General features: G+C 40.8%; 16 protein-coding genes and 1 non-coding gene across 30 annotated transcripts; 8 read left to right on the forward strand and 9 right to left on the reverse strand.

The window, feature by feature from the left end:
• Nucleotides 1-3725: 3725 nt before the first annotated feature.
• onecut3a (one cut homeobox 3a) lies at nt 3726-24111 on the reverse strand. Its single transcript, XM_067597256.1, has 2 exons — nt 21514-24111; nt 3726-6580 (listed from the first exon to the last, which is right to left on the reverse strand). The coding sequence occupies exons 1-2, from the start codon at nt 22550-22552 to the stop codon at nt 6288-6290; spliced, it is 1332 nt and encodes a 443-aa protein (XP_067453357.1). The 5' UTR covers nt 22553-24111; the 3' UTR covers nt 3726-6287.
• A 9862-nt stretch (nt 24112-33973) lies between these two features.
• foxq2 (forkhead box Q2) lies at nt 33974-48594 on the reverse strand. 2 transcript variants are annotated; one of them, XM_067597260.1, is made up of 3 exons: nt 48271-48594; nt 44788-45484; nt 33974-44090 (listed from the first exon to the last, which is right to left on the reverse strand). In XM_067597260.1, exons 2-3 carry the CDS (start codon nt 45433-45435, stop codon nt 43716-43718), a joined length of 1023 nt encoding a protein of 340 aa, XP_067453361.1. In that variant the 5' UTR covers nt 45436-45484; nt 48271-48594; the 3' UTR covers nt 33974-43715. The 2 variants fall into 2 exon arrangements, with proteins under 2 accessions (XP_067453361.1, XP_067453360.1); XM_067597259.1 differs by lacking the exon at nt 48271-48594 and having other exon boundaries at nt 44788-46867.
• Nucleotides 48595-48658: 64 nt separating this feature from the next.
• On the forward strand, nt 48659-62147 carry pias4a (protein inhibitor of activated STAT, 4a). Its single transcript, XM_067597258.1, has 11 exons — nt 48659-48762; nt 51204-51585; nt 51724-51808; nt 51918-51959; nt 52296-52386; nt 53646-53774; nt 56407-56512; nt 56708-56781; nt 56878-57038; nt 58335-58486; nt 58617-62147. Exons 1-11 carry the CDS (start codon nt 48736-48738, stop codon nt 58886-58888), a joined length of 1521 nt encoding a protein of 506 aa, XP_067453359.1. The 5' UTR covers nt 48659-48735; the 3' UTR covers nt 58889-62147.
• Nucleotides 62148-66958: 4811 nt separating this feature from the next.
• map2k2a (mitogen-activated protein kinase kinase 2a) lies at nt 66959-76233 on the forward strand. The gene is made up of 11 exons (XM_067597261.1): nt 66959-67829; nt 68045-68255; nt 69703-69849; nt 70007-70084; nt 70515-70566; nt 72525-72649; nt 73280-73493; nt 73641-73705; nt 73811-73872; nt 74126-74171; nt 74280-76233. The coding sequence occupies exons 1-11, from the start codon at nt 67741-67743 to the stop codon at nt 74388-74390; spliced, it is 1200 nt and encodes a 399-aa protein (XP_067453362.1). The 5' UTR covers nt 66959-67740; the 3' UTR covers nt 74391-76233.
• A 629-nt stretch (nt 76234-76862) lies between these two features.
• On the forward strand, nt 76863-101344 carry zbtb7a (zinc finger and BTB domain containing 7a). Of its 3 annotated transcripts, none has more exons than XM_067597262.1 (5): nt 76863-76973; nt 77787-77938; nt 88718-89281; nt 90531-91429; nt 93502-101344. In XM_067597262.1, exons 2-5 carry the CDS (start codon nt 77861-77863, stop codon nt 93938-93940), a joined length of 1980 nt encoding a protein of 659 aa, XP_067453363.1. In that variant the 5' UTR covers nt 76863-76973; nt 77787-77860; the 3' UTR covers nt 93941-101344. The 3 variants fall into 3 exon arrangements, with proteins under 3 accessions (XP_067453363.1, XP_067453364.1, XP_067453365.1); XM_067597263.1 differs by lacking the exon at nt 76863-76973 and adding an exon at nt 78646-78910 and having other exon boundaries at nt 77850-77938; XM_067597264.1 differs by lacking the exons at nt 76863-76973; nt 77787-77938 and adding an exon at nt 79963-80106.
• Nucleotides 101345-109993: 8649 nt separating this feature from the next.
• On the forward strand, nt 109994-125717 carry LOC137188527 (transcription factor E2-alpha-like). The gene is made up of 9 exons (XM_067598175.1): nt 109994-110380; nt 113358-113454; nt 115561-115633; nt 120967-121040; nt 121713-121827; nt 122309-122349; nt 122577-122709; nt 123166-123212; nt 125625-125717. Exons 2-9 carry the CDS (start codon nt 113380-113382, stop codon nt 125715-125717), a joined length of 651 nt encoding a protein of 216 aa, XP_067454276.1. The 5' UTR covers nt 109994-110380; nt 113358-113379.
• A 1569-nt stretch (nt 125718-127286) lies between these two features.
• On the forward strand, nt 127287-133218 carry LOC137188528 (transcription factor E2-alpha-like). Its single transcript, XM_067598176.1, has 12 exons — nt 127287-127439; nt 127630-127729; nt 127831-127931; nt 128314-128437; nt 128577-128635; nt 129377-129452; nt 130059-130120; nt 130329-130526; nt 131197-131308; nt 131531-131675; nt 132716-132951; nt 133073-133218. The coding sequence occupies exons 1-12, from the start codon at nt 127287-127289 to the stop codon at nt 133216-133218; spliced, it is 1512 nt and encodes a 503-aa protein (XP_067454277.1).
• A 4028-nt stretch (nt 133219-137246) lies between these two features.
• LOC137187959 (cytochrome b-c1 complex subunit 10-like) lies at nt 137247-140802 on the forward strand. Of its 2 annotated transcripts, XM_067597265.1 has the most exons (3): nt 137269-137393; nt 139487-139626; nt 140563-140802. In XM_067597265.1, exons 1-2 carry the CDS (start codon nt 137332-137334, stop codon nt 139605-139607), a joined length of 183 nt encoding a protein of 60 aa, XP_067453366.1. In that variant the 5' UTR covers nt 137269-137331; the 3' UTR covers nt 139608-139626; nt 140563-140802. The 2 variants fall into 2 exon arrangements, with proteins under 2 accessions (XP_067453368.1, XP_067453366.1); XM_067597267.1 differs by lacking the exon at nt 140563-140802 and having other exon boundaries at nt 137247-137393; nt 139487-139627.
• Nucleotides 140803-141742: 940 nt separating this feature from the next.
• mbd3b (methyl-CpG binding domain protein 3b) lies at nt 141743-149756 on the forward strand. 6 transcript variants are annotated; one of them, XM_067597272.1, is made up of 8 exons: nt 141794-141822; nt 145067-145135; nt 145729-145888; nt 146867-147004; nt 147091-147181; nt 147337-147514; nt 147992-148144; nt 148363-149756. In XM_067597272.1, exons 1-7 carry the CDS (start codon nt 141809-141811, stop codon nt 148137-148139), a joined length of 798 nt encoding a protein of 265 aa, XP_067453373.1. In that variant the 5' UTR covers nt 141794-141808; the 3' UTR covers nt 148140-148144; nt 148363-149756. The 6 variants fall into 6 exon arrangements, with proteins under 6 accessions (XP_067453378.1, XP_067453373.1, XP_067453375.1 ...); XM_067597274.1 differs by having other exon boundaries at nt 145067-145096; XM_067597273.1 differs by having other exon boundaries at nt 145070-145135.
• An 80-nt stretch (nt 149757-149836) lies between these two features.
• Nucleotides 149837-165120, forward strand: si:dkey-110c1.10 (unconventional myosin-Va). The gene is made up of 35 exons (XM_067597268.1): nt 149837-150136; nt 150823-150933; nt 151082-151250; nt 152433-152577; nt 152729-152885; nt 152996-153139; nt 153311-153392; nt 153552-153659; nt 153823-153935; nt 154020-154288; nt 154375-154456; nt 154887-155027; nt 155221-155352; nt 155531-155614; nt 155712-155825; nt 155940-156037; nt 156142-156228; nt 157208-157528; nt 157911-158067; nt 158203-158442; nt 158538-158747; nt 158875-158968; nt 159103-159251; nt 159363-159578; nt 159724-159824; nt 159941-160058; nt 160372-160468; nt 160681-160803; nt 161162-161313; nt 161579-161668; nt 161924-162056; nt 162142-162439; nt 163577-163751; nt 163852-163932; nt 164017-165120. The coding sequence occupies exons 1-35, from the start codon at nt 150110-150112 to the stop codon at nt 164176-164178; spliced, it is 4980 nt and encodes a 1659-aa protein (XP_067453369.1). The 5' UTR covers nt 149837-150109; the 3' UTR covers nt 164179-165120.
• Nucleotides 165121-166453: 1333 nt separating this feature from the next.
• On the reverse strand, nt 166454-194419 carry unc13a (unc-13 homolog A (C. elegans)). 2 transcript variants are annotated; one of them, XM_067597269.1, is made up of 32 exons: nt 194331-194419; nt 193931-194000; nt 193224-193270; nt 192955-193033; nt 191390-191464; nt 191040-191259; nt 190040-190267; nt 189672-189813; nt 188928-189097; nt 188647-188762; nt 187212-187375; nt 186908-187061; nt 186406-186474; nt 185850-185939; nt 185427-185561; nt 183514-183647; nt 183176-183261; nt 182400-182526; nt 182155-182251; nt 181172-181315; nt 180916-180993; nt 180663-180740; nt 180418-180506; nt 180140-180286; nt 179246-179369; nt 175739-175768; nt 174351-174407; nt 174161-174241; nt 173435-173582; nt 169438-169530; nt 168300-168459; nt 166454-168198 (listed from the first exon to the last, which is right to left on the reverse strand). In XM_067597269.1, exons 2-32 carry the CDS (start codon nt 193949-193951, stop codon nt 167910-167912), a joined length of 3672 nt encoding a protein of 1223 aa, XP_067453370.1. In that variant the 5' UTR covers nt 193952-194000; nt 194331-194419; the 3' UTR covers nt 166454-167909. The 2 variants fall into 2 exon arrangements, with proteins under 2 accessions (XP_067453370.1, XP_067453371.1); XM_067597270.1 differs by lacking the exon at nt 194331-194419 and having other exon boundaries at nt 193931-194308.
• A 2752-nt stretch (nt 194420-197171) lies between these two features.
• On the reverse strand, nt 197172-203339 carry LOC137187963 (protein unc-13 homolog A-like). The gene is made up of 8 exons (XM_067597278.1): nt 203229-203339; nt 203018-203117; nt 201460-201577; nt 200371-200494; nt 199951-200021; nt 199613-199667; nt 198941-198970; nt 197172-198399 (listed from the first exon to the last, which is right to left on the reverse strand). The coding sequence occupies exons 1-8, from the start codon at nt 203335-203337 to the stop codon at nt 198200-198202; spliced, it is 807 nt and encodes a 268-aa protein (XP_067453379.1). The 5' UTR covers nt 203338-203339; the 3' UTR covers nt 197172-198199.
• Nucleotides 203340-210046: 6707 nt separating this feature from the next.
• On the reverse strand, nt 210047-214097 carry hmg20b (high mobility group 20B). 3 transcript variants are annotated; one of them, XM_067597282.1, is made up of 9 exons: nt 213988-214097; nt 213544-213703; nt 212613-212813; nt 212292-212412; nt 212066-212115; nt 211898-211964; nt 211479-211694; nt 211052-211184; nt 210047-210288 (listed from the first exon to the last, which is right to left on the reverse strand). In XM_067597282.1, the coding sequence occupies exons 2-9, from the start codon at nt 213622-213624 to the stop codon at nt 210276-210278; spliced, it is 882 nt and encodes a 293-aa protein (XP_067453383.1). In that variant the 5' UTR covers nt 213625-213703; nt 213988-214097; the 3' UTR covers nt 210047-210275. The 3 variants fall into 3 exon arrangements, with proteins under 3 accessions (XP_067453383.1, XP_067453381.1, XP_067453382.1); XM_067597280.1 differs by having other exon boundaries at nt 212066-212118; XM_067597281.1 differs by lacking the exon at nt 213988-214097 and adding an exon at nt 213799-213944 and having other exon boundaries at nt 212066-212118.
• Nucleotides 214098-216990: 2893 nt separating this feature from the next.
• LOC137187964 (elongation factor 2b-like) lies at nt 216991-226529 on the reverse strand. The gene is made up of 13 exons (XM_067597279.1): nt 226402-226529; nt 224820-225034; nt 223266-223447; nt 222517-222728; nt 221529-221707; nt 221187-221292; nt 220640-220892; nt 220325-220520; nt 219860-220226; nt 219077-219430; nt 218741-218923; nt 218462-218594; nt 216991-217352 (listed from the first exon to the last, which is right to left on the reverse strand). Exons 1-13 carry the CDS (start codon nt 226402-226404, stop codon nt 217159-217161), a joined length of 2577 nt encoding a protein of 858 aa, XP_067453380.1. The 5' UTR covers nt 226405-226529; the 3' UTR covers nt 216991-217158.
• LOC137188550 (small nucleolar RNA SNORD37) lies at nt 220987-221052 on the reverse strand. The gene has a single exon (XR_010929440.1). It is a non-coding gene; the product is annotated as a small nucleolar RNA SNORD37 (small nucleolar RNA).
• A 24613-nt stretch (nt 226530-251142) lies between the features above and the next one.
• rxfp3.2b (relaxin family peptide receptor 3.2b) lies at nt 251143-254529 on the reverse strand. The gene has a single exon (XM_067597283.1). The coding sequence runs from the start codon at nt 254379-254381 to the stop codon at nt 253155-253157; it is 1227 nt and encodes a 408-aa protein (XP_067453384.1). The 5' UTR covers nt 254382-254529; the 3' UTR covers nt 251143-253154.
• Nucleotides 254530-263299: 8770 nt separating this feature from the next.
• On the reverse strand, nt 263300-271150 carry creb3l3a (cAMP responsive element binding protein 3-like 3a). Of its 2 annotated transcripts, none has more exons than XM_067597285.1 (10): nt 270971-271150; nt 270463-270579; nt 270033-270276; nt 269442-269575; nt 267177-267287; nt 266965-267071; nt 265602-265670; nt 265370-265454; nt 264631-264724; nt 263300-264054 (listed from the first exon to the last, which is right to left on the reverse strand). In XM_067597285.1, exons 1-10 carry the CDS (start codon nt 270989-270991, stop codon nt 263738-263740), a joined length of 1299 nt encoding a protein of 432 aa, XP_067453386.1. In that variant the 5' UTR covers nt 270992-271150; the 3' UTR covers nt 263300-263737. The 2 variants fall into 2 exon arrangements, with proteins under 2 accessions (XP_067453386.1, XP_067453385.1); XM_067597284.1 differs by having other exon boundaries at nt 270033-270279.
• Between the last annotated feature and the right edge of the window lie 1964 nt (nt 271151-273114).

The raw sequence follows: 273114 nt of genomic DNA on the forward strand, positions 1-273114 counted from the left end.
TGTCTGTCCGAGTGCAAAATAAGCCACCATCTCCAGACGACTTTGTAAACTTAAGGGTACAATGTAAGTGTCTTTGCATTGATTGTGGCCCTTCCTTGGCGCTGGGGACAAAGACAGTCGAACATTGTAGAAGAATGGAGCCATGAGCGGGGAGGATCAGCTTGCAAACATCAACATGGACTCCATTTTGATGTCAATGGCAGTTTGGGGCATTCATGTAAAGCTGTACGACATCAGCGTTCTAGTCTGGTGCATCATGAAGCGCTGTAGTGCTCTTCTCTTCCCAGCCACTCTCTACTGTACCCTGAGTGACTGGGGTTGCTCAGCCCACCCTGGGCCCATGGGAGGTGGGGGGTAGGGGGGAAGGGGTCATGGAGGTCAAAGTATGAGCAGGAGTGTCTAAATGTCAAGGGGAGGGGAGGTGAGGTGAGGGGAGGGGAGGGGGTTGAGGGTTGTACACTCTGACCCAGCAGCAACGATTAAGATTGGGGGGGTCAGGTGTTTGCATAGTTCTCTGTGCAAAAGCCACCAACCGGAGCCATTTTTATTCCTCGCGGCTGGTTACATCATCATTAGATTAGCAGGAAATCGTGGTGGGTGATGGGCAATATGGTCTTTGCACCACAGCTCTTTTTTTTTGTACTCCTGCGGTGCGCCACACTGTGGCAGTGGGAGTGTAGGAGAGTGAAAAGTGACAGGGGGGATGAGGTGGGAATATCGGGTGGGAATTTAAAATGTCTATGATGAGTTTTAGGTCGAGTGTTGTGTATCCAGGTCATGTGGAGCGAACACTGCAGTCAGATTTGGCTGCGATGGGATGGAATATGGATCTATTGGAGAGTGAGGGGTGGTCGTTTGGCAGTCGAGCACTACAGCTCTTCACGATTCAGAGAGCCTTTTTTCCCTTGATTTTATTCTTCCATCCTCCCCTTCCTCCTCCCCACTGGCCTGCCCTCTCTCTACCTTTTTTCTTGTTTTGAAACTGATTGTCTTCTACCATCACAAAGACACTTGGTTCTGATTGATTAACAGGTAACAGAAGAGGGAGAGCACAGTGTGACTGGGGGTGTCTACATCAGTCCCATTGGCAACCTTCTATCCCACAGGGAAATGACACACACATATGCTGTTTGACAGTAAATGCTGACGACATCTCGGGTTGGACGATGAGTTGCCACATGGTACTGCGGTTGGTTGGTCGGTCAGTCAGTAAGAAGTGGTTTCAAATTTTCGCATGACAAATATTGCAACCCATAGTAAAGGAACATAAGAAAGAAACACTTTGTCTTCCACAAAGGTACAAATGAACACACATACACAGATTGAAGAAAAGCATGTAGACAGACATACAGGTATATTCAAGGCCGCTCGCGCCTGTGTGTGTCCCTCTGATTAACTCCAAGTAAACAGCCCGTCTTTGGAAAAGCAAGACACACATTTCAGGACCCGAGTGAGGACCACAAGCTGAGGAATGAAGATTGAATGCTATTGATTGGGAGGAGAGGAGTTTGACCTCCCCCAGCACACACTGCCCCCTACTGTCTGGATTTATATACATCAAAGAAACATGGGGAAAGGGGAAGGGTTGCAACAACACATGCACACAACCAGTGAATCCAACAGTGACGGAAATTCTAAAAACAAGGACCCCTCCAACGCCTAAAACCCAAATCCTCCCACCCTTTCTTTTTTTGGTAACCAAAAATATCCCCCACCCCTCCTCCACCCACTCCCAAGTCTTTCCTTCCTCCTCCTCTCCCCACAAAATCACAGGTCATTCCTGTTGGTTTCTATACAGTTATACAATATCCATGCACAAAAGAAAAAAGCGCACCTTCCTTTCAATAAAAGGTGCTGGTCTTTAATATTCTAAGAACATCAGGAGCACTTGAACACACCCAGGAACCTTCAAAAGTAACTGTGAAATTTTTTTTTCAGAGAAAAGACAACTTAAAGGCAGAAGAACGCTAACAATGAGTAAAAGGTTATTCCTCCTTTGGTTTATCATCAAATATTTGGTGTAAAATTCAGCCCAAATCATATTTTTGTCATTTCTTCCTTTCTTTTTTTGTTTTTTGTTTTTTTTTTCTTTTGAACGTACCCGCCTTGGAGAGAGCTTTTGAACTAAACATCTGAAGTGAGTAGCTCTTGCCCCTCTCTTTCTATTCTAGCCTTCTCTTCTGTCTCTTCTTTTCTCGTGTAACCCTCCACAGAAACATTCACAATGTCTTTTCCTTTATGAAAACAGTAAGTACATGCCGTAGCAAAACAAAGAGAACGTACGAGAAAAATGAGCAAACAAAAGGAATTTAACAGTATAAAGCTTCAAGTCACAAGTTCCAAAACTAACTATCATAGTATCATAGTTTCATAATCATTGTTATCATTAGCAGTATTATTTTCAGTTTAAATTACATAAAGTTTACATGAAAGGTTTTGAGGTATTTCAGAATTAATTGTCAACACACGCCTACCGAGTCTTAGCACTAGCCAGGGGGAGAGGTCGACTGGACAGATGAGGTGGAGGGAGGAGAGATTTTGTGTCTATAAACTGTCAGTGAGTCTTCCACACTGTGCTTGCACGCAGTGGAGAGAGAGAGAGAGACATTTAGTGGTAAGATATTACAACTACAGCCCTCTGAGTGCTTACAGCCCCTGCCTTTTTACCCCCCTCTTTCTCTGTTACACAAAAATATCTCTGATGCGAGAGAGGTAAAGCGGCTGAAGAGTATAAGCACACCGGGCAGGCAGAAAAGAAAAAAACACAAAGGCTGTGAGCTACTAGAAGATACAGTAACAAAGACTCTGACAGATTAAGGAGTAACATATAATTTTGTTTCAAATAAATAGTGTATAGAAAATGTTTTATAGACTTTCTACATGATAAAGTGCTTGTATTCTAGTGTATCAAGATGGAAAGTCAATATGGGAGAAAATGCTGACACAGCCCCCACTCTGTGTCCCTCTCTTTGGCCCCCCTTTCTGTCCATCCAATTATGGGTGCATTGTCTGTATGTGAGTGCATGTTTGTAAATGGGTGTGCAGCTATATGCTGTGTGCGTATGTGTGTGTGTGTGTGTGTTTCCAGTGCAGTCCCACCCGTGGTTGAAGGGAAAAGGCACTCAACTCTGTCTGCAAGGCAGCCACCTCCTCCTATGTGGCACGATGCAGTCTGACTGCGCTGTTAGTACAAACGTGTGTGTGTGTGTGTTGTTGTCAGTGTGTCTGTCTGTAACAGTATTGGGCAAAGAGGGGGGGCTCTTTTTTTTTGGTTTTTGTCCCCCTAGGCAGTTTCAGACTGGTAGGCTGCAGTATCTTTGGTATTAGTGGCGGTTTCACAAACCACTCAGCTTAGTGAGGTAGCCACATTGGTTCTCACTACAAACAAATGTCATTTTGTCAGCCTAATACCTAGAGCTGAATCTAGCCATTTACCTATGCTCACTGAACTGTATACCACAAATCAATTTTTAGCTCATCTTCCTTTGGCGACGTTAACTCACTGCTTACAGCAACGTGAAGTTAGTCAGTACCTCCCGATCAACTCCTCGACAATGACCATCTCTTATCTAATCTGCACCGCTAATCTGACTACATTGTTGGAAATGCTACAGTTGCATCTTAAGACCATACAGATAACTATTGAGTCCCGAGCTTTACCCCCCGACACTCCTCCTCCCCCCCCCACCCCCACACACCCTCCAATAAAACACACTGAATCAGCTAGGACATTTGGAGGTCATGTTTTGTCCCCCTCCATTTTACCCCATTCTTGGGGCTCAGCTTAAAGGGGGCTGAGAGTACCACAGTTCTGACATGAAATGCCAAAAGAGAGAAAGCATCCGCTGTTTATTCTTCTCTTGAGCAGCTCCCTGTTTTTCTTTTTTTTTTTCTCCTTTCTCACGGTAAATGTCTCATCCGAGTTTATATTCACATAGAATGCAAAAAAAAAAAAAAAAAGTCCTTCATTGGCCTCGGTCCTTGCATCCCACTTGTTTTTCCTTTTAAAAAGTCCTTCCTTTTTTGTTTTTGATTTATCAACAAGGTGCCTTACTTATGCACAACAGAGCACAATAGTAACAAGAAATAGAAACTTTGTGTCTATGGTACTAATTAAATACCCGCATCAATATAGAGAGGAAGAGAGAAAGAGAGGGGGGCAATGGGGTTAGAGGGACAGAGGAGGTAGAGAACCAAAGATAGAATGAGAGATTTTCTTCTGCTTCAGAATGTGTCCAGTTATGTGTTGGAGACTTGTTTTTGTATTTGTAACACATACTGTATATGTGGTATCTTTGTCATTTGAGGTTTGGTTATTGTATGCCTTAAAATCTGATTCTTTTTTTTATTTTTTTACTAAAAAAGTATATTTTAATTCAGTTAAAAGCTGATTGTTGGTTGCTATGGCACACACTTGCCCGTCATCAGTGGGGCGCACTGTATCTGTGTGTGAACCTATACCATATTCTCTGATTAGCATTAAGGCAGTAAGCATTGGCACTAATTATTGTAGCATTTTGACAGCTGAGTGTGGTGGTTAGCTTTGGGTCAGCTACTGATAACCCTTGTGTGGGAATAACCAGGAGATTTGGTTTGAATCACATCTGCTGGGAGATGAGATGAGTGAATGGAAAAATGGCGGCTCTACGTTATGAAACTGTTGATTTGACAAAATATGAAGCCTCCCAAAATAAGGGAAAAGAAACCTCCACTGCACCTCAGATGTGTCTGTCTCTGTATGCCTTTCTGTTACATTTGACTCTGTTGTACTTCTCTGTCCCCTCTGTGTAATTTCTCTGTTTTGTGGATTCTTTAAGATTTTAAGTTGGCTAAACAAATCCCTGTCTTTGCTAAATCCCTGCGTTTTCAGCGTTCGGTTTAACCATCCCCCTCCTCGGGCTTCACCAGTGCTGGTTGGATGAGGAACAACAATAGGATAATGGTTAGCTATTGATCTGCCTTCAAAGAGCTGTGAGGGCCTGAATGTGTTGTGCCATGACTTCTCCTCAGCATCTAGTGGCTCTTCCCTCCCTCTCCTCCCGCTCTGAACCCCCTTGCTCTGCTGGATGCAGGTCTCTGCTGTCGACAGCAGGGGGCACTGTTGCTCTGCCAGCACAGACAGAACCTGGGAGGGAGAGGTGTGCTGCTGCTGCTGCTGCTGCTGCTGTTATGAGGCCTTTGTGTCCCCATCTCCACTGGGTTCCATGTGCTCCTCTTACATTCTGCTTTTCTTATGCAGCTGTAATGTAGTTGGCTGGTTGCCCGTGCGTGTTGTTGTCGCTTGGTTCTCAGTTATTGATCAGAGGAAAAGCTCCCAGCAGAACAAAGAGCATGTCCAGACATCTCACCCACCTCTCCTGTTGGTCAGAGAAACACAGACTTGAGGCTCAGACTAAGAGTAACAATGACATGTCTCCCTACAGGCCTCCAACATCTGTGCAAAAAATATAGACCTGGGCCTGGAAGACCTGAGAATCTACTGCTGAGCGTCTTGAGTTTCACCTTCAGGAGGGGTCAAGGCCCTGCTCTCTCTGTCTGCATCGATTCATTTTTCAATTCATTAGTTTTCCGTATGATCAGGCTGAGCTGCTCTCTGAAATGGCCGGCCATCAGGGAATACCTTTGGCCGAGGAATGAAGGAGACTACAGGAGGAGGGGGGAGGTAGAGGCGGAGAATTGGAAAGCCTTGTTGTTTTTTTCATAGGCTGCGTTGTTTTCTTTATGACGGCCTTGTGTGTGCAGAATGGGGCTCGGATAATAAGGCTATGTGCTGTTCTGTCAGATTTATTGCCGTTCTTTTTCCCCTTGTTGCTTCCGTGTGCCGGCGTAGAGGGGATGTGAAAGAGAGTAAAGAGGCAGACACAAAGAGGTGAGTTGGGAGAAAAAGCAGAGTCAGTGGCTACTTGGGTGGTGAAGGAGGCCAGCGTTATGTCTGATACCGTCCAACAAAAACGTCAAATCTTTGGTGTCTCTTTACTTTGTCTGGAACAAAGATGCCATAAAAATGATTTTCTTTCAAAAAAGACAGAATCAATGATTGTCCTTATGTTGAGTAATGCAGAGTGGACCTGACTTCACTATTCACCTTTAGATTATGCTTGTTTCAGGTGAGAGCTTGAAATATTTTGACTGACAAAAAAGATGATTGCATGGCACAAAGGATTTTCGGGCAGAGGACACATTCAGACGGTCCAGGCCAGGGTTGTTGTAGACAGGTTTCACCACCAATTACCCATGCCTGTTGTTCCAACCTGGGTCCCCAGCCCTCTGAAGGCCCTCTCCTCCTCTCAGGCCTTAGAGAAGGTGGTGGCGGATGTGCCCGGTTGCCCGGGGCTGGTACCATGGTCATCATGCCAGCGGTCCACACAGCGGCGGCGCGCGTTCATGAAGAAGTTGCTGACGGTGCTGAGCTCCAGGCCGAGCTGCTGGGAGATGGTGATCTGCATTTCCTTTGATGGACGCTTGTTCTCCTTGAAGATGGCGATGAGTGTGCGGCGCTGCAGGTCAGTGAAGACCAGACGCTGTTTCTTGGGTGCCGTGTTGCGGTCCTTGTGTTGTTCCTGTTCTTTGCGCTTGCAGGCTTGGTGTGGATGGCAGCGGTTGGAGGGATAGGGATGAGAGTGGGAGGCAAAGAGGGGAAAGAGAACACAAAGCAAGGTAAATATACAAAAGTGATTATTTTTATTACTAAATAACAAGACAGGAGGTGGAGGGAAGTAAAGTAACTAAATGTATCATTAGCCAATACTTAAACACATAAAAACTAGTTTATACACCAGGAGAGATTCTACAGCTCCATCTCTATTGCCATATTAAAGTTGATTTAAAGCTAATCCATGCCTCCTGCCCAGTGGGAATATTCCTTCCATCCTGCAGAGTGCAGACAGGGAGCCAGCCTGCGGTGAGAGAAAGATGGGGTGAGCGAGGAGGGGGGGTGTGGGACTGGCTGTTGCCTGCTAGCTGGAGACACTGCTGTTTGATTCAATATTAATGCAGTTTGAGTCGCAATGGGGGACTGAGTGACTGTTGCACAAAAGTAAGCATTGTGTGTTTGTGTGTGTGTGTGTGTAAATGATAGAGGCGGGGCAGACGCGGGGAAAGAAAAAGTTGGAGAGAAAGCGGGAAGGAAAAAAAAACAGAAAAAAGGTGGAGGAGTAAGACAAAGTGTGTGCATTTGTGTGTGTATAAGAACCAAAGAGAGGAGCTGAGAGGAGAAGGGAGGGGTGGCGAGTGAAGGAGAAAGAGAAATATTGACCGACTTTGCTGTAGGAATTGGGGGGTTCTCTGTAGGGACTGAGGTCAGAATCCCCCCCAGCAGGTCTACAGTCTGCTACTTCAAACAGAGCCCACTGGAGCCCACTCTATTGAGCTCTGAGAGGGTATTTATAACCCACTCCCCCCCCACCACCACCAAACACTCGAGAGGTGCTTGCACCGGCTGCTATGAGCCCCTTCCCATACACAGAGCAATTTTCAAAAGAAAACACACCGAGTGTACTCTTTTACGTTTGGGAGGGGGGGGCAGAGAGGGTGGTGGTGGGGTTGTAGGTAGCGAACATAGAAATTAATAGTTAATAGAGTGTTGTATTGTGGGTAAGTGTGCTGTAACTCAAAGTATTTGTAGGAGACGGGTGGAGAGAAGCAGACGGGTGTGAGAGTAAAAGGCAGAAACGGCGCCCAGAGATGGTGTGGGAGTTGCGTGGAAGTTGTGTGGAAGGTTAAGGCACCACCTCTGCAGCCACACGCTCCCCTGCTGGCTGAGGATCGAATCCTGCCAGAACGGACTGTGTGTCCCTCTCAGCCTCCCTACTGTCTCAATAAAACGAGAGCAAATTGGAGAGAGAAAGAGAGAGAAAGATGCCATCCCTGTGGGGTCTCCACCTGCTGCCATTTGGTATTGTCTGATACTTTCATACCCGCCTTCAATAATGTCTCACTCTCATGCTGTGTGTGTGTGTGTGTGTGTGTGTGTGTGTGTGTGTGTGTGTGTGTGTGTGTGTGTGTGTGTGTGTGTGTGTGTGTGTCTTGATGCATTTAAGGACAGATTTTTTTATGTTCCTGCATGAGCTTGTGTTCTACTTGTGTGTGTGTGTGTGTGTGTGTGTGTGTGTGTGTGTGTTTGTATGTGTGTGTGTGTGTGTGTTCGGGGGGAGGTTGTGATTATGCTGAAGTGGCTGGAGCCAAGCAGTGGCGCTGTGTGTCTAATTACAGTGGAACAGAGCCCATTGATCAGCCATTGCAGTCCAATCTGTTTACTACAGATGTCTAACCTGCACACAAGCCCATCCATCATATTCATATTTCACATCAACACTGCAGCTATATATTTATTTATATCACGCAAATGCACACATGCTAATATGCCACATACAAATTTGTCCGAATGCATGCTTGTATGTACAGTATGTATATCATTATCATCGCCGTATATAATAATTTGATTTATTGATGGTAGTAAGGGTAGTCATGGTGATGGGAGGGAGGAGGAGGAAGATGATGGTGATGTCATTTTATGGTTTTGGATTTTAGCAGAAATGATTCACAGCGTCCCGGTGAGTTAAGTCGCAGCAGGTCAGATTTTTCAGGACAAGAAGAACAGATTATGAAAGCCGGTGAGACGTCACAATAACATCCTGCATCTGTTCTCGTCCTTTTTATTGAATTAAATTCCTCCAAATATAATGACAGCAAAACCCCGAACACTCGTGTCTTCTGGTGACACCAACCTACAACCACATACAAAACCAGATAATTGCAGGGACAAAACACTGGCAGAACGGCTCATTATGGTGGATTTATTGGCAAATTGATTTATTTATTGTCATTCATCAATATGACAACATCTTTAAAAAAAAACCATTGTAGTCCACGACCAAGAAATGTTTATAATTAGTTTTTTTAAAATGCACTCAGTTTGCTCATTTCATGCTTCTTATTCAAGCATACATCAGTTGTAACTGATAGACATTAAACCTTTAAGTTGTTTTTATACAACATGAATATATGCATTATCCTCGGATATATCGTGTGAATTATTTAAGCAGATTCTGACTAAATGAATACAGTTGTTGATGCTTTAGTGTCACCTGTTCTGTGATTAATGAATCCTTTGGGGGTCAAATTATTCCCTTGAGAGGTGAAAAGCTACACCAGCACCAAACCTGTTCTTAGTTTTAAGACATGAGGCATCACAATACATACTAACATACAATAAAGAAACCATACTAAGATATCAAGCTAGTATCTATATGAAAAGAGGAAAATGTATGCATCTGAGACAAAAAAACAGCTGAGGAAATAAGACCATACTCAAGCTACAAGTACAGTCAAAAGATGTTAGGAAATGTGCAGCCTTGATGGAGGAAGCAGCTTCTAAACCATGTCTCAAGAATTTTTCATCTACAAAACAATACCAAAATTTCACTGTTAAAGGCCGAAGAACAGAGAGCTTATGTGAGGATTCATGATTTTAGAAATGTCCAGGCTTATTCCACATTTGCACTGGGTCAGCTCCACTGACTCCACTCTCCTCAGCAAAGGCCTGCCATCCCCTCTGGCTTGTACATGTGTGGAGAAGGATTCGTTTCCCAGCAGGACAGTGAGCCTAAACATGCAGCGAAGCTCTATACCAGGCCTGTTTGATGTCCAAGGAGGACCAGAAAGGAGTGCTGACATGCACAGCTTTCCCTCCACAATTGCCAGACCTCGACATCACCGAGCATCTTTCTGAACATAGGAAAAAGGCGATTGATGCCGTCTCTAAGACATTGCTGGAATAATGTAAAAAATCTAATTTTACAAACATGTGAGGCATCAATGCCAAGAAGAGAGAGGTGAAATATTTTACATATTACTTTTTGACACATTTTGACTTACATTATGTACCTGATGTGTGATATCTGAATCGTATTTTAAAAATGTGAATTATTTCATGGGAACTGATTATATAATATTTTTGTATTAGACCCTGCATTCTTTAAGATCAATTTTTCTGTTTTTCTTGGCAGAGCAATACTATCAATAATATTATCATATAGATTTATAACTATCTCAATATTTAAGTCCAGACTAATTTTCCATTTATTTTATGTAGCTTCGAGTTGACCTGAAGACCTCACCTACCTCTGGTTTTTCCTGACGTGTGGCTGCACACAGGTACAATCACACACACACACACACACACACACACACACACACTGTCCCTTCACATGAAATGTATTTTTTAAAATTCTGTGTAAACAATAAACTTTTTTCTTTTTCTCTGGAAAACAAAATGCATCGAATTAGCTTTATAAACACATTTGGACTTATTTTGCCTTTTGTGTCTAATTTCTTATAAGTAAAAAATACTTTTCCTTTTCATAAATAGTCTTTAAAAAGCGTAAAATCAACATGGATTTATCTAGCTACTAAAAGATGATTCCTCGAAAAATCTACAGATGGGTTTATTTTTCATGTAGGTACAAATCTTAGCTTAGGAAACACACTGCATGTCACTATTATTAATTACAGTTTTTAGGACGTTGTTCTCTTTAAACTCCTAAAAATGTGACTGAAAAAACAGCATAAATGTATTTTGAGCGATAAGTGTTGATGTGTCTCAGCCTCTCTCTCTACATCTTTCCAGTCACGTCCTTCCTCACCATCGACAATGTGCTTTGTGCCGTTTCGGTCGGCAGGTGTCGCTCTCGCCGTGGCCCGGCTGCACGGGGCGCCATAGTGCGCTGCCTTTGCTACAGGCGCTGGATTTAGTAATCAATATCGATCGATCGGTGAGGAAGGGGGCCCTGATTACTGAACCAAGCTCGGCGTAGAAAAGAGAAAAAAAAATCGATCATTGCAGCTTTTAGAGCTACAGTAGGCAACGAGCAGAGAGACGGACATAAACTCATGCACAAAGAGCGACCGGACAGGAGCAGAGATGTTTGGTGCTGAGTGTTTCCTGAGGTGTACACCCCGCTGCTGCACGGCCAGACAGAAATGTAATTTCTATAACTCGCAATGTGGAGCTGCTGAACAGGAGCTGACCTACTTTAAATGGATCCCTCAGGCTCCTCACAAACACAGAGAGACTGATTAACAAAGCCATGTTTACCTCATGTTCACTGTTCAACCAATCTTATACATTATTATTCAGTAGCCTGTATTATTAGTGTAATATTATTGTTTTTTTTTGTTGTTTCCATGAATACAAAGTAGAAGATCAGTTAATCCTCGTGAATGTCAGTTCAAGGGCTTTTATGGTCAAGCAACCTATCTGATAAACTATCAATTTCTTTAAGGAGTGATTCTTCAACTTATCCTTTATGCCCTTTATGCCCCCCTCCCCAACCTAACGTCCCCCCACCCCAACTGATGACATTAATATTCTTTGCTTCACGACAAACCAAGCGAGGTTAAGAGAAAGGCCCTGGGTGTTCAATATCGATCGATAGATTCGTGAATAATTCGTGTGTGAAATTCAGTTCGTCCAATTAATTATGCCTCGGAGGGGGAGTGGGCCTAGAGAGAGGAGATTCATGAAGGGAAGGAGACGCAGAGAACACGGCAGGAAGGAAGCACGATGATCCAAATCAGAGAGAGAGAGGGAAATAACTAAATTACGGCGTCAAACATGACGCTGAGACTCACCTGTCCCACCTGTGTTTACTGTGCGTACTAGCAGCTGTCTTCAGTTATCTGTCCCTGAAGATGTGAGTCCACCATGAGCATTAATCACTTATTGATCATCGCTGCCCTTCCTGCTCATAATGAGAAAGTCAAACCGCCTAATATTGTGCCTTTAGTGTTTTATGAAACCATGATTACGCATCAGAAAAGACTCCCGCTCTTCCAAACTCTCCTCACGGTTTGCAAATTCAATCCTGAAGCCCCCTTTTCTGTTCCTGATCCCTGTAAAACAGACAGGGTCAACGTCTGCTGATTTAATTAATTTACCAATAAACATGTTTACCGGTTACGGTTCGGTGCCTTTATACACACACCACACACACACACACACACACACACACACACACACACACACACACACACACACACACACTGCAGCCCGTTTATTGTTGGGAGGCAGCCCCTGTCCTCACTGCAGGGCCAGTTTGCTTGTAGTTGCACTCTTCTCCGTGTATTGTAAGAAGCATGATTGGGCAATTTGATGTTTAGCCTTCAATCCATTTATTAAGTAACGTCGCTGCTGTTTCGCATGGGCTGTTGCCCAAGATTGATGGCAGCGCGCATGTCTGTGCTGTGGCATTTATTCCATTCAAGGCTGTAGGGCAGTGCCAAGCTCTCTCACTCTCGCCAGACCAGAACACTTCCAGCTCAATACTCCTTAATGTAATGAGTGAGAATTGGTGTTAATATACTTATAAAGCGACACAATTTGCTTGTTTGCTTTCTCCCGCGACTCAGCTGCGAGGCATTTCTCCACCACTTCAATAAAACTCAACCTGAACTCAGTTACACCTTCGCCCACATCCCACCTTATAGTCAGATTCAGCTGCAACATTTGCTGTATCATCTATCAGGTTGGTTTTTTTTTTCATTTAGACATAATATTAATATACTGTATCAGCCAATTTTATGTTTTCTGTGTCAGTTTGGTTTCCTGTGCGCACCTGAGAAATATATTTTTATTCACTAGTCTGTTTTCTAAACCTCAATGTGTTATTAGCAGCACAGTGGTAAACCCTCAGAAATTATATAGTGCCAAAAAAACTCAATAATCAGTAACGACTGCTGCTGCGATGATCACGCTCCTTATGAGGTTTTAGATAATTAAACGCACTCAGCCATTTAAGCGCATGATTGAAAGAAGCGTACGACTGGATTTGAACCCGCATTATTATTAATATTTTATTTTTTTTCTGCTAGTTTAATAGCAGCCTTGTCTGCATGTGCCAGTTATTTGTATGAATGGGTCCGTGGTTGGAGTGATACTCTTAACTGCGATTATCATTGATTCCGTTCATAATTGCTTTGACCAGTTATGCGTGATAGCGGTAATGATTTCGAAGAGACACTCAGGCCTGCACGCTTTCATTTCCCACCCGGTGAAGCCACAGACAACAGGTGTGTGTGTGTGCCCGCTGTGACGTTTTTCTGTAATTCATTCAGCTTCTTTACTTTGAGATATTTGGACAGAAAATGATGAATCCGGATTGTAATGGACAAATTAGGCGAGTGTGACTGAAATCTTATTGGCTTATCAATATTAAAAATAAATATTTGCTCACAAAACATGATAAAATATTAATTAATATACTATTTAAATCTTTTTTTTTTTAAAAAATCGTCTCATGCACAGTGGATATAATTAATTAACATTTAAACACATAGCATGTTAAAGCTGCCTCTGTGGGACTCAGTAGACCTACATGCAGGGCTGTGTGTCTCGGGTCCATGCGGATCTGAAAACCCAAATTTCCTTTAACCGCCTTTTCATTTGCTGTAAAGAGTTTACACACTTTTTAAAGCTGCGTAAATCTATCAGAAGCTCTTTCATGGTCTAAACTAAATTACTTTTTTACACATATGATCACCAAAGTCTCGCGGGACCAGTCGGATATTCAGAGGTCAAAGTTGAACCCTTCTATATTCTATATTTACATTCTATTTTTATTTAATGAGGAGGTGTACACGTTGAGGAAAAAGTTGCACCACAATTCAGAAATGTGTTCATTTCCTTTAAATGTCAGCTGTCACTTCTCTGCTCATTTCTGATTTGTCGCAGGAGAAGCAGCAGACATGATGACACTGTTTTCTCTCCACAGAGGAACACAGACAGATTTTCAATATGCGACGAGAGGCAACAGAAATATTATAACTCAATCCTTTAACTCAGTGACCTAAATGCATTCATGTGATCTATTTTCCCCCAATGCAAAATAAACAAAAACCGAAAAACACACATATTAGATTGCAGTAAATAAAAATGTTATGTCTTTCTGTAGCAAATTTCAAGAATTTGTCAATTTTATGGTTGATTTTTTTTTTATTTTGGTTTATTCAGATTTATTTTCTCGAAGCTTGATTTATTACATTTTGTAAAGCAAATAGGTTAAAAAAAATGCTGATGCTAAAATGATTAGCCTATTTATTTATTTATTTATTACAAGACAGTCCCAAATCATCTTAATAATTAATTATATGAGCATAATCACCAGTAGCAACAGCAACAACAACAACAATAATAATAATAACATAATAATAATCATAATAATCATAATAATAATAAACTGAATTGTATTTGTTTATGGGTGCAAAACACATGACTACAATTTGTTATCCTGTAATAAATGTTTTGCTTTACACACACACACACACACTTTGCAATAAATTAAAGACTGAAGAAACAATAAGTCAGTTTGTTTGTTTTTTTCACATCGGCTCAGTAAAGCAACAAATTAAACAAATGAATAATTTCAGAATAAGCCCGCAGCCTGTTCGTTATATTTAATAACATGTAATACAAAGGCTATATGGGCTGACATCGATTCATTCATCAATTGATTTCACAGTCGTTTTGTTCCTTTGTTGATCTGTGTGGGGTTGCCCAACCGGAGTTTCGGGTTGCAACTGTGGGTACGATAAGCGTGTGTGTGTGTGTGTGTGTGTGTGTGTGTGTGTGTGTGTGTGTGTGTGTGTGTGTGTGTGTGTGTGTGTGTTTGCGGTTTTGTTGTGATCGACCCTGCAGAAAGACTTACAGAGCTTCCTTACAAACCATCTGTAGACTCTCCTTTGAAAAAAGGCCCGACGAGGTCCAGACAGGATTTGTGAGGAGGAGAATTTAAATATTCCTGTTTTAACTTACTGATTTATTTCTAGAGGTCTCATGCAGAGATAAACGACTCTGCAAAACGAGGCTAATGTACAGACTTCACTGCAAAAATGTCAATTTTAACAGATGTATCTCAAAAAAAAAATCTTTTAACGAGCGAAGTAATTTGACAGAGATCATTTCATTTTATATCTGGAAGATATATTTTTAATTTTCATTTGTAATACCTTCTTTTCTTATTATTTTTCCTCCAAAATATTACCACTTCTTCTATGAAAATTAAAGAGGATCCACGTGCGAAATAAGTGGAATAAACTGTCTCTACATGCATGAATCTTTCTCTCGATTTAAGGATAAGATTTCAACCTCTGCGTGATTAAACGGCTCCTTGCTTTTATAGAAACAGTCTTCAATTGGATTCTCTTCTCTTTAATTGCGTGGACAGTGTCCTTGCCTTGTGTTCTTAGCCTGCGTATTAAACAAGCCATTATCGGGCCTTTAATAACCGATGGCCTGTCAGTGCGTCAGATAAGCAGCCAGTGTGCTCACACACACTCACCGCTGCTACTGCTTCTGCACACAGATTTCCACCCAGCGGAGGCTTTCCTCACCCACCCCAAAAAAGTAATCCGTTACTTATCTCCTCACTGTGTGGGAACAGGAACATCTGCTTCATTTTAATGTGCGAAGGTCAAACAGTCACAGTTATCTGAGTGTTGACATCCAGCGTGAATAAAATAATGAATCAGTGGGAAGTAGGTGAGGTAGGGGTTTAAGGCAAAATTCACCGCTTCAGTCTATGTTTTGGTGTTTTTTGTAACTGTCAAATAATCACTAAAAAAGGGTCATTATAATGCATTACAGGAGGAGGACTCGTGTATATGAGTGCAGACCTAGTTTTTTGGGGGCATCCCGGCGTTACATAACAGCGGGGCTGAGCTCCGTAGACACAATGAGCCTGCTGATGTGCTCTGGTCAACATGTTTAATTGCACAACAGCCTGCTCTTTGGAACCGTCACCTGCTTTGAATCTTATGTAAACCAATGCAGATTGTGGCAGGTCAAAAGCCACACACGCACGCACACGCGCGCGCACACACACGCACACATACACACACATACAGTAGGCTATGATTTGTTTTCTTCACACACACACACACACACACACTGTTCATCCTACATTTTAAAATCCTTCTGTGAAGCCATTTGACTCCACAGCACAAGGACGCACAATAAGATTTAATTATGATTATCTTAAGTTTTGGGGCCCTTTGTACTTTTCAGGGGGGGTTGTGGGTAGGAGGGGGGTGGGTGGGCATGCATTAACCCTTTGATGCTAGCCGCGTGCATTCAGTCGACTCTGCCAGCAATTTGATTTAAAGGTCATTCTCTCCTATCGATCCGGTTTGGCGAGGGGGCGACGGAGTAGCGTAGAAATTGATCATCTAAAATAGAAGAGACGGTATTCGAGACTGTACTGAGTCCAGACCTCTACTGCATGTATAATTGCAAAGCAGCCCTCCCTCCCCCCACCCCCCACCCCGTGTGAATTGGACCGAGGTGTGTGTATGTGTGTGTTTGGTGTGTTTGTGCAGAGAGGAATGGGTGAAAATGTGGTAGACAGCGCAGGCTCCTGCTTCAGCCGCCGCTGTGTAGACAAATCTGACTTCTATTAAAATTACATTATTCTTGAATAATAAGGTCGACGCGGTCGGAGCTGTGTGTGCAGGACGGAACAGTGTGGGTGGGATGTATAATGAGCGAGAAAGAGGTTAAACGATTGTGAACTTTAAGTTGTCTCACGCTGCTAATCCTTCTGTATGGCAGAATTAAAAGAGGACCACTAAAAACCTCTCCGTTTTTTAAAAAGTCAGCATCTCTTTAGGCAGCGAGGTGCGCAACAAGGCAGCGTGAGAGCACGCGTTTATTAGTCATTCTGTTGTGTGTTATGAAGGGTGAGCTGTTAATGGGAGAAATGGGGTTGCACGCTGGAGATGGAGGGGGTTGCATGGCTGCATGGCGCAGCTCCAGAGATGGAAAAGGAGAGGTCGGGGAATGGAAATCGATACAGATTCAGGGCTCGCCAGATCGGCCTTAACAATGTGGCGCAGACGCACTCTACATCCCGATCACATACACACAGGAGAGAAGAAACGGGGAGGCGACACGTACGCAGGCTGTAGCTGCTGCTATGATATTATCCCATCTTATGCAGCCATGCAGCGTTAAATAAGAATAAGAAAAAAAAAAAAGAAAATAGAAATGGAGAGCTGTGGCTTCTCAAACAGCCAAGATAAACAAAATCAATCATTTTTAGGGCGCATGTGATGTTTCTCTCAAAAGTCCTCATTCCCCTATATCCTCCATGATGCATCCAATAATGAATATTCATATCAGGCTACAAAATGAAGATTTATGCTAATTTAAAGTTGGATTAATTGCACACACAGCCAGTCTCTTCGTGGCGGGTTACAGATAATGATGCAAGGAGTGAGATGTCATTTCATCTGGTATGTGCTGCACTGAACCCGGGATTTAAGCAAAATAGCCTCGAGGTATAACCTCGAGAAAATGACTGTTGCTCTCCCACCAGAGGATTTCAAAGGCGATGGTTGTACATGCGTGTCTCAGTACTTAGCTACAGCACACGCTGCTGTGCTTAACGAGGAACGAGGCTCTGAAACCGCAGCTGCACTGTTTACTCCCCTATCTTCCCCTCACACATCAATTATTAAAGTACCAATCGATCATTTCGCAAGGTAACATCAAGCCATCTCTTCATGAGAAAAAAAAATCCTGTTTTAAATTATCCCGCATCAATCACATCTTAATGCCCTATCCAATTAAACCCATTATCCTGCCTTACATGACCAAAAAAAGAACACCACTCCTGACTATTTTTGTTGCTCTTGGATATTTTTGTTGAACATCCTAAAATACATCCCAGTTTGTGTTCCTCAGCTTCCCCCTTTAAAAAAAAAAAAAGAAAAAGCTTGGGATGTGATTTAAATGGAAACCCCGGTTTGCTTCGTGTTGGACTGGAAAGTAGGAGAGTGTGATTGACGCGATTGTAGATTGTAATATTGATCGATGGTTGGAAGCTGTTGGATGAAATAATGGTGTTTAGGGCCTACAAGAATGCTATTAACTATGTACTGGTAAAAGTCCAGTTCACCACCTTGAACTGTCCTCAAAACAGAGAGAAGACCCCGCAGTTCAGTGTGGATGGACGGATAGTTCAGCACTCTGGACAGCGCCTGAAACAAGAACACTGACCTGCAGGAGAAAAGTATGTGCTGCACATTCTGAATGCTTTGTAATGGGCCATAAAAGGCTATAACCAGCCTGTAACCTTCTTAATATAACGCACAAACACTAAGATGAATCTGTATTTGTACAAAAGCAATAATTTACACCTTCTTTCCTCTGGAATATTCACATTTTTATCAGTTTGTTGCAACCAAAGAGAAAAAAGTGGCTTTAACTCAAAAATTTTAACAGTCTAAAAAGTGGTTACAATTAAGAGCACAGCCTGTAAGAAAGGCCCAATAAAAATATATTTACCAAGGAAAATGAAGATGGGCCTGGCAGTGGTGCGGGCGCAGAGGGGAAAGGGGACGGGGGATGTGGGGGATGGGGGATGATATTGCTCCAGGATTAGGCCTGTGTAAACTGCGTGTAGTCCATTGAAACATGAAAGGAGGCCTCCCACCCTCATTCCCAACAATGTTTTTCCTCTGTGTCCTGTGGGTCTTGACCTGCACACCCTGGCACGTGCCCCGGCCATTCAAATGGAAATGAACCAACTGCGCTTTTTTTTTGTGCGTGTGGAAAGGGGACCTCGGCATGCCATGGCACCTCATCACTGTCACAGGAAAGAATTAGGATGTAGGATGGGCGCCTGTGTCACAGTAACTGAATATTTTCAGTGTTTTCCAGCATATTTCTGGAAAAACCCGGATGATTGTATGACTCAAACCCCAAAAGCCACATTGAGAGTTCACTATACACACAAGAAATGGAGCATGATCACAGCAGAGAGAGAGAGAAAAGGTGAGGTGTGCAACAGCGTTTTTTTTTTTTTTTTTTAACAGCTGTCCTCTTTCTCCCCTTTTCCGGCTCCCGCCTCCCCCCTCATGCTCCGGGGGAGAGACCAATGGGAGAGAGTGCTGAGGCGGGATAATTGATAGATGCACTGGCTATCCTTATCGATCAGGGCTGTATTGACCCGACCAAATACATTGAGATGGAGTGTGGAATTCAACACAGATGCAAAGACGAATTGTTTTCATCGTTAATGCGATCTTTAAATGCTTTCCAAACCTCACTTCGCCCGCGTCTTTCTTACTCGTGTAGCTTTACAATGAAGCTGCCTATTTATTTCTACAAAAAGTCGACTGATACATGTACTTTAAGGTGCCTGGAAAATGTATGTCTGTGTTGTGGGTTTGCATATGAGGAGCACAATAGGTAGGAGAGCCTGTGGGTCTTTGCCCTCGTTGCATTAGGAGATGTTAAGCGTGAAGGACACATTCCCCCCTAAACTGGCCTATCTCTGCTATGTTTTTCGTTTCAGGAGTGGATTGTCCTGTGTGTGTGTGTGTGTGTGTGTGTGTGTGTGTGTGTGCAGACAGTGGCATTTTCACATTAGCTAAGCAGGGCAGCTGCATTGATTTGTGTGACTGTGATGAATTTGGAATAGTAATTTGAATTTATTGATTGATGTGGCCGAGCGAGTATGGCCCAGCCTCACTTTCAGCATCACAACCCCCCCAGCCCAACCACCCCCCACCCCCAACTCCCACTCCCAACCCACATGCGCACTGAGGATAATGGTGATTTTAAATGCAATAAGTAAAATGTTGCTCCGCGCATTTACATACAAGTCATTTGTCATTTAGCCCAACTGGATTTTTACCCCCAAGAACTATTGTGACACCAGGATGCTCACAAAGCACAATGTGCGCTTTAAATCTGCCTTTTCAGGAAAGAAAAATATTTATTTAAAAAAAATAGGAGAGTTGATAACATCTATCGCCACAGAATGAAATTAAGATCAGATTTAATTCAATTCCACATCTCTATAGAGAATAAATATCCACATACGCACACACCTTGCCTGCTCGGAGCTGTCCTGGGCCTGACCACGTTAAAATATGCAGGAGGTGTGCATTGCACAGGACTGTGCCACTCCAACATGTCAATTGAATCGGGGGGGTTTTATCCTGATGCGGGGTGTGGAAGATATAAAACCCCACAGCCCAATTAGCTTTAACAGCAGTGGCACTTAAAGAGACAATTGTGGAGTGTTTAAATCTTTATTTACCAGAACCCCACTAAATGCGCAAAGGAACAATTTACATGCCATTAAGTGCTTTTCAATAGGGCATTGACCGGAACTAAAATATGCCACTATATCTGCTTAATTGAACTGTTCGCTGAAATACGACACAGAAGAGCTGATTGACGTTTGGGAGCGCACGTCTAAACAGTGCCTTTACACAAACATCAATGAGAAGGGACCATTCACTCACATCTCTGTTTTAACCTCACTGCGACGTTCCTCTTTTTCCATTTACGTCCTGTTAATCAGGTTGTAAGTGTTAAAGGGTTTAAAGGGGGCGGGTATGTTGGATCAAATCACAATCTGTGCGTAATAAAAATCAAAACCATAGATGAAAGAGATGAACCATGCAGAAAGACAAAATGGAGAGAAGGGAGGTTTGTGTCAAACAATTTGTCTCCTCCTGAACAGAAAGGATGTCCAGTCCTTTCTGTCTTCACATCCCAATGAGCCCATAATCTCACAAGCCACAATAAACACCATTTCTCAGTCTCAGAAAGAAGAAACAGGCCCTAAACCAAGTTTGGAGAGACCCAGAGTGCAGGAGACAACACAGACCAGAGAAAGACGCATCTGCTTGTGTCTCTGTCTTTCAGATCCAAATCGATAATTTATCAGTGCGATCCTCTGAAAGGGGACGCCTGGACCTGAAATATTGATCCATAAGAGGTCATGCTCCCCCGACTCTTTGGCCAGGCCTCAGACGATCCTTGTTTGCAACGACGCGCTTATTTGACAGCGGAAGTGCCAAAGTACTGCATAAAGTTTGTTTGATTCATGAGTCCAAAGTAAAAAAGCTGAGCGTTTGAGTTGAAGTCATTTCAAAGTGTAGATTTGGTTTTACTTTAAAGTAATAGCTGTGAGATGTAATCAGCTTTGCTCACATCCTGCTTTGATTTCCTTTGTTTGGTCTGTTTCTCTTGTGTGTGTGTGTGTGTGTGTGTGTGTGTGTGTGTGTGTGTGTGTGTGTGTGTGTGTGTGTGTGTGAGAAAGAGAGAGAGAGAGTGAAAAATAGGGAGACAGAAGGAGAGGGATGTGTGTATCCGTGCTTTATGTCCGTGCGTAAAACTGCTATATGTCTGCGTAAAAACACACACACCTGTCAGGCCCAGTTTGCACCAGGTCTACTTTTAAGAGGTGCCTCCTGTCTTTTGTTTATAACACTTCCAGTGTTGCACAGCGTCTGTTTATACTATCATGGATTGTAGCATCAATCAAAATATAGATTTCCCTCAACATTTAACACCCCAACTGTCATGATGAAGTTTTACTCGATACAATCGACTAATAACTTCTAGTAATGTCGGTTTGAGCAGCTATTGACAGTCTCGCCACATTGACTTCTAATTGATCCCTCCACATCACTCAGGTTGGGAGCTGTCTCCTCACTCACCTGCAAGCCTGAGCGCCGACATCCGCTGGAACTCGGGCTCCTGGAGCCACTTCCACATCCTCCTGAACGTCTCCCGGCCAGACTTGAGTTTACTCCACGGTTTAGGATTCCTCAGCAGGTCAGACAGAGTTCCCTGGGACCGGCACAAGATCCTCTGAGCAAAGATGGCCTGGGGGATGCTGTAGCGCTTGAGCTCTGCTGTTATTCGCTGTGCCACCTCCTTGGTGTTTATCTCCTCCACCTGCCCTGACCCAGCTCCCTGCCCGCCTCCCACCACCGTCTGCCTGTCCCGGTCTGATAGCATGGACCCGTTTGCCTGAGAGTGCGGATGGCTGTGATGGTGTATGCCGTTCAAGGATGTCATGAGCCCGGCCCCGTGGCCCCCTAGACCCCGGGCCAGGTGCTCCTCGCCCCGGGACAGCATGGCTGCGTGGGACTCGAAGCCCCCCGAGGAGAGCATCTTGTCGTTGGAGAGGTGAGCTCCAGGACCGTAGGCGCTGAGAGTCTGCTGGGAGCTGTGCAAAGACCCCAGACCGTTGGACAGAGGGGACAGAGGCTGCCCCATGCCGGACATGTCTTTGGGGTAGTGGCCATAGAGGTTACTCATTGATGCGAGGCTTCGGTCGTCCCTCATCAGGGTGAAGCTGCCGCTGACGTTCCCGGCCGCAAGTCGCTGGTGCGCCGGATGATGGTGAGCATGCGGGTGTGGATGGTGAAATTTCTCCGAAACGGTGGATATGGGGGGCAGGTGCTGCAGCGGCGTCAGCGTGGTGTAGGTGCTGCTCAGGCTCATCCCGGAGTCGCACGACATGGTCATTGCCGGATGCAAGGGGCCAGACAAAGCGTGGTCTGTGCGGTAGTCCCCTGCTCCCTCCAGTATCGAGGCCATGCTGGACACCATGGCTGACCGTCCGTGCGACACCAAGTTCCGATGCGACGCCGACGACTGGCGCGCGTGTGGGGAGTTCATTAAGTCGCTCGTTTGATGGGAGTGAGATACACCGTGCAGATTTCCAATGTTTTCCATTGTAAGCTCCATCGTTGCAAAAGGATCTTTATTTCCACCCCTCTCGCCACTCTCTCGCTCTCTCCCTCGCTTCTCTCCCCCTCTCTCTCCCTCTCTCACTGTCGCTCTGTCTCACACTCCTTTCCAATAAATTTTGAACGATTTCAAAGCCAAGCCATTGATTGTAGTTGCCTCTCTGCAGTCAATCCAGCATGGTTTTAAAAGATCGGGTCCCGGCCGCCACACAACTGTGCCGCAAACCTCTGCTCAGTGTGTGAAGGTGTCTGCGCCTGCCTGGATTTCTTCCGCTGTAGAGCACCTTCTACTATACCCAAAGCGCTGCTCTGCTCTCTGTGTGTATATTGACGTGCCCGCGCTCATGTCAAGATGAGACCGAGCCTGTGCGCACGTGCGCGCCCCCGTTGCGTATCCTCGCACTCGCGTATACTCTTGTCTGGGGCCAATCTGACGTCACTGGCCCCCCATGTCATGGGTTGCGCTTTATGTTGCAAACTGTGAACCTCAAATTCCTGAAAAAGATTGCATTAGACACTTATGAAGATAAAACAACAGGCGGCCTATCATGAGCGCCGCTGCAATCCTGAGCAGTGTGTGCAACGTTTACACTGAGGCGGATAAGCAGGACCCGCTCCTTGTTTTCTCTGATAAAAACCGTTTGACACGGCGCCAACACATGTGATGCCTCTCTTGAAGGTTAAATATTAATGTGTCACATCAGGCCACGAGTGTGCTGAGAAAACCACAACTTATCTTGCAGATGAAGCTTACAACATCCGGCATTTTTTTTGATAGGTTTTCAGTCTTTTTTCATAAATTGAAATATGCATCATTTATTGATGCTGATAGACTCATTGCAGTTGTAGTTCCATAAGAATACGTGTAATCGCACAATCAGTTTATTTAAGTTTCTCTTTTTGAAATCTGGAAAATAAACTGTAAGCTTTCATTCACAACTTTTCCTTACAAATGATATTTTTGTTTTCCTTCAGCAAAATGTTACTGAATAAATCTGTCCAGTGTAATTTCATCATAGCCTCCAGGCTTTGACCCCCTTTCGCATCTTTGCTCCTCCGGATTCAGGCCATGAAAATCAAACTCTCTCCCATACGACTCTCACATAATGTTTCACGCCTTACAAACTTGTGTATGAAACTTACTGCTGCTCGCTGACGTCAATCCAGGTCAGCAATCCATCAGTGTCAAAGTGTGTATGGATCAGGAGATGCATCGATAGGCTGGTGCCTATTGCAGGAGCCCCGCAATATGGATGCGATATAGCAACACATTGAAGAATTGGATTCTGTAAAGGGCGTTTTGGGTGTAAACCGAGCAGAGCAGCCTATAAAGTTGTCAAAATAGTTTTCCCTCTATAAACACCATATATTTTTATTCATGTCAGGCATTTTTCCAGCTCCCAACAATATCATGAACACCTGTACAATCTGGTGCAATAATCCAATATTCAGTTGTTTGAGTGAAGTGGCTGCAGTAAGAGACTGAAAATGTGTGCTGATATTGAATTTAATTTGTGTAACATTGCGAGGTGTAACATGTCACAAACATATAGTGTTGCAGGGCTGTAATGTTGTATTATTGTATGTAATTGTTGTGTCAAGCCTGATGGGTGAGATGTGCCGAGACATCTCTGTGATATGTTTTAGACATGTTTGGACACATCGTGGGGTGTGTGTGTGTGTGTGTGTGTGTGTGTGTGTGTGTGTGTGTGTGTGTGTGTGTGTGTGTGTTAAGCCCTCTTCAGGCCTTTATGTGAACACTGTTATACCAAGTGGAAAGTCTTGGCATTTACACCGATGTTATGTAAAATGAGGCCAAAAAAAAATTTTGTCCAACAATCTAAGTGCATCACTAATCATTTGCAAATTGCGTAAAATAATTCCTCTGACCAGTGTTTACCAACAGTGAGGCCAAGTCCATCCATAACTTCGCTGATGAATTGTGATATCAGTGGCCTTGGCACGCAGCTCCTCTCCCCAAATAATGACCCTAAAAACTGTGTCTTTGCTGATTGCCAACGGGGGATGGTGGCTTTTGGCTTGTGCCATCAGGAGAACAGCAGTGTCCGCTTGGGTTAATGTCCCTGTATTGATCCCAGCAACCACTGCTATCGAAAATGAATTACCGAAGCCCGCACAGCAGCGAATCCGTCATCTGTGCTCAGCCAGCCGGCCAGAGCAGCTTATTGGTCGCGGTGGTGATGGATGTTAACTTTCATTGCTGGCTCCTTGCTCCTAATTCACCAGGGTTTACAACCCAAAACAACGCGCTGGAAAGTTTTATACTTTCACCAAGAGCTTGTAAACTTCACACCAAGCCTCTCAGTGTTCCTCTCTCTCTCTCTCTCTTTCTCTCTCTCTCTCTCTCTCTGCGTGTCTTTAATTTGGTTTTTATATTTGCACCATAAGAAGTCATGTTAACTTTACGCAGATAATAAACAGCAGGGTCAACAAGCAGGGGTTGTTACCTGATCAGTGTACTTTCCCCGTTTTCAATCAATGTTGTTTTCTTCTGTTTTATGCAGCTTGGACAAATCGTTCATATAACAAAGCCAAAAATAAAATTTGAATGCGAAGTAAACCCAGCTATTTTCCCCCACTGAAAAAAATCCATGTATCCGCCTAGAGCTCCGTTTTAATTTGTATTTTAATGTACTGTTTTCGAATACTTAGCCTAAATAAGCATATCCTATGGCAAATACAATATGAAATATTAACTGTGTCGATATCTGCGGTGTGACTGGGGCGATGCCGCAGAGACCCGGTGATTTATTTCTTATTAATAACAGCGGGCGAGGTGGTGGCCTCAGCACCACGTTGGCATCGACTTTACGCACACACACACACACACACACACACACACTGCAGTGATTGTGCAGCAGTCGTCTCAGCGTGTGTGTGTGTGTGTGTGTGTGTTCATTTATTTGTTAATAATATGAAAATCCTTCACCCCCAAAAAAGTTATAATATTCTCCTTTTTTTTCTAGGACTTTTGTAATTTAGTACAGTTTGTCCTAAAAGTCTCTGTCAAGTCTTTCATGAGGCCTAAAAGCATTTTGTTTTTGTTTTTTTTTATCAGCACTGCTGTCGTTTGCTGATCACCTAATCAATGCTGAACCCGGAGCCCCGCTCAATGCATTTCTGAAGGATCGATAGTGACCAAAAAATGCATTCTGCTAAAATGGTTTAAGTTTGGTCTATCCTGTTATGTGTTTGACCTGTTTCATTACAGGAAGTGACCGTAAAGCACTCAGCTGAAAAGTTTGAGCCGAGCTTTTCATTTGGCTGAGTGCTGAAGACTCTTAAAAAAAAACACATTACATTTAATATATATTTTCCTAAAATTGTACCGTATTATAACACTAAAAATACTATTTTTATTATTGATAATACTGTCCACAGAATTATGGAGCAATAACTAATTTTAACCTTCCATATTTTACACAGGGACATATTTTTATGCAACAGGCGCCCAAAATGATCTTTTTTGCTTCCCTCAAAGCTTTCTTTTTATACTTTATTTAATTTCATCCATGTGTGCTTAATGAGTGGTGTTTCTAGTGGGCCAACTCTTCCCGTAAGCTCGTCTATTTTCCCAGGAATCACTCGATAGAGACAGACTAATCTTTTCATGACTTCTTGAATGACTCCGCGGCTGATGCATCACGCTTAATGTATTCTAAAGTATATTTACTTGAATCTTGGCTATTGGCAAAAGTTAAGTAGCAGTGTTTAGTAATGTCGCATTGATCAGGCCTCTCTGAGCAAGTCAGCGGGACTCATCCCAATCCACACACACACACACACACACACACACACACACACACACACACACACACACACACACACACACACACACACTAAACTCCACATGTGCTTTGTTTGCCTATGGCTCTACTTTAAGTAACCGCGCGCACGTGTGTGGATAAATAGTTGAAATATATTAGTATAAATTTCACACAGCAAACTACACTTAATTTGTTCAGCAAGAATCATGTGAAACACTCTGTTTTTTATGTTTTTGGGAGGGTTTTAATATTATTTTTACCTTTAACTTATCGCTTTGCCTTCAAACATTTTCTGCAAACTTCCAGCAGGCTACAGGCCAAATCGATGCCACCCTGCATTTTGAATGTTACATGTTTGTCCTGTTTAATCTTTAAACGGCACTGTTAAAACAGTTTGTTTCACAGTCAGGGCTCTGCAGCCAAATTCTAAGGCCTAAATGTTGAAAGAAAAACCAAAAAAAAAAAAAAAGAGAGAGAGAATCACTTTCACGATTGAATCGCTGTGTTTGTAAAGCGTTTGCCTGCAGTTTGTTAAGGAATTAGTGTGTTGCCATAGATTATTATTTAGGTACATTTGCATTTGAAAGCGCCCAGCAATAGAGGACCGTGGTGATCAATAGCCCTGGTGCCATATCGATCTATCCGCAGTCTGATCGATTGGCAGAAAGAATTGGGCTCAACATCTTTTCTCTCTGCTCCGTGGTTTCTCTCAAAATGAATGTATGTAAAAAATAAATAAATAAATAAATAAAAAACACGCTTTAATACACAGCAGGCCTCCAAAAATATTTAAGACAACAGGTGCCAAAGGAGGCCTGAGCTGCCCTCCCCAAGACTGTGATCATGAATCAATACGGTAAGATGTTAAGGTATATATATTTTTATATGAATCATTGTTATATATTAAATTTAAAAATTTAAAATAAGTAGGAACGCAGCCAAAAAAATGACTGTGCATGTTTGTTTGTTTGTTTGTTTGTTTGTTTGTTTTGAAGAATAAGATAGGACCGAACAAATGAAAATAAATACGTTTTATTAGTTTATTGTAGTCTGAACATCTGTGAATCTGCGTCATCTATGAAGTGATTTTGGTTCAGTTATCCGTCACGTGGCCAATTTATCAAAGGACAAATGTGCTCAAAGGTTCCCGTCAAATATTCAGCGCTGTCTAATTTATTGAAAAGGAATAATAACAATTTCAAAAATATAGCCTGTATTTTTTTTGTCATAAAGGTCACTGAAGCCCCTACAGATTTCTGACAAGCTGTTAGCGAAATAACCATCACTCAGGTGTGTTCACATGATGTCACTGCAATCAATACAGCTACTAATCACAAACACATTCAATAGGATATCGATCCGATTGGGCTGGATTACGAAATGTTAGAGGATTAACTTGCTTTTTCGGTTTCTTTCGGGCATAACTTCGAGCTGGGGAGGCCTGAAAGTGTTTATGAGACTGTCGGATGTTTGTTGTGTTGACAGCAAAAATTGTAAACAGCACAAATAAGATTTGAGGATCAGGCCTTCACTGCACTGTTTAATAAAGTAATAAAATCCACCTTTATTTGTTTTAAATTTAGTCTTAGATCCCCATGGTGAAAATAAAATAAGTTGAAATAACATAATCACTAGTTATTTTATTTTTATATTTTATTTAATTATGAAGTAATTAAAACAGCCTAAATATGGTTTACTGCTGGTAATAAATTATATATAAACTGTACTATTAACAATCAGAACAAAAAAAAAATGTCTTTTTAAAGTTCCAATGAAATATGAATTTTCCAAGTTAGAAGAAGAATGAAACTAAATTGTCAACACTTCTCTTCCTTATTCAAATTTTCATTAATTTTCCACTACAGAAGTTTTTATTTAGCTTAAATCACACTGTGTGTGTGTGTGTGTGTGTGTGTGTGTGTGTGTGTGTGTGTGTGTGTGTGTGTGTGATTCACATCGTAAACTAGTTTTTCACAGAATTATATTTTGCCTCCATTAGTTCTGTGTTCTATTTGCTTTAGTTGTTAAAAACAGCAATATAGAGTTTTATTTATTGTACATAGATGTGTATGTTTTAGAAAAATATACAAACTGTGTGTACAGTAAAAGTCAAACGTTCAGACACACTTTCTCATTTCACTTGAATGAGAAAGTGTGTCCAAACTTGTGACTGATTCTGTGTGTCAATACGAACAACAGATGCACACACACACACACATTCGACAGTCCCCCTTACTGACCCCTTGAACTAAAGAGATGCAAATGAACTAAAACTGATTTTGACTCATTTTATCTATTTTATCTGTTTACAATCCATCGACTGTCTACGCTCGACTGACAATATGAAGCTATAGGCGTTTAGGTAACTGCTGGTGTGTATATGTAAGAGAGAGTGTGTGTGTGTGTGTGTGTGTGTGTGTGTGTGTGTGTGTGTGTGTGTGTGTGTGTGTGTACAGAGCTGTGTGTATGATGGCATTTATTAACTGAAAGCTATCACACATAAAAATAACTTATATGTCCAATTATTTATATAAATATATTATACATTTTAAATTCTACACACACACACACGGATGTTTGTTGTTCAGTGCTTTTAGGTTCTGGATTAGAGGGATCACGGATTGTAATGTGGATTTATATGTGTAGCCTGGGTCTGCGCCGTATAAATATCTATACATTTATAATGCTTCATAGATTAGAATGATTATAGATTGTAATGTGTATGTATTATCTCACAAGCTAGTTAAGAGCATTATTCATTGTTCTTCTCCCCCTGCCCTCCTGGTTTTAAACCACACAGCTTTTTCCCCTCTTAAGTACTGCTAACGCTGGATTTATTAGGCTTAAAGAATAGCCTACACATCTTCCTCAAAGGGGATCAGACATTAAGTGTAGATCAAAAGGATAAGGTCTTAAAAACAGAACATTGCTTCTCGCACAACACTTACTTCTTATTCCCTGATGCATGTTAATTCAGGGATTTTACATAGACCGTTTTAAATAGCCTTTTGTTTCAAATGATGTGTTTGCTTTCGTGCACAGAATGATTCTCATGGCCAGAGGGGTTTATCACACTCACCACGTTTTATTGTTTTAATTCTGCACTAAAATAATGTAGTTGTTTTCATTTTGTATCACAAAAAAAACAAAGTGTTTGTTATATTCTGAACCTTTTCAAAGTTGTCAGCAGAATTTAATCAGCAAAGATGGATTATCTAAAAAAGCAGCGGCATGAACACAGCGTCTGTGAGCCAAAATACCCTGGAAGTTTGTTCTCCGTGTTGTGGAGACAGAAAGGAGGAGGCGTTAGATATATTTAAAGTTCAGGCTCACACATACAGCGTGCTTTTGTACTTTTACAGAAACAGTGACACAGCTTCAGGGAAAAGTGATGGACGGCTCAGTTGGATTTGTAACATTCAGATGCACAAAACAGAATCAGTGACCTACTAGTCGTCCTGGCACTGATATCAAACATTTTTCGGTGAGCTACAACTGCAGCATATGTTTTTTTTTTCTTTGAGACAAAATAAATGGTGAAAAATCTTTCTGCCGTTATCGTTTTGTTTTCCTCTAAATCTTTTTTTTATATATATATATATTCATCGGCCAAGTAGTGAAACCTCACTCACAGGCTATGAAAGGGAAACATGTATCAGTCAGAATAAATGTGGAATCAAGTACAATTGGCTTTTGCTTAATACCCCCCCACCCCCACCACCCCCCACCCACCCACCCACCCCATCCCTCCCCTAGTGAAACTCCCACCCTCCACACCCGATAGAGCACCCGTTGCTAAGCGACAGAGGGAGAGATGGATTGAGGAGACATAGTCGATCAATTCTACAGAGAGAGGGAGAGAGGAAGGGAGGAAGGGGAGGGAGAAGAGAGAGAGAGAGGAGGTGAAAGAAAGAGGGAGAAGAGAAGAAGAAGAAGAAGCAGAGAAAGAGAGAGGAGAGGAGGGGAGGACAGAATGCAGAGTGATTGCAGTCGTATCGAGGCTCCAGTTCAGGTTGGAGACGGTCTTTTGAAACATCTATCTTTGTTAACTGTATCATGCCTTCTGAAAATAAATCCATCCCTGCAGCTGTCCACCCTTCCATCTTTGTCCAAGTGCTTTACTTTAATACTTTTATCACTGCAAATTACAGTCCGCACAACCAGCCTGTGTTTAATATTCCTTCACTCAAAAGAGAGTTAATTGCATATTGCATGCGCTCTTTCTCTCTGGCTCTCTCTCTTCCTCCATTAGTCACTGGTGCACACACACACACACGCACACACAAACATGCAGATGCCCGGCAATACCACATGCCCCTCTCTGTGTGTGTGTGTGTGTGTGTGTGTATGTGTGTGTGTGTGTGTGCGCAGAGCTGGGTGTTGAGCGCATCGACTGAGTATCGATCCCACCACTCACCTCCCTGCAGTCAGCTCTTGTCCTACATAGCATGCCCTGTCTGATTTCTCCCTTAATGGCTTTTATCCAGCTCCAATCTTTATTTAAACTGAAAAGTAGGAATTAGCACCCACTTCTGTCCTAGTCTCTCTTACCTTTTCTTTCCCCTGTCATCTCAGAGTAAATATCGGCAAGTATCGGTCCATTGACCCTTCTCCTTTCCTCTCACGGCTATGATTGTTTTCTTACTGTATAGTACAGTGTTTGTAGCCTACTGTTCCTTTATTTGCATCATATACGGATAAGACGTTGTATGTAGGGCTGCAACAAATGAGTATTTCCATGATAGATTTATCTGCCGAATACTTTGTTGATTCATCAGTTAATCATTTAGTCATAAAATGTTAGGAAATAGTGAAAAATGCACATCACAAGCTCAAGGTGATGTCTTCAAATGTCTTGTTTTGTCCGGAACAACAATTCAAAACCCAATGATGTTCAATTTACAATCAAGTAAAAGCAGGAAATCTTATTTGTGTGGTTAATCCATGATCAAAATTAAATTTGTCAGTTATTTTTTTTTTTGCCGATGAGGTCATGAGCCAACTATTACTCAAGTTATTTAATGATGTTTATACCCCCACCTCCGATTGTCATGGCAACAGGGCAGACATCTCAGCCCCTCAAATGAGAGACATTTATTCTGCGCAGACTACTTTTCATATTGATGGCCTTCCCTCATTGTGATCAGCCAGCCACAGCCTGGGGAGGAACCCTCCGCATGCCATCATCCCTTTCGATTTGATTTGATTTGTTGTTCATAGAGGGAAGTGATGGGAGAGACTCTTATCTCAGCCGAGCAGAAACAAGCCATAGCAAATAAGACACATCGGACTATCTGTGCTGGCACACACAATGGGGATTAATTGATCCCCTAATACCACAGATAAATCAATTCCTCCCCCCTCCCCCCCTCCTGAGCTCTCCAGCCAATTGGACGGCCTGCCATTTGATCAACAGAGCATTTCTAACCAATAGGAGGAGAGCTGGAGGTCGACCGTCAGTGGCACAGAGGTGAGGCCGAAAAGAGGTTAGGGAGAGGGAGTCCATCAGAAAGCTCAGAGGCAACAGGAGTGAAAGTGAGGGCTGCGGCGTAGTCAGCGCTGAGTATACAGCGATCCGCAGAGAGCACAAACAGAGGTGAAGCTGTGGCTGCAAAGCTGCATAAGAAGGTATTAATAGCATCGCTTTGTTGCTGTGCAATAACTGTGATTTAGGTTTTATGTCTCCATGTAAAGGCTGAGAGAGGATAGTGCTCATTTGCAGATGTGACAAGCAGACAAAGAGCAAAACGCCACATAAGTGTAAATGAAACGACAGACGACAAAATATTAAAATGAAAATTGTTCTCGACTTTAAACATCCTTCAAATCCTCGTTATCAGCTAAACAAACAATCTTTTCACGGCCGTTTTTTCCCACTGGCTGCACAGAGCAATGTCGCTGGTCAAGACATCAGCCATTTTCTCACAGTTACCCCATCTTATCTCCACCTTCGTTTGATCCATCTCCATTAGACTCTCCCTCACAGCCCACCATCATTCTCACTCTTTCACTTCTGTTGTATCTCTCCCGCCCAATCTCTCCCTTATCAGCACCTTGGCATTTCTGTCTTTCCCACAAACACTGTTTTCCTCATACAGCTCATATAATAACAGGCTAAAAATATGCCTTCTTTTTTTTTTTCTTTCGAGTATTGATTTTGCCCGTAGCATTGTCTATGGAGAGGGAGAGAGAGGAGAAAGACAGAGGGCGGGGGAGAGAAATGAAGTAGAAACAACTGGAAAAAGAATTACTTTCTACGTATGTGGTAATGCTCTCACCTCTCCTATTTTACTTAAGTGGAGAACCATACTCTACTTCGATGCAATACCTTTCAATTAGAAGGTAACTGCATTTGCTGAGGGCCTTTCTCAGCCGTTCTCGACATCACAGAGCACCTCGGCACTCACACACTGTATGCATTTAATAGTAACCCGCTGAAATTAGAGAAACCTTACCATTGCAAATATGTTCAAGATCAGCTTTTCAGGGAAAATGGTTGGCTCTTTTGGCACTGGTGTGTAATGGGAATGGAGAGAGTTGATCAATAGGCTATTGATCGTAGCCGGCCAGAGTCTGGGGAATTGAGAGTGAGAATAGAGGGGAGTTAGGGTGGGGGTTGGCTCCAGGTTGAATTTTTAAAATGCCCTATTTCAGAGATGACAAATAGTCTATTTGAAAAGAGAGAGACAAAGACAGAGGGGGAGAACATCATAAAGAGATTGAGAAAGAGTCTCAGCTTGTTGTTGTGCACTCTGAACAGAGAACTGAGACCTCCTTGTTTCCCAGAAGTTACAGTATTTCGGACGGGAGCTGCTGAACTACAAAGACAAAGGGAGCAGGGACTTCTCAGGCTACAGTAGCTTGTGTGTATTCTCAAAGGGGGGCGGGGGGGTCTAGAAGACAGTGCTTTAAAAGCTGTACACAGATAAATATTTTAGCCTAGAATCCTTCATCTGACATTACATTTAACCTCATCAATTCTAAGTTCAAGTTTCATTTGTGGAAATATGTGTTCTGGATTTTACAACTCTGAATTTTTGCCAATATCTGATTTTATTTTTTTTTTTGGCCTTGTGTTTGCATCTACTTTTTAAAGTGAGCCCTGTTCAATTCCTGAGTTTACATTCAAAGTCTCCTACATAGACCTTGGATATAAACCCAAGCTACAAGTGCAGCCAGATCACCATCTGCACTTGGCCCAAATGAGACATAATAAACCTGAAACATGAATAAACACTCAAGCTGGAGGGTGAATTGAGCAGTAACGGAGCCCTGCAATCCACAGCGGAGCATTTTGTCCCTTTCTGTCAGTTCAGAGATGCTAGAGTGGGTGAAAAGTGTATGTAGTCCTCAGTATGTGAGTCTTGAAACACTGAAAATTCTAATTTGTGCATTTAGATAAACATTGCAATGGAAATATCTGAATCATATCAGATTTTGTCCCACAAAATATAAAGGTTCATGTACCTTTTCCTTTTTATATATTCATAATACACATGTGGTGTATATACATATCAATAAAACATCAGAATTAGGTCACTTTAAGCAGAGAATGTGAACTATAAATGCATTAATCCTATAAATTCTATTTCCACATGTGTTAAACACTTTAAGAAGCAACAGCCTGAAGAATACGAGCTGGGAGGCGAGTATGTTGGGATGGCATAAGATCTTCACGCAACCATGACAAAGTTTAAAGCACTAAGTCTCACAATTATATCTGTTTAGTATCCCGATACAACTGTAGCAACATCTGCTTATTTTATAAGAGGAGTGCAAACAAAACAGAACAGTAAAAGGGAAAAAAATACTATAAGAAACTTACATTTTTACCAGGTTTGTGCCTCTTTAAATGTGTTTCACTATCACTATAGTAAAGATATAAGAGAGTTACCTTTCAGAAGAGACCAGAATCATTCTGTAATCAATAGTGTTCAAGAACAGGAACCAGGTTATTTTGGGTGTGTTATTCTTTAGGCTTTTTCACAAAAACAAATGCATATCTGTATCTTCCAAATATTTCTTTCACTCAAAAAACCACTGTTTATAGGACTCCAAGCGTCATGTTGCACATATGTACATATGCAGGCCTGTAAACATGGGGGAAACAAGCTGGAAGCATTACTTCTCAATGTTACTCCACTCAACTGCAGGCAATGGAAAGCAGTTAGAGCACTACTCTGTAAACACCCCTGAGAGGAACCTATACCTCAGTAAAAATTCAGCTGTAAATAATGTATTGAATGCGAACTTAAGGTCCACAGGGAGATATGGATAGGCTCATTACTCTTTTACTTTGCTGGCCTTTTTACGTAGTCCGCACAGCTCTCAACAATCGACTCCAGATGCTCCCCTCTCTGTTTTGATTTAAAGATGCTTTTACCTGCGGATATTGTTATGGATATAGGTATTGTTTTTTATTTTCTACACATCGCCCTGAGGTTTGAAGGCTGTTAACTCATGCACCCACCCACATGCTCTGTGCCCTGTTTAGGTTGGTGTGTATGTGTGTGTTTGTGAGTGTGTTATCTGTGCCGGTAGTTGAGGTGAATATGCCGGCTACGACTGTGTGTCCTGTCCGGGATGCATTGATCTCGAAGCAGGATGTCAAACATTTTAACGCCGATCTTGTCCTTGTTATTGCCTCGCACAGCCGGGCTGTTAATGCATTAAAAATCATTTGTCCCTATCTTTCCAAACTTATCTCACCCTACTGCCCTGAGCAACACAAGAATACCCCTCCGCTGTAACATACACACCACTCCTGCCCCCCCTCCCTCCACCCCTCTGTTTCTAACCACGTCCTTCCATCCTCTGTCTCAATCAATCTTTACGACACCCGGTTGCATCTCTCTAATGTTTCCGGACTTGACCGTATCCCCGTTCAAAAATTCTTAATTAAGCCCGTTCTGTGTGTTTACCGTTGGGCAAATTACAATCTGACAGGGCTAATAAAACAACATTGGCGAGAGAAGGCCAAGAGGAGCATGTGCTATGACCCTTACCTCTTTCACCTGTCTCTATCTCCACCTCAGCTTATCTCCCTCCATCCCCACCTCCTCATATCTCCCTATTTTCTACCTCACAGGTTTTGAGGAGGAAAGGGAGGGGATGGGAGAGAGAAGCTGTGGTTTGGCACCAGTTGGTTTAGAGTCTTATATTCATCGCTGTCGACGTGACTATTTGTTTTAAATACTCACATGTCATTACGCTGACCTATCTTGGTAATACCAGTCAACCTACTTGCTTCTCATCTCTGATTATTAAGATTCATGAACCTGCCTGCCTGCATGTCAACTCTTACAGATATGAGTCATATATCTATGTTCACATCAGCATCTTTCTTAATTTAGGTATTGACTCATGCAGTGTTCTCACATTCTGCAATCTATAGCCCACGCCGTGTGTGTATTATATCTCTATTTCTGTACAGTTTTGTCTGGTCACTTGAGAAATGTCATTTGCTTTATGCTAAAGCATGATGGAGAGGGAGGGTGTGTCAGAAGGATCTCTTAAGCTGCTTGGCTTAATGTTGAACACTAAACAGCACAAAAAAGCAGGACTGAGCCCAGCAGCACCAAATAAAATGACCATAGTCTCTGTAAGATACACATATACCGTATGTAAAACCACAGGAGTGATGTATGAAAATCAAATAGAGGATTATTTAAAGCTAGAGCAAATTAAATCCAACCATAAAACCAAACCAAGTCAAACCAAAGCCAACAGAGCTCAACAATAGTTCACCTGAATCAAAACTGTATAGGTGACATACACTGTACTGCAAGTTTGTAGGTAGTATATTCTTTTACAAGGTATTAAAGTGTTTGTTCATCTAAATTACAATAATTAAATAAATACCTCTAGTAGTACTGTGTGGTACTTCAGCCATGCAGATAGTTTTGGTTTTATTTGCCCAGATTTTGAGATATGAGCTTACTTTGGGAAAAGGAGTAGTTTCTCCTAATACTGTGTGTGCATGGTCTGTGTATTATACTGAATAACATGGACATTGCCTTTAAAAATTTCCCATATGGTCTAACAATTAGAATCCCTGGTTTACACCCAGGTGGCCCAGGTTCATCTCCCAGTATGGGAGGGTTGAGGATGCTGCCTAGTCTCCTCTGTGTCTTTGAGGAAGGACACTGCATCCGAAATTGGTCCCCAAATGCATCGTCCCTGCTTTGGATAAAAGTGACAAATAAATGTAATGAAAGAAATGTTGCTGTTGAATTTTCTAAATGTTATTTTTCAAAGTGCAGAAAAAGAAATTCATTCACCTCCGTTGTATTGGCGGTGAGAGCAGAAATCTCAGAACTGCATATCTCAAAGCCTGAGCAAAGAAATTCAAGATCATCACACATGGCTGGATACTGGTAGGGATCAGGTCGAAAATCTGTTTGTTTTTTTTAATTCGGGTGAATTCAATCCTTAAACCTGCCCCTAATTAATTAACCCAAATAAATCCACCTTACTAAATCAAAGAAAAGTAAACTCAAGCAAACCAAACAGGTGTAATGGAGTCACCACACAGTTTGTCGGAAGTAAATTATTTTACAAGGAATTAACTGATATGACACAGAGCTACTGTAGAGTGAACATTCAACAAAATGAGGATTACATATTGTGTGCTAAGTGCCAATCAGAAAGATGGTGGAGCTCTAAAGAAGGAAACTGTTCACAACACGCACTCGAGCGTTGTGTCCAAGCTGATGGTCACAGAGAAAGCCTGACAATGTATATGTCAGTGTTTGTTCCGCCGTTCATATGTTGCACTGCACAACCTGACATGTGCAAAGCCCTGTGGGATGGCACTGTTGTATCTTACACTTGGCTGAACATATACCGCACATCAGAGGTGTAACAAATCCATTCCTGACTGCCAGAACCTTTCAGAGAGTTTCTGTGCCTGTGAACAACACATCTTCAGGTTTCCACACCTCAGAGCTGATGTGCGTCTGACACACAGACACACACGGATGAGATGTAGCCTCGGAGGGAAGAGACGGAGAACGCGTCGTTGAAACGCTGTGTTGTGTGTGTGTGTGTGTCTGCATGCATGTGCACGTATGTTTCCGTGTGAAGCACCCGTGTCTCAATGGCGTCTTTAGAGTGGTTAATCAGAGGAGAGGTTGAGGAGAGTGTCAGAGTGTCAGGCAGGATCCGGTGAAGAGTCCTCGAGCCCTCTCTTTCTCTGTGTTGACACCTCTTAACCTCAGTCTATCATCTCTCACACTCACACACTCCACCTCTATTGACACTTGCTACCCCGCAGCCCTCCAAAGACCCGAGGAGAATCCACTATAGTGATTGTCCGTGTGAGGGGAGCCTCAAAGCCTGCAGAGAAGAAAAGATTATATAATGTACTGACATACAGAACAAGATGTGATTGGATTTAGTGTTTGTTTCTGTTCTTGACATTTTTGGATGGCTGGATGGATGGATTTTTAAAAAGGAGAAACTGAGAGAATGATAGATCAACAAATTGAGTAAATCTGTCAGCCCTTGACAAAAACTGCTGAATCCTCACATACATCAATTTGTAAATTAATCTCTCCCTCTTTGTCTCCGCACAACGGGAAGTGTATGGGATCTGTGTCCAGCACTGTCGCCGGCTAGTGTAAGTGGGGTCAGGAGCGCGGGGTCAACTGAGAAGGGGTCAAAGGTCATCAAGCAGTGGGTCTTGTTAAAATACCTTTTAGCCTCCTTCAGGGATATTATGTAATGGCTCTGGGAATAGGTTAGGTTCCGGGTTGACTGTTTTGTGGTGGAAACTGGATGATATATGTGTTCTGCTTTATGCCAGATGTATATTCATTACCCTTTTTAAAAAATCAGGATGCAAAGGAAGTGCTGGCAGGTCAAGAGGGGTCACGCTTCTTTGTTTTCATCTTGGAGGAGGCATCTTTCAGGAAACGATCATCTTATATGCAACTCAGGTTGTGTACTGACACAAGAGGGTTTTCTTTGTGTGACTAATTAAAATCTTCAAAAGCGTTTCTTTGCAAAACACACTTTCTTTCCTCTCGGAATGTAGCACAGGCTTACCCGAAGAGGTTAGGGAGAAACTGGGTTGCGTTGATCAATATATTGGAGACATTTGAATATCAATACAATGAGTGTGCTGTCCTCAATCTTAATTTTTAATATGGTGATAATAAGTGTATTAATTTTCATAACTTTCATTCAATAGCCTTGGAATATGAGCAATGGTGGCCCATTTTTGCACGGCGAATATGCATCTCTCTCCTCCGTCTCGCCATTGATCACTTCTGTGCCGTTTCTCTCCCTCGCTTTGTCCTCCGGTCTCTCCCTCTTTGCTTCCTCTCACACCGTTGCACTGTAAAATTCATCCGTATTCCCCACTTCAGCAAGCTAACAGTGTGCACTACCTTTTATCAGTCCAGAACTGTTAAATTAATAAATTGATATTGACGAGCTATCAGCTGGGGGGATAAATTATTTGGGAGCAGGAGGCTAGGGTCACATGACTTTTAGTACCCACGATTCTGTAATTATTCCCCACGAGAAGAACAACGGTGTGGTGTGGTGCATTGCCCTCCCCCCCCCCCCCCCCCCATCTAGAAATGAACAAACATGCATGCACACACACAAGCACACTCACATGAAGACCTATAAATATCCCCACATACAGTGGATTGCTGGGGCCATGGGAATACTGACGATCATTACTGCTATCATAACCATCATGATACAGGATGTTAGCCGGCTGCAGATTGCATTTTATCATCACAATTTACACAAAACTGAAGTCGAAACCTATGTGGAATGTGTAGCCCCATAGACTAAGCAGCATTGAATGCAAATTAGACAATATTGAGCCTTGCATTGCCGTGAGCATAAACCAGGCTACCTGCTAAAGCGCAATGTTAAACCTCCTGCAGCTGATGGTCTTCGTTCCGTAACAAATGCAAATGAGAGGTGCAAACTGGGAGGGAGGTGAGCGCTGCGGATGAAGGGGGCAGCAAGCGTGTCAGAGTGCCAATCACGGAAGTGCTCTTGTTGCCCTCCGGCCATCGCTGACCTTTTGACCCTGGCCATGGCCTAAATGTCAAAGGTCACCAACCAGGGTCAGTGGGGATCACTGCAGACCCTGGCCAGGGATGCATCACCATGGTAACACTCCACTCACTATAGGAGGAGAGATGGGGGGTGTTTTGCATTCTGTATGCCTACACTGAAATCATGCACACAGGAACGCGCACACACAAACACAAACACACCAGGTTGAGCATCACATCTGTTTGTTTTGGGGCTTTTTTTTCACTGGGAGTCAAGCTGCCCCCAATTGGTTTCCAGTGAAGTAGCACACAGTTGGGCAAAATCCAAAGAAGCCTGGCGTGAACACTGAGCAAACACTCTGGTTTGCCACATCCACATTAATTTTTGGCAGAGACCATATTTGATCTGCTAAGATGGCTGCACATGGCCGCCATTCTGACCGTTACGGGGGTCAAAGTGTCACTGTGGGGCTTCAGGGGAGGAAAAATCTTGGAAATTCTTTATAAATGATAAAACAGTGTGGAAAAGGGTGATATTTCAAATCCATGAATAAATTGTGTTAAATGCTTAATTAGCACAATGCAATACGCAACAGGAGAAACTGAAAATGACGACGAGGTTAATTTTTTTTTTTTAAAAAAAAGCAAAACTTTGCCACATCCACTTAGACTAAATGGTTGAAACAATGCTGGAAATATTCGCTTGCACCTTGCGTCATCTAGTGGTCGGATCAGATGTCTTCCTCGGTGCTGCAGCTCGGCTCCTCGGCTTGGTGAAGAAGGGGGAAAAAAACCCCACTAGTCTGCTTTTGTCTCCGGGGAGCTCCGGTCGATGCCTCGTCCCACCATATGTCTGATCGCAGCTGCCAATCAACAGGTCAACGCGACCCCGGGGAGGCAGACACTGGTGGGGAGAGATCAAACAGTGGACCTCGGGGATGACAGATGCAGATGAAAAAAAAACGCAATAAAACATTGCTTCAAAGATGGCAACGGTGCACTGGGAGGCAAATTATTGTTAACAGTAATCTGCAGAATAGCGCCTCGCATTCTGATCGATTGACTATTATGACGCCTTTGAAGCAGAGGTAACGCAGGGCTATTGTTCATGGTGGGACACAACCAGAAAATAGCAGCTGGTTTTGGTTCAACTAGAGCGCTTCTAAGCCTTAAATACTACTTACTTCTATGCAATCATGCTTTCTAATAGACTTGCAATTTGGACTCCACAAGCCTTTATGCCTGTTGAGACTTATTCATACAGTCAGCTGCAGCCAGTACGATGAAACATGCATTTCTGAGGAGAGAAAGACAAATAATGAAATATATTATACAAGTCAAAAAAACAGTGTTTTTTATTTTCAGAATTTACAATGATGTCCATTAATCACTTATTTGGACTGAGCACTCTATATATTCCATTTAATGCTGTCATAAAACAAACACACACTTGTTAAAATCATGCTTTACTCTTCTTTTTTTTCTTTTTTTTACACTTTATACCACCTCAAATCCAATGCAACAATCTTAATCAAACTAAAATGAAAGAATGACAGAGAAACAAATCAAATCATGATTTGTGCTGGACACCTGATTTGGTTGTGTTACTGAGTTAAAAAAAAAAAAAATCAGAAATAGCAAGAAATCCCTTAAAACTGAAAATATTCAGTGATGATTTTATTATAATCACATATTTTACAGCTTAGCTCTCCAGCGCCAACTAATCATCTGTCTACAGTATCAGCCAACTACTTCAGTCATCACTTAATTAAAATTATGTGGTTTCTAGACTTTGCAGTGTACTATGTGACACAATTATTTTTAAAAAGCTTCTATATTTATACCAGCTAGACATTCTCAGATGACAAATATTCCTGTCATGATAATTAAGAAGTATTCAGGTATCTTCAGGGAATTTAGGCTTGAAATGAAGCTGAATTTAAAGTTTATTTGATGGCCAATTCCAGACATTAATGTGACTGTGCTGTGTGTAAAGACTCATGTGAGTGAATGTTTAACAAAAGAGTCATAAGAACAAAAGCAGATTCTACTTTCACAGTAATGTTATTTGTTAATTTAGCTTAAAAAGGTAGTGATAAAATAATTCCTACAAACTGAAAACAAAGAACCTGCACTGAATTAATGGTAAAACCCCACTTTTCTTGTGTATCTTTTTGATCTACTTGCACCTGTAACCTCAGGTTTCATGTGTTGTAAACTATTATATGTCGAGTCTATAGTCAAATCAATGAGATACATGTAAGCTAAAGGGAATCAGCTTTGGAATGCTGCTGTAAATGTGTTGTATTAAAACACGGCCATAATGTTTCATCGCCATCTCAGCAGGACTGATCTTCTTATCTCACTCTCTGCTAATCAGGAACAAATCTTTGTGCCTTAATCTATGGCCCCCTGCACCCTTCCGCCCATCTCATTAGATTAACAAAATGACATGCACATATGAACATACACACACAAACACACACACATACACACACATTCACAGACCTCATGACCTCATTTTCATTCTTCTTGAAAGGTAGTTAGATGTAATTGTAATTTTGGGAGCTTTAGTTCAAAGTAAGTGATGTTATTTCCAGTATTTTTATAGTATCTGTGAATGTTTAACAGGTAAGACATGATAAAAATTTTGGCAAATATATTTAATATTATTTAAAATGTATACAAAGTAGCACAAAAAAGCAAACATAATTAATTTTAACAACTTTACAGTGTGTGTGCAAAAATATGCATTTGCGTTTCTGCAAGATTGTTAGGAGTGTTTGTACATGTGTACATTGTGCATTCTTGCTTCTGTGTGTGTGTGTGTGTGTGTGTGTGTGTGTGTGTGTGTGTACAGCAAACATATGCAACCAAATTAAAGCCTTAAAGCTGGTGAATTGAAGAGGATTTGATGCAGAGAGCAATTCATGGGAATTAAGCAAATTAGGTCTCCAATTAGCTGCCGACATTGAATAGGAAGATTTGGTGAACAAAAATTAATTAGATGGATTTGTCATTGTTCTAATGAACATCACCAGAAAATAACTGTTGTGAATAACACCCACAAGTGTGCTCTCTCTCTCTATCTCTCTCTCTCTCGCTCTCAAGCTTTATCCCTCTGACATATTGTTTGTCTATTTAGAATCTAATTTCATGTCAAATATTGCCTTATTCAAATATTCGATAATTTGCAAATAAGAAGCCTGCATGAGCTGAGACAAACAAACTTCAGAAAAGTCAATGTATGACCTAATCCTCTTAGGCTGGAGCACTGTGAATGTAAATGCCAACCTTTGCAAGTCAGAGAGGAATTTCACTATTGATGTGAGAGACAGGTAAAAATCGACTTGATCCTTTTTATGGCAATATTTTGGAGTCATCTTATAATTGAGCTGCTGTTTGGTGACAGTTTTATTGGTTATTTTTGGGGAGTGTCTTTGTCATATGTACTCCTTTTTAAAGAGTCACACACACAGATCATAACATTATGTACTGTAACTTATGTACTACAGTCACATGAACTTAACATAAACCATTATTTCAGTTGCTGTGTGTTTCTGCCCTGACTGGTCCATGTAAACACATACAGTAAAAAAACTCCCAAAAAGCCCTCCCACTTCTCCAATAAATCAGTGTCCCCTCACCTCTCTGCCTTCTTCCCTTTCCTCTGCTTCCTTCATCCCTGACCTCCTGTGGTTCCCCTCTTTCTGTAGCAGCGGTTACGGATTACACCCACCGTGTGATAAGCTTCCTATTTCTTGAAACTATTTGGGATTGCTCAGATTATCTGGCCTCATATCCTTGGGAGTAGGCTTTGCGAAGCCTGATTTTAGTCTCTTAGGGCAGAAGATTTTGCATCCCGACAGCTTTGACTAATTAGCATCTAACACCAGGTGGTATTTTAGCAGTGGGCTCACTTTTAGTACTATCTGCACGCACAGGCAAGCGCGCGCGCACACACACAAGCACACACACACGCACACACACACAAATGAGGCAGCTGATAAAAAAGAAAGATCATAAGATGTTCAGTTCAATATGATTTAATAAGAATAACAAAACATTGTGTTTTTGTCATTCTAAAAACAGTCAGAATACAAATGAAACAAGTGCAGTCGCTTCATAAGATTCATACATTTTATTTAGTCATTGAATGTCCTAAAATCATTTTGCCCTTACTTACAAAGCAGAGTATGACATATAATTGTCAAAGTCCATTTTGATTTTAACGTCATCTAATGACATAATCATTAGCAAATAATATTCTAAAATTTCTCTTTTACCCGACAGTGAATAAAGGCCAAACTGTGAGTACAGAATACCTAAAAAAAACCCAAACTATTCTCCCTCAGGGTACAGAGGCGTGAATTCTTGGGTGGAGCCCCACTTGTGCCTGCACACTGGACCAAGGCCAGTAGAGTCTGGGTGCCAAACAGGATAGAGGGAATGTTTGGGCTTGTGGACAGCACCAACAGGTCGTTCTGTGGGGGCGAGCGAGGGCGTGATGGAAGGGAGAGCTCAGGGGTGAAAGGGGGAGCTGTCCTGCCACCCTGCGTACCCTCCGCCGCGTCCTCCGGCAGTGGTAGTCCCCGTTAGAAAAGTCCTGGTAGTTAGATGGGTGAATCGCCCAGAAGTGGCCTTTACCATTTTCGCTGCGGCCTGCTTTGATGAAGCAATCGTTCAGGGACAAGTTGTGACGCACGCTGTTCCTCCAGTTTTTATCCTGTTGGAGCAAGTAAAGATAAGAAACATGGTTAGACATAAAGTACAACCTGAAAACTAAGTAAGGGTTAAAAGAATGGGTGTCCCCAACTCAAAATTAACATAGGTGGCTGTTAAGTATCTTGATCCTCCTTCAGGATGTCACCTTGTCCTGTTGTTGGCAGGATGTGCGATAGCGTGTCAAGACAGTATATGATCTTGGTAAGACACAACACCCTGAGTTACCTTTTTAGCACGTCAAACCAGTGATCAACTTTAATCCACTAGGCAACGTCCAATCTGTTGTTGCACCTGGTAAAGGCAGAGGCAGTTTGCAACCTAGCAACAGGATTACTTTATTTGTGAATTCGCCAACAAGAAGATCATCTAGTGTCCCTGCAAGCACCTAATTGCCTAACCACTCAGACAGATTACCTGTGCCAAGTAGGTCGCCTCACTTGTGAATATGGCTGCCACAATATTTTTCAGAAACTGACTTGAGAAGACTCCCGGCGAACACGCTTTCCCGTCATCTTCCTTATTGTAGCTGCGGCAAGTTAAGTACTACAGCCTAATTTATTTCAAAATACTACCCTGCATTGTAGTTTTTACCAAACATTACTACCCAATTACACAATTCAACCTGTTTTCTTACAGTGCTATACATGTTCTGCTTGTCAACTAAATGGAAAAACACAAGAGCACAGACGTGAACATACCTTACTCTTGAAGTAAGGGTAGTGGTCCATGATCCACTGGTAGATGTCACATAGCAGCAGTTTCTTCTGCTCTGACGCCAGGATGGCCTTGGAGATGAGTGCGATGTAGGACTGGTTGGGTTTGTCCGTAGACTTGGATGGACTGCTGCTGGTAGACGTGGTGGTGGTGGCGGCGGTGGTCATTTTCTCCTCCCCCTCCTCTTGTTGCTCTTCATCCCCCTCCTCTTCTTTGACTTTCCTTTCTCCGGTCTCTGCCTCTGACCTCTGTAGCCGCTTCTCCTGTACCTCACAGAGAATCCCCTCCTCTTTGGGTTCAGGATTCTGATGATTTAGCATGTTGTTCGCCGTCCGCTCCTCCGTACGACTTCCTGTCGGTTCTTCTTTAGAACCTTTGACTCCTTTATTGAACAGAAGGTAGTCAATAGTGAAGCTCAGTCCCAGCCTTTCTCTGCTGCCGTTGCAGCTGCTTCTGTTCTCCATTGTCATCTCTGAACTGAAATATCTCAGACTCATTACAGAGATTTTATTGGTTCCAAGGTGATGGACTGTTGAATCAGGTGATAAATGAAAGGTGTTTTTTTGCCCAGAAGTCTTCCCAGAATTTTGAGTATCACAGCATGGCCATTTTCTTATGAAGTGCAGGACCATTCATAAACTAGACGCCTAAATGCCCCTTGCTTCTTTCGCCGAAGTCTTACTGTTGACAAGATCACAGATAAAGATGAGCCTCTCAACTGTTGTTAACCTTGACGCGCTCACCGATGACACAATCTCAACCCGTGGAAATGACGTCAGCCTATAAGACTAAACACAGCTTCTTTGTTTACCAACAAATTTCAATTAAGGTTTTTCGCCTTTCTGACAAAACCTGACGATCAAAAAGTCTATCACAAATATCCAACAGCCTACTGCTCCTGAATCAAAGAGTTGTGCTTCACGGTTGTGAAGGTGACTCTATTTATGTGACTGTGAATTTATCCCTCACAGAAAGGGGCAAAGAAGGCACAGGGGTGGTCCAGGTAGGGGGTCTCAATTGAGGCGGATTATTTTTATTAACCTAAGCAAATCTTTGTAATTACGGGAGATTAAACACTCAAGATTTAGTAAGACATGGTGTGCAGAGGATGGATGCTGTAGAATCAAAGGCCTTTTAGATACCAGTGTTATCCAGTTAAAGTGGTTTTGTCCGAGGGGATGCTGTCCAAAGAATTACCGCAATTACAATAAAGCAGTAATTAATTGGTCGAGTTCAATATTTGGTCAAGTCTCCTTTTTTAGAAAGAGCATGAGTGTTTTGTGCAGACATTGATTGTCACAAGGTAACAGAACACTAAAGAGTATGACTAAAAATCTAATTGATTTATTTCCTGTTGTTGAAACTTCTATGACTTTTATTGCATTTTTCCTCACAGTTCTATAAAAAGTCATGTTTTTTTTGTTTGTTTGCGAGGGAGTTCAGCAAAGAGGGTCTTAGATATCTTTTAAGATCTATCTCAGAGGTCAAAACTGAAATGCTTCTGCACTTTTTCATCGTATTGTATTGAACTGTGTTCTATGATTGTGTATGAATATTGTACTGCTATAATTAAGATTTATTTTTCATAAAGTAAAAAATAAATGATCATCTCCCTCACCTTGAGGAACAGTTATTTCATGTGCTATCTAATGATGTGCTGTACTCTATTACTGACTTTATTACTATGTTTAATTATACTTTATGTTTTAATTTACTGCCATTTCTAGGTTTTGGCCCAAGAACTGAATGTATGTGACCCCTCAACATGAGTTAGTAATTACTTTTGAGGTATTTTTAAACTTCTGAGACTCCATTGTTCTTTTTTGTGATGATGTTTTAATGACACATACATTGACAACACTGTTTTTCTATGGTTTTATCTGTAGACTTATTTATGTTGTTTATGTTATGATACAGGTAAAACATCTACACGTCAGACTCGTGTGAATGACACTTTTGAATTCTGACATAAATTGTGAGATTTATCTTTACAGTCCATTGATATCATATGCATTTGAATAAATAAAATTTATATGGTGAATTGAGTTTTTACAATAAAGGAAAGCCAAGAGTCTTTGTGCGTTTTTTTTCAAAAGGTTCAAGAAAGCACCAAAACATAGTGTTGTTTAACCACTGGGTTTCTAAATTTCCCTTTAAATTTTCCCTTAAGTAAGTGCAAAGTCAGGTAAAACAATTTTATATGAATATACAATACAATATCACATACATGTTTCTTCTACTTCTTGAAGCACTGAAGCATATTTAGCACCATTGAAAACGCTGTGATCTGAAACAGAATTTAAAATGTCTTAATCTGTTAATTTGTTAAATTTAACCTGTTTACTGAAATTGTAGAGATTGACAACTCCCAACAATAAATATAAATATATGACAACACCATTTCACCACCTCAGTCTTCACATTAGCCCAGATAACAGTATCTGGATAGATCTACTTTGATCTGTCAGTTTTAGGAGGAAATTAATTAAATGACACTCAGGTCAAATCATGGACCATATTGCCCTCTTCTGTTTAAATCGTGGAACATGAAATATACTGTGTAACCAACAGAGAGCACTGTGTTGCCTATTAGTCATGCTATTGTATTGCAAATTGCTACATTCATATATACAGTAGGCTTATGGTCTATAAATTGAGACAATATGAACCAATTTTAGAGTTATAAAAATAGTAGACTGCATTGTAGGAAACATCATTTGGCACTGGATTTGTGAACTATTATTTTGTACAGGTGCAACCTATAAATGAACATATCTCATTAAATTGCAGTATATAGTCATAGATAACCGTGTCATCAAGCAGCTATAGTGACAAAGCCAGCTGTCCCTTTGACTAGATAGTGTTGTTTTATTGACCTTTCACATTCCCAAGTAAAACTTGTTATTACATGATACTGCAGTTCTTTCACTTGATTTCTGTTTCCATGAGGCTATTGTTTATGGAGCACAAAAAATGATATAAGCATACATAAATAAATAATTAAATGCAGAAATAAATGATTAAATACATAAATAAGTAAATAAAAAATACAAATATTTTAATAATAAAAAAGCAATGTCCTGGACTTCTTTTCTACATTTCCATAAATAATCTTTTATTCAGGCTATTTCTGTATTTCTACATTTATTTAATTATTTCTACATTTATTCATTTATTTATGTATTTCTACATTTATTTATTCATGTATTTCTACATTTATTTAATTATTTATGCTTATGTCATTTTTTGTGCTCCATAATTCTTTGCCACATATTAGGAGCCTTTGGAAAAGCAGGGCTGGATCATCAGAGGGAGTGTAAATGTGTCCTTTGTATACTTCATTTGATTTTGCTAAAAGCGAGTCACAGCGTGTTACTTGTGTTTTAGACACGGTATGGCTGGTCTGTACTTTCACGTGTGTGTGTATATCGTTAATTGCTCGTATTTTCATTCAGTTATGAACATACCTCAGACAAAGCACTAACTCCACATCTCACGGCTGCTCGCGTAACCTGAAGTGGAATAATTTGCTCGGACGGGATTTGATTAGACCATGCGACCCAGATCCACTTGACACCCCATGCTTTTACATCCATGTTGAATTTAAACTGTTTCTAAGACACACGTTCACAAAACCTCGATACTATAAAACGGAAACATCATGTATATCGAAATACTTGGCCACGTGGTTTCATTAGTGGACACTGAGGCCTATTTTGGAGAGGAGACCTGTCTCTTAGTGTTTTTAAAAAAGTTGCACTGTAACTTTAAAAAAACAGCGGGCCCGCCCATTGTTATGTGTAGCGCTACGAGCGCTGGAGAACAGCACCCTGTGATTGGCTAAGAATGCCCGTCAATCAAAGCAGGCTCCGTGTTTCATTGGTGAAGGACTTAGCCATCGTCCCCGACTCTCGCGGTACTGGTGCACGAAGATGGCGGCCGAACTGGTGGAAGCGATGGCAAGTAGAGCTGGGCTAGCTTTGGTTTTGAGGGGAGACGGGCGCGGGAATGTGGGTTGAAACTCAATGTGGACATGGTGAAAGCGGGGGTGGTTTTGTATGAATATGGCTAACAGTTCGTTCTCTTCTAAAATGTGGCGCATTCATGTACAGGCGAAACGAACTAGCCTGCGTTGCTAACGTAGTTAACGTTAACTAGACAAGTGCGTTGGTTGAGCTCGCATCACGCTGGCTCCGAAGCAACTGACGCCGAAAAAATGAATGATGAGACCATAAAAACACGCAGGGGTTTGCTGCTAGCATGCTCCTCGGCGTGTTTGACCCTATTTCTCTTATAATAATGTCTGCTTGTTGTAAAGCCGGTTAGTTTATGGAGCTGTGCACCTGTCAAAAATGTCCAGTTGCCATGATTGAGTACCGACAGAGAAGCTAGCCAGTCGATTAGCGCAGGCAATATTTGGTTCAAGCGAGGCTGGAAAGAAAAGCCATCGCATTTTTTCCTCCACACAGGTCCATCAGAAGCACTTTGTTGTGCAAGTTTAACATAGACACAATGCAGTAGTGCCACTGATGTCCAACTCAACAATGTCAGACAAAGCTAAAGCATGTCAGACGGCTCAGGGTTGACCAGTAACAACAACATAATGTGTTTTTCTCCCCACACAGCCAAGTCCGCATACTCTATACGATGCTGCTGCATTTATAAGTAAACATCCTCTTGCAGGCTGTGTGCTGTGTCATATATGCCCTGTTCTGCGATAACCGCATCCATTCATTATGTAACATTAACATAAATATAGTATTAAATAAGCATACGTATAGTACTAATTTGTAGTGTAGCTAACCCATTATGTCGTGACTGTGAGACCTTTGTGACATTAAGCGAGTCATAGGCAGCATCAGAGCACGCCAACCACACTTTCATCCCGTGTATTCACAGAGTAAACAAGCACGTTGTTATGGTTTGTCTGCCACACAAAGTCTTGTTTTCACTGCCGTAGAGCTGCAAAAACGAGCTGACCCATCGACAGAAAATGAATCTGCAGCTGTTTTGATTAATTATTTATGATTTGAGTCACTTTTTAAAAAAACAAAAAAAAAAACATCTATCATTATCTAGTTACAGCTTCTCAGATGTGCTGCTTTATGTCATAGTAAACTGAAAATCTTCTGGTTTTGGACTGTTGGTTGACAAATTAAGACATTGATCCGTTTGGACTCTGATGGACACTTTTCACTGTTTTCTGACATTGTATAGAAGTTTAATTCATAAAAAAAGGACGGTAGATAACAGAAATAATTGTTAGTTGCGTTAGTCTACACTGCTAGACAAAGTTAATTCATAACCCTTCAACGGTTGATCAAAACATGCTGCCCATCAGTAATGGCACATAAGTAACATATGTTTTTGTAGGAGTTAGTTTAACCTTTTCTGCTGTATTATTCGTTTTGTGGCTCAAAACAAATTGTGGTTTACTTTTCAAACATGGAACATGTCAAATTATACCTGTCTGCTGTCAAAACATATTGTACGTATTGATTGTTCTACATATTTTATGTTTAGTGGCTGATCCTTTCTATGATTCCACATCAAAATATCTCCAACAATCCAAGGTGTTCATGCCCTGACATTCTTGGTTTATACTTTAGCTCAGCCTTCTTATCAGTGTGTTGTTTCTGTGTTTGTTTTACATGCCCGTGTAGTAGGATGTAATACAGTGAAATGCTTGGATGCACCTGGACCTTTTTATCAGTTAATGGTAAAAAGTTTGTTGAAACCACAATTTGTTTAGGAACAGAATGAGGAAGATAAGTGAGGAAGGACAAGTGCCAATTTTAATTGGAATCAAACGTTTGAAGGCAGTGTAATGTCTTGTCAAACACTGCATGTAATTTAACTGTAAATAATTGTATAGAGCCTGTCAGGGGCAAATTTAGCAGATGTGTTAAAGCAAGAATTTCCACAAGGCATTGAATATTTGGAGTCATTTTGAGGGATTTTCCAGACAGAGCAATCTTGGGAACTTGATAAGTTCGCTGGGAAAACACAGAGAATATAAACATGAATATATTTTCCAACCTGAGTCACACAGGTGTGATAGTAAATTTTTTTTCAGAGTAACTGATACTTCAGAAAACACCTTGAACACCTTCAGAAAAACTTCAACTTTTTAGGAAAGAATACAATATTTTAGGTTGTGAAGTGTTTAGAAAGGTCACAGAGAAGCCAAAGCCAATAGCAATAGTAGTTAACGGCGTTGCATTTCAGTCTAGTATCAATACTCCTTGGACTGAGACTTTGCTCTCAAAATGAATCTGGACATGTAAATTCATTGCACTGTAACAGTTAAAGGTGTGTCTGTCCCTCAAACTTTCCCTTTCTACAAATTTCATCAATCCTGTATTTTGTTTCTCACTTTTTGGACTTGTCCTTCCCGCAGAACATGGTCAAAAGTTTCCGGGTCTCAGACCTGCAGACGCTGCTGGCCTCAATGGGTCGCAGCAAAAGTGGGTTGAAGCAGGACCTGGTGGGACGTGCGCTGAGGCTGGTGCAGACCGAATACAGCCCGGAGCTGCTGAAGAACGTCAGGCAGCTCTATGAGTCGCGCTTCCCTAAAACATCTGGCTGGCTGGCGGCGCGGCGTCCAGAGGGCATCCCAGTTGCCTACTCATCCCTCAGCTCCTCCCCTACTGCCACCTCTCAGGGCGCAGACTACCTCAACGGCATCTCCAAACCGATCCCCACACCTGCAGCAGAGGTCAAGCTGGTTCCACTGCCCTTCTACCAAACTTTGGAGACACTGTTGCCACCGACACAGCTAGGTGAGTGTAGACTGTCTGAAGTTTCTTTATCCTCGTATTTAAATCATTTGTTCTGGAGAAATGTTAGGCTCTAAATTACACTCTACAACCTTGTACTGTGGCACGTTGTGATGTGTTTTTGTCGACACATGTTTGCAGTTGCCCAGAATAATGAGAAACTGCAGGACAGTCAATGCATATTTGAGTTAACACCGAACCAAGCAGACCAGATCAGAAATGCAAGGTAAGAAAATAAAACATTTCCAACCAGATCTGCACTATTTAGTTAATGTTAACTTCATTCACAAACTATAACTGATGCTCATGATAATTTGTGACCTTTACTTTCTTAGTGAGCTTCGTCCAGGAATCAGATCGATCCAAGTGGTTCTTAGGTAAGTTCCAAGTTATTCCCATTGATGTGTGTTGATTATTTTTCACAATCTTGTTGCCTGGAACATGCTGGTACTACCAGTGACTCTGCTGTTAATCAGAATTTCTTTTACAGATGCACAAGAAAGAAAGTAAAAGTAGTATTACAAAGCATGAGAAAACAGAATGTGAAATTTAATTATAGTCCTTTTTTGATCTAGAAGATCTGAATCATTTATCTGGATGGACTGGAAGTCCCAGAAGACTTGACAGATGCAGAGTTAGGCATCCTGAATGGCTGAACAATCAGACATTCTTATGATCATAACCTTCCTCTCTCTCGTCTCTCTGTGTTGCAGAATCTGTTACACAGACTCCATTGGTGTTCAAGAAGACCAGTATCCTCCCAATATTGCTGTCAAAGTGAACCAGTCCTACTGTCACGTGCCAGTGAGTTGACTCTCTCGTCTGAACTTTCCTCCTTACTGTAAACCATCTGTAAATCTTAGGTTGGGCGTTAATTAGGGCTGCAATTAATGATTATTTTCATTATCATTAACGAATAATCTGGCAATTAATCTATTTAGTTGTTTGGTCTGTAAAATGTCATGTTGATCATCAAACATGTTAATCACTGTTTCCCAAAGCCCAAGATGACATCCTTAACTGTCTTTTGTCTCCACCAACAGTCCACAGCCCAAAAATATTCAGTTTACTTACACAGAAGACTAATGAAACCATAAAATATTCACATTTGAGAAACTGGTGGTAACTGGTAACGATGAATCAGTTATTAAAATAGTTGCCAATTAATTTAATAGTTGCCAAGTAATCAATGAATAGTTGCAGCTCTAGTGCCAATGGCAGACTTGCTGCCTGGTCACTGCCAAACTAGCGTCATAATGTATGGTAGTTACGGATTATCCAACCTAATGCAGTTGGATGTTGAATAAGGCAAAAAACGATGAATATCCTGGTACAAATGTTTACATGTAAATGCTGGTCAGCCTGCCTGAGGGCATCAGCACGCTGGCAAGCCTGCAGTTAGTAACTCTCCAGTATGTGGCCATAAAAAAATCTGGTAAAACAACAACAGAGACTATTATGGAAACAATAATTGGAATTTGGTAGCTTCTTGCATTTAAAAACTAAGTAAAACCAAAGACAACCCTAAACCTTCGACATGGGCTGAGGCAAAAAGGGCTCTTCTGAATCAGTGCGGTTATCTCTCTAACCACCTGCTCTGCTCAGTTTAATTATGTAATGCTATGTCTATATCCATGTTGAACATGGAACAGTAAAATATTAGAGGCTCAGAATTTGCAAAATTTAAAAATGGTTTCAGATACACATGAATGAATTATAAATGAACAGAAGCACATACAGAGCAAAATACAAAAACATTGTGTGGCTGTAATCTAACATTTATGTGCGGCTTGCCTGGAGCTCAGTACTTTCCCGTCAGTATTGCCTGAAAAGGGGAACTGAGCTCTTCCATTTCATTTTTTTGCAAGCAGACAGCTTCCAGCTATTTCAGTTGCCTTACTGTTAAAATAGTGACTGTACAATTACAGAGCCCAATGAGTGATTTAGTTTTATAAACTGTATTTAAGCCCTTCAGAAGCAATTCAGACGCCCGTCATGTCAGCAAATTACTGAAACTATTTGATTTAGATAACTATTTTGTGTTTGTGTTTGTATGTCTGCAGGGCTATTACCCCTCTAATAAGCCTGGTGTTGAACCTCGTCGTCCTTGTCGTCCCGTAAACATCACTCCATGGTTGCATCTTTCCAATGTCACCAACAGAGTCACTGTCACCTGGGGAAACTTTGGCAAGGTGAGAGTCTAATGCTGAATCTCATATTTTGCAGTAGCTCAGAGTCATGGTGGTAACAGGGCAAGTAGAGCAGCCTTGATGTTTTTTCAAGAGGTGTCCTGAGCTAATCCTGAAGGTTGGTGATCAGGGAAGGAAATGCTGGTGAATTTGTGAAGTGGCTGTTGAATTTGCTCAACCTACCAGTCACGGTGGCCAATGTGCTGTAACATTACCAGTTGATGGCAAGTCTCTGCTGCAGTTCATATCATTTAGTTTTAACTTGTGTGACTGTGATGTTACTGTCTGTGCCACTGTGTGCATGACATGATCCATCATACAGCTATATGCTGCACATGTGTGTAAATTTGGCAAAAAATTGGATATACAAAACAATCAGATATACAAGACTGATTGGGGCCGGTCACTGGTCATAGCCGATCAGCTGAAAACCAGCCATTTTCAACCAGTGCTTTTCTACAAACAGCAGCTTTATTGTGGTCACCAAAAATTTAAAATTGGTGGCTATCAAGGACTACAAAGCCTGTATTTGTGAGGGAGAGAGAATTAAAAATGGATAACCATAAGTGAATGAATATAAAATTAATGCTTTTTATGGGGGAAATGTATGGGTCTTTTTGTTTTTCCAAAGCAAGACAAACTTTACACAAAAGTTAGTTACACACAAAAGTGTGATTACAAAATGGTGGCTGGTAAAATTTAGAAGCAACCAGCCTATTTGGCTGGTGGAAGAAAAAGTTCATTTCCAACACTGGGGCAGATCCAGGCATATTTTAATGAATCGTATCAGCTAAAATAAACCTGATCAAATCCCCATCATTTAATGTATCAAAGCACTAGTGCTGACAGCCAGATTGGCAAAATACAATGATCATCTGAGCTCAGACGCTAATAAATCTATTAGCGAATCTTTTATCTCTCCTGTCTCTTTCTCATTACCAAAGTCCAGTGTACAAAACATTCATGTAGCAGCTTCACATATCTCTCCGGCCCTGACCACCACTTTGGCCATTTAAAATGACAAACGTTGCAGGCAGCAGGTCATATCAGCTGTCCAATTACCGTTATTTCCATGACATCTTGATAAAAAACCAAAACTAGACTGTTTCCAGGTTTGTGTGCTATCTGCAAGCTGCTGTCTGTGCTCAGCCAAAGATCATTTTTGAAGGAAGAAACTTAATTCTGTAACACCACTGAGTGTTTGTTGTTCCAAGACCAACAGAGTCTCCTCAAGTCAAACTGGTGGTGTCACATCAATTTCAGGAGTCTCTTTCTCCCAGATAAGCTTTCATTCATATCACATGAATACATTTTAAAATACTAATTTAATAGTTTTGAACAAAGACCTTCTGTATGTGGTGAAATTACTGAAATCATTTAGTTAAATATCTGTATCAAAAGCATTGGACTGATTCCATATCAGCATACCAAATATTCAAGGAGTCGGATCAAGGTTGGGACCTTAAAAACTTGACGTCCTGAGTCTTTTCCTCAGTAAATCTCTCAAGCTCCTCCTGCCAGATTCCAAGGTTCACCAAGACAAACTGGCAATTGTGGTCGTCAGTGTTTCATGGGTCCCACTCAGTTGTGACGGGTATAACTGAAAAAGATGGTTCCCAAGTGCTGAACTACTTGAACTAGCTCCTTGACTGTTGCCTCCACAACCCTGATCCAGAGCAGCTGGAAGACTGATGAACTTTGCACTCACTCCGTTTGGCACCCTCTTTTATAGAGCTCTTCTGTAAACCTGTTAGGCAGAAGCAACGTGAAAGTAAACGCACTGACAACAGGTTTTTTATGCAGTTTTCCTTTTGTGTTAATCATGTTTTTGTTTTGTTTTTTTATCCCAGAGCGTTAGGGATGTCCCAATCATGATGGCTCTCAGTAAGCCTACATTAAAATTAGTAAAGTAGTGAAAATATAGCCTGCATCACAACTTTTCTGAAATGGTTTTGTGTAATATTTTGTATTCTTTGTAGTGTTTAGTTAAATGTTCATGTAGAGAACAGTTCAAATGCAGTTTTAAACTAACAGGAGCACTTTAATAGTGTTGTGCACCTGAGTGAGAAATGTTGCTGAACTGGCAAACCAACTGTTTTTGATTGTTTGTTTTGAAGTGGAATATAGCTTAAAAAAAATGATTGCATAGCATATTCATCAATGCAAGTCCATAACCTTGTGGTTGGCACATAAGAGGAGTTTGTGGTGATTTCAGTCAAAAATCCAGGGTTTTATTGAGGATGGAGGTAAATTTACACTCAAGCTTAATGCGTTGTTTTCACAGTATTAAGGGACTTATGACCCAATAGATGGACATTCTCTAATAGAAGAAATTTGGTGTGTTATGTTTTCCTAAGATGTGGTTTTTAAGTAATAGGCCCAGATAATGTAAGAGGATATCTTAAATTAAATGAGTTAGAGTCAGAAAGTTCCAGAGAGTAGATTTGACTGTAATCCTTCTTCTAACAAAATCTGAGACTGGTGAATCCAAGTAGACTTTTCTTACAATAAAAAAATCTTGTGTGTTATAGCTTAAATATTTTAAGAGGTCTGGAGCATAGCAACCTGCGGTTCCTATGCTTCATTGCAGGTTGTAAAATAAGTACTCACAACCTCTGAATGTGTTTGTTCTCAGCGGTACTCGGTGGCAGTGTATTTAGTGAGGGTCTTCACTGCAGCAGACCTCTTCAGCCAGCTCAAACTCTGCTCTGTTGAGAGTGCAGAACGCTGTCGCGAACGCAGTAAGTGTCACTCTAAAAAAATATATATATATATGAACTGTCACTGTAATTTTGCTTTCATAAATCATTGACTTTGCTTAACACTGTTCTGGTAGGACTGGCTTTGGTATTTAATTTCACACATTACAACATGTTGTCTGATAGAAAATGAAGAGTTAATGCTTTTTTCTTTTTTTTTTTACCATTTATCTGTAGTTCAAGACAAACTACGTTTCGACCCAGAGAGTGAGATCGCCACCACAGGACTCCGGGTTTCTCTCATCTGTCCAGTGAGTATTTCTCAATGATTTCACCTGAGATGTCAGCAAGCCTCGTAAATGTGATGTTTGATCATTTTAACACACTTCGTCCTCTCTTTTTCTCAGCTGGTGAAGATGCGGCTCGGTGTTCCATGTCGAGTTTTAACTTGTGCCCATCTTCAGTGTTTCGACGCAGTCTTCTTCCTGCAGATGAACGAGAAGAAGCCCACATGGACTTGCCCTGTATGCGACAAGCCTGCTCCCTTTGAGCTGCTCACTATTGATGGGTAAGGAGACAGAAACATGCACTGACTTGACGCACCCTTGCTGCACCTTCTTTTTTTTAAACAAATAAATTCTTAAAAATCTAATTTTAATAGTGTTTATCTGCATGTTCAAACTAGGTTAGGGACAACTATTAAAACTGCAAAGATTTTGGGGCATTTTAAGGGACTTTGGGTACAATTTGAGCCATACACCGACCTTTTGTGTATTAATCTCAAAAGCTTTTAATGTTTTCATGGGATGAGGGGGCAGTTGTCTGTTCTGTTTTGAATTTCTGTTCCTGCTGTCATGTTACAATCAAACATCTTTGAGCCTGTAAATTGGCCTGTTTGTTGACTCAACAAGGCTAGAATTTAGAGAGCCATGTGATTGTGGGACATGAGTACCTACAGTAGTGTGTTGAACATTGTAAAGTACTCTTTTAGGCCAAAGGTGTGACTGTATACCTTTAGTCGCTTTACACTTTTTCTAGTGATGAGGACTGCATTTTAACAGTTTGTCTTTTTTTCCTGATATTTCATCACCAACAAAAAAGCAAATTCTTTATGCATTAAGAAAAACATAGATGAGCCCTCAGTCCATGTGATCAAAAAACATCACAGTCAAATATTCTCATCCACAAAAATTTGGGTGTGTGATTTCTTGCAAATTCTAAGCAACTTTCATAGACACACCTTACTTTCACAAAGACTGAAAGCATTGTGTTACAGTTTGGCTTTGAGGTATATTTGCATTCCTTAAATTAATCGTGTGTGAATGTCCCTCCTTTAACTGCTCTCTCTTGGTTTCTGTTCCAACAGTCTGATTTCCTAATGTTTTCAAGAGTGAAATCAAGTTTGGAGCGGTGTCGTTGGGGATGTGAAACTTAAACAAAACAAATACAGTTTTCAGTCCTTAATAAGGAACAGCCAAAGATCAAACCTTTTTTCATGAAGGATTCTGGCTTATATGATGAATTTCGTCATGGAGCTTGAATAAACTCTTGCTGTTTCATGTAGATGGTCAAAATGATACAGATATGTCAACATTTCTTACAAATATCTACCTTAATTTCTTTCCCTATGAACAACAGATGTGTTGTATTTCTCTGTTTTCCTGGTGGTCTAGTAATTAGTGGAGGCAGTATGATATTATATGCAAACTGCAGGAAGAAAACTGACAAGAAAATACAAAAACTAAGAAATTCAACCCATGCAGAGCTCTGCTGGGCTTTTATCTTGTGTTTTCAAGTGTTGTCTTCATTTTCTGGTGTGAAATCTGTTTTGTGAAGCAACTCTGACCAGCGGTTTGTATTTCAGGCTGCTATCTGAGATTCTGAAAGAGACTAGTGAGGACATCGAGGAGATTGAATACTTAACTGACGGCTCCTGGCGACCTATCAGAGATGAGAAGGAGAGGGACAGGGAAAGAGAGCGCAGCAACACACCAGAGTACCCTGTTGTTGATATATGTAAGTATGAAACCCTGTCACTCTAAGCTCTTGTTCTGAGTGTGTGGATGTTTTTTTTTTTCTTTTCTATGCATCAGTTAGAGCTAGAGTAAATAATTTTGTAACTTTTAAACGGCATTTCTTTCTGCAGGCATTCCTGAGGCAAACGGTCATTCACCGGCCTACAGCAGCACCAGTCTGTCGGGCAAATCCGGAGGTGGTTCGGTGGGGATGGCAGGAGTCACAGGAGGAGCTGCTGTGGCACCGGGAGGAGGCGCAGTGGTAGATCTGACTCTTGACTCCTCCTCTGAGGAGGAAGGGGGTGGGGCTGGTGGAGACAGTGACACTGAGGACAGCGCCGACAGTCCTGCCCCAAAGAGGGGCCGATACAACTACGACAAGGACCTGGTCACTGCCTACTGACCCCGCAGCTCTGTCCCCTCATAGACTGACACACACACAGACAGAGAGGCAGGGGGCTAAAAACACGAGGACAGGAACACAGTAATCCACTAGATGCAACGACCCTCCCTTATGCCCAGACATCAGAGCCTTTTAGCAGCTCGGGTTTGTATCCAGACAAAACAAACACACTCTCTAACATGCACTGTCAATGAATCTTCAATCTAGAGCGATTAGGATTCCTGTTTGTACTGTACACCACTGGAAGCAACTCTAACTCTTTTTGGCCAACCATCATCTTGCAGTGAATATCTGTACCGTCCTGCCTCTACTAAAGGGACTAAATGGATCGAGCACCCCCCCCTCACCACCACCACCACCTCCCCCCCCCCCTTCCTCCTCTCTCCAGACTATTCCCTCTCTACCACCCCATCTCTCTTTGTATTTGACTTGGAATTACAGGCTCTTTTAGCCGCGGGCGTTCAATGTTTGCGTCTCTGATTTTTGTCACATTTGTGATGAACAGGCAAGTTGAAAATGGAGGCACCTCAGTAGTTTTTGGTAAAAGGTCAAAAACAACTTATGGAAAAAGAGCATGAATCATGTGGGGAGGACAAGGCGGAGATTTCTGGAGTGTGATGCAAATTTAAACCTCTCCCACTGTGTTATTATTTCTTTGTTCGGAGAATGAATTCAAAGCTTGAAAGGGGTTTTTTCAGGAATTTATCCTTTTAATTATGAAAAGGCAGAACACAATACTGGCCTCAATGTGTGAAGCTTTCCATTTTTATTTTGTCCTTTAGATAAAAGAGAACCTACCTCAGTCATAAAAAACTTAGCAGACTGACCAGAAAATAGCTTAGAAAGAAGCGGAGGACCGAAGAATTGATTGAGTCTTTCTGAAGCCAATTTTACACTGGAGATTTTGTTTTCCTACATTTTTCTGCTTATTTTTTTAATTCCATCGTTCCATGCAGCTGTTTCCTCTGGAGCAACCAAATCGTTTAAAGGCGAGTTAGTTTGTGGATAACCCGGCTAAATGTAGGTGTCAACGATGCAAAAACTTGCAGTTATCTCGCTGTAAAAGGATTTATTAGGTTTGATATATCAGCATTACGTAACTCATCAAAATTACTGTACGGCAGCTGTGCCAAAGTAAATGTATTTTAAAAATTCACTTGACAGGAAATGGTTACGAGATTTTGGTGCCTTTTTGGTAAGTGGTGAAGATTGGAGCCCATCGTTCTGAAGCTAGCTGAGCTGGCCAGCAGATGAGATCCCAGTCTAAGAGAGAGTGTTTTATTTTGTTTATGATTTTCCTTTTTTTCCACAGGTTTTTTTTTTCCCAGTGAGAGAAATGGACAGAGAAGCAAAAAGAATCTGTGGTAAAGGACAGAAAAGATTCAGAAGTGCTGTCATCCTTTTTTGCCCACATTTTAGTTTGTTTCTCTTGAAAGTATCGTATTTATTTAATTTCCTTCACATTCTCTTAACAGTTGTTTGTAATAAATCTACACAATATTTGGCAACAGTTCTGTACAGACAGGAGCTATTAGTCGCAGAAAGCGGGACACTTCTGCTGCTGTGGTTTGAATGTTGAGTTATAATTGGTCTGGGCTCATGGCGCTGCTGTTAACGACGTCTCTTTTCTTTTCCGCTGAATTAATCCGACCTGGGTCAAAGCACCATTCAGAGTACTTTGCTGCGGTGGGTTCAACATGTCTGACACAACAAAACTTAATGAAGTGTCAATAAGTGCAACCCCACCAAGCTTTAAGTCATTGATTGGATTACAAATTGTCCTGTCTGGAACAAGTGGAGCTGCTTCAACCAACAATCCCCCTCGGCCTCCTTCCAATGTAGATAAGGTCATGCCTATTTGCTGGAATAGAATTGGACTTTAATTGCTACATGCTGTAGACTTACGACTAATATTCCTCTGCACCTGCACTAGTGTTGTCAGTATATTGATGGCTGCTCCTCAGTAGGCTTTAGTTTTGTCTGCAGGAAGGTCATTGGCGTTTGCGCGATGAGAAAAGGTGTTGCTGTGTTGCTAGAGCTGTTTGCACTTTCATCTAACACTTCATCCCAAGATTATGGCTTTTTTTTTTTTTTTTTGAAGCCATAATGTAGTGAGTATTAATCAAGGATCCCTGACTGTTGTGACCAGTTCTCCTCAACCATCTCACACAAGAGGATCAGAAAATGTGAAACTAGAAAAGCGGCGGTCCGACTCCACTGTAAGGCACTTGGTTAAAAGTAGTGACTCAGATGTGTTCTGCATGGTATGTTTCCCTCTCGTATCATATCGTATCATACCTTTTTTTTTCTTTTTTCTTTTGATCAGCACAGAATCTGGTTCTTTTGCCTTGCTCAAATGCACAGATAGACATTGACACATTGATCCGAGGCCTCACTGTTGCAAGTTTATCCTCTGATAGGGTTGATGACTGAAAAAGTAGGTCGCGTCAAATCTGGTCTTCCATTTTTCTCATTCTTTTGACAGTTTGAGATAGCTTACAAAATCAATATACTGTTGAAAAAAATGTTTGGTAATCCTCACAAAACAGATTGATGGCACTTTGCCTGTAATACATCATGGTCTGTCCCTTAAAAGGAGGCGCTTTGAAGCAAAATAATGTAAAGAACTAATACCTGTCTTTAACTGGGCAATTTGTATTTGTAAGTAAACTGCTATACATATAAAAATGACATTGTTCATTTATTGCTAGGTATAGAAGATCATTATTTGAGCGGATCCCTTAAACTTTTTCTTGGCCTTATGGTTAAAGACGAGAGGTGGTGCAGGTTGCTTCTGTGGAACTGAGCCAGATAAGTTTGCAGGTTGTTTGGGAGGCGGAGAGAGCTGAGCATCTGGTCGTTTTTGTAGTGGCATCTCTTATTATAATAATGCATAAGGTAGCATGGGCAGAGGCTTACAATCCATGATGTAAATGTTTGTTTGTTGTGTTTTTTTTATATGTTCATATTAAAATACAATAAATTTAAATAATATTTTATTAAGCCTTGAATCGCCTCCAGTTGTTCCTATAGGAAAACAAGACAATAAGAAGCTGTTGTGGACACCAGCACCTGAAGCTGATGCCACTGAGGACTGGGAGGACTGGTTGAGGTGTAGATTATGTCCTGTACCAAATGCTCAGATCTGGGGACACATTTGATGCCTGTTGAGGATAAAAACTGTAAAATTTAAAATGATCGTATTCTAACAGCTGTTATTGACGTGTGGAATTAATTAAAGTCAGTTCTTAAAAACCTGTCTGCCAGTGTTTCATTTTGAGAATAGCAAATGTTAGCTAGTCCAGTTTTGTGTATTCAGTCAGAGAGCCACTATTCATGATCACATCCACTGGGACACACAAATGTCTGTCTTATAAATTGTTGTCTTCTGTGAAATTGAGTCACTAAAACTCTGAAAGCATGTTTTGTGTTGCAGCAACACAGCAGACATTTTGACACATCAGAGTAGGTAAAGCACAGCTGTAAAGAATAAAGTTTAAGATAGCTGGTTCCAGTTCGTTTCAGCATCCTGGTATTTGTGAATTCTGGTTCATTGTCGCACTGTCAGTTACTGGGACACTTGAATAGAACAGATCCATCGTTAATGTTATTAGTAACAACTGTGCTTTTCTTACTGACTTACAGACTCATGTCTGCTGTGAAAAAGGTCTCCTGTAGACTTAATCAGGGTCATAACCACTTTGATTTTTATTTTATTATTTTGTCAGGAGAAAAGTCGAAAATGTTTTGATTGTACAAAATCTTGTATCAAAGTTGGTCCATTTTTGTTTTATTGGATTGTATTAAATATGAAGCTAGTCACACTGTCGGTCTAGATTGATAACAGCACAAACCTGCGAGTGATTCGTCCTCAGTGTTCACTTAAATATCTCATGAGTGAAGGTTATTTGATGATAAAAGAGTACTGAACATCAAAAATACTGAAAGGTTGTGTATATATTGAATGCAGCCAGTAAATTGAAATTCAACTGGGGGTTAAGGGAGGTCTGAGAGTACATATCTCCCCCCACTCTTCCAAGAGTGGGGGGAGATATGTACTCTCCCTTATTTGACATGTTGCAACATATCTGCTTATGCGTATCACTCGTGAAATGTGCATTTTTCATTGCAGGCACAGGAAAAGCGCACAGGTGTCGACTTACCAATAACATTAACGATGACTTTGTTGTATTCACATGTCCCAGTAAATCATGACAGTGTGACATTTAGAAACTGAAGCAGCTAAATGGAATTCAGCCTTCATTCATTTTATTATTTACACCTGCGCTTTTCCTACTGTGACATGTTAAAATGTCTTCTGTGAAAAGGCCCTTAACCTACAATATACAGTGCTGCTTGAAAGTTTGTGAACCCTTAAGAATTTTCTGTATTTCTGCATAAATATGACCTAAAACGTGAACAGTTATTTACACAAGTCCTAAAACAAGACAAAGTGAACCTAATTAAACAAATGAGACAAAAAAATCATTTTTTTCATCTTTTTCATTTATTTATTGAGGAAAATTATCCAATCTTACACATTTGTGGGAGGCAAAAGTATGTGAACCCTTGCTTTCAGTGACTGGTGTGACCCCCTTTTGCAGCAATAACTTCAACCAAATATTTCTGGTAACTGCTTATCAGCTATGCATATTAGGAGGAGTTTTCGCTCACTCGTCCTTACAGAACAGTCTCAACTCAGGGATGTTGTGGGCTTCTTTGCATGAACTACATGCTTCAGGTCCTTCCACAGCATTTCTTTTGGATTAAGGTCAGGACTTTGACTCAGCCATTCCAAAACATTATCTTTCTTCTGCTTTAACCTTTCTTTGGTAGAACGACTTGTTGTTTAGTGTCGTTGTCTTACTGCATGACCCACTTTCTGTTGAGCTTCAGGTCACGGAGGGATACCTTGACATTTTCCTGTAGAATTTGCTGGTACAACTCAGAACTCATAGCTCCATCAATGATTACAAGCTGTCCTGGTTCAGAGGCAGCAAAGCAGCCCAAACCATGATACTACCACCACCATGTTTCACAGAAGAGTTAAGGTTCTTATGCTGGAATGCAGTGTTTGCTCATCATCAAACATAATGCTTCTCATTCAAGCCAAAAAGTTTGATTTTGGTCTCATCCATTCATAGAACATTGTTCCAATCACCCTCTGGCTTATCCACGTGGTCTTGAGCGAACTGTAGACGGCAGAAGTGTTCTGTTTGGAGAGAAGTGGCTTTTTTCCTTGCAACTCTGCCATGCACACCATTGATGTTCAATGTTCTCCTGATGATGGACTCATTAACATCGACTGTAGCCACTGCATGAGAGACCTTTAGTTTCCTAGACGTTACCCTGGGGTCCATTGTGGCCTCCTGGACTATTACACGCCTGCCCTTGGTATGATTTTTGTTGTTCGACCACCCCTGGGGAGGGCAACAATGGCGTTGGATGTCTTCAATTTGTATATGATCTGCCTGACAGTCGACTGGTGGAGTCCACACTCTTCAGAAATGGTCTTGTAACCCTTTCCAGCTTGGTGAGCATCAACAACCCTTCTTCTAAGGTCCTCAGAAATCTCCTTTGTTTGAGCCATGATGCACTTCCACAAACCTGTGTTGTGAAGCTTGACAGTGAAGACCCAGATTTCTCTTCTTTAAATAAGGCAGGGCCTCCCAGACTCACACTTGATTGTCATCCCATTGATTGAAACACCCAACTCTAATTTCTCATTCAAATGAATTGATAATCTTAAGGGTTCACATACTTTTGCCACGCACAAATATGTGACATTGGATCATTTTCCTCAATAAATAAATGAGCAAGTGTAAAGTTTTTGTCTCATTTGTTTAACTGATGTCTCTACCTAGTTTTAGGTCTTGAGTGGAAATCTGATCATGTTTTAGGTTATATTTATGCAGAATTTAGAGCAAATTCTAAAGGGTTCACAAACTTTCAAACAGCACTGTATATGCACTCTTGTCCTATCAGGGCTCAACTGTCCCATAATGCTTGTAAACAGTTACTTGTAGGCTGTAACATATTTCAAAAGTCTGACAAATGTAACGTTTCTCTTAATAACAAAGATATTATAGAAGTCAAGGGTTGTATACATACTGTATATTATTTATCCAGTATGCTCACATACATCTTGGTACATGTTGGTTGAATTTCAGGCTACCGAGGAATCACTGCGCCATATAACATTGAAACAGCGTTGTATTCGTCCCCTATAATTTTCTCTTGATCATATCAAGGTCGAGTTCCATCAGGATGTAATGAAGAATAACAAGAGAGCAAGGAGATAGACTGCCATGATTTACAAGCAACTGAAGATGATAAATGAGATGAATTATGAAAGCAGCAGAGCAAATATGCCAAAAAAATAAATTAACAATTAAAATATTGGCTCTGATAAGCAAGTCTTATTCAACTAATCAGCCCAACACAAAGATTATTGGACATGTTTTGTTCTCAGTAGCACAGGAGCTTGGTGCTGAAGATTTTGAGTTCAGCTCTGTGTGCTGAAGCAGTTCTCTCTCTATTCACTGCTGAGTGTTTCAAAAATGTTGCATCAACAAGTGAAGCAACAAGAGCAAACTGCATTGTGAGATGTAGCAGACAGTGTTAACTTTAATTATGTTTGCTGCTGAGTAAGGAGCATGTGAGGATGTTCTGGGGCGTCAAGTGCTGTAGATCACAGTTTTATGGATAATCTAATAAGGTGTGTGGGTTTGTAGCAGTGGCCAGATGTCTATGATGGTACAAGACACTGTGTATCTGCATTATTTGCACTGTTATTGGCACATTGGTAAGTTGATTGAAGTACAGTAAGATGTTTGATATCAAAAAGAAAGCGGAGCAGTTACTGTACATGACAGATGGGCAGAGTAGTGGTGTGAATAAAGAAAAAAATACCTTGCATTTATTACTTTGCTTATCTGTGCATGGACATATTAGATAGTACTAATGAATAAAGATGATATATGTTATGATAACAATGACATTGCAGAAGAGTTACAGGCAACACCACCATGGGAATTATCGCAATTAATTGTCTGATGATAGATTTAATACCTAGATGATAAGTACTTGCACAAAATGTATTTGGGTTTATGAGTTATTTTGACACCAAACAGCTTCAACTAAATATTTTGCAGAAAACCACTGATGTAGAGAACAATTTGGAATGTGGAAAGACAGAGAAGCTTTGATTAATTGAATTGATGTTTTGTATAAACTCGCAACAGATAGAGAAGTATACATTATACAATCCAAATCAATTAACATTTGAGGCTGAAAAGCATCACTACACACCTTGGTTTTAATAAAAAAATATTGCCAAGCTACAGTACAGTATACTGTACAAACAGGACTACTATACAGATCAATCTAGATTTACAGTTACTTTAAAAACTACAATTATAGTTTTTATCCTGAACTAGTGTGTTTTTATTTTAGAGCAGAAAATGAAGTGAATTTTTGTTTGTTTTTTGTGTTTGATTATAATATAATATAATATAATATAATATAATATAATATAATATAATATAATATAATATAATATGTTGATTGTTTACTCGATTCATCGATTGGTTGTTTGGTCTATAAAATGTCAGAAAATGGTGAAAATGTGTTTTTCTGTTTCCCAAAGCCCAAGACGACGTCCTCAATTGTCTTATTTTGTACCGACCAACAGTCTACAACCCCAAAATATTCAGAAGAAACCAGAAAACATTTAAAATTGAAGAAGCTAAAATCTGATCATTTGGACATTTTCTTTCTTAATACTTGACTCAAAACAATTAATCGATTATCAAAATAGTTGGCAATTAACTTAATAGTTGGCAGCTAATTTATTAATCAATTAATCATTGCAGCTCTAATAAATAAATATAATATAATATAATATAATATAATATAATATAATATAATATAATATAATATAATATAATATAATATAATATAATATAATATAATATAATAGTATTTTGTCAGTTCCCTCTTGTCACCACTGGGTGGCAGTAATGTTCTTTGTAGCCTGTTTACTAACTGCCATTAAACACATCAGAAAGCAGCAGAGGGTGGCTAAGATATGGTTAAACTTGTGGTTTAAACAGCATACCGGAGATGTTATCACAAACTGCAGATGTCGTACATCTCTCATGAGATTTCTGCATCTCTCGTATCAACAGTCTCGCGCTGTTTTATGAAGGGCTCTCCCTGTGGGTGTCACACAGGTCTGATGCTGCTGCTGCAGCTGCTGCTTCCTGTATTGAAGCACCACCAGTCAGAGCCAAAGCCCTCTTTCGCTTCACAGCCCCGCACACCCCGCACCGAAACACGGGAGGAATTTTGTAGCTTGGACACTGCTGTCCTGTCCTGCGGTGGGAAGCCAGCCGAGTCGGTCTCCCGGTGTTGCTGCCGGTAAAACCGCGGCGGCCCGTCTGTCTGCTGAAAGCCGAGAAAGCTGCACATTAGGACGGAGACGCGGGGCACGATTTTTCCAGGAGCTGGGTGCTAGATAGTAGCAGCTAGCTGGCTAGTAGCAGCAGGTAGATAACCTAGAAGAAACAGAAAAATCAGCAATGTGTTGACTCCAAACGCTGTACATGCACCTGAAAACGACCCGACTTTTAAAGAGCACCTCGGCATGATACGTTTTTTATCAAAATAGCTGAGTGACATGCTCCCGAAAGTATACTAACTTTGCTAACGTTAGCTAGCTACACAGAGCTGATCCTGTTGCTCTTTCATACTCAGTGTTGAACAAGGAAAAAGGCGAGATTAAGCAGCTGCTGAGCTCACTGCAGGTTAGTGCATAATTTGAGAAAGTCATTTATAGGGTAGTTATTGAAATGGCTCCCAAAAGAAGACCCGTTCCCCTGAACATAACGCCCATCGGAGAAGGACAGGCCACCTCAAACACCATCGATGCTGCATCTGAGTGAGTAGCCCTACTGTGAGATGAAATGATTGTGCTTCCACTTGCATTTTTTCTAATTGTACTGCATGCATAGCTCATTTTATGTTTATTTTGCAGCTCTGCATGATGTTAGTCATGTGCACCATCATACTCATGTCTCAGTCTAATCATTTCTCTGTCTGTCTGTATGTCTCTGTGTATTAATCCCTGCTGAACCAACTGTCTCCTCCTCACAGAGCTAACCTCGAGGCCTTACAAAAGAAACTGGGTGAGCTCGACCTGGACGAACAACAGAGGAAACGACTGGAAGCCTTCCTCACCCAGAAAGCCCAGGTTGGAGAGCTGAAGGATGAAGATTTTGACCCCATTTGTGAGTTGGGTGCTGGAAACGGAGGAGTGGTCAACAAGGTCCGCCACAAACCCTCGGGTTTGGTCATGGCTCGGAAGGTGAACATTTACTTCTGGTCAAGTCAGTTTTATTTGTACAGCCCAATGTCACAAATCACATATTTGCCTCTGGGGGCTTTACAATCTGTACAGCAATACAAACATCCTCTGTCCTTAGCCCCTCGATTCAAATAAGAAAAACCCCTAAAAGCCCTTTAAACAGAGAGAAAAATGGAAGAAACCTCAAGAATTGCAACAGAGGAGGGATTCCTCTCCCAGGACAGACATGCAATAGATGTTGCGTGTACAGAATAGAACAAGAAACAAATTAACAGGATAATTGGAAAATTATAATGGATTTATAATACACATGAAGAATGTCATCACTGCTGTTGAATTTATTGTTGCAGGTGAAGCGTGACAGTTGGAGGAAACTGAATCAAAACACATTCCAGAGGTGTTTTCAGGAATTCAAGTTAGGTTTAGATTTTATCATTGCACCGTAAGCGCTGGCTCAGTTTGCTGCACCAGCGTCTGCGTGGAGCCACACTGACTTACTGTCTGGAGGAAAGCATAGCCTGTACTGTGATCTAAACACAACAGTGACAACACACACCAATACCCATATACCCATATACCCATATATATATATATGTATATATACTTATTTATACTTCACATAAATAAGAATTTTGAAGGGCTATAAGTGCTGCTGTTTCTCATCACCACTCTTAACATTATGGACTGGTGGCAGCGGTGTGCAGTTTGGAGGGTTTAGACCTTAAAATATGAGCTACAAATAGTTTTACGAGTCCCAAACCAAATGGAAAAGAATAACAATTGTTAACTATACAAAGTGAAAGCCAATTAGCAGACACATAACGACATGTACTGTATGTTGGCCAGTAAATGACAAGAAATAGCGTTGCGGAAATGACCTATTTAAGGGATCCTTATCAAAAATGTCCGTCAGTGTTTTTAAAAGGAATATCTGACAATATATAATCAGATTTTTTTCCCTCTTAAATAGCAATATGTATATCCACTTCAAACACTCAGTATCGGACAGACTCTCAAAATTATCAGTGTGTAATGTTGTATACTTAAGAGGAGTTTGTTAGTTTATTTAACCCTCTATTTTGATAATACATGTGGTACAGTTTTCCAGACAGTAAGTAATTAGGGCTCCACTCAGAGACTGTAGCAGCAACTCAAGCGAGCAAAAACACCTTAAGGGCTTCTGTCCTACAGGCGTGCTTTTAAGTCTGTGGTGTTCCACTAATTGAATTTCCTGTACAAGTTTTACAGATGACGAGAAACAGTTGAGTAACATTGTCTCCCTAATTGTAATTATTGCAGTTTTAGCTTTATCTGTTCTAGTTAAGCCAACAACCCTTGAAATGTGTTACCCTGAGATGTCAAGAGGTCACTGAATGATATAACTGCATGTGTTGCGTGTGTTGTCAGAACAGCAGTTTACGATTTTGTCCTTTTTTACCCCCCTCAGTTGATCCATCTGGAAATCAAGCCTGCCATCAGGAACCAGATTATCAGAGAGCTGCAGGTGCTGCATGAATGCAACTCCCCCTACATCGTGGGCTTCTATGGGGCCTTTTACAGCGACGGGGAGATCAGCATCTGTATGGAGCACATGGTGAGAGACAATGACCATTAACGGCCTCAGAATTGATGTGCTCAGAAACTGGTGTCTTATCTTTTCTATGTAACAAAAACCAGGTTTATGAGTATTATATTCTTGTACAAAATAATTGTTTTGCAAAATCTTTATTTGTGTGATTTTGTCTCTACAGGATGGTGGATCCTTGGACCAGGTCCTGAAGGAAGCCAGAAGAATCCCAGAGGAAATTCTGGGAAAAGTTAGCATAGCTGTATGTAGTTCACTCTTTCTATTACATTTTTAAAATATATTTTCAGTTTTTTTTTCATGATATTAAGATAATAATTTGACTGGAGAGCTTGGGATCAAAAATGACATGTTTTGCATTTTTTAAATGATGGGGCAGGGATTTGAAGATTCTCAACGCTTGTTCATATACATGTTTTTTCGCAATGCACTGCTTGTCGGTTGTGGGTGTGTTTTTTGTGGTGTTGCTTAACATTCTGTGTGTTATCCAGTCATGAATGAGTCACAAACAACAGGGCATACTGTGCTTCACTTGATTTTTCACTGCATCTCAAGTCCAAATAACCACATGCAATAAGGAATTAACCAAAAGTCTACACAAGGGAGAAAGATTATGTTTTACATACAGTGTGTGTATGTGTGCCTTGTTAATGTTTTTCTTTTCTTGTTTACAGGTTTTGAGAGGATTAGCTTACCTGCGAGAGAAGCACCAGATCATGCACAGAGGTAAAGATGTTTTCTAGTCTCAATACATGAAATTTCTCAGAATCTATTATGCAACATTGTCAAAACTCTGCAAAAATAGAGGTAAAGAGTTTGTAGTTTACAAAATCATGTAGGTGATTGACACACAGTTTTGTGGGGGCATAATAAAGATGATCAGGATGTATGTGAGCATTAACGTGTACAGTACAATTATTTAATAGTAGCACTAATTCATTTACAGGCACACTGTTTTGGTTTATTTAGTGGCCTAACTCCTGTGAGTTGCTTTCGTACTAAAAGTACTAAAACCAAGGTGCAGTTTTCACCCTGGAGAGCCTTTGACTGCTGGATTGTCCCATGACCTAGATGACTAAATCGTCATAGATATGCTCCAAATTATATTTTATGACACACTGAAAATTATATTCTTTTTTTTTTTTTACCTACTATTTAATGATATTTTTAGGTTGCTTTTGCCTGGTAATGGCCATAAAATGTATAGACATGCCTTAAGTAACCCATTAGGACGACTTGTTTCCAGATTACAGGACAGTCATTCTCATTTAGCAATAATACAATGTAGATGGTTTTTTATGGATGTTTGTTGTGGGTAACATAATGGTTCCCATTCCTGCCGTATTAGTGGTGGCTAAATTTTGCCAATGTTTGTGTGGCAACCAGCAGAGAATCAGACAGTGCTAATATTACAGTCTGAAGATCATATTAAAAAAAAAAGGGGGGGGGGGGGGATTATGCTTTAATTTTTTGCTGGCATTATTCTTGCTGTTGAAAGCTCAAACACACAAAACAAAAAAGGTGTGTTTGCTATGCCAAACTTTTTTGTTAGTGAAGCCACTTTAAATGCGCTACATTGACTAGGCCGGCTCCAGTTGCCCCTGGACTTTATCATTCAAATTTTTATTAATTGTCTTCATGCTTTTTTTCCTCCATATGCACTGCATCAACATCTTAAGAGCTTCAGCACGCTTACCACAAGGCAGGCTATTATTTGGGGATATCACGAGTTCATGTATTTGTAGCATGAAGCAAAAAAAAAAAGGCTTGGTGAACGTTATAATGGTCATTATCTTTGCATTTGAACAAAATCGCAAGTCACACCATAGCAAAGTCTTAAGTTTTCCACAGCACACCCGTTAGGAACCATGGGTGTGTTGTTATGAAAAGTACTGGTGAAGGCAGCGGTCAGACCTGCATAGTGCAGTGCAGTGAAGTTTCACTGTGCTGCAGGGTCGGTGGTACTCTAGGACAGAGTTGTCTGTGAGCTCAGGCGGTAATTACAGCTTCTCAGATGTGATTATACAGCAGCCGCGCCCTGCTGACCCCTCCCTCCGCGTCTCTCTCCATCGTTCTCCCGCTTCTTCATGCCACTTCTTTCTCAGTCTCTCCTCACATGTCCTTGGTTGGTGGGAGGGGGTCACGCACACCACAGAGGACAGATTGCAGGGCTCGGCCTTACCCCATTATTTTGCAGGATGTTTTTCAGTGATGAGCGGGAAAATGCAGAGGACCGGGCTTGTTTATAACAGAGGCTGAGCATGAGCTATTTTCTCCTCTGCTTGACGAACGCAGCACCACAGACAAATCTGGAGGGTGCCGAGCATGCCACCCGTGGCCCTTAAGGCAGACGGTAGACCTGGTCTGAATATTTGCCTCTAAAATCATTTTGTTAAAAAAAACTTAGTCCCTATCCATCAGAAAAATCCTGTTATTGAATAGATTGCTCTGATTGTCACAGCAAATTAGTTCAAAGCCTGAACATATGTGTCTTATTTGCTATTTGTTTAGTCATGATTTGTTGTTGTAATCAGCCTCTTCTCATCCTGATGACTACATTTATTGTGTGTCCCAAACTCTCAATATTAGTATGTTGCAAAAGAAATACAGCATGAAAAAGAGTCTTGATGTAAACTTAGTATACATTTGTTTGTTTGTTTCTCTACGTCCCCTCTGCCACATAGATGTCAAGCCCTCCAACATCCTGGTCAACTCTCGCGGGGAGATCAAGCTGTGCGACTTTGGTGTGAGCGGCCAGCTCATAGATTCCATGGCCAACTCCTTTGTTGGAACGCGCTCCTACATGTCGGTGAGTCAGCTCTGCACGCCTGCGCCCCCACCTCTTTTCCTCTGGCCCTATCCCCACTTTCCTTCTCCTCTTTTCTCACATTGCTCTTGTTCACTGGCCCCGCCTTCTGCCTTCCCTTCCTCTGGCCCTCCCTCACTCCCCTGCCAAGAAGCGAGGGCTGTGCCCAGGAAAGGGCTCTTTGGCAAAGACGTAGACAACTGTGCTCTCTCTTTCTCGTCCTTATTTCCCCTTATTTGTAGACACCTGGTTGATGCAGCACCAAAAAACTGCTTTGTCTGTCTCATCCTATTCTCACCCCCTACCCACAAAGCACCAGTGGTGTAGAGACAACTTACCCCTTTTATCATAATTCCCAACACGCACACACCTGTCCTTGCTCACCCTTCTAACTAAAACAGTCTGAAGCTACTCTTCACTTCCTGCCAAACCCTCCCATCCTCTGTCCTCTTGCCCTCACCACACCCCACCTCTCCTTGCCATAACACCACCCCCTCCTCCTCTTCCTCTACCATTATCCTCTTCTCCACTTCCTCTGCCTTCCCCTCCCAGAACTTTGCCCATCCCTCTCTCCTGCCTGGCGTCTTGGCCCTACCTGCTACCCTCTGACGTAGATCGTGTGTTTCTCAACAGCCGGAGAGACTGCAGGGCACCCACTACTCTGTTCAGTCTGACGTGTGGAGCATGGGTCTGTCCCTGGTGGAGCTGGCGATTGGCCGCTACCCCATCCCCCCACCAGACGCCAAAGAGCTGGAAGCCATCTTCGGACGGGCCGTTCTGGACGGGGCTGAGGGAGAGCCTCACACTAACATGCAGAGGCCCAGACCACCAGGAAGGCCTGTGAGCGGTAGGAAATGCAAAACTGTACACAAACGGCGTTTTTACATTCATGTTCTCACGATGATAACTTATAACTATACCGGATTAGAGAGCTTGATTAATAGATGATACAAATAAATTCTAATTGTGTCAATGATGTGTGACTCCTCCATAGGACACGGGATGGACAGTAGACCTGCCATGGCCATCTTTGAACTTCTGGACTACATTGTGAATGAGGTCTGTGAAAACACAAACATACCCATCACTCTACACACAAGCACAAATTACATGTCTGCATTAATTGGTCTGTTTTTTGATCTTTGATGCTTGTTTCCTCCTCAGCCGCCTCCTAAGCTGCCACATGGTGTCTTCACTAATGACTTCCAGGACTTTGTGACAAAATGGTGAGCAATGGCAATTCTATATTCCTAATAATAGGGCAGTGCTCTTATCTGCTCTTCCACAAAAGAGAATTATGAGAGTAGATCATGAGATCATCACATCATGTGTTTTCCAGTGTAATTTATGTTGTTTTGTCACAGTTGGTGTTCAGAAACTGGTCTAGTGAGGTCTGCAGAGGCCTCCAACTTAAAAACTCAGGAGCAGTTTTTTATGTCCTCATGTCAATAACGTCTTTAATCTTGTTTGTGTCTGCAGTCTGATCAAAAACCCAGCTGAGAGAGCAGATCTGAAGATGCTGATGGTGGGTACCTCAACTTCATTCTTCATTTGATAGTTTGATTACTTGTTTATGTTTTAGCGTCAATGATGTTAGCACTACAAACAATGGTTTCCCATTGGTTTTCTTCAGAGTCACACGTTCATCAAGCGATCAGAAGTGGAAGAAGTGGACTTTGCCGGCTGGTTGTGCAAAACCATGAACCTCAACCAGCCCAGTACTCCGACCCGCGGCACAGAGTGAACAGCCCCCTACCCCCTCCCCCCCCACTGCCCTGCCACACCTCTGGGTCTTGCTTGCATACACATACATACATAATACTGTACATATACAAGCCATCACACATATTGGCACTTTTCTCATATTGCTCTTGGGTAAAAACGGTTTTGGCTTCCCCTCATTTATTTCCTTACCAGCAGCAGGGCCCGTTGAGTCATTGTACTGTAAGACCACAGCTTCACCATGCCAGTGTCAAGAGTAGCCCCCAGCTCACTTTTCCACACTGCTACAGAGGATGTAAAGCACCGAAGGGCTGCCAGTGTGTCAGCTGAATTTGCATTGATTGACAAACTTCTTTTGTATTGTTGAATATTCTGTATTAATCTTTTCTATGGCAACAGTTGATGGCTTGTGGAACTGTATTTTAATAAATTACTTGCTGTAGAGATTTGTTGGGCTGAGAGAAATCTAAACATGTTATCTACTTGCAAATTCTAAATTGGTTTTATTGAAGGTGAATGCAGCAATTTTCATTTAAAAACCCTTTGTCAAACTTATTCACGTTTCAAACTTTCCCAATAGAGACCTTGCAACTACCTGCAATATTGTAATCAAATTTGTGAGTGGAGAGTGCAGGACAAACAGGCGCACAAGGAGCCCTTTACACTTTTTAGTAAATGAGTGATCACTCTAAAGATTTTTTTTATTTTTTTATTTTATTACTTTATTTGACAGGGACAGTGCATATTAATAACACTTCTGAAAATATGCCAGAGTTAGCCAGAAAGGCTAATTTCCATCTGTAGTCCCTGGATCACTTTGTGAACAATGTCACAAACCAAAGAGGGTACTCATGATTACTAAAGTTTTTCAATGCCTGATCAGTTTTTTTTTCTGTATGCACATTCATGAGCAGTATATCAATGTACTTTGAATGTTTTGATTTTTCATTAAGTGAGCTACACTCTGATTGTGTTGACATTGTTTCCTCGTACATTTCAATTCACATCCCGCACTATGTGTCTCACATGGGAGGAGGCATATGTTGTGGAGGCCTGATATATGCCAGAATGTCTTTATTGACATTGAGAAAACAATGATCAAAATGTATTCATGGGATGATATAGCATGGTTTATCTTTCTTATACTGTATGTGTATTTTGTTTCCCGAGATCATGGTGGGGATGATTAGCTGGTGTTTTTATGAAAAGCCTCTGCGATATCAATATGAAAATTCAATCATGTTGACTAATTAACCTTGTTTTTTTCTTTGTTGTTGGTCTGTATTTCCCCCTCAAGTGTATTTGGTTATGTTTTCACTGTAATGCTATGTTTGGCGCTCCAAGCTTTCTCTTGGGGCAAAACCAGCCTAGAGGCGTGCTTTTGGAAAAAAAGACTTGGGTTGAAATACAATTGAAAATCTTTTCCCTGTGATTTAACCAAATTGATTGTGTTAAAAGTACAAACCTACTTCAAGTGGAGCTTCACATGAGCTGAAGCAAACTTTTCAAGTAGTACAAAGGGTTTGACTTCACATTTTAACCCAGGTCAGTGTTGGTCACATGGTGGTGGTGTTACTTGCTAGCCTGCCGTCTTGCTAGAGCTCTTATATTCTCTCCGCTTATGGCTGCCCTTTCTTATTCCCCCCAAAAATGTGCATTCGTTCAGAGCAAAATGGGTGCGTTGTCACTTGTATGTGTACAAAGCTATATACAAAAATTACAGGAGTACTATTTTGCAGTCTTAATATACAAATTTTTGATTTATGTAAATGACAAGGGAGAAGAGTCATTTATTATAATATAAAATGTGTTGGATATGGTTATAATGTATAAAAAGATTAAAATAAAACTTATTTGTGAATGTACTGTAAGTTGTTATTAATTAATGACACCCATTAATATCAACTATGTCTTAACTGTGCATCTCTGTAAGATACTAAATCTGGAGATGCACATTTACCAGAAACTAAACCACTAGCAGTGCAAAAAAGCAGACATTTGAAAATTCAACTTAAATCCTGATTATGATACATATAAGGTTGTTCTCAGAACTGGTGAGTATTTTCAGTATGATTACAGTATTTTTGGACCTTTTTAATTGAATTATTTTGGGCCAATGCAATCAAATAAAAATAAAAAGTGTCAGTATTTTCCCACCACAACTTTATTTTTGAGAGTACAAGGAAAAAATTGACAGCAAAAAATATAAGACAGTTAATATTTTGTTTCATTGATTCTTGGTGCTTTGGAAATACTGTTGTTGTGAGACTCATGTCAATAAAGCAATTGAATTTAAAAGAATAAATCAAAAATGAAAAATCCAAATAATTAGACATTTTTGAAACTTGAAAGTTTGTGTGGTGGATGTTCAGCCTGTAGGTGTTTCTCTCATTTTCATACCTAAACTGAATAATCATTTCTGATTGGCTGACGGGTGCCCTTATAAACGTGATGATCAACTTAAGGGAACAGTACATATTAGACTGCAGGTAACCATAGCAACGATACCTATTGCAGGTTAATGTTAGCCAACTTGAATTGACTATACACAAAGTTTAAGACAAGGTTTACAAGCTGAAAACAGACTATTTCTAACTTCAAAGTGGTAAGTGGTTTTAGATCATATATATATGTACACTTATATATATATGTACAAAATACCTGGTTTATCAGTCCAGCATTTAGCGGTAAAATGGTTAGCTTATTAACGGTTAAAAGTTAGAGATCTGTAGGAGCTTGACCGACAGTTTGTGCGTCACCAATGAAAAGTACGATTTGCGGTTGACTTTGGACGTTAAATAGTTATTACCATACTTTAAGGTCCATAGTTTTAAGGTATGATACTTATTAAAAGAGTAATAGCTAAACTCTTCCCTACTGACCCCAAAATGAGGCCTACCCGCGGACACATTTTTACTATCTACTACTTGTATCAGCCTTTTTATTAACTCATGCGCCGATCTGTAACGTTATTCGAGGATTCTTGTCAACTGCCTCCTTTTCTGGGGCTAGATTTAATTAAAGCCATCATTCAGACAGTAATGACAAACGCAGATCTGATGTGGGGTGTCTGGAGTTGGGTAGGAGTAGTTTATATTGGACTGAAAGGCGACATTGCCATAAAAATGTCTGACATCATCTCAGACTGCCATGGGCTGAGAACAACTAATTTTGACTGTGGGTAATTATTCCAAAACTGAATAGATGGCAACTTGTGTAGGCTAAATATTATGTAGCCTATTTTATGTGTAAGTGTATATCCTGCTGTTTCATTAAACTTGGGCTACAACTTATCCACCTGCATCCTCTTCATTTAAAATTTCAAATTATAGCAAGTAAGGAAACCAAACGTCCAAATACTGCAATTCATTTGTGTTTCTGAAGTTTGAAAGCTGCAACTTCCCTGTGTTTATTGCAGAGACAGTGCTGAACAGTGCCATCTAGGAAAAGGGTGTGCCACTGCCTCCTCCTGCCATACCTTGATTCCCATGCATGGTGATCCATGCAGAGCCAAGCCCTGCTGCACTGTGGGACACGGCTCCTGTGAGACTGGAGCCAAAAGGCAACCATGTATGTGTAAAGTATGTCCTCTCACATGTGTGCATGAAATATTTGACTCGAAAGTGCATTCAGAGGTATGTTGGGATGGTCTACGGTGCAACAGAATCCGCAAATACATCTTGTGCTCCATCCCACTCTGTGGCACAATGGCTGGCTTGCACTCACTGAGGGGGCGTGTGGGTGGGTGGTTGGAAGTGGCGCAACATCAAGTGCATGAGCTGTAAATTTACACATGGGAACTTGCCATTCCCCACAGTGGATAAGACACTCTCTGACTTAGTAATGTCTTCGCTGATATCTCACCTGTTGGAGCTTGGCAGGTATTATGTACAGAAACCAGGACCGAGCCAGAGAGTGTACCAAGGGGGTTGCTGGCAGCCCCTACTGTGTGTGCTGGAATCTGCCACGGCTTGTTTTTGGGGTGGGACACCATGACCTAAGGCAATAGGATGGGTGGGTGCGACTCTATTCACATAGAAAAGGAAAGGAGTAGTGAGAGATGAGGCGGGTTAGAAAAGACAAGAGTTACAACTGTGTCTAACCTTAAACCACTAATTTGACTGTCCAAAAAGGAAGACAACGGCTGACGTTCAATGTGCAACACAGAGCGGAAAGGCATGGGTTAATGATTTGTGTCATCTCTGATTGAGTTTATGACTTTGACAACTGTCCACTTTTAAGCACAAAAAAATTTCCACTTTACTTTTGCTTCACAGAGGGAGGAGGGAGAGGAGACGGAGGGGGAATGCTGTTTCTTTAAGAGAGAGGGAGAGAGAGTGAGTGAGAAAGAGAGAGAGAAAGGGAGGGACCTCTTTGCCCTCCAGAAACCAGGAAGGGAATTGAGTTGATCTGCTGCTGCTTGGTTAGCGCATACGGGGCTTTAAGCTGCACAACAGTGAGAGGGAGTGAGAGAGAGCTCCGGAGAGGAGGAGAGGAGAGGGCTGAGCTAACCCACAACAAGCACCACCACGGCCATCGCAGGTGAGCTAAAGGCACCCTGCCATCTCCCCGCTGTCTGCCCTGGGCCTGTCGACCAGAGGGGAGCAGGGCAGAGGAGGAGAGGAGAGAGGGAGGAATGAGGGAGGGGGACAGAAAGGAGAGCAGGGTGGGGGGGTTGGCCGGAGAGGAGAGGTGGGTCGCAGCAGTAGTCCCTAGTCAAGGTTCCTCTTTTTTTAATCCTCCTAAAGTACTTCCTCTGTACTGCTTTTTACCTCTGGGGAATCTTGAGATAAAGTTTATAGGATGTGTTCAAGGCATTAACTTTTCAGGCAGGTGGAAGCACTTAGAGGAGGAGGAGGAGATGGGGGGGGGGGGCTCTTGTGGGAGGGGGGGTACTGAACGAGGGGAAGGAGGAACCAAAAATAATTCTATTGGACAAGGTACAAGCAATATCAACAACTTTTCGGGACAGTGTCAATTGAAATGCTGTGTGCGGGGCAAGTTGTGTGCGCTGTGCGCAAGGCATGTTGTAGTGGCATTAGACTGTGTGGAATAGGAGTAAGTCATAATTTAGGTCAGGAGTTTTAAGTGTGCTTGAAATGTCACTCGAGTGTGAGCTGATGAGAGAATCCACCTCTGATGTTTGGTTATTACTCTGACAGTTGAGGCTGAAATGTTTTCCATTTTTTTCATGCGAAGCTCGGCCCCGTTTGATGGCTGGTCTGTACTTTAATACCTGGCAGCCTGCTAGCAACATACTGTAGTGTATAATTCAGCCCTGAGTGCTTACGTTAGAACAGGCTTGGAGATAGTGGGGGTGGTATGGGCAGAGAGAGCTGGGACACGTAGTCCACAGCGAGGGCTGTAAAACAGGTCAAATGGGGTTTCAGAACTCTATATCCCAGAGTGCCTTGCCCTTGGCCATCCAGGAAAGGGAACAGCCGCCAGCCTATCCCAACAAGGAGGTGTGGTGAGTGAGCAGCTGTCAAGCCAATGAGCGCAGGGGATGCGGAGCCGAGTTGTGGGCTGAAAATAGAGGGGGGTGGGGTGGTAGTGGTGGTTGGGGGGGGTAGGTGTCTGTTTGTGTGGGATCAGGCAAGGGCTTGCCTGTATGACTAGGGCCACTCGCAAGTTTCCTGTCTGGTAAAGCTCTAGCCCTGCCCAGAGACGGAGGCAGCAGAGCTGGCCGGCAGGCAGGGGAGGCAGATAGGGCCCGGGAAACATTTTCTGCCTATTTGGTAAGCACTCCAAAGACAGCCACACACACACACACACACACACACACACACACACACACACACACAGTGTCTTTAGACTGTGACTGAGAGGAGAAGAGAAGCGAGCAGGGGAAATAAATACCATAGCGTGTTGTGTGTGAAGAAGAGTGAAAGAGATGGGGCTTGATAGAGTTCAGAGTTCCTGACCCACTTGCAGTTAGAGGGAATGGCAAATAGGTCAGTGCTGAGTGTAAGGTGCTGCACAGAACACTGCTCAGAGAATAATTTTTTGTCTCAAAGTTTTTGTTCACTAAGTTTTCAACTAAGCTCATTGTGCATCAGTGTTGTTTTCATCTCATGAAGGAAAAGTATTCTTTTAATGATATCGTCTACTGCTGTGATTAAATGGCACTGCTGCTATTATTAGTAGAGTGAAAAGATGAAGACAGTTGCACATGCAGTACTGCTGCTTCTTTAGGGGTGTTAAAGTAATGCTACAAGAACCATAGCATCAAATGTTTGCCAGACTGTGGCAGAGCAACCATGCTGATAGCTGTCAGAGTACAGGTGGGTTGTTGAGTAATAGTTTGTTTGAGAAAACCTCAGTAACTTCTCTTGCTGAAGGGGAGAATATGTGACACATCTTATGACAACTGGATTTCCTTGGTAGGGTAGAGCGCCTCAGCTAAGTCCATGCAATATTAAAATAAAACTTAAGCTTTGTAAACTTTGTGCACGATACTTTAGAACTTCTGCATTTGCTGATTGATTTCTGTTTTCAGCTACTCACATCATGGTCAATCTCATGACATCTTTTTCTCCCAGTCCACTCATCCGCCCTTCCTCACCAGCATCTTGTTAAACGCAGATTCTAATCTCGCCTGTCATGTCCTGCTTGCTTGTGGCTCGTGGTTGAAAGACTTCACAGGAACCCTGACTGCATTGCTCGATAACCAGATGCATATTTTTTGGCTTTGCATACTTGTTGAACCCGTTTTTTAAACATGTGGGCACGGAGAGGGTACAAGCAGACATAGTACATGAAGACGCCCAAATGCTGGGAAAGTGTTTGGAATGCTTCTCGAAGGCAGCGGCAGACAAGGTTGATACCTTCTTCTTTTTTTTTATTCAGCTCAATGTCACAGAAAATATCTGTTGCAGTAAATAATGTTCTGATGTTACCCTGTATGCCACTTCCTAGGTAGAAGAAAAGTATAGTTAGCTCAAGTAAATTCCAGCAAGAGGTTAAACTAGGACGCCATGTGTGTTTGTGTGCGTGAGTGTGTGCTTGTGTGCACACATGCATGTGCGTCTGTGTTACCAACAATAGATTCCAGGGGAATTGCAGGGGACTTCAGTGGCTGTGGGCAGGTCCAAGACACCACCCATCAATTTGGCGGTGAGGCTGAATACAGTTTGATATTCCTGTATGTTTGTGCCTACACCACTATGGCCTGAAACTAGCAGGTTCAGACAGACTGAGAAGACAGGTTGCGTGATGTCGCCGTGGCAGTTTGAGGCTTTATTTTAGAGTGAAATGTTGGCTGTGTACAATACACTACTTGTAACGGTCATTCTGTTTGTTCAAAGTTTTGTTTATGTGGTCAAATGATGCACTGTGGCCCATATGGCAGAATCCAAACTGTGTTTCTTTTTTGTACTTCTTACCAAACAGCATCATTTCTGTGCTGCTATTCTCTCTCTGTACGATACTCCGTATAAGTTACAACATGTTTCTACAGTTTGAATACCTTCATCAGTCTTTGGTGAATGCAGCTTCACTTCCCCCCTTATGTCTGGTTCCCCTGGTCAGCTGCTCAGTATACCACAGCTTCCAGCCTGGCTAGGCAGACAGACAGACCCCTCTCTGTTGTTTTTCTGTTGTTTGTGCTGAAGTCTAGGGGGAGTAAAGGGGCTTCTTCTGTTCTCTTCTGGGACATTTATTATGGAGAGGCCAACACAACCTGATCAAATTAGAGTGAGAGAGTGAGAAGAGGCTGGGATGTTTTTCAGGGTGGGGGTAAAGCCGGACTTTTCACACTTATACATTTGGAGTTAGATGATATGTTTTGGTGACATGTTTATTTGTTCATTTTCATTATAATCTATTAAATATGAATTGGTTGAAGGCCGTATGCTTTTCTCAAATGTAACATTTGTTAATATATTGATAAGAAACAGCGTAGTACAGAGACCACAACCTCCTTTTAATTAAGCAGAAAGGCCGACTGATCAGGAAGAGGATATGTGATCAATCTAACACTGTCTGCATGATGATTTAGTGGATTGGTTTGGGATGAAACTAGAGAGAAGCTAGGTGGGTTGCATTAAGGGATGGCAAGACACAGGAGGGTGGGTGGATGTGTGCTGCTTTGCCTCCTCAGCAGTGTAAAAGGGAAGTGGGTGATGTGGTGGGTACTGTGCAGTGTAGAGTCTGAGACAGAGATGGAGCAATGATGAGATGAGAGCGACAGATGAGAGGAAGAGAAAGAGAGAGAGGGAGGGTCAGACAGTTGGGACAGAGAGATCGAGCAAGCAGAGAGCCGGTCATCTGATAACAGAGCGGGTTCTGTTACACGCCTGCCACAGACTCACAGGAAGTCCTCTTTCCCTGTTGGGCTGCGCATGCACAGAGTGGCGCAGCCTGGGCACGTTGGGCCTGCGGACTGACCAACTGGCCAGCTTGGGTTCTGCTGGACAACGCTGTGCTAGGGTGTAATACTGTTTCTAAAGCCATGTGTTAGATTTTGTTACACTTCCTGGTTGGCAGCATGGCAGTGTCAGAGCATGTTACTCAAGCTAAAAGGAACTCAGAGCATGGATGTGGTTTTATTACACTGCAGCTTGAGAAAGGCCACTGTCCTGAAACATGTGTAATAAGACTCATGACTAAGAAAATGAAATATCCACTAACAGACAAAATTATAGCTGTCATGACAGTAAAGGGTGTTGTAGTTTATAAAGTTTTAATGTAGCATTAATTTAACAATCTTTACCTACCAAACATTAACATTATTGAATGAATGAATTCATTTGATAATGTGGCCACATTGTTTTTTTTCTCTTCATGATGTGACCAGTAAAATAGAAACACCAGTGCAACGCAATACAAAAGCCTTGCATGAAATCTTATCAGAATTAAAATGATCAGGTTTTGCTGATTACTCAAGTTGTTTTTCTATGTTGTGTAACTCTATCGTAACTTTTGAAGCTGTACTTTTTTGTGGAGTTGAACTGAACTGGGTTTATTATTATTATTATTATTATTATTATTATTATTATCATCATTATTATATTCCAATAGTCTAATATTTTTGTAGGTCTCATTTAGATATATAGAGGAAATACCAGAAATGCATTGCATTATAATGTAGTGCCATACATCATAAACTACAGACTCAAAAATAACCATAAAAGTTGTAATTCACACCTGTCATATTGCACTGCATTACATTACTTTCTATTTTTCTGGGGACTATATATATATATATATATATATATATATATATATACATATATATGTCTATATGTGTGTGTAAATTTAGGCAAATTTAGAATTTAGTTTGAGAGCTTATATGCTAGAGATACAGATTTCACTTCTCTGCTATCTTTGCTATCTGGCAGCGCAAACTTAGACCTTTATAAGGACATCATAAAACCCCTTGCTAGTTTCCTCAAATTAAACTTTGCCCAACTTGTGGGTGGTTACATTTCCTCTTATTGAAGCAGGTTACACCAGGTAACTGAATGAGTTTATCATTGACATCTGAGCTGGATTCCTAAGCCACCATATACTCAGGAGTTTTGAGTGAGCTTGTGAGTTTAACACCCTGCCTCACCCACTACCTTTTCACTTGCTTTGTGTCTGTGTTTTGGCAGCGCTTCCTGGTTAGTTTCTAGTGAAAGCTGCCAGGCCCAGACCAGCCCTTGCAACTTCAGTTTTATCAGTCACTTGCCCTCTTCCTGCTTCGTTCCCAACCAATCAGGTTTCCTTCCACTACTGGCAGCAGTGAGTCACTTGGCTGTGGCACTTGCTGAAAATCCACTTTTCCTAGGAACTGCCACCCCCTCCCCATTCCGATTATCTTGCAATATCCTCTTGGTCCAACCTTGAACCTTCTTGACCTGAGTGAAGTGATTCCCGTGCAGCAGGGCGGGATAGGCAGGGCTGTTGGCATAGAGGCCAGCTGAGATAGTCAGTGAAATGAGGACAGGAGAGAGAAGAGAATTTAAAAAGAAAGGTTGACAGGAGTAGAGACGAGTGCCAAGGGCCAACCGAATTCTTTGACTTGCTGACTGATAGCCAGATTTTTTATTTCCAAGTACTGGCTTTGATGTTTTGTTTCTGTTGCACTTTAATCTTAATACAAACACCTGTTGTAGTGGAAATATATTAATTGTTCTGTTATGAAGTACTGTAGCTTATGACTGCATACTCTTCACCCAAGTAAAAGTGGAAGTAACATGATAGAATTGTTCTCTTGTAAAAGCAATAAGCTAATAACACTTCACAATCAAAGTAACAATTGCTCTCTATTTCAGTAATAAAAGAGTGGCCCATCTGCGCCTCATTAACATTTACGGGTTTAGGGATCAATGATTCAGTTATGTTTCCTCTGATTGCTACCTCTTAAAGTTGGGTGGCTCAGTAGTTTTAAATTGTGCATTATTTTTATGAGGCAAACACATTTTGCATGCCAGAGTTTATGTAGAAAACTACTGCTTTTGAATAAATAAAAAGGACCAAAAGGGCACATATTTGCTTTAAAATTCAATCCAACCAAAAGGTTCTTGAAAGGGAAATATTAAGTGCAGTATTCACTATAACTATTGATACTACTTTTCTTTGATAGTGTGATAGTAATTCTCTTAATCTTTTTCTCCTGTTCATCTAAACCTCAAAAGCATGGTTGTGTACTGGCATTAAAAAGTGCCAGTAAGCATTTATTTCCTTATCTATGAAACATTTGAGGTTGCACAGGGTTAACAGTTTGTTCCTTTTTATTTAGGAATGACTGGTATGTGTCAGCCAAAGACAGAGATACTTTGAGAGTGGAAATTCTGCAGACCTTTCATAGATGATACATATCAGGAAAAATAAAACCACTTTTACTAACTGCAACCACAGCCTGATGTCAACGTGTTTGTCAGTCAAGCAACTTGGGCGTGACTGCCTTGACATAGATATTCAGAACACACGCACACACACACACACACAGCACAGTCAGCTGAAGTAACTGCCTCGTAGGAGACCGTTGTTAGCAGTTTTGTCCCTGAAGTGTAATTTTGATATCTGTCCTTGCTGTGTGTAGATATATAGGAAGGGGTAAAAGAACGTTAAGGATGAGATGGAGGTGATGAGGGCGGGGATGAGATGGGTGGCTCCTGCGTTTTAAGCGGATGTTTGACTTGCAAAGCAGGCCTGGGTGCTCACCAACCGGGCATTGAGAGAAGGCCCTTCCCTGGAAGTGGAACACCAGGGACACGGACAGCTACTGCGCTGCTTTGTGCTAGGCTGCGGGCCTTGTCACCCACAGGCATGAATTAGTGATAAGGAATGTTTCAAGCCATGAGGAGGTGTCAGGATCAGGTTTGTTGCACTGTGTTTCCTCTTTCTTAGTGCTCTTTGCGGGTTATTCGGGGACAGGTGGCTCCTGCATGCAGAGTAGTCCCTCAATGCTTTGTTGGCACTGAATTGACTTTGTGTGCGTGTGTGTGTGTGTGTGTGTGTATGTGTGTGTGTGTGTGTGTGTGCGTTTTATCTCCTCTCAGCTCAGCGTCTTTACCCTACAAAGCCGTGACCCAGGGTCAGCTGTGTATGTACGGGGGATAACGTGTACGCAAGCTTGCAGGAAAGCCTGGTCTAGTGCAGGTGCTGTGTGTGTCTGTGTTGGAGAAAAGCAGGTTGGCTCAGGTCTGGATGGGCTCACAGAGATCTATTTCCACCTGTGAAGGACGTGACCGGTAGCCATGTGGTCGCCCTTTTCTCTTGCATTTCCTCCATCACCGTCTCACTTCTCTCTCTCCATCTCTCTTTGTCTTTCCCTTCACCTCCTTCCTCTCCCTCAGCATATTCAGATGAGGGTTAGGATAATAACATTTGCTCCTGCCATGTCTGACAGTCCGTTTTCATCAGAGCTTTGTGAAAGACCTTGGCAGTGTTTGCAGAGGCTTTGTGGTCAGCTGCCTATCAAAACTGAATTGAGTTAAGGGAGATGCACAGTAAGGGGCAAGAAATGCTGGAGCATTTTGCTATTAATCAAACAAAACAGTTCTCTGATCTGTTATTTGAATGTACAAACTATTATTTGAATGTTCTCTTTATCATAATGCTTTGCCTAAATGTAAACAATCATTGACCCATTTAAAGGATCATGATAAGTTGGAATCTTCTCTCCTGCCTACCTCTCTAGAGAGTTATTTTTTTAAAGGCTTACCTAACTCTAACCAGTGGGCAGAGCTGACATGCAGCCAGATCTCAAGGTGTGGAGCTAGATAGGCGGAACAGGTATGAAGGAGGAGAGGCAGCCAGGTTAGGCAGGTTTGGTAGTGAGGTGTAGCGTACAAACATACCGAGGACCGATCTGAAGGAATGTCATTTGAATGCCTCGCTCTCACTCGATGCCCCCCCCGCTGCCCTCCCCCTCCTCCCCCGGCCTCACCCCCCGCTGGGTCTCCCTGGCAGATGGAGAGGGGGGATTGGAGGGGGCGGATGTACGTTTCGTGCGTTATTGATGTCTCTGTGATGTTACTGTATTTGCGTGTGTGTGTGTGTGTGTGCGAGTGTGTTAATAGAGAAATCGAGGATGGCTTGTACTGCCGAAACCCCCCTCCCACTGCGCAGGCTTCAGTCGATCATTTTAATCTCCCCCCACACGTGAGCGAGGGGACAGCCTTTCCTGAAACTTGGCACACAGTAGAGGGTGGGGTAACCAGTTCAGACCGGATTGACAACCTCCCTTTTTAATACTGTTCCCTTGCAGCTTGTTGCGTGTCCTCTTCCTCCTCTTGTGGAGTTTTTCCACAGGGTCTGCTCTGGAAGCCCCCCTCGCTCCCTCCCCCCTTTTCCTCCACCTCCCTCGCTCCCCTCCCCGGCTCTCAACTGACACAGAGTGCACAAGCTGCACAGCCCAGCTCCCAGCATGCATTCTGATCCCCACTGCCCTCTGCCTATCTGTCCTCCACGACCTCTTACTTGGTTTCTTTGCACGAGTGCATGCACACATGCCCGTAGATGTAGGCGTTTACAAGGAAACAGTTACCCAGGCACCTGCACACGCACACATATACAGTATGCACATACATACACATCTTTACTTAGTCATGCGCCTACTCGTTGTGTTTCAGTGGGCAGAATGCTTTGCCAAATGCAAAATTGTTGTGAGCCGCTGTTTATTCAGTAGCATCAGAAACTAATTTAATCGCACATTGTCACACTCACTGTATGGTAGTAATTCTGTACATACACCTGTTGTGCCAGTAGATGTGCTTTAAAGTCAATTCCAAGCAGTTGTGATGTGCAGCACTGTGGTGTTACCTAATGGCTTATTTCTACTTTCACTCTGTCAAGGTTGCAGTAAAAAGGAGTGACTGTTTTTTGTTGGGTTTTTTTTTTCAGTTATAATTTGTCGGAGCTCCTTACGTCAGCTACTCCTTACAAAAAAAAAAAAAGATAATTTACGGCGTTCAACATGTGTGGCAATGTTCATTGTGAAGTTCAGTTTCAGTTCAGGCACACATAGAGCACATAAAAGTTTAATTGGGCCTTTTTAGTTGTAAGAAACACATCATAGTGAAGGATTTTGATATGGATGTGTATAATAATATTTTAATTTGAAACTGTGTTGGTGTGAAAAATCAGAAGAGAAGTTTTTGCATTGCCAAGATATTAATGAATAAACATGGCTTGTTAGAGTGAATCATTTTAGATTTTATTTAGAGACACAGTCACTACACAGTTTACTTGGTCAAAGGTCATTAGCATACAGAAAAATAATGTACACACTTTGTCAATTTTTAATCAAATAAGTCACTATTGCAATCACTACAAAGGTGGCTGGCTATATCAGGTTACAATCCAATCATCAGTATTCATCAACCCCTTATATACTGTAGACTGTAGACAACTTTTTATAACTGTTTCTTATTGTTGTTGCAGTTTGTCTCAGTGTGTCAGATGTTGCCATGATTTTTAAGACTTATTTTTGACATATTAATAATTTTGCAGTCTATTTTCACTCAGTTGTCACACCTTGCTTTCGCTGATTGCCAAACACATTTTATAGCTGATAATAATGCTAATTGGCATTCAACCTAACATGACCCAACTTTGCGTAAGTGTAATTTTTGCTAAGATAATTCAGAGTACATTGTGAAGTGTCTATTTTGTCATAATCCCTTGTACATAAAATTTTAGTTATATTTTTATCTTTGTCCTCCATGAACCTTGGTTTGTGTGCACAAGTTTGTGTTCTGAAGTGCTCTGGTGTGTATTTCTGACTGCGGTGAATCATTTAATCAATATTCCTCTTTCTTTCTTGATCCACATAAAGAATGTCATAAACTGATATATTATTCTCTTGCTTGTCTTTCCCCTCCATGTCATCCCTCTATCCAACTCTTCCACCCTCAGACAGGCAGACGGACAGACGGCAGGACGGATACACGGGTGGGGGCTGTGCTAGGCGGCTCGGCGGCAGGCTGGTGGAAGATGTCGTCAGGAGCCGGTGGGAGGGGAGGAAGGCGGCTCAGGGGGACTGCAAGCAGTGGGGGTGGAGGAGGGAGAGGAGGGGCAGGAGAGGCAGAGGAAGGCCCCGTGGGGATCCCTTTCCCCGAGCACAGCGCAGACATCTTGGGCAGCCTGAACAAGCAGCGGCTCAGCGGCCTGCTGTGTGACGTGCTCCTGGTTACACAGGACCGGGAGTTCCCAGCTCATCGCTCTGTCCTGGCGTCCTGCAGCTCCTACTTCCACAAGCTCTTCACTTCAGGGGCCGCTGCTGACCAACATAACATCTATAACATCGACTTTGTGGCAGCGGAGGCTCTGGGAGCGTTGCTGGACTTTGCCTACACAGCCACGTTGACAGTCAGTCACAGCAGCGTGGCTGACATCCTTGCCGCTGCACGCCTCCTGGAAATCCCACCTGTCCAGGACGTCTGTACACACCTGCTGGACACCAAAGTGCTCTCCCCGCCGGTACAAGACCATTATATCTAGAAGTGACATACAGTACCAGTAAAAGGTTTGAACACACTCCCTCATTCAAGGGAATGGGAAGGTGTGTCCAAACTTTTGACTCATCCTGTTTGTTGAAGTCAAATTTAAGCTTTGAGATGAAATTCGTTCTGCTCTGCCTTTGTGAGTTAGTGACACAATAAGAAACCCATAGTAAGTGCTGAATGAATTCATGGGAAAGCACAGACATCTAAAATGCAAAACACTTAATGTGTGAACTGTTTTGCATTTTAGATGTCTGTGAATTTGCATTTAGATGTCTGTGAATTGATGAATTAGATGTGTTGTGAAACTGGAATAACTCACTCCAAATCTAGTTCTCCTGGTTCTGGTGTCTGGTCATCATACCATCCCCTTCATTAAATAGTCAGCATAGTCAAGCTTACATCATGACCTTTATCAATCTCTCTCACTATGCCAGACACACGCCCACATCCTCTGGGTTAGTTCAGCACTTACTCATGCTGAGCCAAAAGCGTGTATGGAAGGACAGCATGCTCTTTCACAGACTACAGACACAGCATATCGCAGCTACACTTCAACACGGTCAAGTGTAGCTGTGATATGCTGTGTCGTGCTCTACATCATGTGATAATCACAACAACGCTTCACTGTAATGATCACATCATGTAGGGCATGTCAAAGACCCTGGGTGTCATGGCCCCTGGGTGTTAACCTGTTACATCCCAGTCTGTGGCGTCACTCGATTGACATTTACACATATCTGTTGTTACATTTCACACGAGTTAACTTCTCTTCACAGCCCATAATATCTTCAAATCAAGTCAAGTCACTTGATTTGGCATAAAACCTTCAACACTGACACTCTTTATTTGACAAATGAAAACGTACATGGGGATCTGTGCCCCTTTTATTGTCGTTTATACACTCACCAGTTAGCCATGTCATTTTGCAAAGTAGTTATTATATGTCATTGCACATGCACATACCCACAGACATACTGAGCCACTGGGTGCACATCTAGGATACCAAGATAGTGATCTCCCCAGGTCTGTAGGTCTTACAGTTGCTGATTTAGGTCTTCCTTGTTGGCCGCCATCTTAGCTAATATGCTTTTAGAATTTGATTTTTTTTTTATGTACTTTTCTTACTACTTCTTTCTCTTTCCCTTTGTTTTTTTTGTGTGCAAACTTTCACTTACTTTTCATTTCTCCTTCACTCACTCTGTTTCCCCGTCATGTTTCACTAGGCGGGCAGTGAGCGAAGAGATGAAGATGAAGATGAGGAGGGGAAGGGCAGAGGAGGCAAGGAGCAGGGGAACCGGGTTCGGGCCCGGGAGTACCTGGAGTACTTCCAGAGAGGGGCTCACTGGAGCAGCAGCTGCAGCACGCCAGAGCTCAGGGACCTGCCCACACACCTGCACTTTAACCACGGCAATGGGGGGACCCCCAGCAATGGGGCTCCTGGTGGCCCCGGTGAGTACTACTCCCCCCTGGCCCTTGCCTTGGCCCAAGCCCCTACACAAGAGCCAGAGGAAGAGGACGAGGATGAAGAGGAAGAAGACGACGGGGAGGCAGTGCAGGGGAATGGAGCAAGCCTCGGGTCATCTTACTACCCTCCATCTCAAAATGGGCACTTCTACCTCCCCCCGGAGTCTAGGCTGGGGCAGGACACAGAAGTGGAGGACGGCAGAGAGGTGATGGCCAGGGAGAGGGGTTCAGCCAGTGCCCTCCTGCAGCAGATGATGGACTCCATCGAGAGGCAGAAAGAGCGTGCAACGACCGGGGAGGAACAGATGGATGGGGACGACCCTGATATGGAATTTTACTTGAATTATTTTAACAGCACGCAGCATGAGGATACAGCTTCTGCTGCTGTGACACAGGGAGTGCCGCCGCTCTGGTTATCACGGGGCAGTACAGGCCAAGACAGAGTAGGTGGAGGAGGGGAGAGAGGGGTTGGAGAGAGAGGCAGTGGGGGTGGAGGAGGAGGAGGCGGAGGAGAGAGGAAGATGCGCTCTAAGGCCTTCCAGAAGTGCCCCATATGCTCCAAGGTCATCCAAGGAGCAGGCAAGCTACCCCGCCACATCCGAACACACACGGGAGAGAAACCCTATGAATGCGCCATCTGCAAAGTGCGCTTTACCAGGTAAGCCCAATTAATGAAGTGACTACCCCATGTCACATGTACTAATAGTCTTGGACTTGGCACTGTAAACAAACCACTCTGCAGTAGGATACACCACAAAGCCAAGAGCAGGAGCATTAGCACTAACCAACTTAGCTTTGCATTAAGGAGGCAGTGCAGTTTGTAAATCTCAGTGTTTATGTCGATCATGGTCTGACTGAGTCGCCCTAATTATTATTTTTTTCTTTTAATGTCACATTGTAGCTGAATGCTTATCAAAATGGCATGCTGAATAATCCAGCTCAGAGGGGTTCAGGTGGTTATAAAGGTCTGTTTTATTGTGACAGCCTCCATAGCAAAGTCCTGGAATTTTAACATAGGGGTCCAATAAAAGAAGGCTGTGCCTTGGTAGTGTTATCTAGAGGAGGGCTGCTATAAAGTGCAGTGTTCTGATACAGAGGGGGATTACAGGCCCTGGATGGTGCTCTATGCGCTCCAATGCAGTAATTTGAACTTTTGATCTCTGGTTATGTTGATTATTGCCCACGGCAGAGTAGTTACACCACCCCTCTCCTCTCTCTCTCTCTCTGTCACTCCTTTACCTCTCTAATGAAATCTGCCATGTGCAGCTCAGATAAATGTGGCTAGTCTTCAGCAAGGGACCTCAGTGCACATGGTTTCCCCGTATTTGGGAGTGCTGTCTTTTCCTTGAAATCATTCCTTTAATTAATTAATCAGTGGACTTGTGCTGGAAATAGATGCAGTAGGCTAGAAATACCCAGAACCTCTGCTAGCATGGCAGGTAGGGAAGACCAATCTGAATCTACCTTCTGGCTAAATTCGACCGGCAGTGGGAAGGGGGGTATTGTAATCTTAATCCTGTTTGATCAGGGTTAAGAGTGTGCCTCGCACGGTAATAAATCACTCCTGTCCTTTAAATAATTCACCTCTGTCGGTGTGCCACTTTGTTCCAAGTCTTCAGCTTGTGTGTATACATGTGTGTACAAGCATGTACATGTTTCTCCTCACCTATGTTTCTTTGTTAATTTTTATAGTTGTAGCATGGCTTGTACAGACTCGTGAGGGTTGCATTAGGTTCATTTGTTTGCTTGTATGAAAGCTAATCCACTTACATGGCGTGTGTGTGTGTGTGTGTGTGTGTGTATGTGTTGTGTGTGCGTGTGTGTATGTGTGTTCAGATGTTCAGAATGGAGTTGTCTTAACTACGCTTGTTTGTTTAGGAGCCCTCTGCCCTGGGTGCAGAAGGGTTATACGATTTAAGAGATCGGGAACTGGTGAGATAGTAAGGGCTAAAGGGGGGGAGGGGAGGACAAGTGTCAGATGAAGGCCAAGGCAGCTTAATAAAGTTTAGTGGACAGAGTAAAAAGTTCCTGGATGTCGTGAGATGACATAAGAATTAGATTGTTGTAGAACTCGTAAATTATTGGAAAGTAATTCTGTCACGTCAACTATTTGATTTGCTTAGAAGTGACACTAAGTCTTATACGTTCAATCAAAATGCAGCTTGTGGGGAGAGGCCGGAACTAGGCTGTAAAACTGATGACGTTTTGCAGACTCATCACTATTTCAAAACTAGTTTTCAAGTTTTAAAAATGACGTTGGAATTTTTCAGTTGCAGAGGACATTGAAGTCTATGTTTTCTGTTCACAAAACACAAGTATTTTGGGAATTTGTCAACTGGTGGTGGTGTTGTCCTCAAAGAAAAGTTAACAGAAATCATAAAAATGCCAACTGACACAGTGAACGTTGAGCTTTCTTGTCAGTCCACAGTTGCACTCTTGTGTGCAATTACACAGATAAAGATGTAAAGTTTATGGCTTCTCCTACGTTGGCGTGGCTGCCGTCACAGAATAATCCCATTGGACGAGTTCCAAAATGATGGCTGTTTAATAGGAAATAAAACCAGCATATTTAGCTGATGATTGTACATGTGAGAATTAATAATATATTTTGAGTTTATTATATATTTTGTATATGATGTATGTGAGCTGATCCTCTAGTGCATTTTAATTTTTTTGTGTGTGTGCCTGTGTGGATTCTGATGTGATCTTGTTTATTTTTCTCCCTCTCAGGCAGGACAAGCTCAAGGTTCATATGCGGAAGCATACAGGAGAGAAGCCTTACCTTTGTACGCAATGTGGAGCTGCCTTTGCTCACAACTACGACCTGAAGAACCACATGCGTGTTCACACAGGCCTGCGCCCCTACCAGTGCTCCAGCTGCTTTAAGACTTTCGTGCGCTCGGATCACCTGCACCGCCACCTCAAGAAGGACGGCTGCAACGGCATCCCCTCTCGTCGGGGCAGAAAGCCTCGAGTGCGAGAGCCCGGGCTCCTTGAGGCTGCCCCTCTGGGCCTGCTGAGCCCCGGCTCCGACACTGGCCCTGGGCCTCGTACCATCAGGGGACGGCGGCGTTCAGAGGCAACCTCAGCGGCAGAGGTGGAGGTGGATGCTGGAGCCCATGCACACAGTCCTCAGCTGCAGGAGTTGGCAGGAGAGGCAGGGCCCTGAGACTGCAGGGGTGACAAGGACACTGTTGGACACCGTAGTCACTCTGCACCGCCTGTGAGACAGGCCAGTGAACAGAGAGGAGAAAAGGCAAACTTTAAAAAAAACAAAAAAACAAACAAAACAACTAACTATTCCTCTATAAACCAAATCAGGGTGTCACAAAAATCTAATCTTTATATTTCTTTCTCCTTTTACTTTAGGAAATGGAGTAGACTTGCAAGCACTTGAGTCGGTTTATCTGTCAAAGAGCAAAGAACGCTTCAAATCATGCACCCATGACGTCCACTTTCTGGGCCATTTCTTTCTTTATAATGTTAGGGGTTTTATACATTGGCATACGTGCTTAGGCAAATGTATAATAGATACAAAGAAACTCTGAGCAACTATGCAGTTGATTTAGATTTTTATTGGTTTTTGTCCTCACAGCCTTCAAGCTCTAAGCAAGGTGTCTGTCAAGCACCTTCTGGCTGCTGTACGGGTGAAGCGAGGACAAATCCTCCCAGTGAAAAACAACTCTTTTTCTATTCTTTTGCAGGTCTGAAATGTACAGTTACCATAGAAACAACATTGCCACAATATGGCATATGCAAGGAAAACTCACCACAATTTTGATGCAACAGTTTTTTCTCTCTAAATGTTCCAGAAAGAATCAGACAAGGGTTTGATTGAAGTGTTACTTACTCTATAAGATGCATTCTAAGAATCTATGGTTTGTCTTATTGAAAAACAAATTTATGTTGAGTCGAATCCACATTAATGGGGGCTCGTCAATTGCAGGACTAGGGAAAATGAGGGGTGGAGGGTTTGTGTTTTTTAAAGCACTACCATTGTCAATTTATCTGTTGGCTTGACTACGTTGCCTCTTATCCCTCACAACCCTGCAATTTCAGCGTTTCTGTTTTCCCTTTTGATTTTGTCTTAATTATTTTTTTGTCGTTGTTCCTTTTTGAGTCGACTGCTTCGGGTACTTGACACTTTATAATTGTATACATGTATATACAGCAGGTGGTGATATGACATTGGTCCCCTCTTAATGCTGAGGTGTACTTACCCATTGGGATTTTCCTCTTAGGCTTGATGTCATATTTCTCACAGAGTGAAGCTTGTGGGTGAACGAAAACAATTTGTATGAATGTTCGATGAAAGAAAGCATTGAGTCACCCATTTGTCCTAAACTTAACACTTGACATGTATAGTTCCTGCCCAAAGGATAAGGAGGTCGGATGAATGAATGTGCTTAACTTTGTGCAGTTTTTTTCGGAATCTGTCCTTGTGTGACAAGGCGCGGGTAGCATTTAACCAACCGCAGGTTAAAGGAATGGCAGGGAGCCCAAATGAGAGAGTGACAAAGAGTACGAAGAAGAGATGGATGAGCACCTTTTTTTTCTATGTTTGCACAGCTTTACTAAAGATATCCAACAGAGCGAGAGAGAGGTATATTTAAAGGAAGTGGGCTGGTGTTGGGAAAGGAGTGAGAGGAGGTTTATGTATCATGCTTATTCCAATCTTTTTCGCCCTAGGGACCACACAACCGTGAGGCAACCTGTATGATGAAGAGAGCAATAAATACCTGTCCAAGTTGGGAGGCCAAATAGGAGCGCAGCTGCAGCTGGTTGATGGGGGAGGGGAACAAGGGAAGGGGAGGGGGATCTCACAATGTCTGTTGCATTCCAAAAAATAATCTCCCCCAGCTCAGCCACGTTTCCAGGCAGGAGGGGATCAAATCAGGCCTTTTCTCTCTCTCCCTCTCTCTCCCTCTGTAGTCCTCTAATGCCCCCGAACCAGCCTGGAGGGGATATTATTATATTAGAGCCTGGTGTTACTGTGGGTAGGACGCCTGGTGCTGGCAGTTCAGTGTGCAAGTGTGTTTACATGTACGTGTGTTGTTGTGCATGTGTGTGTGCGTGGCAGCCCAGGGTCCCTCTGGCCACATCATCACTGTGTGAGTCAGCCACAGCCTGTTCAAACATGCACCCTGAGCTGCCAGCCCCAATGCACTTTCTCTGTCTCTCATACACAGTCGTGCACACGCTCACACTCACTGGGTCCAGGTATCCTGTGGAGAAGGGGAAAACTCCAGAGCTGACATATCTGTTTGAATATTGTCGGAGACTCCATACATCTGGATTTGTTAGTCTTAAAATATCCAAGTTTTGTGTTATTGTACTCCACATCCAATGTAATTTTCCAAACTAGCACGTTGAGCCTTTGACTCAAGAAGAGAACATGCATGTGATTTCGAGTCCCCCCCCCCTTAAACCCTATAATTTCTGCAGTAGTGCTGTAGTTCAACTATCAGTCCTTTTGCACCTTAATTGGAAAGAGACAGGTTATAAATGCACTTTGTTACTGAGGAGGGCACTTTTGTCAACAAAACGGGTACTTTAAAACAAACCAGTTGCAAATGAGATCAGTCCTTTCTTCTGTCCGTGGTAGTGAAGTTGTGCTCCTTCATTGGTTTTGTTCAGGTTTTGACGACAAGCTGCCAAAAAAAAAAAAAAAAATCAAACCAGAAATATATGAGGTCAGATCTCTAAAAGAGAAGCCAGGTTCCGATACAAATATGTTTTGTGACCTTAAAAAAAACTAAATTAATTAATGTAACTGATTGCACTTGAAGTTAGTTGTTAAAAGAAATCTAGTATATATGTCTTAATGTAAAGCAAGAGGATGGAAGGAGGAGGCAGACGAAGAAGAAAGGGCACTGTGTGTGTGTGTATGTAGGCACGCTACTTTTTTTTTTTTTTTTTTTTTTTTTTTTTTAGCGTGCATGTGCACAAGCATGCGTTGCTGGCTGGCAGACTGGAGGGTCTCAGGACAAGCTTGGATAAACAAACTTCGTGTCTACCCCATCTGTTCACCAGCTACTCTCATAACTACACATATTCTCCGAGGAAACCACGGTGATAATAGGTCCACGGTACCACAGAAGCAAAAATACCATATTGTAAAACAACTCACTGGACAGTTGCTTGTTTACTTCACAGCTCTCTTGGTGCAGATTTGCATAACTCTTTGTTTACCCTTGTCGGTCATTGTCAGGGGTTGGCTTGGTCTTGAGAGTTTTAGCTTCTATTTTTGCTTCTCCGTTATGGTAAAGATGGGTTTATTATTGCACACTTTGACTCCCACAGACAGACCAATGTAAGCTGATGTCTTCGTGGTTTGTGATCTTTTACGCATAGTGGTACTTGTTATGGACTGCTTACACTAAACCAATTTTGTCTTGATGTGGCAGAATTTTTACATAACCTGTCGAGACCTGTGAGCCATATAAACATACGTGTCTTTGGACCTTAATATTTCCCCAGAAGTCTTATGTTGTTTGTTGTTTAACCAAAGCTTTTTGCCCCCAATATTAGTCTGCTGTAGACTAGAAATATTGAAAGTATGTGTATAATTTATCCAAACTGGGCCTCCCTGACTTAAGCCACACACAGATGCCCTCCTCTTGAATACATATGCAGAAATGTGTGTGGAATGATACAGATTTTTACTTGAGTTTGCTTTCTCTCGCTCTTTGTATCCTTGTGGACAATAGAATCAGAGGTTTAAGGATGTATAGTTTTGTTTTTTTTTCGGTCTGTCTACACTCGTTTTTCTTGAAAATTGTTGTTGCTACAGCTATTTTTATTTTCTAACAATTTTACATGGCTGTGCGTGTGTGTGTATGCATGTGTGCGTGAGGGTTGGGGTCATGTTTTTGGGTTGCTGTGCCAGGGGGGTGGGGTAAATGGGTGCTTGGGTGGGGTTATGGATATAAAGCCTGATAGCACTGGAAATGGTGCTTTAGCTGAGAGAGCAAAAGTTTGCACTAATGTTAAATGTCCTTGTCCTGCTTATGGGAGAAGGGCAGGAGACCTCAGAAAGGCCTGCGAGTTTCCATGAGCACAGAGCAGTGTGGTAAATACTCAATGGTCTCATAAAGAGTCCATCCAACCCCTCCATAGAAATAATCATGTACAGTATAATAAGAAATATACATACGTCCAACATCAACAAATACCAAAGGAGAAAAAAATGACTTGCATTCAAGTCATTGGACATTTTAAGCTACCAATCTAATGTTGGATTAATAAAGATTTATTGTTCATTCTGAAAGCTCTTGAAAAGAGATTTTGGATGTAACTTTTGATGTAAACTAGAAATGGTGTGATAACAGCAAATCACGTTTGCTCTTCATTTTAAGAAATATTCCAAATATACCACATTTTAGGCATTTAGAAAGTAGCGAGGCCTCTCCGAAAACATTCGAAACATTTGAGCTGGTCCTGCTCTGATGGCTGACATGTACCGTGCGCAGGTGCCAGCGATACTGAATCAAATTCAGAGATGGTATTTTTGTCACAGATTGTCTCATGTTCGGTCCACTGATGAATAATTAATCATGAAAAATAATGTTATTTTTAAACACTGTTATTTTGATCAATGCTGAATTGGATGATTTCAGTTTACTTTCTGAAAAGGTTGAATTGAAATGTTCTCTAATTGAACAGACTGTGACTCTGTGGCCGTGTCTGAGCAGCACTAAGCTTGTTGATTTTATGTTTCCAGACAGTAGTATTGTGCAGTGTGGAGCTGAGGCTCACTTCCCACCAGATGGGCCTTAAAAGAGGACAGGGGTGGAAAAAACTCACACCTTCTCCTTTTATCATAAGCACTTGTTTTCTGCCCATATTTTGACACCAAATTGTGAAAGCTGATTGGCTTTGTAATTAACCATTTGGCTGTTAAAGCTTTACTTGAATTAATTAATAATAATGTCTCCTGTACTTGTCACTAGTTCAGCGCTGTGTCTCTACGGCTCCACAACTGGTGTGTCCCCATCCTCAGCCCCAGACCAAGGTTACTCTGACACAGGCTACACTGAGACAGTCTCTGAACTTCATTGCAAGAGTTTTTCCAAATTGACCTTGATGTGTTTTTTTTTTTTATTTGTTTTTTTCCCTATGCTGTTATCAAAGATTTTTGGTAAATATATCTGAGAAGGCCATAAAACAAAGACGACCAACAACTATGATAACAATGATAACTATAAATAATCAAACAAAGCAGGACAGGGTGACTGTTATTATTGCGATTGGTGGCGGCAGAAGGGGGACTATTTGCTTTGCTTCGTCATTTTGCTGCGCACCTGATTTTTTTTGTGTGTTTTCCATCAGGCTCTTGATGCATAGCAAGCTGAGCGCAGCATATGCAGTACGGCTCTATGCGCAGCGTGGCTCTGGCACTTACACAGACAGCCCAGGGTCCTTCAGAGAGGCAGGCTGCTCTCAGCCAAGTGGGGACAGTTTGCACTTGGAGTCTTTCTCAGTCTCTGGGGTTGCAAAAGGTTGGCATACAGGGAAGAGGATTAAATACAGGTGGTAGGGGAAAGCTGGATGTATGCACGCTATAGTGTTTTCAGGGATTAGGTGAGAAAGCCCAGGTGATGGGACTGTTTACTGAGCAATGGTTCAGTGTCAGTCCTTTTACACTGGTAGGAATTGCATGCCCACAACATGATAAGAATTGTAATACAAAGGAGGTCACCACAGATTTTACACTGGGGAACTGCAACAAGGACAATGTTGCTGATCTCTTTTGTCTCTATGTAAGTACTTCTCAGGTGGAAAATACACTGCTATGCATTGGGTTTCGATGTCTGCTCAGTTTATGGTATGTCTGATCACCCTCCCAATTACTTCTCTGTCTTTGCCTTTCTTGTTCATACCAATATTTAACATACTAGTTCCCGGAAAGATAAAAGCAGGAACAGTTCCCTCATTGTAAAGGGGCTGTGACCAGCCTTTTTCTCCATCTAATATTGATCCGGTGAATTGTTTGTTGGAGGGAAGGAAGCCACTGGAGATTCAGTCTTATTAGTCAGACTGTAACATTTTTGAAAGGAGATGGGGTTGGAAAAGCACAGGGAGGGGTGGTGGGGAGGTTGGGGGTGTATGTTCTCTTACTTTCTTCTCCCATCGCTCTCCCTCTCTCCAGACAGACTTAGTCTACATCTTTGCTGCCGACTGGCCTTTGATCAAAGATCACACACCCTCAGCAGGGGAATCGACAGGAGAGAAAGGAGGGAGAGGGGATTGGATGAGGTATGGAGGAAGAGACAGTTTCAGTTTTGCAGTCACCTAAACCAATTTAGGATAAATTCCATAACTTCATACTGTGATTCCCACTTTGGAGGTTTTGGCTGGTGTAAAGGATGTAAGTTGGAGACGGCAGGAGGAAATGGTCAACACTTTGTAGTTGGCTGTTTCAGTCGGTCTGTGAACCCTCACTATTCATCTACTGTGTGACAGAGACAGTTCAAAAAGCCCCCGGTGTATCGCTATCCAACTGCCTTTTTTCAGCTTCTGCGATTGTAACAAAAGCACTTTGCGAAAGGCCATCCTGAATTTTGTGTGCTTTTATTTTATGGTTATCACTATTGTTATTATTTTGTTGTTCCTGTTGATGTTTTTTTTTTTGTTTTCTCAGTGCAAATGATTATTTAAATGCAAAAAACAATATGATGAAAATGGAAAAAAAAAAGAAAAAACTTGAATTCTTGGTATGTGGATTAAAGGTGGTTCAAGCCACCACCTCATCTGGACATAAACAAACCCATCTCTGTTATACTACCACCATACCTGTTATATGCAGCTTATTGCATAGTCACACAATGGCAGGGGGGGATACAGGACGGATCTCCCCCTACCTGCTCTCCGCTTACTGTCTCAGATCTTGTTGGGAGAAAGGTCATTTTGATCTCATTTTGGGAGACTCCTTTTTCTTGAAAAAGAAAACTGTATAACAGTTGCAAAGCTTTCTGAGAAGGCTAGCTGTGCTGAATGTTAAACACGCAGTGTTGTATCCACTGCAGAATCTCTGTGTCTGCAATAACACCCTGTCTGTGTAGTAAAAGGCTGGATCTGGTATCCATATAGAGTTTAAATGATTATGAAAGACGGATAAAATGGCCAAATGACCATCATGCACTTTTGCAAATCAGTACAGAATTTCTTTGGCCTTAACATCTATGTCAAATCAAGATTACTGCAGTAGAGTGGGAAGAATATTGATCATAATGTACAAGAAATAAATCCATAGTTAAGTAAATGGTTTAACTTGGGAGAGAGAGAAATAGGCTACTATTTATAATAGGTTGATTTGTAACTGTGATTATTATGATAATCCTTTAGAGAGGTTTAAAACTTTTCTGATGTACGTTTTAAAGTGGCAGAATATTTCCCAACACTCAAATGTGGACATGTAATTGTAAATGCACGCTGAGTCACATGAGGCAGAAAACAGCTGCTCCACTTCTCACTCTGATTGTGTGTGTGTGTGTGTGTGTGTGTGTGCGTGTGTGTGTGTGTGTGTGTGTGTGTGTGTGTGTGTGTGTGTGTGTGCGCATGTGTAATAAAACTTTCATCCTTGTTGCACATCTGACCACACCCAAAGTCTGTCTATCCCAAAGGCAGAGTTACCTGCTGTGACATCCACTGAATGGAGTTTGGCCAGAAAGTGCAACGCCGTTGAACGTTTCAACTCGTAGCGTGCAGCAGCCGTTTTCCTCCTTGTGTGATTTGAATGTGGATTTACCTTTTTTTTTAAATAACCCCTTTCACTTCACATAAGGTTTTTTCTTAGCGTAGCAGTCTGTCAGTCCATATCTGTTGGAAGCTGCAGGGGTGGGTGGGGGGGATATTGGTGATTTTTTTGGAGAATTTGCACTTTTTGGCGACGAAAAGAAATTGTATTGTATATGAGACCACTAAATCCACACAGTCTAAACCATATAATTCCATTTTGTGTCTTTTTTTTTTTTTTTTTTGTTCTGTTCTTCTTTTTTTAATATATCCAAAAATGTCTGGCATCTGGTTGTCTGGTTTAAAGAATATAAAATCTTTCTATTAAAAACAATGGTTGCAAAGTTTGGCGTGGATCATTTTGTCTCTTATTCTAATTTATGAAACATCACAATACATCAGTTTGGCAGAATAGTGAAAACTCTTAGTTAATAGCTTTTATAATAAGGACTGTGTAAGTATTTGTCCCTTTTAAATAAGAGTTATTTGTAGTTAAAGGAGGCGGTCAAAATAACAAACACTTTCCATTATAGCTAAATCAACACCTATCAGTCAAATCTCAACAAAAATCAAACATAATTAGTTTCACAAAGGTATTTAACCCTCTATAATAACAGAGTTATTGTGTGGGATTACATAATATTGACGTGTTTATATGATATATTTGTCCTCGTGTACGGTACACAATGCAATGACCTAGGACAAGTCTCTACATCAACCAGAAGGTGGCAGTATTATCACTGTTATGATCACTTGAGGATCAAGTGATCCATATGGTGCTGCCACACATCACTGCTGTTTCTCTCTTTCTCTCTCTCTTTCTTTCATGCACTCTTTGGCTCGCTCACTCACTCTCTTTAACAAAAGTGACAGCACAGATCAAGTTAGTGTCTACTTTTTTGTGTCTACACGTGGACATTCATGCAGCTATTCTCATGATACAATGCAAACGTCACAAACATAAAGCATGTACTGTAGTTAACAAGTTTGTGTCCAAATGATATTTAATCATTGAAGCTAAAGCCATACTAAGCTCTTGTATGAGGGTGTATCTATGGCAGTTAGGCCACCTATAGTGTTATAAATGTGATTCGTCCCAGAAGTCCAGCGGCAGGCTGCAACTACAGGCTTGTTGTCACCCTGTCTTCCTGTTTGTCTCTGTCTGTCTCCCTGAGGCGATCCTGTGGGGTGACAGAGGTCATAGAACAGCTCATTAACCCCACCCCAACAGCCCACACATTGCTGCAGTCCTCAGGCCCTGGCTGCACACACACACACACACACACACACACATTTTATAATGCTCCACTAATAGCAGTTAAGTCGACTTAAGCCCACTCCGTAAGCAGTATGCTTTCAGGGATGCACAATGAGACATGTATGTATCTTGTATGTTGTATGAAGTATCACTACAACTATACACTGTGTGATTTTGCTTATCATTATTAGTGTATCATGCTCACATTTTCATAATTAGCAGGGATAATTTCTTACTTTGCATTTTTGTTTAAATTTTCAATATTATACTACAAATCCACACAGTATACCACATCAGTGTGTGAGATATTTTATTCAGTCATGTTAAACCTGTTGGCCAGATGTCTCGGGGCTCCAAATCATTAATTGTTATGTTTGTAAGGTATCTAGAAACACAGTGGGATATGGTGTTATTTTCCATGTTCAGACATCATTGTTGCAGTCAAAACATATTGGATAAGAGGAACAGCAGCACTTCAGGGGCTAGGAGATGCCTGGGAGCTGTTGTCTGGCGTCTCTAGTGTTATTATTCCCTGAATCCGTGCATGTGAATGCACGGCGCCTGTGTTTATGCGTGTGCCTGCAACTGTTTCTGTTTACATGTTTGTCTATATGCCTATGTGCGAAGGTGAGGTTTTATAATCTTATTGGCATGTACGTGCATGCATACCATCGCCATTAAGGCTTGTGGTAAACGAGCCTCTTACTGCCCTCATATTGAACACTTGGAGGCAGGCTGTAATGTAAAGGAAAACAGCTACACATACACACACTAGCCTCATTTTCAGCAGCACACACCTTTCTCCAGGGATATAAAATACCCCTGCCTCTGCACACTGTGGGACATGAGTTTCATCCAAACTAGCTGCCGTCCTCAATAAACCCACGTGAGCAATCTCTGCAGTATAGATTTCCAGTTTCTCTAAGGGTATATTTTGTTCAGATCAGGTGTTTAAACTGCTCAATATGACAATAATTAGGCAGCGCTGAAGACATGTGCTCTTTCTTATGTTGATAAGGGACATTGACCTTTAACCTGTGCACCCCTGTAGCCCTACCAACCCCACCCCCCTCTTTCCCCCCTCCCCTTGTTCTGTCCAGCTCCCATCAGGAAGGATAGAGGGGGGGGATTGGACAGGCTTGGAGCCTTGCCTCTGGCCATCTCTCCTCCTCCCCGGAGAACTGAGGACTGAGGTGCCTTTAAACCACTGCGGCAAAAACCCTACCAAAACCCTGCAGTCATTAATATGCAAAAATGCAAATGAGTAGGTAATTAAGAGCTGGAGCTCTCTGGAGGCTCTTTGATTGCTAATGAATTCTAATCTGCAAAGAAAGGGGGGAGGGGAGGAGAAAAAGAGATGAAAGAAATAGAGAAAACAACGAAAAAGAGAAGCCTCAACCCAAATTTTGTCATATCCATAAGTTTTCATATCGGAGGTGGTTTTACCTGGAAGCTGTAATCTAAACCATTAGCTCAGTTATTTGAAACAATTGCTTGATGATGTGTATACACAGCAGGAGTATTTGGGGTAATATAAATGTATAATGAACAGCCTTCAAAACTCATTCATGTCAAGTTAGGAGATGTATTTGTTGTATTTTTCACTCCCACAGAAATAAGAAGTCGTCTTTTCCAATGCCGATTATACGAACAACATGGGTATCAATGGGCAGAAATCTGTCTGTAATGGACACAGTGGAGTCATTGTGTAGATATAGCTAATTAGAGAGGACATGACAGGCAAGCAGACACTTCTGACCAGCGGCTATCAAAGAAAATAGAAGGTCAGATATCTCAACAGTCTGTTCTTTGCTGCAATAGCAGCTGTGTGCTGAAGTAAAGGAGATGTCATTTCATCACTTTTGTGAGCCATAACACATCCCCACTTCCACTCTAACTCATTCACTCTGTCACTCAAACACACACACACACACACACATACGCACACATGCACACACTGCTGTTATTGTTGTTGCAGTGCTCCCACGACACCAACAATCTCTGCTTCCCTCCCCCACACGGGCTTCACATCTATCTCCCTTTCACTCCCTCTCTTCCCCCTCCTGTCCTGGGCAGCCCTGACATGCCTACTTCAATTGATTTAGAGTCAATTCAGCTTCTGATCTGATTGTTATCATGTGACTTTTTCACACACCTCCCCCTTGATATAAGACTACTGTACTATTTTCAGATGGGGATAAAGATTTTTTTTGACTTAAGCAGAAATACTTTGCACTTTCCGTGTCTGCGTCTGCGTCACCTCCTGCCTCTCTGTTTCTTTATATCTCTCACCTTCCCATTCTTCATCTCTCAAAAAATAAAACAAACTCAACATCACAGTCTCCTATCTGCTCTTTTCCTCAGCTGTACAGTCTGGTGGTGGGACTTTCAATTGCCGGGCTTTGTAAACAGGAAGCGGGTGTCCTGTTCACTGTACCTGAAGCGTGGGTGGCAGAACAGGGGCACCCATACAACTGCATAATAATAGGAATCCAAAATGGCAGGGAGGGGTACCATAAAATCACCAGAGAGAACAGAAGAAGGCAGCATCCAGGAAAGCTATTGTCAAATGAGAGCAGACAGAAGCCAAAAGGATTGTTGATTTAGTTTTTCCTTTGGTAAATAGATTGTTGATTTGCTTTGTGTTTTTCTGTCTGTATTGGATCCTGCCTAGAACTCTAGTGTTTGGGAGGATTAATGTCATGGACAATCCCTCAAACTCATTTTCTTTCTCACTGTGGAGCTCTGTGGGAATTACAGTTTCTGGATAAGGGAGAAAGACTTTTGCATTTTCTGCTGACCATGGCCCCGTTTGTGATGAAGTGAAATCATTGTGTCCCTCTAACTTTGGCTGTTTTGAATACTTCCTTGAATCTGAGAAGATATGCTGTCCTCACTTGTTCCAAAACAATCCCTCTGTTACACTTTTCCAGCTATCGTTGTAACGAGGATAGCATAACCTTGTGGATTAAATCACTCCACACATTTTATTGTTGTTTAACATGTTAGAAGTCGGTGCGAGTTTGGGTGTTTTCTGCCAGGCTAGCTGTAATAGGGGGGAAAAGGCTTGACGGGAGTCAGTTTATCATGAGCACAGAGAGCACAACAGATAGATTCCCCCCTGTCTCCTCCCCTTCAACACAGATAGACTCAGAGCATGGGCACTCAGCCAACACTATCAATCTATCCGCTCCTACCCCCAGTCTCTAACTCTTATTGGAGGACAGCTTCCAAAGGGGCAAGGAAGCATGAATCATAGCCCGGCTATGAGAAGCTGTTCTGCCTCTAAATACACATGTTGTGGCTCAAAATCACTCCGTCGCTTCGCCATTAATGATGATCTTTGCAAGTGATTGTCACAGCCTTGGAACAAAGTTGTAGCATTTAGGAGGGGCTGTGGCTGTTGAGAGAGAGGGATTGTTGGTCTTGGCCTAGTTTTCTTGTCTGATCAGAAACCTGTGCACCTCTGCCCTTCCCCCACCCAAACCTAAGCCTCTACTATTACAGGCTGCGAGGGGCTCAGTATGGAACGAGGTGAGCAGCTTGCCTCACCACCGAGCTCTCCGCGCGTATGTGTATGTGCTGCCTATACTGTATGTTTACGGGCTTGTGTGTGATATAACCTGGGTGATGTGGTTTGGCTTGCATGACCAGCTTCCTATGAGCAGAACAGGATGGCTATGAGGGCTAAATGTGAATAACATCTGAGAATGTTTGAGGCAGGTAGCAAGCACCAAACCCAGCTATGAGACTGCAAGTGCAAAACATTGTATTTGATTGGAGGTTAAAGCAGCAGGAATCAAAGGTGACATGTGTAATGCATCTGTGTTGCAGGATTGCCCTCCTTTTTTTGTTCTATACAAAGCCCTTATTGATTAAAAAAATCCAAAGAGGATTAAGTAATTAGTACACATTATTACACATTATTACACGCTGTTATTTCTTGTGTGAATTAACGCAATTCAAAATATGTGTACATAGATAAATATTTCATTAATATGCACAAATATATGACCGATTAGCACCAATGTGCCAAACATATGCTAATTTTCCATGTGCATCTGTCGTTAATTACAGATATGAAGCCGGGAATGGCTCGAAGGAATCAAAGAGGGTATATGACAGCATTTCTCCCCACTCTGCCTTTAACTGTCCATTGTACTGTGAATGTATTTTCAGATTATAGATGACATGTTTTTGTTTTGGTCCTTCCTGTATAATGTAGCTTTAAGCGCTGAGGTTGTCATGTGGCAGATTACCCATAGTTACTGTGGATAATGAAACGTAATTTTGAATCCACTTTTACAGGTCACTGTACTCTCTTTTATGTCCATGTTAATTGTGATACTTTGTGAAACAAACCAAATAGTGGACGGACGGCAGCATTTACAGCGTTCACACACTGCAGGCTGCACTAATTGTTTTGAAACAGCTGAACATAAAATCGCTCAATATCAAGAATAACATATTAAACCAGCTATTGCCCTTGGCTCCGATGAGAAAGCGGTACCACCCTAATTCACTTGTAAAAAAAACAATATATAGGTATGATGGTACATTTCCTCTCAGCTTTGTTTTTCAATCTTTAGCTGCCTGTTATCCAACTGATTTCTGCTTAACCTCGTGTCACCGTTAGATGCACTCTGTGTTCATTAAGGAGAAGATCCTCAGTATATATGTTTTTTTATTCTTTTTTTTTTTTTTGCCGCCCCCTCCCTCTCTTCAGCCTGGCTGCCCTTGTACATGCTCTCCATGTCAGACCCAGCTGTTACTACAAACTACTTGGAGGGCTTACAAGCCTCATTGCTAATACTGACAACAGCACTATTCTTACTCAAGGCCTAACGTCTACTGGAAAAAGCGAGAAACAGGAGAGATTTTCTCTGCCTCCACTAGAAATTCATTTCCCCAAACAGATGTTTCCATCTGTTCAAATCTAATCTTTTGATTAATACATTCCTCAATGAAAGGATTCCAAATAGGTGTTAGATAAATAACTCAAGATGCCCTTTCTTTGATAGCTGCGACTTTTTTCTGATGCTATGGCTGTCTTTTCATTGTGTGTGTGAGTACCTGTGTATTTCTGTGTATCTGAGCGTGTGCGTCCAAATGTGAATGTGTGCATGGTATGTTTGTGAAGGTATTTATGGCCCATATGTGCGTTTGTTCCGAGCAGTAACCCCATTACATTCCTAAGTCTGTCCATGAGACTAATTAATGTTCTGTGCCGAGGCTTTTCCTTTACCCAGGGGACACCCAATGGATTATTTACCTTTATGTCCTATTGACAGCAAATCCCCCTTCCAATTGCTAACCTCTGTGCAAATAGACAGTTTGAGGCATCAGGGTGCATAATAACACCAGGCAGCTCTATATAGGATTTGCATTTGCCATGTCTTAAATTTGTTATGGATAGTCTGCCCACAGTGACTCAAAAGCTACTTGAGTCACTGAGGCCTTTGTAGTGGTTAACAGTAGTCACTGTGTGCTGGAAATCTTTCTACATCTGAAGGTTTTTGCGTTTTTTGTTGTCTGTTTTTCTAAAATAATATATGTCTAGAATGTATGTGCATATAACACGGTAATTTTAGAGGTTGTAGACAGGAAACAAAGAAGGGTCATCTTAACTTCCCTCTTCTTTGACAAGGTTGGCCCTCAGGTTAAAAACAACAGCTGTCTAACACCTACCTACACGTTTCAATAGAGCGGTTATTGTGTGTTCTCGTGCGAGTGAAATCACTTAGGGATGTTGTGTGCATGTTGAACAAAGGGAGAAAACAAATTATTTACATGCCAGTGTAATCTAAACTTATTTAATTTCAAGTAGTTCATTGTCAACATGGTGACTGGACTGCAGTTCATTTCAAATGTCTTTCTAACGGGCCTGTCGTCTTCTAAAGGCAGCATTTTAAAATTACTGACAAATGTTCGTTGATCATCCGGTGTGCCCTCCCTGCGTGAACTGTTTTCTCTGAACTATTTCTCTCTACCCCCCTACTCTGTGATCCTATACTCTCTGCTCTCCCTCCTCTCCACTCTGCTCTGGAGCAGGCAGTTACTAGGGCTGCGTTGGTCTTATGTTTGTCAGCTCATTCACAAAAAAGACTAGCTACGTGGAAAATAGAGCAGAAATGATCAGTCGATTCATCAATTGAACTGAAAATTTATTTATTTATTTTATCCATATAATGTTTCAGTCACTTATCAAGCAACAATAACAAACATTTGCTGGTTTCAGTTTCTTAAATGTGAAGATTTTATGCTTTTATTTGTGATATACGATAGTAAACTGAATATCTTTAGGTTTTCAACTACTGGTTGGATAAAACAAGCAATTTGAACATGAACCCCTCAGCTCGGGTAAGTTATAATGGGAATTGTTTCACTATTCTCTGATATATTATATACACATGACAATCAATTAATCGATTAATTGAGGAAATAAGTGACTGATTAACCATTAACAAAAATAATTGCTAGTTCTAATCCTAATGGAAGTAATGTTACATGATTACAGGCATTTTTTGTATATTCAGCTGGGCAAAATCTTTAATTTTTAAACATGTTAATTTCAATATCAATGCTTGAAAGTGCTGTGTAAAAAAAGTAGCCTTAACAGGACCCCTTCATAACAACCCATAGATTAGAACATGTATAAAAAACATTTAGTCTATGTCATATATAGAAAAAATAACGTAGCTAATTTACATTAGCATCATTAAAAAGACAAAAACTTACAATAACAATTTAAAACATAAGTTGTTATTGTAATAAAAACAAAATAATGTAAAGCCAGCTACTATTTTTTTTACGAGAAAGCGGACACACCAACCACAGAATTAAAATGATGTCAGCGGGCATGTAGGAGCCCCCCTCAGCCAGCCTCCCTCAGCACACAGGGAAAGTGAGCGTCAAGAAGAAGGCGGGCAGAAACCGTATTTCCAACCGTTCGGTGGCTGATGTCGCTGTCAATCAACCGTACACGTCCTTCCATTGGCTGAGCTCTTTCGCATTTATCGTGCCATCTCGCCAAGCTGCTGCTGTGTAATCGCAGGTAACTTTCTTACGATAGCCTTCCGCTGGACGACCTAGTGCTCGTAGCGCCCCTGCATTTTGAGGATTGCAGGCAGTGTAGACTAAATCCAGCTCCAGAAAAGGGATTTTCCGTCGTTTTGGGCTTCGGAAGACGTTGAAATTGTATTTTTTTTCTCGGCGAGAACAAACCGTCTCTCAAAGGCGTTTGAAATCGGACACCGCTGGCGTTGAGGCCCTCACTTTTGTGCGGAGGGATACGTTGTTGCGTCTGACAATGTGGACGGAGGTGGTGAAGATGTCTACGAGAAGAATGAAATCATCTCAGTTGTAACAACAAAAAAGGAAGACGCGAGATTAGTAACTATAACAGATTTGTTTGCACACAGACTTTGTTACATTGACGCAAACACGTGGGCGCTGTGTGAAAAACAGGCTTACCGGGACAAAAGGAAGACATCTACGGTGCTCCAATGCGTTTCATGCACTGAGGTCGAAATTCTCTTGAAGTTTTATGTTTTTCCCCTTGCGAGTCTCCGCTTTTCTTTTTACTGTTGGATATCAGACACTTGGAGAGGAGAGGTAAAAAACACCTTCTTTCACTTCATGTTTTCGGGGGAAGTTGCATGAATTCGATGGGTTTCCATTGACACCTATTTTGACGCCTGCAATTTTCGAAAAGTTTTCGGGAATGTGTGGTTAAAGCGGGGGGGATGTAAGTTTTTTTTGTCTGGTTTGAGGTGGCGAGCCAAGTGTGTGATGGTCTCCGCATCGACCACGGAGAGGAGGAAATTAACTCCTTTGTTCTGCTAAAAGACTCCACTAACGTTAAATGTTAGTGCTGCTGCCAAACAAGCCTCATTTTGTTTTTCCACCCGTGTGTGTGTCTTGTGCCACTTGCACTAGGTTAGTATGTGGAAATATGAAATCTTTGTTATGTAATGTTGGTGAGCATTTTAGCTAAACTTTATGTTGTGGGGCCTACATGTATTTTCCATAGAGCCAGAAACAAACTTTCCATAAAAACCCCCTTTGGTAGCCCTTTAAACATTCCTTTATGGAAGTGTCTGGCCACCAGCTAGACTTTATTTTATTGCACATTTGGCAGGAAATTCCTCATGCTCCCACCCCCACCGTCTCCCTTCACTCAACTCCCTCATAATGCACGACTTGAACCCTAATATGTGGAAGAAAGAGCTCAGTATTTGTTGCATGAAGTTTTTGGGTGGCTTTGCTCTTTATTCTCCGGGGGTCAGGGCTGTTGCACTTGTTTTTGCACGTTGTTTGTTTTACTCTGGGAAGACACAACTGGACATGATGTTTTTTTTTTTTTGTTAGTCCTAAAGGGTGATGTCAACATAGTTCAAAATAAATAGTGAATGGGTTTAGTTGTCAGCTGTAGCTTGGTCCTGGATGTGGCCTAGCGGAGATGATCAAATAATGTACAGCCTACATCCTGTGGTGCCCTAGATGTTTACTGTCATTGTTATAAACTGTTTGATCCATTATAATAATAATAATAATGTTTCTGGGCACTGGATTTACACCAGTTTCTTGTCGGGCAGTATTTGAATCAACAGTTGAATTTGCCTTTTCTGTGGCCGCCCTTGTTGTTCCTGTAGTAATAGCTTTGCCATAAACAAATGTAATAGCAACTTACTTATATTTTATTTTAACGTTTAATAGGACGAATGGCTGAAACGCACGTGCAGTTAATTGTGCATTTAAATTACAAAAAGAAACAATGTCAACACCGTAATCAGGTTTGTTAGACGGCTAAAAGGAACTTAATTTGGCCCATTATTATGTTTGAAAGCCATTGGTCAAAAGCTGAGAGGGGCACCTACATTTTGAGTCGTGTTTGCTCTCATTAAACATTAAGTTTTTTTTGGTGTAAAGCATCTGTTTGGCTCAGCGGTGTGTTTTCACTGGAAGTGCAGGCTCTTTTGTGGAGAATGACCTGCCTTCTCTGCCTTGTGTGGGGTGACAAAGACCCCTAATCTGCTTGCTTCAAATATTGATCCACTAGTAGCTGAAGATGCCATTTTGTTACATTAAGCCCCTCCATGTGCTTTACTCCATTTAGCTCTATGGTTAAATAATATTTGGGAATGTAAAGTTTTTTTTTTAATTTAGTGGTGTGCATGACCCATTTTATCCTTCATTGGCCATCTTATCCTAAAGTTTGGAAAGGCAATGACAGACATGTTTCTAGCCTATTTACACTTGGGGCGATGTGTTGTGTGTGTTCACTTCCTTTCCTTGTCTCAAGGTTAAATTAGTTCCACTCGCCTGAGTTCACTAGACTTGGACGGCAATGTTTGTCTCCCCTGAAGTGACTTGTGTTATATTCATACATGTAGAAAATTATTTGTTACATGTAATACTTCTGTTTTTGCTTTCAAATGGTTCTAAATTTCTATTTGTATTTCCTGACATACATTTAAAATCTCCTGAGTTTCTTTAGTTTACATTTTACAACTTGCATTTCCTCCAAGTCATCCATCTTTTTTTTTTTTCTTTTTTGATTGCATCAATTTATGCTAGTGCTGTATTACAAAGGAGGCTGTAAAAGCACACCACCTGTTGGTGTCCAAGTGCCTCTATTCCTCCACTCGCTCCCCTTACCACTAGTTCCCTGTGAGGTTTGTAGAACCACCGCTCAGCATCAGAGAGCGGCCTCGGGCTTGCGTTGGAATGCAAAACACAGGGTAAATCCAGTATTCATGCCCACTGTGTCATTTGACAAGGTTCTTTCTGAGTTGACATATGGTAATTTGGTAATGACGTGTTTGCATACAGTCATTAGCTCTGCCTTTCACCCCTATTTCCTTGGGCTAACAATGGTCCCAATTATGTCTGTAATTGTAAATGTATTACATTCTCTTTTATGTAGCAATGATCGACATATGGTTGTGTTATTTGCCAGGGTTGCGTAAAATGAAAGACAATTTTTAAAGTGATTACTTGGTAATGATTTGACTAAAGGCAGCATATTCATCACTTCATGGCAGTGTCTCTTCCACTGCTTAGATGGGAAGGCAGTGTCTGTCAGAAACCAGATTTTTAAGTAGACCTGCCTAAAAAGTGAATAGCATTAAGTAGCCTGACGTTGTCTGTTTTCCCTCATCGGTCCATATTTCAGCGTGGTAATAATTTGAGCTCTATGTTTATGGCGGCAGAAACTCAATAGGCAATCACTAATTTTCATATTTTAACTTCTCAAATGTACAAGATGTTTGCCTTGCCCGGATATATATTTTAATATTGAATAGAAAATTTGAATTACAAACACAAATTTGATTCAGAGTCAATAAGAAAAATGCTTTTTAAAAGAAAAATGCTGACATAGCCCTTCATTTGTATCTTATGGGCTACCTGCAAGTTGCCAATATAAACCATCTCACACAGGTTCAGATAAGGGTTGTGATATAGCACAGTTAGAGTAGTTTGAATCATGCATTACCATCATCCTCCCTGTTTTTTAAGAGCTACATGTAACTTCTCTTTGTGCTTGCTAGTGCCATTAAAATCCTGTATCTGCAAATTTCTCTCATAGGGTTTATTAGAGACTGAAGGGTATGAACGAACAGCAGCAAAGAATGGCTGCAGTGGGAACTGACAAGGAACTCAGCGACCTCCTGGATTTCAGTGCGGTAAGAGAGTGGGAGAGCAGTCTGGGTGGTTCTGGGTGGCAGTGAGTAGGTGGGTGGCATTGGGATGAAGAGCTAAAGAGAGTGCGATACAGGTTTGGGTGCCAGTAAGAAGAGGGGCAGCTGGAGGTCTCAGTGAGAGAAGTGGGCAAAAAGGGTTGAGGAAAGAAACTCAGGAAGCTCAATTTTTCAAATTCTGCAAAAGAAAATTTGAATTGTTTTTTTTAACAATAGGTTGTGTCAGCTGGAGATATTTTCATTCATTCTCGGCAGGGCAGAGGTAGCGCTGATTACATCAAAGTATGGCAAGTAAAATACAGCTATGCCTCAGGGTGACTGGAGAAAGTGAATTCAGGTTTTAAATGTAGGTTACTCAATTATGTAGGTGATGCAGAGATACAACAACAAGAAGTGGATCCTTTACTATAATAAACAGACATCCACTGGCACAAAAAATGTAAATGGTGAATCAGAAACAACTGCAGGAAATAATTTTGGCGTAAGAACGAGAGAACCAAATTTTCCCCTGTTTTGTCTTGTTAACAGAATCTGAAGGGGAAATATTGTGATATGAATGAAGTGGGCTGAGCACACAGCTTCAGCATTTTTTTTTTCTTGGGATATATATTTGTCACATTTTTAGTATTTTAAGAAGACATTTTCACAGAGATGCTTTCAGAGGTATTCTCTAGACATTATGTACAAAGTGGATGGAGGTATTCGGTTCAGCTTTTATTTACCTGTGTTTCATTTTGTTGTGAAGCCTTTTGTTGAGATTTACGCTGACATAAACATCTCATAGGCCCAACGGAGCTGCATTAGTCTTCTTTTTCTTCTTCAAAATAGATTGAATAGCTTGTAAGGCTAAATTGTCGGTTCTGGATAATTATTATATATGGGGCACAACAGGTAATTCCAAACTGTGACTCCTAATGAATATTTGTCAGCAGACTTAATGTTCCATGACATTTCTTTTGACAAACTATAGCTGATTAATACTGAAGTGTTAATATCATTGTAAGAGTCATTGACTTTTTATGATGTGTAACACTGGGAGACTACAGGACTGGCTTTAATTTTTTAGTGATTTTTAAAAACGCATTGTTGGCCATAAATGTTGTTGGTGGAGCTCCATTATAATGACTCGCAGGATGCCGTGAACTGCCCATAAAAGACAAACACTCCTGTTGTGAAGGGGGTTTGTGGGAGGTTCTCATTAAGACAGTTGGGTTTGTGATAGAAATGCTCAGATTGATCAGCTGCCAATTTGTATCAGCAGATGTTCCGTATAAATATGACATTGATAATTGGGTGAGAAACTGTTGAACATTGAATAAACAAATATCCTCTTCTTTGTTTATTTGCTGGCTAGTCACTGAAATGCATGCTAGATTGGATGCGGAATAAAGCAAAACTAAACACGTTTGAGATCTCTGCAACCAAATGTAACGGAAACATAAATGGTGTCCCAAATTGGTTGTTGGACTGCGTAGACTTACCCTGTTTTTAAAAAACAAAAACAAAAAAAACAAAACCTCATAATATAAGGTGGTGGCAGATTGCGTTACATGCCCTAGTTACAAAATGGTTGGTTTGTACAGAAGAGTTTGACCACGTCACTGAAAGATGCCACATATCTACACCACACCATAGCTTCATGGTGGCGCCCACAGTGGCTCAGTGAGAAAACCATGGCCTCATCAGAGTGTTTCACAAGTTAAAGTTGATGCTACTGACTTTATATGGAGATACGTCTGAGAGGTTTCCTTTTGAAAATACCGTCTATTTGTGTTGGAAAACTTTAATATCTGTAGTTTTTGGATATAATAATGGTATTTATCGCTTATAACCTGATAGTATTTACTAGTTTTATGTGAACTACTAGTTTTACTGGAAGTTGTCTTGTCAGTGGTGGAATTATGTTTTTGAAATAGCTTATATCTTATGTTAGACTGATCGAAAATTGAAAGGCCACGAGGTGAAAGAAAACACACACAACAACTGAACGACAAGTGTATGTGATGTCATTTATTAGTGGAAATAGGATGTGTGAAGTGTGCCATCCTTTGCTTTTGTTAGTTACGGTATCTTTCCTCCTTTGTCTTGTAGATGTTCGCGCCTCCAGTAGCCAATGGGAAGAACAGGACAATGACACTCGCCAGCAGTCAGTTCAGTGGATCAGGTAAGCTTTTAAGCTCAATGCACAAACCTACACTAAATATCAAAGTGGTGCCATGCACTGAAAATGTTTTTTATTTATGTATTGTTTTGTTGATGTTTAACTTACTCATTGTGTCAATATATTTTTTCAATTTAAGACATTTCTGTGGCTGCATGTATGTTTTTTGCAAAGCAACAATATAGTAATTTTATAAAGACTTCTGTGATCTTTAGCAGTCACATTTAATACAAAAACGTACTACAAATCAACATATCTTTATAATTTATAGGTAATAGTGAAGAAGTCAGTTCATCCAAATCTCTCTCTCTCTCTCACACACACACACACACACACACACACACACACACAAAAGAACAACACAAACATTTTCCCATATAACCCTTGTAGTATCCACTGAAGCAGATAGTTTCTATTAAGGTTCTGAGATCTCTTCTATCGCCTTAGTAGGCACAGTAGACATGAATTTCTTTTGTGTTGCTCAGAGCTTTAAAAATATACATATGAAAGATTCCATAAACAACATCTAGGTTACTCTGGATAATCCACTGGCCTTGTTTTGAACACTTTTCATTATACCAAAGGAGAAAAGTGAATGTTTTTGTCCCGGGTTGTGTATGTATTTGCTTATTTTACTATTTTTGGTGGGTTGAGTAGTGTTTTAACAATTTTAAAAAGTTCTGGTTAGCAGCTTGCCTGTTGGTGTTGTTCCACAGATTCTTATTCATACAGATAAAACATATTCATTTAGACTACAGCTTGAGGCCCATTAGCGGTCTGAAATGTGACAACACTTCTTAAAGAAAATGGACTGTAGCTTAGATCTTACTGGACACAGGATGTTCTTTGTATGAAGAATTAAAACTGTTTGCAGATTTAATTTGTCTGTACAAGTTCAATTTAAACATCTGTTTGATCAGTTTCTTTTTCATTTCCTTCGATAGTCTTTATTTCTCTATTTTTAAGTGCAAACGAGCAGCCAGTTAACCCCCTCAAGCACCTGAAGTCTTTGAGTGAGCTTTTTTCTCTTCCTGAATGTTATTAGTAAGTCGTGTTACTTTCGTTCCTTTGTCACCCTGCCAACCTGGCGTGTGAAATCGAGTCACACTCCCCAGTGTTCCCCAGAGTGAGAACTTGGCCACTGAGGAACAAAGGCAAAAAAGGGGGCTTATGGACTTGAAACGACTCCCCCACCCTGAAGTGTAAAACACTCCTCCCCCAACACGGCACAGGGCTCTTACCCCCACTGATCTGCAGGAAATGGCTTGAGTCCGAGACAATGTCCCTCACCCCCAGCTCGCAGCCTCTTAAACTAGCCCAGCATGCAGTGAGTGGCCAGAGTGGAAGAGAGAGCTTGTTGAATAGAGGGATCATCCTGTGGAAGGCAGGATTCTGTTTGTTTCTATTACAGCAGGCAATTACTAAGCAGTGAGGAGTTAATTCCTTCCCCCCTCCTCATGTCCTAAAGTGTGGCCCTTGGTCATTGACACCCATTTTAATGCGATACTTCAAGCTGTCACATTGAACTTTGGGAGATCTGCAGGTACCTTCTAATAACACGTGAGAGCCAAAATGCTAACATCTTTAAATTTTAGCCCAGGAGTTTCTCATAGAATTGTTTCATGTTTTAACATATATAGTACAAAGGATACAGTCTGTCTATGTAGGGAGGTAATTTGGAGGCTTATATTGGGCGTACATGATTTTTCAAATGTTATGGCTGCATTTGTCACCAGGACATGCCCCCCCGTTTTGAAACTCGACCCCAAAGATTGCTTGTTATTCCAAAATGCTGTATGGCTACAGGCCAGGAAATCTATTTATTATAGAAATGATGACCATTAAAGAACAATGTCCATCTCTGACGTCACTTAGGCGGCTTGTATATTCAGGGACCCAGCAGCGCGGGAACGGCAGCGAGCAGCCTAGTGGCCCACCAGACCACCTCTATTCATCAACACAAAAGTGCTCAGAGGGGTGCTAATTGCATTAGGCGTCCCTCTCCCTTCCTCAGTGGCCAGAGTGTGTATGTGTGTGTGTGTGTGTGTGTGTGTGTGTTTGTGTGTGTGGGGAAGGGTGTGTCGGGGAGAGGAAAGAGGAGAGGATTGGCAAGAAGTGTGGGATGTTTGAGAAGTAGGGGAGGCAGAGTGTGACGGTGTGTGGTGGGAGCTGGCCAAGCCCACAAGCCTTCAGGCAGGCGTCCCCTCTGTCACCTCTGCAGCTGCTGGCAACGTCTCCATCCCCCTTCACACACACAAATACACGGGACGCGACAGGCTCGCTTCCTTTAGATCACAACAAACAACATTGTGAATTCACACATGTGCTCTCCTCGGTGGCTAGCTTACTAGCTATGTTTTTGACTTTTGCACTCTTGGTTGTATACCTGCACACGCCTGCAGTATTATGTTTTCTAAGCACCCAGAATGAGGAAATCTCAAAGGAGAGTGGCTTCCTTTTTCAACTAAATTAGATGTTTGCAGAGCCTGCAGCCGTGAGAAGGCTTTGTGGCTCAGAAAATAATTTTTTTTTGGGCTCTGGTTCTGAGTCAGTATTTGTCTTGCCATGTGACTTTCACTGGAAGTACATTTACACTAGCCATGCCAAAATCTGGATGGATGTTATATACGTCCAGAGAACTTGATATCATGCCAGCCCTAAGTCTTTAAAAAATCTGTTCATTCTTAATTAAAGAAGAATAAGGTTTCAGGTACTACTATTATTTACCTATTAAGTTGTCAATGTCAATTGACTGTTCAAAAGTTCATTAGTTAACTTCACTCTTCAGCTCTTTATGTAACTTTGCTAAGAAACATTAAACCACGATCAGACTGACATTAGCCATATGTGAAGAAACGCAGCCCTCTCATTCATTTGAACACAAAGTATGTGTTAGAACTGCTACATACAGAAAGCATCACATTGACTGTTGCAATTGAAATGTCCTGATGATCAATTGTAGCTATTTAAAAGACATTAAGATGATGTGGTGTGAAAGCGTTTTTTTTTTTTTTTGTTTTTTTTTTGTTTGTGTAATTTTAGTATGTTTTGGATAATAACATTACTATGCAACAGGAAAAATTAATGGTCCAAGATGGAAAGAAGTGATGAAATAAGGATGAAATAAAGTCAAGATTTAGCACATCTGTGTTTGTCCTTTAAAATTTCATTGAGAATGCAGATTCTGAAGTGTTCTGAGCAAACTTTTTAGGTCACAGTCAAAGGGTTTGTTTAAAACGGAAGAGCTAAAAATATTTTTACCGGCCAAAATAATTGATTTAGGAATACATTGCTGACCCACTTTAAATGTTACATATCTTGTTCATATAATTAGACTTTAAAACTTAGCAACCAACATAGTAACATACCCAGAATCCAAATACCATCTCAATTGTATAAACCTGTGTGGCCACAATTGTTTTACCATCCAAAAATGTGTTTTAATTGTTTTTAGGTGAGGCTTTGCATGTTATTTTAAAGACTATTTTGCATTATACTATTTATTTTGATTGCCTGTGGCGACAATCAATTTGATATTACACATGACAAGAGATTAACAACAACAATAGAAAGATCTCTCTTCTGGCATAGTCGGGCTCTCCTAGGCTGGCTGAGCGTCAGTGTCACCTCAGCAGCTCTCCACCTTGTTTTAATTGCCTCCGAGTTAATTACTCCAGTAAGTGTGAAACAATGTTGTCAGACTTCTCCTGCACAGCCATGCTTTCACTCTATCCTCTGCACCCCCGCTGGCCAAATGGAGGCTTCATAGGCGAATGAGTGGTGTATTGAAAATAGCTGTGAAGATTATGAAGTCACTCTCTTAACTTAACTTGTTGGCATAGTAGACCCACTCAGAGCAGGTTATTGTTGACAGTGATTAAAATATGTAATTATGTGGCTAACCTACTAAATTTTCAACCGCGTACATGTCAAAATACTTGGGGTCTACTAGCAATTCTGGATGAAGCTAGATGTATCTTGAGTTATACTTTAATTCATCGTTGGGGTAGATGCAGATGTCTTGTATGTCCTCTGTGGACTTTTATCTTGCTAATTCGGTATTACCTCGCCTGGTACCAAGCTTTGGCTGAAGTGTCTTCATACAAAGTGTCATCGTTATTTAGCAGAGAGCCCGTCACCAGTGTCCTGTGCCATTGGACATGGTTGACGGTGGCGCAGTGCTTTATTAGCATTGTGGCCTTTCAGCAGGGCCGATCTGATAGTGAGCGAGGCTGATCTTTTGAGGTCCCCTCTCCTCCCTGCTTGCCTGATTCTCCATGCCACTGGCATCAGCTCCATAGATCACGGCTGTCGCAGCGTGTGTAGGTGCTTGCACCGCTCTGTTAGTCTCATCACTCATTCTCACTCGTCAGCCAGGCTGCTGATCTCGCCCAGACCCCTCTCACTCTGCCTTCCCACGTGTTCCTTGCTCTTTCTCTCTCTTTCTCTCTCTTTCTCTCTCTTTCTCTCTCTGTCTCTCTCGCTCTCGTCCCCTTGCTTTCTCCTTCCACCCGCTCACTCACTCTTTTGCTTTCTCACACACATTTTTTTAATTAGGCAAAAATCAAAGACGAAATATGAATATTCATAAGGAAACCACATTAATATGCACAATTATGCAAATCAGCATGCAATTAAGCCTTGTGTCTCCAGAGAGCCTGGATAGCATTAGTGCATAAGACAGGGAGAAGGGGATGATGGGGGTATTTTGGAGTTTTCTGCTCCACCAGTCCTTTGGCTGTGTTTTTCCTTTGTGCCACACATCAGTTCTTTCTTTACCTAAAATACAGTGGTTCCTGTTTTGGCTCTATGTATTTGTCATTTGTGTCATTTTATGTGTTACATGTGTCCATCTCACTGAGTGGAATTTAAATGTGGTTCAGATGACATTTTATCCTCTTGGATTACATTAGGGATGTGAATGGTTAATTTTCTGCTGTTCAGTGACCGTAATGAACACTAATGGCTACACTGAGCATTTCCTATAGTTTTTTTTTCCAGAAATATTTAACATTGCATTACTTCTTGTATGCGACAGCAGCATGTTTGATCAATAGTGATGTTCTCTCTCCTGGCTTGTGCAAGCCCATTGTGGCCACTTAAAGACATTGGACGTTTAGAGTAGGACGTGGTGACACGTTCCCTTGATGTTATTGCAGCATCAAGGCGTTTCTACATATCTGCAGTGACACGTAGGGTAATAATAATGTACTCTCATTTGGGGATTGCTAACATTCTTTCACAGCATTTATCCAACCTGCTTTTATTCTTATCTGTACCTTAGAATAACTTGCTGGTCCTCCTACCTGTCAATTTTAACAATATGTCTTTTTTAGCAATAGATGAGCGCAGCGGCTCTGGGTCCTGGGGCTCGGCAGAACAGAACAGCCCCTCTTTCAGCCAAGGACGGGTAAGATCTAAATGCACATACACTCTCTAGTCACACATGATTTTAAGTTTGGAGATCTTAAGCATTAAGACCAGATGCCACAATATTGTCACACACTCACACATATTCACTTAATCACTTCGCTATAGATGAACACACACACACCCACTTCCCCAACCACCACAACAGCTTAGTGCTTTTTCATGCCTTGTGCCATGTTTGATTTGAAGTGGTAGTTTTACTTTCTACCAAATAACCTTGGCTCAGAATCCTCAATTGGCAAGCTCTGTGGTAGCCCAGAACCTCTGTGGAAGCCCACCGGTAATTGCATCTTCACATCCGCCGTAACTGTCTTGGCACAACTCCGTGTAAATACAAGGAACAGGGGGTGAAATAGATGCAGCAGGCTTTGATTACCACAAGTTGATAATTAAGAAAGTCGGTTTGAATCCCCCGAGCTGATGCAGATTTGTTTGGCATGGATCCTGTTAGTTAGACAGAAAAGCAGAGGGAGGGTAACCGCTAAGCCATATAGGTGTGCTAATAAGATGGGGATGGCCTTGAAGAGTGGTTATCATTTAGGTCTGTGAGTGTGTTTGTCCAAAGTTGGAGCTTTCATGTTCTTTCTAAACATTTTTCTTCACCTTTTTTTTTTATATATTTTTTTTTTTGTGTGTGTGTGTGTGTCTACAGAGCTACGGAGAAGGATCCCACTACAGTGAGCATGAAGGCTTGTCCTCTCCGTTCATTAGTTCAGGGATCACAGGTATGTTCCTTTTTTGGCTTTCTTTAAAAAAATTTAACAAGTGTGATGACAAGTGGCTTGATGAAATGTTTTAGCACTTTAATGGAACGAGTGGGTAAAATTAGTAAATCTACATCTTAGCGCCAGAGGAAATCATTCCTTGTCATATTCCAATTTTAAACTTATTACATTGATGATAATGGCCAATTCTTCATACTTTGTTATGACCACAAAATTGTTTACTGGGTGGCAAAATGTGCATGTGTGCCTACATGCATATATGTGCGTGTGTGCGCCTGTGTTCATTCGTTGAGTGTTGGGGATGTTAGGGCGCTGAAGCAGAAACCTTCCCTAGGGTTTTGTCTGGCAGGCGGCTTTATGCAGCTTAGCGTACCGAAAAAGGGGAGGGCATCTCTGGACTTCTTGTACTTTAGAAAACCTACTTTTTCATTTGTTTTAGCACAAATCGTTGTCTCTTACATGAGTGTACACATCAGGGTTTCACTCGCATTGATGTTCAAACAATCATCATTTCATCTTGCAGGTAAAAATGAGAGGCCACCATACCCTCCCTTTGGAAGCCAGGTATGTTGTCATTAGGCATATTTCTTGCATCTTACTGTAAGGTCATATATATGTGTGTGAGAGAAAAATTAATATGTGTCAGTATAAAGGAAGCCCTGTTCTCTCACTTCTCTTTTCATGGTAAACACTTTGAATTAACGGTCTTCATTTCCTTAAAGAGAAGCTGTTTGTGCCCCCCACGCCCTTTTATGTATTATTAGTAAAACCTTGTCTCTGTCTTCTCCTAGCCTGGCTTTCTGCCCAGTGAAATAGCGATGCCCAGCCCAGATGCCATGTCCCCCTCTGGCCTGAAGTCTGGCTCCCAGTTTTACCCATCATACCCCAACAACCCCAGAAGAAGGCCGCCCGATGGAGGCATAGGTAAGATAACTAGACAAAGGCGTGAGGCGTGTGATGGAGAAGGCCAGTAATTTCTTTTTTTTCTCTTTTTTCTTTTCTTCGTTTCTTTGTTATTTTCTTTTCTTATTTCTGTGTAATCTTTTTTTTGGTCAATTGTTTTTCCCATTTACAATCATTATCTCTTTCTTTTTTGTATTATTTTTGTCTACATTTGAAAAATCAGTTCAAAACAACACCATATACAGATGAATGCACAGCAACATTTCATTCACACTGACAGACATGCACACACACGCTGTCATACACATGCTGCATTGCATTCAGTGTTTTCTGTTCTGCAGTTAACATTGGAGCAGGAACATTAAGATACTTCACCTGAACTGATATAACATTTGCAAATCTATCATTGCCAAGCCCTTATTTGTGTTTTTGTCTCTCTTTCACCTTTTCTCTATGTCTCTGCCTGCCTGAACGTAGACACCCAGCCAAAGAAGATTCGGAAACCCCCTGGCCTGCCGTCCTCGGTGAGAGCTTATTTCTGCTCGCCTTCACAGCCAGTCCTTTTCCTCCCTCTCTCTCTCTCTCTCTTTTACTACACACACTTGCTTCACATAGACACTCTCACATACACTGCTTTCCCCACTCTGCTTGAGCAGCTCTGTGACAGACAGGGGTAAAGACCCTCAGTGAGCTGACAGTCAGGCAACTCAGGCCCCAATAAACATCATCACCGTGGTTGTCTCCACACTACACTCAAGTGGTTTCAAGTGGTGTTCAGGGTCTGGTTGTCATGTAGACGTGCAATTTTATAGGATTTCGAGATACTTTGTCAAGTCTGGTAACTTGCCTTCTGTGGCCCAGTTTGGATTATATGTTTTGTAGGAATGTTGGGGAATGAAGGTACAGATGTTTAAGGCAGCGTAATGCATGAAGGGTCCGAGTAGGTTGAGTTCTAATAACTGCTTCCGTTATGGATCCAGTTCAACTTTGGTGAATATAATACGTGGATCTACCAATGTCTTATTGAATCTTTTATCCCCTCTCTTTTTTATCAGAAAAGAATAATGTACATACCATTCAGGATGTTGCTTGATTATACAACAAATATTTAATCTCTCTGGAAAAAGTTTCACTTCTTTGAGTGTCAGTCTTGGAGTTTTGGTTCCTAAATATAGAGATATTTGTAACTTCTGTTCCTAAAAATTATAGAAAGCCAAACCTAAATAGTTTTCAATTTATTATGTGGATTTAATAATGGATTCAACAGAGTGCTATCAAACCCCCAAGCAGTATGAAGTGTCATATAGTGCTCTGATTTACTGAACCAAGTGTCACATTTTGTCAGTGGGCCCAGAATTCCCAGCAGCTGATGCAGCTTGCTTGTGGATGATGGCAACCGCACATAGCTGGAAACACTAGTCACGTTTACATGTTTGAATACATACTGAATGAATCTCACTGTTAAAGTGGCATGACAAATGACAAAATCAGGCTGCTGTTGCCCACATCATTCCCTTTTTATAGATCATTTCCATTGGCAAAATTTGAGTCGTGTGTGGTGAATACCAGCCACTCCTTCCATACACAAGGGTTAAAGTTCTCAGGCACAGAGCAGTTTCAAATTCATGAAATATTTAATTCAATACATTGTACACATTTCCTCCTGGACAACTTTTCAGGCTCACAAATCTTTTCTCACTTTAATCCCTGCATACAGTTTCAGCTACTGTACATCATAAATGACTCAGGTCGTTTGCTCAGTTTGAATAACATGTTACATTGTCAACACAACAGTAGCTCAGCTTAATATTTTCCTCTTAACGAGCTCTGTGATGGTCCTGACTTGCTGCATTGCTCTTTTATGATAACACATATTATGTTTCAGAAGTCAGGAGGACCCTGCTTGATAGTTTCAGGTGTTACTGTTGCTGTTAGAGCCCAGTCTTGTTGCTTGAGCTGCCACTGGATCATCAAGATGAAATATTGCCATTGCATAAACATTTTCTGTAACCCAGTCCTCACGCTACTGTAGTTCTCAGATGACAAGAGTCACCTAAAAGATAAACTGGATATGGAATCTTGCATCACCACACTTGTGGCATCTTTGTTTGAGTACGACACCTTGAAGAAGTACAACAGCAGTGTTTTGTTTTTTTTTGTTGTTCTTGTTATTATTTTTTGTAGATTTTGAAATCTGGTTGTGGATTTTATGTTGTCAAAGTAAAAGAAAATATTAGCTTTAGTGGGTGAAATACCTGCACATTAATGCTGTATTTTCCCCTCGAATTCATCATCTTAATAAATGTTGCACACTTTGTGATGACAAAAGTTAAATGAAAAAGGTCGTGCCTATGATAATGTTTTTTCAACGCATGGATGAAGTAAATTCAAAGGCTTTATATGGCTGACTAGGTCCAAATTGCAGAGCCATGGATGCGTAATCTGGCAGGAGTTGAAGTCAAGCGTAAATAGTGTTGCTTTCTGACTCTTATCTCCGTTTGAGATAAAGTTGCTACACATGCAACCAACCATTGTAGCCGACTGCATTGATTAAGTGAGTGCATATCAGATCCACTAATAGTCAGTATAGGAGACGGATCAGAACTGGACCTGGTGAACTCACTGCAGCCCACTCCTTGATTTCTTGCTAGTTCAAGAAATGAAAAAATGTGTTTATTCTTTATCTGACCCCGGTGCTGTCCTGCACCTGTGGGTGCTGGCGTGTTGAAGTAGCTGCTGCAACCTCAGCATGTAGACAGTATTAGCCTTGGTGACTACATCACAGAGATTGAGTGTGAACACTCTGTCTGGCCGAGGCCCCCACTTTTTCGCTGTCTGAACCTCAGTCATTTCCCGCAGTGTGAACGATGGCCGCGTGGTTTTAGTGCGAACGATGAGATGTCTGTGTGTGAACCCCCCTCCCCCACTTCACCCAGCCCTCCGCCTACACTTCACCACATGATGGCCTGGGTGGGCCTCCCCCTGTGAGTGACCCAGTTGTGAGGCGCGGTGCTTGCGAGGCCTCTTAGCCCCGTGTCTGAGCCCAGATTAATGACTGCCGATGATGATCCTGTGGTCTTTCCTCCCTCCCACACTCCCTCCCTTCCTGCTTCTCTTCACCACCCCTTTGATATCCTCTTTTTTTCATCTACTTTTATTACTTGCACGTTGTAAATTAGTGAACACTGTCACTGTACCGGCCATTTTTGATTTGCCCTCGAGAGCCTGCCCACTGTGACCCACTGATACCTGTACACAAGATCCTTGCCCTAACCCCGTGAACCTTCACCTCGTCTCATCTGCAACAATCAAACAACATGGAGGAACTTATCTTCTGCCCCCTAGTTGTCCAGTAGACTAACCACACAAACCTTTGTGGTTGAATAAAGTGCTTTGAGGTTAGTTTGATGTTAATCTTCATCTACTCCCCACCCCTCGCCACAACCCATGTTTTTCTAGTGTAGAGACCTTTACACGGTCATAACCTGAATTACATTAAACCCCTATTAGTTGAGGATTTTACCCTAGAAATCCCCTTTCTTCCTGAGAATACAATTATCCAGCAGCACCAGTCATTGTGTAGTTCTCTGTTCCCATCTAGAGCAGCAGGATTCACTCGACATTGTTCCCCGTGAAAGAACAACTCAAAGCCTATTGTTAAATGAAGCCATCTCCGTCATGTTTTCCCCTGAATTAACCGTGATCATTTTAAATCCCCTGTTTCCTTCACACTCCCCTGGCCATATCAAGCTTTGTTTAAGTCATTTAGATTACCTTCTCCTGTCCCCCCTCAACACCCCTTATCTCTCTACCCATTTCATAAATCATCAGGGCCTTCATTTTTTCCCCTCAATCCTCCCCCTTGCCCCTTTACCACCCCCTACCCACTGCAATCTCTCTCCCTCTCCTTCTCTCTCTCTCTCTCTCTCTCTCTCTCTCTCTCTCTCTCTCACTGACTGGATCCCAGCCCCCATCTCTCTCCCTCTCTTCGCTCCCTCTCCTCAGCCCAGCTGCCTGTGGAGTTGGATGTGGTCCAGGAACAGGCAGATGGCTCTGTAATTAGAAGTGCATCTCTCCATTCCCTTTCCACTTCTCCCTGTTAAATCAAATTACAGAAAAAATCCCTTCCCTGGATTAGCATTCTTTGCAGCATAGCCTCCATTCTCTTTCTCTCTTCCTCTATCTACCATGTACTACAGAGGAGGAGAGAAAAAGACGGGCTGAGTGGTGGCCGATGGTGTTGGGGAAACGGAAGGCTTCTCATGTCCGTCTTCAGTCTGTGGCTTTTGAGAGCAGGGACGCTGTTTGACACTTCAGGCCCAGCATCCATTTTTGTTAGCAATATGTAGAAATGATGCATAATTGAACTCTTTAAAGTGCTAATATTACATGTCCATTTTCATCACGGTTGTTGATTTTCATCTTTCCTGGAATCCAATCCTCGCAGAGAATGTGATAGTGCTAGTTTGATGGTATTGCTGGTGGAGTATGTGCGCGCGTGTGTTTGTATGTGTGTGTGTTGGCTCACTGAATGCATGGTATGTGTGCGAGCTGATACTGAGTGTGTTATTGGGAGGGGCTGCAGGCCAGGCAGTGCGATGTCACTGGGGTCCTGGGAGCTAGAGGAAGTGCTCACTGTGCACTGGGATTCAAGCCGTCGCTGTGCCCAGCATGCCATGGCCGCTGTGTTCTCCTCCACAGGCGAGGAGCCGGCCTGCCTCCACTGCCTGCAGACTCCCTCTTGCCATCTTGTGGCCACTTGAAGCTAGTGTTATTAAATGTTTTTTTTCAAAAGCAAGGATAGGGTGGATCAATATCTCACAACAGACATATTTCATCTTTCATGCTCGCTATTATTCAGAGAAGATCACTTTTTATCCAGAATCATAAAATATGTGGTCAGCCAGTTGCTCACTGCTCATTGTCTGTGTGTTTGTTTAGGTGTATGCTTCCACATCCGGCGATGAGTATGCCAGAGACAATGGAGGATATCCTGGTGGTAAGCCTGGAGCCGTCTACCCTGGCTCTTTCTACATGCAAGGTAACCTTTCCCATAATATCATTGGAATAATTTTGTTCTGTAATCCTCTTGTGAAGCTGTATTCATATTTGCAAACGTGTCCCCCCCCCCCCTTTTCTCAGAAGACCCCTGGTCATCTTCTGGCTACTCTGCCATGCTGGGTAACTCTCCTCACATCGGACAGCCAGGATCCTTCTCTGCAATTAACCCACAGGACAGGATGGTGGGTAGAACTCGCAGCATCAGCCTCATTTTTTTTAGATTTTGAACTTCCCTGTCATCCTTTTGTTCTGTTTCATATTTATGCTTTGCTTTCTTCATTATGGGTCACTTCTTTTAATGTTGCTAGTATGTAATTATGTGGTGAACTCAAAGGCATAACTTTTCATCTTCATGCTTTTCAAAGGTGTCAGTTGTGTTAAATAAAACCACTTTCATCTTATAAGTTGCATTCATTAAATTAGCTGTTAACACATATTACATATGTTGCCTAATTAAACCTAAAATGTCCTTCATAAAGCTGAATTCATGTGTCTTATTAGCTTACAGTATTTTCTTTGAGGTGTATTTGTGCCTTATTAAGCCGCTTGTATCCCTTCCTCCAGAAGCGTCATCCCCTGCCTCTGTCCCCACAGAACTATCCTCTGCACGGCAGCGAAGTCAACGGCTTCCACTCAGCTCCCACCACCTACAACCACACACCTGCCATCAACGGAGATGGCATCATGGGTAAGGAACTACAGTTATTACACAAGTATCTTGATAGCCTTTGTCGCTAATTCAACTCCCCTGGTCATTCTGATATTTTTTTTTACTTACAAGAATAAATTAACGGGTCAACTGACTCATATTATTTATTTCTCTGCAGCCAACCGAGGCACCACAGCTGGCAGTTCAGGAGATGAAATTGGGAAGGCTCTTGCTTCAGTGAGTTTTCTGTTGTTGTTGTTGTTGTTGGTTTTTTAAATTAGTGCTGGACAATAAAACAATTATGACAATCTTCCCGAGGATGTTTTTCTCTGACAAAGTGAAAAACTGTAATGATGACCGATTGCTGTGAAATAAAAGCAAACAAATATAAATACAGCTAAAGATAGTGACGTTGACAAAAATGTTCTATCATCAGTTTAGCATTATTTTGGTTATTTATGGTCTGATCCAAAACAGATGAACGCCCATAATAAAATATGCTGAAGATACATCCCAACAAAGACAAAACGGTGAAATTGAAGAATCTAATAATTGTTGTAGATTAAATGTTGTACTGCAATGTGTTTTATATATCTGTGAATATGTAATCAGTTGTAAACTGCAAACAATCCATTTTGTGGCAGATCTAGTATAAAAAATGTAATAATTATGAATTCATTATTACCCACTCATTACTTAGATTTAATTGGCTGAACTCTTTGACTATACAAGCAAACATAATATTATATAATGCTGAACATGACATGATTCATGATAAATATTGAATGATATAGAAAATATTATTTGATGTTAAAAAAAAAGAAGTTGACATTTTCTGTCTTATTGCCCAGCACTAGTTTTAACTCTATTTGGCTAAACTAGACTTGGACTGAATTTAATTGAAAATATGTATCATATATATTCTCAAGGTGCATCTTGCAGTAATAATATTGAGGTGTTTTGTTCAATTCTTTTCAGATTTACCCGTCGGACCACAACAGTAATAACTTCTCCTCAGCTCCGTCTACTCCTGGGTCTCCTCAGGGCATTGCAGGTAAAGTGCAATTCTCTCATAAAGAGAACAGGAGAGTCAAATTGTTACCACTTGTATATGAAAAGTCACAAATGTTACGGCTTTGTGGAGGCTGTGAAGAGGCATTAAGTTCCAATCAACCCCATAGTGTGTCATCTTAAGCGCCAGTGTGAAAAAATCTGTAACTTCATAAACACTTTATTTATTCTTTAAAACACTCGTTTCATCATGTAACTTGCATTAGTTTGGTTCTACTGTATTCTACTGTTTGATGTCAGCCTAAGAACTGATTACATTTTACCAATCAGAAGGTTGGTAAACAGAGTTTCGGTGGTTTTACGCTCTGCTTTATTCCTGCCTTTAACTCAGTCATGCAACCGCAAATTTGGATAATATTTCAATTTTAGCCACAGAATCCCTACATCTGTCCGATTTATTGAACTTTTTTATTGAAGATTGATTGCAACCTTGTTTCTGGCATATAAAAATGAATCAGTTGAAATTGTTGGAGCAAAAATGATCCCTCTGTATGTTTAATGCACTTTAGAACAGAAATGCTTCTGCAGCTCCATCTGGTGTAAAGTTAAGAATTACCACTTTACACTTTTCTCATATTTCTCTCTGCAGGAGCTCAGTCTCAGTGGCAAAGACCAACCACACCCAGCTATGAAGGGCAACCACATGCTCTGGTATGTTAAAACATCTCTCAGCTACATTAAAGTTAACTGAACCAGAAATTGCCGAAACTAATACAGGATATTCTTAAAGCCTTTTGTATGCTGTTGTTAATTTTAGTAGTTTGTTTCTCTAAACCACGTTTTCTCTATTTATTTTCTGTTTTTTGGACTTTCGTTTGTCATATTGACATCTAAGCCCTTGTTTCTTGCATTTATATAGCAAAGTAAAATGGAGGACCGTTTGGAGGAGGCAATCCATGTACTGCGCAGTCATGCTGTGGGCCAAGGCCCCGGCTTAGAGGGCGCCCACTCCGACATGCACAGCCTGCTGTCTTCAGTACACAACGGGGGCCTTGGAGGCCTCTCTCCAGCTTTCCCCAATGCTAGCCTTGCCCTCAGCAACAGACATCCTGCTATGGTGAGTCACCTACTCCGCTCAAACTGTGTTTTTAATCGTGTGTGTTCGAAAAAGCAACTTGAACTTGTGGTTGTGTATCATGACAACATGGAGCAAACAAATTGGCTCACTTTTAGTGTATTTTATCACATAATATTGACACTTCTAAAACCTCTGTGCAAGAAGCTTGTGGTTGTGCTGTCTAGAGGACATTCAGATGGGTTACGGGAAGCATGTGCATTGCTGAAGGAACTGAAAGTGTTAATTTAAATAAACCTGCTAAACGTTCTTTGTAACATTGAAGAAAAGAGGAAAAACATTTAAAAATCACATTATTTAATCTTTATGAGGAACAAAAACAGTGTCAAACACTATCATTTGTGCCATCTGCTGGCCAAAAATAAAATTGCAAGAAAGAATATGTAGTACTTTCTTTCATCGTTTTCATTGAAATAAGTAATGTTGGTTCCACAAAAGTAGACGCATATTACATTACTAAGAAGCTACATTGTAAAATATTTCATTTTCTCATTCAGTTGAAAACATCTACTTGTTCAGCACTTGTTCAGAGTTGTTCTTTGTAGCTACTCTGTCTGGACCATCACATAAGTTTGGGGATCCTTTGCAGTTTTTCTTGAAGTGTTGTGTCCATCTTTGGGAGATTCACATCATTCTTCTCTACCTTCATCAGCAGGGAGGGAAACATGAGGAGCCCACAGGCCTTCCTCCCAGCAGCACTCTTCTGCACGGTCATCACGCATCCGGACCCACACCATCAGCTGGCCAACCGGAAGGCTTTACCAGTGAGTTACCAGTTGTTGTTCAGTACATTGCATTATGGGATATCTTGTATTTTGTAGAACCACGGAAGCATCTGGGTATTGAAATCAAAGAATTGTTTTTGTTACAGTGCTAGTGTACATATACACTGATGTTTCCCCACATTATCAGTTGTTTTATACCGCCTCTTCAGAGAGGTTTCAGTGCCTTAGAATTTCATCCTCATGTCTACGTGTTATCCGTAGGTCTCCCTGGTGGTATGGCCCGTTCCACACACTCCTCCAGCAGCTCAGACATCAAAAGAGAAGACAAAGAGGATGATGAAAACTCATCTGTTGCAGACAAGTCAGATGATGAAAAGAAGGACTCAAAGGCAGCACGCAGTCGAAGGTAAAGTGGTCTTCTTCACTCTGTTTCCTAGTCTTTGTACTCTGGATTTGTGTTTTTAACCAGAAACTTTATAAAACTGTTTTATCATGCTGTTAAATTCAAGTGCAAACTATTTTATCCCACAAAGGTGGAAATTTTCTTGTCACAATTACCAAGTATGTGAATGTGAATGAACCCGCTTGATTAATGAGTCACTTTTGAAAAGACAATGTGTCCCACTGATATCCCGGGCTATGTTAGGTGTTTAACAATGTTGAAATCCCCCCTCCCTTCATGTCACGTTTTCAGAAAGGAGGCGTTGACCCTCCAGATGCTCTCTAGCCTTTCAGACCCAAAAGATGAGTAAGTCTCTCCAATAGAGAATCAATTTCTTGTGCCTTGCAGGCTCTTGCCAGACATCATTCAAAGCACATGTTCATGGAGCTGGTGTCTAAAATCTGAATTTTGATTGGTACAATATTTGTGACATTCTGAACTTTATCATCCACCGACTTTAACTGCCTCTGTACATACATGATGATGCATATGTGAAGTTTTTTAAAATTGACATGGAAGTGTATTTTGGTCCCTTAATAACTACCAAAAAAAGAGAGACAACTATTACAAAACAGCACAATATTGAACAACAACACAAAATGGTGCAGGCTGAAGCTACAGCTTATTATACCTTCCCTTCTTAAAATACACCATTTATTTGGTAATGGAAGTCAAAGTAACAATGCGCACAATGTACACTATACTATTAAAAGTGAACGTGTCCAACGTTTGTGGGATAAATCATCTGAAGTGGGAGATGCTGCTTCTTGGATCATGTTATTCACTTTTATATAGTATGCATCCATTTGTTCACACATTTAATTTTTAGTGCATCCACTAGGTACAAAGTTCAACTGTGGGTGTACAGTCCCTGCTAACGATGCTAAACTTTAAGCTGCTAAATGGTAGTCGTAAGGTAGCATGAAAACTACAGTGGTTTGATGGTTTGTTTTGAAATCTTTTCCTGCCCATGGCCTCATCACTTCATCTCCATTTGCAACTAGTCTTGACAATGAAGATGACGAGGACCTCCCCCCTGAGGTGAAGATGGAGCGTGAGAGAGAACGGCGAGTGGCTAATAACGCCCGTGAGCGTCTCAGAGTACGGGACATCAACGAGGCATTTAAGGAGCTTGGGAGGATGTGCCAGCTGCACCTCAGTCATGACAAACCTCAGACCAAACTTCTCATCCTGCACCAAGCCGTCAATGTCATCCTCAATTTAGAACAACAAGTCAGAGGTCAGTCCGCAAACAGCATATTACGGATGAGAAGAATAGTTTTGTTTACCTCTGTTAAATATAGTTTTATTTCTTCATACTGAGCAGCTGTGTTTCCTTTTTTTTCCTCTTTCTCTGTTAGAGCGTAACCTTAACCCCAAGGCAGCATGTTTAAAACGTCGTGAGGAGGAGAAGGTGTCTGGGGTGGTGGGTGAAGCCCCCATGCAGCTCTCAGGAGGCCATCCTAGTATGGGAGGAGATGGCCACAATCCAGTTGGCCACATGTAACACCAGGTAGGCCTTTGATTGGCTACTGAAGTCAGGATTTAGGTTGTAACCCTGAATATGATAGAAGAACTTGTTATATTTTAAACAAGGAATGCACTGGTATTATCTTCAGTATTTTGTTGTTGTCTGTGTCATCTGGGAAGACTGCTTCGTAATGTTTGTGGTCCTTCATTTTTACAGATCTGGTGGTGTTTCCTTGGCTGTCAGAGGATGTGGCCTTAACAGATTTCTTCCACCCATTATTCTCAGTGTGTGTGTATATGTGGACATGTCTGTGTATTGTCCGTTCAAGTTTCAAGATGCACATTCACACACTCGTACACACATGCATACTGCCAAAACTGACACAGCCTGTTTGTCGCACTCCCAATCATGACTACAAGCTCAAATGTGAAGAACTTTTTTTAGTTTTTGCTTTGTTTTATACATGTAAGATTTTTTTTTTTTTTTTTTTTTCCTTTTTTGGTTTCCACAAGATGATGGAACGCCAGAGAACTTTTTGTCCTGCCACAAATTGGGACTTCACACACTGCCGAGAAGTGCTCTGGTGAAAGAAAGGAGACCTAAACAAACACAAATTGAATCTTGGATTTGTGCCTAATTGTTACATGTTTTCTATTTGACATTTAAGCAAATTGCTTTACATGTGAGGAACATTTATTGTGAGGGATTGCTTATGTGTATGAGCAATTATTTTTAATGTATGTCATTCCCAGCGTGATGGTACAGTCTTACATATGTTATGTAACCAAGCCCATAGTTGAAGTTGAATTGTCTAAATTCAGTGACTTTTCCTTGATCTTTATCAGCAAATGTTTTTGCGGAGCGTGCTGGAAAGGTCACAAGGGAAAGGTCAAAGTCTCGACAGTTCAAACACAGCTTACATGAGAGACGGGAACTCTGACCTAGAGGCAGTCTCTCTCTGACTGAGGCCCGGTCTCATCCCACAAGGCATCTGGAGACTTGGAATCGAAGACTCCTTCCTTGAAGGTTATGAATTATCCAAGTGGTAGAATCTGTCGACTACAAAACTGTTCTTCCTCTTTTTTGACCACAAATTCTAGCGTTACTCCAGAAATCCCTTGTCATAGGTTCAGGTTTTTGTACTGCTTTAAATACTAAAGCATGCATGGACAAGACAAAGCACAGTTGTATAGGTTTAGGCTGGATTTTAAGTGTTGACCTGTATGTGGTGCATTTCAGTCCCTGAAAGTCTTGTATAAAAGCCATTGAGACACCTGCTAAGTGATCAGCACCACTTAGTGCTGTTACTCACTTGAAATTGGTTTACTGACAATGCCAGCAGACAATACAGCTCAAGTTTTTTTTTTCCCCCCCTGAATTGATGTTCTGTAAAAGACAAAAAGGTCTGGGTTCCTTTGATGGAGGGATCTCATCAGTCCGCAGTTGTTGAAGCAGACAAGCCTTTGTGTAACGGAGGCTTTCTTTTCCTAAATGAGCATTCCCACTGAATTACAGCCCCTCACCTTCCTCCTGAGTAAGTTTGTTCTCACGTTTCTTACGGAGAGAAGTGTGATGTGTAAATTCACTTCATACATTACTCTGATATGTTTCATTTTTCAAAATTAAATATATATAAAAATATATATTTTTTGTTAGTCTATACATTGTAGATTTTTTACATAAATGGCAATATTAGTTTGAAGTTTAGAGTGTATTGTAGATGAGCTGAATAAGGGGATATTTGACATTTAAATGAAATTGTTAAAAAAAAAAAAAAAGAATTCAAAATTGAAAGGGGACGGCAGAGGAAAAGGGTCAACAGATGATAAATGAAAAATGTTGAAAGCGTTTGTGTATCCTTTTATTCCAGTTTTAGTTAAAAGGCGTATCATCAGCTATCCAGATGAATTCTTTCTTTCCATTCGGGGGTGTGTGGACAGAGTTTGTGCCACAGTCCTCTTCAAGTGTTCTTACTTCAGCAGTGAGGCACTGAGGACAAACGTGGGAAGGGATTTTTTGTCTCTAACAGTAATTATGCAACTGGTTTTTGAATGTAGCTACCATACAAATGTGGATCGCCTTCATTTTCAGAGTTGTGTTCCTGGGTTTTTGTCAGTACAGTACAATAGTTTTCACCTTTTTTTTTTTTTTTTTTCTAATGTCTGTCCTCAACCAAGTGGCTCTCAGTGTGCAGCTCACTTCTTAGTATCCTGCGCATCTATTTCGGAGGCAGACGTCGGTATTTGGGTGTAAGGTAATAGATAATATGGAGAACAAAACAGTGTTATTGTGATGTTATTCCCATGTCATGTCATGTTGTGAATGGTTTTTACCAACATGTAATCACAAATGGGAGGTAGAGCATTTTGTGTGTTTAATTTCTACAAAAAAGAGATGAAGAAAAAGACCTATACAAATCAATAGTGTGGCCTTTTCATTCTCAAGACTTAAGATGTCATGATGGGAGAGTGATACCTTATCAGTGCCTGAACTTGTATTTTCATTTAAGACAGTTTTACTTTGTGAACCATATCATTTCATTAATCATGGAGATTAAAGAGGTACTTGTTCATTCCCCCACCCTCCCTTCTCCTAATGCTTTTTTCAATTTTCAGGAAGAAGTTTAAATCGTATAAAGAGATTTTCTTTCAGTGTATCTAGTTAAATAAATAAATGTTACGTAGATCTTGTTTAGTTTTTATTCCTTTTTTTCTAATTATTCAACTGGATTATATTGTCCAAACTGCTGTTTTAGTTAAGGTCATGGGTCCAGGTCATTCTTTCTATCTGCCCTATATTGCTAAAATCACCTGACATAACGGGGTTCAAGAGATGGCTCTGATTGTCCGCTTTTGATGCACATTAACATGTCAGTGTATGTGTTGCTTCAGTTTCAATGTAGGGAGTGAGTTTTATTTTCCGTAGTAGCTGGAGCCTCTAATGAAGTTTTTTTTTTTTTTTCTGTATATCAGAGTGCACGCCCTCTGCTGCAGTGACTTTCAGTATATTTAGTCTTCAGTGACAATTTTCACCTCTGACCTTTTACTCTTCCAGCTCTTTGGTGGCATTGACAGTGACTTTTTGAGAGAAGTTCTGATCACTTCTTTCAAAAAGTTGTATTTGAAGTTTTTTTTTTAATTTTTTTTTTTTTTATTACAAGATCAATAAGTGTACTGAATATTGCTGATTTGTTCCAAGGGAAAATCTGACTTGATGTCATTCAGTATTCTGTGAACATCCCATTTACAAGCTATATACTCAAATTATTTGTTTCTTGACACGAGTCTTGACATAGACACAGTTTTAAAAATCTGCAGAAAAGCAACCCCGACCACCGCAGGACCGCCTAATGTTAACAGAAAATTACAATTTTATGATGGAAAGTGTTTAATTGACGGGCTTGGACTTGTTTTTTGGTATAAGAAAGCAGTAATAAAAAACTTGCTTTCAACAATTTTGTCATATCTTTGTTGAACACAAAAGGGGGGAGATAATTGAGTGTTAAATACATTCACAGGTACAGAGCCTGACATCTTGGAGTGAGGACACAGCTGACTCTTGCAGGGTCCTCAGAGTGCCTCACTCACTCCCTCCCTCTCTCTCTCTCTCTCTTTCTCTCTCCTTTTTTTATTATATATATATAAATATATATAGTTGAGAACTGTCCTGTATATAACAGTAATGTAGCAATAAATGTGCCATTTTTAATAACAGATTATACCTTTTCCAATGTCTGGCTTTTGAATATTGTATACATAAAAAGGAAAATAAAGGAAAACATTGTAATAAAGGGTTTATTGTAGTTCGGAAAATGAATTTGTTCATATTTGCAGGTCTATGAGTGTGCAACCAAGGCATCACATTTAATTCATGACATGATACAAGCTAGTACTATTGATTACATGCAGTGATTGCCAGAGACGAGCATTTTAGAGCATACATGTCCTTTAAAGACGGCTCTGTGCTGTGTTGTAGCCAAGGACCTCTGAAATGGTGGCCTGAAACGACCCTGAGCCGTTGCACGCATGTCGTGCAGGCAGCCAGTGCCAGTGGTGTTGGTTTTTTTTTAACCGGCATAAGAAGGGGCAGCCCAGGGTCCTTAGGCAGCCATCATATGGAGTAAAGAACTACAACTCATAAAAGGTCAGGATGATCAAGAATATACTAAATAAGATCGTCGGTGCCAAGTACATAGGTATTGTAAGGACATGGTAAGTTCAGTCAATAACAGAGGTTGAATGTGAGACTGGAAGTGATTTTTTTAGCCGCTTGTGTCGTATTTAAAATGATGGTGTCCTTCTCTGTGACCCGTTTGTTAGCTACTTTAGCTTAGCATGCTTGTTTAATCTCCCAATAAACAGCTAGTGGAGGACGTGACAGTGATGAAATTCAGTGAAAATTGTGATATTTGTCAGTGATATTTATAATTTTATGTCAGATGCGTTGAAGATGTAGTTGAAGATGTAGTTGCTAGATACCAAAATGAGTTTATAATATTGACATTTCAAAGCCTTCAATATTTAAGTAATGTTGAAATGCTCATATTCCTTTTTTTATTCACCATTTACTCGTGAAATATTTGACCTTATTTGTCTGATAAACATCTTAATAATGCAACAAACAGACAAAAACACGTTCAAATTACAAAATAATTAGCATTTGATAATCAGTATCAATTATCAGTACATTCCAGACAGCTGTTTGTTTTAAGTAACTTTTAAGTGACCTTGGAAAGTGCACACACAGTGAAAGAGACTACAAGTCAAATGACGTTTTCTGACAGTTGATTAGTTTGTTTAATTAACTTGTTTGATTTGTCCAAAAAAGTCCAACTAAAATTAAGTAGCATTTGTTTTTTTCTGCTACAGCATAAATACTTGCTCTGTAAATCTCTGTCCTGCGTTCTCCTTTGTATAGCAGATGTCACACCAGGACAATTCAAAGTGCTGAACAAAAAAAAAAGAAGAAAAAACAATTGTAAAACTGTTAAAACCATTAAATTAAAATGAATTAAAAACGTAAAACTGACTACTAAAACTATGTAGTCACATGTAAAAGCATGATATAGATTAAAACACAATTGTACACACATGACAACATGTCTAGAAATAAAAGCACTTAAAGTGACTGTTGAGTCAAAGTTAATGTTCAGTCTTTGGGGAACAGGTGAGTTTTAAGTCAGGATTTAAATGTTTCTACAGATGGAGCTGGTCTTTCAGGAAGCTGATTCCAGCAGTCGGCAGCTTGGTAACTAAAAGCTGCTTCTCCATGTTTAGTGTTAACCTGAGGGACAGCTAACATCATAACACACATAACATATCTTCCTCCTCAAATATAGAGTATAAGGTTTGCCTTACAGTGATCACTGCTAAAACTTTCTGAAGGCTGTTTGTTTGTTTTTAGTAAGAAATGATAAAGTGACCTTTGGAAAGTGCACACAAAGACTACAAGACCTGAAATTCAACTAACTGAAATTAAGTAGCATTTTTTTTGTTTTGTTTTTGTTTTTCCCTGCTCCATCATAAATATCTGCTTTGTAAATCATGTGTCCTGCATTCTCCTTTGAGAAAATAATTAGAAACCAAAAGGCAGGAATTTATATTTCTTGGTTTTAGAGCTGCAACAATTAGTTGATTAATTGATTAGTCACTTGACAGAAAACTAATTGCCTGCTATTTTTAAGGAAAATACAAAAATTCCCTCATTGCAGCTTCTGAAATGTAAATATTTCCTGGTTTCTTTACTCCTCTATGATAGTAACTGAGTATCTTTGGGTTGTGGACTGCTGCGCCTTTGTCTTTGGGCTCAGTGATATTGTTCACTGGTTTCTGACATTTTATAGACCAAACGACTGATCGATTAATCAAGAAAGTAGTCAACAGATTAATCGATAATCAAAATAATTGTTAGTTGCAGTCCTGCTTGGTTTCATGATGGCTCCCCTATTTTTGCATGAATTTGTCACATTACCGTTAGTTCTCCATCTACGTAGATGTTTCCATACACCCAACCAAAATGCTACATTTGCATGAAGCAGTGATGTCACCATCAAACACAGGAAGTGACACGTCCCTCCAGCTGCTGAGAGCTAACAGGACATATCTGATATTTCCACAAAGTCCTTTTTTAAATTACATTTTAATATTAAAAAACTATTAACAATAAATTTAATTAAAAAAACATGGTATTGTTTTTTTGATGGCAAAAAGGGAAAACTAAATGTCATCTCAGTTGGACTTTAAAACATGGGTGCATTATTAAAGTGCTGAGTCATTTATGAATACCATTGTTCTTTTCCATCCAGGGTACCAAATATGGTCACCTGGGGAACAGTGGGCGGCGTGGCGCTCATTCACTTCACCGACTGGCGACTAGTGCTAGACTACGTGCCATACATTAAAGGGAAGTTCGTCAAGGATGAGTAAAGTCTCACGCAACTGAATTGTGAGTGGTTTTTTTTTATTGTAACCAACACATGTGTTACTGAGCTTTTTATTCACACACTTTGTTTTGCAGAGTTCAGCTGGATTGCTCGTTAGCTTTAGCCCCACCCATGTACTCCTGATAAGATGCAGGCAGGTGCAGCCATAACTCTGAGTCATGGTTAAATTCCCTCTCACCTTGCTTACTCCTGGTATATTTTTGGAAACTCTTAATTATGTATGAAGACAGGGATCCCTATTCTGAGGTTAGATATGCCTGTTATTATAAAACACCTGCAGTGTTTACTAACCACAGTTTACTGCAGGTTGGGACTGAAGGCCACAGATCAAGCTGCTCTTGTTTTAGCTGACAGCTGTGCAGGCAGATAAGCTTCATGCATCTGTCTAATCTAAAGCTTTGTGAAGGAGTCAGATTTAGAGTCAATAATGGCCAAAATAAAGTTAAGAAAAATTAGCAAAACTGGCCCAACAGATTTCAAGTATAGTGTATTTTTGTGGTGTAGCAATTTGAGCTAGACTACTTTGAAATGATCAGTCTTTAGATTTTTGACTCTGTATATCAGCAATAATGTAAATTTTGATAATGTAAATAATGATTTTATCACAATATTTTTTCAGTGTAAGTATAATATCAGTATTATAATAACAATATTACAAGCTAATTGTAACCCCATTTGGATATCTCAGTACTGATATTATATTGATATGTCCAACACCTATTAGTGGTCATAATCCTTATGAGCCCTCCTCCTCATCCAAACACTTCACCAATCCCATTATCACTACCCTGAAACTCTTATTTCACTTGTGTGACACACTTGAGTTTCTCAAGAGGCAAATGGGTATCTAGCCTTGAATCAGGAAGGATGTGCTCTTCACACATTCAGACGTGTTAATGTACATTTTGCTAATGACCTGGCTGTGTGTCTGTCTACAGGACCAGAGCTTGGGGATGTGTGTGCCGGTGGATTGCTTACACAACGCGAGGTTAAGTGGGATGATGCCTTGGCTCAACAATCAGTCGCCGAGGACTTGTTAGAAGTTTGGACTTCGGGATGCACTCTGTACAAATGCTGTGTTTGATGCATTATTATTTAATGTGAATAAATCTGTAATTTACCCAATGTGTCCAGTTATTCTGTAAAATTTCAACCATTAAAATATTTTGTTTAAACTGCTTGGTGAGAGGGTTTTAAATGTATTTTGTTGTAATGCTGCATTAGCATTTGTGCTTGCAATAAATCTTTTAAGAACTGAATGTAATTAAAATCCCCCTTCACTCAAACAAATGTTTCTCTTCTTGTCCCTACAGTTGGATATTTAAGCTTCACTGTGCAGAGTTTGACTCTAAAAGGCTTTTTTCACATTCATCTACTGAAAGTCGAAAGTTTCTCTGCGGTCATTGAAAATCCAATTTTAAGAGGCGGGCCTACAAGCATGATTTGTTACATCACAAATAGTTTGGAGCCAATCCTGATCCAATATTCAACTTACACAAGCCTCCAATAGACAAACACTGAGAATGGACTTTACAGTGAAGTAGGAGACATCTTGTGTCCAGCAGTTAAACTTTGGAAATGAAAAATATTTGCATACTCACAGATTATGGATTTTTAATGAAGGAGAAGGAGGAGATGCTATTTTGAGGAATTGAAAAAGATAATTGAACTTTTTTTTGTGGAAAAACCATATCAGACCAATTATTCAAAGTAGAGTTTATATATATATATATATATATATATATATATATATATATATATATATACACACTTCTTTAAACATGTTTGGAGGGGATCTTTAATTTCCTTTTTCCACAGGACAGTTCCAAAAGTCGAGGTTTGCGGCACTGAATCTGACCTGTACCAGTTTGTGACTATTTGTACTGTAAAATCACTTTGAAATCATCTTTGTGGTGAAGTCTCTGCATATGTAAACTCTCTGATAATATAATTAATAATACACGCTTAGTGACAGATATTCACAGGTGCATTGTGGACCTTTTGCACACTCATAATACGCCAGTTTCGGCCAGGCATCATACTCATTTTTATCAGCCAGACAGCGAAATTTGCGTGGATAATGTCTTTCATTTCTCCAGTGGAAGGGGGAGGGGACTGAAAGAGGAGAGGGGAGAAGGGATTTAACATAGCGAGAGAGGGAGGAAACGAGATAGTGTCTTCAAGATGGATAAAAACGAGTAAGTACATCATGTGAAGGTTAATGAAACGACCAGCGAGGGTTTTAATTGTTATTGTGCCGTTTGATGCGCGATATGTCGTTTTGATAATATATTTGGAAAAGTATGTTTATCATCGATTAGGCAAATGCACTCGGTGGTCTCGCATTTGCAAGTAGCACTGCTGGGGTCTTTATCGAGGATGTCCGTGTTTTTCAGCATCACAGCAGTATGGTGGAGTTATCTTGATATGTACAGCTAATGTTGAACATTATGCATGCATGGAGTCGGTGTAACTGCGTCGACAGTGTGCTATTATTTCGATATAGATTTTAACCTTGCAGAGCAGATGATGTTTTCCCCCCCCTGCATTATGGTTTCATAAACAAAGCCTGTATAAATGCATGACATGCTTATAAAATGGTGTCTGTGTTTGATCGATAAGATCTACTTTGTTCATTCATAAAAGCCGGCTCCGAGGTCTGAATGACAACGGTGGGCATTGTCGTGCTGAAATGGCTCTCCAGTTTCATGCAGCTGACACGAAACTTTCAAAAATGTGGTTTTAATGAAAGAGTTACACGTAAAGGACGCTGTTTTGCTGCATTTGATAGATTTAGTCATTTAGTTGCGTCCGTGATTGCTGTCATTGCACCTTCGTGAATACTATTTGCGGTCTATTTGTAGCAGTAGCCTAATTTATGTTTCCCATAGGTCAACATTGCTTTGCTGCTTAGCCGTCAGCGCCAATGTATACAGAATGCCTTATTTCTTTTCCTACCCGCATTCCGGGAAGACCCGCCCTACTCTGCCTCTGATTGGCTAGTACTCGTCACCTTCTTTGGTTCGATTGGTTAGATTTAGGTATGAGGAATGAAATGGTTGGGTTAGGCTGAGAAGATCAGAGTCAGAGCCAATCAGAGGCAGAGGAGGCCGAGTCTTCGCAGAATACGGGTAGGGGAAAAAAAACGCTTACAGAGTAGAGAATAACACTTCCGGTAATATATTTCAAAACAAAAATTAACACTCAAAGTGGGTTTTTTTTTGTTTTTTTTATTTTACCAGAAAAATCTCGTTGAGATTAAAAATCTCTTTTGCAAGCGTGTTCAAGTGGCCAAGACAGGCAGCATAAAATTTCAAAAAACATAAAAACAATTAATAGAGACAGACTTCTCATTAGTCAATATAAAACAATAAAATCATGAATAAAATTATAATTAAAAATACTACATTAATACTAGAATTGTACTGAGAAACAGCAGCAATGTGAGGCATTAAAAACCTCTTAGCAACCCCAGTGACAATGGCAGATAGATGATGATGTAGCTTTAATCCCGCCCAGTGAAACCAGTGACTCATTTTGACTAATTTTGTGGAAGACTGTGGAACACTGGAAGAAGTATAGAGAGCAGCATACATTAAAGCACTTTTAACAAACTCTGTTGGAACCTTATGTACAGTCAACAAAAAGATGCTTTGTAAGCGATGTTTCCTTTTCATGTACACACATAGATATGCTGCTAATAGCACAATTTGAAGCATTTTACAGTGTTTGATCATGGAAATCTCCTTGGTGTGACCCAGGTATCAAACAACTTGGGATGAGCATTAAGTAACCAAAAGTTTTGAGATAATTATTTTGTAAATTAAAATGAAAACAAAATTGTATACAACAAAATGTAGTATTTTCAGGTCTCTGTCGGTTTGGTTGGTTTTAGGGCTGCAACTAACAGTTATTTTCAATATAATTTAATCTGCAGAATAAAACATTTTCCTTGAAAAATTAATCAATCATCAAAATTGTTGATTAAATGTCTGTCATTCAACTAATCCATTAATTGACCAATTGTTTCAGTTATAATCAATTTCAATTTATTCAGATAGTCAGTTTAAAATGTGACACACAAATTACATAATTTAAATCATTTTGTCAGTTGAAAAGATGTTTCATTGGTGACTCTGCAAAAGTATTTTATAGATGTAATTTCATTGTGAATTCGTGTGGAATAGATTAATTGGAGTTGGAACTAAAATGATATAAAAAAATATATTAGAGGGTACTGAAGAAGAATAATACACACAAGAATATAGTAAAATAATTCCATATTTTCCAACCTCAGTATGACTCAGTATATACATTTGCACAATGCACAAATAATATTTAATATTATATGTAATGTTTCATATATAGCTTTTAAATGTAACTTCATATTGTTTTATAGTTATTATTTTAAATAGGTCTTTTCCTACCTCTTTCTTGTAGTGTTATAAGTGGATATCCTCTAAAATAGAATAATGTTATAATTTTGCTGGCTTGCTTATAATTACTTGCTTTTACTATTCATTATATAATATATACTTAAGTGTGAAAACTGGGTATACTACATGTAATTTCGGAGCTTGACTGGATTCTTAATTTTGTCCTCAGGTTGACAACATTGAATGAAGTCGCACCTAATGTGAGAAAATCGTGGATTTATTCTGAAGTCAGAATCCTCTTAATTTCCTGTCTCGTCCCGGCTGCCTCGCGGTGTCTTCACGCATCCGCGTTGTCCTATGTTTTCCTTGCGGATGTAGCCCTCGTGCCCCTGCGAGGCAGGCGGGTAGTGGTGCGGCCGAAGTCTGCGGCGGAGCGATCTGCGCGACGACAAAGAGACGACGAGGTGTTGTTAGCAGGGAGATCCCATTACAGGACGCATGTAGTAATATGCTCGAAACAAAAGCGTAAGAAGCGAGAGACCTGCCGTCCAAAAAAAGCGACACATCTCCTTAAAAAATCCAATCTGGTTAACCGCAGTAATTTTTAGTGGATTTATAGGCTACTCGCGTGGGAATGGAGAAGAAAAGGTGGGATTGCACTGCTCTCCCCAAGGGCTGGAAAATGGAAGAAGTGACCAGAAAGTCGGGTTTGTCAGCTGGAAAAAGCGATGTCTATTATTTTAGGTACTAAAACGAATGTGGGCTTGCAAAAACTTACAGGTGCACAAGACACCGAGTTACACGGAAACAAGACAGGAGTAGAATAAGGAGAGAGAGGGGGGGTGGGGGGGCGGTAAAAAAAAGTTTGGGATGGGAAGGGGAGGGGGAGGGGGCAACAAGGCCAACCAGTCACACGCCGTGCAGGCCGGGAGTAGCAGCTCGCAGCCTGGCGAGGCCTGTTGTGAATAAAAAAAAAAAACAACAAAACTCAGTGTCATATCTCAGTTAATTAATCTTTAATTCCCCATTGAAGTGAATCAACAACGCCAGATTTGTTTTCATTTAGCAGAGCAGAAGAGCAAGATGAGGAACAGAGGCAAGAGAGGGGGGAGGCGGGTCGGTTGTATAGTTTGTGGTAGGCTCACTGTAAAATCCTACTGTTGTTCACTGTGGTGTGTGATGTAAGATACATTTGCATGACTTACTAGCACGTATCCACCCACAGTTGTTCCTTTGTTTATCATTGCTCAGGCTAATCGATATTGTTTGCTCCCTCAAGTGGAGTTACAATGTTTTCCATTCTGAAACATTTGATCAGATGTTACTATTGCCATGTTTACATTGTGATCACTGACCCTTAGAGGTTAAACACCATATAGAAAATGTTGATATAGACTTAAATCTAATCCTCATTTTATTAAACTGTGTTCAGCTTTAATTAGATATCAGGTTTAAGATAGACGAGTGTTCATCAAAGATTGCATCCATTTCACAAAGTAATGTGATTTCAGTGTCATTGCCCACTTGAATGTGCTCTGCTTGTGTTTGCTGTTGACTTGTTGCATGTCTGTGTTGATAATGTTTCTGTCTGCTGAGTGTGTGTTTAGTGTGTGTTTGTCAGTGTTCAGTTTTCTGTCTTGACGTCTTGTGTTATGACCTTTTTTGTTTTGTTTTTGTAAGAGGTGATATTGGTATAACGGTTTCTCGTGTTCTCTGCCTCCCCGATAGTCCATCTGGGAAGAAGTTTCGGAGCAAGCCTCAGCTGGCCCGTTACCTTGGTAACCAGATGGACCTCAGCTCCTTTGATTTCCGCACGGGGAAGATGCTCATGAGCAAGCTGAACAAGAACCGGCAGAGACTGCGCTACGATAACAACAACCAGAATAAGGTGAGACACTCGGGCTCATGATGGCCGGCTGCTGAAACGCAACTGATTGTGAATCTGGCCGTGTCCAAAATCTCCCCCTGTTTATTATATAATGTACTATATTTACTGTCCACATTTTATTTGAGTGTCCAACTCTGCAATAAAACAAAAAAAGTAGTGTTCACAGCATGTAGTCTGTTAAAAACCCCACAACAAAAAATTGTGACACGAAATGACAATCCACAAGTGTTAAAAATCCCATTTTACTGCTCACTGTAGTGCACTTTTGAGTGTCTATTATGTCTAAATAGGGAATTAGTGAACTAAGGAGTCAGTTTGGACACAGTCTGTGTTTTTTTGTGAGGATGCTGTAGGTACGCAAACATTTGTGCATCCTTAGCGATTTATTCAAAAGTGTAGCGCATGTGCTAAGATGTTATTGTGCTTTTAAAATGTTTAGCATAAATGTAACTTCTCATTATGCAGTCACTGGGAATCAAATATTAGACAAGAAGACAGAAAAGTGGTCAAGTGATTCCTTATTTAAACCTAAACCTCAGAGATGGAGACACTCTAAATTAGTTCTGTTTTGAAAATGGTTATAATTCAATTCTAGTTCAAGTCTCAGATGAGTCTGGGGGGGAAAAGTTAAATGAATAACTGTAGATATAGTTGATGTTGTTATTAAACAGATACAGTACAGCAGGTGGCAGTGTGCTGATAAAAACAGCAATAAAGAAAGATTTGAGCTTTCTCATCAAACTGAATTTTGTTAAATTGGTGCCTTCTCAAATGATCATTCTGCCTTCACACTCAGTCTATATTTATATGAATATATTAATGTTTCTTTGTTGTTTCAGACTTGATTTTGTACTAACATATGCCTCTAAAAGCTTTATGATCCTCTGAATGTGATGGTTATCAACAGCTTCTGTCTTTGATCCTTTTTTCTTTTACTATCCTCCTCCTCATCCTCCCTCTGTGACTTTTGTCTTTCAGGGTAAACCTGATTTGAACACATCACTTCCAGTCAGACAGACGGCGTCCATCTTTAAGCAGCCCGTCACCAAGGTTACTAACCATCCCAACAACAAAGTGAAGACAGATCCTCAGAAAGCCGTGGATCAGCCCAGACAGGTGAACAACCTCTGCCTATAATTTATTTGGGTTTCTTTCTATCAAAACTGTCTGCAGCTAATATTCTTCTTTTTATTTCTTTGCAGCTATTTTGGGAGAAAAAACTCAGTGGTCTTAATGCTTATGACATCGCAGAGGAGCTGGTGAAAACAATGGAACTGCCAAAAGGCCTCCAAGGTAATATACACAAGTTTAACATAGTTTCTTCAGACAAAGTGAACAATTTATATCATGAAGTGACGTTTTTATTATCATGGAGGTATAGCCACCACAGCTGAGCAACAGTTCTTACTGTGTTTTTGTGTCTTCAAATGTCCCTGCTGGTATCTCAGGTGTTGGTCCAGGCTGCACAGACAAGACTCTTCTGTCGGCTATTGCGAGCGCCCTCCACACCAGCGCCGCTCCCATCACTGGCCAGCTGTCTGCTGCTGTGGAGAAGAACCCGGGAGTCTGGCTCAACACCGCGCAGCCGCTATGCAAGGCCTTCATAGTCACTGATGAGGACATCAGGTGGGCGATCACCAAACACTACCACATATCGATCACCTGTTTTTTGTTTTAGTTTTTTTTAGAGTGTTGGATCCTGATTGTTTAATTTCTAAAATAATCAGAAGAGTCAAAAAGCAGCTCCTGTAGCGCATTTGAACATTTGTCCCTTTTGGCTCTTGAACAAAATTTATCGGCTCAGATCTACTTCTGCATGTTTAAAAACAAGAAATAAATGCTCAGGCAGTGTGAATAATGTCTCATCTGTTAATACGTTTTACCAATTCATGTGATATTGAATCAGAATTGAACTTGAAGTTGTCCTTTGCCACTTTTTCTTATCTTTGTAATCTGAGTGGGGCCTGCTCAGAGTTTCCACAGTCCGTAACAAATGACCCCGCTCTTTGTGAAAACACACCATCTGCTCTGTGCTGATTCAGTGGCTGCTGTAGGCAGCTGTAACTGCCAACTGTAACAGTTTCCTGTTGTGTTTGCGTGTAGGAAACAGGAGGAGCTGGTGTACAGTGTGAGGAAAAGGCTCGAGGAGGCACTGATGGCTGATATGTTGGCCCACGTCGAGGAGGCTGCCAACGAAGGAGAAGCTCTGAAGGAGGAAGGCAACGGCAGTGAAGACATGGACAGCGTATAGCACAGGTGGGTCGAGACATTAAGAGGCAATTTTATACCTACATGGACATAAATTAGATGCTGCAGAGAAAATGTAAGACAGAAAAATCATTAACTTAATGTGCAAACACAGAAATAAAAGCTCTTGTTCTGTGTGGTAGTTTCAAATCATATTCCAAGTTTTGCACTTGAATTCAGTAATACAGTATCGGATCTAACTTATTGCCAATTCTCTTCTCTTCTAGGGTTTTGTGAAGTCCAGATGGGTTCGTTCAACACCTGCGCACACACATGACCATGAACATTAGGAGCCCTACATCAGTCCAGCCCTGAAAAACTTTCCCTTGGTATCTGCGTCCAACTTAAACCTAAACCTGACTTACACCAGTACAACTTAAAAAAAAAACAAAAAACTGTCTTACCCCCCCGCAAACTTGGAGTCTCAAACACGTCCATTCATCTTAAACCCCGCCAGATGGGACTCTTGACTTCAGCGCCCGTGAAATGGCGCAATTCTGAGCCAAGTTGATTTCGACTAGGAAATTCAAAAAATTTCCCCCCCAAACAAGAAACGACATCAAAAGAACTTTCAGATATTAAAAACAACGTATCTACAGTGGGTCAAATTCAGTGTTCGATGAGAAGTGTATTTTCTACTAAAAGGCTTTGAATGAGTTTGCTTTTTTTTATTTTTATTTTTTGCAATCAGATCAAATCCAAACACTTTATGTCAGCAAATTTGTTTTAGGACAGATTGGAAATGAATGTTTTGTATTTTCATGTCTCTCTCTTGAATTTTTACTAAGCACTCCATGAGTAATATGACACAACACACACAGACTGTTGAGATTAAACTATACCGAGTTGAGCAAATTTAATCCAGCCTGCAGCGGTTTAGTTAAGGTGGCTGATGTTACTGATGCGGTCGGTGTAGTCTGAATCTCGTGTGCACCCATTTGAGGGGACAGAGTCAAGTTTTTATTGTTGTAATTTCAAGGAAATATTCTCTTATTCTCATGTCAGCGGTGTTTATCCTGTGAGTCATATTCAGTATTGACCAAAGAGGAGACGTGTCATTTTGAGGGAGGGTTTAGGTCGTTTGTGTAACTCAAGTCTGCCTTGTATTTAAATGTAATTATATTAGCCCTGCTGTTATACAACTAAACATGAGGAAAGTAATAAGTACACATAGCGGGGCTGAGCACAATGGCAAAGGAAATGACTTGAAACCTATTTCTGTTGTACAATTATTACTGTTTTTAACTGTCTTCGGCATTATATAGGTGCTTACTGATGTTGTGAAACATTGCTGTTGTGTGCCAAGGCTTTGTTTCCTTCATAGCTTCAGTCCGTGTTTCTTTAAAAAAAAAAAAAAAAGTGTCAATGTTACCACACACATGCTGCCTCCTCGCACAAAACTGGTGACAAAGCAAATTACAGTCAAGATTTAGTTTTAACGTCATGTCATTTATTATCAGAGAAATAATGGCTTTGTATTTTTTATCCCCGTTTGTCAAGGTTTGATGGTGAATAATGTATCCAGCTGAAATCATGAAATTCCCTTCTCAATATCAGCAGGCTGATTGCTGAAATGAATTTGATTGTATTGCTTATTAAAATGAGTCGGTATATCACTAAAGGCTGCTGCTCTTGCATCTTTTTTTTTCTCTCTCTCTTTATGTACATGCAGTATAAACCTGTACTTTGTTTTTTTTTTTACATACATAGTCACTCTGCCCGGCAGTAATAATTCCAACTCTGCACATTCACAATCTAGTGTCCAATCACTGCATCCTCCTGCTGATTAACAGTTAACCTGACAGTCCTCATGCCTCCGTGTGAGCCTGGACAAAGTGCAAACATAGTCACCTGCACACAAAGTGGCACTTCTGCAGATGAGATAGAGGATACCAGCTGTTCTTTCAAAGATGTCACCCTTCCTGATGTTTTAAACGATTACCTCCTCATATTGTATCTCTCAAAGCAGTTAAAATGGCGACACTGGAGCTTTACAGCAAGGTAAGACTGACTTAAACTGGTTTGTGGATTTTTTTAAAAGTTTATTTTTATCATTCTTCACTGCAGGTTTGTGGGTCAATAGAATAAAATTAAGTATTTTGGGTGTTTAAACATTGCTAATGATGTATGAGGGGTTTTATGTTTATATGTCAAGTATGTGAATTTTCATATAATTTGTTTCAATGCACAAACTGATTCCATGAGTATTTACCTGTTTTGATTTTTCTGTGTTTCTGAGCCACTAAGTTGCAGTAAATAGATTTTTCAAAGCTTGGTGGTCAATAATGTATCAATCTGTATTAATCAAATATACTCACAGTGCTTGTGTGGACTCATTTTGTAAATCTAACACATTATTAAGTAAATTAGACTTGTTGCTGGGAGATAATGGCTAATCTATGTAGGTGATTTAGAGTAGGAAGACCAGTGTTAATTTTTAACACTGTTTAAGAGCCTTTTATGCTGATGGGTGACAAATATCTCGTCTGGGTGGGGCCAGGAAGTGTGACATGTACCTGAGCAGTGTCACACATAAAATGAAACATTATGTAATGAAAATCTCTTCTCTCCAGGGCTCCAAATGGGTCCAATGTATGTTGAGTGTGTTAACTTGTGTTTACCATTTAAACTGATTTACACATGTTTATAGTTGAACACATAACTAAAGCAGTCTGTTCCTTTACTAGGGAGCCAGTGTGTGGATTCCTGACCCAGAAGCAGTTTGGGTTTCAGCTCAGCTCCTCCAGGACTACAATCCTGGGGAGAAACAGTTATTCCTACAGCTTTCTAATGGAGAGGTGAGACACACAATACCATGATATTATCCAGAAATCAGGGTGAATGATCATGCTTCTTATAAAACATCATCCCACCAAGCGCCACTTTCCTCTTAAAACAATTAAACTTCCAACAACAAGGACTTCTAATTCGCTTCTCCATTGGTAGGAGGTACATTACCCAGCGGTGTCTCCCACTGATCTCCCACCGCTGGGGAACCCGGACATCCTGGAGGGTGAGAATGACCTTACTGCTCTCAGCTTCCTGCATGAGCCTGCTGTCCTGCACAACCTCCGAGTTCGATTCCTGGACTACAGCAGCATCTACACATACTGTGGTGAGCAGACAACACAGAGATATGTGTGAATCTTGCTAATACAGGAATGATTGTCCAACCAAAAGAAGGACAACATGGGTGACAGACGGTCCTGGAAATGTGTGCTGGCAAACATACAGAAACAGACAGCTCCTGTTAGCTTCTGGTTTCATGAATATAGCTCATAATGTCGTCTTTATTACAGGAGGTTTAAAGGTTGAACCAGGTAGGCAACTCCCACACTGTGAAAAATGCTTATAGATGTAGTTCCACTTCATCTGCCATTTAAATGGTGCAGATTTATTTGAAGAGGCGTTTTCTAAAACTCACTCTGACCATTTTAACAAAGGTTTTTTAGTTTATTTTAAATTTGTGTAGTTTTGCCATGAAAATGGAAGCTTTTAGGTGTTAAATCCCAACAAACTTTATATTCAGTATGAGTAACATTTGCTTGATTTGATTTTGACTAAAAGCTTCTTATCTGTAGTTGTAGTTTGATTTGCACTGAGCATGCTGGAGTTACAACACAATGTTCACAATGTTTCAAGTCTGTCTTAAAACAAATGTCAGGTGCCCAAATGAACACTGATACATTTCTACTGCTGTAATCATTCCTCCTGCTCATAGTGACCATTAAGAGATCCCTTCATAATGCACTTTTAATGTAAGTGATCCACAGCCGTCCTTCCACACAAAAATGTATTTAAAAGTTTATTTGAAGCTAACATGAAGCTTCAGCTATTGAAATTAGTCAAATCTACATCTTTCAAAGTAACTGTGTTTTTAGTGCCAAATTCCCTCTTTTTGTTACGATCCTTCCGCCACAGCTGAAGAGGGAAACACTGTCCATCAAGACACATTTTGACATTTTTGCTCAAAATGAGGCTTGTGAATTTTGTCTCCCATCACTTACATTGTTTGCACATTTGGAGGCGATCTTCTAACGGTCAGTATGAACAGGAGGAACGATTACAGCGAGCAAAACCTATTTTAATGTTCATATGGGCACCCGACTATTGTTTTGACATGACAAATTGTGAACATATCCCTTAAGAAAAATAATATTTTCTGTATATATTCTGTAAAGAAAAATGATAAACCTACTGCAAAACATTTAATTTCTATGATCTTTCTTTGTAAATCTAAGTCTCATCAATATCTTCATTCTTATTCTGTGGTAACTTTCCTTTCCTGTCCCTCCAGGTATCGTGTTAGTGGCTATCAATCCCTATGACCAGCTGCCCATATATGGAGAGGAGGTGATAGATGCTTACAGCGGTCAGGACATGGCCGACATGGAACCTCACATCTTTTCTGTGGCTGAGGAGGCCTACCGCACTATGATCAGGTCAGAGGTCATGTTATGACAAACTGCACACAGTGTAATAGGAAAACTGGTTTAAAATAAAACTAAAATATACTCTCTTCATAAAAAAGGGACAGTCTCAGCATAACTTCCCTGATGGGGGATTTGATAGTCACTCTATCTGTGTTTATAGGGAGGAGAAAAACCAGTCTATCATCATCAGTGGGGAGTCTGGCTCGGGGAAAACTGTCTCAGCCAAATTCACCATGCGATACTTTGCTGTGGTCGGAGGAGCAGCGCAGCAGACCAGCGTGGAGGAGAGAGTTCTGGCTTCCAACCCCATCATGGAGGTAATGGATGGACAAACAGATGTTTAATGAGGAATAATAACTTTCCTCACAGTTATGTTTCTGTTAAGATACTACATAAACAAAACATAGCTATGTGTCTTTGTCTTCAGTCTATCGGGAATGCTAAAACCACAAGAAATGACAACAGCAGTCGTTTCGGGAAATACATTGAGATCGGTTTTGGCAGGAAGGGGGACATCATTGCAGCAAACATGAGGACATATCTGCTGGAGAAGTCAAGGGTTGTCTTTCAGGTAAACTCTTCCTCACAGAAGAAAATATCACATCAGCCAGACAGACCAAAAGGACATTTCACGTTGAGGATTTACTCCTCTTAAGAATCTCTTCTGCCACAAATATCATGCATTTTCTTGTTCATGCAGCTGTCCATGAACGTTTATTCTGTATATTTGCATGTATGTAAGGCATCAGCAGAGAGAAACTACCACATCTTCTACCAACTGTGTGCCTCCAGGGAGTTGCCTGAAATGAGATCACTCAAACTGGGTGAGACTTAATCACAGGCGACCCTTCAACATGTTTTTCTAAAGATTACCGTGTCCACACTGTATCCATCCACTGTCCATAACGTACTGTGAACTGTATCATCAATAGTCTTTATGTGGTATTCATGTTGCATGTTTGTGTTTTGTGTTTGTTCTCCAGATGCTCCTGAACATTTCCGCTACACCAATCAGGGAGGAGAGATGCAGATACCCGGTACCGATGATGTTTTGGACCTGGAGCGCACTCGCAATGCTTTCATCGTTCTGGGTAGAGAATTACGCACACACACACACACACACACAACAGAAATTCAAAGAGACATCCAGTTTGAGGTTAGTTTTTGAGATAATTTGAGAGATTTGATTCTAATTTGATAATGGCCTGAAGTCATGATGATAAAACAGATCATTTTTTATTTTTTACGTTGCAGGTGTGCAGCCAGACCAACAGATGGAGCTCTTCAGTATCCTGGCATCTGTTCTGCACCTGGGAAATGTCAATATCCAAGCCAGTGGGAGAAGTTCTGACCGGAGTTATATTGATGTAAGAAATGTACTTCTAATGTTCTGCTGTTCGTCCGTGTAGTGTAGTGTTTTAGTATACCTAAGTCCTTTTATCTTTTCTCAGGCAGACGACCGCTCTCTGGCTGTCTTCTCCAAGCTGTTAGGAGTGGAGGGGCCTCAGATGGCCCACTGGCTGTGCCATCGCAGGCTGGCTATAGGGGGAGAGATGTTGGTCAAACCCATGTCTGGTCAGCAGGCCGTAGAAGCCAGAGATGCACTAGCTAAACACATCTACGGCCAGCTGTTCACATGGATTGTCCAGAGGCTCAACTCTGCCCTGCGCACCCAGAAGGAACAGGCCACATCCTTCATAGGTGTGCTGGATATATATGGGTGAGTAAATGAGCTGTAGCTTGGTGGTATTGTATTTCTCTGATGTCTTTAAGTTGGACTGACAAGGCTTCTCTCTCTTTGAGCAGGTTTGAGACCTTTGACAGGAACAGTTTTGAGCAGTTCTGTATAAATTATGCAAATGAAAAACTGCAGCAGCAGTTCAACAGGGTAAGTCATGTGACGGGCAGAGAGATTTTACTGCATGTGTGGCATACTCCTCTCCTGCAATGGTGCAATGTTTGGGATGAATAGTTATCAATATAAATCTTTCTGATTATTTAAGAAACCTACAGTCCCAGACAAAAGTTTGAACTCACTTTCTCATTCAAGTGAATAGGAACGTGTGTGTGTGTGTAGATTTGTCTTCTTCAGAGTAACTAATGCAGAAGGAAGTGCTGCTCTGTTTTTGCCTCTCTATCGTGAGGGAAACGTGTGTGATGGTCTGTTTTCAGAGTGAAGATGCACCCACAGGGTCGATATTTTTAGATTTTATCTCCTTGAACTTCCTTTTTAAAATGAACGCAGTTGCTTTCATTTTCTCTCAATCTTCAAGTTTTATGTTGTTAGTTTTGCTGATTTGTGATGTGCTTCTCTGCAGCACGTGTTCCACCTGGAGCAGGAGGAGTACATCCGGGAGGAGCTGGCCTGGAGCAGGATCGAGTTCAGTGACAATCAGCAGTGTATTAATCTCATAGAGGGACAACTGGGCCTGTTTGATCTGTTAGATGAGGAGTGTAGGGTGAGTCATGCTGTCCCTCTCTTGCCCTCTTACTGTTTAAAACATGTCTTCTCACACATACAACGCACGTGTCTCCATATTGTCCACACTTGCTTGCTGTTTGATAGGAAGCTACAGATATTTGTCCTAAAGAACTTAAATGGGTTTTAAAGATACTAACCATTGTGATCATTGTGTCTGTGTGGATACTCAGATGCCTAAAGGTTCAGACGAGAGCTGGGTGAGGAAACTGTACGACCAGCACCTGACCAGCAAGCCCCACCCTCACTTCCGCAAACCTCGCATGTCCAACAGCGCCTTCATTGTTCTGCACTTTGCTGACACAGTGAGTCATGGAGATCGACACACTTTTGATCTTCTGAACCATTGATCAGCATCTGTAATCTAGTTCTCCAATAAGATACCTGAATATGTCAGGTCTATAACAGTCTCACAGCAATTTGTAATCCTCCACTGTATGACTTTCTCTGAACTGACACATTTTCTTTAATTATGTACATCAGGTGCAGTATGAATGTGATGGCTTTTTAGACAAGAATCGAGACACAGTCTTTGAGGAGCTCATTAACATTCTGAAAGCAAGTCAGGTAGATATGAGCCACGTTTCAAATCTCATAAATTAATTTCATTTCTGTGTGAAGAGGGGACCACTAACTTGTGTGTGTATGTTCATGTGTTTGTCAGTCTGAGCTGGTGGCTGAGTTGTTCCAGCAGCAGGGAAATGTCTCTGTGGCCAATGGAAGCATCCGCTCAGGGAAAAAAGCTCTCAGAGAACATAAACTGACTGTGGGCTTCCAGGTGAGCTTCTTTCATTCACTGATGGCTCACTTTATTTTTTGGCACATCCCTGTGCTTTGTGTCTTTAACATTATGTTTTGTTTTGCTTTGGTGGACTCTATTTGTGGCCGACAGTTCCGTCAGTCCTTACAGATGTTAATGGACACACTCAACAGCACCACTCCTCACTACGTGCGCTGTATTAAACCCAATGACCTCAAAGAGCCATTTATGTAAGCCTTCATTTGACTGTTCTTCACAGAATTAAATGCGCAGGCACGGATTGATTTTGTGTTAAATGAGTGCACATAGAGACTTAACAGACTCTCCTTGCTAGGTTTGACCCAAAGAGGACAGTCCAGCAGCTGAGAGCCTGCGGAGTGTTGGAGACTATTCGAATCAGTGCCGCAGGTTTTCCATCCAGGTACTTTCTAGACATTAATCTTATTTTCTACAAAGCTCTCAGGCAGTATGATAGCTTAGTCTTGTCAGAAAGTCATATAAACCTGTCAATCAGTAGCTGAAATCAGTGTTATTCATCTCTTTTAAGTCATGGACAATAGAGACACATGGAGCAGAGTTGGATTTTCCAAAAGCACCTTAATCTTAAAGTATCATACCAGTGATATCACATGTTTTGGACAATTAATACAGATTGTGTGTACCTTATATAACATAAGATCAACCCAACTGGTCAAGGCAGATGGCCGCCCACCAAGAGCCCGGTTCTGCTTGAGGTTTCTACCCGTTAAAGGGGAGTTTTTCCTTACCGCTGTTGCCAAGTGCTTGCTCTTGAGGGAATTGTTGGGTCTCTGTAAATTAAAGAGTATGGTCTAGACCTGCTCTATGTGAAAAGTGCCCTGAGATGACTTTTGTTGTGATTTGGCGCTATATAAATAAAATTGATTGATTGATTGATCTGAGATTTATGTCCTACCTTTTAGGCAGCTTTTGTTTTAGTTCATACTGATATGGTGTAAAAAATTACATATATATTTCTATAAAGATAATCCGTAACTATGACACTTTAATTGCTTTTATTTCTTTACTCACATTTTGGTCAAATGAATGAAAATGCATGGCTAGTAGAACAAACAATGAGCAAATGTGGACGTCATTTAAATAGTAATGTCATTTTTTTGCCCAACCATGCAACAAAGTAACACTGAAGTCTCAGATTTCCAAGTTCCATTAAACGCACCAACATGAGTCCCTGATTGGTACCAACAGTGTTGTCTCTGTTTATCTTTATCGTTTATATTTTATTAATCTTCACTGCTGCAGGCAATTACATTAAGTGAAAAATAAATATGATTCAACAGAAAAAAGACAAGACACAGACTGTGTTAACAAAAATATGAAGTTGTTTCTGAGAGATTTCTGAACCAAATCTGTGTTTTCAGATGGACGTATGAGGAGTTCTTCAGCAGGTACCATGTTCTGCTCCGAGGGCCTCAAAGCCAGGAGCAGGCCATGGCCTCGTGCCGGCAGGCTCTCCCTCAGCTCATCCCAGACCCGGACCAGTACTGCTTTGGAAAGACCAAAGTATTTTTTCGGGCCGGCCAGGTGGCTCTTCTGGAGAGGCTAAGAGCTGAGAGGCTGCGAGTGGCTGCTGTGATCATCCAGAGCGGAGTCAGAGGATGGCTGACACGGATCAGATACTCCAGGATCCGCTGGGCAACGGTCACCTTACAAAGATACTGCAGAGGAACGCTGGCCAGACGGTGAGAGATCTTTGTGTGTGTGTGAGAGAGAGAGAGAGAAAGAGAGAGAGAGAAAGAGGTTGATATATTTTATCTGGTACACAAGTTGTTGTACAATATTTAAGTAGCCCCTCCAAGCCATTTTAGAGAGACTGCTGATGATGTGTACCCTTGTTGGCTTACTTTTTTTTTTAATGTTTTATATTTTTTAAAAACATAAATGATTAACTCAGTAAAACAAATGTGGCCAGGTTTGTTTGCTTAGGTGAGCTACCATGTATTTGTACAGTGTAACTCTTACTATTTTCCCATTACTTGCAAATTTTACTCTTTATGAAAACAGTGCCGGGTCTGTTATTAACACAAAATTCACTCTTACATATCTTGGCTCTTTTTTTTACAGTCTGGCCCTGACGCTGCGTTATACCAAGGCTGCTTTAGTAATCCAGAAGACCTACCGCATGGTGGCGGTGAGACAGTTGTTCCTCATGATCCGACAGGCCACCATCACAATCCAGGCCTTCACCAGGGGCACACTGACCCGCCGCAGATACAGACTGGTCAGTGTTCATTAACAGCCTTAAACACCTCGTTACCTGCTTGAGTGAAACCACCTCTACCTGCTTTTTGAAGTGTGCTTTTTATCCACTTTTTTCCTTGAAATTGCAGTTCTTAACCTTATTCTCTTTCCTCAGCTGGTGGCGGAGCGGGCCGCTGTGTTGCTTCAGGCGAATGTGCGTGGGTGGTTGGCGAGGCAGGCGTACAAGCGAGTACGTGCAGCGGTGGTGTTCATGCAGTGCTGCGTGCGCCGCAAGGCTGCCAGAAGACAGCTGCTGAAACTAAAGACAGAAGCCCGCTCAGTGGAGAGATACAGAGAGCTCAACAAGGGCATGGAAGTCAAACTGATGCAGCTGCAATTGAGAGCAGACCAGGAGGTGGGTGAAGGGTTATGTAAAGATTTAATCCAACTTCAAACTGTGTGCACCAACAGGTCATTTCATTTTATATTCACATCTGTCTATCTGTCCAGGCCAGGGAGAGCTCTGCTTTGAGAGAGACCCTGCATGCGGAGCGAGAGGCGGCCACTGCAGAGCTGGAGGCTCTGAGGGCGACGATACAGAAACTAGAGAGCCAGAAACATGAGAAGCCTCCTGCCTGCCCCGTCATCAGCGAGAAGGAGGTGGAGGAGAGGAGGAGAGCTGAGGAAAAGGCTTCCCAGGAGATCCTTCAACTCACACAAGTAGGCCTATCAGCCCAAGAACTTGACACATGTCAAACTGTGCTACTGTTTGATTTTTTTCCTTTCCTTAACTTTTTGTTGCACACTTAGCAGAGTTTTAATTGTTGATTCTCTCTCACCCTTTAAGGAGGTGGAAGCCTTGCAGAGAGAAAAAGACACTTTTAGCAAAGAAAGAGAGGATTTCTCCGCTCGCTTGCTTGAACAAGAAGAAGCACAAAAGGGTACGTTCTCACTTTGTTTGCATCATCCAGTCTGCTTTTTTTCAGAGGTCATCCTCCTCTCTATTTTTTTTTTGCTTCTTTCTCTCACTTTGTGTCTCAAACACCTTCTTTCCTCCGCCTCTCTGTGTGTGCAGAGCGTGTGCGTGAGGCTGTGACTCAGGCGAGTGCAGCTCTGAGGGCAGAGCTGGATGAGGAGAGAAGAAAGTATCAGGGTCTCCTGAGGGAGTTCACCAGACTGGAGCAGAGATACGACAACCTCAGAGAGATGAGTCTGCTCACTGAGGTTCATCACTACGCCCACACGCACACTTAAAATACTTCCCAAAAAAAAAACTATTATGGTATAAAACTTAACTTTGGTGGCTGAGAGTATTTTTTTTTCTCCTCACAACAGCGCACCAGAGGCCACAGAAGGACAGACTCCACCCAGAGTCTGAGCTTGGAGACTCTCTCTCCCTCCCCGACTCCGCTGTCACCCCAGTCGCTCACCCCACTCTCCCTGTCACCCTTCCCATCTGCCTTCCCGTCTCCGGAGGAGGTCCGCAGGGTCAGCGTGACATCTCCCTGCCTCGAGAGAAGAGCCTCAGTGTGGAGCTCCGAAACACCAATGGTAAAATGTTCCACTTTTTGGGACATTACCCAAACATTGTATAAATGTTGCCTTATATATATCGAGCATACACACTGTTTTCCTCATGTTCGCTGAGGCTCAGTGGAAATGTAAAATCACACTGTGTTCCTGTTTGCCTTGACAGGACCAGCTGATGGAGAAGATGGATGTAGCCAAAGACCCAGCAGTGAAGATGAGAGGAGAGGACCTGGCACATGCCTACGATGCTGTGCGAGTTGCCAACAAGTCAGTCTGTCGCCGCTCACTCATTCCTTGCTATCAGTAAATCAACTTGCTTCTCGACAAATTCTTGTGTTATGATTTACAGTTTGATGATTAACTCTGTTTTGTGTCTTTTTCAGGTTTCTGGAGAGCCAGTTGTGTAGTCAGCGCAGTCAGCGGGAAGAGGAACTGGAGGCGCTGAGGTGCCAGCTCGGTCAAGCAATCTCTGGTTCTTCCTCTTCTGCTGCACAGCAACAGGTATTGACTTTTTAAAGCATTCGTCTGTGTTGCATGAGAGATACTTTGGAAAAAAATAGACTAAATAAGTCCTAATGGTCTTTTTTCCAACAGTTCTCACATATTTTAATGTTGCATTTTTTCCTGACCTTATTATGCTCCCATCTTTCCAAAAACTCACTTCCTACCTTTGTCCTCATCTTCCAGTACTTATTTCTTGCTTGATTAATCTACAGTCTGCAAAGTACAACCAGCTGCTTATGACATAATCTACTTAAAAGTTGAAGATTTTTTTTATTGATGCAAAACATCCAAAATGTTTGTGTGTGTGCAGGAACTACTAGAGGCCAGAGAGCAAGAGTGTGTGCGGCTGAGGAGAGAGCTGAAGGAACTTAGAAACACTGTCACACTCAGACGACTGCTGACGCAAGGTGAGATTTCATTGGATCACCCATGAAGGCACAGAACCAAACCTCTCTCCACTGCTGTTTTGTGAAAACTCATCATTTTGGTGATTTCTGTGTTTTGACCTGAAGCTTAAATTCTGTGAGCTTTCTGTCTGCTCACTGCTTTTCTTCATCCCTGAAAAGGTGGTATTTATAAAATATGAAATCTGGTGTTTGTGTTTGTTTTTCCGTTGCAGTTCCCCCATCAGCTTTGACCGCACAAGGCTCCTGTCCGTACCGACAGAAGCCTGCAACAGTCACTGGTTTGCTTGAATGTAGAAAAAGAGATGAAACCAAACTCATCAAGAACCTCATCACAGGTGAGACTGATCCCTGCACTCGTTACTCATCTTCATCTACCTCTTTTTCTTCCCTGGTCCTTGGAAATCCCAGACCGTCAAGGAATTTTACTGGGAAAGTTGTGTGAATCAGCAGGATGGTAATAATCAAAGGCAAGACAAAGTAGTAGAAATATACTAGAATGTTTTTTTACACATTAACTGGACTGTATGCTTGGTTTTCTTTTTTTCTCGCCTTCTGCAATCTAACTGTGACGCGACTCACAAGAACAAACTTTGACTGTAACTAACTTCTCTATAGCTGACAAATATGACCTGGTCTTGTTACACTCTACTATCGCTGCTCTCTCTATCGCTGCTCTCTCTGTGTGTGGTTCAGACGTCCGTGTCGACAGCGCCCTGTCTCTACCTCCTGGTCTGCCGGCCAACGTGCTCTTCCTGTGTGTTCGCCAGGCCGACTGCAGCGGGGATCAAGCGCGCGCACGCTCACTCTGTAGCGCTGCTGTCACTGCCATGAAGGCAGCTCTGAAGGTAACCTGAGGTCTAAACCTGCCATATGGTTGAGGTTTAATGCATAAGGGCAGTTCACATCCTGTCAGGTAGATTGTCACTTACAGAGGGCATACAGAGTAGAGCTGGAAACACTTTCTTGTGATTGTCCCCGCAGGTGAAAGTAAACCACAAGAAAACCCATCCCCTCTTTTTCACACACAAAATAGCATTTTTCATTTTTCATTCGCCTGTGTTGATCTCCAAGTGACAACATAACCTTTTCTCTTCTTACCTGGCCCTGCAGAAACATAGTAACGATGTAGATATGACGACTCTGTGGCTGAAAAACACATGTCTGCTGCATGATCTGTTGACCCAGCACTCCCCTAAACAGGTAGGATGAATATATTATTTACATCTTATTGTATAAGTTCCTGTAAAAGGCAGTGAAAACAGACGATCATAGATCATATATGATTTTCTATAACAGCTCTTAAGAATTTGTACTAATCCTGAAACACAGACTGTCTGAAAATGATAGAACATAAACTAAATCCTGTACTGTAGTTGGGGATTCATTAATTAGTCATTCAGAAATTCTCACGACATTTAACAATGTTAATTTATGGTTGGATTGATGACTTTTCAGACCCTTGATTCAGAAGACCTGGTGCCACTGACGACTGACCTGAGTGACTTGATCCGCGCCCTGAGTGACCTCTGTATCCAGGCCTATCAGCAGCTCCTCTCTATAACCGAGACACGTCTACAAAACATCATAGGTACCACTTTAGTAAAGAAGATACTGATGGTCTTCCTTCGAGTGCTCCTCTCATCTCTGTTCTTCCTTCTCCTCCTCCCCCTCAGTCCCTGCCATGTTGGAGAGTGAGAACATCCCAGGTTTGTCTGGGGCTACGGCAAAGCTGGTAGGCTCCAGGAAGCGAGCAGGCTCAGACCCCAGGATTGTAGGAGGTGATGCTCCCACCATGGCGTCAGTGCTGAGGGAGCTGGGAGCCCTTCACACCGCCCTGTCCCATCAGGCTCTGCCGCAGACGCTGATGGAGCAGGCCTTCCACCAGCTCATCTACCTCATCTCCGCCTCAGCTCTCAACAGCCTGCTGCTGAGGAAAGACATGTGCAACTGGAGCCGTGGCATGCAAATACGGTAGAAACATACACAGATAAATGCACAAACACATGCAGCATTTTCTTATAAAGTTATATATGCAGTTATGGAAGATTTTAATAGGTCTCATAAGCAAGGTGCAAAAAAATAATAAATTATTTCTCAGTAGAGAACATCTTTGCACACAACAGGAATTTAATCAGATGGACCGAGCCAAAATTAAATTGATACACCCTTTAAACCACCTTGCTTTCCACTAAGTTATTTCACAGTGGAAAAACTCACTGTTAGCCTGACCTGCAAAATTTGTCTCTCTTGCGAGGTCATGAAAATGTTAATTTCCCAGCTGACAATGTTCAGCTCATTTATTTTGTTTATTTGTATAGGGACAATTATATAGCATTAACTAATGCCTCAGCATTTATAGCATAAGCTAGTTTGCAATGCCCGTCCCTAGATGGGCCTTTAAACTTTAAAATACATAAAACTCAACAATAAAATACATACTGACCTACACAAAACACTCAACAACACATGCACATACATTAAAGCACAAAACTCAGCAAGAAAATACATACAAAACATCACAAAACACAAACAGTTCACAAACAAGCATACAATAAAATGATCATAAAACAACAAGCGCCAGATAACTCATGATTGATTCTCTTTAAAAAGAGTTCAGTTAAAATGATCCCAGTCATGATCCACTTTGAGTTCCACATGTTGACCCCCAAACAGAAAAAGCGGTCTGTCCAAGTGAGGATTTATGAAAGGACATCTTACAAATCCCAGTAGATGACTGAGCCAGAAACCCTGAGAGGTATCACCGGGTCACTGAGCACCTGAGGAGGCTGGTTATTTAGACATTTATAGATGAGTTTAAGATCAGAAAACTTAATAAAATGATTAAAACTTAACATAATTTAATTCATACAACACCTCCACTACATACTACAGCCTCACAAATTGTCATAGTGATATCATAGTACAACCATGTACATAGTACAACCCTATTGAAACAGTCGTGACATTAATTGTACATCATAAAGTAATATTTTTTATTGCATGGCTAATGCAAGTGCTGCATTATGGTATACTTGTGTTCTAGTTATTGTATCTACCTGCACACTGGATTATTCCTCTTATCAGCCTGTCTTTCTCTTATCATTAAAGCTACAATGTGAGCCTGCTGGAGGAGTGGCTGCGTAGCCGCGGTGTGCAGGCGGGGGGCGCTGTGGCTACACTGGAGCCTCTCATCCAGGCAGTTCAGCTGCTGCAGGCAGGGAAAAAGACTGAGGCGGATGCACAGGCACTCTTTCAGACCTGCACTGCCCTGTCCGGTCAGCAGGTGGGTCTCTCTTTCCATGTCTTGCCTGAGAGAAAAAAACCCAACATTTTTGTGTAAAAGACTTAACTTCCTGCTGGTCTTTTTGTTTTTCGTTCAACAGATTGTGAAGATTCTGACTCTCTACACTCCCCACAGTGACCTTGATGAAAGAGTCACCCTGAATTTCATCCGTATTGTCCAGGTGCTGTCTACAGCTGTGACATCTGATGTGTTTATATACAGTATTTGAAAGTGTGTCTCATGTCTCTTTTCTGTGCTCTTCTAGGGGCTTCTCAAAGGCCGCTCCGATGGCCATCTTCCACAGCTCCTGATGGATGTGAGGAGAGTGTTTCCCGTCACATTCCCATACCTGCCTCCGCCCGTCCTCCAAGCCGAGCAGTTAGCCATCCCAGACTCCCTCAAGATCTCCTTTCTACGCAGAGCTTAAAAAGTCCTTTGAAATTTACATGACTTGCAGGAGATGTAATAATTTGAGCTATTTCAAAGGGACTCTATGTGTAACTAACCTCTTCATTATCAGTGGATTAGGCTGAATACTACAGAGAGATGAGGGATTTCTGGAAGGTCAGAAGCTCTGTCAAAAGATTTACATCTCAGGTAGCTCCCGGAGAAGTTTGAAATTTCTCAAAAAAAGATGACACAGATGTGAATGTAGTCAGCGGCAGCAACACAGTTTGACAAACAAGCAATGAAATGAAGCTTTTTTTTTCTCATATTTTATTGGAAGCAGGAACACAATGAGACTGCAGTCCCTGTAACCTCAACCCCCAATAAGAACAACCAGAATAAAAAAAAAACAAAAAATTAGAAACATCTCGTGTATAAAAAAATTCCCATGCGAGTACTTTGTACCACTACACATCATCAGTAATACATATTTATATATTCACAAACATTTGAAAAATAGAAAACAATAATGAAATATCAAAATAAAGGAGACAACGATTGGCAAATAACATCAAATAATTATGCGTGCTGGCACAGTAACATTTTTTTTCTTTATGTTTTATTGTTCCTATCATGCACCATTTCTGGAAGTACAGGACCCGGCGTCACTGTGCGGATGTCCTTGTGGCCTGGTCGGCTGGACAGAGCAGTACATGCATGTCTGTCCGCTTGTGTCGGTGTGCTTTTCGTTGTGCTTCTACATCTGTCCTTGTCCTTAAACTTCTGTGTGCGTTCCGGTTGCACATGCCAGCTCAATACCCCCCCCCAAACACGCGAACTGAGCCTCTGAACGAGGAAGGATTTCCTCCACCTAAGTATCATTGTCAACAGCAATAAATAAAGATTTTTTTTTTTTCGTGGCATTTCCAGCGATGTGATAGTTGTGTTCCTGTGATTTAAAGTTATTAAAAGACTGTGCAGATATTGTCTTTGAATAAAATACGCTGTACACACCAGAGAGTGACACAACATGATTAGATTTAGTGTATAACCAGTGTAAATGTCAGAAACTAGCTTCTAATTCAGCTCATTTGATCAGTTTTTGTGCACATTTTTCAAATCAGTTGTACATCTCCAGTGTGTACGCAGCCTTCATATATATCTCTCAATAATAGCTACATATCCAGTTGGGCAACCACACACATAATTCCCCAACTGCCCTGTCAACCCAGAGCAAAATTCAAGTCTACAAAAGAGCAGCAAACTTTACTTCACATAGTCTGACATGTGTTTGTGACATCCGAGCTATTTACAATGCCCACGACAACAATCGGATCTTCCTGTTCCGGGTGTCTGTGCTGAGAAGCTGCACAAACAAATTTCAGTCTCTACTAAAGCTGTGATATTTGGCCCATTACGATAGAGACAGCATTTACAACATATCAGACAAAAACACTTGTGCTGATATAAGAAGAAGAATAATCCACAATGTAAACATTATAAGACTGTTTCAAAAAAATGACTTGTCTACATAGATTTTTTTATAGATTAGATGCATAGAGTTCAGTTCTTACACCTTGTTGAGTGGGCCTGTTGAAGTAGTCAGATAACTATCAAGTGCTTTGAAGGGGGGAGAGGCCCTCATCAGTTGAATGAAATAGAAAAAAAAACAAAAAAACACCCTGTCATCCTAAGGATTCCAATCATCAACATTATTTCCTTGGCCTGACAAACATACAAACCCCTTTTAGATGAAGAAACCAATCAATCTTTTTTCTTTTTTTCTTTTTAAAGGTGAAAATAGAAGTTGAATTAAGAGACATGCTGGACTGTTAGTAGTCAAAACAGTTAGTTGCATGTGAATTTGACAGAATCAATTGAATTCTAATGTAATCAATAATTGAATAACTGTCAAATGATTCAAAGATTTGATGTGTAACTCCATAAAAAGACAAACAAGCAGAAACAAAGATCAGAGTATAAACATGTTATTATGGGTGCAGCAAAGACCCTGTGCTTAACTCTTCACTCTACACCGATTAAGAGTAACAGACTGAACTGTAGGCCCTCTTTTAAATGTCAGCGCCAGACCCGGTGTGGTCTGGCTCTGCAGCCCTTTTTAGAAGAGGTCTGACTTCTCGATCAGGGTTACAGCACCTGCAGCTGGATCATTAGGGATCATGGGATGGCGGTGGATCATCGGTGATTTGTGCTCACCCCAGAGTGCAGGGTGTGTGGTTTTGTAACCCACGTAGAGTGATGTTGCTTTTGCGAAATAAGGTCTCAGGGATTTTTATCATCTCCTTACAAGCACGTTTTAATTCTGCTTTTTTTTTTTTTTTTTTTCTTAAAGAAAAGGAGGTGGTTAAGTTTTAAGATAAGTCTTTCTTCTTCTATCATGCATTCTCACACACTTGCACACCCACTTTAGGGCTGTCTGGAATGTTAGTAGTAACACAAAAATAACCGTCATAGGGTATGAGACGCATCCTCCCTCGAAGTAAAAGACACTTAGAAAAATCTCCAAAATCTAATCAGAATATGAACAAACCCCCCTTTGTGTGTGATGCTCTTTGCTTTGTGGCAGCTTTCTGTGATTACATTTGCAGGTAACGGGCAACACACGCGGCTACATGAGGTCAACATTATACAAACGCGCGTTATGAGCTCCGCACGTGCTCAAATCATACATTCACACGCTCATTCTCGCACGCACACACACACACACACACACATATATATTCTGATGAATCACAGTGCTTGAAGGCTTGTTTTCATCAGATGAATCTCTCCATACAGTCGCTATATAGGAGACAGACATACTGTACGAGGGTCAACGAGACAGAAGGCATTGAGGGTGTCAGGCAGTGTGCTCTGTTACAGGGTAGACGGACATAAAGACAGACAAAGACAATCTTTCAAGTACCACACGTCCATCGAATAATCCTGTATTATAACTTTACATATGTCTGTCATATATCATATATGATTATATATAGAATTTCTTAAATATTAATATCATTTGGAAACCAGTAAATAAATATTTGAATTAAAAGTATCATAACTAAATAGTGCTTTGTTCCCAATATGTGTAACCCTCCCGATATTTGGAATGTTTTGAGGCTTTGCAGCCGTTTGTTGTCGTCGTTAATGGGTCAGTTGGACAGTTGGTCCTGTTGTGCTTAGGGCTGGTCTTGGCATATTTCAGTGATTATCTGTTGGCACTTGCGGTCCCTTCTCTGAGCAGGTGCAGGGCCAGAGGAAGGGACAAGAGGAGCTGGGAAGTAGGTGGGGTAAAATAAAAAAAGGCAGAGAAAAGTGAGAGAGAAAGCCAAAACGTTAAAAGGCTACAAGATATTTCTCACCCTTACCAGTCAAATGAGGTGTGTGTGTGTGTAATATTAGTATGTAATGGCATGAGTGACCTCTACTAATAGAGGTAAGTAGTTATATGCTCTATGATTAAACTTTATGCATTGTTCTTCAAAAAGATGGCTGATAATATCTGTAACAATAAAGACACGGGTGCTTTTTTTTTGAAGAAAACTAGAGTGATGCTTTTTTTTTTTTTTTTTTTTTACACTGCGTCCTTCCCACTCAAATGAATGTATTTACAGCACTGGATGTGTGGTGGCTGTTGTCTTATGTGTGCTTTTACAACACTGGATCATCAGGGCAGTGGCTAGCAGTGGCTCAGGAGAGCTCCAGGGCAGTAGTAGGTGACGTCTGATCGAGCTTCAGACAGGTTGCTTTAAATTGGGGTTTTGCCTCTTAGCCGCGGCCCTCCTCTGCAGAGCGCTGGTCGGACTTGAGCTTGACGAATTCCTTGGCCACGTCGTCGTTGTTGCGCTGGGAGAGGATGCGCAGCACGGTGAGGCCCGTCTCGTCCATGTGGATGCGTTTGCCCAGCGGCAGCCAGCAGGCGACGCTGCCTTTGGAGGCCACGTCCTTCAGCTGCAGGACGGCCATGCCCACGGTGCGGTCCTCTCGGGCGAAGCAGTAGTCCTTCACACACACCTGCAGCTCGTAGCACTCAGGACCCACCTCGTTGCTCAGGGTGCTGCAGTGGAGAGGAGACACGAGTTATACAAGCACCTCCATGTGGTAATTCTCAACAACCTCAAAAGGAAACAACCCATCAGTATCACTATTATCACTCACAAAGTGAAGGTTTCATTGTATTTTGGAGCCCAGCTGTTGTTCTTCGACTTGGTGGCATACTTCCTCTTCTTGTCACTGAGGTGAGGCCCGATGATATAGACCTCCACAAATGGCCGGAATATTCCCTGCGTTTGCCACCTCAGGTCGTTGGCAGCCACCACTGAGGCAGAGAGAGAGAGAGAGAAGGAGGGGAAGGAAAGAGAGAGGGAAGGTGTGGGTGGGTGAGAGAGATTTGTGTGGAGACAATGTGTGAAAATGTGGAACAGAGGAGAGAGTAGATAGAAAATTCAGAGCAAGAAAATGCTGGTTCTCCCTCAGGCCACATTTTCAGTTGTTTTACCACTGAGTCATATTTTTTTGGCAGCTGAAAAGCAGTTGTAGCTGCCCTATCATGGAAATGTCGTACATCTATATGACATCCTACTTATTTGTTTCTGTTAGATCACCTGTCTTCTTACTGATCATTTACACTTATATGTTTTGTAAAGTAGGGGAAAATGACTGGTTAAAGTCAGGATTTATTATTCTTAACTGTCCATAAGGGTGGAAAAAGAATAAGTGCTCTTAATGGAACTATTCATGAAATTATTTCAACTCTTTCTATTGGTAACTCCAACTGTTTGAAGGCTCATTACAGCACTGTCCTTTGTCAAATTAGATTTTTTTTTTTAGATATTTGGGATACTACCAAATAATACTATGTGATTTTGGTTGTGTTTACCTTGTTGCACAGTGTTGGAGAACTTTTTATTTGTCTTATTTCTACTTTTTTTGGCCAGGGGTATATATCAGTTATTAGTTATTATTTTAAAAATGCTGCTACTGTTTTTCAAACATAAAAAGTCCACTTACTGGCTTTTTCTGGAGCTTTAAACCATATCAGACTGTCTTCGTCAGCAGTTTTCTCAGTTGTCACAGAGATGGTTTTGACAAGCGAGCTAAAACGAGCTTTATTTCCATCCATAGCATTTTTAAGACTATCTCCATGACAACTGAGCAAACTCTGTCTGCTGAAGATTGAGTGATATGGCTGAAAGCTCTGTATCACAGTCAGTAAATGGACACGTAAATTGAATGAACACGCTTACTCGATTTCCAGAGGAGAAACCAAAGAGGAAAAAAAAAAAATCTTCTTTACCTTTCACTGTGACTTTGTGCTCTCCAGTGTTGGGGTGAGTGAAAATCTCCACATGGATGGACACCTCTCCCACAGCATCGTCCACCCCAGAGCCTGACGGGACAGACAGAGAATAAGGGGGCATGTTAACACCCTTTAATATGAAAATATAGAGTCTTTGTGCTCCTATCACAGACCAAACACTAACACAAGCCACTGTGCCTTCTGATCCAAGTTTGCTCCTCATTCTGATAGAAAAACAAAGTTACAGACCAATTCCATTTCAATTTTAGGAGTTGAACATTGAAATGGACTTGGCTACAACCTTGTTGATGTAAAGATTGAATATTTTCTTCATACTAAAATATTCACTGTGTACCAGGAGGACTTTAAATAAAGTGCAGTGATTTGCTTGTGTGTATGTTGTGGTCTGGAAGTGGACAATCAGACAAAGCTGCTATGAGTGGCACTTTGATGTGAGAACGTTTATTTCCGTCTGTAAGACATCCTGCATTGTGATTACACGGTGTCTGAGGTTCAGTAGCCTCTGTATATATTCAGCAATTGAGAGCTAACAATTTGAATCCAGTGAGGACCGTAATTTGTGCCCACTCATACGCATGTTGTCTGCTGGGATGCAGGGTGGTTAGTAAGAGGCAGTAAAAGAGAGGCTAGAGAGGACAGTGTGGTTCCCCCGACACAGGTCAGGTCAGGACATGCTCAGATGGATCTAAGACAGGTGGACACACCCATTCCTTGGTAAAGACTTTTACCCAAGCATGGTAAGAGGAGGGACAAGAGAGGGGAAGGAGCTCACCGTAGAGAAGCAGTTCAGCCTCTCAGATCTGTTGGTGAAGTGACTGCTGATACTCGACTTCCTACATAAAGCTAGACTGTGTAAAAGTCAAATTTGATTCAGAATATTCTAATTAACATAAAATGCAAATGCTTCGAGTCAGAGGGTTCATCTTTGCATTTTCAACCCCAAATATCATACAGATATGAGACGGTCCTCCCTCAACCCAAGATAGCTCAACTCTGGTTCTGGGTCTAAGTTTAGATTTTAGAAAGAAGAAGACTGTGATCTGTCTAGATGGCTCCACTCAGGCTCCAACACTTTTGTCTGGGAGGGAAATGGTGGATAAATCTTTCTTTGGTGTGCCTGTTTGGTTTTGCGCTGCATGTGAACAAGTGGTTGAAATCCACATACGGTTCCAGAAGGATACAGTGACAGATGGACATTAAATTTCAATGTTTTAATTAGTGTCTTCACTCTGTCAACGGTATCTTTGTGGCGACGACCAGCAGCCTGTGTGTGTGTGTGTGTGTTTTCAACCAGCCGCCCACTAAACAAGGTGTCTGTGGGAGTTAGACGGCAGAGTGTTCCTGGCACGCAGCTCTCTGCATCTCTCCAGGGAGCGTTATGGGATTGTTGGTCCCGCTGCCAGCAGGACCAAAGAGAGCAGCAGTCATCCATCTGGCCTCGTCTACTCTGTGGAGGACGTCCATAAAAGATGAGAAAGAAACTTTGCTGGCTGGGAGGCAGCAGCGTGAGGTTGCCAAGAAAACACAGGCACTTACTCTTCAATAAATACAGCAATCAGAGGTCCATATTGAAAAATCTTCACCAGAATAAACATTAAAAATAAATCTCAAACTTGTACTGTGATCGTGCCAAAGCATACCCCATATGTGTTCACTGCACGCTCACAAATGACCCGTGATTATTTCAGTTGCAAATAATGCTGCTGAAATAGTCTTCAGCATCTAAGGGTGACAGTCATCATCTTCAACTGACCAAAGTCCTCCTCCAGTCTCAGTCCATAAAAATAAATGCCACTGAGATTTGTTCATTAATCTGTTCTAATCATCTACTTTTAACAGTTGGAAAAAACATCCAGCGAAATCTGCTCGGCAGGAAGTTAATTTGCATCCACGTTACAGTCAAGGACATCCAGCAGCTGCAGGAAGCTCAAGAAACATTGCTAATTGATTTCTATGTGTACCTCCTCTCCTTGTCCTCCTTCCATAGGAAACAAACATAATTTGGTGTATGCAAAACATTCTGCATCTCCTACAGGAGCAGTAATCATTTTACATACTGCTGTTGTCCATCTGAGAGGACTGAGTGTGCTACAGCTCATCCAGCATCAAATTAAGTGTGTTTGTGAGAAATAGTCAAATCTTCTGATGCTGATCTGGAGTGACAGAAATCAGACCACCTGACCTGAGGGACTTTTTCTGATTGGCTCAATCTGAGAGGGGGGTTGGTGAGTCGCGCACCCTTTTCTCATCGCTGCTGTAGGGAGAGCACGGCCACACGTGGGAGCTGTGTGTGTGTGTGATGATAAAGCAGGCAAGGACAGGAGGCCCTCCCAGACAAACTGAGCCAACAGCCATCATCATCTTCATAATAATCCTTCTCCTCTTCACGGGCGTCTTACAAACACAGGCCATAATGTGGGTGGGGGTATTTCCTCTCAGTTGTGTTCCCCCGCTGGAGAAGGACAATACACTGTGCTTATGCTTCAGCAACCTTGAGGATAGTGTCACTCAGTCACATTGGCTCCGCTCAGTCAGTCACTCGCTCACACCAGCGTGTACACACACACACACACACGCACACGCACACACTCACTCACTCACTCGCTCGGCCCTCGGGCTTCTCGGGGTGACATCACGCCCGATCAGGATTCCTCTGTACTTTAATGCATTTCTATTCTTTTCGTCTGATGTCCGCACATCATGCTTTAGTGTCTGCTCATACATACCATCCATGGCGTATGTATTCAGTGCAGTTCCGTACATACAGACATCAGTGTGTACATTACATGCATGAATGCATCAAGTATATGTCCGTACTGTTGTGGTGGGCATGTGTGTGTGTGTGTGCATTTCAGGAGAAGACAGAAAAAAGGCAGAAATAGAGTGAAAAGGAAGTATGTTCAATCTGTGCATTGCATTTGTCTGTTGGGATGAGTTTGAGCAGGCAGGGGGAGTTTTGGGATGCACATGGGGTGGGTGGGAGTGGAGGGTGGAGGGAGTTGGGCTTTGGTCTGGAGGCTTTCTGGTAGTCCTGGATGTCTCAAGCTCTGGACCTGAGTGCCACATACCCTTGTCTGGGTAAACATCCTCACTAGTGGTGAACCTCACCCCCTTCCCGTCGAACACTGGCCCACAGACGGGGCAAGAAGAGGGAGTAGACAGAGAAAGGAGAGACACGTAGAAATATGAGGTTTGCAGAGGTAAGAATTGCAGAGTAGAAAAACAGACCAACATTTATAAGTCTTGTCCCTAAAGATGAGAGAGATCCTGATAGATGCACTTTTATTTATACTGGATCAAGTGTTAAATTCTTCTGATCTGTAGTGCAAGGATAGTCCTGCAACATGCAACTCTCACACAGATCTACTGCTGTAAACATACTTAGGTATGCTCCAAAAAGCAAATTAAATTTTTAACGATCATCCACTCAAATGGCATTTCTACCAGCGGTGCTTAGGGACAGTGTGTCAGCAGCAGCGTTCCCACAAAGATGATGGCTGTTATGTAGCCGTCTGATGGTGGGATGGAGGCTGAGCAACTTAATCAAAGAGCGAGAGAGAAGAGGGGGAGGATATTTATTTTTTTCATTGCAAATAGCTGTCAGATCATGTAAAGAATAGTCTCTGTGTTTCTGCAGGCTGGCTACCAGGAGACTCAGCATTTCAGAGTAAAGAAAAAAAATATTGTTCTGCTGCAGCCACGACTTTATGCTCTACAAAGCATGTCAGTTATTTTTGGGATATAGAGCTTGGCATTTGGGAAACCCTAACATCAACAGAGAACGGGGAACACTAGAGTGGAGTGGCTTCTCTGAGACTGCATAGCACATACACAGGGATGGTCTCAGTAGAGATCAGAGAATATAGTAACATTAGAAATTAAGACAACACGAAGGTACTGGAGTTAAAGAGAAAAGTCTACCAGAGACAGAAAAAGAGAAGAGTGGTGAGGAGAGTGAAGACTTTTAGGTTACCTTGTGCGTTCTGTGACTGGACAAAGGTCTTAATGAGTTTATCTGTAGCCTGCGTGTAGAGGGACAGGGCGTAGTGGAGAGACTGGAGATCAGGACTCTTCTCCAAGAAAGTCTTCTTCAGACCCACACCACCAGCATGGAAATATTGCTAACATACATGAAGACAGCCAGGACAAAATAGAAAAAAGCTGTTAAGTAATGTCCCACTGCTAAAGATTCTTAAATAAGGAACGGCTCGAGTAATAAAGATAATAAAGAGATATCTGACAGAATGAACTCCTGTGATGTCTGATGTTAGCTTTCCTGGGAATGTCTTTGTTCTTAGAGGAGTAAAGGGATTCAGATGGTTGCATCTTAATCTGGCTTTGCTACAACTGATTTCTGTCTCTGTTGTAGGAGTTGGTAGAAATTCGAGGCCCTAACAGCACCATCAGAGCCCTGAAGCATTAATTAAATATCTAGAATCCCCTTTCTTAACCTGTCTTAATTCCTCTTCTTAACCTTTCGTAAATCACAGAGCTGTAAAACCACAAAAAGAAGCTCAGAGACTTAAAAGTTGGGCCAGAAGTCTTTCTGCCCAACAAAGAATATTCTACTCTGCGTCCTTGTCTGACAACTTTTAGAAATAAAATTTTACCTGCAAAACCAAAGCATATACTGTGATTTACAGCTTTCCAACAGTCACACTTGTTCACAGTCTGTGCTTATATAACAGTGAGTTAATACCTTGATGGTGTCCAAGGCCAGCTCGATCACAGCACACTGCTTAGGTGTGAGCGCTTTGGCCTCCTCTCGAACCATGTGCTCCTGCAGATGACAAACCACAATGACCAATTTGTCCACCCTTTTGCCCTATCTCATATTTTCTAAGTGCTTAGAATCTCCCAGAGCCGAATAGTGTAAAAACATATTGTACCTTGAGCTTGGACAGCTGTCCCAGCTCCTTGGCAGCATTAAAGATGAGCTGAGTGCCCTGGAAGAGACAGAAAAGAGAGGGAGCGAGAGAAAGAGTCAGAAGAAAGGTGGACAGGAGGAGAGAGGGGAGTATTTGTTATTATCATGACAATACGGGGCAGCGCTAAACGGCTTAGTGTCACACAGAGGACAGTGACGTTTCTGACACACATTCATAAACAGTCACTCTGACCCGCTTTACAGATGTCAAGGTACATTTTTCCTTCAAGTGCTTTTATCGCTCTTATCTTTGTGTATTATTCATTTCAAAACATTACACTCCGCTGCACAAATCCACACACACACACACACACTGAGACATTTCAGTACAAAGAGAGGAAAAAGTGGCTCAGCTCACAGTGAGGGCAAGGAAGGTAGACATACTCGTGCACTCATGAACACACACGCAAGTTGCAGCTATGCACTCACACTGTGGTGTACGCATTTATTTGCTGGAAGTCCAGCCTAATGCATTACTCTTGTAAGTGAATATATCACTATGTGCCGCTAACTGTACTTAAATTAGTTAAAGCCTCAGACATGAAATAGGGTTTTACAAAGTATTGTATGTGGCTAAAACCTATTAAAAGTTTTACATTTCCTGCCAACATCATCGCAATAACAGCAGAAAATGAAACAAAACACATAAATGAGTATCCATGCGTAGGAGATTCATAATGTTATAAAAATAACAGTGTGCACTCTTGAAACTCTATTGTGTCTACTCTTTGAGGCTGCATTACACATCATTCAGTACACTATGTTAAATTTTCAGAAAATGAGGTAGATAGTTGTGCCTTTGAAAGGAACAACTGTATGCCAGATTTTCTGACCTTATGTGCAGATATTAGCATCTGAAATGCACCGCAAGCCATAAGTCAAAGTGTCAACATGTTGGGATTAATTTGCCTGGCAAATCTCATCTGTTTTAAGTTGCATTGCTGCTTGCACCTGGAAAATAGAGCCCTTCTTTTCCTTCTGAGATGCAGACAGCCAATCACAGCCGAAGATGAAACAAAACAGCGAGTTGCTTTTGAAATCTGAGTGAGATTCACTGATGGTTGAACTCCTTGACTTGCGGTTTGCGGTGAGTATGAGCCGCAAATGTCTGCATAAGACTGTGTGACCTGTGGTGAGGCAGGCTGCTACTGTACCGCTACAGCATCTGAGAGGGGCATTTTCACAGCATATAAACAGCCTTAAAGAGGAATGTTGTGTAAAAACAAAAGTGAAAAATCAATATTTCCACTGCTTTGTTTGACTGGGGAGCTGAGGGAGAGAGACGGAGACACGGAGAGAAGACAGAGGAGAGAGACAAGACACATTGATCTAAAGTGGTTTAGTCCTTACATCACTGTGAGAAGCACTCTTCAGCCTCCCCTGGAAAGAGAGCATGTGGTTAATACTTCAAGCAGTGGCCAGTCCCTGCAGTCTGACTTCACTTTCATTGGATAGATGAGAATACGCATTCAAAACATGTGTTGCTTTGCAACATATAAGCAAAATTTGGGGACACTCAACACTGCCAGAGATGTCATCTCCTTTCAATTACCATGCTCTCCAAAGCAACAATAGATTTTGTGCTTTACCATAAAACAATAAATGTGAAAAAAACAAACAAACGAACAGAGTTTAGCAAATTGCTAATTGGCATTGCAGAATAGCATACACATTGACTGGAATTAATGGATCTTGAAAAAATTTGTTTAGAAATCTGACATCTGCTTTCATTGAATATAGTTATTTGATGGGAGGCTACAATAATGGGACCGCACTTTTGTCATTAATGGTACATTTGTTATTAGTAGTTCATGTCATTTTTAAAACCAAAACCTACCTATCAGTAAAATAAAACATACCTCATTAGTTTAAATTAAAGGAATAGTTCTGTATTTCAGACTTCCTTTCTTGCCAAGAGTTAGATGAGAAGATTGATACTACTCTCATGTCTGTGTGTTACATACCGAGCCAGAGTGGGGAGATGATTAGATTAGCTTAGCATAAAGATTGGAAATGGGGAAACAGCAGTCTTGCCTGTCCAAAGTTAAATAAATCTGCTTACTATCACCCATAAATTTTATTAAGTAGTACACTGTATATTGTTTTGTTTAATATGCAAGCAAACAGAAATGTAAAAACGTAAATTAGTGGTTTTACTAGAAGTTATGTGCTTTAACTATTTCTTGGCCTGGAGCAGTGACCAGCGGAGACTCCTGGAAGTCACTGGTCACAACCAAAACTTATGTTTTACATTTTGGTTTGTGCACAGGTTCAAACAAACAAGATACATGTTAATCATTGAGCTTTGGAGGTGCTGACAAGCATATTTTTGAACTTTGGAAAGAGGCAAGCTAGCTGTTTTCCCCTGCTTCCAGTCTGCATGCTAAGCTAGGCTAAGCTAATCAGTTACCAGCTGTGACTCCATACTACATCTATGGTCCATAGTTAACGCACAGGTGAGAGTGTGGTATCAATCTTCTCATCTAACTCTCAGCAAGAAAGCAAAAAAACTATTTCTAAACAATTTCTTTAAAAGAAAACAAGGGAAAACTCAGATATAAATAATTTTTAAAAAATCAATACAGTACAGAATTCAATACATTAAAGCTCTATGTGATCTCTTGGACAGAAGGTCACAACTCATAACTGAAGTGTGTTACAGTTTTGATGACGTTCAAAAACACATCAAATTTGTTCATTATGAATTAAAAAAAACAAAAAACATCTGCTCCTGTGCGGCAGTACATTTTATGCCAGTATACTATCCAGTACACCACAGAGCAAAACAGAGCTAAATGACTGCAGAAGTCGACTACAACAGTGCTAAATGTGAAAGGTTGGTAGTTCATCATGAGTAAGTCATCACATAGAGCTTTAAAGCATTAAGAGCATTTTTGCAAACTACATTCAATGCACCTTATTTGACCAACATCAACCCAAACCAATAACCTCTTGCAATAAAAGTAACAACAGAACATGAAACCAAACCAGGACAGACCAACATGACAGGTCTGCAGAGAGACATACAGTACAGTACAGTGTTGTACAGTATACTGAGAGAAGACTGCAGTGTGGAAATAGATCAGATGCAAGCAACAAACCCACACTGGGGGGGAAGGGACAGGGGGCAGGACACAGTTCAAACAGGTGGGAAAGGTGTGGACAGTGGGGGGAGGGGGGAGGTCAGAAGGAGGGAAAAGGGGCGGGCTGGAGGTGGGGCAGGACACCGGATACCAAGCCACCGTGAGATCAGAGTCACCCCACCAGAGTCCCAGTAAAAGGACACAATGCATGAGAAGAAACAAGGCAACACCAGGCGCAAGAGAGGAGTACCACTTCCTGTTGGAGGAGAGTGTTCAGGAAGAAGAGAGAGGGGGGCATTGATTGTCGAGGGGGTGGGGACCTATCAGAACCAGTCAGGAATGCACCATGCTTCTGTCTTCTCAAAAGAGAGACAGAGTTGGAGGAGAGGAAGACAGGAAGAGAAAGAGAGATGGGACAGATCAGAGAGGTGAGGCAGTGAGAAGGGAGAGGGGTTATGATGTGGGGTAAAAAACAGGGGAGATCGCAGCCACATATAGCAGAGAACCAACCACCGTAGACGGACAGACAGACATACACGCAGGAGTGCTGTACTTACAATCATCTGTGGAGGGAGAGCGGTGGGAGCAGGATGTAATAGTAATCACAACAACAACCAGAGAGAAGGGTCAGTCAAGCTGCAAAGAGCCCCACATCAATCAAAAACACAAGTTTGGGCCCCAGGGCTGAAGGGGCGTGGAATCAACTGACACCTGTCTAAAGCCTGGACTAAGCACAGGTAGAGAACTGAGAGAGACCGGAGGAATAAGCAACTTTAATACTATAGAAATATTCTTAGATTAAAGAAAATAAATGTTTCAGCTTTTAACAGCAACTTCAATTTAGGAAATTGCTATTCATTATCTCCTCCTATCTTTGTTTCTATCTCTTTTCTCATTGGATAAACGCTCCTGAGGCTGAACCAGTAATGGTTATACTGGCTAGCGCTTTACACGGTAACCACAGATTAATTCTCTCCCTCTTAACAGTGATATGAGGCTCTTTTTTTTAAATAACCAAACACAAATAAGAACACATATATCCAAAACAAAAGAAAACAAGAGGCTGCTTTCCAAAATGTATGATGCATTTTTTTGGAAGAGGGCCAGATCCTTTTTGGGCAAAAAAGATTTTCTGCCATTCTGGTTGCAAGTAACTCATAAATCAGGAATCTCTCCAAATAATTGTTGGCCGACATACTGGAGAGCAGCCATGAGCTGGTGTTAGAATGATATGGTGCACTCCTTTTTCATTTTTTCAGCTTTTTTTTTTAAGGGTTTCACCTTGATTGTTTGGATGAATGAAAGCACTGGGGGCCAGTGTTGAATAAAATGTGCGTGGGTGTTGAGGAGTGGATAGGATGCCATGTAGACGTGAGGCAAAAGCTTCTTCATCTGTTTATAAGAAGGCCACCTTGAATCGCAACACACACACAAAATGTCTGCCTTTGTATTCCCTTTCCTCGTTCTCCACCTCCTCCTCTTTTTCTTTTGATGCTGCCTTGGCAGTTGGAGGTGTGTGTGTGTGTGTGTATATGCGACTATGTTTTCATGTACGTATGTGTGGGCATATGTGTGTTACATGTTTTGTAAATCAAGTTTTCTGCTGTCTACATTATGCTGTGGTCGTCATGAGAACATATGAAATATTCCTATCACTCTTTTCATGCATAGCAGGCAAAATCAGCTATAACACGAGTGCCCGAGCATTAACATTGTGTGTATTTGAACGTCTGTGTGCTTCCGCTTGTGCATTCGTAGGTTTATTTGCTCTCACCGTTTGGTCTGTGAGTGGCGGCAGGACGATGGTCTTCTCCATGGTGTTCATCACCAGCTTCCACAACTCCTTCAACACACGTTTCAGCACAGTCTTCTCACAGATCTTAGCAAATAAAGACAGGCTGGCAGGAGGGGGAGGCAGAAGAAAGGAAGGAGAGATGAATGCACAGCAGAAGGAGGCAGACACTGTTCTCTTGAAAAAAAAAAAAGTAATAATAAAGAGAACAGACGATAGAACAGAAACAGGTGGTTGCTAGAAATCCCAATATGCACATAAAAGATGAAAAAGAAAAGCATTAAAGTTCAGGTTTTAGGGGAATTTCATTACTTTTCCTAATCACCAAGAGTCAGACAAGTTCATGAATGCCTTGGTTAACCTTTCTAGTGTCTCTGTGTGCTATTTGAATGTTATTAACGTATGTATAATGAAATCGAAATAACATCAAGCATCACACTTCTCAAAAGGTGGGATACTGGTCTGACTACACTATATGATGTCTTATATGTATTTATCAAGCTAATATCACTATTAACAAAGACATTTGAATACATCCAATTTCTTATTCACCTCCTGCTTACATTATCACACATCCATGGAGGGTGAAAGTTAATAAGTTTTGGCCGTATGATGTTGTATGTAATTAAACTACAAAAGACTACAGAACATGAAGTGTCAGAGGGTTTCCTACCTTGGAGCAGAGCTGCACAAGCATCTACACATTGACCTAAACTATGCTAACTTGACCAGTTAACACACCTTCAAATTGCACGCAGAGACAAAAACAGGCATCTATGAGTTTGTCTACAACTGGGGAAGCATGTGAAATGTTTAAATGCTTCCAAAAACTGATCTGTCAATTTTAGACTCCACTAAAATGTCAGACTGACTCACTTGCTGTCCAGGAACTCCATGATGGGTTGCAGGACATTGTCGGCATCTTGGGCCACACTGCTGGCGTTCCCAACATTTGAGGTTCCTTTCACCTGAGCCAAGATATCTCCCATCTGCTTCACATTCTCCTCTATGTGAGGCTGGAAACTAATGAGGAAAAGTTGGAGAGGCTTTTAATGACATCTGTACTGTCTCTCTGTCTGTCTAAGCAGGAATCACATAGCAGAGATGTAGCTTGGAATAGATATTTGTGTTTGATTGTGCGAGTGTGTTTCTACCTGACAGCAAAGACCCTGCTGAGATCATCCATGACATTGTTGAGTTTAACCTGCAAGTCTTTCAGTATGTCACTGGCCTCCACACACAGCTGAACACATACAAGGAAATACACACAGAGCTGGTTAGAGGGATGGGGCACTGACCCTGATGGACACATTTGGACTAAGAAGACTGAATTAGGCATATGTGACCAAGGAAAGCTAAGCTAGTGCACAGTACTGGATGGAGGTTGGTAATCACTCACATCTTTTCCACCCATGGCTTCAAACATCTTCTCCAGCTGAACTCTCAGCTGTTGGATGTTGTTGATCAGGATGCAGGGCTGAGGAACGAGAGGAACATTTCTAAATGCATCAGCCCTCTTGATGGTAAAGGATTCAAAGAAACAATGATCACAAACTGAACAGAACATGTTGTCAAGCAAGGTTAAAACAAGACAGTTTAACTGAAACTGAAATAAAACAGTTTGGTTTTTTGTCATGTCTTTGGCCACTCACCACTTTCTCCATAGTGACATAGTTGGCAAACAACTTGGAGATGATATCAGCATATGACAGAAGTACATTGCTGATAGTCTGGAGAGGGAAACCAGAAAGAGCAGCAGGTCATCATCAGGGGATAGATGCATTTCAGTCTCAGAATTAAAATGTATGTTGCTACCTGTATTAAAACCTGCTTTTAAGGAACACTTTGTTGTGTGTTGATTTTGTAAGGGCACCATTTGACTGCAAATTGCAATTTCTCTGAACTTACCTTAGCAAATCGTTTCATATAGTGTCCTACAATCTGTGGATCCGGACACTCCAGCTTCCTGATGATCTCGAAGCTCTGGTTGAGCTGAGAAAACACATCCACCACCGAACAGGAAAACAGAGCATGTTCCGATGTGACTTGGAACTGTAGGGACGAAAAGATGTGCGAGAAGATTAAAAAACAGGGAATTAAAATAAAGGGGAAAAGACACGAGAAAGGCTGAGAGAAAGAGATGAGTAGGGGTAGCAAGTGAGGAGCTGGGATTTAAGGAAGGCTAGAAAGATGTGACCTCAGGCACCTGAGATCACAGAGACTGACCATTAGACACTATATTAAACTGGGCCTTTGATATCTCTCACCACATTTACAGAGCCCTAGACCCCCTGAGCCAACCAGCCTTACAGCCTGTTACACAGCCAGCCAGTGACAGGTGGGAGCTCTCCTGTCTGTCTCTTTGTAATTGGCTGCTGGTTAGTGCCAGGTCCCTAATTGGCTGAAGGTGAGTGTGTAGGTGCTCCTCCAGGGAATCTTGGTAATGAGGTGAGGAAAGCTTTCCTGCAGTCAAAACTCTGGCATAAGGCCATTAATTCACAATATCCTGCTGTCACAGAGTTATCTCCCTCCTTAAGTACGTGCACGTCTCAACCGCAACTCTTTAAACTTCCAAAGAATCTCTTCATATGACGGTGCACTTTGACTGAAACATCCTCTTAGCCCAAACACACTTTCTGCTTTGAGGCAATGTCTGTGCTGCTTTGTCAGTGCGTCTATTGTTGACGTGGAGCCTTTGAAGAATGCAGGAGAGACAGGGGGGACGTGTGGGAGGCAGGGAGGGAGGGAGGATAAAACTTTGGCTGATATCTTTGAGTGTGAGAGAGGAAGTACAAAGGATGGATTACCGTAATTCTGCCTGAACAACAACAAGCGACTCAGCGTTTCCAAGAGAGAGTGAAGGGGAGATAAGAAGACCTGAAAACTTTTACCCCATCTTTCTTGTCTCTCTCCAAAGCGCCATGCAGAAAGTCCCGAGACACTTCCTCGTTCTCGTCCAGCCACTGGATGACAAACGGCTCAAACCACCTATGGAGAGCAGAGAAACAACATTGTTTATGTTTACAAACTACGGATCCAAGATTACACTAGAGGATGATTACTTTATTCCATTATTCTTATTTACTGAAGTGTATGTCTGAGTTTGCAAAACAGTGACGGGCGTGTTGCAACTCACGCAGGATATTCAGGCACTCTGCTCTTGAAGAAAGGCAGGTCTTTGCAGTACTCGTTGTACAGCCACTTGACCTTGAAGTGCAGGTTCATGTAATCTGCACTCTTGCACAAGCGATTTTTTTCATGTTCTGAGAAAAACGGTGAGAGCAGACAAATGCATAATCAGTTAAATCAAATTTCTCCCCAAGTATTTCAGATCTATTGTGCATAGAGACTCTGAGACTTTCTGAATATAATCAATGGCTGTAGCCCAGCTCAAGACCATAACAAAAAGACAACAGATCACACCAAGATATCAAATACTAATCAAACCTTTTAGGCTTTGCATAATTTAGAAAACAAGTTTTTTCTCCCTGACACTTTTTCAGTTTCTCATTCATCAACACCAAACTTTGTCACCATTTTAAACTAACCCAGTTGGAAATTATCCCTCTGATATTTCTTGGTCAGGCACAGTGACTTCCTAGAGTCTCCGTTGGTTACCTGGTGATCTCAGTCATGACAAGACGAGATATAACATGTTGATTAAAGTATGGATGGATGACAATTAAAACAGTCGAGTTCTCCTACTGTATTTATAATTAAACCAATAAAAACAGTAAAAGATCCATCCAACCCTCTTAATATCACAATGAAATGCAGCTCAACTGCTTCGTATTGTTTTGTGTGTCTGTGCTTTGGTCATTAGTGCAAATACTATTTAAATCACCAAATGTCCATTTGCAGCTTTATTTCTCTTATGAGCAGAGGCTCCATATATCATTGATTTGCACTCACCCTCCATCGCATACTTCATATCCTGAGCAAACAGGTTCCACATCACTTCAGCACTGATTTTACCCACGTTGAGTTCCTGGGGAAATCTTGATGAAGAAGAGAAAGAGAAGAGCTTGTATGCACTTAGAGAGGAACAGTATATGAAAGTGAGCAAGCAAATAACAGTCTGGAAGTGTAGTTTTAGGGGTAATAAGAGAAACTAGGGCACATTTAAAATGTCATTAATAGGAAATGTGATCAAATTTGCAGGTTTTAAGGTGAAAAAGAGAGAATATGTAGTTGTAAGAGGCTGATGAGAAACAAACAGGATTTTGGTGGAGAGTTAAGGGGGTACATACTGGTTTAGGCAGGGAGTGTAAGAGTTCTTGTCCTCCTCAATGATGGAGACAATAAGTGTGATGAGTTTGGACCAATAGTCCAGATTCTTGATGCTTGGTCCCTGCTCCTCTGGAGGCACTGCACCCTGCTTGGCCTGGAAAAGCAGTGACATAACTCGAATCACAACAAAACTCTACAAATTTTTTGGGAGTTTTCCCTGCTGGTCACTTTAGCCAAACCATGTCCACATGTCCAAAAGACATACACGCTTTTCTAACACTTTCCTAACCATTATACTATTAATTTTAGGCCATATAGCACATATCAAACCATCAGTCACATACTGTACTTCTGAAACTTCTGAAAAGTAGTATAGTCCTATAATTGTGTGACCACATACAGTAGTACTTTTACTGCAAATTTTACTTGTGTTTTCCTACACGAGAGACACTAGATTGTGTTATTAATCTAACAACTCATACATAAACAACATTTGCTTCTCAAACAGCTTTAAACAGACTCAGAATGTCAACTGTCTGGACGACTTCTTTGAAATAGTTGAAGATGTGCTGGAAGAAAAAAAAGTAAACACTAAGCCAAACACCGCAGGGGTTGACAAGTGAAGAATGATCTTGCAGAGATTTCAACAAAATATAGCAACGTCCCTCAGGATGAAATGTTTTATTCAAAGGGAAAATGCTTATTTGAAATTCACGAGGGAGTCTGAATGCGGTTGGCGCTTTAATGAGGACTCAAAGCATGTTCTAGAAATCCCTGCTGAAATCTGGTGCAGGAGTGATGGATGGAAGAGCCTGGCCTACCCAGACTGAGAGCATGACGGGGACTCACCACACACACACACACACACATGCGCGTGCACACCCTAAAGTACCACAGTGCATTTTACACATCACTGAGGACAATACGTAAATCAAGCAAAGAGGGTGAACTACAGTAATAACATTTGAAAATCCTTTTGTTCAAAGGATATTTTTTCTTGCCAAGCAATCTGATTAGTCAAGGACCAGTAAAAGACACCTCTACTTATAATTACAATTCAGGAAGAAAACTACTAGCCAAGTTTTAACTGATTACAAAGTCAGCAATAAGTTTGGAGTGAGGCAGTGGTTTATGCAGCTTGTTTCTGCTGGTTTACATCACTTTCACACAGTTCTTTTAAAGAAACCTCAGCTCAAAACATTCATTGCAACAGTACAGAGAAACAGAGCAAGAAAGAGAGTGAACTAAATTATACCCAAAGAAGAAGAAAAGTACATCAGTCATTAGTCATGTGCTATAAATATATCCATGCTATTAAGCACTGCACAGACAATAGTGAGTGGAAAGTTATCAGGGCACCGTGAGCAACCAGAAACTAAATAGAAACTGAGCAACCACAACCTGGTCATTGAGACTGTGTCAGTTCTGCAAACAACAACAGGTAAACACAGAGCAACGCTTCCTGCTACAGCCCCCTACAGTATAAAGACATAAGAACCAAGTTATTTGATATTTGATACACTTTGAGACCAAAACAAATTTGATTATTTACTTGGAGAAAAATTACTTTGCAATCGAAGCAAAATATGTCACAGTCTGTTGGGAAATCAGCACAACACACAAAACTGGACTGACCGCTTTTAAAATGTGCCACCTCTTTTTCATTTTTATATTATCTATATAATTCATTTGTTTGCAAAAAAAAGTTTTATTATACTATATTATGTAGCTATTTGCTATTTGCTATTATTATATATATTATATACTTATTATTACACTGTAAACTTTACAAAACATATTTTTGCCGATACTGTGTTCAACTATGGTTATGCTAAGAAAGCAAATGTAAATTTGAAAATTTGGAGAGAGAGAAAGAGGGAAAGAGAGAGACAGACATTCACTCACAGACACTGGATTCATTGCTGCTTCTTACCGGGTCTGTCTGATACTCGCGGCTGTACAGCTCATGACAGTTATTAAAGATGTACTCGTAGGTGGAGTTGAGGCAGGCTTTGACACAATCCTTCACTACCTGACTGGCTCTGGGTGGAGACTGAAGCTCTTGGACCTGAACACGCACACGCACACACACACACACACACACACGAGAGAGAGACAGTTAAACTATGGTACTTGAGACTTGTCTTCAAGTTCAACTTGATCATGTAATTATGCTATTTTCATGTAAAAATTCAATTCTAGATTAATCCTCATTAGTATTCTGGAGTCAAAACCTTTGAAAAAAAAACTGTGGATGAATTTCGACTCTTCTTATATGTGGAATACAGTGAAAAATGTCAGTCAAGAAAGAAAATCATAAAAAGCTCTGAAGGATGAAAGAGGAAGGGGACGGTACCTTCATTCTGAAGAAGGTGATACTGGTGAGGAGGTCCACTGTGGACTTGAGGTCCTGCAGCCTCTCAGGACTGCTGGCTGGGAAATTGTTCTGCAGTCAGACAAAAAAAAACCTACACAGTAAGCTCCAAAACATGATATAACATACATCCTTATCCAACGTGTCTTTGTGTGTGCGCGGGCAAGATCCAGCATGGCCACGTAACCTGTCACCCTAATTAACATATTAGTCTGATTTGTTTTACTGTTTCTCACAAAGAGAGAGGTGAGGTGAAAGAGAAGTGCAAAAAAGAAAATACAGCAGAATTGTAGTTAGCAATGAGGGGAGGCGGGTCAATGTTGACATCATCAGATGTCATCTATTGTTAACGTCTCAAAGATAATATATGAATGTATGCTCTGCTGCGATGACACAGTCTTTTGATGATGTACTTATATTTTATGTGAATGTATGTAATGTTCTGGAGGCATGCATAATGCACTCTTTCCCCTTTTGGGACAATAAAGTCCATTTTCTATCTGTCTATCTAAACCACTGAGGTGGAGAACAATCTTACCCTGTACATGGACAAGTCAATCCTCAGAGAGTTGTGCAGCTGGTCTAGAAGCTTCACAAATCGTTCTTTCTGTGGACATTACAAGACATGTGGAAACAGATACATATTAATTAACAATGCTTAACATGTAGAAGATGCAGCACCCTGGTAGCTGAATGGTTACTGCGCATGCCATATAACCGCCCTAACACAATCCCTCTCTCGATTCCAGCCAGTGACCTTTGTTGCATGTCGTACCCATCTCTCCCCTTGTTTCCTGTCTGCCAATTCACTATCCTCTAATCAATAAAGGCAAAAATGCCAAAAAATAAGCCATTTAGCAGAAATGATTGTATTGAGTTTTTTCAACATGTTTTATTGTTGGAGGACAGAGAAACATTTATTTAGCAGAAATGTCAGGTTTTAGCAAATAAATACAACTAAATATGATTCTATTCAATTACAATAACTGTGGCACCGGTTGCATTTACTGATTCTGCTGAACATTTCTGCAGTGACTCACCCCAAAGTTAGAAGCAGCAAAGCGGTCAGAGGCAGAGACGTTGTTAGTTGCTTGGGTGGTGTGAGCGTAGTAGGCATTGATGTTGGCCAGCAGGGTACTCATTACTGCAGGCACACCTGGGCACATGTACTTAGATGACAGGCAGGCAAAGTGACTGCAAAAGAGGGACAAACATGTATGCAAACATTGGACACTAACAGTTTACAGAGTTAGATGCATAAAACACTCAACATTGCATGCAAATCACTGAGTCTTGTTTTAAAGAAGTGATATTCTGGAGGCAGGTTTTCAGACTGGAACATACGTCATGGCTTGGTAGATGGACTCCACTCCGTAACGCATGGCAAACTCATCAACAATTTCCTGGGGAGTCTCCTCAAAGTAGACTTTCCATGCATCATCCCCTTTGGCATCAGGGATCTTCACCACACCGTTGTTCTGGATATCTGTCACATAGTGGAAGAGGTTCTACCGAGAGGAAAACAAAAGAGGGTGAGAGCGAGGAGGAGGAGAGATGTACAGAAAAGTAAAATGACAAAAAGACAAAATAAAGTCTATAGGTTCAAAAGTGATTTAGAAGTGTTTAGGGATATATTTATGCTTAGGGAGGCTGTAGAAAGTAGTAGCCATGACCTTTGTGATAGCTGATACAGAGTGTGTGTACATGGTTGTTTGAGTGTTCAAATGATTATAACTTAATTCTGTCATTGAGGAGCTTTGCTTAGTATTAACACATCTCTCTCAGTTTTAACCAAAGCTTATGATGATCAGTTATATGTTTCATATACAAAGTCTGAGCAGATTACAACCTCTCGATCTGTTTATCTTTAAACAGCTGTGCTACATAAAGAGCCATTAAACAACATTATGAGCCAACACAAGGTGCTGTCTTAGCTACTCGGCCATAAAACATAAATGCTGCTGTAAAACGTTGGGAGTCGGCTATGTGGTTTATGGCCTCTCGCATGGCAATAACAGTGCGGTCATTTCTCGGTTAAGGTTCGGCTAATATACTCTACTAAGTAATGGGCCGAGTAATGAGTCCGTGAGAGGCTGTGATTGGTCTACAATCAATCAGCAGAGTTTTCCGCAGAGAGCCAGAGTGGAAAGAAATGTCTCTGCAAAGCAAACTTCACGTAGTATTAACTTAAGTGTAATTTGGAATGGATCCATTATGGAACTTAACATCAGTCAAGTAAATTAATCTGTTTGGCTCATTGAGACGACTTGGTACAGAGACACAGACACACACATACACACATACAGCGGTGTGTTATATTTCTAAAGTAAAAGTAGTGATGCAAAAACATTCATAATTTTAATTTAAGAGCCCAATCTGACATTAGTGTGCAGTGTACATGTCCACATACAATACAGATTTATAGGTATATACAGGTATAAGCTAAAGGCCTGTTTATTGTTGTGCATATTGTTACAATGAAGTGACCTCTGCACACTGACTGCAGATTGGGCCTTTAAGTAAAAGCACAGACAGAAGTGTTGGCAGTAAAGTGCACTTAAGTGTCAAAAGTAAAAACACACATTTTCATTCTGAGTGAAAAATGATTCATGCATTAACCTGCTAAAAGAATCTTCATATTTTTGAAGGCCCGGATAAATACTGTTTGGTAGTTTAAAGTTGTTTATGCTATGTGGGTAAAGTATAACAATACTCTACAAAGAAACTAGTTACTGCAGCCTTGTAGGTAAACACACAAACACACACAAACTGAGCTTACTTCATGCAGACAGGTGTACTGAACGTGATACGGGGCGACCGTCTCCTCTCCTTTGATCTCTACATTAATGTGCATGCGGATAGCCCCAGACACAGCTGATTTGTCTGTACGCTTGTCTGTGAAGAGAACAAGGCATACGGCAACAGTTACCAAACTTCCTGCTGAAAAAAAAATCTCAATCATAGAAGTTAAGTCCGTCAGAACAATGAGGAGCTGTGGGAACAATGCAGTATAAATGACCTGGACTATAAACTCAAACGACACAGTGCGATGCAACTTACCCAGATTGTACCACACGTCCATTTCTCCGCTCAGAGTTCGGACCTCGATGATAGTTTGACCGAGGAAGTCGTCTGACTCCCGCTTGAACTTCTGCTTCACACGAGATTTGATGTCATCGTCCTCATCCCACACTCGCACCTTGATGCGGTCTGAGGAGTTGTGACATTCACTAAAGAGACCAGAGAGTCATCCGCAGTTACCAGATATACTGTAGTAGTAACACTGACAGCTGGTCAAGAAATCCAGATGGATTACTATCAAGATTCATTAAATATCAAATGCTTTAAGCATAAACAAAGAAAAATAGCCATAAACAGATATAAACACATTTTATTTAATCAACAGAAAACAGATGTTTAACTGCACCACTGTGACAACTATAACCGAAAGGTTCAAAAGGACAGAAAATCAAGCAATAAAACTGATAACTGATTAATCGTTTGAGTCATTTATCAAGAAATAATGCCAAATGTTTATTGTTTCAGTATCTCAAATGTGCAGATTTGCTGTTTTTCTCTGTTTCATATCATTGAAAAATGAATATCTTTGGTTTTATTTGGTCAACAAGCACTTTGTCCCCCTTTAGCTCTGGGAATTTGGAAAGTTTCACTACTATTTGACATTTTATAGACTAAACAATTAATCATAATAATAAGCGCATTAATTGATTATGAAAACAATCCTTATTTGCAGCAATAACTACCACAAATTCCACATACTCTTTCCAAGAGGTCTCAACTTACAAGTTGAATGTCTCTTCCCACACAGGGTTGAGGTTGCCGTAGATGGTTTTGGTCCTCTTTTTGGTCTTTCCCACCTGGACGGTGACATATGGATCACTGGAGCCGGTTTTATCCTTGGCTTGTAAACCCTGGGCACACAACACTAGGAAGAGGGAAAAGAGGGCCAAGCTGGTCAGTCAGAGTGTGTGTGTGTGCAAACAGATGCCTCTTAACTTATCTGACCCTCTGCTCCACTGCCCTACAAACGCCAGCTTGTCTCTTTTTATAGACACAAACACCTGACAAATACCGTCTCCTCTGACTTTGATGTTAAAAGTGTTGGCCAGCTTCAATCAAAACTACTGAAGTGAATGGGACTCCCCTCTCACCTGTGATGCTGATCTTTGCCGACCATTTAGAGGTGCCATCGAGCACGCTCTGCTTGATCTGCTTCATTTGGGTGACATGAGTGGACTTGACGACAGTGAAGACTTCCTGAATGAGTTCGAAGATCTCAGGCTTGTTCCTCTCGCGGATCTTCATGCGGTCTTTAAGAACCATGATGATGTTCTGGGTTCGGTCCTCTGCGCCGTGTTTGGAGCTCTTCTCTGCTGCTCCTGGTTGACGGGAGAAAGATTTATATATGTAAGTGTGTAAAAGAATTTAGAAGAAGTTTGATATGAGAGGGTTATAGCTGCTATATAGTTATTTGTGATAACAATAATAGAACAGAGCTGATAAATGCATGGAGGACATACGTATTTCTGCAATATATTCGAAAGTTTTGAGGAGAATTCAATTTAGAATACAGTGAAACAGACAAAAATACTGTGCAGGTGATGAAAAAGTTGGCTATACTTCATGAATGAGAGGTGGACACATTTGCAGAGCTTTAAAATGCTGAGTAAAAGAGATGGAAAAGAGAGGCGAACGACAACAAAAGACAAATGGCTTTTAATATCCTCTCAAGGAAAACAAGGAGAATAAGAAAGTAGAAGTGAGGGAAGGAGGAGGAGGTCGACTCTGTGCTTGGCAATGACAAATAGCGATGAGAGGAAATAGATGGACTAGATAGTATACTGGTATTAGTAATAAAAAAACCCCCAGAAAACATAACAAAGTCAGCAAATGGTTGTTCAGCCCCTGTGTGGGATCTTATTGGTTATATAAAGCCAAGCACTAAATACATATTTTAGCAACACATAAAGAAAAGTAAATTAATTAAAAAAAAAAAAATCATTGACAGAAGTCATAAGGTATTTGTTTTTGTAATTCACTCTTGAATACTTAGTGTCATGTATATGTATGAAGTTTGAACCCATCATCATTTTTTTCATCGTCATTCTTTTATAAACGCTTAGGGGCTAAAACGGAAAACGTTTCTCTTACTTTGCAGACAATCGGCATTGAGTAGATCCTGGCACTTCTCGTGGCATTTGACTCCACACTCAGTACAGCGCATGCCCTGACGAGCAATGCCCCACAGCAGCCCCTCACACTCATAGCAGTAAGTGGGGGTGGTGGCTGTCCACACCTCAAAATTGTGCGGGGTGGTGCAGGAGATGGGATAAATGAGGGCCTGGAGGGTCTTCTTGTAGACGTGACTCTTCTATGAGGGAACGGAGGAGAGGAGTGCAGGGCAAGCAGAGTTAAAAGCTGCTCTACTTATGTAGAAATGATAGAAAAACTTTTGGCACAATGTGAGATAGATAGGTTTAATGTTGTTAACGAGTACTGACCAGTTCTTCGTTATGCAGGGTGCTGGACGTCAGGGCCGAGGTGATACCAGCCTTCCTGGAGTTCTGAACCAAGGACTGAGTGACAGAAGAGATGAGGAGGGGTCAATATTTCTCAGCTCCCACCTCAATAACTTATTTTTAATTATCAAGAGAAATCTCAGTGCAGCATATGAGGCAGTGTGTTTTATTACAGTCTGTCTGGCAATGTTCCTCTGAGTAGTTACAGCAAACTAGAGGTGACAGCTGCAGAATCTAAAGTGCTTTGCTGGTGAGAAGAGAAAACTAGTATACCCTCACAACATGAATGTTTCTAGAGTAAATGGTGTAGGTGTTACTCACCATAGCCTGTGGCAGTGAAAGGAAGGGAGGAGGAAAAAGAGGTTTAAGATTAGAGAAAAGCCAATAAAGAGGCAGGAATTTCCACAGAAATGCAAAAGAGATATTGAGAAATTGATACATAATACTGTTATGTTCATGATTAATTTGACAAGATGGACATCCACAAGAAAATCACGGAAGGAAAAATCAACATGTCAACCTAAAACCAGCTGTAGAATTAAGCATAATTAAAACAGAGGAGGGGTGAAGTGATGCCACAGCTGCAAACAGACTTCTGACTTCTGATATGTGGGTGAAATAGCCTGCGTTCGCTGCTCATTCAGCCAGGACCCTGCCCTGTCCGACCAATTACCTGAGCCACTGTGACAAGTCATGAGTGTGTGTGTGCATGTGTGAAAGAGAGGGACAGAGTGAGGAAGAGAAACATGGGCACACCTGCCTGCGTCTGTCTGTCAGCACATAGCGGCTGTTACTGTGTAATGGCAGGATTTTATCCATGAAGACGGTCGTTGGAGCTAATTACTTGTGCGTGGTAATGCTTGGATTTGGTTTGATGAGGAAAATGCACCGAGCTTCCCTGAGCTCAATGCCTGGCAGTTGATATATAAAGACTATCCTATTTCCAGCCTTCCGCATAATGTGTTTTTGCTGAAAGGGTTTCATTTGTCTCTCTGAAAAGCTGAAACGTGATACTGTATGTTTCTGTCTATATTGTTGATCCTGTGCAGATATTGAAAGACTCTGTAATGACTTGTATGTGTGAGTTACAGGTTTCTCCAGACAAAGATTTATACATTTCACCTCATCTTATCACTAATAAGGTGGTTTTCAGGGAGGCATGAGGAGGATGGCAGGGTGGGGAAATGAAAGGTCTGTATTATGACAGCATCTAGCAAGCATCAGTGCCGGTCAGAGGAAACCTCTGGCCTTGCTAGTGGCCCCTCAGCCCCTCAGCTTGCCCTGTCAGGATGTAACAGCTGGGAAATGTATTGTCTGTAAGCAGAGTGAGGCAGAAAGGTAGAGGAATGGAATGAAGTAAAGAAAAGAACAATAAGGTAGATAGAGTAAGATAAGATGAGAAAGAAGAGCAGAGAGTCTGAAATGAAACAAAACAAGAGTAGCTTTAGTAGATGAGAGCGCTGACTGCTTAGCCGAGTGATAAATGGACTGGGGAGATGTGAGACACATAGTCAGGGGAATATAAAGAGATTAGAGCAGAAACTCACCAGATCTCTGACCAGAGGCATAGCTTTCCTCTTCCTGAGGTCTGGCATGCTGTCAATGCTATAAAGAGCACCACCCATCCTAGAGACCAAACATGAGCACAGCATTATTTAACCTTTTTGTTTCAGCTACAGTTGTTAACTTGAACCTGGGCACAACAAATCAATTAGACGATAAATGTATCCAGACGTTAAGGTCGTGGGCTTGCCTTTTGGTCAGTAAGTTATAGATTTTCAATGGCCGCAGTAGTAACAGCGTCATGGTTACTTACCCCGCTGATAAAAGCAGGGAGGCGATGCCAACACTCTCTCCTCGGGCCTGTGGAGAAAGAAAAAGATGAGATGGGAAAAGCAGGGAGAGACGAGCTGGGTGCCATTAGAGCAGTGGCCGGAAAAATGTCATATCGTCCTTTATATTTGGAACAACAAAATTGAGAGAAACGATATGTATGGTGTTGCTTCAGTGCTAATTCTTGGTGAGTTTCACTAGCAGCTGTTGCTTCAATGACTTCAAGTTTTCCCAGTATTGACAAACGAATAATACAACAGTGGTACAAGTGGGAGATAAAGAGAAAAAAAAGGGGGAGATGAGCAGAATGGTATAGCTGAGTTGCGTTTTTCTGAGCGAGCGTGGTGATTATTGACATCAACAGAGGCTTCTGTGTGTTTGAGACTCATAGTAAAAGTAGATTACTGCCAGATGGCTATCCATGTAATATCTCTTCTAATTCTATCTGCTCTATTATTGAAAGACATGTTCTTTGTCTGCCTGCCTGTTCAAAGAATGACACTGATACTCACGTCAAACTGATGCACAAAAATAGTCATGATTGGTATAAACGCCGGGCTTTGAAAAGGACATTTAGCAGGCTTACAGCAGCTTCCTATGTGTTGCTTGGCTCTCCATAAATACCAATGAGCCATACAGGATACATACAATATAAATTAGGTTGATTAACACACTACTGGCCACACCCACCTGTGAGTCTGCTCCGGCCATGGGTAATCAGAACGGACTACATGCAAATCGCTACGAGGATGGCAAACAACTGAAAAGAAAATAATGAAATGGCAAAAACAATACAAGGGGTAAACAGAAACAATCAGATAAACACAAGACAATATAATCCACAGCAAAAAAAAAAACAAAAAAACAAGAATTGGGAAAAACGGTGGACCATTCAAAGAAAAGCTGGAAAAAAACAGTAGGACATGCGGGAACTGATGCAACAAGTCAGTGAGCTCAAATAGTAGACTTATGAATTAAAGCAGAGCAACAACAGAGAAAACATATTACCCACTCTTATTCACCTGGCATGAAGGCACAGATTATGCAAATGCTGTGTGCACAGAGATACACACACACACACAGGCCGTACCTCTTGCAGCTGTAGTCGTACTCTGCTGAAAAGTCGAAGCCAGTTGGCTTTAGCTCTGGCAGGACCAGGTTCCATGATTTCCCTCTTTGGGAAGCTGAAAGAAGGGTGCAGGATGAAACAAGAATAATAATTATATGTACTTTAACATACTGAATATACAGTAATGGACTAATATGGCAGAAAACACATTAATGGAACTGTGATGAAAATAGAAACTGGTTTCATAAAAAGGTGTTAAAAAATGTAGATAATCACTTAAAAACTTTTAGTGGGTACAGAATGGCATGAGTTCATCTGAATGGGCCCTATATTTGTTTCTTTCTGCTTTTTACATCCCTCTTTTGGATATCTGATGACTTGGTCCCCATTGGTTGTTGTTTAATTATATACATGTATACACTATGTACTGTTACTTTAATAAAATACCTCCTGAGGATCATTGTACCAAACGTAGCTACCTAATAAATTGAGTGTTGGAAATGTGTAGAGGCTTATTTTTGATTTTCCTCTGAGTCAGACAGTGTATAAACAGTGTTCACCTTGGAACAGGAGGCTGCTCTGTTTTCTCTTCAGGAGCTGGAGGAATGCTCTCTGCTGCCGAAGGCTGCTCGGGTGGTCGGGGTTCCTCTGGCGGGACCTCAGATATTGGCTCAGGCTCCAGGGGCTTGGTATCCGGAGCTGGAACCTGTGATGTACTTGTTGGAGTGGATGTAGTGGTGGTAGACAGATCTGGTTGGGTGGGTGCAAAGGGAGGTTTGGTGGGTTCTGCACCAAAAGGGGGCAAGGTGGTGTCATCCTGTTTGACTGGAGGTAGACCAGGAGCAGTGCTGGGGGGCTGGAGCTGATCATGGGCTGGCCGCTGCTGATGCAGTGACGCCTGCTTCTCCAGCGGTGGCCTGCTGGAGGTCAGAGTGTCAGAGGGGGGCATCAGAGTGGGGGCAGTGCTTGTGGGTGTGGGGGTGTAGGGCGGCTCCTGGTCTTCACTGAGAGTGCCATCCAGTGGATACATATCTTCATCCTCCTCATATGGCATCTCCTCCTCATCTTCGTAGTTGTACTCTCCTTCCTCCCCGTACATGTCTCCATCCTCTTCGTCATATAGTGCCCTATCCTCCCCTCCATCTTTGAGGTAGCCTCCCTCGTCGCTGTAGACAGCTTGCTGGTCCTCACCATCCCAGCCTGGGGAATCCTCTTTGCCGTAGCTGACGGAGGAGTGGCAGGAGTGGTAGGAGTCGTTTTCATCGTAGAACTCCGAGCCTCGCAAGCTCTCGCCGTCCTCAGGAACAAACTCCTCACTGAGTTGAGAGCTGCCTCGACTCAATTCGCCCGATGAGGCATAACGACTGTCTGTGGGACTGAAGGGAGGGGGAGATACAGACACCTGTTACATTAACACACCCACATGAGTGTAAAAGCAAACTAGGGGGAGTTCCCAGACTTGCACAATAAGGAGTTTGGCTCTCACAGTGACACTTAAGGAACTTGTGTTGGGGCCAGGGAGGGAGACAGCTAACCACTAGGAAAAGAGGACTGACTTTAAACCAATCAGGAAACTCAGAGCAGGGAGGATCAGACTAGTAATGCATCTATGTGACTGCAAGGGGATCATAATTTAGTAATGAAAAGAGTTAGTATGGATACTAGTCCACACACACAAATTAATACAGAAACATACAAAAGCACACATGATTGCAAAAACAGAAGAACACCTATTTCATAAATCTAAGATATAAATAGGCCTAGTCAAATGAAAGAAAGTGAACCTGGAGAGGTTGAGGATGATTTATTGGCCTGACAGAACAAAAACAGTCTCCTTTTTTGCAGATAAATAAGTGAATAATATTTTAATCACAGTGATGAATGGGGCTTTTAGGCATTGAGACAGACCATGAGTCAGAGAGAGATTTGAGACATAAAAAAACAATTTCTCTCACACAAGGACACACACTCACACTTTATTGTTTCGTCTCTATTGATTATAGTCTTGTTGGTTCAATAATGCATGGTGCAGGGACAGTAAAGGGGAGATCTGTATAATGGCTTTGGGCTGTGAGCCAGCGGGAATACACAAGTGTGAATGAATGGACACATAAACACCGAATCACGACAATCCTGTACTTTTGTGTTTGTCACCTATCTCGCAATCTATCTCTTTCAGCTGACACAAAGACACAGACAGTGACACAAGCTTGCATAATGTTTGACTCAAAATACATGTCTGCTCCCACTCTTAGTAGAGAATTGAAAAAACATGATGAAATGAAGATGAAAATGAATGTAATCTGTCTTGCCCTCTCTGCTAGGGTCCCATTATTGGGCTGGCGGCCTCCTGCTGTCTTACAAGTGGAAATTAAATGAGTATAATTACCAAGTGTGGGACTCCCAGAATAAGACTGGGATTGTCTTAAAATCTCACATACAGGATGAGGCTGTAATAACAGGCTGTCATGACAACAGAGGCACACACACACACACACACACACAGAGGCTTTTCCACGATCTCTGAACAACCAACCAACAATTAACCCCTCTGTCTCTGATTGTTACGAAACAACACACATAAACGCACGTAGTCAATCACTCACCCACACATATAAACAGAAAACTGCACAGAACTTACAAAAGTTTAACAAACTTCACCAGGACCACAGTAAAGATAGATGCAGGACCAGTAGTTTGTTTTTTTTTATAGAAAATATATAATATACATATACAGAGATAGGGTAAGAGCACATGCATGCAAGCACAGCTAGCGAGGAGAACGGGACAATCCATCACTGACGTCACAGCGAGACGGAGTCACAGGCCGGAGCAGGAGGAAGAGGAGGAGGAGGAGGAGGAGGAGTTGGAGAGGAGGTACATAGACCCACCTATCGGACAGTGAATGCCTACTGTCTAGAGAATACTGACGACTGGTGCGCCGGCTTGACCCTGAGCCTGAGTCGATATCGCTGCGCCCGTTGGTGGCCGAGTCTAAACTATCATAGCGTCTGGTAAGAGGAGTAGGGAGGGAGGTAGGGAGGAGGGGAGAGGTAGGAGAGGAGCATCAGTAGAGCTCAGTGCAAATCTTTCAAAAGAAAGCTCTAACCAAACTGAGCCTCTGCACTGCCCGGTTAAGCTTCTGCACAAAGACCTCTCACTGAAGGTGTGCACTTTATTTTTACTCAACCAAATCTAAACAAATGAAAAGATCAAACTTTCTGGTTCAGCTTTTCTGAGCAATGCATGAGTTTTGACGGTCTGCCGCCTTTTGAAAACATGTCCAGAAATACTGTTAAGTCCAGGAATTCATTCATTTTCTGCACAACAAGTTAGCACAGAAGAGATCACATGGGGTTTCTGATGCTCATACACTCGACATGCACACAAAGATGCAGACACACGCGCACGCAATCACACATGCACGCGCACAGTAAAAGATAACCACAGAGGCCCACTTCATACACGACCTGTATACAAGAACTCTGAGCCCCAGCACGCTTGTATACACTGAGGCCAGGGTTATTCTCTAGAGGAGGAGAGCACAGTGGGACATGTTACCATGTACAACAAAGTGAACAAAACAAGGTCGCAGGGGCTGAGTTGTCTCAGGGCTATATGATAGGTGCACAGACACTCCAAAGGGAGTTATTCAAACTGTTTAAGATGGGGAGTGTGACATAATATTTTCAACAGTAAACAGTTTTGTTCCTCTTGTGTTTTTTTTTTTTTCTTCCTGCCCAACAAAAACAAAGCATTTCTCCCTGTTAGATCTGCTGATACATTTTGACAACCCCCCATGGTAATCTAATGGGTGCACATAAACAACTAGACTCAAGGAAAGGAAACCAAACTGCCTCAGTCTCAGTTGCGGTTAAGTAGTGTGTTTGCTACCTCATGGCTCTGTGGTCATAGTCCATCTCGTGGATCTCATCGTTGTAGGAGTGTCTGTAGTGATGGTGTCTCATGGGATACTGGTGCATGGAAGCGTTGGGCTGGGAAGTGGTGTAGTAGGGAGGTGGGATGCTGTTACTGGTCTCACTGCGGTAGTCGCTGTCCCTGTCGTCCACAGCGCTGTCTGGGTCCTCGTCTGTTCACACAAACACAGCGTGGGAGGGTGAGGCGAGAAGAGGATGATTGGTCAAGAATTGCACTTTGTAGTATTTGAAAATAATACAAATGTTTAAATGTTTCAGCCTACTAAGGTGGGATTTATGAGAATGTGTGTAACATCAGAAACAGTGTAAACCACTGATGCAAATGTTAAACTTTCAACTACTTTGGTGTGATTGTTCTAATGTTCTGATGGTTCCTGTGCATAGAAAAGTGAGAAAAACACATGCAAATAATATTTGACGTGAGGCAGAGAGAGTAGAAACACCTCCGAATCTATTTTATTGTGACTTTAATCAGTTTAATTTTAACAGCTTTACTTTAAAATCCATCAGGAGAAAATGGATACGAATTGAAAGGAATCAGGAAAAATTTGAGGGGAAAAAATAATCTATTTTCACGGCAACTGATGGTCTCTGAGGAAAACTACACAAGGAGATCATTACATTAAGTGAGACATGGACAATAAATACAGAATTACTCCAAGTCATTAGCAGAAGCACATGAAAGAAACTTACTTTGCTGATCTCCCCACAGACTCCAATTACCTGCAAGGAGATTAAGGAAAGGAGAAACCAAATTAGGTTTGGGCCACAAGTTAAACACATAAGCAATCCAAAAGCCAGGTAAACAAACATGTAGAGATTTGTAGACCTGAGAAATTATTATCTGAAATGTGAACTATGTGACTTTATTAATGAAGTAGATAGCGGGTCTTGATGCTGCAAGATCAGAAAATACACACATACTATATCTTCTCTGCACACACACAAGCATCTGCAGATTTATACTATACACACTTAATCACCTGCTCCCTGTGTCATCATCACTAGAGAGATAGACAGACAGACAGACAGAGAGGCAGGCTGGGTGGTGTGTGTCTGACAACCCAGCCTATGTCAGTTCACATTCGTCACACATCTAGCACCTATAAGTCACTCTCATGCTCAGGCAGGCTGGCTCGCATGATTCGGCACATCAGCTTTTCTCCCTCCCCTCCTCCCTTCCTTTGCCACATCTATCAGCCTCATTTCAGCCTCCTGTCTACTTTCGTTCTCAATGAGTCAAGACGATGGAGGAGGGGGAGTGGGGGGGGGGGGAGAGGAAAAAACAGGAGGCATAAAAAGGACACAGCGGGACATAACACAGAAGGATGTGCACACAGGAGTGGCTGGTCTGATGACACTCACAGCACTGAGTGGTTGGCGCATGGAGTGGTCGCTCCTGTTCCTCTTGGTAGGCATACTGAGGATAAAAACACAACAACAGACACCTCAGAAAATAATATCCAGCACTTGTTTTGAGGCAAATTGATAAAAATATTGACCTTCTGCCATCAATGGCAGCCATAGGGCGTAATTACAGAGAATATGGAAAATGGATAGAGAGGGTGGGAGGAAAACAAAGAGGAGGAAAAGAGTTGAGAGAGAGAATATTATATGATTGTATTCTATACTACAGATTGAGAAAGATAGATGACAGATACTGTAGTGTAGAGAGAGTGAAAGGAATATAATAAAGTCCTTACATCTTGGTCTCTCATGGCATTTAGTTGTTCAAGTTTCTTGGCCCAGTATCTCGCTTCTTCCTCTGGAATGTCTGCAGCACACAACACTCAACATCATACTCTTCACTGTACAAAAAATTTTAGACATTATAAACATATCTCCTATATATTTATAGATTTCTCTAGAGGAAGTGTTAGCACTATAGTAGTAGTACTGGCAGAAGGGGAAGCAGCATCAGCACTGATGTAATAATGATAGTGGTAGAGACAGCAGTAGTTGTACTTTTTTAGTAGTAATACTAGTAGCAGTAGGAATTGTTCTTTCTTATTTTTCAGATTTAATTGAAATACTGTATATCAAGAATTGAACATGTATAAAAAGAAAATATGCAGAACAAAAAACACTTGTAGGATAAATAAAGCTGTGACGAAAGGTCAAACCTAGTGGCAGTTCAAAGCGGGTGTCGAGCAGCAGCCTGTGAAAGGTCGGGTCTTTGGTTCCACAAATCTCATTCTCAGCCATGATGACATTGGAGTCCAGGGTCAACCATTGACCTGGACCGTCCTGGAAAATAAAGAGGAAGACAGGTATGACCAGGACAGTACTGACTGTCATTATCAGCCTGATCCCACATGCCGATTCCAATTCTGTGTGTATAAAGCCAACAAGCCTAAATGTGAAATCTGTTCTTGACTGCTATAAACAAATACTGGAACTAAAAAAATATGGAGCACTAGCTAACTTACGTCATCATTTTAGGCCCTGTGTAATATTCCTAATGTATATATAATCTATGACATTTCATCAGTATTGTAAACATTTTGTGATTTCATTCAAATTTATGTTAGTTTTAATTTATTTGACAGAATAGTAACATATAGGTGGAATATTCATGACACACCCACCCCTGAAACGTAAAAAAATGTATCATATTCCTTTAATATTGCAAAAATATTCGGGACTTTGAATGTATCTGCTAGGTTTATTGAGGTTTAACATGACTATATTGATATAATATATTGATAGTTATATTTTTTATATTGTTCCATTATCATTATTGTGTTTTGTGCCTTTATATGACTTTGCATTTGTTTTAATTTATTATATCATATAATAGCATATGTTTTAATCTCAATAATGACTTACTGACATTTTTCTCAGCATCATTCATAATATTATATGAACTGTCAGTTGTGTGCAGTCCAAGCTGAACTGAGTGGGAAGAATATTCATAACGCATGCACATCAGGATCAACACACCCAGCAGGGTATTGAGAGAATCAAACATGAAACTAGACACCTAAAGCATTAAGAGTGGTCTAGCTTTCATAGTACTTGTGTCACATTTGGACACAAGCATTCACCTAATGGTTCACATTAAGTTGTGATTTTTTTTGTGCAATTTCTTTGTGCTTTACAGAGTTTATTGTTGAAACTAGTTCCTTTTTATGTAAAGCTTATGAAATGTAAAGCAATGAAACCTAAAGCAATGCTAAGGGACGTCAGAGCCAGAGAGAGAGATAGTGCACCTCATTTGACTGCCGTATGCTGCGCAGGGGGATCCATAAGGTGCCCACCATGGTGTCCCAGATCAGCCCTTTATTCCACACCTCAACTGTCAGGCCCAGATCCAACCGGTTTATTTCACTGTACAGCAGAAAGAGGCGGGGACAGAAAAAGAGAAATAAGATAGAGAAAGAGAGAAAAGACAAAATACAGAATGTGGAGACAGGGTTGTATGCAGACACCTCAAAGCACAGAGGATTTTTACCAGAAATACAGGCAATGCCATCAGGAGCTGCACTTAAATCTACTGATGGATATGCACTGTGATTCAATCTGCCGAGGGAAATGAGTCATTCAGCATGAAGATGGAAAGAGTAGGTGATTGTCAACTAGGCTGCCAGCAGGATATAAGAGGCAGCACAGATAGGACAACAGCAGAGTCTGTCTATATGTCTGTATGACAAACAACTGTGAACTCTACGCCTCCTTTTTTCATCAAGTAACAGTCATTCACAGTACAATATAACTAAGGTCAGGACTAAGATTTGTAATATGACTACAAATCTGGCTGATTATCAGCTCACTTAGCATTTCTCATCATTGAACAGTACCTCTTCTCAGGCCCACTGGCTGTCTTAACTGAATCAAATCCTAATAATAGCCACAGCTTTGATATGAAAATGCATCTTTCTGTTTCCCTGGGAGCCGAGGAAGTAATCTGGCAAACGGCTGAATGGTGCTGCTTCATAAAAGGGAAAAGAGGAGAAGAGGAAACAAACAGGAGATGCAGCAGGGTGAAGGAGAGAGTGAGAAATTGAAAGAGAAGGGAAAGAAAACCTGTGCTTTACTTTTAATGTAGTTTAAAGTTATAGTAGATGAAACATAAAAACAGTAGGATGGAGAGACAAGCCATTTTTTTCATCAGGTTTTTTTTCTATTGGGTCAACTCTCTGAAGTTATGAGGTGAATGGAGCCCTGATGGAGGTGGAGAAACCCTCTGGATTGGGTGTGTGTGAACTCTGCTGGAGCAGCTCAAACATCACAGGTGTTATGTCATCCCCTCACTGTTCAAAGGTTGAGAAAAATAAAAGGAAGCGAGAGGAAGAGGGCAAAAATAACTCGTTTTAGAAAATATAAATGTCACAGTTGACCCTGCTGTGTATGTGCTGAAGAATTGAGCCCCTGAGGTTTGAATTACAGTATGTACACTTGATTAAATGTCAGTATATTTACACTCTTTCCATATGTTAATGTGGCCCGCTGACTTGCATCTGTCAACTGATGTTGAGACTAGATTATTAGCTACAAACTAAAAAGCTACTGTAACAGCAAAGCCAGATCTGGCTGGAGGGGTGGAGGTGGGGATGGGTTGGGAGGGTAGAGTGAGAGGAAAAAGTGACAGAAGTGGAAGACAAGTGGGTGTAAAGAGTAGGGAATATAGCAAGAAATCAATATCCACTGTGCAGCAAATACTGTAAAGCAAAGACTGAAGACCCCGATTAAGCAATTTTGTGCAGGCAGATTTACAGAAGAGGACAGGGGCTGAAGGGGGGAAAGTGAGAGAGGGCAAAAAGCACTCACAACATAAAGTCTTGCTCCCAGCACGGCTGACTGCCACGCACAGCGATGGTTGTGCTCTTAACATTCTGCACCTTCAGGGTCACGTAAGTGTTAAATTTCTCTGTAAAATACAAACACTATTGGTTATGCTGCTGTGTGCGTTTATGTTAAGCAACCAAGACTTAGTATAAATAAACAAGAAATGGACGGACCTCCAAAGGACACAACTTACCTTGGGGTCCATCGAGCTTGCCTTTCTTCACTGCAAACAAACAGAAAACAAAAGTCACAAACAAGAAATCAGTGTACCTGTAGTGAAGTAAGTTACAATATTTGTGCATTACTTTACAAAAAATGAGTGAGTGAGGTGATAAAAATTATGCTTGTCCACCAACAGCCCATCAAGGATTTCACACTTCCTGCTGTACATATAACTCTCAGTGAGTCCACAATGGCTTTTCTCAGGCTTATGCTTATAGTGTCATGTGACTTTTGCCTACAGTCTAGTTAGGCCTTTGCCTGTAGCTAATGTGCATGAAAGTACGGTTGGATGGTCATTGACGGGAAACTGGCATTTTAGAGAGGATGGGGAAAGTGGGGGGGCAATGTGCCAGGATCTCAATATGAAAGACTGCATCCACTCAGCAGGAAGTGTCAGGATCTCTGAGTCACTCTTTGGAGGGGCAGAAAGACTGTTTCAGTAAAAGGTGTTGCCAGGGAGGAAAGTGACCACATACCGGATGCTTGTGTATGTATTCCTGCATGATTGACAACAGGGGGTGGTAGTTAAAAGACTGAGCAGCACTGATGTTTGTCTAACACAATGAGGCTCCGCTGAGGTGCCACTGCCAGCTCCTCCATGCAGGGACCTCTGGAGGTACCAGAATGACTTTTAAACCACAATGACGTCAAAAGCCTATTCATTATTCATTCAATCCTGCACCCTGCCGATGCTCAGCTTCCCTATGTTCAGCAGTAAGGTATTAATATTCAGAACTCTGGTTTTTAGTCGCTGTCACTGATGTTGCATTTAAGGAAAGGTGTACAGGGATTAAGCAACATTTAAAATCTAATTGGGCCTCAACAACAAGCCGCTAAAACACTCTCTGAGCATGAGTGCTTGGCTGCAAGAGAAGAATGACTTTATAATGCATTACCTATCCAACTCTCTAAAACAGAGGGAACTAATGCTCCCTCTTATTCAATCAAGAAAACCCTAAAAAATGAGGGTTGTAAAAGTGATGCTGTTAGTAACAACCCAAATAGATTTGACAAAACACATTCTGATCCATTTTCTTAGTCAGTGACAGCAGAGCAGGCGTAAAAACCATTGTGGACAAATTGGCTTCTAAAAATAGCATCACCCCAGCAAACCCTTGGGATAATGCTTATCACTTAAATATCGCTTTGATTCATGAGGCAGGTGCCTGAGTAAGCGGTGTGGTAGAACATGTGCTTCTCAACCAACTTCAAAGCAAAATCCTCCTTTCCTGATATTTTTGCTGCTGACAAGGCAATCACGCCCGAGGGGTAAAGGAAGGTTCATTTCCATGAAAGCACTGAATATACAGGCGAGCAAATTACTAATTTCTTTGCTTTAAATAGTCAGTAAATGACAGATGCACCCTTGCAAACACTCTCGCTCTCTCCCATACACAGTCCTCTCCTCACCACCAGCCACTCTCTCTCTCTCCCTCTCACTCAATCACTCGCTCCTACAAGCTCCCCCTGCCATGTGGCAAGTATGCACGTGTGCTCCCTTTCTATCTCTTTCTCTCGTGCTCCATTAATCTCTCTGTGCAGCCGGATGCGGGCAGAGCGAGCTGCATCCCCAACACTAAAAATAACCACTTCAGTGTGACAGGAGTGGGGGGTGCCGGAAAGGCGGGTGGTTGGGGATGGGGGTGGGGTGGGGGTGCTTACAGCTCACAGGCATAAGACTAACCCAACATTGCTGCAGTTTTACAGCAAAGGGAAAGGAACAGGGTAAAAGTAGGTGTTACATATTTTAGGCAAACCCTCAACAGAAAATGCCGTGTCCCTGCCACAGCAATTATAAGATCTCATTTTCTCTTCCTTTGATGAGGAAAATTGGACAAATAAATTCTAGCTAAAGGGGCTTTTTATTTCCTGAGGTTTTCCCATCAAAAGAGAACTCACACTACCTAGCAATTATACTGACACCAGGAACGACAATATAAACCTGTCGCCAGGGAATGCAGTGAGGAAATTTCTCAAGATTGTGACAGAAAAAGAGAAATGACTCAAATGCACCATTAAGTCAAAAATGGTTACCAAGATGTTACAGCCTTTGCACATCCACTCTGCTGGATAAAACTCACACCTGCAGAGTACCTGGGGCAAGATATCAAAAGTAAGATTGATTTTTTTTGCAGTCTTCCTTAAGTATATTGACAGTATAGAGCCTAGGCATCATTATCCACAAATATCAATGCCCTTTTATCTACTGTATATGATTCCAACACAATTATTCTTTGCTGCTTACTATTTACAGACTCCCAGTAACCCTTGTCATTATTAAAGTAACACAGCAGTGTGTTTGAAATGCTAATATGAAAAAGAAAAAGCTAAGGACGGTTTGGTGCTAAATTATATTATTTCTGCAAAAATTGCCCCCTAATGATCCGAATACATAAGTAAATAGTCTTAATGAGAGAAGGTGACACTAATGAGGATGTCTCTCATGGCTGACTGTGTTATAAAGTTATAATGCGTGAACTGGCATCTCGCTACAGGGGATGACAGTAATAGGTTAGTTGCCAGATCTGAATATGCTTATTCAGCTTCTGTGGCACAATCTATCTTATCATCTAACATCACAAGACTAGGAAGTAGAGCACAGCTCTGACCATGCAATGCCAGTGCCAAAGTCTAATTCATGCTCAAAGTGAACAGCCATGCATTTCTGCATTCTCCTCACACCGACACATCATGAAAAAAATATGATATCAATATCAACTTAGCTGCAGGCCTGTAACAGAGTTTGTAGAAACCGACTAGAAAACGCCAGCAGAGACTTAAAATACTGTTGGGGTTGCTATGCCAACAAAGCTTCAGGACATAAAGGGACCACCAACGAGCTTGAATCTCAATCCTGACATCTGTGCAATCAGCTCCAGCACTGGTGTCAGCAAGATAGCAGCCTCTTCATAAACATGACTAGCTTTCTCCAACCTCTGCCTTAATTTGAAGAAGAAACTAGAGGGAATTTGCGATGTCATCTTCACTTTTATTCACTGTTCCCTGATTAATGAGGCAGCATATGTTAGTGTCCCAGAATAGGAAAATCTGCCCAAACTGGCCATAAAATTGTGTCCCTATGAGGCTTAAAAATAAAATAAATTAACTAGTCATATGTTCTTGAGAAGTTACAAGATCTGCAGACATGTTCGAACCCATTTGTTTTGTTTCAGAATGACAGGAAAAGGCCAGATGATATGTCTTTTTTACTGGCCCCTTAAATCAACCTCACAACTGCATTTGTTTATTTGCCTTCTCATTCATCAAATGACTGTATCTTCATCAGCCTGTCAGCTTTTTTTTTACTGTGCTGGAACCATACTAGGACATGAATTTCAGTTTCAGGAGAACTGGCTGAGGCAGTGTAAAAAACCTTAAATAACTACTCTGAGAGGGGAGTATTTCTAATCCTAATAAAACCATTTAAATCACATCAACTGCAGGACTCATGTTTGGTTCATTAGGAGAAACTGAGTCTTGATAAATTGAGAGACTTATTTTTGGGGTCCAGTTTCTACTCGTTTCTCTGGAGAAAGACATCACAGACAACATTATAGACTTCATCGAATAAATGACAAGTACACCATTAACAACTGAAGGGAGGTATTTGTCATGACACCGTGCAACGTTATGATCTGGGGCCTGTTCATTCAGTAGGAAACCAATTTGGAGGAATCTTGATTTCTCCAAAGAAAAACAGGCTATGGTTGTCATGGTGGGGCTCAAAAAATGAATGTTGCTACCAATCACGTAAATCTAAAGAGATTCAACTGCAACGAAACCAAGTAGGCTACTGTACAGGTCTCTTCGCGCAATTACGCTTAAAAACTGAGATGAAATGTCCTCACTCGAGATGATTTTAATCAAAGTGCTATCTGCTTTACGGCATGAAACATAAAACACTCCACCCTTGTTACGCAGGGACAAACTGAGAGTGGATTACATCTTGTTTTACTACGTTTGACAGCTGCTGCCAAAAGCATACACCTACTCCATAAATCGATAGGGCTGTAACAATGCCAGTCTCAGTAAAATTAGAGCCCGGTCTGTCATCGAGGACAGTACGAGTGAAATATTTCAAGCGAATTTACACACTAATTGTAGAAGAGCTAAACAGATTAGAAATATGCTCAATCACCAAACGTAATGGGAAGGATTCAGAGTAGGAGTTGCATTAAACTGCCATTTATTCGCCTTTCAAAGACAGATTCCTGCTATTCCGAAATATTGATGGATAATTTGCCAGAACAGGTAAACCCCCCAAAAGCTGTAAAGACTCGACTTGAGGCAATTGAGGATGAACACATCAGTAGGTCGTGACAAGACATGCATTGTTAGTTCTTCTCTTACCTCCAACACACAGCAATGACATTTCTTAACTGCGCCTTTAGTCCAGGGTCCAGCTTCTTCACTAGTTTCCTTTATTTGGGTTAATCTGTGCAATATACAGCCTGGGAATGAATCGGTGGGCTGGAGATGGAGACGCCTGCCGTCGCTAGCAGCACCAGGGCCTGGCAGGAATCGTTACGCCTGACATACATAAAAGTCTTCACACTTCGAGGGTGAACGCCAGCGTCGCAGTCCTCTCCGTCTTATTTATGGCGCCTCTGTCTTGATTTTAAACTCTTTCCTCCCCCTTCTTTCTCAGCTCTCCGCTCCCCAACACTCAGCCATCTTGTTCAGCTTCAGCACCACCGCTGCGTGGACAGCTCCTGGCAGTGACGTCGGAGCGGCGGTGATGGTGAGTATGGGTGGGGTGAGGATCCTGCATTATAAGCCTCTCCCTCTGTATTTTCATATTTCTCTAAATGTTTTACAAAATCCTCATCTGAAATTCCCCGACATGCTCACGTGTCAACATGGAAGAATTTATTAAAAAATATTGTGTTTTTTTTTGTCAATATTATCCAGCTCCACTTTTTTAGGAAACACTGAAGCCCAGATGAAATATGTTAAGCCACTGCACAGCAGTCACTGGTGTTTCTGGGTAATAATGACTAGGCAGTGAGTCAGTTTAAGGACATTTAAACTTCACTTTCACTGAGAGAAAGTGTCAGTTATAAGGCAAAGGAGTGGGGCTTCTCATACCTGAGTTTGCATTCGCAGTAACTTGATACCTGATGAATGGCTGATTCAGCCCATCCAGTAACAACTACCAAATACAGAGATGAGATGACAGATGAATGGAAATACATTGAAAGTCTATTACAGAGAAAATGAAGACCATAAATAGCATCATTAATGGGGGTTTAATTTCATGAGCGTTTTCCCAATTTCAGAAGAAAGCAATGATTATGCACATGAATGATGCACCTGAGATGATATTTGACTTGAAGCAGATGGACTGCTGATGTCTAATTTGAGAATACTGAATAAACAAAGTGGGTCGTTTGTCATGAGCTATTTATCTTTGAGCTTTGGTCTGACTGGCTTTTCTAGTATCCAGATGGCAAAACTTGAACCAAGCTCAGTTGTGTCAAACTGTGTGGCATATTTACCACACGTCATATCCACTTCATGCCACCAGTTAGAAAAAAAAGTCAACACCCATACCGGTTCTCTATGGTCACGGATTCAAAACATTACTAGTTTTTTTTGTGGGCCAACAGCTCCCCCTGCTGGAGCATAACATCCATTGAAATTCACCAAATCTCATTTCTTAAAGGATGGATGCACAATTTTTAAAGTTTGTCTTAAAAATAACAGTCAGGTGCCCAAATGAACATTGACACAGGTTTTAACTTCTGTAGTCATCCCTCCTATTCATACTGACCATTAGAAGATCCCTTCATAATGCACTTACAATGTAAGTGATGGGGGACAAAATCCACAAACCTCCTTCTGTACAAAAATATATTTAAAAGTTATTCTGAAGCTAATATGAAGCTTCAGCCGCCCAAATTAGTCAAATCAAGTAGATATCTTTCAAGGTCAGTCTACAATCCCTCTTTTTGTTTCTATACTTCCAGCGCAGCTCAACAGGGAACCACCACCAGGGATTTTGGCCCCATCATTTACATTGAAAGTGCTAATAGCCAGTATGAACAGAAGATGATTACTGTGAGGAGAAACTCTTTCTTTTGGGCAGATGCGTGTTGTTTTAAGACAGACTTGAACAATTGTGAACATATTCTGTAAAGGGTCATTTCACCCCAATCACACAAAAGACTATTTTAGCACTTACCTCTGGTGGTTTACAGCCATGCAGATTTGAGAGGGGATAATGGCATAGTGGGAGACCATTTGTGATTTGGATGAATTCACCCTTTTTGAACTTGAGATGGGGTGCTTTAAAATAATTAAGCTCACAACAATTAAAAAAACAAACAAAATTGCACTTTTTTCAGTTTTTGTTGGAAACATTTTCAGTATGGTTTAATGAACATTTCAAAAAAATACATATATACTTCACAAATACATAATATTCTGACAACATGTGAAACTGCTTCTCCATTTCACAATCTGCCAATATTGATGTAAATTTAAAACATGTATACCCCAACATTTCATTTTCACCTCTTCCAGTTTTTTACGTATTCTATATTAACTACAACATACACATTACCCAGCATTCTCCAAATGCCAAATGGCATTTATTGTAAACTGATAATTAGGCTTGTCTTGTTGGACAGAGCCTGTAGGTAATTGCTAATACATAGCTACACAATGGGGTTAGGATCAATCCAAATTTTCTTAAGGCAGTTCAGAAAGTAAAATGACATTACATTTAATGAAATCCCTTCCTGCACTGAACTGTAATAACCCTTAAGACTGCCACACAGATTTACATTTACAATTATGTGCGAGAATATACATATTCTACAGAATACACATAATTGTAAAGAGGACATGTTGACATGGACTATGTGTGCTGTGTTTTGAAGTGTTTGTAACCTTGCCTTTACTATCCTTGAGATATCCACATGCTCTGTTGAATGGCACTGATTTGACCCAATACCACCAAGCCTGTGATTTGACCCCTGATGCAGGAATGAATGGGTCTCTGGCTGGAGTCTCCTCATAACTTCTCACTGACAATGAATTAAAGCATGCAGTTAGAGAAAGGAAAATATTCAGACATACATGTTAGATATGGGCTTGTGACTTAAGAATTATAAACAAATATTTGGGATAATAATCATGTTGGACTAAGGCCTAATAATTACGAGCTTTTGTATGGATTTTTTGTAAAATTATTCCCTTCTTGTCAGGCAGTTAGCTGAGTTCATCTGACCTGACATTGGCTGAATCTACTCATCTTTGGTCTGACATTTTAAATGTGTCTCTGTGATATAACCAGGATTACTACAGAACCTAAAAATAGTAGTAGATAATAAAGTTTGTTCTTTCTTGATAGCAAAGACACTTGAAAATGACAAACTTTTAACAAGTTGACCTATGAAGAAAAAAAATCTTACAAAGTTGCGCCTGATCTGTGTTTACTGTCCGCTGCACTGACCAACAGTCCAACATCCAAAGATATTCAGTTTATATCATATAAGACAAAAAAAGCCCCAAATCCTCACATTTGAGAAAGTGGAACCAGCAAATGTTTGGTAATCTTTTTTTACTAGAAAAGTGACAAGCTATTTATAGATTATTAAAATAGTTAATCAACTTGTGATTTATTGTGTCTAGTTTCATTCTTTCCGGGACTTTATCAATGATGAGTACAGAAATGCCTGATGTTGTGTGACTGGAAGTCACTGTTAGGTATCAGTGATCAAACACAGGTTGGATGCACGTTTAGTCTGCTGTGTCACACCCTCGGTTTGTGTGAAAGGTATTAGTTACCTGTCCAAATGAGAGAGGACCTCGCAAAGCTGGGTGACCAAGGCCCGGTGCTTGTGAGGGTTTCCTTCAAGCACTCCGCTCAGACGACTCAGGTATGAGTCCAGGTTTCCAAGAGACGCTGTCTCACCTGTGCCTGTTCAGAAACGACACAGAAGAAATATCATGGAATTTAAGCATTTACATGGCAAACCAGTTCTTGGGAAAATCCAGTTAGTATTCATGAATATTCATTGTTATTATAGCCACATATTTAAGACACACGTATGTGGGTCATACAAGGTTAACACTTTCAATGTATTTATAATATAGGACTAAAACAACTAAATGCAAATATGACCCTGTAGCAGAAGGTCTAGCTAATATCATGCAGGAGTGTTACTATTTGTTTGTCTTCCCTCTGACTAAATACATCCAAATGATTGCTGACCTGGCAGGGGGACTGATGACAAACCATTGACCAACGTGTGTTTAATGGCCAACCAGTGTTGGTGAAGAGCCTGGGTACGCTTCTCGTCCTGTCCCAGCTCAGCCTCCAGACGCTCTTTAGCGTTGTACATGTCCTTAATGTGTCTCTGCAGCACCGCATTCTGCTCTTCAAACTCAATGTTGGCCTTACGAAGCCGTCGCAACTCAGCCTCTCGAGCTGAGAAAAATAAAAAATGAATTGACGAGCGTATAAGATTATATATCAAATCATATGTTTAATCTCATATAGAACTTACTTTACAGAAACAGGGTTTGTTTAAATGTCCTATTAGCTAACAAAGTGATAGCATGGTAATAGCACTGTGTTTGTGCGCTTTACTCATGAAAATGACATTTTCCTGTCTTCATTTTCTTGGTTACCTTTATTCTGATCAAGGAACTCCTCTGTGAAGATAGGGATGTCGAATCTACTTGAGAGGTCCGAAGACTGAAGGACCAAATCAACAAACAGATGACTTAGATGTGTGCAATTGATGCAGAAGTAAGATTGAAGGTTATACAGTAACAAGACATGGAGGTGTCATGTACCTTTGGCAAAGATGGCCCTGAACTAGTACTGATGATGACAGATGGAGTGTCTTCTGAAAGAGAAAATGTATGTGCATAAAATAATTCACATGACACAGAGAGAAGAGAATATATCCATTTGCCCTTGTGATGTGGTGATATTTGAGGAGCGGTTACTAATAACAATAGATACACGTGAACCATAACCACCATGATAAACATTAGCTATGCTGAAGTCAGTTGTCACCTTTCTTGATCCTCTTGTCTTGTATCTTTGCACTGGTGATCTGATAGGCCTCAGTCTGCTGATATTCCTTTAGTTCCTGAGCATACTGCATCTTCTCCCGTTCTGCCTCATCCAGATAGCGCTGTGAGTGCACAATAATAATAACAATAATAATAATAATAATGATGATAAGGACAGGTGTGTGCTGACTCAGGAAGTCAAATACAGCAATAAAACAAGTTTTTGTGTGATTGTCGATGCATACAATAGCAAGTACCCACAGTTACATGTTGTATTGAATAAATTACAGTATATACATACATGGAAAATTTGAAAAGCTACCTGTTTGTCATTTGGGGCTAATCGTGTCCATTCTGCTCCAAGTCGCTTGGTGATTTCTGGGAAAGGCAGGTCAGGGTATCGGGCCCGCATATGCTCTCGTCGTTCATTCAGGAACCGGACATAACCTGTTACTGGTGCCTTAGGACCATTTGGTAGCACCTTCTTCCTCTTCTTTCCCTTTGGCCAGCCTCTCTTCTTAGGCTGCAGAGAGGGGACATGACACTCCCATGAAGGCAGGGGCTCACTCAGCTGTGCCACCCCTCCTTCTTGTTGAAAAACTACCATAACTACATACAAGGTGTTATTCCAGGGGTTATTTTTATCATCAATGAATGTAAAGATTATTCTCTCAATTAATCATTTGGTCTGTAAAATGTCAGGAAATAGGCAACAGGGAAGACTATGTTTTCCCAGACCCAAAGATGATGTCTTTAAATTGCTTGTTTTGTTCGACCAACACTGCCAAACCAAAAGATACTCAATTCACCATCATATAAAACTAAGAAAACCAGCAAATATTCACATTTGAGAGGCAGTGAAACTGATTTTTTGGCACCTTAGCTTAAAAATGACTTAGTTTGAGTTGCTGTTGAATTGTGTTGTACTGAGTATTTCTAATAATTTATACACCAATGAGGGCAGACAAAGAATTAAGAAAACCCTTCAGTATACATTTTAACAGCACTACAAACTACAGCCTTGAAAATAACCATAAAGTTAAATCAACATGAAGGTAGGATTAACTGCAGGGCTGGTGTATTAGTGTGAATTACTAATAGTAGGCTGGCAGTTGGTCTTAACTCCACCTTAAAACAAAATAATCAATTACATCTGTAGCTGCAAGTTTCGTCAGCTCCCAGCTTAAGATCATGTATCCCACATTTGAAACAGTTTACACAAACCTTGGGTACCCTGGTTCAGATGGACTCACCTCATCCTGGGGTTGATCTGCTGAATGTGATGCTTTGGGCTGCTGCGGGGCTTCACTCTGCTCCTGTTTTATTCCCCCCATGATCTCCTTCCGTACAGTTGATGAAAAACACGTGTAAAAACGGGCCAAACTCCGTCAGGGCTGTGTCATGGGAGGACGTCTGTGTAAAACAATAAGAGGGAAGTTATAGAAATATGCGAGCAGTTGTGAAATTTCGGAATTAATTTCCTCCGCAATGATGCCGCTGAAGCTAACCTAAAACTGCTAGCTGCTCAGTGTGGCGACGCTCACACACAGGACGGACAATATCCAACACAACAAAAACCTTCAGGAAGAACAAATAAAAATACAACAAAAGGGAAATTCGTACTTTCGACTATGTTTACTCACTCAAGATAGCAGCTGTTTAAAAAATATTTCTTTACGTTTTATTACTTTACTCACCCGATAATGAATTCCTTGGCCAAACAGGAAGAGAAGCCTACCTGCCATCTGATTGGTCAATACGGAGACTCGTGATTGGTTGGTTGGAAGACCAACCTCCCTCCAATCAAGCTCCAGTATGTTAAATACACCTCATGCTGCGCCAGTGAAGTACATCAAACTACATTATTGTAAGTTTCCGTAAGCAGTGGTGGAAGAAGTATTCAGATCCTTTACTTAATGATCCACTCCGGACATGTTTTAAAATATACAAAATACTCTACTTTGAATAATAATTTGTGCTTTAATATAGTTTTTCCACAAAAGTTTTTCCAAAAATATTGTTAAAAATCCTTCAAATGGCATCTCCTCTTTGTCCCTCATTAAAAATTCCAGGATCTATAAATATGCAAATATTTTCAATTTCAGAAGTTTTCCTGCTGGACAAAAGATGTGTCCTACTTCACTTCTCAGTTTATGTGCACTGGCAGCTTCAAGTTTTGAACTACTTTATATACAGTTAGTTTAGTCCAGTGGTTCCCAACCTAGGGGTCGGGCCCCTCCTAAGGTCATCAGATAAATCTGAGGGGTCATGAGACGATCAATGAGAGAGGAAAGAAGAAAAAACAAAGTTCTGATACACAAATCTGGTTTCAGTTTTGGGACTTCTTCTCTAGTCTTTGATTTCTGGTGATATATTGGATCATTTGAACATTTATTGAAATGAAACCATGTGAGAAGTTTAGAGGGAAAAATCACTATTTGGTGGAGCTGTTAACAACTTATAGACATCTGAAATGTGACCCTGACTACACACTGCTTTTTGTAAGATGTCAAAAACCAAAAAGGTTGAAAACTGCTGGTTTGATCTTTAACAGCGTGTTGTAATTTAAAAGATTGTTATATCCATTGTGTCAAATCTTCATCTGAAAAGTAACTAAAACTGTCAAATAAATGTAGTGGAGTAGAAAGTACAATATTTCCCTCTGAAATGTAGCAGAGTGTAAGTATAAAGTAGCATCAAATGGAAATACTCAAGTACCTCCAAATTGTCCAGTACTTAAGTAAAAGTACTTTGTTACTTTCCACCACTGTCCTAAAGTTTCTTAAGTTATACATGAAATAAGTGTATGTTAACATAAACCCTCTTTATTTTATATTCTTCGTGGTGCCATCTTCTAATCATCAAATGTGTGATATTGCACAACAGTAATAAGCGATTAATAAGAAAACTATCTGAGCTGCCAGGTTGTGAAGAATCTCTCTGACAGGTGTTTACCCTCCTCCAGCTGGATGCTTGAGCTTTTTGTCTCATTAGTTCATCAGGTAGAGCTCTCAATTGGACCATCTGATCAATGCATTTGTTAAAAAAGACACATTACCCCTTATAAAGTGTGGCTTATAAGGAAATGGCATCGGTTTGTATAATGTACTATATTTTTGACATGCATGGATGTATGAAGTTCCTCCATGATTCAAGCATCAATCAAATGTAAATTATGATCATCCATTATGTCCTATTCAGTTATGAATATGAGACTTATGATTCACATCATTTTCAAACTCATCAAACCATTCAGTGACCCCTGGTGCCCTGTGAATTGGGGCATTGTCATCCTGGAAGAGACCACTCCCATCAGGATAGAAATGTTTCATCATAGGATAAAGGTGATCACTCACAACTTTGTATTGATCTACAGTGAAGGGACAAGCCACAACCACACCAAACCACACCAGCAAAATGCCCTCCACAGCATAACAGAGCCACCGGATCCCCTCACTGTAGGGGTCAAGCATTCAGACCTGTGCCGGTTTTTCCTCCAATTTGTCACCCTTTGTAGAGTTGGGGGAACTTGGGCCCACCAGACTAGAGCTGGTGTTGCTGACTTGAGCTCAGCAAGGTTCAGTAACATCAGTATCTGTTTTGTTTTGTGGTGCCATAAATTTTGATTACTTACCTATTTCAGAATTATATAGGAATATGTGTAATCTTACCATCCTAATTAAAATGTGTACATTTAAAAAAAATAAAAAAAAATAAAAAAAAAAAATACAAAGGGCATATATTTGTGTAGTGATTTTATTGATGATTAGGTTTACTGATGTATGTAGGACTGAAATCAACTATTTTCTCAATTGTTCTGGCTATAACATGCAAAAATAATAAACTGAAGCTCAAACCAGTGCCTCAGATAACTGAAGCAGCCTCTGGAACAATGAAATAAAGGGCACTCGGTAATAAGATTTTAATAAGGTGCAGCAACTTACATTTTATATTCAGTGTAAAATTATATAAAACTGAAGAGCTGCAAAACCTGACATATTGTACCTGGAACCTGAAAATATTTGGTATTATCAAAACAAAAGGTGTAGTTACCGATAAATATTCAGTCTTTATACTACTGATAAAAACTACTTATTGTTTCAGCTATAGTTGTGTGTCTGCTCAGTCACTTGGACTCCTCTTTACCATCTTAACATCAAGGACCACAATGGAAAGAAGTCTCGCACACTAATTTGTTAGACATATTTATGGTTGTGCGAGATTTGAGGTATAATATAATAAAACCAGACAAACACCACAGATTATAGAGGACTACATAATTTATACCATGTCTGCATATCAGTGATCAAACTCACTTCACATGTGCACGTGATTTATTCTAATAAATCTAATTGTTAACCTTGTAATACTGTAATAAAAAAAGTTTTGCCTCCAACTTTCAGCTACTATAACAAACAAGATAGCTCCATCAGTGGTGCCACTTCTCTGTAAATAATGAACATCCTCTGGCAAATCAGACAGGCAATCCAGACTGACCATGGTATAAAAAGTTACATTAATGTTCTGTCCTGGCTCGTCTTTAAAGCCACTTGCAGTTTAAGTATAGCTGTTCCTTCTAAGCTGGACATAAAGGCATAACCCACAACAGACATTTGAACAGTCTAAGGGCTTTCAGAGGCAAGTGCATCCACATGATTCTCCCTATATAAAAAATTTAAAAAAAAACAAACCCTGAACCATTAAGTTTTTATTTTCTTTTATTTATCGTTTACAATTTTTGTAGTTTATTCATTATTGTCAATCCTTTTGGCAAACGTTAGTGCTCACTGTACAGTCCGGTCCCACAATGTAGTCTAAATTTTTTTGGAAAGGTGGAATGAGGCGAGAATCAACTGGGTTGCAGGCTTTTACAGTTTGTCCAGGTAGTTGTCCAAGGCTGGGATACCTTCCTTGAGACCCTTGCGTTTGCGTGTCTCAGTGACAACAACACCAGGCTTGGTTGCAGGGTCCATTGGGTTTCCAGGGAGGATCTGCCAGTGGTCAAACACACACTGGGGGAAGGCCTGGCCACCAGTGTTGGAACGAAGGTCAGCTGTGAAACCTGGAAATGGACAGATGTTTCATTATCCTCATGTCAAGCCTGTAATACACGGCAGGTACAAGAGTCGCAAAATGTGAAAGTGCAGCAGTGACTATATGTCTTCCTCTCTGATCAATAGCTAGGGCCTTTTATCACATTGTAGACAGCATTACCTACACTGGAGGCCAGTAATGTCTCCAGTAAAATTAAAAAATTTCTTAAGTCATTTAAAAACAATGCAGTTGCCAACTGCTTCAGGGCCAAGTATATTCTACACTCAACACCTGCCTGCTACTGTGGACCCTTTAAACCATGCACACTGTTGCTGCTACTGATGGATGGCTTATACAGCTAAAAAATGTTGGAGGATTACATTTTACCATCAGTCTGGAAGCACTTACACTGCACGTAAAAAATATTTTTTTCCCACCCCACAATGAAAAATTATAATTTTAATGAAGATTTTTAAAGAATAAAATTCAAATCATGTGAAAGACTAATGGATCAAGTACTTTTATATCCAACTACCTGCATAGAATCACACTGTAATGCCACAACTGTCCTCTGCTGCCAAATGTATCTCATCTAGAAGTTTAGTTAGCTTGCTACTTGACTTACTGCTCTAAGAGGCAGTCTTGCCTTTCAGTAATGTCTAATGTTTGCTACTGGTTCTTTTTAGGATCATAGACTCAGACAAACTTCAACAATCCAAAAAAACAAAAAACAAAAAACGATGCATGACTCTGCAACAAATTACAAGGTACGAGACCATATCATGTTAAAATAACTTGGCTGGTTTACTTTAACAGTCAAAATTAGCAGGACTGAAGACATTTGTATTCACTAAGGAGTGACTATTGTATGCTTAATTGCAGAACACAGTGAAACAGCCACAGTGTTTACAGTGTGACATAAAATGGATGTTTATCTGCTCAACTAACTAATCTCTAGACACCTGTAGCCTTACTGAAACAAATGACAATCTATGACTTAAAACTTTCAGAAAGTCAGAAAAATGTCACTTTTGTTGACTAATATAAGACAAATTAAACAAATTTATTAACACTAGCTCGAGAACATGTTTTGGCTTCTCTGCTTGGATCAAAGCAACTTTTGTTGAGAGGACTTACCGAATGACTCCATGACAGGCAGGTAGGCCTTGATAACACGCATGGGTGTACCCATCACACTGGACTCCTCAAACACGTGTCCACGCCTCCTGGTCAGCACACCGTAGATACCGCCCATTGCGACTGCAGGACACTAAAGAGTAGATGGGGGATATTGAGTTTTGCAGACAATACTCAAATTTGTGAGAAGACAGGCAAGACCACTACAGAACAGTAATTCTGGCAAATACCTGTCACTGTGCGACAAGTAAAAACCTTCACATCTCCAGTGGGACTTACCTGGATCTCGACCAGGTAGACTGGCTCCATTAACCTGGGCTCAGCTGTGAGCTCACATGCGTACAGGGCTCTGCGGGCTGTGGGAATGATCTGACCACCACCACGGTGAATGGCATCTGTATGCAGGGTCACATCATGGATGTCAAAGCGGATGGCACGCATGTTCTCTTCACAGAGGACACCCTAGAGACAACATTCAAACATGCTGTTAGTCAAAAGTACTGCACAGTGCATAAACAGATCAATGACTACTTTTTAACCAAATAACCAAATAGATTAAGATTCTATCTTATTTAAGACTGTTCTAGATGTGAGTGAATACTCTGGCCCTCTTACCTCCTTGGCTGCCCACTGGAAACCAGTCAGGACACTGTCCTTGATCTCATTCAGGTACTGCACACCCTTGGTAACATCCACCAGCAGGTTGGGGCCAGTTCCGTCAGGTCCAAAGCACCAGATCTTTCTGGCCTCACCGACGTCCCACTCGTACTTGTCGGCGAGGTAGCGGGCACGGGCCTTGAGCTCCTGGCGAGCGGTGACCTCACCCTTCTCAATGTCCTCTGCCAAGCCATCTTCAAAGGGACGGGCCTTCATGAACAGACGGTTGTGCTTGTTGGGCGACTTTGACAGACACATCACAGATGATTCTGCGCTGACGGTCTCTCTGTAGGACACCACTGGTTCAGATTTCTAAAAAGAAAACCACAAGTTTTAATGCAGAAACATTTAGGGATTGTCAAAATGACATCTTTCACTGTTGTGCATTCGACTATGGATCTTAAATTAAAGATCCCCTCCATTTTCTTTTTGTAGTTGATGTACGTGCATAGATTGACACTAGGAAGCCATTTCAATAATTATCTATGGAAAGTTTCTCTGTGCTCACTTTAAATCTGAATTTAAGGCGTGTAACTAAAAGCATGATTTGTGAATGGACTTTACAGCAAAGAAGGTGACATCTTGTGTTCAGCAGTTAAAATTTTTGAAGTAAAAGAGCACATTCACAGACTGGATTTTTTTTTCCCAAATGAGGGAGAAGTAGTAGATGTCATTTTAAAAAGGATCTAATGAGATACTGTATCTTTGAAATGGATTTACTAAAGTTTTGCTTTTAATCACCTTGAGTGGAATGCAAGCATGGTCCTCCTCCAGATCCTTCAGACAGATCTCCAGATGGAGCTCTCCAGCTCCAGCGACGATATGTTCTCCAGACTCTTCAATGATACACTGCACCATAGGATCAGACTTTGACAGACGCTTCAAACCCTCCACCAGCTTAGGCAGGTCAGAAGGGTTTTTGGCCTCCACAGCAACTCTCACCACAGGGCTGACACTGAACTTCATCACTCTCATGTTGTGTGCCTGCTCATAGGTGGTGATTGTTCCGGTTTTGACGAGGTACTGGTCCACTCCAACCAAACCCACGATGTTACCACATGGCACATCCTCAATGGGTTCAACGTAACGTCCCATCATCAAAATGGTCCTGCAAAGAACAATGTGCGTGAGTCATAACAAAAGACAATTCAGATGTAATCGATAACTGATATACTGCCCTTTCATAACTGATGCTCCAAAACATACCTCTGAATTGGTTTCACGTAAAGGTCCTCCTTCTTTCCGGGGACAAAGTTTGGTCCCATGATGCGTACTTTCAGGCCAGTGGAAACACTGCCAGAGAAGACACGACCGAATGCATAGAAGCGACCCTTGTCACTGGTGGGCACCATCTTGGAGATGTACATCATCAAGGGAGCCTTAGGGTCACAGTTCTTGATACCTGAGTAAACAATTCAAAAAGATCAGCACAACCCCCCAAAACCCATATCTGGCTTACTGCCCTTCCCAGGTCTCATCATAAGGAAAATTTAAAAGAAAAAAAGAAAAGCAGCTTCATACCCATGGCAGCCTCATCATCTCCAGGTCCCTCATACAGCAGCTCACAACGGTATTTCTGGGCAGTGACAGGGGAAGGCAGGTGGATGGTGATCATCTGCAGAAGGGCTTCTCCAGCAGGCAGCCAGCGACGCATCACAGCCTTCAGGAGAGGCTTACCCTGCTTGTCCTTGTCTTCAGAATCCAACTTGATTTCCAGCTTCTGGATCAGCTTGTTAGCCTCTTCGTGCTTGAAGTTCATGATGGCATCGAACACCTAAAAGTGGAGTTTATTTGAATTAATAAGAGTGCAATTTAACATTGCCAAGTCAAGAGATGGATGTTTAAGTAAACCAATCTTTCTGTGCCCGGCTCAGACTGAAGGTGATCATCACTAAAATCAGGTCAAAGTGAAGAATGTTTAAGTCATCACATGCAGGCATACAGAGCAACTGTCTTATTTTGCTGAGATTTAACAAACTGAATTAAGCAATACAAAATGTATTTGTTTTCTACATACATTTAACCTAAATTTCAACAATATTTGAACATAAAATAAAAGTTCTGACACCTTGAAGATGGGGTCCAGGACAAGAGCATTGAAGGTACGGGTGTACTTCTTGCCATCTGGTCCAGTGGCAGACTTGGAGAACTTGCCACTCTCTTGGTCAAAGTACCTAGAACAACACATAAGGATGTAAAGATTAAGCCATGTCAAAGATGCAGCCACATTGTTGAGGCTCAAATTACTTTATTGAAGACAGCTGAAGTTAGAAGAAAGTCACTTTCTCTGTGTACTCTTGTCCCTCCAGTGAGGGTCAGTGTGAGGTGTGCCCCTCTGTCGTTAGCTGGCTACGTTCCTCAATCACATCAGCTTTATTTGGTAATTAAGTACTCCATTTTAGAAACTCACCTGTCACCCCACAGCTTCTTCATCATGTCTTCCACCTTCTTACAGTGCTCAGCTGGTGTCATCTGGGCGTTGCCCTTGGCAGCAAATTTGGCTGCATACATCTCAGCAAACTGCTTCAGGGTGAAAGCCCATCCATGGAGGCCAGAGCCAAAGCCAACGGTACCGATGACTGGGTCAATCTAGAAGAGTCGACAGAAACAACTGAGTAATGAAGGCCTACCAAGGATTTTTTGGATTTAGTTATGTGGACATCTGATGATGGGATTTTAATTTGGACAGGATTAAAGTGATGAATAAAAAAAAGTGTCATTTAGGGACTGACTCCCAAGTCTGATAGTCAAATGAGATTTAGTGTCAGAGTCAAGCCAAGTTACAAGTGTGATAACTGACTAATTCACATTTAATCAATATTATCACCCACATTTGCAACTCAACCAATTTGGCTGAGTCAAGAGTGGTGCAGTGCATAATGTGGGACACTGAGTAAATTGACTGATCCTCAGTTGGGATTAAGCAAACAGCAGTTTGAATCATTGATTCCTGAACGATTTGTCACATTTTTACATTAGACAAACACAAACACAAACACAAAACAGCGTTAAGATGAACATCAATGCTAAAAAAAAGAAAAAAAAAGAAAAAAAAGCAGCAACACCTGGACTACATCCATCTGTCTGGTGCAAATGTTGTACGCTATGGACGCCAAAACACTATGGGCCTAATGATAATAAATAATGCTGATTGTTTTGATTAATTGCTTAGTCTATAGTCTATAAATTGTTGTGAAAAATGCTTTTTATAATTGACCACAGCTCATGGAGATGTACTACAATGTCTTGTTCAAAACCTGAAGCTACAATTTTTGTTATAACAAATAAAAGCATAAAATCTTTGATTTTTCTGTTAGTCGTCAAATAATCAACTTCTGTTGCAGCTTAAAAAAAAAAAAAAAAAAAAAAAAAAAAGGGGGGTTCAGACAGCCACTCACCATGATGTTTCCCATTGGTCCATGTTCATCTTCACCATAAGTGGAGATGATGACGTTGACGGTCTCAATAATACGCTGGAAAGTCTGGTACAGGTCTTCAGCTTCAAGCTGCAACTCCAACAAGGCACGGTCCATCTTGTTCATCATCAGGACTGGCTTGATACGCTCACCAATGGCCTGACGGAGCACTGTCTCAGTTTGGACACACACACCTGGTAGGGACATAAACAATGACAATTTAACCGAAGGGAAAGCAGGTTGAGTTGTGAACCCTGATTTCACACTAATGGCAAACTTGGTATCAATGATGCTGCCAGTTTTTATTTTACAAATCAGCACATCAGGTTTTCCCGGAGTGAGTGCAAATTCTGAAGCAAGGAAACACTACTCTTGTATAAGAACGTATACACTGTTGATTCTTTTGAAGACAAAGACTTGTTAGCAAGGTGCCACATAGGCAAAAATGAGCACGGGTATATGGTATGTCAGTGAAAGATAAGGCAAGGAAGGCAGACTAGACACTCCCCATGACTGTAAATGTATTGAGTCATGGCCACTGTAGAGCATATGTGCCCATCCCTACTTGCCGTTTTGTTCCTTGTCTTTTATAACACATTAGTTATCTAATAAATAAAGCCTATGGCCATTTGCTTGTAGACCAAGAAGAGAAAAAAATGATTAAGTATAACTTGAAAATCCAGTTGGAGAGCTCACATCAGCTACTTAAGATTGTTCAGCCTTGTCCTTACCAGACACACAGTCCACGACAACCAGGGCTCCATCAGTGACACGGAGAGCAGCAGTCACTTCAGAGGAGAAGTCAACGTGCCCTGGTGAGTCAATCAAGTTGATCAAGAAGCCATTGCCATCCTTTGACTGCTTGATGAAGGCCAGATCATTTTCACTCAGCTCGTAGAACAGTGAGATGGCACTGCAAAGTAGGGCATGTTGTTAGACAAAGTCGGATGTAAAATGTAACAATTCAAAACATATGTAAAATCAAACTTAAAGACTGGGTGATAACAAAAGAGAAATAGTATTTAAAAAAAAAAAAAAGAAGATTTTTTTTAAAAAAAGTGGATGACCATATGGTCCATTGCATGCAAAGACAAATTAATCAAACTAATACAGTGAGATTTTGTGTTAATGCCCAAAATGCATTTTAATTTGCATCTGCTTGGAATTATTAGTTTGTGAAAAAAAACTGCTTAAGAAATGTAACAATTTTCACCCAGCCTACCAACATGAGTTCAGTTAATGTGACATTGACATTCAAATAAATGAAAATACTTTTAGGCTTCATGTTTAAGCTAAAATGAAAAGTGTTTGGTTTTTTTTGACTGGTTCTAAAGCCATATCGCCTACCTTTACCTGTGGCTGATGGCTACCACACTGAACTGCTACAGGTTGCACGCATTTGGTGTCCACACAGACAACACTGACACTGTGGTGCAGCAACTGCCAGCCCTATCTTTCTATATTGAGTTTGCCTTTGATGATGGCCATCAATGATGAAACATTTAATTTAATCTTAAATTTCATTTATATTTGGTTTAGACAGGAAAGGATTAAGTAGTGTGTGCTCAACTGTAAAGCATAAATCATTTTTCATATCCGACATTCTACAGACAGACATTGAGACTATAGTTGAAGGTGACAGTTATGCAATGTTGCTGGTATGATGTCAATATGACTATCAACAGATCACTTTCACTGTTTGTTTTTGCTGATAACCACACAACTCATGCAGAGAAAACAAAGCCAAAACTCTAGATGTACTGCTGCAGCGAAGCTCGAGCCGTGCTGCTCATGCAGACTGGATGGCTGATCTAACCTGTTAACATAGGTGCCGAAAGGAAAAGAGGTTCTGCAGCGCACACTCGCTGCTCAGGTAGGCAGTGTGGCCCAGGCTTAAGGATTGAAACATAAGAGGCCGTGTTGGATTACAGCAATCAACATTGTTGTTATGCTGGCTAATCTACTAGAATGGACACAAGGAGCAGCGCAGTAGTTTACTACATGGCTGGGGAGAAACTGGCAAAACAAAAATCATAACCTGAGGCCAGACATTTCCACCACCAAGAGGCAGTTGAGCTGCTCTGAGAATGGCCTGTGTATAGATGTATTATTGGAAAATTGGCAACTGAGCAGGTGCTCAGTAAGAAAAATGTATGCTCACACAATCCCTTATCAATGTTAATCATCTTTCTGTCAAATGTCTGCAGTAAGAGGTGCAGACCTACTTTTAATTCAAAACAGTGGGAATGAGTCACAGTATTAAGACTGGAGTTGGAAATACTTACGTAGACTTAATTGTAATGCAACGCTCCTGTTCATCTTTGCGCGTGTCTGTGAAACGGGTCTCTCCAGCACGAGCTGAGGCAATGATGCCAGCCTTGGATACCAGCGAGTCCGTCAGGGTGGACTTCCCGTGGTCGACGTGCGCAATCACAGACATGTTACGAATGTTGGATTTTTTGTCCATGATGGCACGGATCTGGTCTATGGTAAAGTTCACCTGAGAAGAGAAAGTCAGATTAAAACACTCAAAGAAAAAAGAAAAAAAAAACAAGAGGAAGAAACTGAAATCTTAGTGTAGCTTTTCACCACCCCAGGCAGCCAAAATCAGGTTTATCACCTAACCACATCTTGACCCATGGATGTACCTGATTTCCCAAACATAATATTATGGTATTCTAATAAAATACAGCGGGTATTAAAGGGTAGCCAGGTTGCCCAAGGAAAAACAAGAGAATTAGAAGCGCTTAACTGCCAGCAGGTGAAATGATTAAACTCCCTCATGTGTATTCAGATACAAAAGTGCACACCTAGCAAGACCATTCAGCTTTAAATGCACTGGCTGCTCACCAGCCTGTTTAGGTGCAGCCACTGACGTCCATGTTTTAGTGTTCTTCTGTTTCAGTATGCGCATTAAATGGTGATTGTAAAACATAACTTCTAAGGAGAGGGGGATTTTAAACAGACTTCAGTTATTTCACCTGTCAATAACTGCACCCAGTGACGAACCAACAATTACTGCTGACGCAACGTAACTCAGGGCGTTGGAAATCCGCCATCATAACAACTGTTGCGTGACTGTTATCTGGGTTTAGAAGACTTTTTTAACGCTATGTAAGTGTTACCCAATGCATCCACTGACTTACTCTGATTACTTGACACAAGTAATAAAACACACCATAACTCGTTCATAAAGACAGATTCAACCCCGTGACGCCCGGCATATTGTGTCGGCATCAATAGGCCACGTGTACAGACTTTGACACTAACGTTATGCTAAAAGCTAACATAGCTCGGTGGCTCAACTAGCGTTCCGCGGCCGAGCCTGGGATCGCAAAATGCCGGCAAGTTATCCATCCGTTACAACTACAACAACAGACCCGACATGTTTTATTCATCGTACTTGACCAACCCCTGAAAACGTTTTTAAATAACTAGTGTTAGCCTTATTCAGCTACACTTATATCTGTATTAGCAACATTTACTGGGACAACAGCTAGAGCAAAAAGCCGCCACTGTCAGCGAAGTTACTAGCTAGCAACGTTAGCTCTTTCAGACTATACTTAAGAAACGGTTGACATACAACCACAAAAGTTTGACACTAAATCTAAGGCAGCTGACAAAACTGCTTTGTAAAAAAACAAAAAACAGAAGTTGTTATCTAAGGTCTGGTTGGCCCCTTCGAGGCTAGCGGCACAGATGACAAAATGGTTGCCATTTTGATCAAAGCACAATCCATTGAACTGGCATGCAAGTAGCGTAGCATCCCCATAAAAAAAACCCATACAAAACGATTAATATTAGCGTCGATGGCACCGTATGCGCTACATAATTCATTAATAACTCAGAGAAGTAATTTCAACTTACCATTTTGACGGATGGTTTTGGATTCGCTTGATGGAGAAAAGACAGGAAATTTTTACACTGCCCACCTCACGAGGGCATAGGCAGGGAAGAGGCCACTGACGTCAGAAAACACATCTTTATACTGCTTGCGTCAGGCCCGTGCGTCGTCACGTACGGTACGTTGAAGACCGTGAGGCTCGCTGCTGCTGCCTCTGGCTTCTGCACACTAACGAGAGTTGACAAATGAGCGTCAGTAAACTCATCGATTATTGTTATCAGAATCACAATCATATTTATTGACCAAGTATGTTTACACATACAAGGAATTTGACTCTTTATGGCTCTCAATGTAGGCCTACTTACACAGAATATCAACACAATGCTCAGAAATATACACAAGGAATGACTATATACAGGTGAAACTGTTTCTGTGGACTAAACAGACTACAAATAGTGCAAGAAGTGAAGAGTTCACGGAATGCTGAGATAGATATTAAATGGTTGGTGGTTATGTGGCTACAGTATATACAGCCTGTCCAGATATATAGTAGTGAGTGAAATGTATTGCAGACTAAAATAAATATCGATAATTTGTAGGTACAGTGTGTATTATAGTGTTTCAGGGTTAGTGCACAATGCTGGCCGTTAACCGTTCATCAGAGTGATGGCAAGGGGGAAGAAACTGTGTCATGCCAGCCCGAAAAAAAAAATCAGCAATGAAGCTATTTATGTGAATTACTCTTTATGTTTGACACTGATGAAAGAAGTCTAGCCTATTGCATAGAGCAGCTTAACTATGTACTCAAAAGTGTAATATTCCAAAAAAAACTTTGTGAAACTGTGAATTATTTAAGAGAAGACAGAATTTTGCCATTTGACATTTAAAGATTAATTAATTCTGTTTTGATCACTTATAGGCGACTGTAGGCTACATGATCTGTAGCCTATATAATCCATGTAGTTTGGCTTTTCTGGGGAAAATGGCAAAAAATGGAAAATTACTTTGTAGGAAATTGGTAAAATCTGACATTATTATTGGCATAAAATACTTACAAAGTAATATTCATGCTGAATATTAAAGGGAAATCTAGGTTGTCATAGATGTGGAAGTTGACAGTGGTCCAAAAACTAAAATATGGTTGAACACTGATCATTTAAAAGTAACAAGCAGTTGTGCTTGTAATAAAACATTTGAGCTGTTGAGTTGGCACAGATTCTTAAGATTCAAGATTCAATACTTTATTGTCATATCAACATGATTGATTGGAATTTGTCTTAGTGAGCTCACTTAAACAAAGACAGAAAAACACAAAAACTAGTAAAACCACTTAGTCATAAAGCACATTCTTAGTGCTCTGCTGCGCTGGACATTAATCTGTATTGTCGTGAGATTGTCCACGTCATGTTGAATGATATTTCTTTCCAGCAGATGGAGCCCCAGCTCCCCAACCTCACATCCAGTCCTTCATTCCAGAGGGAGGGGGAGCGAGGTAGCCTGTGTGTGTGTGTGTGTGTGTGTGTGTGTGTGTGTGTGTGTGTGTGACAATACACTACACAATGCTTTATCTCTGCTGGACAGACCATGTATGTATGTATTTATGGATCTCATATGACTAACAGTCAGGGTTACTTTCAATGGAAGTTTTCATCACCATAGAAAAAACTGTATCTGCATGTTATTCAACGATGCACAAGAAAAGTCCTTGACTGAAATGCTGCCTTTAATTTATTAGACAGAAATTAAATTACTTTTAAACTCCTGGAAAATAAAATGTACAGGCATTTTTTTGTGGGTGGCTGAATTTCCATTATGAGTCTGATGCCATGCAAGGCCACTTCTCAGAAGTGCAAGTTCCAACCAACCTACACTTTTCATTCATGGTAAAATGCACATATCACTTTTTGCTGCAGCAAATCATTTTCTGTGTGACATTTTTTTTCATTGTGTCTTTATGGTGCAGTTTTCATTTTGTACGTTGAAAGTCAGCTCTGTCAACATGGTACAGATGAATAATGGGAAAGTTGAATCAATCTTCTCTTCTACAGAAGGTGAACCAATGAATGCAGAATGTTACTGTGTGTGTGTGTGTGTGTGTGTGTGTGTGTGTGTGTGTGTGTGTGTGTGTGCACGTAAATGCATGCTGTGCTGCAATAGCAATGATCAGTTTGATAACATCTGGGGTAACTGTACAGCTGAGGATTCACATGATAGATTGGCCATTATGAGACTAATTGAATGAACATGCTTGTGTCACAAAAGCACTGTTTAAAAAACATAAAACTATTTCATGATTCATACATCAGGAAGAAGTCTGTGGGTGGGAGATGGGGTCACGAGGAACAGAATTAGAAAACAATTAGGCCTAACATGGACACAGACAGACAGGCACACACAGAAACCTCACACAGTAAACTGGACAAATTTGACAGTGCTAATTACCTGCACACACAGGAAGAAACTGTGTAAAATTATCTCATTTAACGCCATCGCACCTGATCTGCTTGTCTGGCCTTGTGGTGTTGCTCTCAGCAGGCTGTCATATCTGAAAACACTCACACTGAATGATTGACAGGGAGAAATGGCAAGCAACTCAGCCTGAGTAATTGAGTATGGATTGAAGTGACACCAAGCTTTTAGATGGGTGAAGTCTCTCCAGCTACAGCAATCCCTGCGAATGTGTCTTGTTAAAATTCAAAGTTGTCGTGCTTACTTTAAGAACAGTCCATGTTCTGCTGGTACTTTATCTGACAGAAATACAAGTGTGACATATCGTCTCAACTTATTTGCTTCAGTCTGATGGACAAGAACGCATTAAGGCCTAAAAGTGTTCAACATCTGTGTTTTCAATGAGTCTCCCTCTCTCTTGCCCACTCTACAGCCAGCAGAGGGTATGACGACATTTGAGCTACAGAATCAGAAAGATGGGAAAGGCTGTGCAGGATCAAATGTTGCAAATCAATTCGTCCCTCTCCTACGCACCTGTCTCATGAAATAGATGTGCAAAATGTTCTTCTGTTTGAAGCAAAGGCTCTGCAGGAACCAAGACATTTTTCTGGCCTTCATAGCTGTGTACAAGTACCTTTTCAAATGAGTCAAAATGAGTCACCTGAAGGACAGTTTTGGTAATCCCTATAATGCCACTCTCTCAAGTATGTAATCCACATTCTAGCATTGAGCAAGCAACACCATTCAAATCACCCTGAAATGGATTCATGTCACTCTCACTCACACCTGATGTCAGCTGCAATACGCTTAAGTCCCCCTGTGAGAGAAAAACAGGTGTTGGTAATGGATAAACAAATTAAGAAACATATTATTTGAGATTAAATACTCCACTTTACAATAAAATATGGCCATACTGGACTGTACTGGACATACAGGACTCTGTGAAATGGACCACACATGAAGCATTTGATCTAAGAGAGGAGTGAGTCTGTCAGGATGTTGATGCAGGATCAATATATTGCTTGAGGCTTCTGCTGTTGTGACAACAGTTTAGAACAATAGCATTCATTGCATTGATGGCTCTCACCCATTGATGTACAGTATGGAAAGGGTGTACACATTACCTGAAGTAGATGCCTGTATGTCTCAATGATCTTTATTTTACTTCCACATGATCAAAATACTGTATACTCATCTGACTCACCAGCTCCATATATACAATATGTGGTTCTAGTGAGTACAAAAACTTGTTAAATGTACGTGTTATTGTACCAGATTGTACCCAGCATATATTCAACATCCTTATTTTAAAAATGATTTTAATTTAATTTATGCAGGGTTAAAACAATGAGGTTTGAATGAGAGCAGCGCTCTTTGTTTCAGAAACACCCTGTTCACATTCACAGTTATACAAATTCAGATCTGGTAGGTTCCCAGTACAACTACAGCCTGATCTGTGGGACACAGATTAGCTCTTCTGGAGTGTTTGGCGGTTGAAGGCATTGCTCAGTGGCTCCATAATGATTTTAATGAGAGGAAGGCAAATGGGGCTCTTTCACAATCTCGACCTTGATTTATTTTGCCAGTCTAGGGAACAAATTGGCAAACTTGGGTCCACAAGCCTGCTTCTCTAACTTAAAAGGAAATGTAACATTTACTTGACACAATTTGGCTCAGCACTTGCTTGATTTGTGACTTGTGAGTGTTTGATTGGACATGAAATGAATTAGTAAAAAGGGTATGCAGCAATACAGGATGCTAACTGCACTCATAAACCCCAAGTCCTCATATTTAAATGACAAAATAGATAATTTATCAGCTAATTCTAAAACTGGCAGCTCACCCACAGGCTCAATAGCACATCACCACAAAGACAAACAATGGAAAGTGCACATTAATGGTATCTTTATTTCAGGTTTATGCAATAAAACTACTTGGTCAAGTTTAGGGAAAGATCGTCTCTGTGGCTGAAAGAGACCAACACTGACCTTTGGAAGGAAATGAGACGTAAACTCTGGTCTTTGGTGTCAAAGCCTGAATATTTGTACATCTATTGTGTCCATCCATCTGCCTCAACCTCCCCTTAATGACTCTTAAGCTGTTTGAAAAATAAATCAATACCGTCCTTTTTAGTCTGGAGAGATGTGTCATTATTGCACAACAATAAGAAAATGTTTTTGGCCATTTGAACAATAATGTCGTGTTTCTGGAAAGGACAAGCTGACTGTTTTTGCAGCACTGTCTTGGTATTTTAGATACATACGTGTGTGTCATTGTTGAAGTCCTCTGACTGCTCAGGCAAGTTTGTCTTTGATACCGACTCATTTTGCAGTAACTGAAATTATGATTTAGGGTCAATGTGTTGTTGCACTTCATCACCATGTTGTAGCACTGAAACAGCTCTGAGTGTGGAGCACAGCAGTCCCCCTGAGTTTTACCAGCTTTGGATATAAGGTTATACATCCATGTGTAGATGTGTTTTGGCTGCAGTCATTTATATAGCTCCTGCACTCTGGTCTGAAAATTTCTAGGTTAGACTGCAGACAGTGCAGCAGTCACGGGCCCATAACATTTAATCAAAGTGCACAAATATAAAAAAATATATAATATTGAGAAAATTAAATCAGAAAACAATTTTGCAATTGTCATGGTTGAAGGGACCAAACAGTAAGGCAATGAGGCAACAGTAATAGTAAATGGAAAATGGGTTTTTTATTTACCTCCAACAAATGCAAAAAACATTATAAACCAAGAATTTAATAACTAGGCCTATAAATGAGGTCAACAAAATATAACCGTACTCAATATAAGAACAACTAAACAGGGTGTTAACTGAACAAACTGACTTAACACAATGACACATGAGGGAACATATATAGTGGCTTGGCCAAACACTCAAAGGATAGACAGAATGGATACCAACTACAACTAAATACAAAGCAAAGCTAAGTAAAGCCAAATCCCCCCATGACATGGCATTGAAGTTTCAAGATTCAATAATTTATTACCATATCAATGAAACATTGATTTGAATTTGTCTTGGTGTGTGCTATAATACAAACACACATCAACAATACAATACAAATACACATCAGCATAAACATATCAAAAATACTCGGAGTAAATAAAACACAAGTGTTTGCTGCATTAAGAAACCCCCTAGGGAGACAGAGTTAAACTGAGTTCATGGACTAAACTGATAATGAGGAGTCAAGGACCCTCACTGCCTCAGGATATGTGCTGTTATGGAAATGAGTAATTCTGCTATATGTAATCTTTTTCCTGAAAGGAGGGGGACAAAAAGTGCATTGGCTGGATGAGAGGGGTCTCTGATTATTTTCAGACCCATCCTTAACATGCGAGTATTACTTTTGCTCAGACTCAAAAACAATTCATGTAAAAACCATGTCTATTTCAAAAGCAGTAGGAGACTGATGGAAGTTGCCCCGCTATCTGTCATTATACGCAAGACCTTGTTTGCCCCAATCTCAATAATGGAGCTGGAGTGAGCAAAGTTAGTATGACACATAGAACCACAACTGCCGCATTTATGTGAAATACGCCAGGTTGAAATAAACTGCAATTTTCCCTTTCAACTTGTGAAATGAAAAATATTTGCTGATATTTTTAGCTGTAAGTCTGAGTCTTTTGGCAATTACCTGAATGGACATGTACCACAAAACAAACCTTGGAGCACCAGTGAAAAAGTAAGGATGGTAAAAAGAATCAGCTGGAGAGCTGAACGAAAAATGGAGAAAAACAAATTACAAGTTGATTTTGTGATCTATAAAAATGTGCTTGCTCCCGCTTGGTATCATCATAAAGAAACATAATATATTTTACCATTCATATGCTGATGACACACATTTCACTTTCCTCTGGTGAGCTCAGTTAACAAACTTGTAATTTGTATTGATGATATTAATTACTAGATGTCCAGACTGGACTGGATGTCCTGAATACAGACAAGACTGAGATACTTGGCATTGCTGTCTCTGAAATACAGTGAGCAAGTCAGAAACCTTGGCATTATTTTGGATACTGATCTCAGTTTTGAAACCACATTATCAATATCACCAGAACAGTGTTTTATCACTTAAATAATATATCAAAACTCATATCTCAAACTGACTCTGAGAAACTGCTTCATGCACTCATATCAAGCAGGTAAGACTACTGTAACGTTCTATTTTCAGGATTACCCAAACAGTCAGTAGGCAGCTCCAGCTCATTCAAAAGGCAGCAGCCAGAGTCCTTACACATACACGAAAATTTGAACATATTACTCAGGTACTGAAATAATTTCATTGGCTCTCAGTACAATAGAGAATCACCTTCAAAATCTTGTCATCAGTCTATAAAGCACTTAATGATTTGGCTCCTCAGTACATTTCTAACTTGCTAACTGGTCATTTTAAATGTCAGAGTTACTCAGTCTGACTCACTTGAAATGTCACATAGTTCATTCTTGTACAATGCTCTAACATCCCTGTGAAGGATTTAGGTTTCTCTCCAAATATCATGGTTAACAATGATAAAAAGCAACCTTTTGAAATTTGAAGAGAGTTTGCGGATAAGTCAATTTTATAAACTTTGCAGTTCAGAAAAAGAACAAAGTGAAATCATGCAACAGTGTTTTAAAGATAAAGCACATCCGGAAGCATGCCATAAGCCAGCTGTTTCTCACAAAGAACAAAAGGGTCTATTCAACAAGAAGGAGAAATTTATAGACCATATTCTATGAAACGCATTCTAACATCCAATAAATTCACTCAAGTCATAAAATCCACAACAACAAACAACAAAAACACTGGCACATCCTTTGTTCTGACGCTTATTTTAATAGGCTCTTTGAATATCCACCATTGTTGATTTATAAAAGATATCACCTCACAAATGGGAAGACATGTCATGGATTTTGCCTTTGGATATATACTGAAAACTTTACAACCTAATGGCCTGAATGCAGAATACAATCTGGTCTTTCTGTAATTTTTGCTGTTGGACTTTGACTATTCACTGTTTAATGAACGGCTCCTCACCTGCTGTCCACAGTGTATTCTCAGATCCTGAAGAATCTCCTTTACAAGGTTGATATTGTGTAAGTCCTCCTCTTCTTTATATTCTGATGTAGGCAGAGATATTGTTTGACTATATAGTGTCTAATCATGATAAGAATGTGTATTAAAATTTGATATTTAAACAAATTTCATGTATTTCCAAGTGTTGTGGATGGCAGCCACATTTTTTTGGAGGTGAACTACTTTTCACATTCTTATTTTTAGGTGGCGAGATTATGAGCAGGATTTGTGACTAGTTTGAAAGTCAATCCTGGTCCAATATTCAACTTACACAAGTGTGATGTGGAAACTTCCAGTGCACAAACATTGAGAATGGATTTTACAGTGAAGCAGGAGACATCTTGTGCCCAGCAGTTAAACTTTTGAAATGAAAAGTGTTTGCATATTCATAGATTCTGGATTTTCTAATGAGGGAGAGGGAGTAGAAGCAATTTTAAGGATTTTTATGGTCATTTTACTTTTTTTTATAGCATACACACATTATTGTTCCAAGCAGAGTATTTCTATATGTCTTAATACATGTCTGGAGGGGATCTTTAAAGTGGATCAGCTGTATGTTTGCCTTTTAGAAGGCATCTATACTGCATAGTTGTGACACCGATGCGGACTGAATGGCTGAAAACATTTTGAGCCAGTGAATTCTATCAAGCACATTACTGTATGGATGACACAGTGGCTCAATATGGAAATGTCACAGTAAGAAGGTCCTGAGTCTGCATGCTCTCCCTGTTTTTATTTGGTTTTCCTCTTGGAGTTGAGCTTTCGTCTCACAGTGCAAACAGGTCAGGATAACTGGAGACTGTGATTTGCGTACTGTTACTGTTGTGTTCATTGGTTTCCTAATGCACTGAAACCAAACACTGAAAAGATGTCTGATGAAATATGTGTCCTCTTTAAGAATGCAGATGATGTTGAGGCAAATATCTTCATGATAAATCAGCTAAAATCCTGTTGTGAAGTTGGCTGTCGGGCCTGCCAAAATCAAACACCACTTGGTGGGGAGATGAGGACAGAGAAGAGTGACAGGAGCCAAGAAGAGAGAGGACAGGATCAGAGACAAGAGAGAGGAACAAAAAAAGAGGATCAAGAGAGATTAGGATGACAGAAAAAAGCAGAGGGGAGTGTGGGCAGGGGAAGGAGTAAAGAGGGAGGTAGGAGAATGAAACAACATGTTAGTACCAAGCTGTTATGTCATGCAGGTGGTACCACTTGTGATAAGTATGGTGAGAGAGGGGAAACAGACCGCTGATTGGAAAGGTAATGGCAGCAGGTGGGAATGATTTACAGCTTGTATTTTGTCCAATGTCACTTTTTTGTTTGTAGGGTTTAAGTAATTCAATGCAAAGAAGCTTAAAAAATGGAATGGCATTTTGAAACAATCCCCAAAATTGAAAATAACCACTGACCCAATTCTGGCAGGAGATTGTTCTCTTTCAGACAAGGAAATGCTGCCAAAAGGCTTTATTGAAATGCAGCATTGTCAGTTACAGACACATTCACACTTGTGAGCATCAATTTGCATGCACCTTACTCTCAAACAACTACATCTTTTGTTGCTAGCAATGCTGTCAGGATGCTAAAGCATATGTTTGCAGTGATCAGTTAAAGATGACACTGGAGGTGGAGGAAGTTTTGTGTAGTGAGTATTCAATGAGTATGGACTTAGTTTGATGTTCTGTTTGATGAGGCAGAAAAGAAGTGTTGGGTGTTGATTTTTACTTGCACCAAATGCCAAAAATGCTTTTTCAAAATCCAAATGCTGGCTTGGAGCAAGCTAGGTGGCCAGATGGTGGCTTATTGGAGTGCTGGGGTTAACACACAGAACTGAAAGCTGCTGACATGCTGACTTTAAGCCAGCTTTTGTCCATGTTGAAAAGGGCTTTGATGCCATGCTGTGCTGTGTTAATTGACAGCAAACCTGCCACACCCATCACATTTCACTCAACCGATTTTTTAAAGGTCTTAATCCTTGTATTCATCTGAACACTGGTACGTGCTTTGTTACTGTTAGTGCTGCTGCAACCCATGTTCTACCTGTTTCAGTTCTCTCTTGTTCGCTCTTTCTATTCACCCTGGAGGGTCTTCATTTCCAAGGTAATTGCTATTGGGGGATTATTTGCAATGCTGCCTGCATATTATTCATCACGCTGGTATGTAGTGCGTGCTGCTGTGGATTATTGCCTCTGCAGGGAGAATACCCAAGAGTGCAACTGGACTGCCAAGTAAAACGGCATTGTTATCTCAATTTGCAATATCTGGTCAAATATTAAAATAATTTATTCCCGACTGGGAGATTTTCAAGCAAGTTGCTCTACACCAATTCAGTGAGCTTTACCTCACATAAGGCTCACTCATGCCTCAGTGTATTGGTTTTTGACATGTCTATTAAACAATAAAAGATTAAAAACACAGCAACTGGAGGTTTTCCTCACATGTGCTGTGGCCTCCTATTTTTAGGAGACAAGGTAGATACAATAGTAAAAGTTGTCTCAAACAAAGCAGCCGAAAATGTAGTTTGAGTGAATCAAAATACAGTACATGGACAGTGGAAGGAAATACTTACAAAAGGTTTTTTCCCCCCAAGACAAAATCTCATAATTTTGACACATTCTTATTGAAGAATTGTCACTGTTATTTATATTTCTTGTTTCTTGTATCAGATTGTCTCTCTGATGTCACGTCATTCAACATTTTGACTGATTTATTATACAAAATTCTATAGATTAATGTACAGTAAATCATAAGTAAGTAAAATTATCAGAAGATGATAATTTGATAATTGATGGAATGTTGATGGAAGTATCACAAATTAAAAAAATGAAGTGTCATTTACAAAGGATGATTATTAAAAGCTGGTACCAAGAATAAAAACCAGACAATATTAACTAGAGTCTGATATTTATGGAGAGCAGAATTAGTGTTAGTGTTTCATATTTTGTTTTACTATATAAGCAACTTCTTAATTGGCTATCATTCTCAATTGTCTGAAGCTGTTTAATGCTGCATTTTGCTGAAAGTCTGTCATGTTTATGTCTCAAGTGTATGAAATGTTTTCTGAGTCCCCTGGAGGGAATTTTGTGTAATATTGTTATCATGTCTGAAACAGTAAGTTTAAGTGAAATTGCTTTTGTCTTTTATGGTCTTTATGACACATGATAAGAAATTATTTGACACACTGATTGATAGATGTGGAGAAAAGACAGATAGAATCATCATGAAGCATTTTATCATTCTCTGCCGCTTGAGATTACATTGATCTACCAGACAGACAGATATCTGAGCAATGTGGGACAACGGGCTCTGAGGTATTTCCTTTCGCTTCTCTTTGGCCGCTATATTGAAAAATAAAGATGATGGAACAAAATGATGGATCTTTATCTGACTGCTGATACAAATGTAGAGCACATTGTCCTTTTTTCTAATGACAAGATTATTCATTTAACATGTTTGAACATCTGTGCACGATTTACACAGACACATAGAGGCCACACATGTTGGTTTTCATTTTCACATTCTGACAAACAGATTCTTGTTTTCTGTTTCTCACAATTGGTCCCAATTTTGTTATTGACAAGTGCAGGGTACGGGGCCCTATCTCCAGCTGCTTCTCTCTCTCTGCATCTCAGAATTGTTACTGCGTGGTGCATGTTTGGGAGTGTCTCCTGTGACAAGGTATGTGGCAACCAATATTTATAAAAAGACAGCACTGAATTTGAGAGCAGATCTTTACCAAAGACTTAATGGTGTTCCCAGTTAGCTATTACACTTTCACAGACAATATTGAGCAGATGACAGAATAATTATATAACTGTAGCCAAAATTTAGCACACAGTGTGGCACTGTGACAAACAAGCTGACAAGCAAATTATGTTTGGGCAGTAACAGTCACATTTTGTGACAATGCAGTAACATACAACAGCTCTTTGTACACAATCTCTATGCTGATTATTACTGATAATGTTAATGTTTCATTCAGTTCATTCAATTCATATACTATTAACTTGCAACAGCAAATCCATTTGGCTAGAAACATAATGCTGGCTGAATTTGTTTTCTCTCAACATAATGAGAAAATGTTAAAGGTTAAGGTTGTTGAGTTTCTTTATTTTTCTTATTGTCAACAAATCTCATTTGTCAGAGCTAAATTAAGAATGAATAGATCTATTTACATATATTGTGTGTGTATTCAAGGTCTGGTACATTTTATTCCTCTGTGCTGTAGACCTCCATTGTCCAAAAGCTATTAAAAACACATCACCATTGCAGTGGGTGACATGTTCCTTTGCCCGAAGGCAATGGCTTCTGTAGTCTGTTCAGAAATGGCTCCAAAGACTAATAACAGTGATAAGATTGTCATTCAGGAGATAAGTGCCTCATATGACAGATGTTGTTCCATTTACAGAGCTTCTGCTTCAGAACTGATGTTCTTTGAGAAATTTGCAATGTAGCAAGTCCAGAGGTTATGATATGTAGCAAAAACTAGAAAAGCCCTAATTAATGTTGATACTGAACGTATGAGTGAAATGTTCAGAGACAACGTAGTTCTTTTTTATATTTTACATATTATGTTTAGGCACTGGGTTAAGGTTAGGGAAAGATCATGGTCTTCATTTAATACAGAAAAAAGTCTGTAATGACTTGGATCATAACATGTTTATTAACATTTAAATGAAATGACGATGTTTCACTAACCTTTACCAAAGTGCTTTTGTTGCCTAAACATAACCACAAACAGGAGTCAGGATGCAAATCCTGGTCTCTGGTGCCAGAGTCCTGTGTCTTGTTGATAACACAATGCAATTGGGAAAACAATTTAGTTGATTATAAACGTAATTTCTAGGAGACAGGGTTACAGTGGGGATGTCTGGGCTACATGGTTTGTGAAATACTTTAATTAAACTGGATTTTTACATTGGATTTTAAGATCAGTTCATTTTCAGGCTATTTGAAACTTCTCACTTGAGCTGAAAGTTTTGGGTTTCAGTCCTCAAAGATTGAGAGCTTATTTTAAGACTCAGCTTTTTGCTTCAGTGTTCAAAAATCACTAAAGCAGAAAGCCATTTTGCAAGCAGCAGGGATCCCCCTTACTAACATACATCCTAACTGCAATAACTGCCACTTTTATGTTTTATCTTATTATAGGCTGTCTGGATGCAGTCTGCTCTGTTTTGAAGCATGAACTTTCACCGTGAAGGCTCCGCAACAAAAGAGCCGTTCAAATCAAATTCCATTTGACTTGGTCTCTATATAAAGTGAGAGAGACGGTTTCTGAGAGGTTTGCTTCTGAGTGGATGATTTCACCTGAGTGATTTTACTGGCCACATTTGGATGGATGCCTCGTGTTCCTGGCACCTGTGTTGCATTTATCATTTTGGCTTTGTGACCGACTGGTTATCAAGCCGCGCAGTATGCAGAAAGCTCAAGCCATCAGAAGCATTATTGGTGTGAAGATATGGAATGAAGTTCCCCTCCTGAGAAATAAAACTGGCATTACTATTCCTTTTTACAAAATACTGGCACGTAGTTCCATACGTCTGCTGCATGCCAGCTACTACATCATCCTCTATATTCAGTGTGGCAGGGGATTTTAAACCTTCCAGATGTTTTGAGGGGAGATTGAGCTGAATGATGGCAGTGTCCCCAGCTCCCCTCTTAGCTCTGTAAACAAACTGCAGGAGTTCAAGGAAATTTTCCTCAGTCCCCAGTACCTCATTCTTAATATTTATTACACAAAAAGTGTATGAAATGTGAGAGCAACATGTCTCATTTTATAACGATGATCAGCATTGAATCAACAGCTCTCTTATACAGTATAAAGCTAAGATTTTCTTAGTTTCATGTGTAGGAAGACATGCAGTTTGTAAATCTAGGTTTAAAGGAAAAGTTCAACAAGATAAGATAAGAAGATCGATACCAATCTCATGTCTATATGGTAAATATGAAGCTTCAGCCAGCACCAGGTTAGCTTAGCTTTGAACAATAAAAAGGAAAAAGCTAGCTTGGCTGTGTCTAAAGGTAACAAAACTATGCCTACCAGCTTCTCTAAAGCTCACATCTTAACATGCTGTATCTCATTTGCTTAATCCACACAAGAACCAAAGTTTTAAAAATGTCAAGTTGTGGTTTTACAGGAGACTCCTGGCAACCTCATGCAGATGTCAAGACCCAGTGAAGTTACCACGCTTCACTAAGAAACAACGTTTATTTCATGTCATATGTTCTAGCCACCTGATCAATGCAAATCCAATATTCTCACTCCTTTTAGCTTGCTTTGCTCTCAACCAACTGGGAAAAAAGTCTGTCCTGCTGCTGGAAAGGAGGTTGATGAGAACAATGAGCTAGTCAAAGCAATAAAACCAAAACGATGAGCTGAAAGATGCTAAAATGCTCTGTAGAGGCGAGAGGAACTGCAGAGTCAGGGGATAATTTTCTGTGGGTTTGTCAATATACATGATTTTTATTGTTAATATAAAATTATTGATTAGTGGAGCTTTAAAGTCAAAGTCAGATCAAATCTCAGATGTAAAGATTTAATCTGCTCCTTCCTCTTCACAATTAAAGTCATTCACACAAAGACATTTTTTCTCCTGTCATGACTGTCCTTGTCTTCATTTCATTATTGACATATTTCAGATTCTTACAGCAAAACTAAACTAGCTTTCATCTTTTTTCCTTGTAGTTTTTCTTTTGATGTTCTTGGTCAACATATTTTCAGGAAGACTTGTTGTATTTATGAGGGAGAGTATATGAGTGCACCAGATACCAGATCTTAAATATTGTCACAGCCAGAGGGTTAAATTTTTACCTAGGTTGGCAGGCAGCTGAAATCTGTTACAACATAATCCTTGACAGGCTAAACAGCAGTTACCAAGGACTGTAGATTTCTATGAATAGCAAATAGCATCCAATACAAGGCCACACATGCATAGAAATCTCAATTTTCTCATGCCAGGCACTCAGGGAAATGAAATCACTAGACACCCAGACTGAGATGTTTCTTCTTTGCCAATGTTTCTGTTCAGATAACAAAACTTGTTAACACCAAGATAAATTACAGTTGATAATATTGCTGGCCATCATGGCTCTGCTTCATTCCTTTCTTTAATGACTCCATTACTCATAACCAACCCTTTGCATTGAAATGAGTTGTTTCTAGAGTGAGACGAAGAAAGGGTTGTGAAAAATATTGTCATGTTGAGTGCCTGCTAGAGACTGACTCCCTTGTCACAGACTGGCTGAAAGCTGGACAAAGGAGGGGAGACCACACGAGTTGTAACTAAAAATGATTTATTGTACATAACTAAAAAGATAAATAAAACTAAACACAACCAAAACCAAACATGGAAGCCAGAGGAGAGAGACAAGTGACTGACTGCCACCATCTTCAGTCCATGTGAGCTGAATCTCCCTGATGACTCAACTCCTCCCACCAGGCTCCTGTAAGGACAGGATGAGGAGTCTGTCCTGAGACGCTTGTCACACACTGGAAATGTACAGCGCTGCTGTTGATAAACAGTAATGTTTTTCGATCCCTGGACACCATGATAATGGTTGATTAAGTGTCCCTGCTAACAGAGTATCATTCAAACATGGCAGCACTCTGACATCTTCACTTTAAGCAGGCTCTCTCAGAATCCCAGCGAGAGTTTGTCGCAGAGTCAGCAGCTTATATGAGAAAAGGTTAAATGTCACAGGATGTGATGTGTTGGGGAGGGAGGAAATTGACACTTTTTGACAGGGATGACAGCAGGGGGTTTGGGCTCCAGCGCCATTATAGAAATGTTGGACACATTGAGTGTTCCTGACTTTTTTTGTTTATTATAATCATATAGTACTTTATTTATTTCTTTAACTCAGTCCAAAGGTCAAATGGTGGCTGACAACATTGATTCAGAATGGTACATACATACTGTATGTATTATTATGGGTCAGCTGAGGCTCAGGAGGTAGAGCAGCTCCTCCATTCACATGTTGAAGTGTCCTTGGGCAAGATATTGAATTCCAAATTTGCTCCTGATGACTGTGCCATCGGTGTGTGAGTGCGTGTGAATGGGTGAGCACAGAAACATTATGCGGCGCTTTGGATAAGAAGTGCTGTATTGCTCCTCATGAGCAGGCTGGCACTTTGCATGGCGACCTCTGTCAGCCTCTGCTATGCAAGGTGCAGGTGCCAAGCTGCCATTTCAGTGTATGAATGTGTGTGTGAATGGGTAAATGCTGGCATGTATTGTAAAGCGCTTTGAGTGGTTGATAAGACTAGAAAGGCACCATATAACTGCAGTCCATTTACCATTTACAAAGTGGTACCAACTGTTTGTTGATTGGCTTTTAATCACAGGGACATTTGATGAAGGTTCATTTAGAAGAGAGCATTTATATTTTGCACAGATTATAATTTTTAGATATAACATACTGAACAACATCTAAATCAACAGGTGCAATAGAAAAGAAAATAGTTTTTGTCTTTTAGAACATTTGCATTGTACTGTATATGTTCAAACTGGTACCACTCTCCAATAAGTAACCCTTCACATGTTTATAAGTTGTAACTGATTGCTTTATAAATGATTATTAAGTAATTCACTAACGCTTTACATATTAATTACAAGCCATGAATAGGTGTAACTTTTAGGTTGCCAGGTGATAAAAAGCTCCTTTGATTGTTGTTTATCCATGAAAGCACATAGCTTTGTGTTCTATAATTAGCGCTTAAATTCACCAGGAAGACTCCTCCAGTGGACTATATTTCATTAGACTTCCTTATTTACAAAGACCAACCCAGAAAGCAAAATTGCTGTGACCCAGATCTAGGCCACACCCGACACTTTCGGCACTTTCATCTGTCCCACAAACCCAGTGGAATAATGGCACTTGGGCGGTCCACTCCTGTTTCCCAGATCTGAGCCACAAGCAAGCCATATGTCAACCAAGAACAAACCAGATAAACCAGAACTGGCCCACATCCAGAATACACATACCTGAGAGCACTGCATCTTTCCCAAAAAGGCTCACATTTGATTTGGGATATTTGGGCCATATTTGCTATTTTACATGTGGGCCATTTCAGGCTCACATCCATTTTGTCCAGGCCAGAAGAAGACCAGCAGTGCTGCATCATTGCCTGAAGTGGCCCACTTCTGTATGCTATCTGGGAATGAAATGACATGTTAAGAACTAGAAACATGAGACAAAAAGACACTGAAATGAAAACAAAGGCATCAAAATCAGCATGCACAAGACAGCACACAAATCATGCAGAACAACAGGAAGAAGCAAAAGATTGAAGATTGAACACTACAATGACCACATCCACTATTCAACACATGCAGCCATGCTGCATTGTTATTAATAATGTTTTGCACACATAGTCATGCAGAGGAATAGGACATAAAGTAAACAGTATAGTTTACAGTAAAAAGTATTGATCATGATGAGATGTTAATCGTTAATAAGATCAAAACTTTAATACTTTAAAATTTGGTAAAATTGCAATATCAGACACTAATCATGTAAGCTATGTAGCACAAAGTAACAAGACACAATTGTAAAAATATTACTACCACCTTGTTAAAGCACTAGTAAATATGTCCACACACACCCAAACCATGCAAAGCCTGACCATCATGTGACAGACACACTGTATGCCATGGATCGAGTTAGTTGCAAGTCAGTAAAATGATAATAATGATAACTGATAGCAAATATAGTTTATGCATTAGGAGTGGTCACATGTCTGACTATTCAGAGGCCAGGTCTTATGACTTTGTGTGAATGTGTCGTGAGTGGTACATTTGTAACACAGAGGAAGAGACAGCAGCTTGCAGTTGAAATGCCACTTTCTTTTGACAAACAATAACACTGAGTATACAGGGGGGAGGGGAAAAATTTGGTCAATTCGTAGAAAATCATATCTTGTCTTTCATCTTCATTTCAAATTTTGAAGACAACACAAAAGAAAGGATATTTGAATCTTGTCATAACTAACCTTACAAATACAGAAACAAATTGCTTTCCCTGATCAGTTGTGCAGCCCTCCTCTCTCTCGTGTCTTGCCTGCTTCCTCCTGCTGTGTCTCTTTTCTATCTTTCATACAACTTTGTATGCTGCTTTTATCTTTTGAAAACTCAACTGCATGTAAAAGTAATTTCACACATTTTCATAGATCTGGGCAAACAGAAGATGAAGAGGAGAAGTTTTTTTTCTTTCACACAGGTCTGTCATGTTGCTCATTTTTTGTTTTACAGAGTACTGACTGTTACCATAGTGAGAACATTGTGCTTCAGAAGTATGATGTTGATATTTTGAATGTTTAACTCACCAAGTAGTTTAGTAGGGTTGTTTAATTCTAAGCGTTTTGCCAACTAGAGGGATTTAGCAAAGATGAGAGCTCCCTGCTGGATGACTTGCTCTGATAAAATGCAAAATAGTTGCTCATTAAACTTTTTTGGTTGTTTTGATCAGTGTATAGAAACATCTTACATATTTTCATTTAGACAGATATAGATGTAAATGTTGTTATAAACATATGGAAAGCAGACTGCTCAATGAAACCCTGGTTATGAGTACATAATGTGCATCAATCTCGGTCCACATCAAAATTGTTTTCCCTCCCGAGGTGACCTTGTTTCATCTCTCTTGCAAGTGAGCTTGGGATCTCCCCAGTTAACATTGCACAGCAGATATGGTAGATCTGGTTTCTCTCAGTGACTGAAGATAAAACACAATACTCTCCAGACGCCGTCTCAACATTCTGTGAAGTCTCTCGTAAGAGATAACAAACAAACCCGCAACAAGGACAAACTCAGTTCACTTGTGTGCCCGCTGAAAATCACTAAGCTGTGTTTTTTTAATCCCCTGAAATGTTTCAGTGTGAGTGTGTTTGCCTGCATGTGTGTTTTATAATTATTAGATAGATAAATAGATAGATAGATAGATAGATAGATAGATGGATAGATAGATAGATAGATAGATAGATAGATAGATAGATAGATAGATAGATAGATGAATAGATAGATAGATAGATAGATAGATAGATAGATAGATAGATAGCTTGAGTCATAATAAGAAAAAAGAAACTGCCTGACCTACATTGCAATGCTTTCAGTCTCTGGAGGAATCTGACTTGTGAATCATTCTCTATTTGAGAAGCCCCGTGGAAAATCTCACAGAGAGTCCTGTCCTCTTTTTAAAGGCTGAAAAGCAGTGTTGGGGCAAAGGTGAGGAATTTCAATATTGTCTGTGTCAGTGCAAATTGAATAACTGCTGCAACCCTCTTGTGTTTCAATTTTAAAGATCAGAGGTACATAAGTGGAGGATGCTAAGTGGAGGAAATGTGCCAATTATTTTAGTAATTAATATTTATAACTCTGCAATGTGTTTTCTCACTAGCATGCAAATACAGTATAGGCTGACATAATACACAAATGAGCACATCCAAGGTCATTTAAAGGGCATGTTCATGGATTGGTTACCATGGCATTCAAAATAAAAAAACTGTTTCTGTCAATAATCTGGGGATGAGCAACACATTTTCACCACTAATCAATCTTCCTAGTGTGTCTGTTTCCACAGTAAACATGTATGCTTTCTGAAATCATTAACATAATCACCATCTGTGCTATAGGAGCAGTGATAAACTTCTATAGTCTGTCAACACCTCTGTAAATATACATAAGAAGTATACATTAATTACCTGTAATCAGTCAGTGTTTGTTTGTGAGGCTTTTCAATTTCTTGAAAATCTGAATGCACAAAACTCTTAATGAGCCAGTATACACGATAAGTAGGTCAACATCTTTGAAACATGCTGGCGACAAATGCCATGCTTCTCAGATGGATTGAAAATAATCTTCTAATGTCACCTTTCAGCTTTGTCTCAGAATGTCATAGAGGAGTGCTATATCTGTATATGTGTGCATCACTAACTGCAGACCTTGATCCCTAATGTTACACCTTACAGTTAGGTGCCGTAAATCAAATCAATTATTTCTACTGAAATAAGGCACAGTTAAAAATCAGTCAGCAACGATAATCCATAACCCCTGGTTTGGCATATTAGGCATCAAAGTTGCAACTTTTCACAAATATTTTCCTTGTATTAAATACTATTTAATCACACCTGCTTTATGTCTAGCTGATTCTGGTTCAGGGTTCTTGAAATGGATCAGAGTGCTGATGAATATTCAGTGGCCGTGTAATTTTTTTATGGATTCTTTTTTTCCAGTAATGCATCATCAGCACCTGCTTTTCATTTGGACCTGTCACCTGAACACTGCATCATTTCAATATCACTGAGTGGTAGTGACCCATGGTATGTGATGATGATGATTATGGTGCTGGCAGTCATCATCATGAACATCATCATTAACAGCAGCAGCAACAGCGACAGCAATGCTGTTATAATAGTGATCCTTTGTTCACATTTAAAAATGCTAATTGAAGACATATGAACCATGGATACAATAATTGCTATACTAATGTAAGAAATTAATCCTTCATTTTTAAAGGCTTACCTAACTTTTACATAACAAGACTAAGTGTCTACAATCATGCTTGTGTATCTGTGAGGCTGTTTATGAGGTGCTGTGAGCTAAATGCTAATGTCAGCACGCTAACTTGCTCACCATGATGGTACTAACATGCTGATGTCTAGCAGGTATAATGTTTACCATGTTCTTCATCTTAGTTTAGCATGTTAGCATGCTAAGATTTTATAATTAGCGTTAAACATAAATATAGCTGAGGCTGATGGGATGCGGTCATAAGCCAAAGTACTGGACAAATAAAAATGTTGACCTGATGATGGCACTAGAAGAAAAGGCAGAGGACCACTATAGTTTTTAAACCTCAACCTGGGGGGGATATGAATGTCTGGACCACATTTTATTTCAGTCTAATACTTGTTGAAATGTTTCATCTAAAAGCCACAAATGGTGACTTTAGAGGAAAAGTCAGGGGATTTATTGTCTGGGAACCATACAATGTCTGTATAAAATTTCATGGCAATCCATCCAATAGTTGGTGAGATATTTCAGTCTAGATCAAAGTGGTGGACTGACCAACCGACCAACACCAACATCTATAAAGCCATGCTGCTAGCGTAGCTAAAAATATATAAACCAAATTCCTGTTTTTCAGCGTGATCACTTTCAAAATTCACTCATACAAACAAGATGACAAGGTGTCAAAAATTCACACTTGTGCCTCACAGCTGACAAACCATATCTCCAGGCACGTGAGGTTGATCTGTGCCCACTGCACTTGCCTCCTCAGCTCAGCCTGGTGTGTTTGATAATACTGACCCCAGACATGGATGACAGCATATGTCCCGTTTTGGCCTGGTGTATCTAAAGCTTTCTTTGTCTTGACCCCGGCTTCATTACATTGCAAGAGAGAACAGATAAAGCTTGAAACACTGGCTGGTATTTTAGCTAATCTTTTGTTAGTCAAGGCTGAGAAAGATCATCATCAGCAGGGAAAGGTCAACGAGACTGCAACAGCTAACGGGGCTGAGTTCATTCCGGAGGTGCTGCATGTGACCAGAGACTTTTTGTGATATAAAATTTAACAGGTCTGATCTGCATCCATTAAAACTGATTTCCTAAGGTACATCAAAACTCTGAACCGTCTATTTCCCCTTTTGGAGCAACTGCACAATTTCTAGACAATTTCTGACACAGACTTTCTCTCAATATACCACCTGGTTTTCCACTTAAGAGGACATCATCAGCTGAATACACAAAATCTGATTCCACTGTTTGAAAAGTATCATTGTGCGCAGCCTGATTCATATCTTTTTGGTTGACATATTGACATATTTCATGCTGAGCCCGGTGTATGTAACCTCCGACTTACATGGGGAATTTCATTGATCTATTTCAGGACGCTCACTGAACAACACCATATGGCAACATACCTTTATAATCAATGAGGATTTCAGCTTCACAGAGGAGCTTCTTGACACTGACTTATTTCAATAAAAAAAAAAAAAAAATCAGATATCTTGAATCTTATCTCTCAGTGATGCCTGCTGTATATTTGCATCATGCAAGGCATAAAACTCCCAAGACATTGAGTGACTCAAACAAGCAGTAATCTGGGTGCCCTGATAAGATACATACAACAATGTGTTTGTTCTCTCTCTCTCTAATTTTTGTCAAAGCTTGCCACGGATCAAGCTTTAGACTCGAGCTTCTGTGTGGGTGGCTGCAAAACGAATGACCGAAGCTTGCCAGATGAAAATGATAAAAGGATCCTTTCTCGGTTAAGATCACAGCCAGACAGTAACACACGCAGGGCGAGGAACCACCGGGCAGAAAATCTGGCAGAATGTTGAATCATGAAATGTAACAAGGAAAATTTGTAGCCTGGTGAATTTGTGAAAAAAAAAGAAAAAAAAAAGAAGAGAGCAAGTTTGTATTTTTTAGGAATATGATTTCTCATTTAGGCATGCTGTGCTGAGCTGCTGAGATACATGATTATGAACAGGGGATTCAATTTCTAGGGGGCTATAATTTTAAAGGAATAGATAAGGGAAGTTTGTATTATAATTGAGAGACAAGAGGCCATAAAGATAAATAAATGGTAAAGGATTAAAGTAACAAAGAGAAATAAGGAGAGAAGAACAGCTGACACACTTTCAAACATTTCTGAAAATGATTTATGGTGGCTGTGGTCTCACTTATTTGTTGTTTGTTGGCATTTTCCACAACAGCCTCCGTGTGCTCTACACTGTTAATAATGAGCACCCCACATTTCCTGCATATATGATACCCCCAGCTCTCAGATATTTTGTGGGCACACAGCGTGCTGACTTACACGTATAGATAGTCAACTTATTTGTATGGTGTCTTTTTCACCTCAGGAGCTTTTGAAGGAAACTACGTGGCATTAACACGCTCACCTGCTTCTAAATAATCCCATCTATGGCTGAAAAAGTCAACTCTGCGTCTGACGAGTGTGTGCCTGTGTGCCGCTAATGAGGCACAATTAAATATTCTACAGATGCAAGTGTCGTCAGGCCATCATTAGGCCTCAGAGAAAGGTCAGCACCAAGGGTGTCGTGCAACCTTCTACTACCACTTCCTGTCCCAGGAGACTCCCAGGGAGTATTGATCAAACAGCCCAACATGAATGATAGTTTAGGTGTGCGTGCTCTTTTAAGTGTGTGTTGACAAGTCTATTAGCTCATTGTCAAAACTCCATGAACCCTTGTTAGGTGGTGTAATTCCACGTATCTGATTTGGTTCTTTGAGAAAAAAAAGATGTTTTAGCACTCTGTATGACCCCTTTAGACGTGCAATGAACTCAGATTGTAGTGCATTCTGAGGGACTGTACAAGAAAATCAGTCAGTCCTTTGAATTAAAGCCAAAGAGTGTGTAGTATTATATGAAAGATAAATGTGACAGTACTGTCATAAAATAAGATCTCAAAGTCTTTCTGCTGCAGAGGATTCTCTGAGTCCACCAGCCCTCCATGTTCTGCCCTACAGGTGTCTTTCCCCTCTTATTGTTAGAAGATCCAGAAGTCTTTGCTCCATTTTCTCTCAGGCGTTGCCTTGAACATGGAAATGGAAAGTGTTGGTTTGCTTACCCCCGACCTGTTATAGTCCCTGTAATATTCATATCCATCTACATCTATTCTCTTGCTCAGTTCATCCATATACATCACATACCGACATGAAAAAAAAAATCTATCAAGGAGAATTGTATTCTGAGCATGTGGCCAAACTGAGCTGCTGAGGGCAGAGAGTACTGTGTGAAAATTATTTTTGTGGATGTGGTTACCCACACAAAAACAAAAATAATGAGGTTGGGCAAAATACGGGTCAGGTGTAATAAAGAGAACAAACAAGCAATGTATTCTCTTTCTTGTCTTGTCCTCCGTCTGGGGAGAGTTGATTATTAAGGATAACACATTAATGCTGAACAGTTTTTCTCTGCATGGCACTTGTTTATCATTTTAGGAGCTTTGCATGCTGACTTCCCATTGCGGGCCATTTGGCTGTTAGCCAGGAGGCCTGCCAGTCGTTATGGGAATGACGCTAACCCAGAATCGTTTTCCGTGGATTGTTCAGCAGGGTTTACAGGAAGCTGAAGCTACAAATCTCAGTCATACAGGTATGGGTAATTACAAAGGCGATCCTCCACCGCTGAGAGTGAAAACAATGGGCCAAGTGTATAAAAATAAGCTGGTGGTTTTTCATGGAGAATCATCAATGCTGTGAGGAATACAGATCTCAGAATTTGCTCGTGCCAGGCCAGATGGTGAATAATAGTGTCATGACAATAAGTGAAGTTTGAGTGGTAATTCTAGTCTGCATCTACTCTGTTGGACAGCTGTGATTTAAGGTTACAGAAGTCTTTAACTTAGTTTTTTTGCTGAAAATAATTAACCAGATTAACCCACTAGGGGCTCTGGATCAAAAAGAAAGCTTCAGGCACACTTCTACAACTCCACCACTATACAGTGCACACAGCAGACTAATCATATTTTGCCAAAAGCTCCAGAAACCAACCTGAACTTCTTTGCTGAAATACTGCCTGGTTCCAAGTTTACTGTGTGTCAGCATAGTTTAGTGTCATAGTTTAATTTGATTTAACACATTTTCTTTCCTGAATATGCACCATGTAAGCACAATATTAAAAAATTATAAAGCTTTTAAAACTAGGTTTTAGTTCTATTGTTTTTATAACAATCATATATCATCATATAATCATATGAACATGCAACAAAAATATTTGAAAAAACATGTCTAACTAAATAAATATCACCTATAACATTCTGTTGTAGAATCATATGCAAGTATTTTAAAGTACTGATATTAAAATATTTTCAGTATACTTTGTCATATTTGGACTCTATGACTTAATTTCACACAGGAGTTTTGATCAATAGCAAAATCAAAATAAATATTTCATCACAGCTCATTGGAGGGGATTAAGAAAAGCTTTTCTCTCTGTCTGACAGCTATTGTTGTTAACGGCACAACATGTCAGCACGTCTGTCATGGATTATTTGTGCAGCACAGTAATGATGTTGTTAGTGACTGAAGAGGTGCAGCACTAACACAGAATAAGAAAATTAAATCCCATTAAAAATTGAACAGACGAGTGAAAACAGAGGATAACATTTGTCCCACAAGTAACTAATTCATCTCCCTTTGTATGTGCTCTGAATTCTGACTTGCACAAATATACCAAATAGTTCAAGTTAGTTCAAGTTTTAATCTTTGCTTAATTTAATTTACAATGTGTTCATCCATACAAATCCATTGAAACATTAGTTCAACAAATGTCTTCCATAAAAGATCATGAAGAGTGTCACAATCACGAGAGAATACAGAGAGACAACATATTCATACAAGATCACATTATCACGTCAGTGTTACTCAGTTACGTGCTCCTGACTGTGTAATTTAAAGCACCAGTGTATAAGATTTAGGTGGATCTACTGGCAGAAATGGAATATAATATTCATAATTATGTTTTCATTAGTGTATAATCACCTGAAAATAAGAATTGTTGTGTTTTCGTTACCTTAGAATGAGACCTTTATATCTACATAGGGAGCAGGTCCTCTTCCATGGAGCCCGCCATGTTGCACCACCATGTTTCTACAGTAGCTCAGAACGGACAAACCAAACACTGGATCTAGAGAGGGTCTTTTGTGTTTTTTGTGAGTTTCGCGGCCACCATAGGTTCTCCTACATACTTGAAAAGGGAATGTGAGGGGAGGGGTATTCAGTTGGTTGCAATCTGCAACCTCACCGCTAGATGCCACTAAATCCTGCACACTGGTCCTTTAACATAGAAGGAGAGGCAGGTGCTGGCAGCAATGGACTATCCATTGAGAAATGCTTCATTTTTTATGAATGGCCTGGTTTAAATATGCTGCAAAGATGCACAAATCTGCATAAATTCTAAATTATTAATTTTGTGGTTCAATTTACAGCAATGAGAAAACTGCAGATACATGTACAATGTGTGTGTGTGTGTGTGTGTGTGTGTGTGTGGGTGTGTGTGTGTGTGTTTGTAGCTGTGTAGGGTCAGTGAGAGAGAAAAAAGGAGATAGTGCACATAAATTTTACTATTTGTGTGCGTACAGTACAATATATATTATCAGCTCTCGTGTGAGTAGTGTAGGATTTACTGCACAGGAGTATGAATCTCATATTATACCTCAACTCAGTCATTCTCAAGGACAGCCTTCATCTCACTAACTATACACTTGTTACACTGAACCCTTTGATGAATTAGTGTCATCTTGAAAAAGAACAGGAAAGATTCTTGTAACTTCTACTAATTTCTTTTTTTCACCATTATTCAGGCACAAGCTTTTCTCCAACACAATGCACCAAACAACTATTATTCTTTTTTTTTTTTTTTTGTTCCCAGAAAAATAAATTGCACACATGTTTTACTGGGCTTGACCTTGCCATTTTTACAGTTTTAAAAAAATATGCACCAATAGACTTTTCAGGTACTTTGCTCATTCATTGTCTTTTAGATATAGCAAATATTACTATGCACAATTATCCTACTTTTAAAATTATGTTTATTTTTTTCATTTTACCTTCACTGTATGAGACAATGCACACAATTGCACCAAAGAACAAACACAAACACGGCAACCATCACACAAGGACACCTCCCCATTACATATATTCTATTTGTGTTTTGTTCTTCTTTACAACTTCTTGATCTTGATTTGCTCTTCTTTTATCCAAGTCAATCAAGAGTTTTATCACTACTCATGCAATGTTTTCAGCCTTCCATGAGTGTGAAAAAATGGTTAATCACATGATGTTGATGGAGTGGCAAATGTTAATTTAGGATTTAACTGAGCTCCTCTCAGACAAGTGTCTGATTGCTGCAACTATGACGTTTATACATATTCATTAAACATTACACTGGGAGCATTACAAGTATTGCCTGTCAGCGGCAGAGAGAGAAACAGAGATGCTGCGAGAAAGAGAGAGTCATTGTATAACAAGTGAAAATATTTGTGACAGAGTGTTTCTTAGCGCACGCAGTGAAAGTGGGGCACATCCCACTGGGTGGTCCATTATCATTATATTGTTTTCTGAAGCTTAAAAGATATTTGATTTTCTGTGTTGACAAGGTTGAGATGAATGCACCTTCATGGTAAACAACTCCAAATCAAGTTCTATTAGCTGCTCTCACTTCTTTACTTTGTGAGTCATTCATTCCTTCAACTCCTCAGTCACAGAAAATCAGTCATCCAGTCAGACATCCATTTGGACCAGCACCAGAACAGGGGGTGCCTCGGCCACTTTGGCCTTGCGACGCAGCAGATGAGTTAGGCTCCTGAAGGATGGTGTGGTGTGGAAGAGAAGCTCCTTGAGACCCGCTCGAAACTCCCTGCGAATCAGGCAGTAGAGCACAGGATTGAGGCAGCTGTTGGTGTGTGCCAAACACACAGTCAGGGGGAAGGCATAAGCCTGTGCGTTGTAGAAAGCCTTGCTGAAGGGCACAAGGTCAAACTTTATGAGCACTCCCCACAGTGTCAGTGCCTGATTGGGAAGCCAGCACAGAAAGAAAGACAGAACCACGATGACAATAGATTTGGTCACTTTGGAGCGACGACTTTGCCGGCACTGCTCCACCTCTGGGCCCGCAGTGCCCGCAATGCGTCGGTTGAGGATGAAGCGCAATAGAAGCAGGTAGCAGACAGTTATTATGATCAAAGGAATGAGGAAGCCCAGCAGGACCTTTTGCAGCTGGTATAGACCCAAAAGAAGCTGTGGATCCCAGGTGCCTGAGTCCGGGAAGCGCACCAGGCAAAGTTCCTCATCTGATACCTGGGCGCTTGTGGAGTAGATGGCATGAGGCAACGTGGCCAGCAAAGAGACAGCCCAGATTCCCAGGCTGGTCCACTTGGCCCTGGTGGCTGCTGCTCGCCGGCTGTGCATCTTCAGTGCAGAGGAGATAGAGTAATAGCGTGCCATGCTCATAGCTGTAAGGAAGAAAACACTGGCGTACATGTTCATGGTGGTGACAGAGCTGATGATTTTGCACATCACACGGCCAAATGGCCAGCGGAAGTCCAGGGCTGTGTCCACTGCCCAGAAAGGCAAAGTCAGAACAAACTGTAAATCTGTGATAGCCAGTCCCATCACAAAGCAGTTGATGGATGACTGATTTTGCCTGTAACGTGAGTGCAGCAGATAAAGAGCAAGTGAGTTTCCTACCAGCCCGAGCGCACAGACTATAGAGTAGACACATGCTATCATCACACGCACCACCAGACTGGAGCTGTCTCCTTGAAATTCCATGATAGATTCCCTGGTGAGGAGCTGCAGCCAGCAGTGTAGCGACAGGTTGCTGGTGGAGCCTCCACTACAGTTTCCAGTATTGTCCTCCTGTAGTATTTGCTGCTCACATGGCTCTGGAGCCAGGGTTTGAACTTCAGTCTCATTCAGCTGCATGGCTGGACTCTCTTGATCACACATCACCTTGCACAGCAAAGTTGGAAAGCTGTGTGTTACAAAAGAGAGAGAAAAAAGTTTGTGTTGATGGTATTTTGAGCATCCCTTCTATATCTGTGTCAGGTTGCCTCCCACAGCGATACAGAGGCTCTCTTCTGCCACGATTATCCTCTTCTCCTCTCTCCACGACTACTCACAGCTCTGCGCGCCTCTGCGTCCGTTTATAGGTTTCACATGAACGCGCAAAGCTCAGTCGCGCGGGCGACGCTCCTCTCCTCACCAGCAGGATGATTGGACCAGAGCGAATCCACTCTCTGATAGCCACAGCCAGATCAAAGTCTCCCAGCATGTCCATCAAGAGTGAGGCTTAATGTGTTTTGACGCAACACCGGCACCTCGTATATAATCATGTTTGTGCTGTGCAAGTTTTATAGGCAGCTTTGGAGACGTGGAGACAATGATGCGCGTAAAATATGCAAAGGTGTGGAGCGGATGCTTTACACAGTGCTGTGTTTGATGTTCTCGCTCCACACATCTGATGAGGGGGCTCAAGAGAAGGATCAAGGACACGCAAAATAATAAGGTTACAGTGAACCTTTACTCGAGGATTGTGTTTTTTTTTTGTTTGTTTTGTTTTTTTAAAGGGCATCGTCTCATATTGCGCTCTGGCAATAAATTTCATGGGATAAAGTCAAATCTTGCGTATTCCTATTATCACCCTCAATATATGTGCTTTCTACAAATTATTCTTACAAATTCAACTTTTTGAAGGGGAAAAGAAACGTCTGGAGGTCAGGAGCATCATAAAAATGAGTCTGCTTAAAAAAACATAAAGATGTAATAATAATAATAATAATATTTATTATTATTATTATTATGCTTTATAATATTTTAGCTACTTATTTTTTACTGACAGTGAAATGAGCGTCTTAGTCATCTCAAGTGTAATTTCATCAGAATAAATAGATTAAATATTAAATAAGACATTAACTCACTGAGGAATTGTATCATCTCCAGCTCATCATATGTATTCAGAACAGTGAGTTTTGCCTAAAACTACCCCACAACAAATCACTGTAAATATTAAAGTAAATATCTTAAAAATAAAATCATTGGGGAATAGCTACAGACAGGGTGAAACATTTCACTGAGCTCTTTGTTGATATTCCCCAACAGACTGATTGTAAAATGTTTTCTGGCTCAGAATTAATTTTGCATTGTGCTTGTTGAAATATCTCTTTCTATTCTATTTGTGTTTTTTTGTGAACTCAAATATGCTTTTAGTGGCTTCATTAATTGATGCAAAAACAGTTGTTTGTTCAAAATTCTGTTTTCTTCAGTCCAGCTTCCAGCCGGCATCAAGTGGAGAAACCTGTGCAATAGCTTCTGTCATATTTTCCAACAGTGAAGTTTAGGTAGACTGAAGAGCACAAACAGTTGAAAACAAAATGTAGCTGAGTTAACGTCTCTTCTGAAAAAGAGCAGGAGTTTATGAATAAGTTCCCTTGTCTGTAAGTAATCCTTCCCTGCATGTTTTCGAGAAAATTAAAAAGACATGAGTGGATGAAAAAAATTAATCTACACTGTTCTAATCCTTTGCGACCCACTTGTTATCTTAACAACCCCTAAACCTCCAAATGTGCAGGGGCTGACAGTATGGCTGGTTTAATGTTCTAAGTGTCCAAATCTGTGATGTATAATAAGTCTGCGTGACCTGCACCTGACATTTCAGAGGTTGCACAGCAAAACCACCTTGCATCTCCTCGGAGGACACCCATATTAATGCTGTGTTTGAAATTAGGATAAAACCGGCAGTAATTGCCACGGCTGATGGAAAGTAGACTACTTACCATATCAGTAAACACAGTTTGTTTTTGTCCCCTGCTTGTGTGTATAATAAAGGTTATAGGAGCACACATGGAGCCCTCTATAGACCTGTTACCCCTTCAGAATAACACTGAAGTATTAATGGTTGGCCAGTCAGAATGAGCACTCCATATGTTCCCATTGCTGCCTATATATTGTACTGTAAAACCACCCTGTCATAGTTGAAGGGCTCCAGCTATGCTCATATGACTGAGATTACAGTGTGTAACCTGCATTTTTTTACATTTATTTTGCATTTTACCCTCGAAGGTTGAAGAAGACCTAATGAGCACAGTGCACTGCGCTGCAAGTTTACTCTGTTCAGTTGATATAGATTTGTAGTGAATTGACTCTCAAAGCATTTTGGAATAACATACAATGCAATGTGAGAAAAACTTTATGAAAATGAAGGTTAAATTTACCAGGAAACCCCCTACTGATCTGCAGACAAAGAAAAAGTAATGCGGGAAGTGGGAAGTGGGTTTGGAAGTTTTGTCTTTAGCAATGCATAAATATCAGTGAAGGTGAGATCCTTATTGTAGTTTATGTGTCCCTTGTATATAAGATCACAGATAAAAACAAAATGAAGTGCTGTTCGGCAAATTGCTGGAGAGAGTCAGATTGCCTGTTTACACAATGCTTGCTAACAAGCAGTCTACTTGATGCACCCACAGTGACAAATGTGAAGTTGCAGAGCTGGTGTTGTACCATTTGGTCACTTCCAGTGTAACTTAATTATAATACACTTTTCAAAAACAAAATACAATAAAACAAGTATAAGTAGCAGAGGGTAAAAAAATAAAGCAGACCAATGATTCAACAGACTTTAGCAAAGATAGAGCTGTTGAGGTAACCATATTTTGCTTTCTGAGTTTGGAGGGTCCAAGCCAGTCAGCTTATGTGAAATTCACCAATAAAAAAAACAAAAAAACAGAGCTAAGATATACCGTGTTGCAGTGAGGCAAAAAACTCTGACCACAGGTGCAAAAAACAAGCTGGATTTCTTCTGAAGTGTGGTCACATTTGCCATTGTTCTTGTAAAATCACGGAAGCTGGAAAACACCAACAAGAGTTCGTGTCAGGTTGATCCAGTCACGCACAAAACTTGTCCATGAAGAGAGCTTAAACTCGCTTCATGTGTGTGCTGAGTCAGAGGCAACAATTTGTCATTGTTGAATGAACAGAAGCATTTCGTCATCCAGATAGTCGGAGGGAAAGTGCCACATCTGGAGGGACGCCAAGGACCATAGGTAACAATCTTAGTTGTCATGATGCTCTTTTAGTTGCTTAGAGAAAGTAAATAAACTGTTAGGGTGTAATTAGACAGCTGGCATGCTAGGGGTTGTTGAGGCTCTCCTGATTGATCAATCAGTACGCCATTTCAGTTCACTATCTTGTCCCAGCGGGGCCAGAGATGAAGCTGACTGCATACTGATATATTTTTGATGGCAGGAAAATCTCACATAGAAGCGTGAAACAGAACTGAAACAGAATGCAGCACAAACAGAGCCGACAAAAGGATCCAACAATAATGAACTGAAAACCAGGACTTAAATACAAACTGAAATAATGAAACAACCAGTAACAGGTGGCAAGAAACAAGGGCAGGGCAGATGTGAAGAGAAAAGCAGGCTGGGTAGGATTATATGAACACAGGAGGAAAAACACAGAGCAAACAGAACCAAAAACCCGAAAACACAATGAATACAGTCTAACTAATAAAGGCAACTTAAGATATCATGCCAGAAGTCTTTAAATTTATAACTTAAATCAGCTTTCTCCCACTCAGTTCAGTCCAAACAAAAAGGGATAAAAGTCTCTGGAGAAGGGCCTCTGGAGGACCGATAGAGAATGGCAGCTAGGGACACAGGATGACCCTGATGGCCACAAGCCGAAACACATTGGTCAAACAATAAACTTGTTCTGTATACTACAAGTGTTGCTGGAGTTTTGACCTCTTTAGCTTAGGACACCGAGTCAGACTGCATACAGAACCATAACACCACTAATTCATAGAGCTGGCTTCAGGCTCACAGTCAGGATCACCTTGAGAATGATTAGTATTCTGGAGCCGAAAAAGAATAATTTTTGATTTTCATCTGTTAGCCCAATATTTGGTGTAGACCTAACTCTCAGGATGAAATTCTCCTGTCAAACATTCATCTATGACCAGACACCTCCATATGAGTTCAGAGTGATTTAAAGATTATTTAAATTCATGCTTTTTAAAGCACCATTCTCAATCCTGAGCCACAAATAGATTCCTTTGTTCCCTTTGTTCAGAACAAGCAAGGGTAAGATTCCTTTTATTTGCGCTTCAAAAATGTATTATTTTATTTAATAATTTAAGAGAAATACACAAGAATCAGTTTATATGGAATACCAGACTTACATCTAGTCTTTGAGATCCTTGACATATTTCTGCTGTTATTACATCTCTTTGCACTTTGCACTTACAGCGACTTTAAAGACTGAGGTCAATTGCTCAGTATGGGACTCAGAATTTATTTAGTGGTTTTTTTAATCAGCTTTAATGTGGAGTAAAGCCACCAGCTCTGGGGTGACACAGTGCCCGGTTAATGAAACCTTCATTTGTTTGCACTGCATGTGTTTGTGTTTGTGTTGACTCAAGCCCGCTACCACCCCCTCCCTCTGCCTCCATCCAAATGCACTTTTATCATGCTGCATCAGAGCTGACTGAACTGAGGTGTGGCCTGTTTTGCTCTTGTATTTTCCTTTGTCAACTGGAGTTTTCTTTTTGAAGTTTCACATCATCTTAAAATCAGCAATAATGATCAAAAAAATACACAGATTGGTGTCTTGGACATTAAATTAAATTAACATTTACCTTGCTTAATTGAAGAACCAGAAGATTACAACTATGCCAATCAAAATAAAATAAAACAAAAAAGGGAGAACTATAAGTATTGTTTGTGTTAAATCACCTTCTTGAGTCTTAGAGTGTATCAATTACAAACTAAGGTGACTGGATCCAAAGTTGATGTAAAATGCTTCCGACTAACAGCGAGGTGTCTGCTCTGCTAACATTTAACACTATTCACCCCACTAAAGTTTTGACACAGTGATCAGAGGCAGAAGTAATTGTAGTGACTTGCAGACATCTTTAGACAGAAACTGTTGGTGCCTTCAGAATGTATTTAGATTTCTCCATCCAGCCCAGCGCGAGCTTTTACAGCTACTGACTGTGATATAATTTTATCTTTTTCCACCAAATACAAACTCTCCACTACTGTTACATTGTTGAAGACATTTCTGGTACAATCACTGTTGAGACAGTTGTGGTTTTATTGATTTGTTAATTGCTTGTATTTGGTTCCTCCTTGGATTTGTGTCCTTATGTCAGTATGTCGAATTAAAACTGAATAGAGAAACAAGAAAGAAATAGACATTGTGTATACTGTGACGGTCACGACACCTCAGTTTTCTTCTTATTAGTTGTGGGTGAAGCTCATGTGTCAATTGAAATAGAACCAAAATGGAAAAAATTATATTTTAAATTCTCTGGTTTCATGATGGCTCCCCCTAGTTTTGTATTAAATCAATGAAACTGATTGACAGTCACACTGAGCCTGATTGCATCCTGCTACGCAACACAAGAGCCTCAGACTCTGAACAACATCCCACATTAGCTTGTCTGCTAATGTCTCCTTATCTAACTTTCAAACATGAACACACGTCTTGTGCATTAGCCATTCGGAAGAGCCACCAACCGAACATTCAAACAAAGTGCGCCGCTAACATCAACTAGCTAATTAACTGCTCAGCTGCAGCACAGTAAACAGCTTGTAAAACATTCCTGCAAATGTAACTTCGGATCGGTTAGATGCTGGTTGTTGCTCTTCAAAATCCCTGTCTCTGGTTTGCGGCTACAGCAGTTTGCTTACTTTGTCATGTGCCCCTCCAGCCAGCTGAGACAAAAAAGAGCATTTCTGATATTTCCTCAAAGACCATTTTTCTTCGTTCTCTTAAATACGAAAGTATGACCAACACATTTAAAAAACATGTTGACATTATTTTTGACTGCAAAGAGGGGTGATTAAATGTGATTGTGATGTGGAGTTTAAATCAATTTTCAGTTCTTGCATTGTTAAGACTTTATGATAAGACTACACAAACAAATAAATAATTCACTCACTAGTGCCACCATTGAATTCATACTGAAATTAAATTTGCTTGTTTACAAAATTAATCAATGCCAAATCATTATGGGCAAAGATACTCTCACCAGCACAAACTAATAGGAACCAGGTTATGACTCATTTTCTTATTTGTTTAGAGTCACACAAATTTCTCACATCTGCATATTCCATTAACTCAAGCATTAATTGTGATTCACAGATTAGTCACTCATGTTGAGTAATACACCCTTAACTTTTGTAAACAGATTATGCTAGATAATTATATGTGTTGGACTTTCTAAGAATCCACTGACATGCATTACATGTCAGCATGACAGCATGCCAGGGCGAATGGCAGAGGTCTTGAAAAAGAAGGGTCAACACTGCAAATATTGACACTATAAACTTAATGTAATTGTCAATAAAAACCTTTGACACTTATGAAATGCTTGTAATTATACTTCAGTATAGCATAGTAACATCTGACAAAAAGATCTAAAAACACTGAAGCAGCAAACTTTGTGAAAACCAATACTTGTGTCATTCTTAAAACTATTGGCCACGGCTGTATACAAAATATATTGCTTTCAATATTTTCTATTAATCAAAATACTGCAGCTGGTGTCTTCCTAGTTAGACTTACTGTCAAATTAGTGCTGCAGCAGAGAACTGCACTGACATGCCTAAAAAACAAGAAAACAAGACAAAAAAAAGTAAACATAATTTAATTGCTCTTGCACCTCTTTAAAATGAAAGATTCAGCTCTGAAGCTTGAGTATGTGCTGGGGTATATTAATTTCCTCCTTCTCTCGCTGAAATTGGAAAAACAATTTTGTTAATACCAAAGTTTGGAGGTGCTTGGGAATCCTCCACCAAACAAGTAAGAAGCCAAGTTTATCTGGGCCAGCGTCACACCTCACATTGAAAATAAAAGCCAATTTGTAGATTAAAAAAAGAAGAAGAGGGCTTTCTTTGATGGACACTCAGTTTTCCTGTCATTCCACTAATGGCTACACAAACTCAGTGGTAGCCAATCTATGTGTAGGGGCTGTCGGCTCCATGGGGATTTGGATAATCAAAGCAAGGGGTTAAGGTGCTGATTAGAGATACTGAGGGTCAAGAGACTTTCACCCTGATTAAAGGAAAAACAAGACAAAGTTGAATAAAAGAGGAAAAGGAACAGATGAAGACAAGAGATAGAAAGACAAGTCAACACAGCATATTGTGTTTTTCAAGGCATATAGAAAGCTTATTACTTTCATGTAGCATAACTTATGATGTTGATTTAATACTGTGACTTTACAGAATACACAGTCCTCTCTTGTGCAGGCAGTTGAGTGTCATTGATAAATATAAAGATGACAATATATTATATTTGTATTGATTGGAGGAATGAAATCTGACTACATAGTTTAATCCTTTATTAATCATACATAAAAGTAAAATAAATATTAGAAAACAATGTCAACTAGAATCTGATTTTATCCTCAGTTTTAGTACAGTAATATCAGTATAACCACAAAAGTTAAAACTCAACAGCTGTGTCTCTAAACTAGTTTGTACAAAGTGCAGTCTGGCCACGTTTGAAGGCAGAAGTGTTTATAGTTGTTCTGAAAAGCCACACTTGAAAGCAGATTGAGCCGGCTGTAACAGAGAGGGGCAAGATGCAATCATCGTATAAAAATGAGGATAATGTCACACACTTTTACACAATCTAGACCCTGGAGGGCATTCATAGTGTTGCATACTGACATCTTTAGGACCCTAATACACCAGTTACGAAGAACTAGTGCCAGTAAAGATCAACGCATTGCTTGAAGTTGCTGTTAAAATGTTCTCACTAACGCACTGCAAGAACTGCTGACAGTCAGTTTGGTGAGTCACAGACGGACCAAAGATGCCCGGCGGCCGTCTGCTGGTTTGGTGTGTCAGGAGTCTTAAAAAAAGAGCCTCAAGTTAGAGAAAAAGTATTGTGGGAGTTGTAAAATTCTCTTTGTTGAATTCTCTTTTTATCCATTTTAATGTGTTATGAAACACAGATCTGTTTTTGAAAGTCTTTCCATTGCTTTATTGAACTAACCCTGCGGCACCCCCGGTCTTCAACGTCGACCATGAACTGCAATGTTCCTGATTTGAGTCTGACTGAGACCTGTGTTGCATCTCTCTCTCCCTCTCTACTGGTACAATCTACTAAAGGCAGAAAATGCCTCCCCAAAAAACAGAATAATGAAATGTTATGTCTCCCCAAACGAAAGTTCACAATAATGTTTTCTGTGCCTTCAAGGTTATAAAAAGTGTAAAGGATGAAATAATTTCACATAAAATTCCTGTTTCAGGATGATTTTTTGTTTTAATATGAACCATGTTCGTGTTTTATTTATACATTCATTCAATTATTACTCTATGCTGTCAAAAAAAAGCCAGTTTCTACAGTGGAGTCTTTTAATTTCACAAGTGCATCTCTGGTTCCCCGGTGAAGTTAAGTCTTGCCAGCCACAGAAAATGTCAACCTGAACAAGTCAGACCGTAAATGTTAGATGAAATTCTGGTCTGAGAGGCAGCAGGCTTAAGAACACTTTCATCCCATCAGCACTTGTCTGCACTGACAAGACAGACACATGAGTGCTGTAGACACAAGCAGCAGCCTGTCTTCAGTGAGTAAATATATCAACATGTCAGTTATTAGGTAAGAAGTCTGAGTCAAAAGATAAGAGGTCATCTTTTGCACCTTTGGCCTAGTTTTCTGTCTCTCTCTCTGTTAACCATGCCTCCACTGACATCAAACCTACTGTACTCGACCTTTAGGGGATGGCTTGTCTAGACATTGGACCATATCTTTTGAGGCAGAACTATCAGGGGAAATATTGTACCTTGTGCTTGGAGTGGCTTTTTTAATTATTAAAGCCCTAAAATGCATCCACAGTATTTTGAACCACATTTCTCTTTCTGACATCTTTTATTTGAGGCGGTTTTTTATCCATAAATGAATCTTAACAGTTCTAATCAATTCTTCAGTGAAAACATGCTTTTAAAAGCCTTAAACATATTACAAATTATCTGCTGAGATCAAAACTGTACACATCATCATCGCTCTATTTACCCACACACACTAATTTACACTGGCATTTTATCAAAACCAGAAGGCAAAGGATACACAGTTCACTTCGACAGGCAATTTCAGTTTAACATTCAAATCTATATATTGATATAAAACAGTATCACAAATAAAGAAAAAAAGGCAAACAGACATGCATGTATATGAAAGGCAAAACAGGAATGATTAAAACTTAATTTCTATGTAAACAGCAGCCCCAGATGATTCCCTGCTCTATTAGAAGAAGGACACTTTGGGGAATTCATGTGTCTTCATTTCTTTTACATGTCATCGGCATTTGGTCGCAGCCTAGCAGAGCGGTGGGGATCCAAGGTCACGGAAGCTACGTGACCAGTGATTGGGTCTATGTGGAAGTGACCCATCCTTTCTTCCCGACTGCTGTTTACAGACACGGGCTCCAAACCGGACCGTTGTTTGTTCACCTTCAGCTTCCCCATCAGCGTGGTAATATCCTCCAATCCCAAGTCTCCCGGGAAATGCCGGTGCAGAGACTCTGATTCATCCTCGGCGGAGAATGGGGGGTCAATGACATGCAGCACGCGTGAAGCCTGAAGGTTCTGCAGGGACCGTGACTGGACTGTGTGAGAATAAGACACCGAGGAAAGATAAACAAATTAAAGCTTCTGCGGACATGCGGCTCTGCTTATTATTGTGTTGTTTTCTTCAGTTAAACTGGCACTGTGCTAAGCAAGTGTGTGCCAGTGTTTGTGTGTTGTGTACATAAACGCAGAGTACATCAAATTCAAGACTCTAAATCTCCAAAAACGTTTAACAGGCTGTCAAACAGTTTATGGTGACAAATTACACCTTAGTGCTGTGAAATTCCTAATTTACACTCTTAATTTAAAAAATTGACTTCTGGAGGCTGTGCCAATAAATTTAATAACAAAGTAATGATTAAAGGTGATTTTTCAGAAGCTGTTGACAGAGCTGTATCTTAATAACTGTAATTATAATACATGGCTGTGGTTCTCTGTGCATTGAATCAGATTTTTAAACTTGACTGCAAATCCTTAGCCAGGCTCTGCGGGTGAAAACCTTTTCAGCGGCAGGTGAGACTGCAGTTCTAACAAGCTCCTCTGTGGTGACAGAGAGGTGCTGGATTAGTTGGCAGGTGGGCGCAGAAAGCTTTTTAGTACTGAAGGTTACTCACTTCTGACTGGGCTGAAGTCTCCTTGGCTGACCTTGGTGTCAGAGAACGGCTTGAGGCTGGGGAACAGGATTAGGGAGAAGGACAGCAGCAGCACCTAAGAATGGGATAAAAAAAATCAAATGCAAAAGAAAGAGGGAAAGAGTTAGATAAAGAATAGCCAGAATAGGAGGAAAACACATCATTCGCAGTGAGTTTGGGTCGAAGAAAGTTAGTGCTTGAAAATCAGTGTGTTCTACATCGTTGGACGTTTGTATGGCGAGCGGCTCAGATATTCCCTCTGTGAATATGCAGTCAGGCTGCAATGCTCAGAATAAAGAGAGTAATCATGCTCTTGCTGCGCTTGTGAGAATATGTATTCTGTGACTGTGAACTGAGACTAATTCATATTTATAGATTAAAAAAAATCTTTCCTCTTATGTAGCCTCAGGCCTTGTATTTTATTCCATTGGAGTGATCAAAGGCAATAAATGGCTTCTGTTCAGACAGTGTATTTTTCTTTATGGGGACTGTGCCTTTTTGTGTCCTTTGTGATGTCTTGTCCATTGTGGACAAATGTAGTGGCTAAAGCAGCTGTAATGATTGTTACTTTTTAGGTTGCTGTGAAGGTGATTTGTTTTCTTTTAACAATGAGTCATATGGAGCGTCAGGGTAGTCTGTCTACCTGCATTACACACACACACATACACACACAAACACACACACACACACACAGACACAGAGAGAGAGAGAACAGCCATACCATTACATATGTCCCAGTCTGGGCTGGCTTGTTAGACGTATTCATGACCAGAGCCTGGAGTCTGCGCAGCTGTTCCATCAGTGACCTGTGGAGAGGACGTGGGAAAAGGAAAGAGGAAAGACAAAAAAACAATAAAAGAAATGTCATTATAACCATTGCCAAGAGATTACAGAGGGATGAGTGATTGATCATTGGAAAGGGAAAGAGAAGTCCCACTTTTAAATTCCCTTACACGTTACATTTCTCCAGCTGCGACACTTTCCTCTGCAGCTCCTGATTATGTGCATTGCAGGTAGCCATCCTAGAGAAGATAACACAGAGGGGGAGCAGACACAGTGAAATCACTCTAGTTAGAATTCAGTGGAATCAAACTTTTTCATTAAAGCTCCATTATATTTATTTTTATTAACATTAAAAACAACCACTGTACTACTGCACCCAAAACTACAAGTGATGTTTTTCTGTAAAAGTGTATGAGGGTGTCAATGTGGCTGAGGGACTAAAATGTGCACTGTGGCAACTGCAACATTGCCAGTTTGACTCTGGATGGGGACCTCTCTCACCTCTCTATAGTTCCTGTCTTCTTCTTTATCATATACAATTCATACTATACTTAAATGCAAAAATACTCAAAAAATAATCGTTAAAAAAGCTGCACGCTACCTGCTCAGAATGAGTTTTAGAACTGTGCTAATCTCATTTAGTTTATGATTTAGAGGCCCATACAGATAATTTTGCATGTTAACCATTTAAAATGGCATACAATGCACTTCATATTATTGACATCCAGTTTTCCAAGGTATAACATATGTTCACGATTGGTTTCCTTTCCCACTTGTTCAGCACATCCGTTTTTAAACAGTCTAAGCTCCTAAACTACTCCTAACTTTTACTCAAAACTGTAGATGAAATGTTCACCGTGATGTTACCTGAAGCGTGTTTCTTAAGATTATTTTCTGGCATTTTTGTATTCAACAGCAACTGATAGACAGTAAACATGTGGAGAGAGGGGAATGATGAATGACAAAGGCCAGAATCAAGCCCTGGAATCACAGTTACATGAGTATGGCACATCATGGACTTTCATAGCTTTCTGAAAAACTATGAAAGTATCTCCCCCTCCCTCTCCTCCTCTCTCTCCCTCCCGCTTTCTCTCTCAAACCAACTAGTCAAGGCAGATGGCCGCCCACCTAGAGCTCAGTTCTGCTTGAAGTTTTTTCACGTTAAAGGGGAGTTTTTCCTTGCTGCTCTGTTGCTCATGGGGGAATTGTTGGGTCTCTGTAAATTTAAGAGTACGCTCTTGACCTGCTCTATGTGAAAAGTGCCCCGAGATAACTTTTGTTATGATTTGGCGCTTTATAAATAAAATTGAATTGAAGTGAAAAAATTGAATTGAAATGGACTGACCAATGACTGCTTGGAGGGTGCAGCAGGAAAACTATCAAGAGACTTACATTAAGTTTTGGAAGAGGGTTTGCAGTAATGGAAAGCATACTGAATTTGTAATTAACATTCTAAAACATGTAAAATCATCATCTTTTCTACATTTGCTTGCCACTCTTGTGTAAATGAGATTAATTAAATTAGACTCTTACCTGCTCTCCAGCCCATCAATATACTCCTTCTTTTTCTTCCGGCTCTCCTGGGCAGATTGCTTATTGCGAATCTTTCTGCGTATTTTTTTCAGAATCCTCTCTTCATACTGGTCACAGAGGAAGGAATGTTTAAGTCTGAACCTCTGCAGAATAGTTTCTGAGAGCTGCTAATTGTTTTCATTGTATACCCACAAACACTGATAGAAATTTACCTTCGTGAGAGGTAATTGAGTGGGTAGAGTCACCCCCTCCTTCACCAAAAGCTTCTTCTCGTCTTCATTGAGAATCAACTCTTGAATTGACTGTTGTGATGGCTGTGGGGGCTGGAGGTGAGATATGAATACTAATATTTAAAACATCATCACTGCTGTTTGATTAAATTTTCTCTCTGGCCCCATGTCTCTTCCATCCCTCCTCTCCGTAGGGCTTCACAAGAAGTAGTTAAATGAGTCCAGAATATCCGTCCACCTTCAACACTCTAATTTCATGGCTAACTCAAAGCAGGTATGGTGTGAGAAGGTGCATTCTGCCACTCTCTCCCTCTTCTTATTAAAGTGGTCTGCAAAGATGGGATCAGTACTTGAAGTGTGCTGAAACCCAAAACACTGCAAACCCTCAACTTTGAGAGGCATAAATGCACAAACACTATATTCTGCTTGTGGTCATTTGCTGTATCCACTGATGACCCTTTTTGTAATCCAATGACAAACGCCATTTAAGATGATGCAGCATAAACTTTTCTTCAATAAAATGCATTTTATGTATTTCACATGACTGCATTTTCCAAAGGAAGTAACACATTTATGGGAAAGTTTAAGGAAAATATCAACTTCAACAGAATACTGACTTGAAGGATAGGTTGAGGTACTCAACTTTTCAAGTCTGTCTTAAAACAAAAAACATTGAAACAGGTTTTTCTTGCTGTAATCATTCCTCCTGTGCATACTGACCATGAAAGATTCCCTAATGTGCTTTAAATGTAAGTAATGGAGCACAAAATCCACAGTCCTCGTTTTGTGCAAAAATGTATTCAAATGTTTATCTGAATCATATATGAGGCTTCAGCAGTCAGTTAGTCAACTCAAGTGGATATCTTCCAAAGTTTGTCTTTTTAGTACAAAAATTCCCACTTTTTGTCAGTAGGGTTTAGGAATATTTTTTGCCCTGTTTTCTGCCCTTCCAGTGACTCACAGGTTACAAAAAGTGACCCACGTGTGTTTTGGTTGCAGTCATTGCAAAAGTTGAGCAAGAGAAGAGAAGAAACAAACAAAGCACTCATAGAGGGCCGACACGCCTGTGGTACTTAATCCAAAAGGAATAACTACAAGCCTGTATACACACTCATAAGCTACTCTACACTTGTCTTTTGTCTTTTAATTGTCTTTAAAAAAATGTAAAAAAAAATGATACTACAGAGTACTGGTTTGACCCTCCTCAAGATTTCCCAGCATGCAACAGTAAGAACAATCAATTCAGTGTTTTTGAGTGTTATTTAACTTGATTTGTCTCATTTTAATGTTGTAGGACATTAAACATAAATGTCACAGGCACATAGTGGTGGTTATGTCTAAGATTGCTTATATTTATTCAAACTAAGAATAACTGTCATAGCACCGAGATCTAAAGTGCTATCCAGGAAAGACTTACCACCTGCTGTGACTCACAAAAGCCTAGTTTGAGGTAAACTGATCTGCTGCTTATAAACAATCAAAGATTTTGCCCCACTGTTCAATCAAACTGATTTATAGTTCCCATAGATCCATTCATCCATTGGTATTATAGATCCATTGGTATTTATGACCTCCTACCTGATCAACTGCTTCATGTGTCATTGAGCCTCTCTCACATCAAACTATCTCACAGGTCAGTATTTTTCTTCTTTCTCCAGACAAAATTGCCTCGCAGGTTAGTATTTTACATTTGAAAACACATTATGAAGGGATATTTAAACAGCCAATATGAACAGAAGGAATCAGTACAGCAAGAAAAACCCGTTTCAGTCTTCATATGGGCACCTGACTATTTTAAGACAGACTTGAAAAAAATGTATGGACCTACATCCTTTAAATGTTTCGTCACATTCCTTATTCCTCTGTCAACATACAAAGCTGGGTGCTGCTGGGAAGATTTGCTGCACGCTTCCTGTACACAAATGTTTAAAAATAGATATTTCATTTGAAATTCCAAAGGCCTCGCTTCCTGGTGAATCCATGATTTCAACAAGTGTAGTCACCCACTTGTTTTTTACTGAAATACACGTGTGCGCACACACACACACACACACACACACACACACACACACATACACACACACACACACACACACACACACACACACTAACTTTCACAAAAGGTAAACAACAGGTTATGTACACAAACAATATACACAAACACCCACAAGACACTATCGCTGCCCCTCTACTACAACCACCCACACATACTCTGTCAAACTCCCAACACAACAAGGACATACTTACTGGCTCTGGTGTGCCAGACAGTAGCAGATCCTTGACAGTTAGAGGAAAGCCAGAGGACAGCTGCGGTCTATGTACATCAGAAGGATATTGCGTAATCTTTGTCCTGCCCGTTGGGAAGCTGGGGTCCCAGCCATCTGCACCCGCACAGACACAAGGATACAGATAGAGTAAATGCAAACAAAGATCAATAAGACATGCTAGTGTCACTGTTTGGATTATGCGATAAACAATGATAAAAAACCTTGAAATGACAGTTGGAGCCTTGAACAATGCTCAAATACCAGTTACTCTTTTTAGTCCTCAACATGGGTACTTTTGTTTTTCATAACGTCAGTGTCTTTGATAGTTTAAATAGTCTTGTACACAGTCCCAAATAATCTATGTTATCCTACTTTATTATCTGTGATAAAGGGGATTCAGGGATTCATGTCCAGGAACAAAGCCAGAAGATATTGAGACTGAAATTCCTAATTCACCATCTTTTTCTTTTTTGACTCACATCATTGGAAACACTTCTCCATAAAGTTGAATCTATATTAAATGATTGATATTATAATGTTTCCCATTATGAATGTTCTCCTTGTGACTTACTGAGGTCAATGGAGACGTCGGCCTCCAGGGCTGCCTTGGTTTGTGGCCTTGGGCCGAAGTAGTGAGCGTCCCCAGGGGGGCTCTCAGGGCGCTGAGGGCTGTCCATCTGGTCTGAGGGAGGGTCCTCGCTGATCCCACTGTCACTATGAGAAGGAGACCAGAGAGGCGAACCCGATACAGAATCATTTCCACTCAGTAGGGCGTTAAGGAAGTCATCGTCTGCCTGCTCAGCCGGCTGCAGCATCTGCTGGGTGAAAACCCAAAGAACTATCATTAGTCTGTCTGTCTGAGGTGACAACATGGCGAGAGATGGAACAGTCTTTTATAACACGCAATCTGTGAAGGAGGAACTATTGTACAGTATATACAAAGTAAACAGTTATTTGTATGTATGTATGAGTGACATGAAAGGTCCCACAGCCACACGCACATTTGGGTCCTGGATTGGCCAGGTGTGATGGTTGCCATGGTGTCCTGGTTCCTCATGACGGAGGATTCCATCATTTTGATCAAACAGCCAGTCAAGCAGCTCGATGCCATCGCAACCCTGAAATGAGATCATGACATTTAATGGCAACAAAGCTTTTAGAAACAAAGACAACAAGATGATAAAGGTTTCATATGCTGCCACAGCTGGGGACTACTGCTTTATTGCCAACAATTCACCACGATCCTCCCAGAGCACAATGTACTGTACAATATTTTCCGCATTCTGTGCTGAATCAGTTTGACAATTTTTTATGACACTCTGTTGTTTCATTGTTATTCTAAAACAGGCATTTGTCTTTAGAGTAAGGTAGATTTTAGATGTAGATGTAGGATTTTCATTTGCTGACAAGCTGTACTTTCCTCTGCGGGACTTTCCAGTTTTAACTCTCACTGTAACCCATAACTGGCATACTACAATCCAATAAAAAAGACAATATTTTGTTACTCACCTGATCTGCGTATTGCTCCATAGTTTCCCTGCTTGGGTAGCACACCAAAGAAACCCCCAAGACAACAGAGATCTAGTTAAAATATCCAATTTACTTTGTTGTGTAAAAGCTTTGTCTCTCTGTTCCTAAAGAGTTTCTACTGTATCTCTCAGCTCCTCTTCTCAGGTCCAAAGTTTAAACTCCAACACACCCAGCCAGCTAGCCTACTTTGTCCCAATTGGCTGTAAGAAGATATAATCTGATTGGTAGCCTAGAACACACAATGAAAGAACTTCACAAGTTGGTCTATCTAGTACGGACATTAAGTCTCCACTAAGATGTAAAACATCAGAAAGGTCAAAGTCTATTGTTTCCTTTCCTCTTATTTTTTTGATAGCGTATTGACAAAGAGATAGATCTGACCTTTGGCATATATTCATAACACAATGAATGTATCATGGCCTGGTTCTAGAAACAACACTGGTTTTAAAAAATATAAAATACAAACATTTCTACTGAGCCCTAATAGCGCTGTTTATTAAATTATTGTCATACACCATATGTTTTTATCTTAAACCCAGTTTGTGAAGTTAATAAAATGTTACATTTAGTTGTTAGAAAAATAAATAACTAAATATACATAGTTTGCATATTAGTGTATAATGGCAATTCTTGAAAGAACATGATTATTAAGGGAATAATTTATTTGTAGAAGAGGACAAGTAGGCCTGAGGACTCTTGAGGCACAAATCAGCCTTTAAGGAGGCTTAAAAACATGAATGTGCTGCAAAGAAGCGAATGAAAACATAATAAATAACACATAATATATGTGATTTGGTTGAGGATCTAACTATTTTTTCCAACAAAGCTTCAAAACTCTGCTTGTACCTCAACAAATACATGAACAAATGAAGTCAGAGGAACCCTGAAAGCGCAATAATATCCATATTAGAGATTTAGATATAGATAGACAAAGGCTGCTATCAGTGTTCATGTTAGACTGAAAGAAAGAAAACAAAACAGAAAACAAGCCAATATACAAAATGAAGAGCAGTGGTGTGAGGATAGTATGTTTTTTTGTTTGTTTCTAAGGCAGTTGTATATGTACATAAAGTTGGAAATTGTTACTGTATTTTTGTATGTATTCATTTTCCTTTTAAATGTCTCTCTGGAAATGTACACAAGAAGCCAGATTGATAAAAAAATATTGTCTCAGATGTTGCATTCATGTATCATTATACACATTGGAAAAAAAACTTCCCTAATCAAAAGCTGCTTGTACATGTAAATATTTTACAGTTGACTCTTAAAGGGGAGCTCCATCAATTTTACACATCAAAGCCTGTTAACAAGTCTTGAGGAGTGCTACTGCATATCACATATGGTTTGTGACTCCAGTGAGAGTTGCGCAAAGTCTGATATAAATTAACCTCTAATGATGTCACAAGTGAGTCATGGCTACAAGTTTGAAAATGGTCATCTGTGGGTGTTGAGATAGAAAGAAATGAAGTTACCAGACTTCTGTAGCTCGCTCCTAATTTCTGCTTGAGGGCAGCAGATGGAGGCTACATTAACTGCTACTAGCATAACACATCAGAATCTGCACAGCTGAGTGAATTGAGTCAAGTTGCATTGTGGGCAATGTAGGTGCCAGGTTTTGATAAGACAATATCTCTGATTCTGCTGCATCAAGTTTTAAACTATCCATCGTCAGTCCAACAATGACATAGGAGTGCAATGCGAAATTGGGTCCTCTTTTAAGTGTCAAAGCATCCCTACAGTAGGCTGAAGGTTTATCCACCAATGTCTCCATCACTGGTGGATTTCAGGTTTAGTAAGCCTATAAACTGTGGCTGATTACTGTGTTATACTGTGAGAATTTGAATTTTATAAGATATATCTATATTTAGAGAGCCTTTTTAAACCACTGGCTGGAACAACAGGCTTGTCTGTTGATCAATGATCACTGTCCCTGTCAGATAAACCAATAAAAAAATGACGTGAATAATAAATTAATTATTTACCTGTGAGTAAATAATTCAGTCTTTGCTTGACAGTGAAAATCTTTACAATATGGCCTGCAAGGCACAAGAACCACCAGTTTCTGCTGTTCTACCCAAAAACTCACCCTCACATCCTCTCTGAGCTGAGCTCACTACCATGTA

The sequence above is a fragment of the Thunnus thynnus genome, chromosome 8 (genome assembly GCF_963924715.1).
Source record: "Thunnus thynnus chromosome 8, fThuThy2.1, whole genome shotgun sequence".
Classification (NCBI taxonomy): Eukaryota; Metazoa; Chordata; class Actinopteri; order Scombriformes; family Scombridae; genus Thunnus; species Thunnus thynnus.

Coding starts and splice junctions, on each gene's coding strand:
- mbd3b (XM_067597271.1), top strand. CDS start 144,635: ATGGAGAAGAAAAGGTGGGATTGCACTGCTCTCCCCAAGGGCTGGAAA. Junction 145,889..146,866: donor ATAACAACAACCAGAATAAG/GTGAGACACTCG, acceptor TTTGTCTTTCAG/GGTAAACCTGATTTGAACAC. Junction 147,005..147,090: donor CCGTGGATCAGCCCAGACAG/GTGAACAACCTC, acceptor ATTTCTTTGCAG/CTATTTTGGGAGAAAAAACT.
- si:dkey-110c1.10 (XM_067597268.1), top strand. CDS start 150,110: ATGGCGACACTGGAGCTTTACAGCAAG. Junction 157,529..157,910: donor AGAGGAACGCTGGCCAGACG/GTGAGAGATCTT, acceptor TTTTTTTTACAG/TCTGGCCCTGACGCTGCGTT. Junction 160,059..160,371: donor CTTCTGCTGCACAGCAACAG/GTATTGACTTTT, acceptor GTGTGTGTGCAG/GAACTACTAGAGGCCAGAGA.
- LOC137188527 (XM_067598175.1), top strand. CDS start 113,380: ATGAACGAACAGCAGCAAAGAATGGCTGCAGTGGGAACTGACAAGGAA. Junction 121,041..121,712: donor CCTCTTTCAGCCAAGGACGG/GTAAGATCTAAA, acceptor GTGTGTCTACAG/AGCTACGGAGAAGGATCCCA. Junction 121,828..122,308: donor TTTAAAAAAATTTAACAAGT/GTGATGACAAGT, acceptor TTCATCTTGCAG/GTAAAAATGAGAGGCCACCA.
- foxq2 (XM_067597260.1), bottom strand. CDS start 45,435: ATGGTCCTGCACTTCATAAGAAAATGGCCATGCTGTGATACTCAAAAT. Junction 44,091..44,787: donor ACCCTTACTTCAAGAGTAAG/GTATGTTCACGT, acceptor TTGCTCCAACAG/GATAAAAACTGGAGGAACAG.
- pias4a (XM_067597258.1), top strand. CDS start 48,736: ATGGCGGCCGAACTGGTGGAAGCGATG. Junction 51,586..51,723: donor GTTGCCACCGACACAGCTAG/GTGAGTGTAGAC, acceptor ACATGTTTGCAG/TTGCCCAGAATAATGAGAAA. Junction 51,809..51,917: donor GACCAGATCAGAAATGCAAG/GTAAGAAAATAA, acceptor TTACTTTCTTAG/TGAGCTTCGTCCAGGAATCA.
- unc13a (XM_067597269.1), bottom strand. CDS start 193,951: ATGGCCGGAGCAGACTCACAG. Junction 186,475..186,907: donor TTGCTGCTTCTAACTTTGGG/GTGAGTCACTGC, acceptor TAATGTCCACAG/AAAGAACGATTTGTGAAGCT. Junction 185,562..185,849: donor TCACCTTCTTCAGAATGAAG/GTACCGTCCCCT, acceptor GTGCGTGTTCAG/GTCCAAGAGCTTCAGTCTCC.
- creb3l3a (XM_067597284.1), bottom strand. CDS start 270,991: ATGGAGCAATACGCAGATCAG. Junction 269,576..270,032: donor CGACGTCTCCATTGACCTCA/GTAAGTCACAAG, acceptor GTGCGGGTGCAG/ATGGCTGGGACCCCAGCTTC. Junction 267,288..269,441: donor TGTCTGGCACACCAGAGCCA/GTAAGTATGTCC, acceptor TCTCACCTCCAG/CCCCCACAGCCATCACAACA.
- map2k2a (XM_067597261.1), top strand. CDS start 67,741: ATGGCTCCCAAAAGAAGACCCGTTCCCCTGAACATAACGCCCATCGGA. Junction 68,256..69,702: donor GTTTGGTCATGGCTCGGAAG/GTGAACATTTAC, acceptor TACCCCCCTCAG/TTGATCCATCTGGAAATCAA. Junction 70,567..72,524: donor GCACCAGATCATGCACAGAG/GTAAAGATGTTT, acceptor TCTGCCACATAG/ATGTCAAGCCCTCCAACATC.
- LOC137187963 (XM_067597278.1), bottom strand. CDS start 203,337: ATGCACAAATATTGTAACTTACTTCACTACAGGTACACTGATTTCTTG. Junction 203,118..203,228: donor CAAGCTCGATGGACCCCAAG/GTAAGTTGTGTC, acceptor TGTATTTTACAG/AGAAATTTAACACTTACGTG. Junction 199,668..199,950: donor ATGCCATGAGAGACCAAGAT/GTAAGGACTTTA, acceptor TTTTATCCTCAG/TATGCCTACCAAGAGGAACA.
- rxfp3.2b (XM_067597283.1), bottom strand. CDS start 254,381: ATGTGTGATCAAGAGAGTCCAGCCATGCAGCTGAATGAGACTGAAGTT.
- zbtb7a (XM_067597262.1), top strand. CDS start 77,861: ATGGTGATCCATGCAGAGCCAAGCCCTGCTGCACTGTGGGACACGGCT. Junction 77,939..88,717: donor TGGAGCCAAAAGGCAACCAT/GTATGTGTAAAG, acceptor TTCCACCCTCAG/ACAGGCAGACGGACAGACGG. Junction 89,282..90,530: donor CCAAAGTGCTCTCCCCGCCG/GTACAAGACCAT, acceptor ATGTTTCACTAG/GCGGGCAGTGAGCGAAGAGA.
- onecut3a (XM_067597256.1), bottom strand. CDS start 22,552: ATGGAGCTTACAATGGAAAACATTGGAAATCTGCACGGTGTATCTCAC. Junction 6,581..21,513: donor GTCGGCGCTCAGGCTTGCAG/GTGAGTGAGGAG, acceptor ATCCACACCAAG/CCTGCAAGCGCAAAGAACAG.
- LOC137187959 (XM_067597267.1), top strand. CDS start 137,332: ATGATCAAGAATATACTAAATAAGATCGTCGGTGCCAAGTACATAGGT. Junction 137,394..139,486: donor ATAGGTATTGTAAGGACATG/GTAAGTTCAGTC, acceptor TTTTCCATCCAG/GGTACCAAATATGGTCACCT.
- LOC137187964 (XM_067597279.1), bottom strand. Junction 222,729..223,265: donor TGTCGTGGACTGTGTGTCTG/GTAAGGACAAGG, acceptor TGTCCCTACCAG/GTGTGTGTGTCCAAACTGAG. Junction 217,353..218,461: donor GCCTGTCATGGAGTCATTCG/GTAAGTCCTCTC, acceptor GTCCATTTCCAG/GTTTCACAGCTGACCTTCGT.
- LOC137188528 (XM_067598176.1), top strand. CDS start 127,287: ATGTCACTGGGGTCCTGGGAGCTAGAGGAAGTGCTCACTGTGCACTGG. Junction 130,121..130,328: donor AAGGGCAACCACATGCTCTG/GTATGTTAAAAC, acceptor GCATTTATATAG/CAAAGTAAAATGGAGGACCG. Junction 131,676..132,715: donor AAGGCAGCACGCAGTCGAAG/GTAAAGTGGTCT, acceptor ATTTGCAACTAG/TCTTGACAATGAAGATGACG.
- hmg20b (XM_067597280.1), bottom strand. CDS start 213,624: ATGGGGGGAATAAAACAGGAGCAGAGTGAAGCCCCGCAGCAGCCCAAA. Junction 211,695..211,897: donor GTTCCTTGATCAGAATAAAG/GTAACCAAGAAA, acceptor TATTTTTCTCAG/CTCGAGAGGCTGAGTTGCGA. Junction 211,185..211,478: donor GTCATCAGTCCCCCTGCCAG/GTCAGCAATCAT, acceptor GTTTCTGAACAG/GCACAGGTGAGACAGCGTCT.